Genomic DNA, 288,358 nt, shown 5'->3' on the forward strand with positions numbered 1-288,358 from the left:
AATTTAATATTCATCCTCGTCGCGGTGACTTTTTATGTTAGGTCAGGTGTTTGCACGCCACTGCGGACCGTCCTTCCGAGCTGGTAAACCAACGCTGGTACCCATATTTTAAAATCACTAATGTAATTAGACACTTAATCTTAAAAAACTAGGACTTACTTACTTACTGCAGATTGCAGGCGGTCATTAATTCATTCGAAACTCAAATACACGCGGCTTATCCAATAATATCAACGGTCCCTTGGGGGCGTCCGATAAATCTTAACATCTTAAAATTGAAAATCTCCGCTAATAGATTCCTAGTTAATTTTTGGCGTGCCTAGAATACATTATTCGTGTGGGAATATTGAATTATAATCGAACTGAGCGTGTGGAGGCGCAAAATACGTCTGGTTCGCACCACAGGTGCATGTTTTAAACAGCGAATTCGCGTTCGGAAACACCGTATGAGCGTCTCCTACAAGAGCATCAAGATCAATCCATCTAAAGTTAGTTTATTAAATTAATGTCGATTGCTTTATCGTTTTCATGATGCAACGATTACGATTGTAAGATCTATTATTTCATATTAACATATTTCAAACGATTATTATTTATTGGGTAATTGTTTAGAATCACGGCTCCAACTATTTTATAATATTAAGCTATTGACAATTTCCACTCTCCGACGCATTAAAAAAAAATTGTGAAATGAAAAATAATGATTTTTTCAGATTTATTATATAATAATAAGATTTTCAAATATATCACAAAAATGTAAATATATATATTTTCAAAAAGTCAAAAATAGCATGTTTTCTAAAAAAAATAGATGTCGATAACACAATTTTTTTGAGAATATTCTATTTTTAATGAAATGAAAAAAATTGGCATGCAGTATAAAAAAAATAATTTTTGTAATTGATTAAGACAAGTTCTTCATCACGTCTAAAAATAGAACAGAAAAAAAATATTTTTTGACCTCTTGTGACGTAAAAATTTTTAAATTTTCAAAAATTCATAAAAAATTGAAAAATTACGTTATCGACTTTTTTTTATTTTTAATGAACTTTTTGAAAAAAATATGTATATAGTATAAAAAACGTCTTTCTAAAAATTTCAAGCAAAAACCGCAAATTTAAAATGAAAAATCTTAGAATCAAAACATATTCTTTAATGCTTCGAAGGGTAGAATATTTTGAAGAGAAAAAAAAAATGACAAAATGTCATTTTTTCGTTTTTTTATAGCCAAAAATAGCTGGAGCTAAACAATTACCAATTATTGAAATATTATCTGTTGAAATCTGCCAAGCTTACCTCAGTTATTTTTGGCTTTTGCCCTTCCACGTCCATTAAGCAATTCGTCGCTAGACGAAGATCGAATATAATCCTAGGCTAGGTGTTTGTTCAACATAAATTAAGTAATTAATAGGAGATTGAATTTAATCCTTGACCAAGTACACGAGGTCAATTTTTTGCATATCCGATGCGTAAATTTAACGCGTAGATGAGCACATTTGAAATTTTATGAATCGTGTAATATGCATATTAGACAGATGTTACACGTGTATGGCCCAAGCTAAATTATGTTCGATTCTATCTCGTTTGACGAAAATTAGAAAATTTTAATGAGCTCATTCGGTCCTTCACGTGCCAAAACACCAATGACCTTAAACAATAAATAATCTTATGCGTATTCGCACATATGGGAAATCATTTTAAATTGGCGGTCTTAAATTAGAAACTTCTTTTAGTAGAAACCTTCAAAAATCGTAAATCCCAGACAGTTATGTGATATTATTTAACATAATATGAATCATGGGGCCAATAATAACATAAATACACAAAGATGATTCACCTTCCTTATTATTATGCGTGCAGATTAAATTAATTAGTTCAATATATAAAAACACCAATAATTATGGATTGCAAAGTTTGTGTGAGTCATACGAGTCCGTGGATCTGCTTTTCAACGTGCAGATTATTGAGTATCTGAATTAAAGCAGATGATACGTATAAACGTAATTGACTAATTCGAGTTTGTTTCATTATTTTAATGATTATTGTTCCGTTCGTATTCTATTGACGTCAATTGCAAAAGGGCTTCTTTTCATCTGGCAATGTCACTCGAGTATTTGGCACATCTGAACTTATCAACGGAAAAATAAAAATATCCGGAAACTTAAAATATGAAGTGTATTATCGTATTTAACGCAAACAAATTATTCCAACGAACTGCGAGAATATCGTGAAACTAAGATGTAATCTATTAAATTACGTAATTAACAAAAGTTGGATTTTTCCCGTCGTATGTAAAATTACGCACATTTCATAATGTCTTTTTATATTGTAAATTTGATTAATTAATCTATTTACCATAAACATAATATTAGTTTCTACCACACGCCGTACAATGTAATCTCGCATGAATATTCATGTAAATTAATTAAACCGCAAACGGTTATTTTCAAGAACATGAGTAAAACAGTTTTTTCGGTTCATATATGACGTAAAAATCCAAGTAATAAACATTATGATTAGTTTTTTTTATATTTACAATTGCTCGCACGTACATTACGACATGATCAATCCGGGCAATTGATGTAATAAAATTGCTGATTTTAGATTTAGTTAAAAATAATGCTGTCTTTGAACTCTCGATCGAACAATTAACATATAAATCCTTTTAAACAAAATCAAACGCGTGATTCACGGTTGAATATGAAAATAAAAAAAATCTGTTGCCACCTGAAACGGTCTAATTGTAATCTAAATGAGTCACACCACGTTAGATATGGTGTATTAATCAGGTGACCTGTAAAGTATGTGATTCACCTCTGCAAGAACTTCCGGTCTCCTCTGGGTCGGCAACCGTATTTCTATATGCAGCAGTTTTTAATAACACACAAGAATATACTTTTGTGCTATGATGAATGATGTGTTAGTGGAATTTATTAAAAAATATAACAATAAAATGTAAAATTTTCTGAAAATAATTGAATTCATGTCAATATTTTTTATATAAACATGAAATATAAACATTTATATTTTGTAAAACTGCGAAATATTTTATTATTAACGTTTGAATATGTTATCTTCATTAGCTGCGTACAGCTGTTTACAAATTAATTTAACGAAAATATAAACCAAATAAAATAAAATACATTTCCTGAATTATCTTATGCCTAATTACAGTCTTTGCATTTATTTAATTCTTTATGCATGCAACGCTAATAAAATTTATTATAATTTTCATTTGATCTGTTTGATAATGCTAACTTATTAAGTTTTCATGTAAATATGGAAAAACGGTTAATATTTATGCGACTAGAATTGTATACATTGTAAGTCATAAATCCAAGTGTAAATACCACTGCCTACGGAAGTCAATGTTAATAAAACATAAAAGAAATAAAAAAAAATACGTGTGCAATTCAAATTTATCTATGTATCCAGATTGATCAGTGCTTGGCTTGTTAAGTATTTATTAATGCATAAACAGCATGTTTGTTAAATAATAAACATGGACATCTATTAATACACCCAAGTTTTACTACAAAACTTTATTGAAAATATTACAAAATATTATAAAAATAGTTTTTTATGTAAATATAATATGTAAATCAATCAGAATATTTATAATAAATCTGCGCCTCCAATTGGGCGATATACTTTTTCAAGGCGGCTATTTCTTTTACGTGATAACAATCTGATTTGTGAATGTTTATCAGTTCATTAAACTTATCTTCATCAGCATTGTTCTTACTCATAAGCATGGTGACCAAATTAAGGTACATATGCATGTTACTACACTTTTGATTGAAATTATTTTGGGCGTTTTCCTCCTTCACCTTTTGCAATTGTTCATTTAAACACTCCATCATCTCCTTTTTGAACGAATCAAGTTGTTCAGAAACAACTTCGCTCACAACTTTTTTTATCATAGATCCGACTTCTAAATTCGACGAACTAATTACGGGAGATACGTCGTGAAAATTGTTTTTACCGGCGGATTTGGGTTCCAAATTGACCGGTGTGGAAAATGCTTGACTTTTTCTTTCACCATGTTCAATTCTTTCGTGAATTTTACGGACGCTGGATATTGGCGTTGCATTCCTCTCTGATGCAATATCTTGAGGACAAGTTTCCACGATCTCAGGAATTATGTCCAATTTATCTTGTTCGGCGTGTGCTTCCACCGCTTTGGACTCGTTTAAACTATGATCTAATCCTAACGCTTCAAGAAAAGAATCCCTGCCGTGAGAATCCTGTACAGAGCTCTGACCCAGTTGGTTGACGGCTTCCAAAAAGGAGTCTCTACCATCTTCCCCTTTCTGCGAGTCGTTTACTTCTTGCGAGAGCATCGCTGTGAAATTTCCAAAACTCTCTTCATTGCCGTTCGTATCCTCCATTGAGGCTGACATTTGATCAGATTCTAATTGACTTCCGACTGAATTGGATTCAGGGTTAATCTTTTGGAACAACAAATCGTTGACGCTTTGTTCTTTATGTGCCTGAATTACGATAACAGGTAAGTTCATCTTCCTGGCATCATATACTAAAATTCTTCCGTTCTGAGAACCTAACGCAAAGTGTGATCCATCGGGTGAGAAATCTACGGCAAATATATTATTGTTCATGGATAATGACTTTATACAGTGGTGCCCATCGACATCATATAAGTTAATTTTTCGATCTAAACCCGCCGTCAATACTAAATCTGAATTTATGGGCGAGAAGGTCAAAGCCGACACAGGAGCTTGGTGACTTTCCATCATGAACTTAACTTGCGAAGTGTTGGTGTCCCAACACACTGTGATACCTTCTTCACTACCACCTAGAAGTAAATGACGTTTCTGAATGTTGGGTCGTATTACAGACACTGATGAAGATTTAGGAACGTTGAGAGTCGTAGAGCGGGTGTTAACTTCGTTGTTGAACAGTACGACATCACCGTTGTCACAAGCTGCAACCAGATGACTGTCCTTAGCCGTAAAAGCAACGTGTGTCACTGATGATGGCGTCCGAAATTCTTTCGTGGGCTTTCGAAATTTAACATCATATACTAAAACCGAACTCTTTTGAGTACCAATTCCGAGATACTTTTTTGTTGTATGTTGAAATGCTGCACAGGTAGCATCCTTAACATTATTAACCTTATACAATGGTTTCAATTGATCAGTGATTGCAATGATTTCAGTGGGTCCGGAATTGGAAACGCAGGCCAACCAACACCAGTCTTTTGAAAAGGAGATGCTTCTTAGGGAACTATTAGATTTAGTTTGGTACTGGTGTACCAATTCCCCCGTTGATAATGCATGTACTTTCAAATTATTGGAAGCAGAAACCAAATTCATGATACTGTAAAGAAGAAAAATTGTAATTATATTGCAACATAATTTTAATATTATATATATATAATAATTATTAATATATTATTTATGTATCTAATCTAATTAAATTGAGTTAAAATTCAAGAGAGAGTTTAAAAGAGAATATATCTATTTTTCAAGATGAATTAAGCAGACCGCTAATTGGAGAAATACGAATGGAATGACCAAAAAAATAAGAAAGCTTCGATGTACTTGATATTCGGTAGTTGATCTACTTTAACATAGATTGTGAGTTTTAATCACAGGAAAATTCTCGATGAATTGGTGAAATATTGAACTCTTATTTGCTCCAAAGCATAACTTATATAATTATTATTCTAAATTAACCTGAACCAAAACTTCTTCAGTTTTTAAGCAAATATGGAGCTGTGATATAATGAATCAATCTTTATATCCACGTAAATTCAAAGTTTACTCAAACAATTATAATTTAAATAAAATAATAAATTTAATAAATTAAAATAAGAATAATCTGAAATAATTATAGGCAATACGCATCTTTTGAAGTGAATAATTTGAATTTAAAAATATTCTCTGTATGTTTAGTTTAACCAGTAATATTATTTTAATATTTTGAATTCTAGAAGGTCAGTTTTTTTTAATTTATTTTACTTTTTATATATTTCATTGATATAGAAATAAAGAACATTTCATTTCTTGTAAAATTTTTATTTCCAAAAAAATATATTTTCTGGATTTTGGACATATTTTATTTGGCTCAGTCTTAGTTTATTTGTTGTTTAATACCATAAAATGCCTCAAAGAAGACTTTCTTCTGAAGATATTGCAAGTATAATTGCAATTTTGAAATACAGCAGTCTGGGTCAACGACAAGCAACTTTGTTCAATTTTGTGCAGGAGATATATACATATTTTATTAAAATTTATTTATATTTCTGTTTTTAAAATAATTCAAATTTCCACTTTAAAAGTATTTATTTAATAAAACTATATTTATTTTTTGTGTTAGTTATATCGCGAGTTTGAAAATAACGTCTCTAGCTCTAAAAATTAACACTCTCACTCATTCTTTAATTAACATTGCCGTAACAACTAGTTTTATTAGAAATATTAAATTAAATTAAATAAATTTACTGCTGTAAAATGATGTAAAACACCGGAAAGAAATATTCATTCATGCGCCATCCATCGAATAACGGGTCAACTTCAAAGTGAATACTGGTTATGCTTGGTATGGCCACCTATATTGAAATAGCGGAACTTCCAAATTTTGTGTTCTCAAGTTTGTACGCCGTCAATAACACAGGGACCTGTAATTGAGGTGATACGTCAACCGGCAATTTGTTGATAAACGCCACGTAAATAGTTGTAGAGCAGCAATTCACTTGAAAATAGCGTAAAAACCTATAATTTTTCAAAGTAAGTAAGTTCCTTTAATCCTCTGACACTTCTTATTTGTGAAATTGAAAGGATGGCATGATTGTGGACCGTTGAAAACCGTTTTTTTGTTGTGACGTGATTTAGTGATGTGAAACACTTAGGGTCGAGTCGCAGATTATCTTAAACATAATGTAAACGATATCGGGCTTACCTTAAACTTGCAGATAATTCGCGTGCACAATTTTATAACACAACACGTAAAATTAATGTAACGACTAATAGGAGATCTGTAAGGTTGTGTTTGAATTGTGCGCATGCGCATAATTTCCAAAATTTGTTTATACTGTCTTTTTAATAATAGGATAGCAAAATGAGTTTTTTTTTATAAACTTTTGAAATTAATTTACTTCTGAACTGATGTTGAGCTAATAAAATGGTCACTGCAGGTTAAGTCGAAAATGGAAAGTTAAATTTCATATTTGCACCAAGTTATTTTAGAAATTTAGTTCCAGCAGTTCTGAGGTAAAACAAAATCTACTATTTTTTTTAATGCAATTAGTTTATTATTGTTTTTTAAACATAGTAAAATTATAGTATTATTTAATGCATTATTTTGTTATTTTCAGAATGGTTACAGATGTTCACTTGGCTATTCTTTCCAACGCCTTAGGAGTGGTGCTTTTTATGTTAGTTGTACTGTTCCATTACATAAATGCCAATTATTCTAGACAATAGCAGGGACCCTCTATGTGTATATTAAAATCAATCCTAACTTATAATCACACATTGTGATCATGTATGTGTTACGATAAATAAACTTTTATATGTATTATCCAGCTTTATTTTCTTAAAAACTAGTGTAAAATTAAGTGTTGTTTTTTATTGAACGTTTCTTACAGGTTTCCATCACATTTTCAACAATAAGAGACAACAGTCCCACACAATATCCAAATATTAGTATACTAAAGGCACCTTCAACATGTTCATATTTTAATTTAACCACGTTTCTATGATTATTATGTGTATTGTAAAATATCGCCTGTTGTATTGTTGTATCCATGTGGTCTAAAACTACCTAAAAATTACATAGTGAATAGTATACCTAAAAAATTCACTTGTGTTTGTGTAAATGCGTTGATGTGTACACAATACTAGGAACTATTTATTGAGTGCTATTATTTACAATTTTATGAAATAAGTTTTTGCCATAATGTTGTATGATATAATAGTTTAGATTTAATTTATGAATTGCATTTTTTACAGTTTTATTTGTAAAACATTAACACTACCATACTATTAGGGTCAACTTAAGAACCTTGTAATTAAGACATTTAACAATCATTAAGGTTTAAGTGTCATGAAAACTATTTAATATAAATTATTATGTTTCACAGTAAATACTTTTTAATAGTCGTTAATTGTAATATTGATCAAAAATACTTGTTATGTCATGTATATGTACAGGGTGTCATATTAGTTGCCTTTAGCTGTCCCGAATATTTCCAGACTAGATAAAGAAAAACTTACTTAAGTGTCTACAGCTTAATTTTTTTAAAACAAAACCACATTTTGTTCTGTACGATTTCCGTTACCCACGAAAATTGGTTTAGCAGAATTCGAAAAAATGCAGTAACTCATATTTATTTTGGCAAGTGGTAAGAAAATTCTACAGGTCCTTTTTACTTAATATAAGCTACTTTTATAAATGAATATCTATTTCTTAAAAATTTACAGAAAATATTCGCAACACTTAACGTACAGGATTTGGTAGAAGCGTACACAAATGTTGAGACATTTTGTAATTATTTTATTTCTACCATATTCGTTACCAAAAACTGTTTAAAATATCTACATTTAACCATTTTTGAAGCGACAAAAACTTGATGTTCTAGCAGTTTATTTCTTTTTGTAAAACCAAACTAGTTAATAGACATTACAAGTGCGTGTGTCTGATCTTTATAATAGTGCTAAACTTGCAGATTGTTTGTTTCAAAATTTGTAGTGTCCAGAACTATTCAACTGCCAAAAAACCTCATGAAAACGAAAAACCCTTGTCTACAAACATCTTCATTGGCTAACACAAGATTGGATTAGATTTCTATTTAGTGATGAGAGACATGTTTAAAACGGATGGTAATTTATTTGTTTAATGTCCTAAATGATATTTTGAACAAGCTAATTGAATCAATGCCAAAACAATACCATGTAGTGATAAAAAATCATGGATATCTGACGAAATATTGTTCATTAATAAAATTGTTTCTTAATTTATCAAGAGCAATTATCGACTATTTATATAGTCGTTCCAATTATGATACTGTATATTAAATATCGTTTGAAGACATTGTCTTATTATCTATAGCGAGATAATTAGAAAAATTAGTTAATAGATCCCGAAAACATAAATTTATTATAATTAAAGTGCTGTATACCTAAAACGCACAATTAAGCTTGACTGAACTAATAATATAGATGCTTTAATATATATGTGTGTGAAATTGGTTGCATATGCTAGTAAGTATTACCCTAGTCTCTTGATATTCCGAAAGTCCAGATTGAAAGAATCGTAGAACGAAAAAGTCAAGTGATTCTAAAAGAACAGAGTTTTTTCTGTGCATGTAGATCCAATAATCCCAATATATATCTTCTTTCATAATTCGATAATTCCGTATTACGTCCTTTTTTATATAGTTTTGCAACCCATAGTGACCTAAAATAAAAATATAATTATTATTTATTAGTCATTTTGTAAATATTTTGTACCATATGGTAATCTCTCCATTACGAATCCATATCTGTTTTCTAACGACATATTTCTTATTACGTCGTCATCATCATAAATGAAGTTCTTGATAATTGTTCTGTACTTTGGCTACAGAAAGGTAATTTAAAAGTATAGCAGTGGTAAATGCACAAGTTAATGATGTATGTGATTATGAATGTGTAATAATAAAATTAAATATAAAGACTAAAATCTGCCACACCAATATAATACATCTGATTTAGAAAAATTTATATGATGTGGCTTACTTTTTATTGATTTAGTTTTTTGTTTTTGTATGTATATATATTGTTTTCAAGAGTTCTGTTAATATTTAATAATAATATGTACTGTACTTATAGGTAATAATAATACTGGTGATTACTGAGTGTTACCTCTTCATAGTAAAATATTGTAGTAATCCACGCTTCCGTACCACCAGCCCATACTAGTTCTTCATCTGCCATATCTTGTACTGTATCTATTGATTTCTTAATGCGCGGTACTGCTAAAAAACTGTACAATCCAGAAGAATATGCATTGGTTACGTTTACAACTGTATACAAAATTACAATGAGTACAAATCTAGTTAGTATGTCACTTGGAATTTTTATTGGTTGCAACATATACATTGCCAAGATTTCTGTACAGGAAAAGTAATATATTCTCAATTTTGGAATGTTGTTAGGATCGTATGTAGATTTACTAAAACAATTTAAATAAACGTTAAAATTGTACAAATTTGTTGGCACCTACTTCTTTTTTATGTGGTAGATTCTAAAATAATAATAAATAATAGAACAGAATATCATACTGAAGACCATCGAAGCCCACATTTCTGCGGAAAATGTTAATAATGGCACTTGCCACCCAGTTACCAAACTAAAAAAAGTTTACCTAGCATTTGTAACATATATTTTGATTTATTAAGTATACCCTGGTAAAGGTACTATACAAGTAATTCCAGAACGAATCATAGGTTTAGCAAATTCACTGTATTCATAATAGTCCACCCATCTACCAATTGAACCTTAATTGTTCATTATTTAATGTTATCAAAAAAAAAAAAATAATTATATTACCAAATCCAACTTCTCCATATCCTTCCACTATAAATCGTGTCAAACCATCTGAAGATCCATTTTCATATATTTGGCCAAAATCATTGACATCTGCCATAATAAATTGAGGGGTAAAATTATATTTTTTGCAATAATCCAACATTGGTCCCGTTTCCGTTCCTCCGTATTTACCATCAGCTAAAAATATGAAATCAAAGAAAAGTGTAAGCAATTTTTGTTACATACACAAAACGTTATTAGGTTGATAGGGTATCGTCATTAATCTAAATATCCTTCCATTTGCATTTTTAATTTTATCTGGAAATAAATTTCTATTTTCCACAAAACCAAAATTTGAATTCCAAGTATCCAAGTACAGCGACTCATTAAACTTTTCCCCGCCAAAACTGTGAGTAAATAGTCTGTAAGTTTCTTCTACAATATCCCTAAAACCAGAAGTTTTTTGAACTTGAGATTCCAAATTAATTAGAAGTAAATCCATCACAAATTCTAGCTTAGGCAATGCTAGAATCTTATTCATATCAGTCAACGTTGACACAATTACGTATCTTCTGTTCATGTATCGTTCTTTGGTGATGTTATTTAAAATAGCTGCTTCAAACATATTAAATATAACAGAACTGTTTTCGTGATATATGAATATATTCTGACAACCGTAGTTTTGAAATATTAGCGAATGATTCAAGTAATTGCCATCCGCATTTATATTCACGATGGGTATTTCGTTATTATATTCAAATCTATGCAATTTATCTTGAATAAGAAATATGCATCTTGCATTTTTAAAATAATAATCTATTAATACGTTTAACAAAACATTTACGTACGCCAACGAGGTCATTTTTAACTGGAATGGTAGTCTTGTCGTGATCTCATTTTATAGTGGATTATCAAATGAAAATTACATACAATTTTTTTGTAAATACTGCTCCTCTTGCATGCCACTTTGATGTATGTTTACTGTGGAATCAATAGGTATGTAAACACAATAACTTCTAAACAAGTTTATTGCAGGCTCAGAACAAATAAAATATATTGCGACATAACTACCAGAACTCTCCATAAAATATGCCATTTGTTACGGTTTTGCTGTTCTATCGGTGCATTTATGCAGAATTATTTCTAAAATAAGCACAATAAAACTGATGATATATCCAATAGCTAAAAGACCGAATGCCCCTTCCACTTGTAAAATTGTCAATCTGTAGAAATGTCTTTCAGTATAGTGATGATAATAGAACTTCACAGCCTTTTGCACAACGGAGTCCATCGAAACCATTACCGCCTACAAAAATCATTTTATGTTATTAAAATAACGCAAAAATCTTTTTCTAAACAGTTTTTAAAACACTTATTTATCATTGCGTATTGCTTAATACGATAAGTTATTTTGCGCAAGCGTTTTGTTGTAAAAATAACCTAACGTTAGGGTTGGCGTTAATCCCTGTGTCATTTGAAGTGGATAATTTGAATTATTTTAAAAATCAAAATACTAATGGCATTATACTGCAACAAATATATTACCAAAATGAGTTTTAATAAATAATGTAATCTTCTTAATAATTTAAATAAAATTGCATCAACATCAGAACTTTTATACCACTAACAAAACTAATATAAATACTTGGTATGTTCTCGCCTTGCTCTATGAACAGCTTTTATCCTTCTTGGCATACTCAAAACTACCCGTCTATAGCTGCAAATATTCAAATAATATTACTGATCAAACATATTGAGTGTATTTTTAAATATATTTAATCTAAGTTCAAAATATCTATTTCAAAAGTAGCGCAGTGTATATTACTTCATGTTATGACGTACTGTATAAACTGACATTTTAATAAGTTGCTCAAAAACTCTGTACCAACCTCATCTTGCCAATGTGTTATAAGTCCTGCTTCAAATACCTTTAGTATGAATAAATCCAACATTGGAAGTAGAATTGAACTTTTTCTTGTCATTACTACGCATTGTTCCCAATAAAAATCTTCCTGCATCAAGTGATAATTTTGGATGACATCGTCTTTTATGTATGATCCAACCGCAAAATTTTCTGCAAAATTCTGTAAATATTTTGTTTATAGTTGAGCACATTTTACCTTTGGGCAACCGTTCTACTGAAAATGCAAAGTCCTCTGTTTTGGAATTTTTTTCCAGCTTTTCTTCAGATACAGCTTCGAATCTGCTTACTATGGCTTGATAAATTTTCTACGAAACATTCGGTTATTATTATTATTATTTAGTTGATTTAATTTACTGTATACGTCATCTGTTCGTTGAATTGATGTGATCCACGCATCTTGCGTAGCTCCCCAATGCAATCCGCTCTCAAAAAAATCTTTAACTGTATTAATGGCTCGTTCGTATCTGGGAATCGTCATAATACTTGAATAACTGCTGCTGTAACTACTAGTAACAATCACAGTAAATAGAAACATAATGCTAAAGAAATATCTTCCAGTAATACTTGTTGGTATTTTTCTAGCTGAAACTGTTTGTAGAGCGAACATCTTTAAAACATCGAAGAATGTACTTTCAAACGCCTTCCCAGCAAATCCGTTTTGATTTTTAAATCTAAAAGCTATTTTATATCGAACATGTCAACAAATGAATAGATAACTTACGAATTATTAAAGCACATGACTGTAATAGAACCTACTACCACTGCAACAAGAAATACCGCCAGTACTAATAGCCACATACCATTTGAAAAAGCATACGTTGGTGTTAGCCATCCAGTTGCCAGCCTTTTAATAAAAATATAGTTGTAATCTGGATATATTGAATAAAATTAAAGATGCTTACTTTGGAGATGGTACTAGGCAAGTTATTCCCGTTCTGACAAGAGGCTTTGATAAATCGAGATAATAATAAGAGTACTCCCACGTATACAAAGCAGCTGCAAACAACTAATTCATAATTATAATATTTTTATTCTGTTTATATACCAAATCCAACATCGGCATTATCTTCAGCCAAGTTTCCCAATAAACCATTACCAGTCCAATTGGGAAATATCTCCCCCCAATAGTCCAATTCGTTTACGATTGGAATTGCTGTTAGATTGTATTTTGCAGCAAACGCCAAAACAGTTTTCATTTCAGAACCAAAATTTTCCTGCGAGGTGTTACCTACAGCAATTCAATTATAAAAATAATATTACACATTAAGTTAGTAAATAGTGAATTTAATACCAATAATAGAATATGGTTCATACTGAAACGTTGCCATTTTTAATTCTCTTCCAAGCTGATTTACAAGCTTATTAGGATACAAAATATTATTCATTAAAAACGATCTATTATTCGGAAACCAAATATCCATTAAGATCGGATCGTTGTTTTCACTTTGACCTACATATTTGTTACTTAAAATTTGGTAATACCTCGTAGTACCATTGTCCCCAAATTCACGAACGGTTAAAACATCGCTTATGTAATTCAATTCATGTAAATTGAAGATGCTTGTTAAATTTTCCAACATGTTTTCTACGGGTAAAATTAAATACCTTCTTTCACTAAATCGTTCAGGGCTGAATCTGATTAGTTTCTCAAATTCCTGAAGTAAGGTTGATGGTTTTCTAGACTTAAATATAACATCTTGACAACCGAAGTAATGAAAAACTACGTTTTCTATATTTTCGATTTCGGAGGATGTTCGAAGAGCTGGAGTATTTGATGTGTAATTAAATTCTGTTGTATTATCTGTAATAATAATTAAACATCTGGAATGAAAGTATTGTTGTATTATAATATTGGCAAGAATGTCGACTAACAGATTCATTTTGTCTGAAATTATTTACCAGGTCTTTCTATTTTATATGATTCTTTCTCCTATTTACTTTTTAATTTGATTTATTCGGGTAATTGTACATTTAGAATGCATGATATATTTGTTTATTTTGTTTCTCATTGTGATCACGAGCTTAATTTTATATTTATAAATTTCTTTATGCATATGATATTTGTGTTATTATGTATTATACAATTCGTCAAAATTACATAAAATTGGACATTATTTTGGATAATATAACAATTTATTTATACATGCTCCAATTGATTAGTAAACTTAATTTATTATTTAATAAATATCAATAAAATTACATAAAGCATATTTGTTTTAGGAAATATGACAATTTATTTATATATGTAATCGATTAGTACACTTAGATATTGGATTAAATATTCTTTAATATAATTAAAGAAATATATTTCAAAATAATTTAACCTAAAGAAATCAATCAAAAGAATTTTAATTTGCAGTACATAATAGACATTTCCTTTTGGACATCATTTGGATTTGGTCAAGACCTCTGGGTTTTTTAGTGACTTCCAGTTGGAAGTAATTAATTATGATGTAGGTGGCCAATACGGAACCTTGATACGACCAATTTTTATCGTAATTTGGGAACTAGTTTAAAATTCAATCCGATGACTTAGGAAGCAACGCATAAATTTTCTGAATTGTAATCACCACTAATTACTTTGGTGGGGATAAGGTACAATGTTTCGTCCTGGCTGGTGTTACGCATGTATGATGATTTTTAGTGGAAGGTCGCCGAACACCATATTATATTATCCATCCGATTTTTGCTGAGTACTTCGATACAATTACGGGCGGCGATAACAATGAGTTGTTGTGAAGTGAAAATTGTTAAATATGTGTTCGCGATTGCGGCGCTTTTTTCGAACGGCATTTTATGTGCTGTGGGTAAGTCCGAAACTGCATCATTTCAATTTTCTGTGTCAGTGTGGTCATTTTGACGCGTTACAGTGCGAATTGCTATAATTATAGGTTTTTATGAGAGCGAAAGTCCGATGGTGATTTTAATCACAGCCAATTAAATTATAAATACAAATAAATAAAAAATAAATTTGGAAATGGGTAGCGTTATGTATTTATCTTTTTCAGTTTTCATAAACAACTTTGGAATTCATCATAGATTTATAATTTGGCATGATGAGTCTTATTCATGTGTTAGACTCAAAAGTATTTTCAATATTTCAGTTCTTGAACTTTTATTATAAAAGCTGAATATACATATTTTTTTTAATTTTGTCACCTTTAGCCAAGTTCCAAATATATTTTTATAGAAATATTATGTTTATTTTATTTAAATTATATATTCTTCTTTGAGCTAACACTAACAATTGCAATTGCAAATATACACACTTTCGATTTTAACATCTAAACCTCTAAAACATATATAAAAATTAAAATGATCATTTTATGTAATAAATTGTTTACTAGTTTATTAACTTCATTTTTAGTTGTTGTTTCCACAAAAGGACAATATTTAGTCAGACAAATTGCGGTGTTAATTATGTTTAAAGAGCACTTCACTTAGTCTGAAGGTAAACACTAAAAAATAAAGCAAAATAAATGAATTTACACTGATGTGGAGTATATTTTATTTTTGTTTATTTGTTTTAGGGTATTTATTTCCCTTGGTTCTTACAAAAAATACCAATATTGTCATTACTCATTCAATGAAATTAATTTATACTCAGAATTCATGAAGAAACTTAGAAATATTGGTATTTTTTATATTCTTTAAACCCTTTTATATTATTGCAAACATACGTTTTACATAAAAGAATGTCTTAAAGATGTTAGTTCAGTTTACATCAGATCATAAACATTTATTTTTCACAATTTATCAACGACACTAAATTATTTGATTTGCATCAATCATCATTATATGTTTTGTGGTGGACAAAAAGTCAACAACATGGAAACAGACGTCTATACAAACACTGTAATTTCGCAGTAGAATGGTTCATCGTCTTCAAGTCATCGCAATCTAATCTAATTGCTCAAAACATTTATCCACAGGATGTTTGGGTATAAGTAAGAAAAATGAGTGATTTCAAGGTTTCCAAATAAAATTATACCCTTAAAGTGGCTTATTTGTCGTTCCTAACAGAATTACAATAATTTTAATATACGCAACGGTTGGTCAGTTGCAGCCTTGACGAATGACATCTAAATTTATATTAAAAATTTATTTGGTAGTGTAAAATGTGACTGGAATAATATATGTTACACATATTAATTTTAACTTTACTGAAGGTTAATGAGTACAATACATTGTTTGTTGTGTTCTATGAAGGAAATATAATTAAATTATATACAGTTTTGTTCGTCGGATTTCGACAGCTTTTTTTATGGAAAAAAATCTAAAAGTAAATTCATATATGCACGTAATTATTACTAAGGACTATTCACCGGAAAGGTGACTTAAATAAAATGGAAATACCGGTATAACTAATTATTGCAAATTAAGAATGAACTTCGATTAAATGCAGTAAACACAGTATTGTTACATGACTTCCTGTTAGATAACAATTAATAAAATAATTAAAATATTGGAGTCAATAAATGTAGGCATTATCCAAGTTATTCGTATTATTATTATTTTTTTTAATTTATGAGAGTTAGTTGCTTTTTTTTAAATAATTGTATTCATTTTTCATCACATTTTAAGCTCACTTGAATGAATAGTATTTTTTATATTTATTTTATTTTCTCCCTCACCTAGTTGGTAGAAAACATAAAATAAATATCCCTTTATAAATTTATAACAATTATGTAATGTGAACAAATCTTACTACGATTCAGTGATTTGCAATGCTCATTACTATGCACTCATTATCTTGATTAAGCAGAGGATTTCGTCGTTAAGGTCGGTTAATATTCTAATTGAAATACGATTTATTAATAATGTTATGTTGTTTGTATTTAATAAACCGTTATTATTAAAAACACGTACAAAAGTTAACTCAACTGTACATCACGTGGAACTACTTATGATTCATTCATTAGCGTTTTCTTAATATGTAATAAATATAATTATTTGATCATTCATTTTTTGTTTGTTTGATGACTACAGGAAATGTATTAATTAATATTATATACGTTTTTTGAAGGTGTCTATAACACAAGCTATTTTTCAGATCAATCAAGTTTATTAGGAGTTGCCGGAGCATTAAGGGAACTGAACAAGAACGATGCCAATCACGCGATTAAAAGGTCCACATTTTGTCCCGCCACTTCACAATGTGTCCCTTTATCTCAGTGTCCCATTTTAAACAACGTCATCGACAACCAATGTGTTCTCACCGACAGGTATACAGTTGTTTGTGCAATAATGATAAATTTCAATGTTAACAATAATGACCTACAATTATTGAGATAAAAAATCAGTACAGCTTATGGCAGAATTCGTTCAACATGAATTATATTTGGTCAATTTTATTTTGTGTCCTCAGGATAGGTGATTTGGGATGCGGCTATCAAGGATCAGGTCTGATCTGTTGTCCTCAAATCAGCGATCCCAACACAATTGCTCCTAATAGTGTTGTGGATGGGCAAAGATGTGGTGCATCACAGGTCCAAGGGGACGGGTACGACAGCATCGGTGCTTTTCCATGGGTTGTGAGGATCGGATTTAGAAGTAAGAATTCATTTAGTGAATCACTTTGTGCCAAGTGCATAATTCATATAGGTATTTCAAAGCATGATCTAATTATGGATGATGCATACGTGTCAGAAATATGATTAAGTCGAATGTATAACATATGGTAATATATTTCATCACAATCTGAATATATTAAATGCCACTAGACATTGTTAAATATCCTTTAGATATTAAAATAAAAGTTTCCTGTTTACAGATGTACTAACCGGAGAAGTAAAGTACCCATGCACTGGTTCAATTCTGAATAACAGGGTTATTTTGACCGCCGCTCATTGTGCCCTGGCTAAGGCTGATAATTATAAGCTGTAAGTATTACTTTTTAATGTCCTAGTCGTATAAATAATCGTGTGCCGTCAGATTTTTAGTTAGAGCTGGTGAATGGGACTCACAGTCAGACATTGACTGTGGTCCAGAATTTTGCGGACTGCCAGTTCAAGACATTGCCATAAGCCACGTCGTTGTTCATCCGGGCTACCAAAAGCAGACCTACCGACACAACATAGCCCTTTTAGTTTTAAGATCAAAACTTAATTATACAGGTAAAACTAGATAACTATTTCATTATTGTAACATAAATTTACGTAACGATTTCCGTGTGCACAAGTTTGTTGACACTTGCACACATAATGAAAATCGAATTCGGCATGAAAATGTGTGAACATTTCTATTATGAATTAATTATTTGTTTGCGTTACATTTCAGTAACCGCACAACCGATATGTTTACCGGAACCGTGGTCGGTCACGAGCAACAATGGATTACTTGTAGGATGGGGAAAGACTGCGGGACAGTTAGGTGAGAACATAATTCAGGACCAGTTACGAAATTTCCTAATTGTATTAAACCGTGATAAAATTTTCTTTTCATTTTACCGCTCCGTCCTCGTCCCTGTTTCTTAGAATATTCACGTAATTTGATTATAATTATTTGCTACACACTGCTAGTTCTGATAAAATAATGAACGGGTTGATAAACCGTAACGAAATTTATTAAACTTACGGCAACGTCCTTGTCATCGTTTCAATACTTAACAGACTTAGCTTTTACAGAGGCACCATCGCTACAACAGGCCTTGTCCCTGCCTATTATCAGTTTGCAGCAATGCATAAAGGTGTACGGAAGAACGTTGCCAGTTTCTGAAGAACAAGTATGCGCAGGAGGACAACAAGGAAACGACGCCTGCAGCGGTTTTGGTGGAGCACCACTAATGGTGAAACACGGGGACACATTCTATCAGGTAATTATGGTACAAACTGTGTTTTTCTCACATCTTATATGATTTTCAATTTCAGGTGGGCATTTTATCGTTTGGTTCAGATCAGTGTGGTGCATCTGGGGTGCCAAGTGTGTACACGAATATTAAAAAATATGTTACATGGATTCGAGAGAATACTCCAACAGTTTACAATAACTGAATATACTTAAAAAAGTCACCAAATATAGTTACTCGAAGAAAAATAATAAAATAGGTATTTAAAATTATATTTTTTGTATTTAATATGCATATAAGATGTTGTGATATTTTGTAACTACAAATAAACTACTAAATAAGATTGGTATGTGTCCTTATTGCATACATGTTTACATTCCTTAAGTTGACCCTAAACTAGTCTTATAATCTAATTTAAAGACTTCCAGGGATAAATAAAAGCCATATTATTATTTTAAATTTTATTTATTTAATAACCTAGTAAATTTGTAATTTCTACCTACTATTTTTTAACATGATGAATAAAGGGATGTAGAATATATGTACAGTAATTGGAATGTATCACGATAATGGTAGGTAATAGTTCTGTATACAAAAGTAAATTCAAATTTCTTTATTATATTAACTTTTTATTTTTATTTAGAATAATAGAGATACTCTTAGAAAGAAAAATATTTAAATGTCTCTGCGTTATTTATAGTACTTTTTAATGGTAACAGGTACCGATTTTTATATACAAATAAGATAATTTAATTTACAAAGTCAAAGCAACTAAAGTAAAAACAAATTAAGAAACATTTCAGGTACAATACATACAAAACATAAATCGAACTATGCCAAATATCTTTCCATGATAGAAAAACGTAACATTTATAAAAGATTTGTAAACTGCACGTAAGTGAGTTTTTTAGTATATATAAAATATCTACGTAGGAAGAAACTTTCACTATTTTTGAATTTACATACTTAAAACACACAATTTGCTGTTGATAATTATTAGTAAATAGTAAATTTTAAACAAAACTCTGAATGTGATCGAAAATTGTATTGTGAAATAGTATTAAGGTGCAATTATTTATTGCTAGAAAGTAGGCCATTTTGTTTAAATTTAGTATCTTATCACTATTGTGCATATTAAGTCACAGTGTGCTTCTAAACAGAACAGTATTGAAAAATAGAAGTTATTGGACCCGTATCTGTACAACTACAAAGAAAAAAGTTGATTTTAAAATTTTTTATATATTATATACAATATTTTGCAATGAGAGGGAAGCGTGGATGAATGTTAAATTAAAAATTTGAAACTAACCAAATATTGAGTAAATTTGATCGGTTTCAAATTGATCTATAATAAGTCTAAATATTAGTTTAAAATTCAATTGTCACTCCTACTCTAACACTATATCTTTGGTCATTTTAAAATCTAACCTATTATTCACAATAAGTACAAAGGTCATTGACTAGTTTTTAGAACATTTTACAATTTGAACAATACACGTCGAATCAACTTAGATATGTTAAAAGGTAATAAGAACATTTTGAAACAATAATCAACATACTAATACTGATTGTACTGTGGCTATTAAGCTAAATTTAAGCTACTGATATTCAGCAATGATTTTACCTGAGTACCAACTATTACAGAAACCATTCCAGGTTTTATAAGAACACTAACGAACATTAAAAATCAATTCACTTAGAACAAGTAGATCACTTTAGTAGTACGAACAAAATTCCTGCTTATCTAGTCTAAGGTGCTCTGTAGCTAGCCTATTTTAATAAAATTTAATAAAACGAATTTAATAATTTAATTTTTTAAAGCTTCAAGAGAAGCGTCATTACCCAATTTGGAAATATTCACATGAACAAACATGGAGTCTTCAATTGCCGCCTCCTGCAATATTATCAAATCAGGAAATATTCTCATAACAATGTCGCTTGTGTAGGAGTTATAAAATGCCATTTATCAATCATTAATGAAATTAAATAACGAACATTAAACACATAAACACACAAAACACCAATTATAAACTCTTAAATTTGGCACTTACATCACTGACATCGCGAGGATGTCTCAACAGCTGCTGCTGTGTTAGGATATATCACAAAATCTACAACAAAAACAAATTTATTCGATGCAACTTTTAACCAGGTCAACAAAAGGTCACTCTATTCTGTAATTATTGCAAAAATCAATGAACTGTTATTGTTTAAAATTTGGTTTGGTTATTTGTGAATTGGTGTTTTCAAATTGCAGGATTTTAAGGAAGATAAAGATGATTAAGGCTTGATTAAGGTCTGTACATTTTAGAATTTACGGCAAATAGCTCCTGAACTTTTATCTAGTAATATACACGTATTATTGCTATTTCAGATAAAATTAACCATTTGACAATATTATAGTGATACCAGAAACCGGGCCTACGACGAACGTCGTAGGTACCTCGAACTTATAGTACATCGCACTTAATTCACAGGTGGTTAAAATTTCAAATTGTCTCTTTTGGCAAATATAGTTAATCACAATATTGTTAGCCGATTTTTACAGGAAATCGTCAATGGTATACTACTCGGTTTCGTCAGCGTCATTTCTCAGCCCGGCTTTGAAATCCGGCGGAATTTGCTTCCTGAAACAGTCATCGAAAAATTGAGCCATGCTTTTGTACAAGTGCTTCTTGACACCGCCCAAACCATGATTTTCGTCCGGGTAAATCTAGACAAAAACAAAACAAAATCAAAACACATATCAAAAATGTGAGTGGATGCAAACCTGTTGTCGAAATAGTGTTCCCGCCTCGCTCAGCGATTTTACGAGGGCCATGGTCTGTTGCAGATGTACGTTGTCATCGGCCGATCCGTGCACCAAATAAAACATTTTGTCTTTGAGCTGGTGGGCCTTTTTACTGACGTCCGCCTCGTCATAACCTTTGTAATTATCCGTCACATTCGGCAGACCCATATATCTTTCCGTGTATGCCGAATCTGAAAACGAATGCGGAGAATTTTAATACGGGCTTTGTATGCACCGCGACGTTGACAACCGAAGCCGCGACGAATATTAAAGAAAGCTTGCACCGGGTAATTGGGTTTTAAGATGTAGGAACGATGATTTATTTTTATTGCCCCGCTCGGAATTTCTACGAAAAACTTTTTAACCAGTTCGACGTGATAAAGCAACCGGTGATGGAGCATCAGCACGGGTTTGTTGAGGTTGTAAAATGGCATAAAGTAAAACAAATTAATCCCTTTGTTTGTGTGCTGGAACGTAAAAATCGTACCGTAGAGTTTCCAGTTGGTCACGGGGGCAACGGCAATGGCACATTGAAAAACACTTTTGGGACTGGCAAGAGCTAATGCTGCAACAAATCCTCCGTAGCTCCAACCCCACACCGCCACGCGCCTTTTGTCGATGAAATGCTGAGTGTCCCTCAAATACCTGCAAAAAAGACCCATTCATCAAAAACACTAAGTAACGTTTTTTGTCGCAGCGCGTAGACCCTTCATTATCCTCTTTGTGGTTCAGCCGGGTTCATAAATAATTTAAGCGTCTTTACATAAGAAATTATTCATTACTGCACTATCAATCAATTTGGAAATAATAATAATCATTATATTAATAACCCCTTTGGATGTCCTTTAGAATTTGATCGGGACAACCTGTGTGGTCGTAAATATTGTATGTGGAACTGGGACAATTTTTTATGTTAAATAATTCAATATATTTAATAAAAGACGGCTCCGGATCCGATCTAATGTGAAAGGTCGAGGCACATGTTGCTTTTTATTCGGTTCGAACGGGAACGCTTTTGTTGGAACACGTTTTCATTTCGTGCCGATCTGTTTTATTTTATCGTTGATTTTATTGGACAGATCATTTCGATTTATCGTTGATTTCGTAAGAAATGACTTTTTTGTAAAGTAACACTTTGTTTTAGTTTTTTATTATTGTAGGTGAGGAAAAACCAACAAAGTAATTGGAACAGTTCTCTTAAACGTTTTCAATTTTGTCGAAAAGAAATGTGTGTATGTTGCAGATTCCCTGGCCAAGTGAACGGGGTCGGTCTTGTATAAGTAAATATTTGTTGTTGAATAATATTTACCGTTATACTCGCAGTAATAACAGTGCCATTTCTCCAGTTAAAACCGTCGAAAGTTACACAACGTCTAAAGCAATAGCGCAAATCCCTAAATATAGGGCCATATCTATTCGAGCGTCCGGCAAAACCGCCAGCACCAAAATAAATAGCATATTAACTAGAACAAACAATTTTCGGAAGGGCCTCCCATCCCGGACGCTCTTCCTGACCCCAAAGCAAACTCACTCGGTAACTTCCAGCTGATCCGCCACTTCGACGGATCCTAATTTGTAATAGACCTTGTGCAGTAGCTGGTGGCCTTGACCGCCAGATCCTCTGCCGTCGATCTGGGCGATTATGAAGTCCTTGTTGCCGGTCAGATATGTGTTCCAATCTACCCTCCATCTTTCGGTAACCAACTGACTGCCTGGTCCGCCGTACACCTGAACCACAAGCGGATATCTGAAAATAACGAGTTTCGATTACGTCCTAAACAATCAAAACCGGGAACCAAACACTTGCGCTTTTCGTTCGGGGGGGGGGGGGGGGGGGTGAGGTGTCACGCGTCCCCGTTGAAAACCACGAGGGTCGAAGAAGTCATGATTATTTAAATCTGGAATACCTGTACCGCCGAGAGGTGTACGCCGACACATAAATTCACTTAGAACTTCCGAATTTCGGTTAATGGGTTTGGAGGAGTTGTGATAAACACTTTACGGTAAAGGGGTTGAATGCCGAATGAATTTATCGACGTCATCCGAACCTGACGCACTGAATAATAAATAATCGCGACGGGAAAGTAGTGATTTATTTAAAGAAATTTCAGGTCATTCGAAAAACATTTCGTTCCCGAATTGTGATTTATATTTTATCCGTTAATGTGAATCCGAACAATGCGATTTCACGTCGCGGGATAATTTTGTCCAAAATCATCAGTTACACAAAAGCCACGCGAGGTTGGGCGAATTAAGCAACACGTGCTCATCAGTCGAAGTTTGCCGAAGAATAATCCAACTCCGCGAAAACTCCCTAATTGCATAACGCAAATACTAATTCGTTTAATTATCCGTAATTGAGAGTGGTGGAGTGACTGACTCATTAGAGAAACCACCGCTAAACAGACTGTTAATAAGCATACACACATACACACGTACCTCGTTATTTCATCTTCTCGGAGACCCGGAGGCAAATGGAGACGCACGTGAGCCTGATATCCCCCGGATATTTGAACGGGAAATGTTTTAATTTGTGGCATTGCCATTTTCGCCACCCTTTCCCGCAGTTTCGTGTTGTTTTGCAGGTGCAATAGCAGTTTCGGTTTCGGCATCATTGTTTTGTATAGGTGGCTTGTCGGAATTCCTGGAACAAACGGCCAACATTCAGATCGATAGGTTTAGCTAGCTACAAATTAGTTGTGGTTATAGTTTCTGATGGTTATGGAAAACCATTTGTAATTTCTGCTCGGCCAGCTGGAAATTTACACTAATTGCACCTAATTACGGTTAATTCGTGGATTTGGTGAATGCGCCAGTTCCATGCAATATAAATGAATAGTAATTAGCTTGTACATTTCAAAAGATAAATAAACCCTTCAGTTACTTTTCCTCCTTATATTTTTTTAATTAAATTCAATGTTGAATTGACTATGACAAAAAATAATGAGAAGTTTTAATACACAATGTAATCTCTCCAGTAAATTAAACAAATTAGTATCAACAATAAAACTCTTAAACCATTATTTTAAAACTAGCATCACCAAATATCTTGGAAAATTAATAAAAGAAAATTAATTAAAATTAAAAAAGTCTATACTTAGTTCCCTTACTCTACAAAGAGCTTCGAATAGCATATTTAAGATTAGTGAACGAATAAACTTTCCTAGCTCGCCACCCTTCTTTAAGACCACTGGCAAGCTCCACCAAATTTTAAGGATGTTCAACAGATTTACAAAGTAGTGAACGAGAGTTCCACTGTATCCGAGTAACCCCCACCTGAGTCACTACCTTGTCGTGGTGTGGGGGCTTAAGTACCCATCGTGGGCTCGAAGTGGCTGTTTGTTTCTTCTCCGGACAGCCGCTGAAGTTTCGCGATGGGGAAAACTAAAGGTGGCTCACACGGGCACGTACAGTGCCCAAATTGGTGATAGAATTTAAAAAAGCTTGGAGCTACTAACATTGGAAATGAAGCATAAAAATGTGATTCAGTAACGCCCACCGAGAATGGTGGTACAGGTAGGTAGGGACTGTGGATTAAGTGCCATCAATTTGAGTGGCGATATACTGAGGAATAAGAAACTTGGCTGGTGACCGAAGACTCGTGAATAAAGTAGCGAAGATATGAGGTGTTAGACAATTGCTACTAGATAGTGCTTGAGAAAAACCATCGTGAATTGAGTAGCAGTGGGTAAAAACAATAACTGAGGTGATGAAATAAAATACATGGAAAAATAAAGGAAATAGATGGGACTAGGCAGCCGTTAACGGAGTTAGCAAGCAAACTTATGGTGTCAATTGCTGCAAGGCAGTGCTTCGGAGAACCCCCCTTGAATTCAGTATCGGAGGGTAAAATGAAGTGCAATGAAAAGATTAAAGGTAAATTGGATAGAATCTGTAGCCGTCCCGTCTGGAGACAAAACGAGATTGTGAGACGAATTGGAAATAGATAAGGTAGAGCTGACGAGAAAGGGATTCCCCCCGCTGGTTTTTGGAGAGTTAGAGATGGGATGGCGTTCTTGTTGGTATGGGGTCGCTATGGTAGTGGTGTTGAGAGGGTGTTTGAAGCGTATGGCCAAAGGGCTGGCTCGCAGATGTCGGTTAATTCCGGTAAACATGTATTCGAGTAACCTCGCATCCGAGCCACTACCTTGTTGTTGTGTGGGAGCTTAAGTACCTGTCATGAACTGAGTAACGACGGGGAAAGCTAAAGGTGTCTCAACTCTGGTCTCTGAGAGTCTTAAGGGTCAATGTAAACTGGTACATATAGAAAATAGGAAAGTGGTACAAGGGTGGCTCATCGGATACAATAGGAAAACATTGACCAAGATCGGAAAGGTGCCCTATGGTGGCAGCTCGAGCACAAATAAAAGAATAAAGGGAACAACAAATGGGAAAAAGTGAACATTGAGATAAATAGAGTGGCAAAACTGTAAATTGAGTACAGAGAGAATGAGCTGAGAAGGTCTCGCTAATTTTAGAAGTGAGGTATAAGGAAGGATGGGTTTCCTTGAGGGCGATGCAACCTTTTTGTGATGATAGACAGACTTACAATTACAGCATCTACAGGAAGCCTGAATGTAAAAAATGTGCCATTTCGTCTACCAAATAATTAGAAAACAGCCCTGTCTTCTGGATTATCACCATGTTCAATAATTACAATTATAGCATTTTAAGGTACTAAACAACAAATAAATTAATAATGAACCGAATAAAATGTGTCCAAATCCACAAAATGGCTTTTATGGAAATAAACATTTTACAAGAAATGGAGTGTTGTTTATTTTTATGTCCTTTAAATATATAGAAAGTAAAATAAATTTAAAATACTGACAGTTTAGAGCTGCAAAAATTCAACTATTATTATTAGTTACAATAAAACACATTGAAAATATTTTTAAACTCAGTTAATCTAAGAAATTCAAAGAATTCACTTGAACAAAAGTCCAGTATAAATTGGATATACTTATACATACCTGGACCCAGACATTCCAAAACGTAGTACCCCGAGTTGGGACTAAATATAACATTATGATAAAGACAGGGCGGCTCTGAGGGCGGAGTTTTGACCTTCTTTGATTTTTTCCTGCGTGGCGGAGGTGTAGTCATGACGGCGTCCTCGTCGTCATCCTCCCAAACCTCCCTCGTCTTCACAATATACATGTTGTCGTCCAGGTTAAGGTAGGGTGGAGTTGTTGGTACGGGGTCGGGAACGCAAGTAAGACAAACTGGAGGAGGGAGGATTGCACCTGTTCGAGGCGGCACAGAAGTAACCCGATACAGATGCTGTTGTCCAGGTTTGCCCTCGGGAATTCCCAGAAAGTAACTGAAACAATAAAAAAAATAAACGTGCTATATAGTTATACAAATTTAATTTGTTAAATGGGAGTATTTTTCGAAGATATTCGAAAATATTAACACTAATTAGAAACTGCAACAGTCTGGGGGAGATATTTGTTCAGAAGTAATAAATTGTCTAATTGTTCTCTACATACAAGAAAAACATTGAACAGAAACATTTAATTTACTTTGTACAAAGTACGAGGATTGGCGTACACGCAAAAGTGTTTGCATTAGCTTTGTGGTGTTGCTTGTGCCAACACTGGCCTATTTCATTACCCACTTCTGTATGTTTTTATTAGCAACTACCTGCGATTCAAATTAAATGGGTTATCCAATTAAGAGTTTCAAGTGGTCCAAAATTCAACACGACGACATTCAAAACTAAACAATTAAAGCAAGTTTGCATTCTTCATTGAAACATCGATAATTAACAACAGAAAACAATGAGCTTTAGTTCAACATCAAATTCATCACCCATGTGACCTACCTTGCGGTACGCCAGTAGAGCTGTACCATGCTTGCCAACTAGCAACAAAAAAATAAATTAGTTTATTCCTAAAATTTCGTTCGGTTTAAATAAGTCCGTAAGATGACTACAAAGTTAATTAAGCATGTTGTTATGAATTTTGTGTAATTTTGGACCACCATACCTAAGAGGAAACGGCCGCAGCTAATTATTTATTAAGTTAATTGAATTTTTATTTGATGTTGCATTCGAGGCGTATAAAATAATATGAATTCCTGTTTCAGAAATTCAGTTCGTGCAACCGACTTCATTAACAATACGAAAAACAACAATTATGGAAATATTTCTGTACACAGAAAGTTTTTAATTTGCATGCGAGTTTTAACCAGATTAATTTGCAGGAAGCTGAGAATTAGAAAATTATAAAAAAATAAAAAAAGCGGACTCTCGGGCTATTGAAGTTTAAATTATTATTTGAAATGAGTTTGGGGAAATGTTTAATTTAATTGAAATCACCATTTCAAGCGTTAAGCTAACGGAAACAACAAAAATATAGATACGAATGAATCCATTTTAATGAGTTCCTCGCCTCAAGAGATCTTTAAGTTAAATTAATTATGCAAACACCTAAAACTTTAATCAAATATGTTACAGTGTTGAAATAAAAATTGTAACTTCAATAGCAGAAGAACTAGGCTTTTAAAGTTGACCAACAGAAATATGCCTTTGGCAAAGTTTAGTGGATGATGGTAAAGAACAATTATGCACCTCAATACGCTTTACTATTGGTCACTAGATATTGTGCAAAAACGTATTCCTATTAATCAACTTTAAGGACTTTTTGCTCTTCTATTATTGAAAAAATGTACCAAGGTGGTGTGTATATGGCTCAAACTATTTCTTGATTTAATTATTAATTTAACAAAATTCTGTTTGAATATTATTTAACACATATTTAATAAAACAACTTCAAAAATGTTGTATTTCCAATTAATTGATTGATTTCATCAATTTCAAGTATGTATTGTTAAAACCCAGACTTTCAAGCGAGTGAAATTTGAATTGTTATTCAAAAACTGTTTTTCAAATTTTAATATACAATTAAATTAATGTAAAATAAAAAGATTTAAATAAAAATTCCTTGCTCCATGTTAAATTAATTACGCAAATATCTGAAACATTTACAGAATTTTTAAATCGATCGAGGATTTTATCGAAAACGCCCCTGCGGCATTTGGAGCCTGCCATCTCCCTAATCGGGGCTAAACGAGAACGATGAAAAAAGAGTTTAACGTACATGACATCGTTGGAGTGATCCCACGTGAGTATCCTGGTGACCTCGTATCTGCCGTGAGTCAGCGGAATGATCCGTCTCTTGGGTATGTTGACGGAGACGGCGTGTCGAAAGTTGCCCGCAGGACCGTCCCTCACCGGTTCAATGGTGATGTAGTTGCTGCTGTCCGTTCCAAACACCGGACTATCGCCCATGTCCACCCAACCCTGCCCATCGCTGCTTATTCTTTGGGTCTGCAATCAAAGACGAGCATACGATCAACAGGTTTAGCCCTGACGCACCGACGCGTCCGTTCAATGTGCACCATAAAATTGAACAACGTTTCTTCGTCGAAACGAACCTGATTAACGGTTCAGCCACACGGCTAATTACGGCTAATTAGCTGCAGCCAGATACCTGCACAATAGTACGGCTTATCGATTATGTCGGAAATCATTCGTAAGCTGCGTTTAATCAAACAAAGCGGACAGAAATTGAAATTTCAACCTGTTGCAACCTGCACACATGCACGCGATGCACATTGATTAGACGATCGGTAAAACTGCGGGCATTAGTACGTTGAAAAACTAATTCGAAACGTGTATACAAATACGTGCACTAATTGGTCATGCGACTTTATTGTTTCGCGCCAGGCAAGAACTAATCTTTTATTCATCGGGACCGAGGCGGTCGGAATATACTTTTTAAAAGTAATTTTGCGAATGTGGAGGTCGTTGAGAACAAACTTTTCAACTGGGTCGTGTTTTCACCGGGCCAGAGTTGGAGAAATCGTTGAAGGAAAATAATGTGCATGAATAAATTTCATTTTTATTACTAACAATGTTGCGTTGCCTACCTTTGTATGTTTTATTTTGTTTGAGTACTGTTAGGAAATTGGGCCAGTTTATTTGCGGGTTTTCTGCTGAAGTCGAGTTTTTCCGTATTTTTTTTTTTTTCAAGCCAGATAATGGAATCGTTTTGAGTTAAATGCGTTTGTTTTAATTGAGCCATTTTCTTGGGGGCTTGCTCGATCCTCGTAAACTTCCTTCACTTTACTTATTGATTTAATTAGCCGGTAGTAAAACTTTATGGGTCGGTTCTTTTGAATACAGCGAGACATTTCGCTTGTGCCAATTCAATTCGTTTCTATCAGTTTCGAAGCCTGTTGAATTGGTAAAAGTTCAGCGCAAAACTCTATTTGAAGTTTCAGTGGAGTAAAGGCTACCGGCTTGGATGTATGAACACTTTTCCGATTTATATAAATACGTGGTTTCGTCTTTGATACATTTTCCGGTGAACGTCATCAACTTCTGTCTTATTGTAAAATACTGCACCACAAACGTGAAAAATATCCATTTGTTATTGTCAATAATTTATTGCAAATAAGGTGATTATTAAATATTATTTTATGACAGATTATTTATATCGTTTTATTTGTTATTTTTAATTCACATATAAATAATTTGTCTAGCTGTTGTTTATTAAGAAAATAGATGATAATGTGATGACACAAAATGCAAATTATTAAACTACGTCGAATCTTTCGAGACTAAATATTTAATTTATCTCTTTGAACAACAATCGGTCATAACAACAATTCGGAAAACTCGTTAGCAACTGATTCTATATTTACACCATTAACAAATTACAATTAAATTACTTTTTTGATTGTTTATCCCATTGAACACCTATATAAATGAAAATGTTATCGTCAAATTGTATTTAGTGTGAGCATAACTCTTTTTCTTCGTTAGAAAATGATTCAAATTGTGGTAAGTGAAGCGACTTCTTTAAATTGTAAGAAACCATATTGTATAATATATTGTTTTTGGGGTTTAGTGACCCACAAGATTAATTTCGTTGTTAAATTATATGCAGAAAATTGGGGGAGTGTAATTAAGAATAATACAAGAGAATTAATAGAGGTTTATGACAGATTTAATGATAAAATATTAACCATTTTTGTGGAGAGTAAAGTAATTTTGTTATTTTTTATCGTGAAAGGTGGCTCAACGATAAATTATTGTAATTTATCTTTCTTACTTACATAAAAATATGAAGCATTAATTTATTCAAAATTCATAAATAATAATACGTAGCAATATATTCTTTTTACATTCAAGACTCCACTTAAAGAAAAAACTTAAATATTTATGACTCTTTCGAGGACCATTGACGTATCTCGTCGTCGTAGTAAATAAATAAGATCAGGTTCGCCTCAGAGATACGACGTCGTGTTTTTAGAGTGTTAGAAATTCGTTTATTTTCAGGTAATCACGATCCTTTTGGCACTTTCGGCGGTGGAAGCAAAGAGGAAATTTACGAACGCCCATAGTGGAGTCGATATTGATGAATATCAGACTCCGACCGAATATCTCGACGTTCAGAGATTACCTCACATTGTGAAGGCAGAACCGTTTCGCATCCACGAGGAGTTTATTGATACAGATGAATTTGTGTTACGACGTCCCGTCGCCACTTAAAAGTTTATCTAATTACAATAATAAAATTAATTTTGGTTGAATGCCCTTTGTGTCATCACCTTGGACGACAAAAAAATAATGGAACCCGTTCAAAATGTCGTTAAAATGCAACGAACTTGTTGTAAAAGCTTAATAGAACAGTTCTCCTTTATCCGTAGTAATTTTCACACCTCTATTTACATTTCTATGGCGAGATCTAACGAATTTTAATTAGCGCACACGCACTAGCATGTTTGCAGCTGTTTTGCATTCGCAAATTTTACTGCCCTTAAGCAGGTACTAAATATTCATTATTCCAATTAAACTGGTATGTCTGGAGCTGTTTTAAAGGACATCACAGACGATAAATTAATCTGGAACGGCCTATAAGTAGCTTTTCTGTTTCAGTTGAGTGCAACTGGTGGAAGTGCAATTCCCCAAATAGAAATTTGATGTTCTTTTGTGTAGTTTTGTTGTCGCAGCAACAGGCTTGAACCGCTTTAATGAGTGTCGCTTTAAAATTGTTGTAATATGATACTCATAAGTGCGATACGTTTCAACGCTTTTGCAGCTCGTGAAAAATATGGAGCGACTTTAATTCATACAACAATATAGGGAGAAACATAATAAAAAGTAAAAAGGAAGTTATTTTCTACAGAATAATTTAACGAACTCGTCCTTTATTAGCATAATTTTACTCATTAGATGTTCATAGATGAAATAGAAGAATTTACATGTTATTAAGGAAGGTATTTTATGAAACAAATTGCATTTACGTGCGAGCATTACGGATGAATTTAGGTCAACTATTTAACAGATAACGATCTTAAATCGCTGTAAAAATGAAGCCCATTTTTAACCGAATTACTCGAACTTCCATATGGCAAAATATTCCCTTATAGATTTTTCAACGCGGTTGATGGTAATTTCATCGGGAGCTCACCATTTTCGACAAAACTTTTTATTTAAAACTACATGAATATTTATAACGTTCAAAACTGATTTTGAAATATTTAATTAAATCGTGTAACCGACCGTTTTTAAATTAAAGCTGGAACCACGTCGGGCAAATTGGGGAGCTTTTTGTTTTTATTTATCATCCGTCCGATTTTTCGTTTGGCTCCGGGGCATTATTAAAGAAATCAATGCAAGACCTTTCCCTTAATCTGATTTGATATACGTTTATCATTCGCCCATTCAAGCGAGTCAACAATGCTCAAGATCAAAAAATCTTTCGTTTTATTTGAGCGTATAAATCAAACTGACTAATCCATTTCCAACTCTGACATCGTTGAATTAATGGCGATCCTGAATCACTGTTTTAATAAACATTGGTCCAAAAATATCATCGCTCACTCACGGAGGAAAATGGAAATAAATAGAAAAATTAGTGGAATCGATAATAATAAGAGTGAAAAGTCTTATATACATAAATAAGGTGGCAAGAAGGACCAATTTCGAAATATTTTTCTTCACTCCGGGACTCAATTTGTTACACTTGCAGAACGTCAAACTGAAATAAAATATTATTTGCTCCAATTCACCTCGAATAAGCTGCCTACGGCCTTTAATATTAAATTCCTCGAAGAGAGCGTTTCCGTCTGCTGATAATACTAGAAAGGTAGTAAAATAAATTTTAAATAAAGTCTCTTATGAAAGATCAGAACGGTGTTATGTAAATATTTAAAGGCATATTGGAAAATCTCCCATTGAACTTCCGCCTTCGTCTATTTGCTACCTCCGTATATCACCGAATTAAAATTTATAAATTCGGGCTTCGGGAATGTGTGTTTTTAGAACACAAACACAGACACCTAGCAAAAAAATTTATATGCGATTTAGATGTGCACGTATATTAAATTTACGCAACAATTCCGATGAGCGAAAACGTACATGAAATTTTATTCCAGTCCGTGTGCGGGACAACGTTAAACGAACACTCCGCTAAATCGGCAAAACCAATTCGTTGTTTCCCATTTAGCGAAATTGGATTCATAAATACCGTGCCAATAAATATTTGAAGCGCTTTAATCTATGCGTGCACAACTCTCCGAGGTCGTTTTACAAAACAGACGGAATAAATAACTCACCTCCCTGCAATCCCATTTCGGGCTGGTACATATCGTAACCACGGATAAATTTTGCGGTCGGTTGAGCCACACTACGGATATTTCAGTCAGACTAATCCACGAGACTGCGGTGAAATAATAGTCCCTGCAAAACAGAAAAAACAAAACGAAACTTTTCAACGTATTTATTGACGAGCTTGTTAATCAATTGTCCGGGTGATTGCGGCCGGTTTTGCGGATGGTCATTTGCAACTAAACTTGCGCCGGACAATTGGGCCGGATAGTTTAATGGTTCGGAATTGGGGGACATTTCTCGTTTGTTTGCTTTGATGTGGGGCGCATAAAAAATTAACAGGGACACCGCAGGACACTTTGATAGAAGCCAAGTACACGTGCATTATTAACGGAAAAGAAAAAAACATGCATGCCGCTCGTAACATAATTCTCCAAAGTGAGATAAAACTTCGCTTAAGACATAAAGTTTTCCAAACTAAAATTGGAATATAACTCAACAACTTAACTCGTATAATCAAAAGTTTCTAAAACGCAATTCGTTAAAGATATTAATCCAAATAGTTTCATATTTCATTACGGCGGACGCTCCGGTTCAAATGAATAATGCAGTTTTCAATCTAATTTCATAAACCCGCTTGTAAAATTACTTTATTCTATTTGTGGTAAATGTAAATGAATTTATTGGACGGTGAATATTTGGACAAAGCAAGAAATAATCCGAGACAACAGAACAAAACATCTGTTTGGCTGAATGTGGATATCTATGTTAAATCCGTTTGTGACATTGAAAAGGGTCAACAAAACAGCAATACATAAGAGAAGATCTCAGACTATTCAATTTAAATTGTAAAATTGGCTTAGTGATATGAGTTACAAAAGCAAGTCCACATAATATACGAGGTCTGATCAGAAAACATGCCCCATCAATTTTAATTATACCCATTTGAAGGGGTAAATCAGATTGTCTCGTTATATGGCGCCAAATGTGAACAAGTTGCGGCTTGTAAGCCAACTCCCCATGAATAGCAATAGCGAGGTCGTATCACGGAAGAAGCTTATGAAATGTTAACATCATTGTATGACGACATCGTGTCAGCTTTGAAGCTTGTTTACAAGAAGTACGAATAGTTTAAAAGTGGGAATTAATCGGTTGAAGACGATTAACGGCCGGAACGTCCTTCGCCCCCAAAACTTTCCAACGTTCCAAGGGGAACGACTGGAAACTCCGAATATTAAAAGGGCTTACTGCAACGAAACAATATACGAAGAAAGACGAGAAAATAGGTCAACGGCTTCCCCCTTCATCACGACAACGAGCCATGCCATGCCTCACTTCTGATCTGCGTCGAAAAGAAACCCCTATCTGTCCACATCCGTCATACTCTCAGGATTCAGCATCATGAGACTTTTAGCTATTCATCAACATCATTGGGGGGAATCAATTTTGGAATAATTGATCAATTTAAAACTTCGTAATCAAATTATTCATCGTATTTTACTTTTTCTTACTGGCATAAAAAGGTCTAGTGAGTCAATCTTCAGTTTATGTTTGTATTATCGCACTGATATTTACCAGAAAAGCTATTGAAATGAAAAATATATAAATTACATGTTATTGGTAATATTAGTAAAATATACCTTTCCAGTCCGCGTAAATTAATACAGATATAGGTTTTTTCTCGCCGAGAATATAAGCAATAATTTACTTATTTCGTGTTTGTTCCTTTACGCCTTCGTATTTACGACTTTTGTTGTACTTTTCGCATTCCATAACTTTTCACCGCGTCCGCATTCCGGCTTTATGAATGTTGCAAGGAATTTTGCTGCATACACTATTTTCCAATTTAATTATATCATTACTACGGTCAGCAACGTCGAATGCACAGTTTTTGTTTAGATTTATCGTCTTTCGAAATCCGCAAAGTCATTTGTCTGACGGGGGAGGGGAAGGTTTTATCGGGGAAAAAATCGAATTAAAAATAACTAATTACTGCAGAAAACGCGGTGATTTATGAAACTACGGCGAACTAACCTAAACTCTGTTCAAACAATGTTAATGAGTGCAAGGGGCAACTCGAAGTAGTTGTAGGTACTTGAATAATTGGTTTTTAATTATGGCACGATAAGAATGCTATTCTCGTAAAAAGAAAAATCGTGACCTACAGCACAACTATGTGCATATAAAACAATCGAAGCAAATCGTTGGAAGTTTTTTTTAAAAAAATAGAGAGCAAAAGAAAAAAATTATCACGAGTAGGATCACGGTTTTTAGGACCGTTTCAAACTAGGGATTTACCAAATTAATTTATGTCGTATTTTTATTCATGGGAGTGTCAAATTTGATAAATAGGTACTATATTGGAATTGTGTGGAATGAGCACACTTAAGCATTGGAGAATTCTTATCACGCAACAACAAGTAACAGAAGAACGTGCCTTTTTCAGTGGTCGCGTGAAATATGTGGCAACGCGTCTCAAGCATGTAATGATTCAGTAATTCTTGCAGGGAATATTTCATTTTCGTTCTGTCTGCTTTAAGCTTTTTATTTCAAGTTACGCACGTTTTTCACCGTTTCTCAGCACTTGTACTTGTCGAGCTGTTATATCAACAATTGTCTATTCCAAAAGATATTTTTTTGTACATTTTTGTACTTAATTTGAATAATTTTAAGAAATTGATTATTTTTTTTAATCTCGATTTATTGAAAATTCGCTATGCCACTGTAAGATATCGTAATAGAACTCATGTGGTAGTTAATATTTTTGTCAGGAGTATTTCAATATTATTATTCAATTTATTTTTGACATTATACAAAATAATAGAATACTTTTTAAATTTACAAGAAATGAATTCGTTAAACATGGCAGAAAACATGAACTGATTTTATGCTAGATTTTTCAAAATTTAAGAATTAGTCAAGACCGTAAAATTCGAACGGAGTTTGCCAGAAATCAAGTTTGGACCTCATGCCTATGGAATTTAGTACCATGAAGATATGAGACTAAGTATAAGTTGTTTGGATCAGATGCTAGGCAAAATAGAAAGAAGCTAGTTGGAACGAGATACGTTTTTAAGTACCAAAAACCTGCAGTTAAACATAATGGTGGAAATATCATGGCATGGGGATGTTTTTTGGCATCTGGTACTGGTCCCATAGTACAAGTTGAAGACAAAATGAATGATTTTGTCTATAAAGATATCTCGGCAAATCACATCTGTCCTTTGCAGAAAATAATTTTGCCAAGATAACAACCCAAAACACACATACAAAATTGGTTTTTGGATCAGAGGGTGAACGTTCTCCCATTTCCCCTCACAGACTTAAATCCAATTGAATTATTCTATGACAACATTTGGAATTAAAAATCCGACAAGAAACATCAACATATGGCAAGATATACAAGAAGAATGGGCAAACATATATGTGGAAATGTGTCACAATCTTGACGACTCGATGAACAGACAACGTCGAGAAATTATTAAATAAAATTGTTTATTTAATTTATTTCGTGTGTATGATAAAGCAACAAATACATTTTTAATAAAAACATTTGTAAATAGGATGTTATAAAGTTTTTAAGAATTTTTCAAAAAAATTTACATGGAACGTCGATTTTCCAGCAAGATAATGATACGAAGCACACAGATAAAATTAAAAAAGACTTTTTGCTTCCAATAATGTAAATTTTACGAGTTTGCCAGCTTAAAGTCCCGATCTAAACCCCATAGAAAATCTATGGGACGTTAGTAAGTTATTAATATTATTTGGAATTTTGTTTTTAAGCAAAAGATTGTTTCTTCGATGAAAAGAAGATGTGAGGGGTAATAAAAATTAATGGATATGCTACTAAATATTAATAAAAAATATTAAAAACCTAGGTATTTTATTTTGTTGCTTTACTTTTGACTCCTTGTTTTATTTTATAATACTACAATCCTCATTCTTTTTATTTTAAATCAATTATAGGTAAATGATAAAAGGTATAGATAAAAATAGTTTTTAATTTCACATACTAATTTAAATAAGCAAATGTATTTAGAATTTTTTTCTCAAAAATAAATTTGTTGTTTTACATATGATTGGTACTGTATGTTCATGATTATTTTTGATTTAAATGTATTTTAATAGAAAATTAATTTTTTTGTTGTTATTCACATTCATAACTACAAAAATGTACAAATAAATAAAATAAAATGAGAAATAAATTAAAATTTATTCCATACTTTAACAACAAATAAATGAATTACTTTTTATTTTCATTATTTCAACAAAACGTAGCACGTGGTCCCGGTGTCCCAGTTTCAAAACTCATAAAAAACACCGAAGACTAAAGTTCTTACGTGTTTTGCAGCACAGCTGGAGGGATGACGGGTTTCATCTTGATGTTCGATGTGTCTGCGAGGTCGGCGATCGTGAGCGTAACCTGTGGATTTCTGGTTCCGGGTTTCGGATAACGCAGCGAACGTATATCGGGATAAAGTCGGCCATCGTTCGCCGATCCGTACCAGGGAAATCGCAGTTCCTCCACCAAACTGTCGTTAAACGATGCGAAAATCAACAGCAAGCCGTCCCGCGACATCCACAGGGCCGTATTCGATGCGAGGATTTCCTCTGAAATCAAAAAGTTTGTTTTGAACGTTGTTGTCACCGTCGATTGTGTGCCGGCGTATTTTTAACACGCCTCCGACGATCGACACATAATTCGTTTCTGAAACACGCTTTAAAATAGGACCGAATTTGTGGAAAATGTGTGGGAAAAGGTTATTTGTTCCGGAATTTCAGTCTCGCGCGGAGGAAACTGGCGTGGAACGAATATTAACGGCAGTCCGTCTCCAGACATACATAAAGCTGAGTTAGATTCAGGGATTTCCTCTCTGCAATGTGAACATTTCACCACCAGTAGGATGTGGGAGAAGTCATTTAATCTTTATTGCTACGTTGTGCGGATTCCCAGATGAAATGTATACAATCTAAAATATTTTAAATTATAGGTTTTTCAAGTCTATATCTAAATATGAAACATATTGCCATAAAAACTTATTACCGGAGTATCATTTTACATCGGAAGTCATAATATATATTCTATTTATCGTTTAAACAAATATTTATGCGGTATAATGCTGGACAATAATTTTTACTAGATATTTAAAACAAAATTCCATGAAAATATTGTCCACATAAACAGGATTCAACAGTTTTTTTCTAAATCGTTAAACGGTCATGCAGAAATGCACATATTTGTAACCGATAAAATCCAGAGAATAACTGCGGAATTAAAACTCTTTCAATTTGCACTACCGAATCTGTTCGGTGGCACTAATAAAAATTTTATTTCAGGGAGGGCTCATCAAAAACGATTTATATTTATCGGCATCGTAAGAGGGAGTAGATATTATATCTCAAAGTCTGGGATCGAACGCGACCCATAAATAGCAAGGTTAGTCCCCCACATGGCGCTTTTACGCCATCGTAAAATTATATTGTCGAGAAAATTAACGTTTGTGTACATCAAATACGACTACATGGTTACAATGGTAAAAGACACTGTTGATGGTCCAGTAATATGAAACCCTTTATTGTCTGGCCGCGACGTAGAAAATGTGGAAATATGGATCACTTTCAATAAACACAATACAAACAATATTATAAATATATTGTATGTATAGGATAGGTCACGTGAAATAAACTGTTTATAAATAGAAGTATTGTTGGAATATTGATTTGCTAATATATAATAATTAGGTGAGCGTTGTTTTTAACAATTATTTATCGATTTCAAAAGTTCATTCTTATTATTAATCGATTGAGAATTGTAGAGACTATTGAGACTATAAATATTTGATATTTAATATTTTATTATTAATTACCATTAATTAAAACGGTTAGAGTTTTACAATATTGCTGATTTTAACTTTTTTAAAATCGTAGTTAAAATTAAATTTTACGAATAATAAATTACTTATATGTTCAACTTTCAATGGATTAACTAAGAATGTAACCTTATTAAATCAGGATATAAATTAAGTACTCGTGAAATTTATTTCATATATTACTTAAATACAACTAAAAACTAATTATTATATTTTAAAATATAAATAAAATATAATAAAAATTATTATTAACTTAATAAAGATAGTATTCAACATATAATTATATGTTTTGTATAAAGATCAATAACTAACAGAATATATATAAATATAATAATTTTTTATTTCATTAAAACTATTATTAATTTCACGAGAAACTAATTTTACGAATAATCAGTTGTTTTATGTTCAACTCCCATTAAATTAATTTTGAATTTAACCTTATTAAATCTAAATTTAGGTACCTGTGAGCTTTGTGTCACATATAAATTAAATACGACTAAAAACTAATTATGTATTTCGAAGGCAAACCGGATTATTTTTCTTTATTGTCCTGAATATAATTAGCAAAATGAAAAGTGTCAGTAGGATCAAACCTTAATTGCTAAGTTGTTAATTTCATTTTGTTTAAATAGAACCGAGTTTTTATAAAACATAGTAAAACTTATTTTGGCTTAATAAAAATAACTAATAAATCTTATTATTTTTTATAAAATATAGTAAATTTTTTATGTAATAAACACATTTTTTAATTATTCAGTAGACAGCTCAATTACAAATAAAAAAATTAATTACTCTAAATAAAACTTTTATCTCAGTAAAACTGTGTGAAATATTAACTTCACAAGAAACTAATTTTATGAATAATCAATTATTAATACCTTCAACTCTCAATTGATTAATTTAGGATTTAACTTATTAAATCCGGATCTAAATTAATTTTAACTAGGTAATTCCAAAAATTAATTATTTTGGAGATAAACTGAATTATTATTTTTTGTTTTCCTTATAACTAATAAATTATTAGTAAAAAAGAAAAAGTCAGTGGCATGTGAATATTTATATCAAATTTTAATGGCCAATTAATTTGTTTAATTCATATTTTAAGTTTTTACAAAACATAATAAACATTATTTTTACTGTAATAATAACTAATAGATCAAATTAATTATTGTAATTAAAAAGTTCGATTGATTTCATTAAAAGTGTCCTTTCAATTACTAAGTTCATGAGAAGCTAATTTTATATATAATCAATTATTTAAATGTTGAACTCCCAATAGATTAAATTAGAATTTGACCTTATTATGTCGAGATCTAAATTTAGGTGCTTGCGAGCTTTATCTCACATATTAACTGAAAATAATTTCGTCGGAGGCAAACTGGATTATTATTTTTATTTTCCCTCACAATCAATAAATTATTAGTAAAAAGAAGAGCCAGTGGTATGTGAATATTGATTGCAAAACTTAATTGCCAAGTTATTAATTTTAACTCGAACTTCACGAAGAGATGATCCATTACCGTCGCAGTTACTTTCCTTCCCCAAAACTTAATACTTAATTCATATAAACCCCAATTCCCAACAGAAACACCCTAATTCGCCATTACCTTCGTAGAGCCAGTCGGGGACGCCGTGGCTCACGACGCCCGGCACCGCCGTGTACGTTATCCTGTAGCCCGTGTGGGAATTCGGCGTCTTCCTGTAGTATATGTCGTAGTCCTGGACCATAATCAAGCCGTGGCCCTTGGGCGCCCACTGCGCCAACAGTAGATACGGATGGTCGTCGCTTTCGGGCAACGGACGCAGCGGAAAATCGTTCCTGCAAATTTATAGACATTGATGCAATCCCGTCTGTACCACGGTGCAGCGGTATAATTAAACGGGAGGAGACAAACCATGTAGCAAATTGGGATTCGAGTGAATTGTCGAGATGTTTGGATACAAATTACGATCTTGTAAGTACACTACACACTAAATACTAATGGCTTCGAAATGTTGTGAACGTTTGTTTTATATATTTGACACGTGTCAAATTACTCCATTACATGGTTGACTAGATATTTGCTACGAGGCATGGAAGACTTAACATAAAAGGAAAAAAATATGTGATGAATCGTTACTCACCCGGTTTGTATATCGTATATCGTGTATTGAGCAAGATACGAGTGCCGAAACAGTTTCTGTACGTTCTGGGCCAACAACAAATACCTTTGGTCGGGCGATAATTGGAATCTTGCCGGATTCAGGCGTAGCTGCAATAAATTCATAAAATAAATTACCAGACACTACACAATACATCGACTAGAACTAATATTTAACCCCAAATGGTTTTCCGTGTCCGTGTAGTTTGTGCGGGGAAACAATCAACTTGAAATGTTTATTGGTTTCTATGCTGCTTGTGTCTTGCATGAATAGAAATGTGGCAATTTAGATTTTTGCTGTTGGTTAAATTATGTTGGAGATTAAAGTTTTTGACAGATATGAGAAAGGTTTGAAATTCTAAGTGAACTTTACGATACTAACATTGCTTGAGTGAATCGATGTAGCTTGTCTTCTTTTTGATTAAAATTTAAAAATTATTGAAAATGTTTCCGGATATTTGTCTATTATTTTCAATACACTGCACAACTTTTGAAGTGGATTATTTGAATTATCTAAATTAATTAAATATTTTCAGCATGTTTTATTTTGATCAGTAATATTATTGAGATGGGGAAGACAAATCATCGATGTTTGTCTTTTAACCAATGTGTTTTTAAATATACACAGTCAAAGTGTCTATGGAACACCCACAAAAATCGAATTAAATTAAATTAAAAAATAATTTAATTTATAAATTATAAAATAACATAACAGATTATGGAGACGTTACAATGAGTATAATGACATAAAATAAAGACATCCAGAAATAACAGCTCCCGAGATAAGACAAGAGTTTCTTAGGTGATTGATTGCTCTGTTTGTGATGTGATGAATTTTATAGGAGGTTCTTTGATCTTTAGGAGATGAATTAATATTAAAGGAAGTACCCATCTCTTTTTAATGGAAACCACTTTGAATGCAGTTCGATATCACTATAACATTATGTTAGCCTATTTAACCCATATGAATCCAAATTCCATTCTCGAGAATAACATAAGCGCCTTGCCTTGGCCAACAAACTCTTCAGACTTCAATCCATTAGAAAAAGTATAAGATGCTATAAGTAGGGTAGCCGTAAACAACCTGGGAGTTCCGTCCAGATATTAGTTTTTAATAAAAAAATAAACATGACATAGAGAGTGTTTTTATTATTTTAATTTTTGAAGGGATTATAACATCATTTTACAATACATTTTTTATTTAATTAGTACATTGTTGTTTTTCATTAATTAATTATATTTTCACATTTTTTTGTTCTATTACAATAATTTAAAAATTGTTAGGTGTTCTCTAAACACTTTAACTGTGTTTGAACATCACCACTGTTCTGTGCTTCAGTGAATGTGATGCTAAACAAGACAAAATTGGACTTTCACATTTATTTCTTCCAGTTTTTCAGTTTACGATAAGATTGGATATTGTTTTTTGACATTTGAATTATCCAGTTATTAAGTTTTTCGAACTCGAACAAATGTTTTCTCATTTAATTGTAAACTCTTAGTAATCTCTTTTTGTTTAACTCGGTCTTGGCAACGATGAATTATAATTTTTCTTACACTTCGACTTCGACCAATAATTAAATAATCGATTTAAATTCATAGAGAGTAAGAGTTGCTTTAATTTTGTCAATTGAAAAATAAAAAAGTTCTATTCATTAATTATTTTTTATTATTTATATCATAAATATATTATTGAACAATATAATAAAAAAGTTTGCTCTCATCCGGATTCGAACCTGGATCCATGGACCTTAAGCTAACACAGAAATAATTAATAATCCTGTGATATGTTTTCAATATATATTTGTAATATACGAGCATTTTTATTTTTATTAATGTTAAAATAAAAAACTATATCAATATTTATGAATTATACTTTGCGAAGAGTGAAAAAAAGATTGTTCCCGCCCGGGTTCGAACCGGGGACCTTCTGCGTGTGAAGCAGACGTGATAACCACTACACTACGGAAACATATACCAAACGTACACTTATTCTTGATCACAATCATAATACTTACAAATAATTAAATAAATTTAATTAATAAAATTAATTATTTTAAATTTTGCACAGAATTATTTTAAGCCTGCTGTTGATTTACTCATCCGTCTGTTATCATTTGATAAAACACACACAAAAGGATAAACCTTCTTGTTTTCGACAGAACTTGCGTCAGATCCATCTTATCTGGACGCCTAATTAAATCTCATTATACATCATAATTAAGCACAGCATCCATTTAAATGAAATGTCACCGAACGTCGCGTCTCCCGCGGCATAGATTCGTGCAGTGAAAGTTGAAGAGTGTCAAGAAAATGGAGCACTACGCTCTAATGCTGACAAGTATCACTTCCAAAGTTGAATTGCGGCGCCAGCCATCGTGTCAGATGGTATGTAAACATGTCGGTATAATCAAATGATATAAATTTAACAGGCGGACACAACATTCTCAAGCAATTAAAACAATCACATAGCGTTCAAAAAATTTATTTATTGACAACCACAACTTTTTACAACCATTTTCTTATACTTTTTCAAAACAACATTTCGTTCATCGATTAAATAGAGAACGGAAATGTTTTGTAAGTTTGTGGGGGCGCAGCACGGTTTTGGAAACCTTCCTGGATTATTGATGTGCATTAAAGTTTGAACAATTGCATGATTGGAGGCGTTCATGTGGTTATGAAGAGGAAAACTGCATTCACCCGAACAGAAGTAGGCTGGATACTGTTCAGGTGCAATGATCCAATCCGACCACTGCAGTTCCTTAAAGCTGACAATTAAGGAGTGTCTCTGACATAATTTGCCAGCACTAATTGCTGGAGGTTCCCGATAAATATCAGCAAAAGTCTTCTTCTTGGTGGTGGGAGCATTTCGTTTATAGCGTCTTTGTGGTTGAATGGTGTTGGTATTTTTTAGAAATGTCACGAGAAAAGGGTGGCTGTCTTCTTTGGTTCTGGAAGTGACGAGTCCTATGAGGTGAGGACTTAATTCACGGTTGGGGGTACTTGGCTTGGAGACAGTTAAATGTATACCTTTGTAAAGACTTGGATACACACTCCAGTTATCCAAATAACTGGTTAAATTGACGCTGAGCCATCCGTTGAAATCATTCGTGGTGTTCATCTGTAAAATGGGAAACATTATCGAGTGTGTACTATTGTCTTCCAACATCACAAGTTGGCTTATGGTGATCAAGAATTTATGTTTAAATTTTCCTGTGCCGTTTTGGAAAATTTTCAGCTCCAGTCCTACTACATCGCTCATACTTGGAAATTCGAACCAAATTTGTTTGCCTTTGGAATGTTGCAAACTCGCATCGTGGTAATTGATACTTTCGAACGTCATAATAGTGTCACTTTCTTCTATTCTCGCTTCTTCTTCCATACTAATGTCCAGATCAGCGTTTCTTCGTTTCCTCCTAGCTGAAGTGTCCTTTTCCTCTTCCATAAGACTCTCATAAACGTTAAGTAAATAATTTCGGGCAGCTCCAGATAAAGGTTTAGATCCAAATTTGTGCGGCCTTTTGGGAAGACCGAATAAGTTCAGCAACTCATCCTCCATTTCCTTTCTTTCATCTACATTCAAGAAATGATCTATTGCTGTTTGCCCGTCTCCATTATCTATATAAATTGCAGGTTTCAATAACGAAAAAACAATATTCGGCATGTTCAGAGTGAGGAGAATAAGCAAAGGTTTGACGGTAAACATCTTGCTGCAAGTAGCAAACTGAAAGTTAAATATCGCAAGCTCTAATGTAGTTTTATACTTGAATTTCGTTTGGATTGTAAGATTTCAGTGAAACATTTTGTTTAAAATTGTATGCATTATACCTGTATTATGAGCAATTATGTGATTAAGACTAATAATCATGTATTAATACCGATAATATAAATTTATTGGTCATTTCAACATAAATATTCGATTATGTATTGTAATTGAAATCATAAATGTATTTTCTGTAATTCGTTATTAATTTCTTAAATTTTGGCCTGGATTGTATATGTAAACAGATAACCTAAAAATGTGTCGGTTGTTTTTAATGTGCATTATTTCTCCAATGGATTATTAATAATTAATCTGTTGTTTATTACTGATTACTTGTATCATGGAAAAGTAAGATTACAATGACTTATTTATTTTTGCTCAAAATTACAATGTTTTATTAATGAAAAGTTTTAATAACACCATTAAATAAACAATGAAAGAGTCCTCATTTAATATAATTTGTTAGATTAACGCCTTTGTAATTTTGTATGTTTATTAGCACTATCTTGCTTAGTAAATTTTGTTGAGAAATGTAATTATACTGCTTCTTTGACACGGTGATTAAATTAATGACATTTATTACTGCTTATCATTGTAATTAATTAAAAATTATTATTTTAGGTACTAAAATATGATGAACACCGCCTTGAAAGATTTTATCCCATAAAATAATATTTTATTTGCAACAACTTTTAACTATTATAAGTAGTTGTAATATTATAACATTATTTTAATCAAATATCAATTGAAATAATAAACTATTATGCACTTTACCTAAATACAATACCGAGATTACCTAGATCCAGCTAATTTAATCACATTATTACATATCATTATTTTACCTCCGATTGTCAATATATAAAGTTGGGAAAAACATTGAAAATTTTAGGCATTAAAATGAGGGGAATTCTCAAATTTTTGGTATTTGCCACGTTCATTACTCGCATGATGCAGCTGCCTAGTGCACCGTCAAATATGTTCAGTCTTCGAATGAACAAAAGCTCACGCGATGCCATCACATTCCCGGAAGAAGACGAAATAATCGCTCCGAGAATCGAAGACCTGACAAAATGCTCCAACGGACGTACATATTGCGAAACCTTCGACAAGTATCCAACCAGTCACGTAAAATACGTGATGCGGGAGAATCCGGTTTACAAAGCTCTCTTCGGCGAAGAGGAAGAGAGCGAATTTATAACTAGAAGAGACGAAGAGGAAACGTTCCTTTGTAAGTCGAAGGTCGAAACCATCTTCCCGAAAGTTGGTAAAAATATCAACAACGAATGGAGGTTCATCATAAATCAAAAGGACGACGGATTTGTGCAGGGTATACGAGTGGAGACCTGCAAATCGGAGGATTTGCCCTGCGACATTATCGGCGAAATGTCCGCCGTTTACGTAACAAAATGCAAACAGAAGTACGTGCGTCGACGGATGTTGTCTTTGACGAACCAAGGTGAACCTGTTCCGGACACGTTCCTTATGCCGTCAGCATGTTGTTGCTCGTACAAAAGTGCATATCATTTCATGTTCAAAGGGGCCCTGGGGTGACGGCGATAAAATAGACAATAGTTTGGACTAGAGAGGCCAAGCGGTACTCTGTTTTTTAATGATAAATTGTATATAATTTATATTATCAATAAAAATAAACTATAAATTAGAATTTTTATTGAAAGATCAATTAAAAGTGTTATAGTATTATAAAAAATGTATAAATTTCGTCTTTCAACTCATTTAAAAAATTAGAATACTATTATATTACAACAAACGAATTATCAAAATAAATTTTAATAAAGAATGTATAAATTAATCAAAATCTATTAGCAACAGAACTTTTAAACTAGTAATAAAACTATTATCAAATTTCTAGAAAAATTAGTAAACAAAATTAATTAAAATAAAAAATCTATTTTGCAACACCAATGCACAGTCTTTATAAGCACGTACGTTGTCTACAAAAAATATGGTCCAAATTTTTAAGAAAATAGAAAAATTAAGGCCCGACATCATCGACCATTCATAATTTCTTGGTCTAACCAGAACTCTGTGCTTGTCTCTAAAATTCCACAGCCATTTTACGGTGCTAAACAACAAATACACTAAGCGTGAACCGAATAAAATGTGTTCAAATTCACAAAATGAGGTTTATAAAATTAGTTCAAAATATGGAATGTTGTGTATTAATTAAAAATATAAATAACAAATAAAAAAATACTGACAGAATGTGCAAATTCATATAATATTACTAGTTATTTAAAATTCAAATTATCCACTCAAAAGTATTTACAATATTTTCAATATTGTATAATTAATTTCGTTCCATAAACTTTGTCTATTACCATCGATCGACCAATATATAAATTATTGAAATTTTTAACATTGAAACATTAAACTAATTATACGATGTAAATAAGAAATAGGTTAAATTAAATAAATTTATTTAAATCCATCAATTACACATACTACAGAATAGAGAAACATTTACAAATAATCAAATAAAAAGTAAGACACATTTGCCAAATTATATTACTATATGATTCCAGTGAGGTCCTACGTGGTTCCTGTTCAGTTCTAAAGCATGTACAAGTTACAGTTTTTATCAATTCGAGTCCGTTGTATGATAATTCTTTTTTAATATTTTGTTCAATTTTCGAAGAAATTTCCTTTATATTCATGAATCTCTTTGTATTTGTTCCACATGTCAAAGTTTTCTTTATAACTGGGTTATTAATATCTTTCTTCTTAAGTGACACGGAAGGTTTTCTGTTGATTCCATTGATTTTAAAATCATTTTTTGGTTTAGCTCCCGTGATTTCAACGTGTTTCTTATCTACTCCATGACCGTTTTTCTTTTCCTTAACTAAATCAACTAGTTTTTTAATACTAATTGTTTTTGTGATATCTTTTGTTTTGATCACTTTGGTCTCTTGATCCTTTTTACAATGTATGTTTTTCTTCTCACTGGCAACATTTGTCCTATTGTTCACTGTTGTACGTGCTATTTTTTTGTGACTAACTCTTAGTTGTCCATTTTGTTGAACACAATCAGGCTGCAGTGGCTGTGTCTTTGCAACACGTTTAATCACTTTTGTGTTTTCCTTGTCCTTTGCACAATTTAAATCCTTTAAAGCCCTTGCCTTATTATTTAGTGCTGTTGGCGTTGTTTTGGGTAGAACCTTTTTAATATTCCTCTGAATATTTTCTTTATCAACTACGACCCTCCGTAGTTTTTGCTTCGCTTTATCATTTGCCAGCCATTTCGGATCTCTAGGGAGAGTGAATGTGTTTTGCCGTTTTTGCTGTTCTTGTAACACTTTGGAAGGTTTTTCCACAATAAACGTATTTCGTCTAACCACCGATCTTTTGTTATCAATTATTTCTGCTTTTGTGTTGTTCACTTGGCCCATCAAAGGTTTGGAGTTACTTGGTTTCGCCACCATTGCGAATAAATTCACAGTGGATTTTGTGGTTAATTCCCCTTTAAATGTTGTCCTTAGATACGTGGTTTTAAATAATTACCTGGTCTTTTAAATATGTAAATGCATACGCTATTATGAAAGTATATTTTTAATTTTATTGCACTTATTATAAAGATTAAATTTTAATGAAATTCCAGTAATATTTTATTATTGAACGATAAAATGTGAAGGGTTTTATATAGACATTAAAACTTCGGCTTTAATTAGCTAATTCTAATAATCAGTCATATCATTTTGTGGCGCTGTCGATTTTATCATGGGAATGAGTTTGTTGCATGATTTCGTGAGATCGATAAAAAATAAAAATTGTGAATATTGTGTCGTGGCATGTGCCTAAATCATGGCATTTATTAAAGATTTAATGAAACATTATTAATAAAATTTGTGAACGCTGAAACGATTTGAATGTCGCAACCGATTGAATTCATTAACATTCATAAAAAACAATTGCATGTATTGTTGTCGACGTTCACCGTGTATCCTTCGAATTTTCCGGAAAATTAGTCTATGCAAATTAATTCGGTCGCTAGGTCCATTACACGCTGAATAATGGTCGAAATTACGAGGCTTAACTGAATTTACACATTGGCTGAGTTAAAGTTTGGGGGTGCTGTTGTGTTCGCAAACTAAATCTATTGTTTCGCCTGAAAAATATTCACTCATAACCTTTCAGGTGTGCTGTAAAAATGAAACGTGACATTTTGTATTACATCTATCAAAATACTTAGGAAATACCACATGAATTGCGTGATCCGTTTAAATTCAAAGAATGAATTAATTTCTGTTAAAAAAAAAAACTCACGAAAGGTTTTGTTCGAATAACAATGGCAAAAGATCATCGCCAGAAGGCATGCCAAATAAGTATATGTTCGGTGGCGCTGCGCTGATGTATAGCTGATTGACACGGAATACCATTACCTCTTGTTTACAACAGAAAAATATACTTACGTATGTTTGGTTAGACATTAGAGTCCTGACGGATAAATTTGATGCATGCAAAATGCTGATACCGCCCCATTGATCCTTGAACACGAGCTCCTCGTCTGAAATGGAAAAATATACAAATAAGGACATAACAAAGGCCACTTAAACTTGTATTCATCTTACTGTTATGTGCGGGTATTTATATATTTTTTCTGAAGTTGCGAAATCGTAACAATAGCAGTAATATGCCTGAATTAGTTCTAAAGGGCACATTTATTACAGAAACTGAAAGTTATGACAAGCTTATCTTATTTTTTGTGACGTTTTGATGCTCCCGATTTACGTTCCCTTTATACGATACTTCCTTTACAGTTGATAAAACGGTCGCCGTTCGTTTGCAGCAACAATAAATTAGTCTCAGACCCCATAAATTCCATTTCGAATTACGAACTAACCGATTGAAAAGTATTCGCGATCGATCCGAATCATCTCGGAGTTCAGTTTCCAAAATAAACAAATAAATTCGTCCCATTAAGTAAAAGGTATCGTCAGACCGATGACGAGGGGGGACGGATAAGGATATCTAAATGTTTGCGTTATTCGAACTTGACTGATTGCAATGCCATCAATAAATTCCTCGGCAAATTCACGATCTTCGGTTAGTAGATGGGCCACTTAATTATGCCGGTTTGTATCGATCAACCCGAACAAACCAATCTTTTATCTAAATTCCCCTTGTAGAAATTGATTTCTTCAATTGCTGAATATTTACTGCGTCGCATATTTTTCCTGCCGGCAATTATGTTGTGCCGCAAAACCATACAGGATTACGACGGAATTTAATCTTTGTGAAATAACGTTCGTTGTACCGGAAATGGTACGATTTATTTTAAATAAAATTTAATTGCGCGAGTGAAACTGCGGATTAAATGTAAAATAAAACTCGAGGATAAACATAAAAGTAAGCAATCACATTAAGGTTCTAGAATTGCTGAAATAATTAATTTCAACATCAAACGCAGCTGTTTCCTTTACATTAAAAAGTTTTTAACTGCACTTTAGAAAAACCAGTGCCAGAATAAAATGTTTTCCAGACTACATGTATTTTTTATACGAATAAAACTTTATGAACAAAATAATGGAATATTATGGGTACTTCACAACATATTTTTTTCACTTAAGTTTTAAAATGCACTTTGCATTTGTTCTCCAGACAAAAAATCCTATGAAATATAATTTATTTGTACTTGAAATGGTGATACACTGAAATGAAATTTGTATTTTTTAAGTAAATGTTAAAAAGCCATAATTATAGTAAATTATTAAAATATATTAAAAATATGATCTGTACTGTTTGAATTGGATGCCAGTACCAATAATGCTTATTGTTGTGTCTACTATGCAACTGGTCAATCTAATTTTATTCTTAAAAAATTACGTTTTTTATTTTTCAGTGGACAAAATTATAACAACTTTTTACTTTGTGGTCTTTCATTGCTCTCTGTGAATTTGAATCTATTATTTACTAGTTATTTTTTGCTTATTATAATTATTTAATCATTGATTGAAGTGAAGCTGTAAGAAAAATTATAATTCAACATTTCCAAATCGAGAGAAACAAGAAGAGATGGCTAAGAGTTTACAGCTAAATAAGTCAATCGTTTTCTGTATTATTAAACAATTTAGAAGAACTGGTCAAGTGGTAGCTACGAAAAAATTTGTCTGAGTTAGAAAAATTTGGATAATTCGAAAGTGAAAAAACAATCCAATATTATCGTCAACTGAAATAAAAGCCAACCTGGAGGAAATGGGATTTGCTGAAATTAGTTCAGGGCTCTAAGAAAAATGTTGGTTTCTACTAAAAATGTGAACGTCCAATTTTGAGATGCTGAGGATTACATGCACTGGATCACAGAATAGTGCAGATGAGTAGTTTTTAGGGACGAGTCTAAATTTAATTATATTATACATAAAAATGATGTTTCTACCTCTATTAAACATCCAGAACAGACAAAAAGTGAAATATGATGGCAGTTCAACGCAACACCCACAAGGCATTAAGATATTTTTATAAAATATGGTACCTATTGAAATAAAAAATGATTAAAATTTAAAGTAAATTGTATCGTCGGATTTTTGTTCTTATTTCTTCATGTCCTTAAGGTATCTTAAAGAAGCGTCTAAAGTTTTGTTTTTCAATTTTTTTAATTTATTTTCTATTTAGTAATTTAACTAAATGTTTAGAATAAATAATTTTAACCAATTAAGCGTGTTTTATAGAGGTGGAATAGGTGGAATAGGCCTGGATGAAGCAGGAATTTCATTTAGAGAAGTAGTGCAGCGTTGGAACAGAAATGTGAGTAGTAATACGATATTGGCAATCATGGAGGGAAGAGGACAGAAGAGGTAGAGCAAGAGGTTCCGGAAGATCCAGAACATTCACAGAGCCACAAGACCGTTCTTTTAAATTATTGGCCCTAAAGGACAGGATGAGTTCATCGCTGATAATTGAATTTTTTGCCAATGAAGGTGGATCAATCGGTATTCGAACTGAACAAACCAACCAATGTAGTGATGATATGGAACGTGGAATAATGAATGAAATCACATTGTGTGTAGTGATGAATCATGCTTTTGTTTGGGTATGCACGATAATCATGTGTTAGTAAGACGAGGACGTGGAGAAAGACGTGATCCTTGCTTTGCTGTGGAGAGTCATATTCTTAACACTATATGGGTTTAATGGTATGGGACGTTATTGCTTATGGTAGTAGGTACTGTGTTTAATATGTTAAACAATAATTTGCTTCCATATGTTGAAGAAGCGATGCTTTTAATAAATGTGTTTCAATATGAAAACGATCTCAAACACAAATTCAAAATTGTGACAGATTAGTTAAGACCACAGCATGGATGTTTTGTCTTGCTCGTCCCAATCTCCAGACATCAACCCACAGGCACTATGGAGAATCACTATTATAGCCAAACTCGACATAAAAATATTACTAATCTAAATGAACTCATCACAGCAATTCAAGGAGCTTGAAGGAATAGAGACTTGTCGTATATTTGGAAAATAGTCGAGTCTAAGCCACGGAGATGGAACAAAATTATAAACAAAAGAGATATTACACGAAGTGTTAATGTTAAATTAAATAAAAGAGCTTTAATCATTAAAAATCCACTTTGTAAATAGAATTTAAAATATATGTAACATTTTACAGAAAAAAGTATAGTAGTTTTTATAATACTGTATAAAAGAACAATAGTAAATTATTTTAAAAGTTCACATTAAATAAAAGGGTTATAGCTGAATAATTAACATTTTAAAAAGTTACTATATTAACGACCACTACTCTAAAAATACAAAACTCCTCAAGTAAGTGCTTATATTTATGACTACGTTTACTAATATTACTTAAATGAGTATTCTTTGACTTGATATTTCCAGTTTCACATTAAGATAAGACATAAAATAATGTATTTAAGTTCACCAATAACAGCCTACGAACACATAGAATTACACCCGTAATCACGGTAGCTTTAACATTAGCCCATAATTGGATTAGGGTTTAGAGCAAGTCGCGTGCACGCATAATTTTACACCTCTTACCTGAGACCCATGTCCCATTAAATCTCAGCGGCTGAAAATCATGGCTGAGTATATCCGCGAGCTTGAATCGCGCACCCTTCACCCTTGGTCCTTCGTCCGGCGGCGTCAGGAGCACCACCGATGTTACAATGAGCGCCAGCACGACCACAATCACCAGGAGCGCAATCAGAATGCCCCGCCAGTTCCTTTGATTCGTGTTGCTCGAGACCAGCTCCTGAAACAGAATTAGAAGTTTACGGGGATTGTTTAAGCCGTTGTGGGACTTGAGTTAGTTCCCCGGGATGTTCTTGAGTGGTACTCGACTAACCTTCGGGGGTCAAGAGTTGCTTTGATGAAATTGAATAGAATAATTGTCCAAAAAGCAGATTAAATTAGACGGAGAATTACATGTCTGACAGTGATAATTAATAATGCGTATTGTGTACGGCAACATCCCTTATGGCGGCGGTTAATTTATTTGAGTGGCAGACATGGTGTATCTCCGCGACTCGCATATGCGTATCTGACTTTATGTCAAGTCCTCCAATTTACAAGAAGGGCGGATAAACATTTCTATTATAGTAATTCGCCTTCCGTCAAATTCTGTTTTATGAGCGATCTTTATTGTGTTGCCGAAGTGTACCAGACTAAAAAAAAACCTTTTAGGGAGACATTCACGAGAATAATCGTTCAGAAACTCATTATTTATAAACCAATTTCTGATATGTCATTTTTTCGTTGCAAACGATCCGCAAGCAGGAGCGTACAAGAAAAACAACCATCCATAATTCAGAAAAGTTTACTGCTTATGCAGCCTGTCTGTAAAGTTGAGGAACAAAACGCGATGGGCTATTTGAACGAGATATACGATATTCGAAAACAAGTGTCGCAAAGGAGAATCGACGACAGGAAGCGACAACATCCCCGGGGAGTATCAACTGGAAACTTGAGATAACGAATGAACGCCGTGAAGTTGTTTGGCCGTGGGTAAACATACGTGGCAAATTACGTGGCGTTAAATATTTCGGCATTTATGCTTTAATGTTAAACGATCGCAGCAACTGAGCATGCATACCTGCAATGTTAATGGCTTTGGAAAAATTCAAGCGGGAAATTTCTATGCAAATAGTATTGCACCTAAGGTAACGGAACTGAGTTATAAGTTGTCTAGATAATATTCATAAATTACAACGCATTTGTTGTGAAGTTTTGTCGCGTTGCATACACTTTTTATCTCTTTATGGCCTTTGGAAATGTTCTCTCACTCGTTATAACTTATAACAGTTTTCCTGAATAAGGTGCATACAATGTGAACACCACTAAATAAATTTTTATTGATTTTTTTGTGTATCCTTAATATCCTTAATAGAGATAAATATTTAATATATGTATTATTAAATTATATTTATATATTTATATATCACATTTTTTAAACTAATAATGGCTTGGACCTCTACGATTAGCCAGTCATTCATGATTCTAATTGGCATTGACTAGTTCAATTTCTTCCTAATATACAGTACCAGTCAAAAGTAAAGCAACAAACATATTTTTAATAAAAACATGTGCAAACAGGATGTTATCAAGAAGAAAATTTTTGTCAAATAGAGTACTTTTTTATTTAATTTTAGTTTATGCATATGGTGGTTAGATGATACTAAGTAAAGTTAGTTAAAAACGGAGGATTGTAAGAGCATCCAAAAGTGATCCGAATAAAACTGTTGAAGATCTTAAGACTAAATATTTACATTGGGGGATTTCTATCAGTACCGTCAAACGTAGGCTAAGACAAAATAATTTACTTCACGGTAGTACTTAGGCTAATCTAAAAAAAGTGAAAAACCGTATTGTTTTCTAATGAAAGTAAATTTAATTTATTTTCATGATATGGAATTCATGAATTAAGTGTCAAAATATTTAAACCTAAGTACACCAAGGAAATAATTATGCATGGGGGTTGAGGAATAATGGTGTTGTTTGTTTTCTGGGTTTAGAATGAGAGCATTTGTAAAAATAAATGGAATGGAAGGCGTTTCAATATTTTCATATCTTTACCAATATTAATTAATAAAGCAACAAATTAATTTTTTTCTTAAAATAAATTTGTTGCTTATAACTGGTGCTGTTCCTCATTCCACCTCTACAAAGGTGTTAAATCTGTAACAAGCCCGAAGATATCCTTAATCATGACAATAAATTTACACAGGAATATTGGAAACACTCCAAAGTATCCTTCACATTAAGAGGTTGGACTTTATCTTGGTGGAAAACTGAATTTGAAGGGTCTTTAGATAAGGCAGTAAATTAAGTTCCACAATTTCCTCTCGGTGGGCCGCCAAATTTCCTTTAATGACAATCATTCCACATCCCAAAACATTCTCAACATCGACGACGGTAACTGGGAACGGTAAGAAAAAGACCGCATTCTATGGTAAACACTTCGCTTATTACGCAAATGGTCAAAGGGATTCCGTAGAGCTAAACTTCTTGTTATTCGTTTATCGCTCGACGCCTTCCTGAACCTATTGGACGTTGTTTTCGAACACTTCAGCAATTCCAGACTCAGGTTCCTCAGACAAACGAGTCCTGCCTCTTTTAAGCAAATAATCTAATTCCGATCAAATTAATTTACATGACAAAAATTTGTATGCCTTTGTACTCACATGGGCAAGTGTACATACCAAATTATGTTACTTTTGGGCCTCTGGATTTATGTGTTTTATATTCTATGTCATTGAGTATATTTTACCAAATTTATTATATTCACAATATTATTATAACAAATTTAATTTATTGGCCGTTTAAGTTAAATTTAACTTTTTAATTAAAAAATCATTTTTTTATATTAAATCCACTTATTTATTGAGTGATAAAATCGACAAAATTTATCCACTCTTCTCTTTTTATCCACTCGTTTGGTCATACACATGAACACACAGTTACATTTTTTGCCGAAATAATTCACCATATGGAACGTATGATGTAGTTTAAAAAAAAATTGATATTTTAAACCAATATAACCGATTTATCCGCATCGCGACATGGAAGTAAAACAAAACGTAAATAGGATTCAGTAAATTATCACTAAATGTCAGTCACTAAACATAGGGACAGTCGCGCTGACCTTTATGTTAATTGAAATTTTAAATTTGTCATTTTAAATGAGATTTTCGTGTTGGTGTTGTTTTAATGGATTTTCAATGCTGTTGTGCTTTACAATGTCTGTTTTAATAAATCAATTTCTCTCCGGTTTCATATTTTTTCAACATTCAACAGTTTTGTGAAATAACTTGATGTTTTATAAATAAATATAAATATAAATAAATGTATTTCCCAACTTTTTCCCAGTAAATTTATAATAATGAGTCACCATAGGGTGAACATAAACAGTAAATGAATGAACTCTAAAGCCGAAAAAATCAACTTAAAGCTAAGAAAATAAAAAGGGGAATTGTAGATAACATAAATTCGCCATGTGAAACTAATATCAAGGCGTTCCTTGAGAATGGGTTAAAAAGAGAGGCAACTTATTCTATTTGCATAACATAACCAACCCCAAAATTTCTTCATATAAATCTGTATCATTTTAAACGCAATATAAATGAGTGACCAAAGTTCTACTACATTTATAGTCTTATGAATGAATGAACGTGAATTGTGAAGAGGATTACAAACCTGAAAGCACTTAAATGATTAAATACGAAATACTAACGGAAAAACTGCGGAAGCTTGTGGCTTATGCATATATTCAAGAGTAAATCATCCTCTTTGCTTTGAGTGCCTACTCCTTTTAGTACAATTATGGTTACTCGAAAAACTGATTAGATATTGTTGGAGTCACGTGAAAATAAATGAACAAGGCGCAAAATCCCACAGTTTAATTAAAAATTTTGTTTTAATTCGCATCGTTTCTTGTTATTTGGAATAATAGATGACACACAAAAAATAATGATTGTTTTTACTTATCATTGTAAACATAAAGAAACCCTTCGGAATTACGATCTGCAGTACGTATTTAATTTCCTTTCAAAAATGAAACATTGAGGTTTGTACAATTTACTCAATTCTTAGGCCACCCATCACGTTACTTTTGGTAATTTTAGGCCAAAAATAACTGAAAACACTAAAAAACATTGTATAAATAATTGTCAACTTTATGAAGAAATTGTTAATATTAACTTCAATTACGGTGATACTAGAAAAGTATTTAGTTCTTTTTTCTCAATTTTTTATCTAATCTAAACAATATTATTGTCTTGGCTATATTGTTGTAAATAAACAAGTGACAAAGAGAATACTTAACGTTTGTTTTCCTGTAGGAGGATCTTTGGTGCTTTGATTATTCCTTACCAGATGGAACTGAACGGACACAATTAGTTCCTAGATACCTTTAATAAATGCTCTCTAAAAATGAGCTTTTAATTTTAAAAAAGGTCCTTCTCATCTCAGATTTTCATTTTTCCTTAGTTCCATATGGCAAAATCTACTTCTCATAATTACTTGACCGTGCAGAGAATTTCTATTTACGTTTCTTGTACGAAATTGAACGCTTTACAAAAACGTATCTTACAATTTTTTCTAATTCTTACCGTTTAGAATATATTGGATCTCAAAATGTTAAGAATTTAACACACTCGTATATAAGTAAATATTTTAATAGATCCAACACATATTTTTATAGGAAATTAAACGCTCAACAAAAAAGGTCTCTTAAGGTTACTGTACTGATATAATAGTTTTATAATAAATAATTATCCAGATAATTAATTATCTATTTCAGAAGAAAAGTTTTTTATTTTTAAATAAACCCGTCGAAAAATATTAAATCATAATACTAAATTGTAATAAAAGCAAAATTAGGAAAAGAAAATATTGATTGATATTGAATATTGAAAATTGATTAGAAAGAAATATATTCAGAAACAAAAGATAAGACGTAATTATTATTTTATCAAAATAAACTCAAATTTTTATGAATATTTTCAAAATTCATGATTGAAATGAAGCTGCTCTTAGAGAACAATGGCGAGCAGGGAGAGTAGAAACTGTTCGTAGAACAAAGGGGAATCGACCAAGTACTAAATGGAAAGATTAACTGTTAATATTCTATTATTTTTTAACTTTTAATTAATTTTGTTTTATTAATTTCCAAGGAATTCAGTGATATTAATTTTATTACTAGCTTAGAAGCTGTGTCGTTGATGTAATTTATGCAGGAGATTACATTGTTTTAAAATTATTTACATCAGAAAATGTACCTCTCAGGAAGATTCTGACAAAAGACTGATACCACATGTGGTACCTTAAGGGTCAACGCAATAACCCAATATTCCCGTACACGTTACTTCTTTAATACTCCACATTAAAAAGTCAAAATCAAATCCCAGCAAGCATTCACCGTTCAACATCAAAATATATGCCGGTAATAAATAACCCTGAATACAATAGTAAAACATGCATTAACTGGGCTCAACACAATGGCGTTTCTAGTCGTAAAACGTAGAAATTACCTACAATTTAATATATTCAACGTTGTAACCGCCGTCCATGTTGCGGCAAATACAAAATTTAATTAAATCAAAATTAATACGGTTGTTCGGGCATTCCATAAACACTCATATTTTGTGTACACTGCCAGATTGCGCGGTCTCATTAATTGTCGGCTTGTAATAATTAAATTGGTTTTAGGTTTGATATATTCGATTATCCGTATATAAATATTGCAGAAACGGAACATTCCGCCATGCAGTTACATGCGGCTTTAATTAACTGCGTGCCCTGAATTATAAAACGATCATCGAATTTACCGCCGGGTATGGCCTATCGAGTGTTTTTCTTAAATTAAACCGCCCCGTTTATGTAACGCCGTTTAAATGCGTCTGACATATTGGGTACAACAACACGAAGATAGGGGGTGGAAATAACGATAAAGTTACGAACATTTTGTGTTCAACGGAGTCCAATGTGTACACAACCATGCTTGATGCTTACAACACTTAAGAAACTTAAGGTCCCGGAATGTGACGACGATAATACGACTGTGTAGCGTAGTGTGGTTGACCTAGGGCAAATAAACGGACGCGAAATTTAATTTAAGTTTAATAACCTTTGCAATAAAAACACGCTTGGCGGTATTGCCGAAGATTAATTGAACTTTTACGTGCCCATGCACCGACAGAACCCACGCAATCCATATTATATTATATTTTCATGCCAATTAACGATTAAATTTATGCTTTGAATTTTATTTCGGATATATATGAATGTTTTAGGCAACACTTTAGGCAATTTTATTTATAAAAAAGCAATTTTTTATCTTTATTATTTTAATATTTCTATTTTTTTATTAATTTTCCATTTTTCAGATAGATTTGGTGGAAAATTATTAATAAAATATTCTTTTTTAATTTTGATCCTTTTTTTAATTTTATGTTCGTTATAAATATTAAACTAAATTTTGATGTACGATCTTCTTCATAAAATATTTTCATCCTATATACACACACACAAAACTAAAATTAAGCATTTTGTCTTACAAATTCATACATTTAATTCAAAATTTCAGTTCCAATTAGTAGTAATCTATAGTCTTTTGTTTATTGTTTTGTCAGACTTCTTAAAAACGATGGTAATATTGCTTTAAACGCACTTATTACTCAGATTTGGTTGGACAAAGAAACGGTATATTGAAATCTATGATTTTGTGGCACTACATAACAATGTTCTTAATAATATGAATTTATTCTTAGTAGATCTAAATACTGTTTATGTTGCTAAAAGCTTAAAATGCTTCTGAGAAATAATTTAGAATGTTATTAAAAAATATGAAACTACACATTCATTTAAAAATAAAAAATAAGGAAACCTCTAAACAAAAAGACAACTCCTTTTGTAGACTCACAAATTTGAATAATTAGTAAATGTAATCCTTTATTGTTTACTAGGGATATAAAAAATGGATTAGTTGTGTCATCCGATATCAGTGTGTCAAAAACTACAAAACATAGTGGAATAAACATTATGGTTTGGTGTTTTTTGACTCATTTCATGTAAAATCATCATAAGAGAACTATTTGCCATTGATTTTTATGTTCAAAATTGCACGTTATTGTCTACTTCTACATCAGGAACATAATATATTATTATAATAACACATCAAATGGTCAAATTTTTAATTATTTATAAATATTTTATTACACAACGTTTACAAAAGTGTATAAAAATAAATCAACTTGTTTGACACTTTATTAAAAGCAAAATTTTAAAACATTAATAAGTAGAAGTATAGGCCTTTTTGGGCTCATCAATTTATGTTTATAAACATTTTAATTGTGCTGGATTTCATTTATCTTCCAGGCAGTCAGTGTAACGAGATTTCCATGATTTCATAAAATACACGAAGCGCTGACTAACTTTTAGGCAAATTGAATCAGAAAGTTGATAGATGACATCGCATATCCAGAAAGAGAATAAACTATTAAAAAAGTGTTCAAATAATTTTGAAACGGCTCAATAAAAACGTACGAACGTGACGACGTGATGATGTTGATTTAATTACTGGATATACACATTTGATCTCTTCACAAAAGAAAGCATGCGACTGTTTTTGTAACATATGTGTTAAATCTCTCCGAGTTGATCTTTAGTGTGGATGAAAGCTAATTGTCAGAGCGGCTAAATTGGAGCTGGCATTGTTCCCAAATGGGTGATTAATTATTCCTCTCTTTCTATTTTTTTTATCAGTTTGATTGCCATTTCAGATAATGCAACGGTAAATTAATAATTGATTATACCTTTGACCTAAAAAAAATGGTATAACCACTGAACTAGTAAAAACAATCACAGAAATCCTATGAAGCAATGAAACTGATAAAGGAATTAAAGCACGGCACCGTGAATCCCTGCCAAGTATATAGAAATGTCGGATTAAACGATAAATGCTACGTGACACAGAATAAACAAGGCGACACTTTCAGAAAGGGATTACAGTTCTATTTTCCGTAACTCAATGTAGCAAATTTAGTAAATCGTTAAGATTTTCCTCGTCCGCAATTCTCCAATACAACGACACAATTCTTCGATGGGCATATCGGCGAAGCTTCCATTATATCATAAGCCGGATCACTTGTTACAGATTCATTCGATTTAAATGGATGTTAGGAGGGTTCCACAATGTTTGTTGTCACATATCTTAAGTTGCCGATTAGTTTAATTATCCAAGTTTCTGTTTTCATCCATCCCAAAAATATTTTAGTTGTTGATGGGGAAATTTAAATGGATAATAAAGCCATTTTGTATAAGGAATATGAAGTTTTTAGTTAGAAAATAGTAATTAATGTAGAATATACGAAATGTTTGGATTAATTTAACGCTGAAGAGACGGGAAGCGGTCTATTCCGGATGATTAACGGTGCCAGCCGAAAGGATTTGCATTTGCAAACAACGATGCAAAGAGAATTTAGATCTGTGGACTTTGATAAAAGGCTCATCCGACCAAGTGGATCAGCCATAAAGGAAATATAAATGTTTATTATTGGATTTTATGAATCTATGGAACGTTCAAGTCTGTGCAGCCCTCGCATGAAGCGGCAGGGTTCCTCCTAACAAACCGTGCGCCCCATATAAACTTCATTAAGTGTTACTTAATTCCGGAATCTCCATCCGAAATCCGTGACGGACGAATCTGCGTTAATAACAAGCCAGAGGTCCTGGGGGACGCGAAACGTTCGCCGAGACCATTTACAGACATTACAGTTTTAAAACTACACGCTTCTGATTTTGATGTCGGCTCCCAGGCGACTCAGAGCCACGTCTGACCTAGTTAGATGTTGCATCGAGTTTCGTACTACGTACGTAGGCATCGTCGTCGATTAAGAGGCGAACCGGGGCGAACTTGGGCTTATACGGTGCTAACATTTGAATTTACGGTTATTGGGAACAGTCAAGTTTAAAACGGGACAACCAATATATTTTGCTGGGGCTCCGTTAATTGTCCTTGTAATAGGGAAGTCTGTAACGTCGTTAAGGATGCATGCGCCTTGTTCGTTAAGCCTACCGTCGGCAAACGATGATTAATTTAAATTAGCGACACTGGAATTGATATATGCGACGTGAGAGAGTTTCTGTACTATAGATACTTGGATTAGCAGACAATTATTAATCAACTCTGTCGTGCAATATAGAAGATACGATGGAATATTGTCTAAATTTTATGTATCTCCAATTTCAGCATGTTAACTCCAACGTCATGAAGAGGTGGGCGCATTCGCCATATTTTTAAAACCAGATCTCGCATCCGCCAAAATTCAAAAAGGTGCACAATACGAGGAACATGATATGTCCATAGAAATGTTTAAGTTTTCCTCATAAATCCGCATTGCTCAACTTTGAATTTATATGTAAATTAGGTTTTAATTATTTAAATCGTTTAATATAAAATGTTACAATTGTATACCAACTTATAAAATAAGCGTTATATGTATTTTTCAGGGACATAAAAGTAATAAAAGATCTGTAAAAAGTAGTTTACATACAAACATTTTATTCATGTGCAATAAATTTAATATCAATTTATGGAAATAAAAATTCAGACAATTATTATTATACAACTAGTTTATTATTAAAATAAAAGTAAACTAAACTTTATAACACGTGCTAATGATAATGACCAGTTTTAGTATTTGTGAAATAAATGCATTAACAGCTTTTAAACCAAAACTGAAGCTATTATGGACCACATTCAATTATTATCTCATAAATAGCTTTAAATCAAGCATTAAATTTCAACTCGTTCAACTCGGTTATTTCAATATAATTTAATGCATAAATAATGAGCAAACTTCCACTAGATTATAGCTATTCTGTACCTTTGTACTTCAAAGTTGATAAAAGTTACTAAAATAAAATAATCCTAAACGGGAGAACATTTTCCGTAGTTTTATATGAAAAATTTTAAAACTTTACGTAATATTATATTCATTTTCTTTGAACAATGGACGACAAGAATGCAGTCATAGATTACTTTTACAGTTTATAGTAGGACAAAATTTATAATTAATTTTACTTTTCTTGTGCTTAAAACAATATTATACTCAGTTTTATGGATGTACCAAAAAATAAGTTTCTACTAAATTAAGCAGTAAACAACAGTAAATCACAGAGATAGAGACATTTATTAAAAATAGCTTGCAGCTTACTAGAGTTTAATATATGAATAAAGTTTAGTTAGTTTTATTTATTTTTTTATTTACTTTCCCGAAAACTTTCCGCACACAAAGTCGTTACTTCTGTTTAGAAGGATGGTAAATATACACAACCTCAATGAAATAAAAGGGCTGAATTGAGTTTTTTATTTGGCATCTAAAACATGCGACACGAAACACATATTAATTTCTGCGAATACATCAAAATACTGTTTTCCGATAAATCAATGTTTGAACTGAAACCTTCTAAAAATCATGTCGTAAATCGTCTCGTAAACCATTTTTTTTTATAGAACATAAATTTTATATTACTTAATAGGCTCGAATTTTACGTTTGCAGCGTAAAAGAGAGAAAGAAAAAAACTTGAAGTCATCCATAGTAAGCAAGTAACTTAATGCGGGCGGCTTATATTTCATGACGACCATAAATTATACGTCTTTCAAACATTCATTTCGAGATCTCAACTATCGGGGGTTTATTTTTTTGTCAGCTAATGCTCATCGACCCTTTCAAGTACTAAATAAATCAACTCTGATTAGTTCTGCATGTAACCCGATCGCGTGTCGTGACATTGAATTACGGGCGAATTTCCTCCAAATCCGTTGGATTTCCAAGCGAATATTTACTTACATTGTCTCCTGATCCTTGGTCTTGAGCGACTGACAGCCCATTTCGGTTACGCCGCACATGAAAATAATCAAAAAATCCCACGAAGAAAATACCACATTGTTAACTTGATTTTCGCACACAATCGAGATGGGGGCGGATTTAAAAACCGTATCGACGGTGCGAGATTGTCAACTGGATAGTGTCTGTTGCTGGAAAGAATCCCCGTTCAACTTCCGGCCAAACGAACACCACTCGGCATTAGAAAATCAATGCGCTTTTCCAGTTTTTAGTTTAACTATGGACAGCGTTGAACCGGACTTTTATTCCGGCCGGAGCGAACTAACACGTGGATTACATTGAACGCCCGCCAATTTCGAGATGTGCAAATAAACATGTTGTTGCATCAACAGTTGTGAGCCACAGTTTGATTTCTTTAAGTCAATATTTTTATTTTTACATTTCAACAAAAGAGTGTGTTTCAAAGTGGTTTATTTTAGACTAGTTCAGAGTTTCTAAATTATCTACGAATGCTTGTTGAAAGTTTTTACCGTTTACTAATCTGTCAAATGTTTTTCTGTTTAAATACACAGTGACTGAGAGAAATAAAAAAAAAGTGATTAGATTTTGAAGGTTTTTTCTTGAATAGCTTTTGTGCTAAACATTGTACAATTTTTGCAGTGTTAAATTCGTACATGCTCAGATTTAACTGTAGAAGAACTGTCAGGTATTGTTGTAGAGTATGCCCTGAAAAAGATCATGAACGACGTGCGTGAGGTTCGAGAAGATATCCAATGGCAGATGAACGTCAAGAAGTTTAAAAGATCTCTTACATAAGAAGAAAGGTTTCTTATCATGGATCTTTTATTAATGGTCCCTAATTTACATCGAATAATTGGTGTCATTGCCTTTGATAATCGGTCATCTTTAATTTCATCAAAGGTAATTTCAATTGTGGTACCCCATACCTTCTATTAGAACTGCTCAAAATCCAGTTTCAAAAGGATAATGCGTAATCTCATATTTCGAGAGTTACTTTGGAGTGTCTCCAACATTGCGATGTAAACTTGTCATGGTCAGCAAGATCCACAAACTTTTAAATAAATTGAGCACATCTAGGACGTCAAAGGCAGGTGTTTCGAAATTCAGTTCATCCTCCACAGACGTTGGAAAACTTTCAGTATAAAGTAAAGATAGTATGAAATAAAGTAATTCAAGACGAAATCATCAGATCAATACCAGGGCGAGTCAGTGAGTGTGTGTGTGTGTGTGTGTTTAAAAAAAATGATACTGTTCAATATTTTTGTATATACGCCAAAAACCAATGAAATCTCAGTGGATCTATGTGTTCTGTTCTAAAAATACGAAACAAAATGAGTTCTAGCTCTAAGGCACTTGGTAGTTTTCTCAATCTGAAAATACTCATAATAACATCCAAAATCAACAAATTTGGAACACCCTCTACAAAGATTAAAGTTTACCCTGACAACGACAGATACTTTTATAACAAAAAACGTAACATGAATACGTAAAATATTAAAATTTCATACAATGTTTCATTAACGCGGAACGGCGACGGGAATGACTTCCGGCAATTAGGTGTAGAACACGGTTTCAATATTAATCAAAGAAAATTGCAGTGTTTCAGCCACTTTCTCTCGGTTCATTGTTGCATTAGACAATCGAGACTCATTACCCCGCCAACTAAAACTATTTAACATAGATCTATATGCATCCAATTGAAACAACAAACGTTCACCAATATTCCTTGAGTAAATCAAATTTTCACATTCGACCGAGTTTCCATTAAGGACGAATTGTGTTTTTTCAATAAAAATCATCAATGTATAACGGACAAATAGTGTCAGAAACGTGTTAATTCAAACACCAGCGAACAAATAAATTCTGTTTGCTTTATGAACCGCCGCATAAAAGACCATCGGACAGAACGTAAAAAAAAAATCAATTTTGCGAACAAACAGAAATAAAATTAATGGGTGAGATATTATTTCTCGTTAAAAATGAACGCCGCAGTTTATTCAACAGTAGCCATTTGTGCACGGGATATAAAAAGATCCTTTTATAATTTAATGTCTGGAAAATTACGGATCTAATTTTAATTTAAATTATTTCATTCGTAAAGAAAATATGGTTTTGTGAAAACAGTTTTATTACTATTAAAACGAAAGTTTAAAAAGCAATTTTATGTGTGATTTTATCCCTTTTTTATTGTTTGTCGGCATAAATACGTGCGTGAATATTTCAAACTAAAAATTATTAATGATACTATGAACGACCGATTTAAATCAATTACCGGTTTATTTTTGGGCTTTTTTACATCCACATTACAACGAAAATTTCGTACATTTACCCAGTTTTTAAGGGTGTAATTTATTAAAATAATTGAGGCAATTTTTGTCACGTATAAACGAACTTTTTGCTTGTTTCGTTGTTTAAATATGGAAACAAACAAAATCTAAAACCATAACGGACCACTGTTTGCGACAATCGTGTTTTAACCACTGGAAGAGTGTTTCTCAATTAATTAAATTAATTAATGTACAAATATACGGGGGTGTTTTAAATTACTAAAAAACGTTTATCACATACAAAACCCCTGAAAATATTATCTAAATTTGTAATTCCATTATTAATTTAATAAAATTATTTATTAAACGTTTTATATTATGAAATAGAATGGAAAGAATAACTTGATTAATATCACACTTGAATTTAAATATAATCGGTTCATATGAAGTTTTTATGAATGTTTTAGTAACATCGTGATAAATCATTTAATTTTAGTTTTTCTTATACAAACAGTGGTTAGTTAATATTAATTAAAGTTAAAATCAGAGGAACTATAGCAACACTTCCTAAATCTGGTTGGCTGAGAAAAACCAATAATAATTACGATCGGATTATAAAAGCATCCAAAAGTGATCCGAATAAAACTGCCGAAGATCTTCAGACTGACTATTCATATTTAGAGCTGCCAAACTCCAGTTTGCACAGAAGCACTGGACTGATCTTGAAAACTATTGTTTTCTGATGAAAGTAAATTTAATTTATTTTCATTAAGTGGAATTCGAAGAATTAGACGTTCAGTAAACAAAATGTCTAACCCTAAGTACACCAAGGGAACAATTAAGCATGAGGGTGGAGGAATAATGGTGTGGGTTTGGGATGGGACCATTATTTAAAATAAATGTAATGGTTAAGTTTCAATATTTACACATCCTTACCAATTGTATGCTGCCTTAAACTGAGGAAAATATGCCTTTGTTGTGGATTTTTCAAATCGATAATGATTCGAAGCATACAGCCAAAGTTGTGAAAGACTTTTTGCTTCCAATAATATAAATATTATGAAGTGGCCAGCCCAAAGTCCCGATCTAAACTCCATTGAAAATCTATAGGACCATATAAATCTTAAAATGAGGAAAGTTCACTCAGGCAAATTTCAAAACTCAGATGAATTGTTTAATATTAGATATTAATATTACTCAGAATTCTGTTTATAAGTAATAGATTGACAACCATGTTTTTTCCACGAAAAGAAGATGTCAAGAGGTAATTAACAATAATGGACATGCTACTAAATACTAATTATACATAAGGATAAGGATAAGTAATGTTTTTAATTTATGTACTAATTTAAATATACATGTATTTAGAATTTTTAAATTTGTTGCTTTGCTTATGACTGGTACGTTGCTGAAAAAAATAATTTTATTTTTTGGAAAAACAGTTCAAATATCTTCATTATTTCAGAATTACAATAAAACTTTAGATGAGTATTTAAATCCATTAATATTATAATGATAATAAATAATCTCAAACTGCTATTAAAAGAACTTTTTTGAGAGTAAACAATTTTTTTGACGGCATTTTGGCATTAGAATTTTTTACTCAAAATAAAACTGCCTGTTTAGCCATGAATAGTTTACCCTCGAATAAAAAAACACCGTTTATGTTAAGGGGACACAAAGCATTGCTAAATTAATTTGCAAGTAACGTGATTAATAGTTTAAGAAGAATCATTAAAAGTATGAAGATTAAACGGTGCTTGATCGTGAGTGTTGAAAACATTAAAATATTACCGCACAAAATGCAAAGCATCCGACAAAGTTTCAAGAGAGTAAAAAGGTCAACCGCAGTAGATCGGACAACCGCTTAATTTGCCAAAATGTTTTTTATAAAAACCTTAAATTCCCACTTTATACAAAGTGATGGTTCGGCTGACGAAAAGTGTCGAAAATATTTCCTTTAAAACATACTTTATATCGATTAAGGGGCCACGAGACGTGATTGATATTTCACGTAAAATTCAATGAAACATTATCGGCTATCTCAATTTCCTCTCTCTAAAAATTTGACACCGACCAAATATGTATCATGATTTGCGTTTGGCACGGAGTTGTAACTGTGCGTATTTTTACGAGATATTCGCTAAAAAAAGGCGCCTCCTTAACATCCGTTTCCCTGACTTTCCTTATATTTCCCCAAAATTGAATAAAGTTTTGATAAGCGAACATTGTTGGACGTTAATTGACATATGATGTTTTCTTATGCGAATACAATAATATATTATTTTTCCTAATAGCGATAAAAGAGGAAAATATATCTTGAGTGAAAAATGAATGTGACGGATAATCGATAGCGGGATTATAATACGAGTTGTGCGAGAGTGTTACAGGGCACATTTTTTTATAATACATTGTAAATCCAACAAAAGTACACAAATTGTTAAAAAAATACGTAATTGTTGTCTGACTGTTTATAATTAACCGCTGAAGCAACAACCGTCTGCATAATGTCAATGTGACAATATATAACAATTTAGTCCCACATAACTTGCCATTACTAGACCCGGCAATTTACATCTCCCTAATTTACTCAGACCCGAACCTCTATAACTGGATTATTCACTTGCCCACTAACCGAAACAATGATTTCGCGATTATAGAGTTTCTGTCGTTCCATCATCTCTGTTATTATATTTTACCGATATTATTTACTAAAAAATTGATTCAACACACAAAACAAGTCGTAAAGAAACATCAAACTACTTAATTATTGTACGTATTTTTAGGGTGGAATACGAAATGTATTAGCTATAGGAAATTTCAACTAACTAAGCTAATTACAGGATTTACTGATTGATTAATAGTCGAACGCATCTACTAAATCAACACATTCCCTGAAATTGTGGCTTATCGGATATGATTATAATTTAGTCTCTTGTCGTTTGTCATGAAGAATTACTACTAAGCCTCTGTAAATCCGCAAATTTGTAATTATTTAAGCCTTAAGTAAATATGACATCCATCATAAAAAATTTTAAGTGAATTTAATAAAAGTGTCTGTCGTGTTTAAGGTATTTCTTTACCGAAAGAGGAAAGTTTCACCTTTTAGATTTAATATAAAACATTCCTTTCCTTAAAGTCAAGCCGTATGGGAATACGGTAGAATTTTGCTTATTATTTTATACAAAATGTTTCATTTTGATGTGAAAGATACTGAAGGTAATTTCAAAAGTTCTGGTTACTCGAAACATAATTAGACTTTTAATTAATTATCAGTTTTCCGAATTGAAATAAAAAATTACATAACTTCGTTTTATTTAGAAAAAATTAATTGAATAAATTGAATTATATACTTTAAGTATTAAAAATAGAAATATGTTCCGAAAGAAATCCGATATCTGTATCATTACCTACATATCTTCAAATATCCGGTGAGCAATGACAGTCATAGGCCAACCCTTGGTCTTTTGGTCGCAATATTTCAGCAAAGTACTTTTTCGCCCGGAAAATATGTTGACGTTTATATCATAATACCTACCCCGTCACGTCATACGGTCCAGTTTATCATTTAACAACCGTCACATAACTTTTTACGATGTCGCATAATTGTGCCAAAAAAAAAAATCACAAAACGTCCGCATGAATTACACGAATTGGGGAGAAGTGAGATTTCATATAATAAACCGGTCCGGAAGCTTGGGAATCTGCAAATAATTGGGATGGTGATAAATCGGGATTAAGTCGATGTGGTCGTAAAATGCTGATGACTAATTAAAATTTCGCGGAAAGTCGAGTCGGGAAGTTAATAATGAGATATCGTCGGCATCGTGGCGTAAATTTCTATTGGCTTCGAATTCCACATTAGCGGAATATGTTGACGTAAACGTTTTTCAAATGGACTACGCGTTTTCGAATGTGTGAGACAACCGAAGTGGAGGTTTTATTGACTACAGTGTGTGTGGTGATTAACTGAGAACAGTATTTATTTTTGATTATACAGTAGTAATTAATAAGCATGGATCCGCATCCGTCTTTTTATAGCGATTATTTTATATACTGTCGATGTTTTTAATTTTAATTTTTATCATAGTTAGTTTTGTGAAATAAATATTTACTCTTACATCGTTTTAACCAACACACATTTTATGTAGTGGTCGTTCAAATGAGAATATCATCCAAACTTATACATCATGTCGTCAGTTTCCTTCAACATCTTTGGAAGAATTTACCAAATATTGCATGATACTGTTCATTGAAGAAACATTACTATTAATCTGGAAGACCAAGGACTGTATCTACTCTACATGATACATAGACAAATGTGCATAAAATCCATTGTTTGGAGAACCTTCCACGAGTTCACTTGACCATCGAGCACAATTAGTTTCCTTACCATTATTCACTTCTTCGCAAAGATGCTAAAAACCTTCGGTTTAGTTCCCATATTTTTTAACGGTTAGAGCCGAGTTTACTTGATATGAAGATGTTAATTTTCAAAACACGCATGTTTGACATCCTGTTATTTTATCAAACCAAACCAAATAGGTACTGCTTACTTAAACTTTCTGCAGAGTACGATAGTGCTACAGCTTATTGTATTGCACTAAGAATTGCCAAAACGCCCAATTTAAATTTAAAAACATTAATCTATGGCAAATGGCATCGAGGAACTGCTGCCACAGAATGTCATAAAATCAGAAATATAGAGGGGATTTTAGAAAGGACTAGAAAATCCTTTTGCATAGAGATATCGTGCTCCTTTAAAAAATTCTTTGTTAGAAGCTTTTTCAGTTTGTTTGTACATAATGAATAAATAAAAAGTAGAATCGCTTCCACTTATTTTGGACCACTTTACGTATTTTACATACTTTTTTCACACTCTTATTATTTATTTTATTTATGGAACGATTTTGACGATTTTTTTTTAAATGTGGAGGTAGGAATTGTGTTTTTCGGAGCGAAGCGTCGTCCAGTTTTTTTTAATACAAGGCTTACTAGATCACATTCAAAAGCGAAAAAATACATAATCTATATTAATGATCTTACTGCATAATAAACAAGTTGGCAGTAATTTAGTCATAGAACCGTTAATGTTGAATATTTTTTAATGAAACTTGGTACAAATCAATTTCAAAAGGCGCCCATTCCAGTGGAGTAAACGGATTTTTTCTAAAAAGATCGCTAATACGGATTTTGAATTTTTCAGCGTCTGAATATGATCTTGCAAACCATGATTTTTAAAAAAACTGAATGACGTTCCAAAATACACCTTTCTCACCTTCACATTTAAAAAAAAATGTTAAAATTGCTCCATAAATAAAAAATTTATCAGGGTGACCGGTTTCAAATGGGCCACTCCGTATGTATGTCCTCTCTACCATCACCAAAATTGAAGTCGATGTATCAGCATTGAGTCAATGATGTTCCTTCTTATATGAACTAAAATATAAATTTAATAACTTACTTGATCAAAATATTGAAATATACTTCAATAATTGTGCAGTCTACATAAATAATTAGCCCTTTGTATGTTCTGCTACATATAAAATAATTATATATTCAAATAATATATATTTTACTATTTTAAATTAAAAAAACTTTTTTCTAAATCATAATTATATGGTTGAATATTATTTCTCTTTATACAAAAACTCTTTGCAATGTATTGTATGCGGAAAATAAAGATTTTTGATAAATATGTATAATTTATAAAATTTTATTACTTTTATGAGACATTTTGTGTTTAGCATAACAATATTTAATTTTTATTAAAACTGTTTCAAATCCAGTGGAAAACAATTTGCCATCGGTCCAATTCCAAATTCATTTATAATTAAGTTACGTGTAAATTTGATTTGAGTCAAGACTATATAATAAAATATAAAAATCTCAAACCCCCGAGAACCTTTTCGAATAATAAATAAGCGTATTTTCCTATCAGGTTCAACTAGTAAAGAAACGTGAGTGCGTTGCAATTTATTTAATGCATGCATTACCATAATTTAACACTTTCTTTTAAAGCTGCTTGTAACTTTGCATTTCAATTTGTGGGTAATACGGTGAGCAGCTGTACTCAGCGGTAGGCCCTTTTCTCTCCCGAGTCTCGAGGATATCGATTTGACAAAAGTGAGCAAGTTACGACAACTTACGCCTTGTGATGAAACTTGAAAATTCGGTTAACACCTTTGACAATATTGTATTATGATTAACGCCGTCGTCGACACCGGCTTCCTGAAATCTATTGTCGCATCATCCGATAAACAGAAAACATCAAACGAAATATCCCGCGGAGTTTTCGCATTGAAATTGTGTGCATTTAATCAAATTGGTCGCATTTAGAGGGTCACTGCGGAATTGAAACCTGAATAATTTCGACAAGCGCACACACACATTTCGTCGAGGAGTTATAAATTCTGAAGCCCTGCCTCGTGCGTGTTTTCAATTTTGAACGAGAACTTTTACCCATCGCCCGTGCAAACCTTTAATCTATACATCGGTACTTATCCATCTTTTCATCTCCTTTAATTCGGTCATTTATCAAAGTGTGAGCCTTCACTGCCATGCGATCGGAGAGAATCTAATTCAGAGACATATTGCATGAGTGACTCGGTGTCAATCAGGAGGTGATAAATATAGGGGGATTTTTTTTGTAGTTTTTATTAGGTTTGAGTGTGTCAGACAATTTTTAAATTAGATAAATGTCAACAAGGGTTAAAAAACTTCAATGTAATATCAATATTTTTCAATTTCACAATTTACATATAGATTTACACACTTTAAAAATATATTTAGATGAAATAATACCACAAAAACTATGTATAGAAATACTTATAAATAATTATAAAATGCCCAATATATATTTTTTGTAGAGTGTTTAATTTCATACAAAAATATATATTAATTATTTTATAATATTTACTTATCTACGAGTCATAAAATTTAGAAGTAAAAAAGAAAATGTTATTTGGCCTCCAATATCTTCTAAATGGTAAGAGTTATGAAAAAATTGTAAGAAACTTTTTTTGTACAAGAAATGTAAATAGAAATTTTCTGTACGATGAAGTAATGGCAAGATGTGGATTTTGTCATATGGGACTGAAGAAAAAATGGAAAACTGAGATGAGGGGGACCTTCCCCTGATTGTTACAAACTTTAACATTTTTTATCTCGATTTCTGTTGGATTTTTATTAGAAATCGACTTATTATTTAGAAGCGGTTAAAAAATTTCGGATAAATTACACACACTGTATAAGTAATAAATACAATTACAAATAAATTCAGCAATGATCAAGTGTCCATTTGTCTCTTTAATATATTAAAAAAATGCATTAGAATATATTACCTTTAATGACAACAGAAATTTTTACGTGCATTTTTAAGGCAGACAAATTATTTAAAAGTTGGAAACCTCATTTAAATTTTCATAAGTTTATTAAAACCGTAATGAAAGTCGTTTATATTTTGGATATTAATGAATGAAGTTTTGTAACTGAAATGTTAAATAATATTTGTCACATCCATTAGACTTTCAGTCTAGTGAAGAAAGAATCTTATGGATACAAGTAGACTATGAAATGAAAATCAATTTCAAGTAACCATTTAAACAGCACAAATACAAGTTAAATCAAAGTAAAGGGGTTAATATATTTTACTCGCATTTCCCTTTTAATTAGAGAATATAATATGTAGTGTATTATGAAAATACAATTAATTAAGTAGATTATATTAATTTGAAGAACGACATAAATTCGAAGGCATGTTTCTTAAAGTCTAACAACTTATTCCGCAGTGGGAAACCTTATTTAAATTTCCCCGAGTTTAATAAAACAGTTTATATTCTGGATATTAATGAATGACATATAGAATTAGGGGGGAGACGTAAAATTCGAATAATTAGACCCTTTTATGAGCACTTGAAGCGACAACTAAGCCCCTTAAAAAGAACCATGGCCTTTATCGTGCACTCAAAAACTTTAACGGTCCGCTTTTATAGAAATGTCCAAATATTATTATAAAATTAATCCGGCTCCTTTTCGGCGCACACATAAAGAAGCGCCATAACGCAAATTTTCGGAAAAAAAAAATCGCTTGAATTGTAAATTATGAGACGCGCATTATGTTCCAACAAAGTCGAAGTACTTCTGTCAAATAACATTTGCGTACACAAATCGTATTCCATTCGGGGCGTCTGAAATGAATTTCAATCGGAATTCGTCGACACACTTTTAAAGCAATTCTCGACGATCCATGGATATTTTCTGCTTTAAATCGGTTCCGACGGTTTTTAATGGCCATTGAATGTGAACTTTTATAATAATTCGGTTTGAATTGTTATTGGATCGATGCTATTTATTTATTTCGCTTGTGAATCGGAATAAAGTGAAATTTAATTGAATTTTACGAGTACTTAAGGCATTTACCGGAAAACAAATTTGATTTTGACGTTCTCGTTTAATTTTGTTCGGTTTTTATTTATTTTGTTCTGCAGAAGGATCGAGTCAACAAATATTAACGTAAATTAAATATGCATAACATTATATGGGACCTGTACGGAATAATTTATAAGCCGGTGACTTTGTTTCGTAGCACGGCAAAATAGCAATTATTTCAGTCAGGTCATAATTCTCGTCCAAATATTTAAATTCACGAATTGGTCGGAAGTAGCAAGTCGTGTCGGACCCGGGGCCTTCATGATTTGTAAAAGTTCGTATAGAACTTTTTCTACACCGGGCCACATGAAAAATGCAGAGTCATTTGCTCGAATTCGAAGAAATTCAATTGGACAGTTAAATATTTAAAAGTGGCGGCTGTCGACGTTATTTATTCAGGAAATTAATGCTCGAATTTTATTTTAAATGGCAATTCATCAGGGTTTCCTTCCGTTACGTCCTCCTGCCGATGTACTTGCTATTGTATCTCGGGAACTTGTTCATGTTTGAATATAAATCGAATTTTAATAATCGATTAGTGATTACTTTGCAACTAAGAGGAGCAAATAAAGCATGTACGTACAAGAAGTTTTCGGTCCCGTTACAGAACTTGTTTAATTTACGAATGTCACAATTACAGTCAGTTATTCGTTTATCAATGTCGAGCTCTTACCACAGTTACACTAAAATTAAACAATAACTTCTTGTGATCGTCGAGAAGTTAGTTGTAAGTTTCGTGTGTTGCTGTGCTTGAGGAGTACTTTGGGGTCTAATTATATCGCATCAACATCAAGTATTTGTTTCAGAAACGGCTCCGGTGAGTTCGAGATCCACTTGAATTCCCGGATGCACAATAACTCCTTAATTATTTACAAAGAACTTTGTAATGAAATAAGTTGAAAAGGGGGGTTGGTTGCACTTACCTCATCGTCAAAGCGATCGTGATCCGCCATTTTTCTTACCGGCACCAATTAAGCTTTACCGATATAGAGAATGATTCGCCACAAACATAATTACTTTACAAGTTTATGGATGCACTGGCTTTTGCATTATCGACGGCGTTTCGCCTTTTCAGTGCAGCACACGGCGAACGAAGAGACCCAGCGAAAGATCTTTCATTCGCTTATGTGCATCGTGTTGCTGTGGCTGTTACGGCTGTACCACCGACTCGGTTTTGAATAGTTAACGGTGACTCTCCATTACGAGATTAAAACAACCTGTAACAAAAGGGTGAGCATAAATACTGCACGGTGAAAAGAAGCGAATTCATTTCAACATTTTTCAATACGTATCGCTTCTGAGCCGGTTTCATTTCAAGCGATAAAAATGATTGTAGGTTTTATATTAATAAATCCGAAGGCTTTCATATTTATCAACGTGCAACGGTCAAAAGAAGGCGTCAAAAAAACACATCAAGAAGTGTACTTTTTAAAACTTGTTGACTTTCGCAAATGTAAAAACTTTTCCGGGCCCAATTTCGGCGGCTAGATAAATTATCATAGATTAACTGGGCCGGGAAAATAATTTTCTCGATTTTTCAGCGGCCTGAATTTTAGGTTGTACTTGTTTCACTAAGCACGGCACGACACACTCCATTTTACACTACTTTGTTAAATGACAGTTTACACCTAAATATAAAATGCTTTTATTCGGATTAAACTTTTTTTTTGGTAAATGATTTAATTTAAAGAGTGCGTTTCAAAGCGTTGCCGGATTGTCGATTTCACCGTAAAAAGCGACGTTAATTGGTACTTGAATGTACAAAATTCCTAAATGTACTTTACGAGTTGTTTGAGACATCAAATAAATATTGGATTACATGGGCCAATATATTACGGGATCTCCAGAGATATTTTTATGAAGAAAGTGAACGCCATAATTTAAAAAGGTGAAATATGGTCTTTGAGGGAATTACAGTCTGAAATGTTGACTTATTATTTCTTTTGTAGGGTATAATATAAGGCGACGTTTTTAAATAAATTGGTATGTATATCGTACGGTAGAAAAAATGCTAAATAATATTACGCATATGTGTAGCATAAAAAAATGAAATAAATTTTCTGAAGATCTTCAATAAAACGATTAAGAAGATTAAACAGAGATACAAAAGGGCCGTTGTTTAATTTAAATAACTAAGCCGTCTGTTCTGAAATTACTATGTTGAAACTCTGCAAACGTCCTTTAATCCTGATAATTTAAACTTACTTTCAGCCAAACCTATGAACTAAGAGGGACAGTGTTTAGTTTGTTTTAGTTATTTAACAATTCGTAGGATTAAAATACTAAATAATTAAAGGGTGTAGGGGTTTTAATCCACTTGAATAATTTATAGATATCTGGTCCATTGTTTTTAAATAAAATAAATTTTGCTGATCAAAAATGAGGGATATACATAAATAATGTGTGAATGAATATTTTTAATTTAGAATAAATGGGAAATTTTTAATGGAAATATGGCTTGCGTATATTTATTATTGGTGTTCGAAATGCCCAACAGCTCTCCACAAACTCGAATTAAATAAATTTACTCTTAATTAAAACAAATATTTAATTCAATGAATTTTCTCCATGACGTATTGAGTAATGTATTTCACTAACTAATAATAAAAGGTATTTTCATACAAAAGGTACACCATACTTTAGTACTTGACTCGATTGAAATTGTTTGCGAGTAAATCTCATTAAAACTTTTAATAGCCATTAAATGTTTCTTAAAATGTTTAATATTTTTTACTGGCTACATATTTTTTATTGACAGGTTTTCTTTTGTGGTAGTTAAAAAGTGAAACTAATTAATTATTCCGCAACAGTCCTGACATTTACATATTATTGTATATTGTTGTAAAAAAGTAAAATCTTTGAGTAAATTTTTTATTCAGGCTCTTCTATAATATATATATATATATATATATATATATATATATATATATATATATATATATATATATATATATATATATATATATATATAATATTGTTTTTCAAACGGTTTTCATTTTAATAAAGTAAGTTGGTAATCAATAATTTTATCCCTGTCGCAACTGTGCTCAGTGAAATATATATAAATCCGATTTTTTAATATATGTATAAAATATTTATTTAAAACTTTTTATACATATATAATTTATTAATTTTAATTAAAATTGATAATTAATGGAAGTTTGCTTAAAATACATTCTTAAATTGATTTTTTTACAAAAAAGCTTTCGCCTATATATATATATATATATATATATATATATATATATAATATTTATTTAAAATTTCGAAGTTTTAATTAAAATTGATAATTAATGGAAGTTTGCTTAAAATACATTATTAAATTGATTTTTTTTACAAAAAAGCTTTCGCCTCAAGGAATTTTTACTGTTTACCATATTTCATCTTTTATATTTATCCCAAAGCAATAAATTTTATTAAACTTTTATAATTAATATTTAAAAGTTTTGTGTGTTTTATGGTTGATTTCCTTTGTGCCTGTTCCTGACGAAAAAAATTTAACTCAATTTGAACCTCTTAAAAGTCTAATTGTGTTAATTAAGTAAATTGACAATTTTAACATGAAATTAATTCTGATAATGGGTTGATGACAATTTTTAATTTACAGAAACACACTTTTGTACAATATTATTTTTTAATTTATTGGTTTTTACACAAAAGCTTTTTATACTAATTTTTCATTATAGACCGATTATAATAATAATAATTTAAATAGCCACTTTCAACAAATTTAAGAGTGATTAACTTATAATATTGATTTTATTATAAAGTGGCCAAAATTTGACACCACTGACCTACTTATATAAAGTTTTTCTTGTTTATGACTTCCCTTAAATATTCATTATTATTATATAAAAATATTAATTAATATTTAATGATATTAATAATGTATAAAACAAATTTTAAAAGTACATATTTATTTTATATACTAAATAGATATAAAAAAATATTTTTATTTAATTACACATTGTAAATTAAAAATGAATATGATTTTAAAAAAATAAATAAAAATTTCTAACCCCAAAATATTAACTAACATTAATTAAACAACAAAACAAACAAATAAGCAAGTGAGCAATGTATGAAAGCACGTGTGATATTGTGAAGGGAACATTTCCGGATTTGTAATAACATACATACCGGAAGTCGACGTTGACAACATGCCCCGACAGGTAACAGGTACTTTGCCGTTGGTGTCGGTCGGTCGCTGCGGCTTGACAACCAAGTGGTGGTGGTGGTGGTGGTGTAGAGAATCCGAGGGCACGCGACGCGTCCGCCCCTATCGACGCCACCGTCAGAACTGGCCGGAACCCGGGTAAGAGGGGCGCGTGCGCACTACCGCATTGTTTATTATTTCATTTCTTCCACATGTGAAAATCTAACCCCAGCTACGGGGGTCGGATCTCGGTTGTGGAGAGTGGAAAAAAGTAACCGCCGCGACGCGCGGGCCCACCTCGTGATGCGGGACGACGTTAATGAGGGATTTTTCTTCAAACGTTTCATTATGCCGGTTCCAGTGAATGCTTAGAAATCTCGTTCTTTAACTTTAATCAAACGGGTCTTTCGTCAAAAGACTTTTTAATGTCCGCTCTAAATCTCGTATCTGGGTAAGAACGTTCTGAACGTGAAATTTCTTATTCCAAGAAAAAAATTTAAATGAAATAAATAAAATAATTAAAAGCATTATTAGCCTAATGTAAGAGTTACTAATCAGTTACCTGATTTTATATTTAGGGCAATACTACGACCTCCTTTTCATCAAATTAACTAGATAATTAAAGAGTTTTTCAGTGTAAAATACGAGTTACTAATCAGTCATCTTAAAATATTTGTTAAAAACACATTTTATATTTAGGACAATAATACGAGCTCCGTTACATCAAATAAGCTTGATAATTTATGAGTTCTGCGAGGGCACTGCGTGGACCTATTTCTTAAACAGTAATTCAGTGAGAGGAAGCTTTGCAAGGAATATTAAAGATGATGTTTCCCGATGAAAAGTTTAGAGAACTGAAAATGAATATTAAGAGTCAGAAACTGAGTTTAGGCCAGATTTTATAATATGTTATCATTCTGATACGATAAAAAATAGTGTATGTTGCCAACATTAGTAACAAAGTCCTGAAGTTTTAAATATGACCAATATTGGCAACGTACACCATTTTATCATGTGGAATATTTTAGGAATTACCTGTTTTAAGAGTCGTTTGTTTGTTGTGTGTCAGTATTTAGGTGTTTCAGCTTATCTTATCACATCCACGTCTAGTAAATTAAATAAATTAAAGCAACTGTTCAAAAATTAAAGAAATTGTTAAGACAAATATTTCGGTGTATAACAGTGTATGTCAAAGAATTAGTATTGAAATTTTCAAAACAAACAACGCTTGCTGATAAAATGATAAAAATTAATTAACTAATAAAAGTAATTATTAACGAAATCTTCGATGCTGACGTGGATGTAACGTAAGATTATCAGTTCGTTCGTACCAAAGTAAAACTTTTGTGTGTAAATTCCTAAAATTAATTTAATAACTAACGAACATTTGATACTGTTGTTTGCTGCCAGTTGATTTTCGCCGAGACGACGTAGATGCCATGGGGCATCCTCGCATCACATCCTTACGACAGCAATCCGTCTCCCTGCGACTGAATTCATTAATCAAGAAGATGATATCTTTGAAAAGATAGTCGGCATTTACGGCCTGCCTTTATGCCGCCTCATCTGCACTAAAATTCCAGCCCCGGGAACATCCAAACCGACTTCGAAAGTGTTGTTTGTGAAAGCAAGCAAGTCGACTTTGATCTGCCATGAAAATATTGCGAATGTTTAATATTGCGTTTCTATTTTATAACTTTTATCTGTACTACATTAATTTATACATTTGCATATTGCAACTGTATTTGACAAACATGTTCAAGTAAAATGAAAACAAGGAATTATACAAATAATGACGGAATATAAAAACCTACATATATAATTTATATTCATAATATTATATTGTTTTCGTCAAACACAACTTTTCTCTTTAAATATTTTAACAAAATATAAAATTGTACTAAAGAAGATAAATTCAGTGTTAGAATTTAAACTTGAAACAGTTTTGGATTCTGGGAACGTATTTATAATTTAGATTCCACGAAAAAGGTTTAAATCTGATTAGTTCATCTCAAATAACAGACCCACCTTAAAAAAAAACGATGTCATAAAATATTATCACAAGTTTTATCTACAATTGCAGTTACACAAACTCTATTTATTCTAAAACTAATATTCTTAGGTACATACATATCATAATTATATTTAGCGATATTTTCCACTATAAAACTAAAGTTTATTTCTACAACTATAATTATCAGTTCTATGCAACGTTCTTGTGAACAACGTAAGTAAAATTTATTTTTCACTTGTTTTTAATTATTGTCAGAACTGTAGCACTTTTTAAACAAAAACATCTTCCGTTTTTATAGAATCAACATGAAGCTGTTGGCTGTTTTAATGAGTTTTCCATTACTTACATATCAACAGGGAACTAAAGAACAAGTACTACTTGTAGAAGCAAAATGGAAAGATCCGTTGTTATTTTTAGTGGACAACTATTTCAATAAAACTACATATTTGGCAGATCACAATTTGGTGATGAATTCACCTAAAGAAGTGTTGCTGAAACAACTAGATAAAATGAAGATTGGTGATTTCTACACTTCACTGAAAACTATTATTCCGAATTTGAAAACCGATTTGCACAAAATATCAATCGATACAATCAAACAACAGTTGAACGACGAAAAATTAATGGTGATGATAAAAAAGTTGCAATCACCAAAATTTCTAACAGAATTTTCCGATATTATGAATTTAATGAAAGAGTTCAACATAAATGAAATTTTGATAGGTTGGGCTGTTATATTGGGAAGAGACATACAAAAATATATGTTGACTGGTACATTCAACGAGGATAATTTCCAAAATGCAGGGCAAATACTTCAAAATTCTATACTGGTTAAGGACGTGAACGAGCTGTTAAAAGCGCCAAATTTTAAACACAATGATGTCATCAGTTTTTTACTGAACAGTGATGATATCCAGAATGTAAAGTTGACACCGGAAATCACTGCAATCTGGTTAAAGAAGATTTTAATTAAACATACAGATTTTATAAATAAGGATGTGTTATTAAACATTTCAAAGAACGTGAGTACTTATGCGACAACAATTTCAGATGATTTATATTACACATCAAACATTGACGTGTCTACCAATCTTCAAAAATACTTTTACTTCACTATAAACGATAAAGAAGTTCAATTATTTTCCGATTCTAAATTGCACGGAACATTTCTATCTATAAACAGAAAAACAGTGCCCCAGTTGGTTAATATTGCTTATAAAAAACCCACATTGGAAGATTGTAGAGCAATTTCACATGTAGAACCAGACATTTGGACGTCAGTAATTGTTACGGATGACAGTATAGTATCACCGACGAATTCTACTATCTTGACAGGGTCGCCAGTGATTTGTAAAGATATAATTGTGGGATCTGTAAATTCAAAAGGAGAATTTAAAAGATCTTATTTTATTTGTAAATATTGGATTTTCTGTAGCTAAGCACTATTATATTATCATTATTATTATCATCATAATATAATCGATTATTATTATTATTATTATTATTATTATTATTAGGGAATATTGTGATTAAAAATTATTAATATATTATAAAACATACTATTAATAAATCATAATCTTGAATATTAATTGTTTTATTGTGGTATCCTAATTTCTAAAATACAAACTTAATTTCTTAACAAATTAGGAAAACTTCGATTTGTCCAACTTGGGCAGATTTTTATTGATCTTTGATAATAATAAATACAAGAAAATTTTCCTGCATCTGTCCAATAGCGACATCTATGTGTTAAATTACGGAATAAGTAAAGCTTCCATTCTTATACATATACTTGAAGAAGTTTTCTCTTAAGTCTATTAAATAGAAAAAGGATTCTATCTATGTATAGATAGATATCCCGTATATTTTTAATATATTAAAAATACATGGGATGAATATTTTTACATTTTTATGTTACTTATTGATTAAATAATTTTATTTAATTATTAATGCATTATTTGTGTTTTTTAATACTCCATCATAACACAGTTTTGAACTACACTTTTTGTTTTAAGTTTCATTTTTTAATTATAAAAATTATGAATATTTTTCTATTTTCTACCAGAGGTGAAAATTCGAAATAATCAATAAATTGAACACCATGGTAAAATATTTTCAACATTTAATTAACGGTTGAGTAAATAAAAAAATTCTAAAATTTTTATAAATCACTTAATAAAAGAATTTTAATAATTGTAGATACAAATATTTTAATGAAGACCCTAAAATTAACATTTGAAAATATTATTTTCCTTAATATATCTAAACAACTTTTTTTCTAAAGCGGTAATGTTAATTTCCCAATTCTGTTTGTTAATGTATTATTTCTTAATTAAATGCATATACACACTTATAAAAATTGTTTCATCTAAAGTCATTATTATTAATAAAAGAAATAAATAACATTAGAATTCTTTACCATGATAATAAAATATTTTTTATCCAATATTGTTATCTTATCAGTAAAAGTAATAAAGAGAAGATCACTCGCGCCATGAGATTCATTATACTACGGTCACTTGCTTAGTTAATTACAGAGTAAGTAAGTTTTTCCTATTTATGATCATATTAGAATACCTAGAATAAGTAATTTGCCATTTGTATCATAATGTGACTAAATTGATATTTGAAATATTAAATGATAAGTAATTTGGTAATAATTAAATTAAAAATAAAGTATATTTGTTGTTTATTGCATTTTAAATTTAATTATTACAAGTTCATTATTCTTTACATTAAACATTTCTCAATTAGTATGTGGTGAAATATTTGTTTTCAGATTAAAGTCACGAGAATCATTGTGGAAAAATATTTTCTACTAAATTTTTACCGCTATATTAGTCTTGGACTCATTATTTATACCTATTTAATATAAATATTTTCAGAACATGGGACCTGAAGTTGTTTTGTTTCTTATTTCCTTACTCTGGTGCAATACGATTTCATCCCCTGTTCCGAAAGAGGACGCGGATTCATCTATATTTCTTATCGACATAAAACTTAACGAAAATTCAACTGATTTTGTCATCGACGTCCTGGACAAAAAAATTGACCAATCTGTAGTCACTTCGGAAGACATAATTTCATTGTTCAAACTTAACCAACTGACATACTCGGAGATTCAGAATACACCAATTACCATGTATGATATATTAAAGTCCTTTGATAGAATGTTAATATCTTTAAATATAAGATTTAATAATTTTATCGAAGACGCTGGTAAAACTATATCTTTAACTCCCGGGGATGTAGTTGAAGCTCTCGAAGTTTTTAACGTATCAAGCAAATTGACCAAGCACATATTAAACAATAATCATGAAGAAGGATTCCGAACTTTGAATGAAGGGGTGTATAACGACAAGAATTTTCAAACATTTTGTGACAACATCAAGTCAACAAAGGACAGTGTCTTTGAAAACCTTCGCAATGTGTATTTGAACTTGTTTAAAAATATTATCGATATGCAGCCAATAATCAGTACCTGGAAAATGTCATTTAAGCAACTATCAACACTCCACCCCGTCACCATCGCTGATGTCAACAACGTACCCAATACCAAAAAGATTTTGGACAATCTGGAAGATCAGATTAAACCATTCAAAAGCTCCAACGCCATAGCAATTACCACAGACACCATGACCATCAACAAAAACTCGTACGAGAGTTGGAAAAACATAACGTCATACATTGACATCAATTTATCAAATGCCGAAGATAGTATAACAAACTTTTCATTCGAAACGGTCGACAAGAATTATGTGGCCGTTATTGTTTCTAAAAATATTTCGAAACCACGTCCTTTAGGACAATCATTTAACGAGACCAATAACTGCACCTACACATATATTACACCTGATCCATTTAAAGTTACTAGCGTAGAAGTAGAAGATGCTTCCTTATCCGGCAGTCGTATCACTTCTGATGTCCCCGATGACACACCCTTGGTAATCGGAGGTGCACTGATTTGCGAGGGAAAACTTTTTGGAATAGCCAGGGAAAAAGTGAACACAACTTTAATATTTGATGCTGTATACGATGGTGCCGTTATTGATAACGGCGACCAGGATGATACGGGAAGTGCAAGTATTAATTGTGTTAGTTTATTCGTCGTATTAATTAGCATGCTTTTAACTTATATGTTTAATTAAATTATCTATATTGATTCTTGTAAAATATGTATGTATATTTTAAAAAGACATTATTTTAATTTTGTAATTAGAAAATCTGTTACATTTTTTATTAAATTTAAGCAAACAAGAATTTCATTATCATATGTACATATTGGTTTAGTGATATTGTTCATTGCGTAAAATCTGGAAAATGCCAATTAAAAATGTTAATTATATAACTACTACAAGGTATATTTATTGTTATCGTCAAAAAGTTTGTTTTCAAATTGTGAGTTTATTCTATTTGTTAATGATTATAGAAATTCACTAGAATAAAGTTTATTTAATGTGCTTGATAATTTTTATTTATTAATATGTTAACACTGATTAAATATTATAAAAAAATGTATGGTCTAGATTTGAAAATTTCTCAACAACAAATAGATAATTTTTTTCAGATTTCATATTTTAATTCCAAATTTACGAAATCACATCAAATTAAAGTTAAAATAATAAAATATAAAATACAATAATTTAAAAATAGACCTGCATGACTCAATGTAGTAGACACGTATATTAGTAATAATAATAAAATAGTAATATTGTAAAAAAAAATAAATTTACTTTTGGAATGATGGAAAATATTTATCTCAATAATTTTAGAATTTATTATAAGAAACTCAATTTTATAACATATTTAGTTTTTGATTTCTATTTGTTAAAATAATGTTTAGTATGAAATTGTTAATTTTAATTGAACATATTTTTACTATTGGTTTAGTTTTGAATAGTAGACAACAACAATCAAAACTAGAGAAACTATTTTGCGATTTTCAGTATTACTGTCATACTTCCGAAACTAAAAGGTGAATATTTAATTCAAAAACTAGTCTTCGCAACAGTTTCATATTTCTTATGGTGTCTGTATCTCTTATACCATAACCTGTCCCAAGTTGTAGACTTAACTCAAATTTTCAGTATATCTTCCCACATGCATTTACTCTTAAAGACAGATATAAGTCCAAGAAAAACCCCTGTTATTCAAGCCAATTGTTTTTTGACATTTCGAAAACTTGTATAAATAATTAAAACAAAGTCTTCTGCAATATAAATTAAATCGAACACACCTTGTTCACCAAAACAGACGCAAGCGCAAGCTGCCGACGTCCAACTGGGGTTTCAGTGAGCGTCGCTGAAAAGCTCAGTAGATCTGCGAGCGTCACGTGTGTAGCGTCGTCGGCAATTATCTTACGACTTTCATGTAAGTTTACTCAGTCAGTATGCATGTCAAACTTTCCATGTAGTTCGAAGTTGCCACTCCTGCCCTGATAAGCACATATCAGGGTCAGTTTCATTCAGGAAAACCGTCCCGGAGAACGAGAACAGGTGTTCGGAGGGACGGACGCATTCGTACAATACGTTGTTGTTTGGCGGAATAATAATTCGTCGTATTGTACATATTCGATTGGACACAATCGATAGATGTTATTTACGAGCGGACACATGAATCGCATATTCGAAATTTATTTGCGGTCCTGAAAAGGAACGCAACATGTGATCTATAACTTTTCGTGCCATTTATATTATGATCCGAGATGCTGCTGCGGCTTTTGTTAATGATCACGCGACCGGATAATTCGTATTTAATGTGAATCCAGTCAAGATGCGTTCATCTGGGTATATCGATTTATTTCTTACAAATACATGCTGAAACGGCATATTAAATTGAAGCGGAGCATTAATTATTATCTTGATTGATATTTACTTACCGTAAATGTATCTAATGTTGTAGCGTAGCGCTTTAATACAGTATTGCATTTTGAAATATGTTGGGAGTGAGCAATTTAATTAATTATACAAATCTGCGGATTAACTTTCACATGCTCTTTGTAATTATTAATTAAAACAGTTGTTTAGAAATACTCCAAGAGCAATTTTCCCTAACAAGTCTTATTAATTATTAAGTCACACAAAGTGTTTGCATGCAGAAGAAGTCTCTACATGAATTCAGACGAAGGCCAAATTAATATTCTTCTGACATAAATTCACAATTACTTTAATTAAATTAATAAGTCCTAAAATTCTAGATGGTAAAGTGGTAAAAACGTACGAAAATCTTTTTGGGACGTTTTTTATATCAAATTTATTTTTATAATGTTAGGTAATAAAATCCTTATAATTTAAAATGTCGGATCAAATCTCTTATTTGTAATGTTATACAGTCAATTTGCCTTAAAACGTCAAAACCTATCAAAAAGTTTTAGTTTCTCATATTAAAGTTTAGAGTCCACTTTATTGGATATTTCGGTGTGCTTTTTGAACAGATTCTTTTAAACTTTTTTTTAAGTTTAAATTACTATAATTTGTCAGTATAATTCTTATAATATATTCAAATATCAAAATATATTAAGTCTCCCGATATAAATTTCATTTTTTGTAAATACGTTATTTGATACTAGTGTACTTGATACTTATTTGTTTGTTAACACAATTCTTGTAACTAAAAATGTTGATTTAAATCCCTCATTTGTAAATCAGTTTTTGACATCTTACAATCAATTCACCTTAAATATAAAAATATATTAAAAAGGTTTAAAAAGTTTCCTCTAGTAAAGTTTATTTTAGGAGTTCATGTTATTCGATACTTTTGTATGCTTTTCTATCAGATTTTTTCAATTTTCTTTTTTAATTTTAAATTCTTAAATTTGTTAATACAATTCTTATAATTAAAAATGTCGATGAAAAGTTTCTTTTAATTTAATTTTAACTTTGTCAGTTTGTGTTAACATATCAAAATATATTAAAAAGTTTCCTGTATTAAAGTTAATTTTTATGAATTCACCTAATTTGATACTTTTGTGTGCCTTTTTATCAGATTTGTTCAATATTTTCTTTTAATTTTTAATTCTTATAATTTGTTAACACAATTTTTGTAATTAAAAATATCAATTTAAATCAAATGTAAATAAATTTCAACGTTTTACTGTCAGTTTATCTTAAAATATCAGAATATATGAAAAAGGTTTAAAAAGTTTCCGTATTAAAGTTTCTTTTTAGGAGTCTATGTTATTCGATACTTTTGTATTCTAATCCATTAGGTTTTCTCAATTTTTTCTTTTGATTTTAAATTCTTATAATTTGTTATTACAATTCTTGTAACTATAAATGTCAATTCAAATCTCTCATTTGTAAATCTGTTTTAAAATTTTGTCCTGAAATATCACAATATATTATTATTCCTGTATTAAAGTTCAATTTTTGTGAGACCACCGGATACTTTTGGGTACTTATTCATAAATTTAAAATGTTAAAATTTAATAATATAAATCTTAAAATTTTAAATATTGATTCAATACTCTTGTTTTAAAATGTCCTAATTTGTCTTAAAATATCAAAATATATTAAAAAGTTTCTGTATAATATGTTATTTTTTCACGAGTTTGCGTTATTCGACACTTTTGTGTGTGCTTTTCTAGGAAATGTTTTCTATTTTCTATTTTTAAATTCTCATAATTTGTTAGCACAATTCTTGTAACTAAAAATTTCCATTCAAATCTTTCATTTATAAATTATTATTAGCATTTTACTATCAATTTGTTTTAGGTTTAAAAAACTTCTTGTACTGAAGTTCATTTTTTAGGAAGCAACTTGAACAAATACTTTTGTGTACTTACGTATCACATTTTTTGATAATTTTAAAATATTATTTGTTAATTTTTTAAAATTTTAAATGTCGATTCAAAGCTCTTATTTGTAAATTAATTTTAACGTTTTACTGTCACTTTAGCTTAAAATATCAAAATATATTAAAAAGTTTTAAAAAGTCTCTTGTATTAAACTTCATTTTTTATGAGTCCACTTTACCGGATACTTTTGTGTGCTTTATGAGAAGTTTAAAACTTCAAAACTTTGATTATATTATAGCAAGGGAAGTCACATTCACTTAAAAATTCTAGGAGGTAAATTTCCAAATTAAAACTATTTGAATTCCTAAGTTAAATGACTTTAGAGCCTTTCCATTATAAAAGCATTTATATAATTAAAATATTCATAATATTGAATTTCCCCGGATTAATTGAATAAAAATATTATGAGGTCTCTATGAATACGTATTCATTAAAACCTTGTTAATTATAATTCCCAACACACATTCACCTATAGTTTTAAAAGTTAATTCAAACTGTTCTATGCGTTGTATCATAATGTACGTACGTATTTCATAATTATCCCATTATAACCGTTCTCTAAACTGTTTTGATCATCTACCTGTATGTATACGTTGTTTGTAATCCCAGAACTTTTTTATAGACTAATGTTTACAATCATAAATAAGTGCAAATGTGTCAAGAACTTGTAGGTAGCGTATCTGTGTAAATATTTAATATAGTTATTTATATTCTTGTTAATTTTATGGGGAATAAATCAGATGATTCCAGTATAAATCACTCGATTTCTTAAATAAATGTTATTTCCATAGAGACAATAACTCATTAAAATTTGTATAAATCGTTTCTTTTTATAACAGGATGTAAGTTATTTCAGGAAAATTATTATTTCGATAATGATCATGATAAATAGTTTCATTTTGAAACACAAAACACGTTTGTTCAATACTAATTTTAAAACAGATTTACGTTAAAGGTTCTGAAACAAAAACAATAATAACGTATATTTTTTGTTTTTACAATAAGTATCTCCCGCTTACACTCAATTTCCGATTAATCAACAGAAACCGAGGACTGATCAAAGTTGTTTTTCATATTTGAAATTTCCACTCTGGAGTTTGCATTTATGATAAAACTGATAGATTGTTTATTTACTATATAAACAGTTGGATCTTGTGCAATTAATAAACGTCCTATTATCCGAAGCAATTTGTTTCTTTAAAGTATTGTAAGTATTTTTAGAAAGTGGGAGTTGTGCACACATTGAAACAGTATACGATATATACACAACCATATTTTATTGCAGAAATGTTCACGATTGTTTTCTTGATTTCTGCAACTTTTATAAAGGGCAAGTACGTCTTCCATTCAGCATTGTTACAATAATTTATTGATATTTATGAATGAACGCCATTTAAACTCTCAGAAACCAAAGAAAAAACGCCCGTTTGAATATCGGGAACGGGGCCAGCAAATCCCATTTATTCCGTCCACGAACATTTTATAAGTGGCACATTGAACAAAAGCGCCCGGAGAAGTAGATAAATGATTGGCCCATCAACATGTAGATCCTTTATTGCTACAAGCTTTCGCGCGCCGTTTTAATCTATGTCGTCGCGTTCCGACATTGAGCAATTAAATTCGAGTATTGATGTTTTTATGCTGTCAATTTATTTCTACGCGGATGACAAACATAAACAAGGAGTTTATGCACCAATCATTTATAAACGCCGTTTCCATTTCGTCTCGCTGTCGACGTTATCAGGAAAACATAGTTTATTTTTTATTTTATTGTGCAACCCAAACAGACAAGAATATTTGCTTCTGTATTTATATTTTGCGTTCGCCACATAAACTTTTTAATTATTTGTTTTATTGTGTCGATAAAAATAAAAGGATTTGGACTATAAACACGGATATTCTTAGAGCGATCGAATTTAATTGTAACTGATATGTTCGACCTTAAAATTCAAATTTTCCTTATTAAAATGACATCAGCTTATTACTCATTATACGGGGAATATCATATCTGTAAGTAGTAAAAATTTTATACCTGGATGAAACATGGTGCAATATTTGTGTTGATATCTTTAATTACACTAATTTGTTTCTGTATTTTACAGGAACAATAAAATTTAATCTCAACCAAAAACAAATTCGGTACGTTTATTATTTCGTTTAATGCCGTTACCCAATTTTCTGATGAATATATGGATTCCATCACATCTGTTCAAAAACGTAATATTTTATTTACGCGATTTCTCATGCGGATAAAAAGAGTCCTAAATCAAGTGAAACCCAAGCTGGTGCGTTGTTGATAAAGGGGAATGAATGTGGTGTCACTTTTTAGAATGAAATTAGGTCGGGTAAAAAGTCCACCCCCTTGTACATGAAGCAGGAAATATATTTAACGATGCATGATGAAATAAACAGTCTCGAACAGTTTGGCCGTCCTCCAAAACGGCATTTAATAGTTTCCGCGATAGCTTTTTCGCACAAGACAATCTGACAGGTTTGGTCGACGATATTTTGCGACTGGACATCACAATGGACAATTATTCTTACGTGTGCCATAAAAATTTGAACGTAATTCCACGTGTACGAACGGTGGAAGGATGGAGCGCAGACAATTGGTGAAAATTCACTGCATAAAAGGTCCATTTATATTTCCGCGGTCCGACGGTCCGATGTTATAATAGAATCATACCGAGTCGGGGCTTTTCAGGTGGTGATAGAAAATTAATGCGTCCCTCGGTTTTGAGGACACGTCCTCCATACTTTTTCCGGTTTGGCCGTCACACAAAATATTACTATTTAGCGGAACAGCGAGGCGACAAAAAAATCCATGCGTTTATGAGCTTGTTCCATCCATTTTTATGCTGTACAATTCGTGGAAATTTGCGAATATTTAAGTGGCTTTACACAAGTAATTTAGGGATTAAAGGGGAATAATCCCGGATCTGGAAATTGTATTAAAATTAACGCAATGATGTGCTCATATGAGCTACGATTCCCGAGTTTGCACATAAAACATGCTTAATTAATTATTTTGACAATTAAAAACTAGATATACATGTATAAACGTTTTGCCTTAATAAGGAATATAATTTAATTATAATTGTTCAACGACAGGGTAGAAAATGATTAATAACCCCGTTCTTCTCCATTTGTTTTAATTGTACCACATATTTACCGAAATTAATTGATATAATGTAGACCCGAAAATTTTGTGTAAATTAAGGGTTAGTTTATAAACTACACAAGTATTTCCTCTAATTCACTTGAAATATTTAAGAAATCTAATATAGCTAGATAGTTTATGAACTATGCGAAACTTTTTGGCTATAGTAAAAAACATTTTTAATATCCTAAACTAACTAATAATTTGTAAAATTATTAATTTCTATTAACAATTGAATCATAAAAAAGGAATTCTAGACGTGTACATGGCTAATGAAAATGTCGAACAAAATTAATAAATCAATAATTTATTGCAGCCTGATTGGTGTCTTTGTTTTCATTATGAAGATAATGATAACCTGTTAAACTTTACTTTTTAATTCATTTTATCAATTTAATTATTAATAGTCTGGAAAAAATGAACAAGATCTCAAAATATAACTTTATTACTAAATTATCCAGGGATTATAATTAAAACTAGTCAATCAGTTTATAAACTTAGTAAAGAGCTATTTTGTGATAACAGAAATTAAGCTTTTCCCTATTGTGGAGAGTAATATGCATAACTAATATTTTAAATATCTAAGTTATTTCAGTTACTGCTGAATTACTTGAATAATGATTGAGTTCGTCATCTTTCACTAACTAAAAACCTAAAGAATTTTACCTCAATTATTTTGAGAGTAATTGATTTTTAAAAATAAATTATAATTTTATTTGTTCTTTAAAAATCTTATGAGCAGATTAAATTAATAAAATATAAATCACATCAGAAATTTGAATGAATGAAAATACAATAAGAAACGATAATGATTGTGGTATAATTCGAATTTGTCATCTTTGACTCATTTTCAAAAAATTTCAGAATTTTCTCAGTTATGTTGGGAATAATCTATTATTGAATATAAATTACATTTTTATTTGTTCTTTAAAATTATTCTGTTACTTTTTCGTAAAATCGTTCTCAGAATCGTATTGAAGTGCTTTTAAATGACTTATATAAACCATAGTTACTAAGCTCTAAATTAAATGACCACATAGATTAACGAGAAATATTAATTTATATCTAAGTAAGAACCACGGACAATATTCTTAGAATACTCGAAAATTTCACAACAGAAAACAATAATAATAATTCCAACTTCTTCTTCTTTGACTGACTCAAGTGTTCAAAAATTTTAAGAATTTTTTGTCAATGATTTTGGGAATAATCTATTTTTGAATATAAATAACAGTTGTATTTGTTCTTTAAAATTATACCGTAATATTTTCGTTAAATCATTCTCAGGATAATAATTCGAGTTTGCCTTCTTTGACTGACGTTTTTTTTTTTTGAAATTTAAGAATTTTATCACAGTTATTTTGGGAATAATCTATTTTTAAATATAAATTACAGTTTTATTTGTTCTCAAAATTATACTGTAATTTTTTCGTAAAATCGTTCTCAGAATTGTTTTTTTATGAAGAGCTTTTAAATATTGGTATAAACGAAACTAATCTGTAAATTAATTGACCACTTGGAATTTTGACTGATCCAAATAAAATGATAATATATAAATCAGAAATTTGAACGACAAATGTTATATATATTCACAACAAAAAACAATAATTATAATAACTTGAATTTGTCTTCTTTGACTGACTCACGTCTTTAAAAAATTTAAGGATTTAATGATCACTTGGAATAAATTTGTATATTATCTTAAGTATTTTGAGAATAATCTATTTTTGAACATGAACTATAATTTTATTTGTTCTTTAGAATGTACTATTTATTCAGATCTTTTACAACATTCTACTAATGGAAAATATACCACATATAATCAAATACATCGTAAAAGTATTATATTAGATCTAAATAAATAGTTTACGAACAAGCATTATTTAGTTTTTAATTTCATAATAAATTCAGAGAAACCGCATAGTTAATTTTAAACGTGTCTCGAAGGATAGTTTCAAGTTGTTTCCAACTAACACCATTTCAATTTTAATATTTAACCAATTATCGATTAGAAATAAACTTTCGCTGTCGTTCGGTCCTTTGCACTGACTGAGTATCGCTTTTACATGTGATGTAAATAAATAATGAATTAACGAAGTGAATTTCCTTCGAATTTTACACAGTATCGATGTCAGGTAAATTCCGTAACTAATCTATAATGCATTTGGCATTTTAAAAATTACTTAAAACTTTCGATACAATGTAGGTTAACGGGGCAATTTTTAACGAAGGAGATTATGATATTTTGTATTTTAAAAAGCGGGAATCGAATATGTAACGCGGAATATATGTTTTCCTCGCTCACGAGTAACATCTGAATTTCACCCGGCGCATACGTAAATATTAATATGATCGCCATAAACTGGCGTAATTCGAGAAATAGGTTTCAAGTAGCATCACGACCTCATAACGTATCTGCCAGACATGTCCCCGTATTCCAATAAACATTCTCGTAATATGAATTCTTTATTGTCCACTTCCAAATAAAATAAAATAAAACAAAAAAAAAAAATGCGTTTTATATTGATTTAAGAGCCCGCCGTTATGGATATTGACTTTCATAAAATTTATTCACGTTTCCGTAACCTTATTTGTTTCACGCGAACGAGACACAATTGGAGAAAAAGTGAGAGTCCACAATTTCACAACCGCCCCCGTTTTCCGGGTTCGCGTTCCGACACAATTAAAAGGTGGATTTAAATTCGTATCCGTAAAATGAAAATTCAATGTTCCGGAGGTTAAATTGTGGCAACGACCGGTGTTGATTTTTAATTAAAACTCGCGTTTCCCGCAGATATTCCGCAGAAATGGATATAAACCGGAGCACAACGAAAACCGATGCCGCAACAAGCCGAACGGTCGTCGACAATCAAAATAACCCGAAATGTGGCCGGTGCAAATGATTTTTTATTGTTTATTTAATTATGGATGGACGGCGGTAATTATAGTGGGCACCACATTTTAGAAACGATTCGTTTTTTATTTAATTAGCTAAGTGCGTCAGTTTTCCTTGCCAAATTTTCCCTAAATATGTATTATGATTATAATATTTTCGTTAGACAAACAAAAATAAACCTTCATCATTTTACTGCAAATCTCAATTACTGAGATTAGCCGAATTGCACACGATTAAGATTAGACGCAAATTTTACATAAATAACATATTTACTTATATAAATTTAGTTTTATTCACAACCATAAATTTTTAAGAAAATAGTGTAATTGAATAAACGTGCAAAAAAAGCAACACCTAGAAATAATTGATTTATTCCAATTTTTTTCAGAAGAATATTAACCTATTACAGAATAATAATTGATTAAATTATTAAACAAAAATCTTAAAGCATAAATTGTCACAAGCTAACAATGTGTCGGACTCCCTCTTTGATTAAGACACCCCTTGACGTGTCCTGGCATCGATCTATTGAGATTATCGACATTTTCTTGTGGTATCTCATCTTACACGAACTGAATCTTACGTTTTAGTTCATTAAGAGTCCGTTGGGGAAAGGTCTGAAGATTTGGGTGACCAATGCAGTGGAAGGCTTCTAGAAAGTTTAATGTATTCCTTGCAATATGTGGACGAGCATTATCTTGCTGAAAAATTAGTCAGAGATTTCTTCTCTGGATTAAAATAAGGTACCAACACTTATCGCAGGAACATCATTGCCACTAATAAAAGATGAAGGTGACCTGCTACTACGTCGTCTTCTTTCTAACACATGATTTTGGTGCATGCCCAACCAAAAGCATAATTCATCACTAAACACAATGTGATTCCATTCCTCATCTCACTGTTGACGTTTCATACCCAAACAAGGGCGCTAACTACGTAAACAGATCGAGTACCAATTGGCCTACCTTCATTACCAAAAAATTCATCAACAATCACCCGCGTTGAACTCTTAATGTTATTTAGGACCAGTAATTTAAAACTTAAACTAAGTGAACTATATTAAAATTTCATATATTATTTATAAATGATGTAATAATTTTAATAAAATGTTGTATTTTTAAATGCATTTATTAATTATGTTACGATATTTTTAATTTTTATAAAAAATGTTGGGCGCCAATTTTTATGACAAATTTTTTTATCCCTTATATTAAAATTAATATTAGTGGTCAGAATATTATCATTACAATAACAATAATCATAATAAAAGAATGTTACTAATAAAATGTTGTATTTTTAAATGCATTTATTAATTATATTACAATATTTTTAATTTGTATGAAAAATGTTGGGCGCCAATTCTTATGACAACTTTTTTTGTATCTCTTATATTAAAATTAATAATAGTGGTCACAATAATATCATCACAGTAATAATAATCGTAATAAAATAATGTTACTTACAACACAATTTAGTCATAGCTTTCTAGTTTTTTAATTTATATTCACAAAATATACGATAAGTCTATATTCCTTCAAGCGACTTGAGTTGCTGTGATGAGTTCATTTAAATTTGTAAAATTCTTGCTCTCCTTCTTCTGCCCTCTTAACTCCATGATAGCCAATATCATATATTACATATTAACAGAAAACTAAGTACAAGTTTGTTTGAGATGCTTTAAAACAAAAAGTCGACAATATGTTTTCCGATTTACTTCAAATTTTCATTTCTTATTTCAATAGGCGTCTACTTGGATACCAAATTTTATAAAAATATATGAATGCGTTCTGGGTGTTGGATTTTTTTACAGTTAGTATATTATTATTAATTTATTCGAGACATCGTAATTTCACGAAAAGTCAATGTTAAAAAATTAAAATATTAATAATAAAATGTTCAAGGAACAAAATAACAGATAATTGAGTATTATTACTACATTAAAAAATCATGGTGGTTACTTATAAATAATATATTAGATTTAAATTTTAAATATGCCAATTACCCACAACTGATAGTAATTAGACAACACAGTTAACTGCCGTCTATTATAATTGCCTAATAGTAGTAAGAGTGTAAAAAACTTTCAGTACCGCTAATTTAATCATTAATTAAATTTTAATAATAATTTGAATAGGACCCATTACATATTCAACAAACAAGACAGTAATGCGAATCAATATCAATTTATTTAAATGAAACAATACACGGGGGAACAGAACGAAAACATCCGCGTCCTGAAAATGTTAATTTTTTTCAAGTGTGTCGCGTAATAACCCAAAATTTACTGCCTCTCTCCCGTAAACATAAAGGACATTAGGCGCCCGGATTTTTTTCTTTTTGCCCTTATAAATATCCCATCTTGTATACAAATTTCCTGTGTGGGCATGTTTTTGTTCCTGTGCTCGTTCTGGAGTGAAATCAGGAAAACATCGAATTTATAACTGTCAATTGCGTTCGTACGTCGGAAACTTGGAACAAAAGTGCCAGAAAGTTCCGTAGTAAAAATTGCAGGAACATAAAAAATTATTTACATGTGGAATTTTTTAAAGCATATTTAGCCTTGTTCTATTGTTGTAAATAAAAAAATAAAGTAATTACAGAATATTTCGATTGTTTATTTCGCTAAGATGAATTATTAATGTTGATGTGTTATTTTTTCAGATCCGTGCTTCCTGCGGCCAAGTCTATTTTGAAGTGGTAAGAATGAAATTAATTCAGTTAATCCCCAACGTCAATTAGTGTGTTAGCACTTAAATATTAATACCCTAATATCTGTAGTACGGATCAACATTGAATTATTTAACTGTTTATTACTTATGAGAGTCAATGTCACGGTATTGATTATAATTGTGTTATACATTGTTCTTTTATCAAGGACGCTCACTTACATAAGAATGCACAAGAAAATAAATCAGAACTATTATATTCGTAGATTAAATACGATTTGAATGTGCACGAATATCTCTAACAATGAGGGATTTTTTTAAATGTTTTTACGTTTTAACGTTTGTATTAAACATATTTGAAACGTTAATATGTTAACACACAATATTTGCACATTCACCATGTGGTCACGTAAACTTTAATTCCCTTAATGGTCATTTAGTCCATGTGATGTAATTAACTGTAACTATTTTGTTCAGGTTAAGGTTTCCTGAAATTTAATATATATTTTACATCCTAAAAATTAGTTTACCGAAGTCTCCACCGTATGGGGCTTCGTTAATGCTCACATGAAGTTAGTTACTTCCTTTAAGATGGCCGTATGAATTTTTATGAGGGAATTTTTAGATGATTCTCCGAGGTACTTTGGGACGAACCTCCACATACATATTTCATGTACCAAAACCAAAACGGCGTTACAAAGTTATTAGTAAGTTGTCGGAGATGAGTGGCTGTATAAAATTAAATTGGCCCGTTAGTTATTAATGCCCGACGCTCGACGACACTTAAAGATTTTAATTAAAAACCCGGGACGATTCAATTAGCACTCGATATTTCCGATACCGGGAAGCCGTGCTGCGTTTTTATTAAAATTTAAATTTGCCGAAGCGCCCATTCATTTTCATAAGGGACGGGATCATTGCCGTAAAGAATCCGGCCATTGAAAGGACCAATATTCATGGACGAAACATTGTGAAAACGCCGTCCGTGATCTGAATTTTCATTTGGCTCTTTTTTTTTGCAAGGCCACGGCTTAGTGTAATCGGGGGCAATCAGGAGAAATGATATGTATTTTGCCGACTGAAAAATGATTTCGTTCCAATTTTCGCATGCAAGTCACACTGCCAATAAGTTTTCGAAAGTCGCATCCCTTATAAAACGGTTTCACTTCAGGATGAAACCCGTGCTGCCGGATTTATCGCGGATGATCCCGGGAGGAGGTCGGGAATTCGCTCGGGTTATACGGTATGTAAACAGATCCGAATGTTCTTGGGGACGATTTGTTTAGGGCAACTTTCTTGAATTAAACACTTTTTAGTGTGTCACGGGACGTGAGTCCGTGAGACGGAATGTAAATTCGTTGCACTGGGGATTTTTAATTGTCTCAGTAACGTTATCTAGGTCGCCGACGACTCGGCAATAATCGGGAACGAATCCTGTTTAATAGTGTGTGTTTTAAACGTTTTGCCCTATATTTAGTTATAAATGGGTTTCGAGTTTCTTTAATACATTTTAGCCATTGACTCGGCAGGTGCGTGAGAAACGCCTACGCCGCTTATAAACGTGCCTGTCACGCAGATATTCCCATTTGTTTTTATTATTTGGTAATATTTTTCGTTAGAAACTAAGAAATCATTAACAAACGAATGATCAGTGGACAAATACGAAGAGAAATCACTCGACGATGGAACGTAATGGAAAGGGTCAAAAATTGGATCACGTCTGGCAGCATCATATGCACCTACTGCGTAAGTCTGTACGTGACAGGTTTCTTTTATATACTTTTCAGGGAGAAAGAAACAAGTTTGACGGAATGGTTTTCCGATATCTGAAATAAATCGATTCCCTGTTTTCAGTTCGTACTAGATGGTCATTAGTCCTATCTAAGCACCACATTTCACCCTAAAATGTCAACAGAATACACACGTTGTCAATATAAACATTTCTATAAATAAGTTTTTATTTACATTGTTTGCACGAAGTTACATAATATTTATATTTTTCAATATTTCCATCAATGCTACAAACTGTGTTTTGTCATTAGGAGTTTATTTTTAAATTTTAAAATATTTTTAATACTTTTAATGCTATCAATTATTCTATGAGTCTATTTGATTATCACGTAGCCAGAAAAATAGCACACATTACTGTTTAATGTTAATTAGGAAACGAATACCACTAATTAAATCCAAACAAAATATTTTATATTTTATTGACAATAATTACTCTGTAGAATAGAATATAAATATAGAACCAATCAATCAACTACTGGTCACAGAAATATTTATTTAATGAATAATTTATACCTAACTATTTACCTATATTAATAATAAGATTATTAATATATTATTGAATATTCTTTGTTTGTTGTTACCGCCTGCAAACGCTGAGACATGGATTTAACAAGATATCGACAATATTCATTGAAATTAAATTCCATGAGTCTTCAATTAATTACCACAATTCATCTAAATTTGATGGTTTTTGGTGTTTTAATCAAGACTTCATGTCGTTCCATAAGTTCTCATTTGTATTTAGATCGGTACTTCAGATTGGCCAATCGACCAACATCATTATTTTTTAACCAATTTTAAACAACTTTAGACACATGTTTTCGTTATCGTCATTATCATGCAAAAAAATCAATTTATCTGTAAATGATCGTTGGCAAATGGTTCTATTATATTACTTATGATCTGATCCCATTTTATTGAACTTAAATTCATCACTTCAAAGTACTTTTCGTTAAAATTCTGAGTAACTAATATATTTTTGTGCAAACATTTGTCTAGTTTCGATATTCTTTTTTGATAGAAATGGTTTCTTTGATACATTCTGATTTTATATGATTTAATTAATTCATTTTTCATTTGGTTAGAAAACAAGAAAAGCTTTCGTTTACTGGTAACTCCTATTTGTGTCTATGAAAGGCATTGGTGTTTTGTTAGGACGTTTTCTTATTGTATTTTCAAATAAGTGTGTTGTTTCATATTTGTTAATAACATTATAAACCATTTTTCGGGAGCGTCTTAAGCTTTTAGCGACGTCAGCAATATTTAGACACTGATTTTTCATGTTAATTATTCCCTTTTAGTGCACCTACTGGAACTGAGTTATTCAATAAAATAATATGAATGCTATTAAGAATAAATGCTTACTATTAAATGTATTGTTAAATAGTGCCACAAAATGCAAATATATTTGAATTTGGTACAAAAAATTAAAAACACGTATAGAATATGAAATATGTTTTATATTATATATATATATAATTATTTTATGAAAAGTCGTACAAAATTTTAAATTTTGTGCTAAACTTTAGACATAAATGTTGTGGTCTCAATAGCAAAAGAGCTAGATGGATAATGTTCAGTGAACAATAAAGTAGGCATCGAATATGAAATTTTTGTGGTGAATACGAGGCCAGTGAAGTTCAAAACATGAAATTTGTGAATTTATTTCATGATAAGCAAACATTTTTTTTTAAATATGCAAGAATCTCGCAAGAGTTATGTGCTCGTCTCCAAGAAATTTGGAACAATTTTACTCTGCATGATTGCCAACCATTGTCATAGTTGACACTATGTTGAGACGTATCCAGGTGGTAATAAGTTGAAAAAGAGATGTAACGCAGAGGTAATTTTTAATTTAATTTTCTTTCATTTTCTGTTTATAAACCATATTAGGTATTTCTTAACATTTTTTTTGCTTTGTTACATAAAAATATAATTTAATAGGCCAAAAGCAAATAAACGTTTCCAATCTAATCGAAATTTGTACTGATTTTAATAAATTTTCCTATTTGATTTCCTAAATTTCGTATATACGAGTATACGACGTACGAAAAAAAAAAACGCAACACCTAGATGTAATTGATTTATTCCAAATATATTTCACATATTACAGAACAATAATTGATTAAAAAATTAAGCAAAAATCTCCTGGCAATATGTGGACTGGCATTATCTTACTGCAAAATTAATCCGAGTTATCTTCTTATGCAGATAAGAAAATAAGGCTCTAAAAACGTCATTCACATGTCGTTGGTATGTCATATTACCACAAATGAAAACTAAACGTGATCTGCTACCATAATATTGTGATCATGACTCTTCACAGTAAAACGAGGTTTACATCTTTTTCTACGCCGCCGTCTTACTAACGCATAACCATCGTATATGACCAAGCAAAAGCGTGATTCATGACTAAACACAATGTGATTCCACTCCTCATCTCACGGTTGGCGTTCCATATACCAGTCACCTGCTGTTAGAGATAAGTCGAAAAAAGGGCGATAACTCCGTAAGCCAAAAGAATTTATATGGAGGTAAACAGATCGAATACCAATTGACCTACCCTCGGCAAAAAATTCATCAGCAATCATCCGCGTTGAACTCATCACCCTTAGGGCCAGTAATCAAAGACGTCGATGTTGTGCCTCTGTTGCAGCTCTGGGTCTTCCGGAACCTCTTTCTCTACCTCTTCTGCCCTCTTCACTCCATGATTACCAATATTGTATTACAATACTCACATTTCTGTTCAAACGTCGCGCTTCATGCAGGCCCACTATTCTACCTCTATCAAACTCTCTTAATTGGCTAAAATTATTTTTTCTTCCTACCCTAGACATATTAAACGTTTAGTATTAATTACTGAATATAAATTGTGACAAAAACTAAATACAATCTTGTTTGAGCTACTTTAAAGATATGAATAAAAGAAAAAACAAAAAACCGATACGTTTTTCTATTGACTTCAAATTTTAATATTTTAATCGTTTCTTATTTCAATAGGTACCTACTCGTATACCAAATTTTATAAAAATATCTTTACACGTTCTGGATGCGTTTTTTTACAGTTAGTATAACTGTCAGCATGTCACATTTGCAGATAAAGCACTCCCATTGGCTAAGTTAAATTTTTCAACACTTTGTATATCTACAATTTGCTATATAAACAACACAACATATTATTTATTTTGACTAATATTTATTTTCTGTTTTATATCAATATTTAACGTAAGTAATAAAACCTGAAATCCACCAAATTAAATTTGACTGTACTTTAATAACGTGTAACACATTTTCATATCTCAATTAATAAAGTCTACCTACATTATAATTATTATCCATTGAGCTACAAATATTAATAGACTAACATCAGTTGTTTGAGCATGATCACGAATGAATATTTAGTGGAAAGATTAGTTTGTAGAGCACGATTTCCAGCATCGCTATCTACAATGTACACTTGCATTAGAGCCCTAATAGGCACACAACAAACAACTTATCAAAATGTAAATTTCCAATTCGAATACGCGACAGAAATTTACTGCAATTACTGATATTGTGATATATCTAAGCAGGAGCTCTCCACAGCTATTCACCATCGAATGTCCTACGTTAATGAGTTAATATTCAAACCAAACTTCATAAATTACTTGTTAAATTTGCACAACTCTTTGATAACCTTAACCGAACTCGCAAATTTGATTAGTCCGGTCATGCATATGTTGGCAGGATCAAAAGTTCTTCGCCGACAATAAATTGATGTAGATACGATCCCGTTAAAGTTTAACAAAGGGAAATTGTGAAGTGTGTGCCGTGTTATGACATGAATTCGTCGGCTTGTTGCGACTAACGTCCGGGATTAAGTTCATCGGCGCGCCACGAAGTTTGCCATACCCCTAAATCGGTTAATTGAAAGTCTCGAAGCTAAAAGCAAAGTTCCCGAATCAGCACGATTGACATTGTGTTCAAGTTGTATATTTGGCGGTTTGTTAACCCGACTATCCGATTTCGTAATCGGTAATTGTGGGGACATTCATTACTTTTAAAATATGTGATTTCTGCAAATCTTCCAGTGTTATGCTATTATTTAAAGGAAGTAATTATTTTCGATTACGTTACCAACAATGGTTATAATTATAAGAACGCGCTGAAATTAACTATAGTTTTGTAAACAAACCGGTCATTTTCGATTGATGTTGAAAAACTGTGAATCACCATTTGTTAATGGCAATTCCTGTGTTTAAAATAACACGATTACTCAGGTATAACGCATACATGTTGTTATAAAAATAATTGATTGTCTAACTGTAATTCAATCGAGATCTCAAAACTTCGAACAAAACCGAGAGAGAAATATATTACGACAAGTCAATTTCATTTACTAAGTTTAAGGTGTATCGCAGTCCGACTTTGGAGACTACGCGAATTCGATCACAGAGATATAATGTCTATAACGTTGAATTTACTTCTGATTTACTGTTATTGAATATCGATTGACGGCAAGAAATGCAATTAAGGGGTTAAAGCGTTATAAAGTGCTTGTGATGGAGGTCAATAAACTGGAACAACAGCCCATATTTGACGTACAATGTTTAAATTATTTTTAAACTACAATAAAAATAAAATTTAACCGGAAAAAATAAAGAAACTCTTAAAATAGAAAATGTACATAGTTAAGCACCTATTAACTATGTTGCTGATTATGTTGAAATTACTCATCATGTTTTTAAATTATAATTAGTATTTGAATATTGAAATCGTCCAATATTATGTAAGCATCATCAACATTGACCTTGCTTCCTGATTTAATAGCTTTCTAAGTATATGCATATTTTAATTTGGAAAATCTATAAAAATCAATTATATTACAAACTGTAATTAACACTATTACAATTATTGTAACTGGTTATTAGTATTTATTTACTTATTTAACAACATTGTTTTTTACGTAAAATCCACATGTGTTGAAACTCAAGTTGCTTTTTTAACATTTTTAAATCCGAATCGATTTCAGGACAATCAACCTGCATAAAAATTGTTTTCCTTGGACTAATTTTTATTGGCATTAAAGTGCATTTAACTGAATTAATTAAAATAAGTGTATTTATGTAAGAACAAATAGACACGTATGTGTGTGTGAGTGTATATTTATCAAGGCTTTTATGGCATCATATTTATTATGCTAATTCGGTTTTGAGTGTGCTATAAAAACTTCGCTAAGCAAACCGAAAACTTATTTGTTAATCCTTTATGCGGATGGCTCTTTTAGACACACACACGCAACTTAAGGCAATGCCTAACCTTGAACGATCCTTTAATCCTCCATACATTAGCAATGACAAAGGCTACAATACATCCAACTTCAGCATTAGCCTATAATTCCGTACACAAAAACAGGTCTGTGTTTGTATTGTACGACATTTTATTTACAATTCACAAAACATTTTTAATCTCTCCGGAGAGCGGACAAAAGGAAGGAAAGTCAACATTTATCCTCGGAGGACGTCTAAACATGGAACTTTTTCCCCCCCTGGAAAAAAAACAGTCCGGGCATACAATCCGCATTATTACGTACTAAATTAATTTTCGGCCACCGGACAACGTAATTTATTAATGGTGCTGTGGCAAAGAAACAATGGGTCTTCAAAACTACTATTAATTATATTTAATGTTGATAAATTTAATTATCTGCGGTAAATACACCTTTGCCTCCGTTACGTAATACGTTTAAAGGTGAGATTTTAGCATAAATAACCTTTAAACATCATGTTGCGGCCATTTAAAATGGGTTTCACATCCTAATTACTAGAGTAAGCGAAACAATCTCCAGGAACATATTATATATTCAAAATATTTGTTGATTACATTAATTTGTTAAAAAAAATAAAATGGATTTCCAAGAAAACGGTCACACTAATGTAACGAGTTTTATAATACGCATTTTAATTCTACGGAAAATTCTGCGCTGAATAAACAATAATATGTCAGGATGAAAAGGCATAAAAATTATCATCAACGTTGTAATGTATGGCAAAGAAATGAAAATAGTGTAATAGGTATTTCGTACGTATCCATGTGATATGTGATGCTTCAAAGAATCACAATGTAATCTAAACCCTTGTTCTAATAATATAAGGTGTAATAAAAAAAATTGGCAAGTTTACTATATACCATCCAATGAGTGATTAATGGATTATGTGAATTCGCACATTAACATGCTTAGAAACAAGATTCTTGCTCAAAAAAGGCAAGGATTAATTGATTATAAAAATTATAAATATGCCTCATTAATATTTTAACTAATCTTAATGAATTTTAATGAGTGGGTGTTTACATAATCAAACTGAACAATTTCTTAAATTATATGCATGTTCTATTTAATTTAATATATTTATTAGCGACCTTTACCCATTGATTAATAAAACAATTGTAAGACATACATGTGTATTTATTTACAAGATTTAAATTTGCTCATTAATGTGTCACTTGTCCAGCTAATTTAGAGTAAAAGCTATGATATATATGCCACAGTTCATAGATCAATCTTGGTAATTGATATCAATATTTTTTTCAATGTAATTAAATGAAAACAATATTTTTTAACATGCAACACCTTTGGGAAATTTATAATAATAGAAAAAAACACAATTTGCTATAAAATTTGTTTTGTTTTAAAGTAATAATATACCCACACAATTAAATTGATACTTATTGTGTGTACCTACATTGTTTTTTACTTGGCCTAACAATAAACACTTTCTAATAACACTGAATAATTACAATCGATTGAATCAAGGAATGGTAATTGTTACGATTTAAGAAATATGAATGTTAGTTGATTTTCCTTTGTGTCGGAATAAACATGAAAATTCTAATGCTGTGCATTGCCATGGGCGCCTTTTTCTTCGGGGTGAGTCGATAATTGTCAATCACACAAAATTCTAATTAATACATTAGTAATCAGCTTGTTAATTAATAATGTGAAATAAAAAATTCACGGAACGTCCGTGCGGTTTTTAATAATTTATAGATAATCTTAATGATGGCGTAGTCAATTAATAGGCTGTATCTTTTCAAGACCATAAAAAATTCCATCAAAAATTTACGCGTTGTAAACAATAACAAAATGTTTATTAATGTAGTAATTGATTTTTTGTGATGTCACATCAATTAAAATCTAAATTTGTATTAGAATTACAATTGCTAAATAAAAACTTTGGACTACAACTATTTTTAAGGGACACATACACCTACATAATTAATGCTACATGTGTATTACATAAATAATTCTATAAAAAAATTATAAAACATTAATTCTAAAACAACCGGTTCTAGTAATATTTTTTGTACATTCTTGAGATATTATATAATAAATTTTCTTAATGTATGATTTTTTTATATTAATATAGACTGGTTCTTTCTTTGATCCATTAAAACAAAGTGAAATCAATAATTTGATAATTTAAGGGTATATGTAGTCCCTTGGGTTTGGCCTACATGTTGTTTATCTGCTTATTGGTCGAAATTTCAGCCCACAAATTCGATAACCCCCGAAGAATTGGAAACCCTAATAAAATACAGCAGGGATTGCAGAGGAGAAACCGGCGCCACAATTGAACAAGTGACAATGGCGGTGGCTGGAATTTTCGTCGATGATCCGAAACTAAAGACCCAATTTTTCTGTATATCGAAAAAACTGGGCTTCCAAAACGAAGAGGGCGAAATAAAATTAGAACCGTTGAAGAAACGGGTGAACGGCATTCTCAACGACGCCAAAAAGACCGATGAAATATTGGAAAAATGTGCGGTGAAGAAGTCCACCCCGGACGACACAGCCTATGACGCTTTGAAGTGTTTCTTGGAACACGGAAAAATAAATCTGCTAACGGCTTGAAGAGAGTACACAATTAAATGTATAAATAAGGAAGCTATGTTTTTTTAAATTATAATTAAATTAACATAATTTTGGTTGTTGTATTATGATAATTAAAATAATTTACATTAATAAATCTGATAATAAACATATACTTCATGTGAATTACACCATTCAAAGTCTGTCACGGGTATTAATTTGGTTCTTCCTTGAAATAGTTTTTTAACGACACAGCAAATTTACCTGTCGTCTTATCTTGCTCACCTTTTGATAATGAATACATTAAGTAGTTCGCCTTTGACCCGTATAGATGTTGGGTTTTCATATAAAACATACGGTGTCATACCCATGACTTTAGTTGTTCTTCACTACAGTCATAAAACACTTCAATATGAAACTTGCTCTGATTTGTGTTGCATTGGCCGCCATCGTGGCAGTTGAAGTAAGTAAATATTTTATCATAACATTGTAAATTCTCAATTTAAATAAGAAAAAATATTTTATTAGTGTTTCGACATTTCTTTATTGTGCAACTCCTCAAAAAGTGATTTAATATTTCTTTCGTTAATTCCTCCATCGAATATTTCAATTATTCCACATCACATAACACTTAATTAAAACATTTTAGTGCGGTGTTACCCCCGAACAACTGGCTAAGCTTATCGAATACAGCAAGGCATGCAGAGAACAAACCGGTGCCACGGTCGAACAAGTCACTAAAGCTATCGCCGGCGAATTCGAAGATGATCCTAAATTAAAGGCTCAACTGTTCTGCATCTCCAAGAAAATCGGCTTCCAAAATGAGGACGGTTCTGCTAACGACGAAATCCTCCACAAAAAATTGCTGACGGTTGTCAAAGACGAAAAGGAGACCGACGACCTCATTAAGAAATGCGCCGTCCCCCAAAAGACACCCGAAGAATCTGCATTCCAAACATTCAAATGTTACTTCGACACCAAGGGCGTGAATCTCCTCAGTTAATTTAATTTTTTTAGTTTTATTGTGATATGATTATTAAGACTTATTAAATAGCATCAGAAAAATTTTTGATTTTTTTAAACAATATTCCCTATAACTTTTTTTATTTTTAAATTTAATAACGCGTTGCGGTATAAAATAGTAAAATGGTATGCCACTGCGTTATTTTCAAAATATTAACCCTATACATTTTTTAAAATTTTTTGTGTTGCCACTTTTACAATATGTGACAATTTAATTATTTATATGTGTATAATGTGAACAATTTAGAGTTTTATTATATGCTAATATATTTTATTACGCTCCTACACACACTACCCTTAAAAAATAACATCAAATCTATAAATACTAATTTTGTGGTTAGTATAAACATATTAATAAATTTTTTATTAATATATATTAATTTATTACATACTCCACACACATGTTTATATTATGATACAAATTATTTGGATTTATAAATTTATAAGAACCAGGTGTTAGTTTCCTTGATCTCTTCATTAACTAAAAATACTATATTTTATTAGTTTATCTAATACGTTATTTCACCTAAGAATAAAGTAATATTATAATAACAAAATAAAAACTCAAAATAACTGCCAAAAAGTAACTTATTACGTTCTTATCTGAGATGGAATTGTTTGTTACTTACCACAAATAAATTATCATTTAAAATACCCTTTTGTCAATAAATTACTATATGTTGCTGAATTAAATTATGATATGTATAATTTGATATGAGTCATTGTATTAAAAGTTCCTACTATTTACGGTACCATTTAAAGTTAGAGTTAAACTATGATTACTGGTTCCAAAATTTTGGAACATTTCTCTATACTTTAATTTGTTTAAAATTATACATACAGAGAAATATAATTGTACATTTTATGCTTCAGAAGTTTGCATAAAATTTCCAGGTATTCAGTGGCAGGTGCGTAGAATTAAGTCACATGTCTTTATAGCGTTTAATTATATTGAAATCACAACGATAAAATCATTAAAAAATTAAATGTTATTAAGGTTGCTCGTATAAAAATAGACTACAGAAATAATTAATTTCTTAGAACTTGACTTGGAAAAGTAATTAATGCAAATTTTATGATGAAGACACAAAAATTATATGCAAATTTTAAAATAGGTTTCTGGTTATTACATGCACTGCTAGACCGAGTTAAAAACAAGGTAAATGCTTCAAAGCTGTTTAAAAACCCCGCAGTTTTGCATTTTCTATTAATATGTAATTGCTTTTCTTTTTCAAATATATAGTAATACCTTGTTTTAACAATAAAAAACGAATTTAAAGCAACATATTTTATTATTTTCTTGTTTAAATAACAAGCAAATTAAGCATTAACATTTTCGTTTTGCATAAAAGATGCATATCTTGATTTAGATTAATAGGGATGTTTTCGGCATTTGATTTATTTATAAATATTCATAAATATGAGTAACTCTTAAGATTTAAGTTTAGAGTTTTGTACTCTTAGCATATCAATAAATCAATCAGTATCAATGAATTAAAGAAAAATAATCGAAGTAGCATTATTGATATATTTTTACGTAAAAAGAAAAATTTTCAAAAAAGGTCAATTCTGTAATTAACTTTTATTTTAAAAAAAACGCTTTTAGAAGGAAGTTTAAAGTTAATATTTTTCATATTAAATATTAAATAAAAAAATGTTCCGGTTTAATAAATGTAATTTGTAAAAGAAAATATTGGACATTTTTTATATTTATTCCCTTGTCTAACTGTATGTCAAACAGTGAATTTTAAATAAATTAAAAACTATTAATTCTTAAAATATATACTTTTTCAGAATGATTTTCATGAATACGCAGTGTATCCATATAGATGATTTATCAACATAAAGTTGCACACGACCTACTATTTTAATTAAAATAAACAGACTAATTATTTTGAAAAAAATGCAGGAATCTTTGAGCTGATCAATTAATATATGTTCTATATAAATGTAATAAAACACATTAAATAAAATCAGTTTTAAATGACATTACACGGTGAAATCAATATTCCAACATGAATCCAGTACTATTACTTTGTTTTGTGTTCGCCATTACATACGTGGACGTAAGTTGATTACAATAGTCATAGGGAATATAATAGAGTAAAATATCGACCATACACTAATTTTAACCATCATTTGGACATACACATACCAAAGATTATTGGTTTATTTATAAATGATAAAGAATAAAGAAAAATACTAATGGAAATTAATGTGTGACCCTAAAAATACTTTATCACACATAAATAATAAGTTTATTATTAAATAAAACAAGTTAAAACCACTGGACCATTTTATGTCTTAGTGCACGTTGACCGTTGAGCAACTGGAAAGGCTCACAGAATACAGCAGAGCTTGCAGAGCCGAAACAGGTGCCACAATATCGCAAGTGACACGGGCCATAGCCGGTTATTTCGACGACGATCCAAAATTGAAAGCCCAACTGTACTGCATATCCCGAAAAGTGGGTTTCCAAAATGATGTCGGTGATATGGTGCTTGACGTGATCAGGGAAAAAATAGCTTCCATTATTACCGATCCTCATATGGTTGATGAACTGATAGAATTGTGTGCTATCAAACAGGCTACGCCTGAAGAAACAGCCTACATCACGCTGAAGTGCTATCTGGATAAAAGAGGCATTAATTTTATCCATTAATAATTGACCTGAATTATATATTATATTATTGTTTATCCCATTTTGTTATTATTTAGTATATTGTTATTAAAGTATCCATTATGCATTGAAGTTTTTGTTTCGTATTATTTTTTATGAAAACTAGGTCTTGAGAAAAATGCATTTAATTAGTACAAATATGAATAAAAATTTCAAGTATAAATTATTCATTATTTTAAAACTTTTAACATTGTACTTGTAGTTCAATGTTTTATTCATTGTCGTTTATGCTACACCTACTTATTAATTTAAAAATACATATTATGTAATTATATCTTGTTTAATAAAATTACAGGATATTCTATTAGAAATTTTTTTTAATATACAATTTTAATTAGGCGGTTTACTGGAAGTAGTACCCTTTTTATATATTATTAAGTTAAACGTAATTAGTTAGTGTTTAAAAACGTAAAATTAAATTTTAATTAAAAAACGTAATAAAGGAACGTGTTAAATAACATTCAAGTTTATTTCTCATACATACAGAGTGGCCCATTTAGGGTGGATGCATCCATATATCTTTAATAAAAAATTATATACATACATGCCTGAAAAACTCTAATCGATTAGGTTAGATTTTTAGGAAAAAAAAGTTCTCCATTGAACTTCAATATGAATTAATACCAAACCTGGTGGAAAATATTAATACGACTAACTTTTTTGAATATAAACAATGTTAAATATAATAAGAACAATTACATGGGATTCTAGAATTTTCGTTGTCCAACTATCAAATTTATATAAATTAATGTTACGAGGATATCTTCATTTTAAAAGAAAAGGTGAAAATCATTCAGATACCAATTACCAAATGAGTCTACTGGTATATAATTATTACTTGAATCTGATACACAAAATATAAAATATAGATTTTAAAACTTCTTTACATTCTAATGAATTGTGCATAATTGTGCTAGGTTTAAAAAAAAAAGTAAAACAACTACTTCAATCTTGGATCAATTTAAATATTATAATTGTTATCAATTACTATAACATAAATATTAAATATTTTTGAAATTTTGAAAATTTTTTGAAAATCATTTAAAATACAGTAATTTATACAATCTAACTGCATTTTGCTTCATCATTGGCTTGAAACTGCTCATTGTAAATGTGTAATTGTGCTTATTCATACCAATTATTGAATTCCCATCGATCAATTAATTATTGGCTGTAAAATACTATTTTTTACATATGTAATAAGGAAAAATGTACCTCCAGCAGAATCTGTATCTGAACCAATTTTATTTAAAAAGTAATTTATATTTCCTGGACTATTTTAGATTGCTAATTAAAACATTTTAACATTAATGCCCTTGTATAGTCATCATCTCACAAGAAATTAATTTTTTAGTTTGAGTCCATAGTTACTAATGTATTCTGTTGGACGATAATCCGGTATTATATATTAATAAATTCTTTTTGTTTCAGATCCTTTCAAATCATCCTCAAACAGGTAAGTCAGTTTTAATGAAATAATTTTCATGATTGTTTAACACCTTGATTAGCGCCAACAATTGGTGCAATCCAACGACCAATTATACAACCGCACCCGCGGAAATTATGAGCGCACAGTTCAAGGAAACTGTTTTTATATTAACTTCTACTTTTGTTATTTAAATTTGACCGCTAATTGTGCATCTAGCTTTGGTAGCTACATATATATAAGCACAGCTTATTTGAGACGCATCATTGTCCCATCGACAGCAGTGCAGTGATTACAAACAAACAAAATGAAGAGCTTCGTTGTATTCGTTGCCGTTTTCGGTTTAACTTTGGCTGCGGTAAATATTAATTTTAGTTAAATTTTGTTCATTTCCCATTTGATACATTTTCATAAGCTATTCAATTTCATAGCTCAATATTAACATTGGTTGATTAAAATTTATGCCTCAATTAGTTCAAAATGTAGCACATTTGATTTATATCATTTTTAATTCTATCGGATTCATTTTCACGCAAATTAATTTTGGTTTCGACCAATTAATTGATTTATTGACACTGAACAGTTATCCGACGAACAACGCGCCAAACTGAAAACGTACCACGAGGAATGCTCCAAAGAATCTCAAGTCGACCAAAGCTTGGTGGAGAAAGCCAAAGCCGGTGAATTCACAGACGACGATGGCTTGAAGAACCACATTTTCTGCGTGTCCAAAAAACTAGGTTTCCAAAACGACGCTGGTGAAATTCAAGTTGGCGTTGTCAAAGAGAAACTTGCCACTGTCATCGACGATCCCTCCAAAATTGACGAAATCGTAAAGAAGTGTGCTGTACAAAAAGACACCCCTCAGAACACCGCCTTCAGCACCATCGAATGTTACTACCACGCTAAACACGGAAATTAAGGGGAAAAATGGGCTTGTTTTAACTAATGATCTAGAAATAAATTTGACATAAGTATTTATTTGTATTATTTTATTGGAAAACGTTAATAGCAAATCAATAACTAAACACATAATGATATAAATATTAGTTCGACGAACATAAATTTTTATTTAAAAACTAAATGATAACCAGGGTGGTTTACAATAAATCATCATCAATCACGGCAAATAATTTAAATCTACTATTCAATTCATAATATTTGGAAATGATTACAAAATTTTAATTTATGTGACACACATTCGTATTTAATGAGAGTCATTTAACGCACAATTGGCACGTGATATTTCGAATTTAAACTATTAATTATTCTTCACAATGCATACAAAAACGAATTTCATTTATTGTTATTTTAAATTGTATATTGTTTGAAAAAAACTACACTACTGTGCCTTTTTTGAAGTGAATAAATTTTATTTCCTAGATCAAAAATTTCTTTTTTACTTCTAAGTTTCATAACGTGTAAAAACTTGGTTCCTAGACACCTTTAAAAATACTCTCTTAATAGGAAGGTCCTCTTCATCTCAGTTTTCCATTTTTTCTTCAGATCCATGTGGCCAAATCCACAGAAAAAAGTTACAGCCATCTAAAAATAGCTTTAGCAAAAAGTCGATTAGCTTTGGATGGCCGTATATGACAGAATCGAGATAATTAAGAAAAAAAGATATCAACAGAATACACCTCCACAAAAAATAGTTAATAGTTATTTAACCCCATACTTTGGAAGCCGTAGATTTGAGAAAATTTTGAAAACAGGTAAAATTTTAAATGAGGAATTGAGTTTAACGCTGATATCTATTTTTGTCTTGATAGTAGAGAATTCACAGAGAAGAATTCCGTTTGAACGGAATCTCTAAGTTATATAGAAGCTGAGATACAAATTTTTGAAAATGACTTAAAAATTGACTTTGATTTCAAATTTCAAAAAATTCTCCAACGGTCAGATTTGACCGAATCGGGCTCATATTTTTCAGGATCATATTTATTTCTGATGTACTTTCAAGGATAAAATCGGTGTCCATTATATTCATAATCTATCTCTTGTTCCACACCTCAATACCTCAAAGAAGACTTGCAGCTAGCATTGCAATTTTGGAATGTGACAATTTGAGGCAAAAATCTCAAAAGTATAATGTGCTTTACGAATCATTATCGACAATCTGGTAATGCCAATATACGATATGAGACTGTTCGTTTTTGATTATTCCTGCTACATGCAGGCTTGGTGCAGATGGTAAAGCTGTAAGCCTGTAAGGCCCCCGTATTCACCAAACTGCGACACAATTGAACGTGTATGGGATCATTTTTAAAGAGAAATTTATACTCAAAACCACCAGACTTAAAATTTGGAGAAACTTGCTATTAGAGTAAAATGACGAGCTATGGATCAAAATTTATTCGTCCACTCATTTTGAATATAATGATGGAAGCTGCAAAATAGTGATTAGAAAAGAGTCATGTTTTTATTTAATTAACTTCGTTTTGTTAATTTCCCCAAGGAATTCGGTGATATTAGTTTTAAAAGTTCCATTCTTGATGCAATTTTATTTGCTCTATCATGACTTCAAATTCCGAAACACTACAATGCATACTTAATACAAAATGACGAAGCACAATTGCACTGCAGAAATTAAATAAATTAAATTTAATTGCTATTACTTATATATATATATATCGATATTAATGTAATCTATTTGTTCCGTGTGATTGCATTTATAACTTATTTGCCTACACAATTGATGTGCTCAAGGGTATACGCATAAATTTTGTTTAATTAATAGATAACATGGTTAATACATCAATTGTTTCGGCAGTCCATTTATTTTTATATAACGAGAGTAATTACAGTCATTATAATTTTTACATTTCTCACAAAGAATAATAATGAACGCTCTCCATTCGTTACCAGTTTATTTAAAGAAATATTTTTATCAGTAAACATTGTATAAAGGAATGTACATTACATAGCAATTATATGATGAGCATCACCAAACACTTAACCCAAGGCACGATGATGGTGCTGTTCAGTTAGATATTATCGACGCCAAACAGGTATTGCGAGCGAAGTAACATCAAAGCAGGCACAGTCCTGATGGAACCGCCATTGAAATGATGAGGTGTTTAGCGGAGAAAAAGAAAAAGCTACAACAGTGATATATTTATGAAAACTTCTATAATGCATACTGTCATAAAATCTTGATTTAAATTTTTTATTTAATTATATATTTAATCGTTGGTGGAGGTTCGTTTTAAACCGGTTACAACATAAAATTTATAATTAAGATAATGTGAGAGATCTCAATTTTGGTAGGATTAAGTGTATTTTCCTAACTGACGCGAGAAAAAGTGGATTCATAAATATTTAAAACCAGTATAATTTAATTAAAACAGGAAATTTTTGCTCCAAAAATAAACGTTGAAAACATATTTTTTAAATAATGATTTAAATATCATAATGATCAGATTCAGTCATTGTAGTATTTATGCCTAATTGGAAGAACATAAATCGTCATACATAAGACAAATTAGCATCATTAATTATAATTAATTGGACTTATTTGTTCCTAGCAACGAATATTAAAGTAATGACCTACAATTATCAATAAATTTTGGAAGTATATATCCAAAATGGAACAAAGTTCAGTTCTAATAACACAACATGGCGAAATTGATTTTAGTTTTGTGTGCCTTATTTGCGGCCGTTCTTGGGGGTGTAAGTCAATTTAGTAATGAATTAGTTTATGCATTATCTTAGTTTTGTAGAATTTGACGGAGGATGATCGTCACAAAATCTTAATAATGCACAACGAGTGTGTTAAGGAGACTGGCGTGGATAGATCTCTAGTGGCAAAAGCCCTTACTGGTAACTTTTCGGATGATCCAAAATTTAAAGCACAGTTATTTTGCATTCTAAATAAAATCGGCTTTCTGAACGAAGCTGGTAATGTCCTTGCCGATAATATGAAAGAAAAACTATCTTTGGTGATTGGAGATGAAAGCAAAATAGAGCAAGTAGCTGCAACATGTGGTGAGAAAAAAGAGAATCCAGAACAAACTGCTGTGGCGATGATGAAGTGTTTTTATGAAGAAAAAAAGAAATTAAAGCAGTGATATATTAAAAATAGTTGGCTAATGATATGTTCTTTGTTTTAATGATTGTATTAAATTTGCATATTACTATATTTATAAGTTGTTTTTTCCTAATCCAAAAAATCTATTATATAAATTAATATATTTTTTACCTCAACAGCTCGACCATTTCTGAGTTAGTTATCGTACATTCAATTATTATACACTATACTATTTACATTTCATAGGAGAACTGAAAATCCGTTACAGGCCATAACATTTTTGCTCTATTATACAGCTCAATGCGACGGCTTTTTGCGAGGCGTTTACCCATCATATCCTTTGAAGTTTTCAAAGTGTATTTGAAATATTGCAAATCCACTTTGTGTTCCAAATTGTTATGTATCCCATAAGAGAATACTCAAAGAAGCTTGGAAAATAACCACAAAAACTATCACTGGAAATGTTTAGTTTGGGAAAAGATATCTCTGAATAATTATATTTATAACGTGTTTTTGATATCCGTACTAAAACAACACAAAATATAAAAGATCTAAATTTCACTACTACACAAATGACTGGATAATTTTTTTAACAATAATAATTGATATTAAAAAATAATATTCTTTTATCATAATTTTTCATTTGACTGAACCCATATAATTATTTTATTATCTATATGTTCCATTTTTTTTGTTTAGTGTAGCATAACATTTTGTACATAATTTCCCATCTAAGGTAATTATCAAAATGATATAAAAACATCCGAACAACTGAAAAATGTCATCAGAATAGTGAACAAGTACGAAAATGAAGTTTGTTGCGTTCGTGGTTGCATCAGTTTTAGCCATTTGCCATGTAAGTATTCACTGAAAAAATTATGTATTGGTTTTACATAATGTGAACTATAGGGAGGCGTATTAAACGATGAACAAATGGCTAAGGCCATGAAACTCCACGAGGAGTGTCTGAAAGAGACTGGAGCGGATCCGGCAATTTGCCTGAAAGCAAAGAACGGCGAGTTCGTTGACGATCCGAAATTGAAGGAGCAAATTCTGTGCTTCAACAAAAAAGCTAATTTCCAAAACAGCGATGGAAAATTCAACATAGACATCATCAGGTCCCACATAAATCAGGTGCTCAAAGACGAAAAATTAACTAACTCTCTAGTGGATAAGTGCGTGAAAGATTTGGACACACCACAAGAAAGTGCATTCCAAGCGGCGAAATGTTTATATCCTTCTGAACATAAGCTTTGAGTAATTCGATGTGTGAGGCTGTAGAAAAATGAAAATATTACTAGAATAAATGTATTTGATTATACTGGTGTTTGATTGATACGTATAAAAAAAACTAGAGTGTGGTTTCACCTTACCGTTTCTTTAATTTCTCACACACTAACTAGACTCGTGATTAATAGATTAATTAAACGAATAGAAATAGTATCGGATATCGTGATTCATTGTACCGTTAAGCTTTTTTCTTCTAGAAAATAAACACTGACAAAATCTCAAGTTTCACCTTGAACCCAGATGTGCGGACTGGATTTTAACAGCTGATTAAAATATATTTTATAATTTTTATACAAGTATTAATATAGTAATATATTTATTTATCATAAACAAACCAATAGTTTTGGAAATATTGAACGCTATTCTATTAAAATTATTTTTTTTTAAAAACTGTGTGGACCTTTTACCTTTTATTTCACGACACAATAATTTAAAATATTGACTTAATAAAGTAATAGGCTTTCCAAAAGTCAGTTCTAACACAAACAGACATTGAAAGCTTATTTACAAAATCTAATTAGAAATCTAAATTTTATTTGAATAAGATATTTGAAACTCGTTGAATGTGTAAACATATCTTCTTACCATATTTAAATTCCCACTAATTAATATATTTAAATAAATATGGTCTCACAATTAGTTTTTTACGTTGTTTTTTTTTTTGTTGACCCCACCTCAGACAAATCTTCAGAGAACGTTTAAGTTCAATGGACTTCTCGCAAGTCACTGACAAAATCTAAAAGTAATTTTTTTTGCATAGTTCCATTGTCAAGGCTAAGAAGAATTATGGTAGGCATTATAAAAAATTGCTTCTAGTTGTCACAAGAAATAGACAAACAAGATTTTTTTTAATTTTTTTTAACGATAAAAGGGTTTTATGTTTTTCCACAATAAACCGCAATTAATATATTATTATTTGTATTTATTCAAATATTCATTGAAAAAAATAACCTATTATATATCTCATTATTCATTTATTTAATTTAATTTTTAATATCAATATATAAAACAAAATATTTTATATGGATTAGACACATTATATGATATTAATATGTTCAGGTGTATTATCGTGGAAACACTTTAGGGCGGCGAAGGCTTTTTGAGCTGGATCTCCTTTAACGACACCAATGCATTTACCTACCAATTCCGACACAGCCTCGTCACTTCCCAAAATCAGTTTTAGCTTTGCCAAAAGATTTTCCTTGTCAATTTCACCGGTATCACTTTGCAATTTCAATTTTTTGGACATGCACAACAAATGATTCTTAAAATCTGCGTTGTCTGGATATTCGCCCTTTCTTGCATTCATAATTACATCTTCTGTTACACCAGACACCTTCTTGCATTCAGCACTGAAATCAAGCAGAGCCTTTTTCTGTTCATCGGAAAGAGTAAATGCCTAAAAATATTACGAATTATTTGCAAGAAGGGCAATATTATGCCTACAAAATATCAGTTTTTAAATAATTATGAATAGTTACCTGGGATGCAGCAATAACTGCCAGCAGAAAAACCAATACTTTCATCTTGATGTTTACAAAACTGCTGAATGTGTGCATTTTTGCCTTTTTATACTAATATAATGAACCGCAGTTAATTGAAAAATTGCTACTTGTAATGAAAAAATTTGCATTTATACAAACAATAGTTCACGGTATATTAGGCTAATGATATTTTCTATTAAATTTTATCTGTATTTATCTATAGCAACCGGAATTTCAATTTAATTTATGTTGCAGTATCATTAACAGAATAATTATTATGCTTAAAACATATTTAGTATAAGCTATTCTTTTTAATATTCTGTTTGTGAAGTGTTTTGTTTACTGGTGCATTGTTCTTGTTTAATAAATATGTTGAATATAAATTATCAACTCTCATTGATTCATAGAATGTGTTATTAAGAAAAAAAATTAATTTCATCAAATATATTTTAACGTTCGCCATAATCTAGGTAAATATTTTTTATATTTTTATGTCTAAAAGTACTTTAAAAACATTTTATATCAATCGATATACAACTCATCAATTTAAATAACAACGTTCAAAAAATAATACAAAACTGTTATTTATACAAAATGTATTTATTAAATAATTTAAACTAAGCTAATGTGATCAGGAGTATTTTCGTGGTAACATTTCAAGACAGAGTAAGCAGTGTCTTCAGGAGTAGCTTGTGGGATGGCGCACTTTTCAACCAAAGATTGGGCCAATTCGCCGTTGCCAAGGAGTTTAGTGAGCTTTTCGATGATCACATCCTTCTGAATCTCTCCGGCTTCATTTTGGAGACCAACTTTCTTAGAGACACAAAGCAAATGACTTTTGGCTTTTGGATCGTCTCTGTATTTACCAGCCTTAGCATCTTCGATGGTTAAATTTTCGACTCCAGATTGAGCCTGGCATTCCTTATGGAAGCCAATGAGTTTTTGTTTTTGTTCTTCGGTTAATGAAGCAGCCTTAAAGATGGAAATATATTTTATAATTTTATACAACAAATAAAAATATATAACTTACCTTTGTGCCAATTACGGCCAAAGCAACGAAAGCAATGAAGAATTTCATATTGAGTTGTGTCGGTTCACTGTGTCTTGAATACACTATACGATGTAGTTCTTCAGGAGCTTATATATAGTCAAATCTAGATGATACCAAGAACAAACTGTTATAAAAATATGAATGGGAGGGGATCAAAGTTCATATTTAGAAACAGAACTTAATGTTTATATTTTTTTCGAGGAATAACCTTAATTCTTTATAGTATCGGATTAATAAATTCGTCTAATACATTTAATATAAAATGAATATTTGTATTCATTATTCCCGATTTATGTTATATTTATATATTTATTTTATTAATTTTAAATTGTTAGAATAATTGTAAAAGAATAATTGCGAAATATTAGAATAATTGTATTAAGTATATTTATTAAATTAAGTGCCCTGTAAACCTTTTCTACCTTTAAGATAAAATTTAATTTAAAAAGTTATATAAAAAATAGCATTATTATGATTTATTATTATTATTATTATTATTATTATTATTATTATTATTATTATTATTAGTTCACCAAATTTTAATGAAAATCAAATCTATAAAATATTTATATTATTCTAGACTACTGTGCTTTGATTATTTATATATGATATATTATAATTAATTAATTTTTTAAGTTTTGAAATTAATAAATTCAACATCCTCAAATATTAATAATTTTATTTTAATCTTAAGTCACATATATATACGTACAGGAATATTATCGTGCATGATATTTATTTTAAAATATTCTAAAACCTTACTTTAAATCGTCTTAAGCATTTTAGATTTGAGAGTTCGTACCAATGTCAATTTTTATGCATATGCACAATAAAATTAGTCCGAAGTATTAAAATTTTTTATTCGTTTTTACAGAAATATTTTTTTCTGTCCTTCGGGAGCTTTTGCAGAGCAAATCGAAGTGGCCTTAAATACAAATTATTATCAAAATTTAAATAAGAAGAGATTAAAGTTAATATTTAAAAGATGAACGAACTACTATTATTATTATTAAAATTATTAAAATAAATAACTTTGATTCTTTATAATATTAAATTAGCTTTTTTATATTTATATCGAAATATTTAAGAGCATAGTATTCAATACGATATTTTATAGACTGTCCTAAATCACTGCCAGAAAATCTAACAATTTTTTATTGAATTTTACTATAAAATTTTCAGTTCTATTTTTTCCATTTGTAAATTTAATTAACCAGACCCTGAAAACTTTTATTAATATATAGTAAAATCTCCATACAATATTTAATGAATATTACTGAACAATATATGGTTTAAACTGTCCTAAATCATCGCCAAAAAAAAAACAATAAAATTCAATATTATGCATGTGTCTAATAAAAATAATGTAATGACACTTGTTTATTGAATTTGATTATAAAAGTTTCGATTCTGTTTTAGTGGTTTCAAAAATATTTGTTTCGATAGTTTTAAATTTTTCGAAAATATAATTAATCAAACTCAGAAAATAATACAAAACTGTTAATTATTTAAAAATATATATTTAATAAATAATTTAAACTAAGCTAATATGATCAGGAGTATTTTCGTGGTAACATCTCAAGACAGAGTAAGCAGTGTCTTCAGGAGTAGCCTGTGGGATGGCGCACTTTTCTACCAAGGATTGGGCCAATTCACCGTTGCCAAGAAGTTTAGTGAGTTTTTCGATGATCACATCCTTCTGAATCTCTCCGGCTTCATTTTGGAGACCAACTTTCTTAGAGACACAAAGCAAATGACTCTTGGCTTTTGGATCGTCTCTGTATTTACCAGCTTTAGCATCTTCGATGGTTAAATTCTCGACTCCAGATTGAGCCTGGCATTCCTTGTGGTAGCCAATTAGTTTTTGTTTTTGTTCTTCGGTTAATGAAGCAGCCTTAAAAACGGAAATATATTTTATAATTTTATACACCTAATAAAAATATATAACTTACATTTGCGCCAATTACGGCCAAAGCAACGAAAGCAATGAAGAATTTCATATTGAGATGTGTTGGTTGACTGTGTCTTGAATACACTATACGATACAATTCTTCAGGAGCTTATATATAGTCAAATCGAAATGATCCCAAGAACAAACGGTAATAAAAACTCGAATGGGAGAGGATCAAAGTTCATACTTAGAAATACAACTTATATGTTTATATTTTTTTCCAAAGATTAACCTTGATTTTTTACAGTACTACATTAATAGTATAGTACCATATTAATACATTTTATAGAAAATATGTATTCATTATTTATAACATACATTATATGTATTTGTATAAATATATTTTATATTAAATTGTAATCATAACATATATAAAAATAATTTTTGTTATGTTAATACTAATTCATACAAACAAAATGCTACTACATTCTTCGTTTAATGAAAATCAAACATTTAAAATTATATTAATTTATTTTATAAATTTATTTATTTTTATGCTTCAATAAAAAACAACACAGTAAAATGGCTTACTATTATTAGTTCACCAGTTTTATTATCATTTATAACTCATTATTATATTTTATTAAATTTTAATGAATGTCAAATGTATAAAATTTGTTTAGAATTTGAATCTGCGTTCAGTATGATTATTCAAATGTAACAGGTTTGAAAATTAATATTTTGAATTTTTTAAGTTAATAATTTTTGATACTTCTTAATCTGTGGTGGTACATGCATTTTTGTAGGTGTATTATCGTTAGAGTTTTCTTAAAGTTTGCTTAAAACCGACTTAAACATTATGAAATTTCGGAGATCCTACAAATGATCATACTTATACATATGCATAATAAATTGCATCGGAGTGTTATAAAAAGGTTTCACTGACTTTTACAGAAAAAAATAATTGCCTTTCCAAGAGTTCTTAAAGAATATTATTTTGTCAGTTGGAGAGTATATGTTATTGATCTTAGGTTTTTTACCATCAATCCCAAAAACAAATGATTAAAAAATTTAAATACGAAGATATTAAAGTATCTAACAAAACTTATGTTTCTTCCTAAGAAAAACTATAATTATTTACAATATAATAGTACTAACAGTATTAGTTTAGTACGTATCAATATTTTTTAAACTTTTTAATTTATGATGAATTATACATACATAAGGGGATATTACCAAATATAACACTTTTTTAAATGTTCTTCATCATTGCCAAGAACTCCATTAAAATCCAATGCTGTGCATATGTTATGCTTACGTTATATGTTTCAATTTTTTATTTATATTTATTTTTAAAAATGAGTTCTATTTTAGTACAAGAGTTTAAAAAATATATCTATTTTTTTAAATTTAAATAATCACGCCTAGAAAATAATACAAAACTGTTATTTATATAAAATGTATTTATTAAATAATTTAAACTAAGCTAATATGATCAGGGGTATTTTCATGGTAACATTTTAAGACAGAGTAAGCAGTGTCTTCAGGAGTAGCCTGTGGGATGGCGCACTTTTCTACCAAGGATTGGGCCAATTCTCCGTTACCAAGAAGTTTAGTGAGTTTTTCGATGATCACATCCTTCTGAATCTCTCCGGCTTCATTTTGGAGACCAACTTTCTTAGAGACACAAAGCAAGTGACTCTTGGCTTTTGGATCGTCTCTGTATTTACCAGCTTTAGCATCTTCGATGGTTAAATTCTCGACTCCAGATTGAGCCTGGCATTCCTTGTGGTAGCCAATGAGTTTTTGTTTTTGTTCTTCGGTTAATGAAGCAGCCTTAAAAATAGAAATATATTTCATAATTTTATACAGCTAATAAAAATATATAACTCACCTTTGCGCCAATTACGGCCAAAGCAACGAAAGCAATGAAGAATTTCATATTGAGATGTGTCGGTTCACTGTGTCTTGAATACACTATACGATATAGTTCTTCAGGAGCTTATATATAGTCAAATCTAGATGATATCAAGAACAAACTGTTATAAAAACTTGAATGGGAGGGGATCAACGTTCATATTTAGAAATACAACTTAATGTTTATATTTTTTTCGAAGAATAACTCTATTTTTTTATGATACCACATTAATAAATTAGTCTAATACATTTTATATAAAATGAGTATTTGTATTCATTATTCACTATTTATATTTAGTTATATATTTTATTAATTTTAAATTATGATTATAATAGTAATAGTATTTTTGTTAATTTAACAATAAGTGCTCTGCAAACCTACCTGCCTTCCTTTAAGGTAAAATTTAAGAAAAAAATTTATACTAAAATTAACATTATTATGACTAATTACTATTATTATTATTATTATTATTAATTCATCATTCCACAGATCCATTATAATTCATTAATATATTTTATTTATTTTAATGAAAATCAAATCTATAAAATATTTATATTATTTTAAACTACTGTGGTATGATTGTTTAATTATGATATATTATATTAACTATTTTTTTAAGATTTGAAATTAATAACCTTAACCTCTTCAAATATTAATAATTTTGTTTTATATCTTTAGTCATACATACATATTTATAGGAATTTTAACATACATGATATTTTTTTAGAATATTCCAAAACCTTTCTTGAAATCGCCTTAGCATTTTAGATTTTGAAGTTCGTACAAATGTCCACTTTTATGCATAGTCACAAATAATAAAATTACTCTAACTTTTATTGATTTTTACAGAAAAAAAATATTTCATTTTTTAAAGTCCTTAAATAATGTTTTTTTTTATCAATATACTACTCACTAATTTAAATTGTCATTATCATTTAGTAAATAATACAATACTGATATAAACAAAAATTATAAATTTATTTTGTAATTTAAACTAAGATAATATAATCAAAATTTTGTTTTGTTGTTTATTCGTGCTTATTGTCTTTTTAAACAGACTATACATTATTGTTCTTCGGGAGCTTTTGTAGAGCAAATCGAGGTGATCATTAAATTCGAAATAATCCTTATTTTATTTTTCTTTTACATATGATAATATTGTTTAACTTTATATATATATATATATATATATATATATATATATATATTGAAATATTTAAAGAAATATTATTGAACACGATATTTTAGACTGTTCTAAATTGCCTAACGATTTTTTATTCAATTTTATTATAAAATTTTTTGTTCTATTTTTTTCTTTCGCAAATTTAATTATTCAGGCCCAAAAAATAATACAAAACTGTTAATTATATAAAAATATATATTTAATAAATAATTTAAACTAAACTAATATGATCAGGAGTATTTTCGTGGTAACATTTCAAGACAGAGTAAGCTGTGTCTTGAGGTGTTGCCTGTGCAGTGGCGCACTTTGCAACCAAGGATTGGGCCAATTCAGCGTTGCCAAGCAATTTAGTGAGTTTTTCGGTAATCACATCATTTTGAAGCTCTCCGGCTTCGTTTTGCAAACCAACTTTCTTAGAAACACAGAGCAAATGTTCCTTGGCTTTTGGATCGTCTCTGTATTTTCCAGCTTTAGCATCTTCGATGGTTAAATTTTCGACTCCAGATTGAGCCTGGCATTCCTTGTGGTAAGAAATTAGTTTTTGTTTTTGTTCTTCGGATAATGAAGCGGCCTTAAACATGGAAATATATTTTACAATTTTAACCTCTAATAAAAATATATAACTTACCTTTGCGCCAATTACGGCCAAAGCAACAAAGGTAATGAAGAATTTCATTGTGAGATGTGTTGGTTTACTGTGCCTTGAATACACTATACGTTACTGTTCTTTAGGAGCTTATATATAGTCAAATCGAAATGATCCCAAGAGCAAACGGTTATAAAAACTGGAGTGGGAGGGGATTAAAATTCATAATTAGAAATACAACTTATATGTTTATATTTTTTTTAAAGGTTAACATTAATTATTTACAGTACTACACTAATAGTATGGTACTATACTAATACATTTTGTAGAAAATAAGTACTGTATTCATTATTTATGACATCTTCTATATGTATTTGCATAAATATATTTTATATTAAATTGTAACTATAACATCTGTAAACTTAATTATTGAACTCATTATTATATTTTATTCAGTTTCGTCAAATGTACAAAATATGTTTAGAATTTGAATCTGCGCTCAGTATGATTATTCAAATATAACATGTTTGAAAATTAGTATTTTAAATTTTTGAAGTTATTAATTTTTTGTTACTTTTCAATATGTTGTGGTACATGCATATTGAGTTTGCATAAAACCTACTTGAAAATTATGATATTTCAAACATCCTACAAATGGTCATACTTATACGTATGCATAATAAATTGTATCGGAGTGTCATAACAAAGTTTCATGGACTATTGCAGAAAAAAACAATTGTTTTTCTAAAAGTTGGAGAGTATATGGTGTTTTTTATTGAATCCAATTAATCCCAAAAACAAGTGATTATAAAAATTTAAATACAAAGATATCCAAGTTTATATCTAAAAAGAACACTTTCCTGCTTATTTTTCTTCCAAAGAAAATCTTTAATTATTTATAATATATTAATACCAACAGTATTAGTCTCGTAGGTATCAATATTTTTGAAACTTTTTAATTTATAATGAATTATACATATATAAGGGAATATTACCGAACATCATATTTTTTAAAATATCCTTTATCACCGCCAAAAACTTTCCAATGCAATGCATATATTAAGTTTCATATTAATTTTTTATTAATATTTATTTTTAAAAAATCAATTCTGTTTTAGAACAATACAAAAATATATTTATTTTTTTCAATGGTTTTATAGGCTTTTCTAATCACGTCCAGAAAATAATACAAAACTATTATTTATATAAAATATATTTATTAAATAATTTAAACTAAGCTAATATGATCAGGAGTATTTTCGTGGTAACATCTCAAGACAGAGTAAGCAGTGTCTTCAGGAGTAGCCTGTGGGATGGCGCACTTTTCTACCAAGGATTGGGCCAATTCACCGTTACCCAAGAGTTTAGTGAGTTTTTCGATAATCACATCCTTCTGAATCTCTCCGGCTTCATTTTGGAGACCAACTTTCTTAGAGACACAAAGCAAGTGACTCTTGGCTTTTGGATCGTCTCTGTATTTACCAGCTTTAGCATCTTCGATGGTTAAATTCTCGACTCCAGATTGAGCCTGGCATTCCTTGTGATAGCCAATGAGTTTTTGTTTTTGTTCTTCGGTTAATGAAGCAGCCTTAAAAACGGAAATATATTTTATAATTTTATACACCTAATTAAAATATACAACATACCTTTGCGCCAATTACGGCCAAAGCAACAAAAGCAATGAAGAATTTCATATTGAGATGTGTCGATTTACTGTGTCTTGAACACAATATACGGTACTGTTCTTCAGGAGCTTATATATAGTCCATCCGAGATCCCAAGAACAAACGGTTCTAAAAACTTGAATGGGAGGGGATCAAAGTTCGTATTTAGAAATACAACTTACGGTTTATATTTTTTCTAAACAATAACCTTAATTCTTTACAATACCACACTAATAAATTTCATATGATATAATAGTATTTATTGTTCATTATTTATATTTAGTTATTTATTTATTTTTGTTACTATAATATGTGCAAAAATATTTTTTATTAATTTGATACAGTTTATTGGTTCACCATTTCTTTCATACATTACATGTTATTATTATTTATTGTATTAAAATTCAAATGTATAAGTTTAGTCTACAATAATATAAATATTTATATATGATATAATTAAAAATTAGTTTTTCAAATTTATGAAATTTGTAACCTTAACCTCTTCAAATATTACATTATTATATATTTTTCAATCTTTAGTTATATATACATATTTATAGGAATGTTATAGTATATGATATTTCTTAGAATATTCTAAAACTTTCCATAATATTGAATTCAGCACTTCAGATATCGTAGCTGTCCACTTTTATGAATATACATAATAAAATTGCACCAGAGTGCTTAACATTTTTTTATTAATTTATATAGAAAGAAAAATTATTTATTTTTAAGTCCTTAATGAATATTTATTTGCATTTTACATATAAATATAACGTTATTTTAAATAATTTCGCCCAGCAAATAATTTAAAATTAATGTTTATATAAAAAATGTGGATTTTTTTCCATATACTAAACTAAAGACTAATCTAAAATTTTATTCATACTGAGATGTGTTGGTTTACTCTCTCTTGAAAAGACTTCATTAATGTTCTAGGGGAGAGTTCCAAAAACAAATGGATATCAAAATTTAAATAGAAAGAAATCAACGTTCATATTTATAAAATCTACTTATGTTTGCTCCAAATAATAACACTCATCCTTTATAATATACGATTAACATTATTACTACTAATAGTACTATCATTTCATGCATATTATTGGAACATTTTAATATGTAATATTTAATGAATATTACTGAACAATATCCAATGTTATGCAAATCTCTAATAAGAATAGTGTGATTCATTCTGATATTTTTATTGAATTTGATTATAAATGTTTTAGTTCTGTTTTAAGAAATATTTTCTTCAATAGTTTTAAGTCTTTCGTACACTTAATTAAATGGACCCAGAGAATAATACAAAACTGTTAGTTGTTTAAATAAATATATTTAATAAATAATTTAAACTAAGCTAATGTGATCAGGAGTATTTTCGTGGTAACATTTCAATACAGAGTAAGCAGTGTCTTGAGGTGTAGCCTGTGCGACGGCGCATTTTGCGACCAAGGATTGGGCCAATTCAGCGTTGCCAAGCAATTTAGTGAGTTTTTCGGTGATCACATCCTTTTGGAGCTCTCCGGCTTCGTTTTGCAGACCAACCTTCTTAGAAACACAGAGCAAATGTTCCTTAGCTTTTGGATCGTCTCTGTATTTTCCAGCTTTAGCATCTTCGATGGTCAAATTCTCGACTCCGGATTGAGCTTGGCATTCCTTGTGGTAGCCAATGAGTTTCTGTTTTTGTTCTTCAGATAATGAAGCAGCCTTAAACATGGAAATACATTTTATAATTTTATATACCTAATAGAAATATATAATATATCTTACCTTTGCGCCAATTATGGCCAAAGCAACGAAAGCAATGACGAATTTCATATTGAGATGTGTCGGTTTGCAGTGTTTTGATTATACTGTGCGTTACTATTCTTCGGCAGTATATTTATAGTCAAATCAAGAAGATATAAAAAAACGCCTATAAAAAAAAACTTAAATGGGAGAAGATCAAAGTCCATATTTAGTTCCAAAGAATAACCTTGATACCTTACAATTCCATACTAATAGTATTAGTCTAATACTATTCATACGCAACTAATAAATATACTTTTATACATCTTATGTCCTAATTAAAAGAGCGACACCTCAATAAATATTGCATTCCTCCCCCAAGAAGTAGAGTTTCAAACTAAATTAAGTTATATTAATCATTAATGGGTTCCTAACGATATCGCCACATCATATAATTTTTTCAATATTTTTACGAGCTCTAAACTAATAAAGCTAATATGTTAAGTCGCCCTTTAAAATGTTTGTTATTTTTGAAATTTTTATTTAAATATGGTCTACTTAATGAGTAAAAATAAATTATATCCTATATGTTATTATAAATATTGCTATATACTTGTTATTATTATATATATTTATGAAATTTTGTATATGTGTATAATATGTATTTTAGGTAAGGCCTAATCTCACTGATTGCTCTCAATTTTTTTATAAAATTATTACTAATACATTTTTGCATTCTTAAATAATTTTATTTAAAATGCCTTGGAATGTATAAAAAATATAATTATAAACAATATTTTTTTAAGGATTCCTAGTCTTTGCTCCAAATCGATTAAATCATTTTGGAACTTTGAAATTCGTATAAATATCTACTTGTTTTTTATGCCCAGTTAAAAATATTTTTTATCAATAACTTTCATTAATATAAATGGCGATATTGAATAATTAAAACAAAACGGTGATTTAAATAAAATGTGTTTATTAAATAATTTAAACTAAGCTAATATGATAAGAAGTATTTTTGTGGTAACATTTCAAGAAAATTTTATTTAAGAATAGTGTGATAAGATATTTTTATTGAGTTTGATTATTAATGTTTTAGTTCTGTTATAAGAAATATTTTTTCAATAGTTTTAAATCTTTCGTACACTTAATTAAATGGACCCAGAAAATAATACTAAGCTGTTAGTTGTATAAATAAATATATTTAATAAATAATTTAAACTAAGCTAATGTGATCAGGAGTGTTTTCGTGGTAACATTTCAATACAGAGTAAGCAGTGTCTTGAGGTGTAGCCTGTGCGACAGCGCATTTTGCGACCAAGGATTGGGCCAATTCAGCGTTGCCAAGCAATTTAGAGAGTTTTTCTGTGATCACATCCTTTTGGAGCTCTCCGGCTTCGTTTTGCAGACCAACCTTCTTAGAAACACAGAGCAAATGTTCCTTAGCTTTTGGATCGTCTCTGTATTTTCCAGCTTTAGCATCTTCGATGGTTAAATTCTCGACTCCGGATTGAGCTTGGCATTCCTTGTGGTAGCCAATGAGTTTCTGTTTTTGTTCTTCAGATAATGAAGCAGCCTTAAATATGGAAATACATTTTATAATTTTATATACCTAATAGAAATATATATCTTACCTTTGCGCCAATTACAGCCAAAGCAACGAAAGCAATGAAGAATTTCATATTGAGATGCGTCGATTTGCAGTGTTTTGATTATACTGTGAGTTACTATTCTTCGGCAGCTTATTTATAGTCAAATCAAGAATATATCAAAAACAAACGCTAATGAAAAAACTTAAATGGGAGAAGATCAAAGTCCATATTTAGTTCCAAAGAATAACTAACCTTGATACTTTACAAAACCATACTAATAGTATTAGTCTAATACTATTTATATGCAATTAATAAATATACTTTTATACATAGTATGTCCCATTTAAAGCTGTGACACCTAAAATAAATAAATGTTGCATTTCTCACCCGAGATGTAAAGTGTCAAACTCTAAGTATAAAAATTAAAGAAATTATATTAATCATTGGTGGTTTCCTAATATCACTATATCATATAACTTTTTCAATATTTTCACGAGCTCTAAACTAATAAAACTAATATGTTAAGTCACTCTTTAAAATGTTTGTTATTTTTGAAATTTTTATTTAACACATGACCTACTTGGCGAGGAAAAATAAATTATATCCTATATGTAATTTTAAATTTTGCTATAAATTTATTATTATATTTATTTAAGAAATTTTGTATATACGTATGTATTTTAGGTAAGGCTTAATCTCACTGAATGCATTCTATTTTTTTATAAAATTATTACTAATACATTTTTTCATTCTCAAATAATTTTACTTAGAATGCCTTGGGATATTTTCTTCCTAATTTTTTTACGATTACTTAGATTGCCTTGGGATTTATGGAAAATGTAATATTTTTTTCCTAAATTTCTTACTTAATAATAATACTAATAGGAGAATTCGATGAGAAGTAAGAACTATTTAAAATATCAGAAGGTACGTTTTTTTTTTAATTATGAATGATTAAAAAAATATGTTTCTAAATTTCTCAAAATAAACAATATGTTTTTAAGGATTCATAGTCTTTGCTTCAAATCGATTAAATCATTTTGGAACTTTGAAATTCGTATAAATTTTGTTATCAAAGACTTTCATTAATATAAATGGCGACATTGAATAATTAAAACAAAACTGTTATTTAAATAAAATGGGTTTATTAAATAATTTAAACTAAACTAATATGATCAGGAGTATTTTCGTGGTAACATTTCAATACAGAGTAAGCAGTGTCTTGAGGTGTAGCCTGTGCGACGGCGCACTTTGCGACCAAGGATTGGGCCAATTCAGCGTTGCCAAGCAATTTAGAGAGTTTTTCGGTGATCACATCCTTTTGGAGCTCTCCGGCTTCGTTTTGCAAACCAACTTTCTTAGAAACACAGAGCAAATGTTCCTTGGCTTTTGGATCGTCTCTGTATTTTCCAGCTTTAGCATCTTCGATAGTCAAATTCTCGACTCCGGATTGAGCCTGGCATTCCTTATGGTAGCCAATGAGTTTCTGTTTTTGTTCTTCAGATAATGAAGCAGCCTTAAACATGGAAACACATTTTATAATTTTAAACACCTAATAGAAGTATATAACTTACCTTTGCGCCAATTACAGCCAAAGCAACGAAAGCAATGAAGAATTTCATATTGAGATGTGTCGGTTTGCAGTGTTTTGATTGCACTATGCATTACTATTATTCGGCAGCTTATTTATAGCCAAATCAAGAAGATCTCAAAAACAAACGCTTATAAAAAAAAACTTGAATGGGAGAAGTTCAGAGTCCATATTTAATTCCAAAGAATAACCTTGATTCTTTACAATATCATACTAATAGTATTAGTCTAATACTATTCATATGCAACTAATAAATATAATTTTTTACATGGTATGTTACTTAAAAGAGAGATATCTTAATAAATGTTGTATTTCTCTCTCGAGAAGTACAGTTTCACACTGTGAAAATTAAAGAAATTAGATTAATTATTGATGGTTTCCTGACGATACCAGTCTATCACATAACATTTTCAATATTTTCACGAGCTCTAAACAAATAAAACTAATATGTTAAGACACCATTAGAAAAATTTTATTATTTTTGAAATTTTTATTTAACATAAGGTCTACTTGGTGAGCAAAAATAAATTATGTACAACATGTTATATTAAATTTTACTATAATTTTATTATTATTATATCTGTTTATGAAATTTTGTTTATATGTATATGTTTTTAGTAAGCCTAATCTCACTGAATGTACTCATTTTTTTTAAATTGTTACTAATACATTTTTTCATTCTCAAATAATTTTACTTTGACTGCCTTGGAAGTTATAGAAAATGTAATATTTTATTCTTAAACTTCTTACGATTCTTAAATTTCTACAATCAAAATAGTAAAAGTAATAATAATAGGAAAATTCGATTCGAAGTAAGAATTATTTTAAAATATCATAAGGAACATTTCTTTTAATTATGAAATATTAAAAAAATATTTTTTTTAATTTCTGAAAATATTATCTTAAATATCTTTGTATATATGTATATATGTGGTGAAATATTTACAGAAATAATATTATTAACAATATTTTTTTTATAGAATCATAATCTTTGCTTCAAATCGATTAAAGAATTTTGGAACTTCTAAGTTCACATAAATATCCACTCGTTTTGTTTTTTATGTCTAGTTTAATAATACTTTTTTATCAATATCTTCCATTAATCTAAATAGTCACGTCGAATAATTAAAACAAAACTCTAATTTATATAAAATGTGTTTATTGAATAATTTAAACTAAGCTAATGTGATCAGGAGTATTTTCATGGTAACATTTCAAGACAGAGTAAGCAGTGTCTTCAGGAGTAGCCTGTGGGATGGCGCACTTTTCAACCAAGGATTGGGCCAATTCACCGTTGCCAAGAAGTTTAGTGAGTTTTTCGGTGATCACGTCCTTTTGGATCTCTCCAGCTTCGTTTTGCAAACCAACTTTCTTGGAGACACAAAGCAAATGGCTCTTGGCTTTTGGATCGTCTCTGTAGTTACCAGCTTTAGCATCTTCAATGGTTAAATTCTCGACTCCAGATTGAGCCTGGCATTCCTTATGGTAGCTAATGAGCTTTTGTTTTTGTTCTTCGGTTAATGAAGCAGCCTTAAAGGAGGAAATAGAATTTTATAATTTTATAAACTTAATAAAAATATATAACTTACCTTTGCGCCAATTACGGCCAAAGCAACAAAGGCAATGAAAAATTTCATATTGAGATGTGTTGGTTTACTGTGCCTTGAATAGACTACCTCGGTGCTGTCCTCAGGAGTTTATATATAGTCAACTCGAGATGAAGACCGAAGAAGGAACGGTTATAAAAACTTGCGAGGAGATCAAAGTTCATATTTAGAAGAACAACTGTTTACGTTTTGTTCCAAAAGAATAACCTTGATTCTTTACAATACCATAGCAGTAATAGTAGTTCAAATAGAGTTAATATAATTTTATATTTAAATTATGGCTGCAATATATTAAACGAATTATAAGTACATGTAAACAAATACTTTTTTAAAAAAATATTAGAAATATAAATATTTATGTAAAAAGAATAAAATTTAGCTAATTCATATGCATAGTTTATTTGTTTTTTGACACATTACCATCATTATTTGTGAAAAAATTAATTCGATTAATATTTTCATTAGTTTATTTATTCTGTATTCTGAGATTTATGGCAAAATTAATAAAAATATTTTCATCATTTTCTCAAGTACTTGCTTATTATACTTTACTTTCATCTTGTCTACATTTATAGTATATCTAAATGTTTGTATTTATTGAATTTTTAAAATCTTACTATTTTTATCTTACAGTAAAATATTATTGAAGATGATATTTTTGTAGAATATCTTAAAATATTGTCAACTTCTGTTATACATATTTATATAAAAATTTCAACGGTGTGTCATAATAACTGGAGGTTATTATTTAAATTTTATTAGTATTCTCTGAAAAATATAATAACTTTGGCTTCACCCTTTCTATTTTTATAAGAGTTTGTTCTTAGGCATATCTTGATTTCGCTATTTATTGACCTTAAACCAGTAGTTCCGAAACAATGTGACCTAAACTAAAAACACTAACTGACTTCGGTATGAAATTCTTCATTATATTATTATTGACAGTATTTGACGCATAGGTAAATCGTTGATACTTCATTCATCAAAATTAAAAATATGTAATAATGCTAGCAACTGTTTATAAAGAAACAATCATTTCATTTAGTAAAAAATAGGTACATTATATGTCTTATATATTTATCCAGACATGTAACAGTCAAAACAACGTCATCTACTTATTATTTTCTAAACAATATAACATATAATAATATACTTTATTATATTAAAATACATTAATATATATATTAAAACAATGTTTAAGTTAATACAATGTAACCAATAAGACAAAACAACAAATTTCATATTAATTTATAATATTTTAAATTATTATTTCTGAATAATTGAAATTTAATTTTCATATAAGGTTTGATTAGGGTGTGTATTGAGGATTGATTTGACAAATATATATATATATAAAAAATGTTTTTTTCTGAAAAGGTTAGTCACTTTACTAGTGACCGTAACCTTATCTACTCCTCCAACTTTATTTTTGCAGATAAATTTCACACAAGCACAGAGTAAGGGGTGTTCAGATTTTGGATTATTTCTGTACTCCCCAGCCTTGGCATGTTCAGTGGAAATATTATCGATTCCAGATTAAACTTGACGCTCTCCAGATAAAGAAGCCCCCTAAAACATTTGAATTAACTTATCATATAAAATGAATATCATGCTTACTGCCAAAACAACGAATACAACTAGGAATTGCATGTTGAAGTCTGTTAGCTTACGGAGCTTTGGATATGTTGTTTTGGTCATGTTAGTCTAAACTTTATATAAATATGGTGAAATGTGGACATTCCCCAAGATTACATTATTTAAAAATATAAAATAGGTAAAACCCAAAGTTCATATTCCATTGAGACTACTACTGATGTTAAATTTAAATAATAACCTCCGGTTGGCATTGAGGCTTAATATACATATTTATTTATAATTAATATATAATTTAACACAAATAATTAATTTTTATTTTAATACTTGAACCATATTTGGTAATTATTATTAAAATAATGAATTAGTTTTCAAGAATAAGCTTTGGTAACTGAGATTTATTATTTACCCTTGTTTGATATCAATCTGAAGTTAAATGATTTATTATTATTATTCACTGATTTTTATCGACAAAGTAATCTGGTTGAATATAAACGAGATCCCATGGGTTGTCCATGAAACTATTTAGGTCATACTAATTTAAAAATTAAAATTTAAAAATGTTAATTAGTTTGAAAATAGAGAAAATTCTGAGTTTAATATAAAAAGGTGTAGAAGTGCTGACATTTTTTTCTAAAATAAAACAAAATGTATACATTTTTAAATTCACGTTGTCAAGTTGTCCATTACGCAAAGCTTTTAGTTCATTTAAAGAAAATTGTGCCAATATAATCTGATACTATTTTCCTTCATGTTTTTAGTGTGAAAATCTTGTTTATTGTTTAGTTCCATGTTCTCTACCATTTATAATTTACTCAGTATTATTAACTATCTATTTTTTTAATTTAAATAAAGCTCTCTTCCAAATTTTTTATGATTTCTTTTAGTTGATACAAGTATTTAATAAAACACAATATATAAATTACACCTAAATTTATTATTTTTTTTTTATAATTTAAACTACCTTAATGTGATCAGGAGTATTTTCGTGGTAACATTTCGCGACAAAGTAAGCAGTGTCTTCAGGAGTACCCTGTGGGATGGCACACTTTTCTACCAAGGATTGGGCCAATTCACCGTTACCAAGGAGTTTAGTGAGTTTCTCGATGATCACATCCTTCTGAATCTCTCCGGCTTCATTTTGGAGACCAACTTTTTTAGAGACACAAAGCAAATGGCTCTTGGCTTTTGGATCGTCTCTATATTTACCAGCTTTGGCATCTTCGATGGTTAAATTCTCGACTCCAGATTGAGCCTGGCATTCCTTGTGGTAGCCAATTAGTTTCTGTTTTTGTTCTTCTGTTAATGAAGCGGCCTTAAACATGGAAATATATTTTACAATTTTATTCACCTAATAAAAAATTATAACTTACCTTTGCGCCAATTACGGCCAACGCGACGAAGGCAATGAAAAATTTCATGTTAGTATTGTTGGGTTTATCTGGTACTGATGCAATGTAGAGAATATCTTAATCCTGCGCATTTATATATTCTGAAGTAAGAGCTTCTCAAGACCAAATAGTCACAAAAAAAAAAGAATGGGATGGGCTCAAAGTTCAATATCTGTAATGAGTTTATATCTACTGCTGCGCTTGTAAGAATAGCCTTGATTTAATATGTAGGTATAACAATGTGATGTGCAATGTTTTAAAATTTATAATTAATTAATTATATTAATTAAAATCACGTAAGTGTGTATTTAGATTAATTAACTATGATCAGAAACTTTTTATATAAATTATTTGTATTTAATGATGATACTTCAAAGGACTTTTCTATTAAATAAATGTCTTTTCAAGCAAGCGAATGTTATCAGATTTCGTTCAAAATTGAATAGATATACTTTGAGAATTGACAAACAGTTTGAACAAATTCCGTTTTAGTTACAGACTTCCGCGGATCAAGTCCAAAAAGAAGTGTATTGAAGAGTATTGACCTTGACCGTTGTGTGGTCTTAGAACGTAAGTAGATCCATGCAGCACCTTCATTGAATCCTCTTGAACTCAATGGAAAACTACTGAGACAACAAAAAAATTCTCCATCTCTGTGTGGCTCGCCCACTGTTTTTACCGTGCAAAGATTAAATCGATTTATTGATTGTACGGCTAAGAACAAAGTCAACATAAGATCAAAATTGAGAATTTCTCTACATCCAACTTTCGCATTTTACTTGTTTTAGAAGAGGTGCCCCCTGATCTATTTTTATGCATAAATTTTAACAGGTATAAATGTTATTTTTAAATATATATTGATATAATCAATCCATCATTGACAGAAATATTTATAATATGATTTTTAATTAAATTAAATTTAGAATAGTTGGATAAATAGTTATATCAAATATACACTAATGTGATGGTTCTTTAAGAACAACGAACATGCATTGTTATTAATAAATGATTTAGATTTATCACATAAAAAACATTCATGATCATCAATTACAAAAAAACATAAACTCATTAATAACTACAACTTATAAATAGGCGGTTTATAATTATTAGCACATAACAATGCCTTTGCCTAAAGCTATTTTTAAAAAGCTCATTACAAATTCAGATCTTCAGAATCCAGTAGAAAAGATCATTATAAATTAATCGCTATCAAAACAATTATAATCGTATAAGAAACTAATCTTTGAACCTTGCTAATTTATAATGTGGACTTTGTATTCACAGCAACATTATTTTTTATACAAATCAAATAAATGTTAAAATAAAATAAAGAAAGTTAAACGTGTGTGTTTTGATACCACATCTACCAAACAAGTGCGTTTCTAATTTATTTGTTAAATTTCCATTAATTTAAGAATCAAAACAAACTAGTAATAAATAATTTAAATAAATCACACAGAATTATCTAATAATTTATTTATAAACTAATAAAATAGTTATAATAAAAAATACTAAAAAATATTTAGGAACAAATCGAATTTCTATCCCTATTAACTTTTGATTTTCTGAGCCTTCACTAGGATTGTTTCATTAGATCTGACCAAAAAGAATGTACCGTCAAAAGTCAGGGGAACCTTAGTATCCGGACTGAGGCTCAGTCTATAATCCTTTAAAATTCTCACCAGTCCAAGTCTAGATTGCATAACACCGAATCTTAAGCCTGCAAAAAATAATAAAAATTAATCTGCACTTCAAGTACACAGTAACACAGTAAATATTCCGTGGTAGACATAAATTTTACGAGGCCACAAAAACTGTCAAGTAAGGGAGAAGTACCTACGCTGCAGCAACTTTAGAGAAATTCAGTAAATATTTGGAACTGTATAAGCCACAAACTTTATTTACTACAGTAATATATAGTAGTAATATGTCATACGAATATTTTCAGACTCTGACGTGATTTGTGGCAGTCATGTAGAACTGTGCCATGCAGTTATTACAGTTCTAGTTTAATACGAAATATGTATTTCCCGTCACTTATGTTACGTATATCAAATAATTAAATTTACCTATGCAATTTCTGGGTCCTTCCCCGAAAGGTAAATGAACGTATGGATGTCTAAGCGCTTTGTTTTCCGGTGAAAATCGGTCCGGGTCGAATTTCTCTGGTTCAGGATAATATTCTGGATCCATATGGAAGCCACATAATGGAATATAGACTGGCGTACCTCTTTGAATGATAATATTTGTATCTCTTAGTGTATAATCCTTCGTGCAAGTTCTGGTTAAAGTTTGAACCGGAGGATACATCCTCAAAGCCTCTATAATTAATAGATATGTTAATAATTTGTCAATAGAAATAAACTATACCGTCTTACCGTCGATCACTTGTCCCAAATATTTCATCTCATTCAAACTTTCGTACGTGATTTCGTTGTTGTTTTTCTCGAGCACCTCAAGGATTTCCTCTCTAACTCTTTCCTGGATATCAGGATTTTTGCACAGTTCGAAGATGGTAAAAGTCATGGTTGCCGCAGAAGTATCGTAACCAGCAACAAAGAATAAGAACACTTGAGCCACCAAATCGTTCATGGTGAAGTTAGGGTCTTCCTTCTGGATGTTGATCAACAACTGTAGGAAATCAGGCCTAGTAACGTTGTTCTGGTTTCTGTATTTAATGGTGTTTTGTACAGTGCCAAAGAAAAAATTGGACACGTCTTCCCTAACAACTGTCAGTTTCAATTTCATCGCCAGTTCCGGAATAGTCCCTGCAAGCAGCGTCTTTATTTTACTCCACAAAGTACGTTTGATGAAGATCTCTCTGCCCATTGCCCTGAATTCACCCTCTGTGCCTTTAAAACTGTTGCAGTTTATGCCGAAAGCACATGCTCCAATTACATCCGTGGTAAATGAGGCTACCACCTAAAAAATATAAGTTTTATTTTTTCTTAACTAAAATTCTGTGTAAAGGAGTTTATTGGCACAACAGGATCATGTTAAGAAAATTTTGCACATCTCATTCAAGGCAAATTTTAAGCTTAGAATATGGTCGATGAAAAAATTGAGTCATATTAAATTTATAAGACAATATGAAAGAAAATAATTAAAATTATAATTGGATATACATTTAATTGATAGGAACATTTATACTTTATTACAATGATAATTATATCAAGGTCATCGAAACAATTTATATTCATTATAAAATCGGTTGTAATATTATAATGTATCTTATCAATGCCCTCGTTTAACTTACGTCCAATATATCAATGTTTTCGTTAACGGCCGCTTTTTGACTCAGATATTCATCCATATATTTGCTGCATTCTACAACAGTATGGAACATCATCTTCATTTTTCCTGTCGTAAATGTGGGCGTCAATCTCGATCTTATTCCTTTCCATGTTTTTTCTCCCACATTAAACAAATGATTTGACAATGGATCTTCGTCGATGTGGTAACCTCCTCTGGCAATAAAATTGTGAAAATCTTTGGTCATAATGTCTCTGACATAATCTGGATCCGTTAAAACCAAAACAGGTCGGCACAAGGTGAAAATTCCGCCAAATTTATGACCTTTGCTCTTCAATTCTTTGTAGAAACTGGCACTGTCCGAACCAACGACATAGGATTTTACAATGAAAGTCTTCAAATTTCCCAACGGAAATTTTGGTTGGATATACGGCACTCCCTTCCTTGCCCAGTAGGTATAGGCATATTGGAAATAAATTATTATTAAGGCCGTCACAGTTATTATAAGAGCCACCAAATCTCCCAATAAAGTTGGAAATAAAATGCCCATCTTGTTTCAATACTGAAGTACAGTATCTGAAATAAAAACAATGTTTATGAGTTTGTGTATGTACATAAAATCATTATTTTTTTTTTTTGTATAATTTACGTTGATTTTATTTATAAAATCGAATACTAGATCAAGGATTAAATACTTATATTCTACCTTAAAGTGTTTTATAAATACATAATAATATACACAATAATAGACACGATAGCACAAACAAACAATTACAATAAAAAATGTTTAGTTACTCTAATTTATTATTAGAAACCATTAAAGTACTTTTGTTTTTAAGTAGTTAAATTGATGTTTATTAAACATTAATTCTCAAGGACATACTTAAAATGATATAATGTACATGTATATATTGTATAATATATAATATGTATAATATTATTCTTCATGTTTATAATAGAATTTATGTTCATAATTTTTTTAAAACAAAAATATTTATTAACGTCACGCCAACTTACTTAAAAAAATTATAGATAAAATCATTGTGTTTATTACCTGACTTTAGATTGAAACAGAATGCACAGTTCACAAGCAACAACTGTACATGTCACTTTTTCAACTCACAAATAAGATTGATATGAGCCAGTACGCATATATTGAACAATCTATATATATGACTCGGGTTTATTATCTAATAGCATGTAAATAATAATACATATATTAAGACTGCGATCCATGAATGACGCCACAAAAGTACTTCTGGTGCTCGGGGGGTAAATCTTCGAGGAAATAAGTTACCCTAATTAAACTTTTTTTAGTTTGTCGATATTACAGGTTGCCAATTTTGCTGCGAAAGAAAAGTTTACGCTTGGGATTGCTCTGCAATATTACTTACGACTTTTTAGTTTTATAGGGTGGTGCAGAAGAGAGAGGGTAAGAGACAAGGCCCAGTTGCAGGGGCAAATTGAACGATTTGTTGTTCGAGACTTAAAATCCGTCATGTGGATTTTGGAACGTCTAGAATAAAATGGATATCCTAATACGTCGACTAAATGAAAGATATACGGATCTTGGGACAAATGGCATCATTAATATAAAAACCGCCGGTCCGTTTTACTTCAATTATTCTTTGTTTATTTCGCAGTATAAATTTCTATTATACGTTTACCTTGATAAACAATTATTTGTTGTAGATAACACACGCACTGTGTGTTATATATATATACAGTGTGGTTTATAAATATAAATATATACAGTGGCTGTCAAAAATATGAAATAAATTTTAATTTATTTTCATTACATTAGATTTATTTCTGATCGAGTAGAAACAGTAATAGCAAAAAGAAATAATTTTCTATCAAAAAACATATAAATAAAAAAGTGGTCGTCGACATATGTATGCATAATATGATATACACGAAATAAACTTGGAAATGTTTATTATTTATTTAATATTTGGTAGCATAATCAATTTATTTAATAAACGACACACTTCCACAGGAATGTTTACCCATATTTCTAGTCCGAACTCTGTGAGGATTATGGGAGAAAATTCACCATCTGATCACAAAATCAATTTTTTACAAGCCTGGATGTGTAACGTTATCTTGTTGAAATTTCCAAACTACAGGAAAATTATTTTTCACAAAGGCCTGCATAAGATATCCTTATCGATATTTTGTCTACAATATGCCAAAAAACATCCCCATACCATAATATTTGTACCACCGTGTTTAGCTGTCGGTTTTTGATACTTAAAATGGTGTCTCGTTCCAACTGGCCTCCTTACATATTGCTTAGCATCTGATCCAAAGAACTTATACTTGGTTCCATCACTCCACCGTCCTAAATTCTTCATGCGTGGGGTCCAGTTCATGATTTCTGACAAACTCTGTGTAGGATATAAAATGTTTTTTAACAACAATGATTAGAAACACCTGCACCGAAATCTTGGGATATTACCAGTCAATCAATTTCTTAAAACACCTCCTTTATTTTTAAAATGATTTTTATTGAACAATATTTTCTACTAAATCGTGACAAAAAAATTAAATGCCACTGGTAAAATCTTATATTTAAAAATTTCAATAAAACAACACAGCAAAAATATATAAATTTTTTTACATATTTAATGTGGGTGTAGTAAGCAAATTATTATTTTTTTTTTTTTTTCATTTCATCAAATTATCATTTTATTTAAAACGGCGTTCAGAATTAACGGCATGTCATATTGGACTCAATAATATTTCATCAGAAAGATGAGAAAATTATACCTCCAACGGTATCTAATCCATTTCAATAAGAAAAAAATAGATAAGGTACAGCTGTAGAAATATCTTATAACTTTTGTCTAAATTCAGTTACTTTCATCATTTGAGTAATTTTTTCAATAACATATAATTCAAATATTCAAATAAGTTTTCATTTTTAATCGTTAGTTTATTCAATTCCAAGGACTTGAAACAATGGTAAATCAAGTAAATTTAAATATTCGTTTTTTCCCATTATAACATTTATTTTTCTTATCGATTGTAATATAGGAATACTATGATTTTAGCTTGTAATTAATCAAAAATGTAATCGAATATTGAAATTATTTGATATTGAAAAAAAATTAAATGGCAAAAGTGGCTAAAAATAGACAAAAATCACATAAAATTTAAATTTTAAGTTATTTTTATTCCGATCGAGACGAATCGAGAGGTACCGTTGAATGAATAATTTACTCACCATTCAAATATAATATTCATATATCAAAATGATAAACCAAAAAGTACCACCAATACAACAAAATTAAAATAATAATAAATTTTATTGTTTATATTTTAAGATTTTTTCCTTAATATTTATTATTTTAATGAAGAGAAAATATAAATTAATATAAAATATATAATATAAGAAATAAATTAATATAATAAATAAATTAATATTTCTTAAGCCTTTTCAAAATGTAACTCAGTGTTTACTTCAACAAAAGCTTACAGTTAAGTCAAGCAATTTAACCAGATTTAAAACGTCTGGAAGAAAATTAAAGTACAAGGTTGAAATACTATTTATTTAAACAATAAAATGCTTGTTTTTCACAGATATAGATAATAATCTAAATAATATAATTAATTGTGCAACCGTGTTTGTATAATATTTGGATTTATTGCGTCCGGACTTTGTGAGGGCTTTGGGAGAACATATTCGCCATCTGATCCAAAAACCATTTTTTTTGCAATCCTAGATGTGTTTTTTGAATCGTCGTTGCCTTGTGAAAACTTCCAAACTACAGCACAGTAATAACCGATAATATCAATCAATCAATTTCTTAAACCATTTCTTTTATTTTTAAAATGATTTTTATTGAAGAATATCTTATATTTACAAATTTCAATAAAACAACACAACAAAAATATATAAACTTTTTTACATATATGATATGGGTTAACTGAACAAATTATTTTTTTTTTTTTCATTCACTCACGCAGATAATGGCAAATTATCATTTTATTTAAAACAGCATTCAGAATTAACGGCAAGTCACATTGGAATCAATAACATTTCATCAGAGAGATGAGAAAATTATGCACAAAAAAATAAATAAGGTACAGCTCTAGAAATTTTTTATTATTACTATTTTTAGTTACTTTCATCATTTGAGTCATTTTTGAACAATAGATAATTTAAGTATCCCTAATTTTTCATTTTCGTTAGTTAAAATTCAAATTATCGTCAATTTTCACATTTAATCATTAGTTTATACAATTACAACGATTTGAAACAATGGTAAACAAAGTAAATTTAAATATTCGATTTTTATATTATTTTAACTTGTATTGTAATTATTTGTAAGTAATCGAAAATGTAATTGAATATTTAAATTATTTTATATTGAAAAACAATTAAATGGCATAGTGACTAAAAATAGACCCAAATAACGTAAAATTTGAATTTTATATCGCTTTAACTAAGTTATTTTTATTCCGATGGAGACGAATTAGGTACCGTTGAATGAATAATTTACTCACCATTCAAATATATTATTCATGTATCAAAATGATAAACTCAAAAGCACAAATTTGACTCAGGTGAATGAAAAAATAATAATAATAAATATAATTTTCGTGTTCAGAGCACATGAATTAGTGTGAATGTGTAAATTTGTGAACAAGTGTATTTGTTAATATTTATTGTTTCAATGTTAAGAGATATTAATTTATTTCTTAAGCCTTTTCATAACGTAACTCAGTGTTTACTTCTATATAAGCTTACAGTTAAGTCAAGCAATTTAACCAAATTTAAAACGTCTGGAAGAAAATTAATGTACAAGGTTCAAATACTATTAAATATTTAAACAATAAAATGCTTATTTAACACAGATATAAGTAATAATTTAAATAATCATATAATTATTTGTGCAACCGTGTTTGGATAATATTTTGATTAGTAAATAATATAATGTTTATTTTGTACTCAATTTCCACGTTTAAATAACTTAAAAAACAATTAGTATTAAACTACTAATAAAAGTATAATTCAAACAAAATACACAACTCATAATTGCCCTTCATTAACTAATTAATTACCGTTTTTATGAAATTCCTAACATTAACAGTCGCATGCACGCATATTTTGTTCTGTATATCATTTTTTTTATCGGGCTTACATCACACAAATTTATCGTTGTTTATTTCGACGATTTCATATTTATCTTTAGGAAATTGAATTTCCCGCAGGGCGGCTTACGCTTTTATAGGATATATAACTGCAAGAATATAAACGTGCAACTCAGGCTACACATAAAAACGCAATGAAACTTCAGTTCTCTATACCGTACTTTTGTTATTATTGTGCTTTCCATGTATATTATTACCGTGTTTCATTCTCGGATGTCTAATGTTTGTGAAGGGACGATTTACGTTCCGGGAAAGGTTTCCACTATAAATATTTTCGTACGTTTCGAAACGTCTTATCACGTTCCCCTTTCCCGAGGATAAAGCGTTATCCTGTATAACTTCAGCCAAACACCAGATGTAAATTGTAAAAATATAAATGGAAAGTTGAGTGGCGTCCCTTGAATGAATGAATGAAGAATATATGATAACGTAATAACATATTAATGAACCCATCCATCCATCATAATTTAGCTTCAGCAGCGTTTTATTTGTTTAATTATTACCAAAAAACATCGATCCATCTTTATATAATTCACGTTACGTTTAAAATAATAAATAGGCGGCAAAAAAACTTTGCTTCGCGGAGATTGCGGCACGAACGTGAACCCGAATTTGATAAATGTAACATTGACAAATGCCGCAGGATCTGCGGAATCACCATCATCGGGAATATATTCAGGACACCACCTGGCCTTGCCGCGTCGCAAAATCCTCTCAGGGACCATTAGGCGGACGCCTCGCCAGGCATTTTCATTGCCCGATACGTCGTCGTAGTTGGACCCGCGATGGATTCATACGCGACGTAAATTTTATTTCGGTCTGTGCGACTTTTGAACGTCAATTCGATTAAACGGCGGCAAAAGCCTCTAAAATGTTTAAATGGTCGGAGTGTTTTATGGAGCACGGTTCAATTTTAAGCGCGTTAATGCGGTCGTGTTTCAGTTTTATTGAGACGCCCCCAATAAAATGTAGTTCGTCACCTTTTTTCTCGTCAAAATTTATGTGTGCCCAATTTTTATATGGAGTGTCATCACAAAAACATGTCAACGAAAGTTTTTTGTTTTATTGTTTTTGCACATTAGTTGTCGGTGCTATTGGAAGTTCAGAAACACTCGTTGTGTTGGAGATAAACAAAAGGATCTTTTGTAAAAGATGTCCGCGACAAAGCGGTCAGGGGTCAATTGAAATCGGGCGAAAGCGGACAAGGAGGAGAAGGGGCACAATCTATTTTAGTCGCCCACTTTTTGATAATTAAATATAGAGATAAATACTAAGAGGTTCAATTGAATCGGCGGATGTTATGTTGGACGGATGGATTTTTACCACTATCTGCCACAAATGTATCAAAGTTTACATTATTACTAATTTAATTTTTTGTTAAACTTCTACCATTACAAAAAGAATTTTTAACTTCTTAAATTATTATTTTTTAAAGTTTAATATTTCACATATTATAAATTTTAATTAAATAATTTAATATAATTAGCATTAATTTTTTGAATTTAATATTATAATTATTATACATTCAAATTAAATAATTTATTTTTTTTTTAATTTAAATGTTTACTTTTAATTATTTAAGCTTAATCAATATTATAAATGTAAATTAAATTATTTTTAATTTTTCAAGGTTTATATTAATTATATTAATAATAATTATATATTACAAATGTAAATTAAATATAAAATTAAATTATTTTTAATTTTTCAAGGTTAATATTAATTATATTAATAATAATTAAATATTACAAATGTAAATTAAATATTAAATTAAATTATTTTTAATTTTTCAAGATTAATATTAAATAAATTAATAATAATTAAATAATTATTTAATTATTTTTTTTAGTATAAATTAACCTCAATAAATTTCAAATATTATGATTTTAATTTTTTAAATTTATATTGTTATTTTTAATTTTTAACGTTTTAATTAAATATTATAAATTTAAATTACAAATTGAATTTTTAAATTTAAATTATTAAGACAGTTACTTTACTGTCAACTGTTTCGTCTCTCATCAAAGTTATTAAAATTCGGGATAGTTATTTTTAGTCACTAACTAAATTAAAATATATGGATAGAAAAATAAATAAAATCCAAATATGTAAAGTAAAAAAGCAAATATAAACAAGTCGATTAATATTTCTGGATGCGTTGCCTAATTTTGTTCTTTAAAGAGGAGGAGACGTGTGAATTCTGGACTAGGTTGAACTGATATCCTTTATGTGCAGCCCCTAATTAACAAAAAAATATATATGTTTTTAACTAACTGTTCTCAATTTAAATTCCTAAATTTAGAGTAATTGTAAAACATTTACAATCCAGTTTACTCCCCTGATTGAAGCCGGAATAAAATTGATGTAATAAAGCTTGAACAAAAGGAATATAAAAAGTAATTTAGATTTATCTATCTGTTCTTAATTAAATGTATTCTTCGTTCCATAACAACCTTTTTATGTTGTATTATGTAAATCTGCCTTCAATTTAAAACTTCCCTTTTCTTGAAGGGCGTCTGCTAATTAAACAGTTCCGTAATTTTTATTATTTAACTTTCTCATCATTCCTTTACTGAAGGCATCTAAACGTACTCACTTCTAAAAACCACAAAAAAGTTGAATAATCAAAAAACTTCTTCAAAACTTATTCCATTCACGCATCAACCAGACACATATCCTACAAGAAAACATATTCATTCCGTAGGCGACACTGACGAAATATCCCATCACGTTCCATTGGAAAACGGGAACGCGGATGGCACCCCGGGTTCCGTGACATCGCGCTCTTGTGACGTCGCCTCAATTTCGGCACACACGTGTCGTCAAACACGAAGCCGCAAAGTCCCGCGTTAATTCAACGCAAAGTTAATTTCGTTTGTGTAATTGTATTTCGTCAAGTGTTTCGCATGTTATTAAATTACGGCGTTTAGTTAACGTACGACGGACGCGTCCCATTCTGAAAAGGGAACAGCGGTAATTTCGTTGCGGATTGCGGCCGAACAAAGGTGCGGGATTGTGTGACAAAGGCGATCCGCAAACGACGAAATTAGTTTGTCTTCTTTCGGGGGGTTAAGATAACTATTATTAATGATGCGTGAGCACTCAAGGGGGATAAAATTGTTCAGCAGATAAACAATGGAGTGATTTTTTTGATGCTGGAAAGCAAAGAAATAATTTAGGACACGTTTAATGCTATCAGCTGTATTTTTTGAGATTCAGGTTAATTGCATTTCAAACTGATAAAAGGGATAAGAAAAGGAATAAAGATATCTTTTGAGGTCAAAACAGAAATTTACAATCCCTGATGCGACCGACCTTCATATACCAGTTTAATCTCCCACTAGGCCCACATTACCATATGTCTACCTCTGCTTTACCCAACTCAAATTGTTATTGACTTTTCTTGAGTAAAGTTGTGCTATTATTTTGTGTGGATTTTCGCCGTTGTTTAGTATTAAAACTCTAAACTAAAACGGATATAGTCGTGTAAATCACCCAAACTTTTTTTACGTATATGTCAAATACACTTTGAAAGAATGTAGAAAACCTACATCTGTGAAAATGTTTAGCATACTTTGATGTTTCTTTGAGAGACCAAGATAAGTCTTGGGCTCCACATTTCGTATGTAAAACATTGTGTTGAACATTTGCGACAGTGGAGGAAAAGAATCAGTATCTAAAGTTTGGTATACAAATGATTTACAGAGACCGCTAAACCACCACAAAAACTGTTATTTTTCTCTCGTAAATATCAAAGGAATAAGAAACACAAATAAACATCTCCTAATTCAGACTCAGCAGTGAGACCTGTACCTACGGCATCTGAAGAAATATTGATTCCATTCTTCAGCAGTCTTCCTGTGTCGATACTTACACAATAATACACACACATAAACAGTGATTTTTATTTTGTATTTTCTAAATTAGAAGTCAGAGCCAATATAAAAATTATACTAATTGTAAAAAAATTTATATATAAGTGGATACTATTGAAAAAGAAAAGATTAAAATTTGAATTCAATCGGAAAAAGTATTGTCGGTTTTTTGTTATTTTTTTTTTTTCATATATTTAAGGTACCTCAATCAAGCGTGTACTTAGTATTGACCTAGAGATTTATCGCCCATTTTTGGACATATTTTTACCAGCAAACCATAGGCGCCAACATAATGACTGTTGGATGGAACATCAACAGTGAGATGAGGAATGATATCAAAATGTGTTTAGTGATGAATCATGCTTTTGCTTGGTAATGATCATGCGTTAATAAGACAACTACGTGGAGAAAAACGTGATTCTCGTTTTGCCATGGAGAGTCATGTTCACACCACTATGGGTCTAATGCTATGGGGTGATATTGCTTATGGTAGCAGGTCATCTTTAGATTTCATTAGTAGCAATATGTCGTTCGAACGATACGTGGATGACGTTTTGAAGCCTTCTTTTCTTCCCTACATAAGGAGATACCTCGGACTAATTTTTCAGCAGGAATACATTAAACTTCCTCCCATCTGAATTTACTGCCTTGGCTACCCGCTTAAGAAATTTACAGCGCCCTCTTGCTCTTAATGAAGAAACGTCAGATTCAGTTCGTGGGGGATGAGATACCACAAGAAAATGTCGATAATCTCATTAGATCGATGCCACGACGTGTCAATGAGTGTCTTAATCAAAGAAGGTGTCCTATCCATTATTAGCTTCTGGCAATTGATGCTTTTAAGATTTTTGTTTAATTTTTTATATTAGTATTAGGTTTATATTTAAAATAAATGGATAAATCAATTATATATAGGTGTTGCAATTTTTTTTGCACGCAGTATAATAAATAATGTGAAAAGTATGTGATAAAGAATAAGACTGACGAAAGATAATGGCTATTTCGGACTACGTACCCAACAACTATCCACCTAGTTACAAAATCGTCGGCACCAAAAGGATATGAGACACATGTCGATTGTTTGAAAATGAGTAAACACACAAATGATAAAAATACAAGATTATTTGGTGCCAAATCTAAATGCATCGTGTTAATTTTTTTTTTTTCTAAATAAGTAATTTAAACTTATCATTACGAGTTGATCTGACATTTAACCTATATCTGCACGTTTTCTAATATCGCCTGTGTAACCTCGTTACTGCGCTTAAAAGGATGCCTCACACTAAGCTCCTTACAGGATAATCCTCGCTAAGTTTCCTTCACAAACAACAAACGATAAGTTTTTGTAACATTCAATAAAAGAATGAGCCGACAGCCTACACATTACTAAACCGTAATACATTTTCAAAGTATAATCCGAAAGTATGTATTCATATATTTCGTGGTGAAAAAAAAAGAACGTCGAGGATCAACACACTTTAACCTAACGAACAATACATTATCGATTCTCTTTTTGCCCGTCTGATATGAATCAGACCTGCAAAAACAAATAGTAAATAGGTCAGCGTTGTGTATCAGACTGGCAAAAAATTGACAAAATTATACCGTTAGAATGTTTGAGAAACAGATGACGGACCACAATTTGTTAAAAAAAAGAGAAACAGTCTACATTATGGTATTTTAATATTGCTCGGATGAATAATTATTGCTGTCAGGTCTGGGAGATTCTTAAATTTATCAGTAGACCTATCTTATCAGTAATTCAATTCCGGGGCTGAATTATGGAAATATTAATGTAGCTAGGAAATCTGAGCCGAAAAACGCGACTGAGGATTTTCCAATAAGCTTTGCCGTCTGGCAACTTAAATTCATATTTTATCTCCTCTCGTGCAAATTACTCGACCGAACGCCCAGGCTACATCTTTCATATCCGTCGTTCCACAGAATTATAGTGAATGAATCACGGAATTCTATTTATTTTTGTATTTCTGGATAATAAAACGTACCTGGTGTAATGGATTTCAGTTTGCGTTGCGTCTTTAAAAAACCATTAGTTTGAATTATTAAACCGAAACAGCATCATTTGTATATGAAATTGAAATGACTAGGTATTTATTATTGATAAATATACAACAGGGGAAGTGCCTAGTCATAAAAAGATACCGCAATACTAATAGATACAATTATTAAACAAATCATCACAATTAGATTTTCATTTACCCATACATCACAATGGCAAATCAAGTATAATATGTGCTTGTCCAATTATTAAGTAAAAAAAAAACACGGACAATGATCAAGTTATTTAAACGAAGCATTTTAAAACGCAGATTATTACACACGTATTGTTCATGTAAATTCTTAACATTTACTTCTTTAGGAGTAAGAATTTATTTCCGAATAGGAAGACATAAATACTTCGTATCAGCCATGAGATCTAAATAAGTTTGTTTAGGGTATGGTTTATGACCAGAACGTGAGAAGTATATAACGAGTTTACCAAATCACTTTCCTAATTGAGTCGTTTATCAAATTTCATGTTAAATATTTAGATAATAATATACTTTTCTATGAAACTCCATATTATTAGAATTTTTATTTTATAATTTATGTAAATTAATAGATTAATTCTTTTTATAAAATATACAGTTTCTATAACTTCAACAGGAGATTCTTATTGTTGGAATGGTATGTTTAAAATTGGATGGTAATCTAAATACAGGATATTTATTGTATTACACATTTTTCAATAGTAGGTTAAACAAACCTTACTACCATATGATTATTATATAAATAAACTTTTTTTTAATAAACATTTTAAAAAGTAGTTACAATACAAAATATCCAGTATTTTTCTGAACAATGTTTTTGCTTTTTTCTCTGTATATACGTAGCAAAGTATTTGACGAAGCAACTACCAATCCCAAACATTGAAAAAAGTTTAATTCTATTCTGTAACATTCAGTTAATTTTAATCAATTTGGTGAAAGAAATATCAAATTAAATTTTTATTTTTTTTTTTCTGAATTGAGTTGGATTTTAGCAACTTTAATTTTGATATGGATTCTTAATGATTAATTTTGTGATATTTAATTTAACATTAACTCTTTCTTGAATTGATGTCCTGAGTTCATTTAAATTTTGTAAAATTTTATGTCAAATTATAAGCATGTTTTCTATAGGGTTGATGTCTGGAGATTGGGACGGTGATATCAAAATATCGATGCTTTGGATTTTGAACCAATTTGTGACAATGATTAAATAATTATAATAAGCATAATAATTATAATAAGCAACGAAGTAGCAAAAGTAAATAATCGATTTAAATTCTCTCAGTGAATTTAATGAAAGACCATAAAGTAAAAGGTTGCTATAATTTTGTTGAAAAATAAAAAATACGTGATTTTTTAAAAATAAAATAATACAATAAACATAGGTACTGGCATCCAATTCACGTAGCCACTACTGTACATGGTACTACCATTCGGCAATATTCAATATGTCATTATTCATACAAAATTTCAAAGTAAAAATAATAAGTCATATTTTTCTCAAAAAACTACTTTTAACTAAATTAATACACAGACAGTTATGACCATAATTAATAAATAAACATATCTAATGGCGGTTGGTCATCACATAGAAACCGCCCATACATATGCAAATTCAGTATTAAAATTAACAACAAAATCTATGAATTTCTAATATGGTTAATTAGCAAAACACCATATTTACAGTGTGTTATTATTTAAATAATAAGCAAACATTTTTAATGTATATCTATCTAGTACTTGTATGAAACCCAAGTACAAGTAACAAGTGCATTTAATAATTAATTATTTATTTTAACAACAATATCATTAAAACTACTTACGAATAACTCAAAATTTATAAATCAGAACTACTCACTTAACTTTCACATACGTATCACTGTGATCTTTAATATGTACTTAAATAAAAATTTTATGTTAGCTATTATGCGAGTATATCAAAACCATGTGACTAGTCATTAAACCTGAGATTACAGTTTATTTGATTGTCGTTTTTCATACATTTAAGTGTATCTAATTATGGCGACATAAATGTTTGTTACACACAACGTTTGATGTAAATCTTCTTTCTATCGAACGATCACCTAGTACAATCGTAAACCGGTTTTATTTATCCGTTAGTTACTACATTTATAACGCTCCAGTTTAAGAACCATCCAAGTTTACTTTTTAGTGGCTGTAATTCCGTTATTATCATTTAGGAAAATTAATTTTAGTTCCGAGTGGTTGTTAAACAAGCTGCCTATGCACATCCCTTATTTAGTCTCGGTATACAAACTAACTAATTTCGAAATTAACGTACCGGGTCACAGTAATTTAATGCAGCTCAACACAATAAAATCGCCAGCACACGTATTTATTCAGCTAAATATGAATATGAAACCAAAACTTTCAAATTTACATGCAACTTTTGTAACCTCACTAAAAACTAATGAGCCTCCGGTAAAGTTTAAAAGTGGAGTTCAGTTAACAAAGCATTTCGCCCCTTATATTTCCCCATTCCGGGAAGAACTTTTATTAAGAGACCTGTATTTACCGAAGATTGTAAAGTGTGTTTACTGTCAGCTTTATCCTTCCGAAGAATCTAATTATGTAACGAGGAATGATTTTAATATTTTTAATTTTCTCATTCAGTGGTACACAGCGGATTGTTTACGACGAAAAATTACGGTTTGAAATATATAAAGCAGTAAATCATTAACATTACGGCTAAAATTTGCATGTTGTTTACCGAAAACGTGCTGCAATGAATATGTATTTATGGTAAGGGACTTAAGGATGGGGCATATCATTTCAAATCACTGCCCGACTAACCAAATAATTAATAAAATTAGCATTTTTATGCAAGCAATCCAAAAAATATTACCGAAATCGTATTGACAAAAGTTCTACGAGTTAAACATTCTATAAAATGAAGTTAAAAGTACTTGGCTAAGCTTTGCAATTTCCACCAGCAAACTTCGTAAACTCGAGTAATCAGTGAACTATTGTTCCTGCAACTTACAACTTGAATATGTCCAACTTCCAAAGACACTCCGATACAACGGGACTTCCCCGGCATACCTTCCAGTAGTAACAAAGTGATATTTGTCGGAAATTACAGATAATTTAATCGTTGCAGCAAAGCGGTGATAAAAACTTTGCTTAAACCATCCATAAAGTTGATAAAAACAGATGGAGAAATGTACAAGCGTTAATCTTGAGAACGTCGCAGAAAAGAGCGCCCACACTGATGTCCGTTGTGCTCGAGATAACTGTAAAGTTTTAAGGCTCGGGGCCTTTCTCAAAAAGAAAGCCGGCTTCAGCGCTGGCTAAAAGGAGACATTTAGACGAGGAAATATGCTTATTAAGAATTTACGCCATACGATATTCTATTCGAAAAAAATGCTCCGTCAGATAAACGAGGATTTATTCATGATATGCCGCCAAAAAAGCTCCTTTGACTGTCTCTAAGGATAGTAACTTTCGAGACGGAAAAATCCGGCATCATATTTATTAACTTGAATAATATTTATTTTATGCAAGTACAGATGGAGTTTCGAAATGATTTAAGCCACTTGCTGTTTCCATACTAATTGGCTAGTTTCATGAGGATTAACTTGACATTGAAACATTTTTGACCCATAAAAAGTCCAATAATGAAAATTCTTTGAGATATATGGTTAGTTTACACCACCATTATAGTAAAATCAACACTTACAACTAAGTAAATTTAACATATTATGTTTTTGCTGTTATAGACCATTTGGTAACGATTTATTGGTAGTAAAATGGTCACAACATTTTACGCAAAATATATCTGGCTAACATTACCGGTGAGGCAGGAAATTATATTACATCCATTTAATGTTTAAATTGTTCGCTAACTTCGTGAGGTAATTACACTATCCTTACAATGATAACGGTGTCTCTTGCCCCTAGACTAAGCGTCTCTAGGACACGCCCGGGGTCAACAGTGTAGCATTGTCCCTCCGACCCCACAAGGGATCAATCGCAGCGTTATCAATGGCAGCCTGGTCCAGGTCGCAATTCTCATGTACAGTCCGTAATTAAACGTAACAGCCGGCGAAAATGTCGGAACGATAACCCTCCCAACAAATCCAAGTACATTCCATTATCCTTCCGGGGGATGACCAATGGCGTGACCCGTTACATGTGCACACTACGTACGTGGTGGTTGTTTAGCGAACAAATAAAATGTTTAAAGTGGTTTCATTCGGTTTTCTTTTCTCGTTTTCGCGTGTGTGGAATGGGAGTCGTGATCCTCAGGATGTTGGTAATTTAGTGCAGACAAAGGGCCCGATAATGGCTGATTGAGAAACGTCGATTTCTATACGGACAGTTATTACACTCGGGTTCAACAGACGAAATACAAAATAAATTGCACGTCCCCTTTATTGTTACTTTTATTATTATTAGAAAATACAGGATTTGCAGAAATTACTTTATAAAATAGAATGTAGTCGAACAAAAAATGTACTGTAAAAAGCAGCACGTAGATATTTTTTTGAATAACAAGTTCTTAGAAATTTCATTTAGTTCCAATCTAAAATTTCTCTCGGTAATTATGCAAGAGCACAGAGTACTTTTTTCTGATTTGCATGTATGTTAAAATAAAGTTTAGTTGAGAAAAGGAAAATGCAATCCGAAGTAGAAAGTTGAACATCAACCGCACATAAAAATTAGTGTCTCGCTCTCTGTTCAAAAGTGCAGTGGGCGTATGACAGGTGGTCCAGAATAAAAATCAATAACACTTTTGCCTCCAGAGATTTCCCTCTCAGATTTTTAATACGCCCATTTACATTTTGTGTAATTACCCATTCAAACAATATTAGTAACACTGTTCGTTGTAGTGAATATTCGTTTAATCTTCTGCACTAATCATCCATCTTAGGATCAAAATTAGATTTCTAACATATTGGAAACTCATTTGCGACAGTGCAGAAACATATGGAATTAACGAAAACTTTTGTACGGAATATATTAGAGTAGATTGGCCCGCAGCCAACAGATTGTGCCATGTACTGAAAATATTAATCAAACCGTAGTCCTGAGAGCTTCGGAATTTAGTTAAATAATCACTTTAAAAGTAAATGAGGCATCCGAGTGTAGTGGCATTAAGCGTGAATGGTGAGGGTGAAGCTCAAAAATAATTAGACAATTATTTAAAATTACAAAAGCCTTAACAATCGAGTCTTTATGGGCTCGTTTAACGTTTCCGCTTTTTCGGTTTACTATTTTCAACTATCATTGAATTCATCACTTAATTTCGCGATGATGGGAACGAATTAAGTTCGATCGAATTCACGTTTCGATTAGTCGACCGAAGACCGGTTGTAGGCAATCGCAAACACAACTACCGGAAAACAAATGGGACATAGGAAATTGGCGTTCACGTTGAACAATCAAGGCTGAAGGTAATTAATGAAACACACATATTACGTGACACCGCCATGAATACGGATTATGCTTGTGTAAACATACAGAAATTTAAATATATCGTATTGTTACGAGCCGGATGCACTTGGATATTATATATGAAACTAATTTAATTTTCTAGTGTTTATCCTTAACCCCAATATAAAATAATTTCAGTTGTTCATCACCGCTTAAACTTTATTGTACGTTTGATAACGAGGCTTTTGCCAGTCAATTAATTAAATTTTAAATCGCTCACTTGCACCAAACTAACTTTTGTCGAGTTTCAAATTTGGTTTTTGGCGCAGGTCCAAAGCGACGATATTAGGGTTCATAAATTGCGCCCTTGTCGTTGTGAAGTTTGTTAATTATTTTTGCATCCCTATAATTTAAGTGACATTAACCGCAGTTGTGTCCTGGCGAGAATTTATTTTCCCCATCCAGATGGTCCAAACCACCTGTTTTTAAACAGATTGTTTTTTCTTCCATTTTGTCACACTGTTTAGGTGCATTAAACGAAATTTAATTGGGGACATACTCGTATTTTATACGTGTAATCGCTTAGTTTTTACTCGGTACTTTAATAATGTGTAATAAATTAAAAGGAAAACCAAGTCTAATAATCATCACGGTTTGACAAACTTGGTGCTAAAAAGCTCAGAACAGTAATTACGATAATTAGTCAACTTGATTTTCGTAAACTTGGGTATTATTAATGCCAAACCAACAACTATAAGTGTATGTGTTCACAAAAGAAAGTTAATCCTGCTAAAAAATTATCAGCATAAACTACCGAATGTGTTGACCTCAATAAATCATCGGTACCGTTCCTAAAATACGAGAACGTGGAACATTTTGAATAATTCTCTTTCAAACTGTCGTACGTCTCTGATAAATCAATTTGATGGATTAGTTCCGTGGTACGAATTAGTGAATTTTCAGTCACGAATCGATAACGGTTTTTGACAATTTACAGGTTTTGGACAAAGAACCACTAATATTTATAGCCGGCTCATTAATATTATTATAATAATTGTATTATAAAAAAGATTACTTATAGTAAATAAAAAGTAACAACTGATATTTTGAGTTTATTAACGCCAATCACGTTTTTACCATTTATCTGTCCTTATTAAAATTTATTTAAATTAAAAAGCACAGTAAAGTCTAGAAAAAATTATTCACTCAGTTAAAAGGATGTAGAACGTAACATGTATAATTTATTGTTTGACGCAATATTCAGCGGAAAAAGTGAGATATTTGTTAAAAAAGCCATATCCAAGTAAAATATGTCATATTAAAGTTACCCGGTCGCAATACGCGAATTTTAAAATGTAAATTTTTCTCATATTCTACAGTCGCATTAACGTTCTCAGGAAGGAGAATGCCCTATTTCCATGATTTTATTATAACTTTAGAAACTCACTTAGCATTAATGCATATACATAATATCAAGGGACTTTAGGAAATATCTATTTTAATAGTAAGATTTTAACTAAGTACGACCTGGTAGTACGAGTGAAATTTGTAATATGAGTTGCCTAATTTTGCATCACTAAATACGTACTGCATGCCAAAAAAACTCAACCCCTAGAAATGATTTATTTATTTCAATTTTTTTTTTTAATACAGAATAATAATTGATTAACAAATTAAACAAAAATCTTAATCTGACGTCTTAGTCATTAAGAGCCCGTGGAGTAAATTCCTTAAGCGTCGCCTCATCATATCCAACACATGTTCGATTGGGGAAAGGTCTGGAGACCTGGGTGACCAAGGCAGTAAATTTACCTAGGAAGCTCCTAAGGAGTTTAATGTATTCCTAGGAATATGTATACAGGTATTATATTGCTGAAAAATTAGTCCAAAATATCTTCTTATGTAGGAAAGAAAATATGGACCCAAAATGTCATCCACCTATCCCTGGGACGTCACATTGCTACTAATGAAAACTGAAGGTGCCCTGCTATCATAAGCAATAGCTCCCCACATCATAAAACCCACAATGTTGAGAACATGACTCTCCACGGCAAAGCGAGGATCACGTTTTCTCCACGTCATCCTCTTACTAACGCCTGATCATCGTGCATGTCCAAGCAATGGCGTGATTCATCACTAAACATGATCCCTTTCCTCATCTCACTGTTAACCTTCCATCCACCAGTCACTACGTTGGCTTGTTGTTAGAGGTAAGTCCAAAATAGGGCGATAAATCCGTTGCCCACAGGACTTTATACGGAGCTAAACAGCAATCATCATTGAACTCATCCTGTCCCATAGGGCCAATTATCTAAGACGTCAATCTTGTGGCTCTGTGGTAGCTTTGAGTCTTCCGGAAACTCTTAGTCTACCTCTTTTACTCTCTTCACTCCATGTCTGCCAACTTTTTCAAACTCGTTTAACTGGCTAAATTTATTTTTTCTTCGTACTCTAGGTATGTTAAACGTTCAGTATAAATTACTAAAAAAAAAATTGTGACAAAAACTAAACATAAAACCCACAATATGTTTTCCGATTGACTTAAAATTTTAATCATTTCTTATTTCACACGTGAACCAAATGTTATATATATTTGAATTTATAAATTACTCTTCTTTATATTGTGGAGTACAGAAATAAAAGTGCAGCAGCTAAAATAACTTTTTACTAGTATCTTATTAAAGGCGAAATTTAGTAATCAAAACAATAAAATTTTGACGTAAAGTTCAATTATTTCGAATAAAAGTTCAGCAGCTAAAACAACCTTTTATTTGTAACTTTTTGCCAATTAAAAAAAATACATTTTCATCGCAACAATTCAATTGTTTCGAATAAAACAAACAACAGGTTTTAATTAAATTTCGAACACAAACTTCTGCACAATTGGCTGGAAAAGATTTAACTATAAAAGTATTTAAATTCACATTTTAGTATAATTTCCCTAATTAGATTGAATTTTCCATTCCCCATGCAAAACTTGATTTGCTAAGTGGACTAATTTGTTTAACTTCTTCTGTATGACAGAGACAAGCATGTTATAAATGTGGATGGGTATTAAATTTACTAAGAATTTGCATATTATTGCCCCGACGAAGTTCGTTAATAGACTTGCAGCAAGTCAAAATTGTTTAGCTAATCTGCTTAATAATAATGTCGTCCATATTTCACTAAACAAGCGTCATGTTCCACCCTTTAAAACGCGATCTGCGCAGCAATAGAATCCCCCAATAATAAAATGTCATCCAACACGAGTGTTTTTTAAGATAAAATTAATGCGATAACGAGCGGCGCTATCCTTTCGACATTTACTATTGCAAGGGACGGCCCGCAAAGCCCTTAAATATTCATTTAATTATACACTTGTGGTGTGGCCTTACGGATATAAAAGCGGATTTATGTGCCGGGTCTCAATAACAATTCGCGGGATTACATCTCGGTCTCTATGGGCGGACCAAAAAATTAATTAAAACACACTTCGTGTCGTTTAAACGGAGCTAACTCGCCGACTTACAACTTCCAATTTCAAAATTTAATTATTCTACTGCAAAGTTTCCCGAGGAATTACTTCAGACGCTAGTTCCAATCTAAATGAACAACATTTATTAGTAGTGCTACAGCTGTATAGGCAACTAAGAAAACATTGTGTAATTGTGATTCTAAGCTACGTACATAACGCCACAAAAACTATGGTAAGCTGTGTGATTTTTTTATTGTAACACGTATAAATATTTAATAAATAACATTAAAAATTACATGGATCTAAGCACTGGGAGCGGGTTCGGCTGCCTTCTTGTGCGTGTTCTCAAAATAGCACTTGTGGATGAGGAAGGCGGTCTCGCAAGCATCCTGACCCTTTAGTTCCTTGCACTTCTCGATGATGGCCAGAGCTTCCTCCTTGTTGGCCTCAGCGGGGATCTTTTCCTTGACAACATCAATCAAGACTTCGCCCTGGTCGTTCAGGAAGCCGGCCTTTTGGTAGAAACATTTGGCGAAACACTTCAACTTGGGGTCGTCGGAGAAGTCGCCCTGGTCAGCTTTGTCGATGAGGACGGGATCCACGCCGGTTTCCTTGACGCATTCCTCACGGTTTTGCTTGATCTTTTGCTGCTGTTCCTCGGTGAGCTAAAATGAAAAATGTGTTTCCATTATTAATCGGTCTGCGAGAGCGAAAAACGTTGTTTCGCTGGCTAAAATCTAACGAACACGTTCCCGTGGTAGGTCAAATGAATTAGATATTTGCGGCCGTTGTGTATGTGAACCGAAATGACTGGTGAAACAGGCAAAATTTAATTTGTCAGTGTTTAAACTATCGATCCACTGCATATTTTATTAGAACCGTATTCCGGGAAAATCTCCGTTGCAATTTTGTTTTGAAATTTAATGAAAAATATGTGGAAAATTTACTGCGACTGCAATCCTTCAATCCAGATCTGACGTCCGCACCTCAAGTCTTATTGTTACTTCGACTGTCTGTAACGGTCTTATCAATAGAAACAGGATCTGTGCTCGCTCAAACACGCGATCCTTTAAAGCCTTTTCATAAAGATTGAATGAGGAAAATGGAGAAATGATCTGCACCGAGGTCGACTGGTTTAAGGTGATACAAGGTACTATGCAAATTGTACATTATCCCGAGAACAATAAAGTATAGCATGAATAATACTGCTTCATTATCCACGTTGTGTTTGTGCACGTTCTAGTGCGAGGCATAACAAACAATTTTCCAACGGTATCATGTAATACTAATGTATGCTGGTTTATGAAAGAAAAAAAAATCAAGGCACGCATCTAGGACATGAGAACTGGTGACACATGATTTGATTTTAGAGATTATTTAGTAAACAATAATTCAACTCAACGCCTCGGTGCAAGCCAATAAATGAATAAATGACTCACTCACTCGTTTAAAATTCATTTTGTAACTTTAAAGGGATTTATTAATAAAATATTTTCCGCTTTGCATATTACGGTAACATTAATTTCCAATTAAATCGAAATAAACTTGAATAAATGTTTCATAAAAGTTTAATAAAAATCCGCGAATTCAGTTGTATTTAGTAATCGGAAATCGATACTAAATGATATTAAACGTAGCAATTGGAGCAGATTCATTTATTCGATCTAGATAGAATTCTAATGGTTACTTTTAAATAAAGAGACTGCCGTACAGTCGATTTAAAATTCCAAAGAGCAAACACTATTAAATTTAAAATTAATCCATTCCTTTCAGCAAGAACAATACTGTTTCTTTATGTAGACATTACTTGTCGCATATTTGAGTGAAATAATTCAAATAAAACAGTATTCGTGAGGAATGTGAAGACCTGCAGGTTGTCTATTATGAAAACTACATCTCTGGAGATTTCGCAAATTATTCGAGCAAAAGATCGTGTTAAACCGTTTAAACTTTCCCCGAGGTACAAGCAAGTGTTAAACCCTATTTGTACAGTTAAAGTAGAGAGAATTCTAATTAACTTGATGTAGTTATTTGCTTAATGCGGATGAATCTCTTTCAAACCGGCATATTTTTCGAAACGGTTTAATTATTCAGCTCCACCTGAAAATATCTGTTAATTATAAAAATACACGCCGTCCTAATTTCTATTCAATTTGAATAAACTGCATCATCGATACATTTTATCATTCTCTCCTGACATCGACATTTTTTCGTCTAATTGCGCTCTCTTATTTGGCGAAACCGCTTACTTTCTATGCAATCAAGAAACTGTACCGGCATTAAATCAGATTTTAAATGCATTGCGAATAAACGCTGACTGACACATCAATCAATCGTATTAACGCTATCAATCAGATCTGTAAGATAGTAATTACCGAAATCGGATTTGGTGTTGCAACCACCCCCGTGGTTAACGTCAATTGTTGCTGTAATGGCGATATGTAAACCTCACTCAAAATTTATCGTCAATTGGTTATTATTTCAACCGTTTCACGGTTATTCGATCAAATCGATCGACATAATCGACAAAGACTTCCTACTGTTACGGGTGAGTTCAAATTGAACGGCATTGTTAATGCGTTTCAAACCTATTTTCAGGTTGTGATCGTTAAATAAACAGCACTTAATTTTCTCGCTCCAAATACATTTCGCAATCGCTTTATTTATTTGTACAGTTACGATTGTTAAACCCCTGTGACAATTCGTAACACAGTATTTTACAATGCGGTTGAATGTTATGATTGTACGTGGCCTGATTAGCGACATAAATCTATTGGAGAAATATATGTACGGTTCATTAAAATGTACATTCATCGAGATTGGTTGAAACGGTTTGGTTTATAGGAGAATGCCATCCAAATAATGCCTTTTATGTCACGAACAATAGAAATATGGGCGGAATAAAATTGATCGATTGTCGATTGCATTTTGTAGTTTTGGTATTTATTTCATTATATTGTTTTATACCGCATTTCCGTATTATTTTTAATTGTGATAATAACGTTAACTTGTGTGTCACAGACTGAGAATATTGACACTAATTTTTCTAAAGTTCGACCTCGTTTGATTTATACTGAACTACTAATTAATGGGTGAAAATAAAGTAAATACATTTATTAAAAAAGAAAGCTCTTTAGCGACTTGTATTAGTTTTTTTTAATTAATTGAAGCAAACAGGTTTTAAATAATTACAATAATTTATGAATAAATTATAAAATATAATTATTAACAATAATAAATGATCTGGTAAGTATTATAGAAAATCGTATTAAATTATATATAATTAATTTATTTGTATTGTAAATTTGCATTTTCAAGTACCAGATAATTTATAAATTAAAACAAAATGTTAATATAATTTGTAATATATTTTATTAATAAAGCAATTTTTAAATATTTCAATGATAAAGTATTATAAAATATAATAACCATAAATACAAAAATTTTAATTGTTTCCCATTCTCCAATTACACTTTGTAAGCTGCAAAAATTCAGAGCCAACACATAAAAGTTCATAGATTTATAATTATTAAGGAGGACAGCAATTTTATTAACCATCACGAACTAGTTTTGTAAATTCACCGTTTTCTGTAAATAAAAAACTAAGTTGGGAATTCCCGTTTTTTGCTAATTATTAGTTTAACACATTAAAACGTTATTTCTATTGGTACAAAATAAAAAGCTATATTTCGGCAAAAATTAATATTCATTAGTTTTGTTATTATTATAATTATCATAAAAACCACAGCAATTTGGATCCGCCCCAAACAAAAAGACGCCAAGATGGAAAAGATCACTTTTTAAATACACCGGTACGTCAAGAACATGTCACAATTCAGACGGGAACATTTTCGCAGGCTTTTACTTTTTTTTCCACGACTTGAAATGCCACCGGTTTCTCTGGTTGACATTTCAATTTCCGCCAAAATGAAAAAAGCACTTTAAAAAAAATATAGTATACATTATTGAATATTTACCTGGGTGGAAAGTGAGACAATAGTGAGAACCAGCACGATCACTGCGAGACTCTTCATTGCGAACGGTAATTTTCAGTTCTTGTGTCGGAAAGAAATGTTCGGCATTATTCTTTTAATTCCGTTTATATAGCGAAATAGTTCGAGGTCAAGGCTTGGGTATGATCTGGCAAATTGCAATGGCGTTTGTAGTAGGTGAGCAAACACGGTAGGGCGGTATTGAAGCGCTTTCGATGCCGGACCGTTCGATGCATCGCGTCGGACGGATTCTCAGAAAATATTCATTCTCGAAATGAATTAATGCACATGGAAAATTAAACAAGTTGTCAATAATAATATATTATTTAATTATTTCCTTGCATATTTTATTTATTCCTTACACATTTATTTATTTATTTTTTAATATAAATCTTTGGACAAAATTTTACGTAATACATAAGTATTAATTTATAATATTTTTCTATAATTTTATCAATAAATGTCTTGTCTAATTTTTTGAAAATAGCATTGCTCAAATATTTTTAATATAGCTCGTGTTCTTAAGAAAAAGTTACAATTTATCGGCAGTACTATGTTCCCAAACAAAATCTTTTCCATATATAATAAAGTGTGTATATGTAGAAGTTGAAAACAATACTTTTTTTTGCAAACTTGCCACATACTAAACAAACCCTTTATTATATCCTTTTATATGAGATTCTTATAGTACATAAGTAAAGAGTTATAATTTTTTACAATTTTATCAAGAAATGTCCTTTTTTATAATAATTGAAAATTTCATTCATTATGTAAGGAATGTAACATGCCTTGTTATTAAGAGACAATTACATTCAATTTATCTGAAATATTATGTTACTAATTTTCTAGTCAATTACAACCTTTTGTATACGTTTCTTCTTATATCAAATTTATTTAGTATTTAATTTTATAAATTGTACATTGTATGTAGTAGCTGAAAATATATCTTCTGTACAAACTGAAAAGCCATAAATAAAGTAATCTGCACATAATATAAATTTAAACTGATGGACTGATGAAATTATTTTTAATTCCCCTAAAATAAATATAAATTGTTGTGATGAAATTAATTTTTAAACACATGTAATATACCTATTTCTTAAGAACAGTTACAGTACATAAGAAATATTATATTACTAATTAAAAAGTAGACCTCAACCTTTTGAATATGTTTTTTGATAAAAACAATATTTTATTTAATAAATTTTACATACGCAGAATCTGAATGAGAATATTTTTATACAAGCTGGCAGCCATAAATAAAATAATCTGCACATAAATATAAATTTAAATTAATGGACAGATGAAATTCATTTTAATTTACCTAAAATAAATGTAAAATCTTTATTATACCCATTTACATTAATTTTCCTAAATGACAATAATAAACACAGTTATTTGATAGACCTCTGACCTAATCGGTGCTACCCAAAAAGAACATTCAATAATAGTAATTTATATTTAAATTATTTGTATATGTTTTTTTAGTATAAGATTAGTGGGACAAAATTTTAAGTATTGAGTTATAAAAATTTTTTACAATTCTATCAATAAATGTGTTTTGAAAATGTCACTCCTTAAACATATGATACATTTCTCGTTCTTGAGATACATTAATTAATTTAATAATATTAATATAATATTTAATAATTAATCCAATTTATCAAAAATATTATATTACCAATTACAATATGTATCACTTTGTATACTTTTTTATAAAACTTTTTAGTATTTAATTTATTAAATTTTACGTTTGCAGAGACTCATAAAAAATATTTTTTGTACAAACTGACCAGCCATAAATAATGTAATCCGAACATAAATATAAATTTTAACCGATGGACTCGTGAAATTAATTTCATTTTACCCAAAATAAACATAAAAAGTTTTGTTATGCTCGTTTATATTAATTTTCCCAAAATGACGATAATAAACACATTTATTTGTTACATTTCTCATCTAATTTGTATCACGAATTCAATTATAAAATTTTTATTTAAATTATTTATATGTATAAGATTCTTGGGGCAAGTCTATCAAAAAATGTCTTTTTTCTAATTTATTTCTTCAATTACGTAAAGTAACGTAATATCAATACGTTTTTTATAAACTTTTTAATATTTAATTTAATAAATTGTACATATGTACAATACGGTTGGTCAAAAAAATCGTCTATCTACTAAAAAATTTTTTTTTACTTCTAAATTTTATAACTTATAGATAAGTAAATATTATAAAATGTAAAATATATTTTTTCAATGTAATATTTTCGTATTAACATTGTATCAAAATATAAAATTTCGTATAGTGAAATAGATCTTTTTTCTTCTCTATTGATATATTTAATAATATTTACTAAACAAAACTTTATTTTTTCTGAAATTGATAATAAATTATCTCAAAATTCATAACTTAAATGGATAAAATTAAAATATTTTGGATTCGAATGCGACTATCTTCTAAATAATTAGAGTAATCGGTTAACCAGAAGAGATCTTTTTCTAAAAAAATAAATGTTTATTATATTCTTCAAAGATTGACCTCCGATATCTTCTAAACGGTAAGAGTTACAAAAAATTGTAATATACTCTTTTTTGTATAAATTGAACGCTCAATATCCTACAAAAAGTATAAATATAATTTTTCTATACAATTAAGTAACGGCCTATTAAGAGCTCATCTAATTTTTCAATGTCGGAAGTAAAAAAAATAGTATAGATTTTTTTACCCCCCTAATGTAGAAGATGAAAAAGAATATTTTGTACAAACTGAACAGTCATAAATAAAATAATCTGAACATAAATATAAATTTAAACCGATGGAATCATTAAATTAATTTTATTTTATCCAAAATAAATATAAAATAATTTATTATGCTCGTTTACATTAATTTTCATAAATGACGATAATAAACACGATTAATTGATTGATCTAATTTGTGGTACCTTATACAACATCAATCAATTATAGTTTTTTTTTAATTATTTTAAGTATACATTTTTTAAGTAAAATATAAGTATTGAATTTCAATAACCTACATTTCTATCAAGAATGTATCGAAAATGTCATTCCTTAAATACATGTAATGAGCCTCGTTCTTAAGTGACAGATATAATTTATCAAAAAATACTATATTACTAATTAAAAAGTTAATAACAAACACGCCATAAATAAAATAATCTGTACACAAATATAAACTGATGGATTGATAAAATTAATTTCAGTGTACCTAAAATAAGCATAAAAAACTTCATTATATACGTTTACATTAATTTTCCTAAATGACGATAATAAACACAGCCATTTGATAGACCTCTGACCTAATTTGTACTACCCCAAAAAACATTATGTATGAACTTATTTTACCGCACCGCACAACATAAGACTTAAGATGAAAATGCTTCGTAAAAATTCTTTTCCTCGTGTTCGGTTACATGGAATAACTGTAGTAAAAATTTTATGGCACATAAACGTAACAAGGGACCGGCCGATAAAACTCGAACTAAATAATTAACCGGGATTCTCATATTATTTAATTTCTATTTAGTAAAAGTTTCTTAATGTGGTTATTTGGCTTTAAGGTTTTCTGTAGGTGATACCGAAGTGAAATGTGAAAAGTAAAATCTTAATCACTTTCATCCGATATAGAAAATATAAACATTAACACTTGTATCACTGGTTTTTGTTAATAAATAATGTTCGTTTTCAATTCTCTGAAGTATTGTTAAGATTGAATTGTTAATTTTACTTTCTACTTTAAGTATATCATGATAACAATACAACAAATTTACGGAGAGATTTTTCGGGACAGCCCGTCAAAATCACCTTTGTCCCATCGCATCACATTAAGATCCACTTGTTGCAAAATTGAGAAAATCGACCTAATTTCCCGCCAATTTCCGTAAACAGTTCACCGCAACGAGTTCTGTTATCGATGAAATTTGAATTGGGGTCAAACAGTTCTCATCAACGTTCAATTTCTTTTACAGGAAATTTGTACCTTGATATAATAGTAAACGATTTATTTTTCTTATTTTCAGATCATTTTGTACCATTCCTATCACCAAGAGGTAAGTAATTATTATATAGGTATTATATATAAATATCGTAACCCAAAATATGTGTACTAATGCCGGGTAATTAGAAGATCGTTAGTGAACCAATTAGCTTACTGTAAACCGCGTTCGTTAATATTGCATAAATCTTAATATGAACGTTATTAAATGGTCTAGTTGCCTTTGTGGCACATCTGGTTTCGTTACAATGTATATTGTAATGTTAAACTCACAATTTCCTCGATAGGCGTCTCTTACAAAATTAATATAATATAGAAAGTAAGTCAATTATTTTCAAGACACGATGATTATACACATTTTCGTCTCTAATCATCCTTACACAATATTATTATTTTTAACGTTGAATGGACTGTGTTGTAGAAATATTTAGATCTTATCGTATGACGAGATTAACCTATATAACCAATAATGTACGGTGAATGTAATATCCGTAAAATAAATTTGAAAAGCCGACTAAATTATCGAAGATATGGGATGGTTTATTGCTTATAATTCTAAAACCTTAATGAGAAGATGCACTTTACTTTCACTAGCCAGATCGAAACGGTGATTGTATCACTTCTGCAAGCCAAAATGACACAACTGCAATTTAATTTTGATTGATTTATACTCTACTACATAATCTTGTTAATGTCATGAAGTCGGAAGAGGACCCGACACCACAACACATAACTACATGCAAAATTTTGGCAATTATTATTATGAAAGTTTTTGCAAAGAGAAGGGTTTCAGTCGAATTGGGCAATACATTAATAGCATGTCGTGATGTTATTTACTAATTTACAGTCGTGTAATTACTTAAGACAAGTTAATTACTTAACTAAACGTTGGATTTAATGTTATTGCATGAGCTTCTGTATCGTACGGTTTCGTCATTATTTAAAAGAATTAATCAAACTTTTGATGTCTCATAAAAACTGGTAGTACAACTTAAACAATTGAACAATAATATAATTAGTTTCTTGTCACAGTTAATTATTGACTTATTAACAACAATAACAGTCCGGTATTTTTTAGCACTATTCATGAAACTTACCTACAAATTTCCCGGAAATATTATTCACTAATCGTGAAACTTCATGGTTAATATGTTTATTGTTTTACATTGTAATTGTGCAACGCAAAATCACACAATAACTAACCTAATTGTTATAATTAATTTTTGGGAAAATACTAAATTGGTTTTATGTGTAATACACTCATACAATCATGCGATAATAAAATTAATTGTTTTTGTGCTGGCATTATTTCAATTTTTGTGTGCCCCTTTTTGTTCTGTTTCTAGGTAATTATAGCTAGTTTTTTTGGTGAGGTCAAAAGCTCATCTATATCTTTTTAGAGTTTTTAGATAGACTCATCCCTCTTTATCTGTTGCTGGACCAAAAATAAATGTAATATGAATTGTTCTTAAATTTTATTGTTCTTAAATTTTATTGTTTAGCATGAAGTATCTTTTAATTTAATATTGAAGATTGAACGAAGAAAAAAAAAACAATAATTTCTCTATAATCTAATAAATTTATTTACATAATTACAAAATAAATAACAAAAACACGTCACTCCATCATTGGGTACTTAAGCAGATGGAGCAGCAGCAGCTGGTGGGGCGCCGGATGTGCCTTGAGCGGCGGCGGCAGCTTGGGCGGCAGCGATGGCTTGCTGTCTGATGTAGGCGAAGAAGCATTTGTGAATCACGTAGGCGGTATCACAGCTATCGGCTCCCTTGAGGGCTTCACATTTGCGAATGACAGCCAAGGATTCTTCCTTGTTGGCGCTGGCCGGAATGCGGGCTTCGACTACGTCGGTCTTCAAGGAGCCGTCGTCGTTGATGTAGCCTTGTTTCTGGTAGAAGCACTTGGCGAAGCACTTCAGTTTCTGGTCGTTGTCGTCGAACTCGCCGTTGTCAGCCTTGATGACCACATCTTTGTTGGCGCCGGTTTCGGTCAGACATTGGTCTCGGTATTCGAGAAGTTTTTGCTGAAGTGCCGCTTGGTCTTCTTGCTGAGATAGCAAATAAAATAGTGGTTAGTTTTAACCGTGCGAGGAAGTGAACTAAGAGAAATATTCCTTAATTGTTGTAGGTTTGTGGTACAACAATAATGCATTTGCGGTTAAGCATACATTTTAATTGCGATTTACATAATAAAATGGAAAACAGCAAAGCTGGATAGTATTAGCAACCATAGCATAACAATCATAATTTAACCACAAGAAGTAATTTATTAAACGGATTAAATCGCCAGTGGAAATCGTGAGATCTGATGTGCTATGATTAACCCATTTCATATAATTGTTTTAACATAAAAATCGAAGTTGATTACTTATGTAAGCCTTAATTAATTTTCAATATGGAGGTGATTAAAATTAATGACTCTTAAGATTCGTGTTTTTACATTTTTTTTACTTAATTAAATGAAATTATGCTATAATCATATAATGATAAATATCGATTGGTTTGTTTTATTAGAACCGAAAATGTCTGTGACGTGCTCCAAGAAACAGTTTACGCCTCAAACATATTGCTGTTTTCGGCGTAGCTGAAGTAGTTCTTCAGTAGGCAACTAATGTTACGCACTATTTAATTTTGATGAAAATGTGATGATGATGAAACGAAAATTGATGCCTATTTGTATATTTCCTATAAAATTTCACTGATTACGTAACAAGTGAAATTTCTGACGTAATCAAACTAATTAGAAACTTAAATAAGAGAAAATCACTGTCACCAGTCTCCCACAAATATCGATATTTAAACTACCTATGGCAAGAATAATATCACAAATTTCTCACAGTGTCTCTCTTTCACATTCCCATATAAAACCACATCACTGGCTTCCTCTAGTAATACCAACGTGACCACTTTCAAGATCATCTCTTCCTTGAGAGCAATATGTTATTCACATGCTTTAACAATTTTTTAAACAATAATTGTTAGAAGTAATTAATGAAGTAGTACCACTTTTAAATAATTTTATCCTGTAATTGTAGTAATACGACCTACCTGCTTGGAAAGACCGGCCAAAGCGATCACAAGCACAGCAACAACGATGGCTTTCATTTTTGACTTCTTAGCGGTACCCCAGTAAATGACACGGATTAACGAAAATCCGCTTATATATATATGATCAAAAAAAGCAGGAAACCAAGGCCAATACACGATTTCGATTCTTCTAGAAATCTAATGCATTCATTAATATTTTTACCGCCGAAAGGTTATATAGATCCTACGGTTTTTATATTTGTATATATAAGAAATAATTCCACTATATCGATTCCAAACGAGATGTTGTCAACCGAACCTATTAAGATAACAATGATATTTGGATGGAGCCACTACATGACTCACATCATTTGAATTTATAATGATTTTTAAATTAATGTAATATGCAAATTTATTCGTGGCTAACGTAAAAAAAAAAATAATCGATATTTCACCCCAATGTATTATACTTGACTTAATGTCAAAGTGTAAAAAATACAAACAAAACGAATGGAAAAAATTTTTGTTAATCGATTTCTTAGCACTTCCTGATCACGTTCCATAAACGTATCGTTCTAACTTTATTGTTTGCTATTTTGTTTAAAACTAACCCCTCATTCAATTAATTTATTTTTTAAGAAAACGTTTCTGTCTAAATGATGGGCAATAAAAAGATTCAACCCCGGGTATAATGTAAAAGTAAAATTCCAGTTAGAATATATACTTTATTATGATACTTTAACTTTTTGCGGCAGCAGCGGCGGCGGCGGCTTGGGCTTCATGATATTTTCTGTTGTGTTCAAAATAACATTTGTGAACGAGGTAAGCAGTCTCACATGTGTTAGCACCGACGTGTTTCTTGCAAGTTTCAATAACTTCCAAAGCCTTATCCTTGTCGACTCCTTCAGGAATTTTGGACTTAATAACGTCAATTAAAATTTCGCCTTTGTCGTCGATAAATCCGGCTTTTTGGTAGAAACATTTGGTGAAGCATTTCAGTTTGTCGTCCTCGACGAAATTGCCGTTATCAGCTTTTTCAATTAATTCCGGATTCACACCGATTTCCTTGATGCAATCAGCTCGGTACTGGGCTATTCTTTTCTGCTGCTCTTCGGTTAAACCATCCTAAAATATTTCGTATTGAATTAATTATATTAACAATAATATAAAAAATATTTTTAAATTGTTAATATTGTGTTATTCACCTGAACAGAAAGATGAACCACTGCTAGAACTAAAACTGTAAGTGCTGCGAAACTATTCATTGCTGTTTTTATTTACGTCCTTACTCTTTACTGTTCAAAAACTGATTGTAACTACATAATTATTTTTAAAGTATTTATACTCTTATGAAACTGGAGGTCAAGGGCATTTCAGAAAACTTAAGACATAGCACTTAATGAATATGGAATATACATATTAGCTACTTTTTACAGTATACTAATAGATGTGGGTTTGAATGATGAATTTGGGATTACCTTGCTAATTAAATTTTTTAGTGTTTCTTTAAAAGTTGTTTTTCTTATGTTTATCAATCATCTGAGTTATATAGGAAAAGTACTTACTGTGTTTGCATAAATAACTAAAAGAAATTTACTTTAAATTTGTTTTGGTTTGTTATATTAATTTTATTTTGCTATTATAATTATAACAGCATTTCATAAAAACTGTCTAATTTTATGTTGATTGTTTAGTCTGACCAAATAGCAAAACAGAGTTGTTTATTTAAATTTGTGGTACAAATTTAATTATTGAACCACAATTGTTGTTAAAATCAAAAAGGTCAAATAAAAATTGCTATAAAATATTTTTCATTATTTTATTTAATAAGGAGCACATAAATTGTTATAAATAAATTAACTAAAAATTTAAACATTCATAACTGAACAAAATTATTGTTGTCCAGCAGCAGCGGCGGCTTTCCTGGTCTCCAAGAAGTAGCACTTGTGTACCAAATAGGCATTTTCACAGGGGTTGGATCCTACATGTTTCTTGCACAACTCAATTACGGCCAGAGCCTTTTGTTTGTCGGCGCCCTCTGGAATTTTGGCTTCAATCACGTCGAGCAAGATGTCACCTTTCTCGTTGATGAAGCCGGCCTTTTGGTAGAAACACTTGGTGAAGCATTGGAGTTTTTCGTCGTTGTCGGTGAACTCTCCATTGTCGGCTTTGACGATGAGCTCAGGATTTACTCCGGTCTCTTGGATGCAAGTGTCCCTGTATTTGAGGATGAGTTCTTGTTGGGCCTGTTGTTCAGGTGTTGGTTGTTGCTGCTGAAAGGCAAAATTTTTTTTAAATCACGTCCATGTTATAAGAATAAAGGTTTTAAAACGTTCATACGAATAAGTCAATAACTTACTTGAGCATAGACGCAGGCAAGAGCCAAAGCAAAGACGGCAAGGAAGGTGTTCATTTTTGGTTAGTTTATGATTTCGTCTGTGGAATCAATGACCAAACGTTTTGTTCTTTTTGTATATATAGTGAGAATTTTGGAGGTCAAGGACAGTTATGTATTTAAGAATCCACATCAAGAAGTATTGGTTCCAGCTGATGGTAATTAATTCTATGGCGTGATTAATTTCTTGCAAACGGGGATTTTTTTCTGGAAAAAACCTGATATGAAATTTAGAAATCCTTAGTCGTTAAATAAATCAACTGTATATATTTAAACGGTAAATTAATTCAGCTTGATCCTTCGCATTTTCCGTGAGTGATAAATTATATTGGAATAAAATAATTTAATAACCAGTTTAATATTTTTTCTTATTAATTTTGTCCATCTTAATTTATGTAATATTTATTAATTTAAACAAACAATTGCCATTTTAATGGGGGACTAAACAATAACTTGAAAAACAAATAAGTAAATCCTAAATTATATAATTTTGAATATATTATTATAGAAAATTAGCTGTGAATTTAAGTATTTTTCTTGAATTTTTATTTACATATAAGTTTATAGTGAAATTAAACCGCACTGTATACGTGATTAAAATGTATGTGTCATTAAAATACAAAAATAAAAACATAAAGAACCACTAAAATTATAAATTTAAATCATCGCCTTAAGTCATCATGTGATCCCACTAATTTCTTAGATATTAATCCACTTCTGTTATTCGGTGGGTTGTATCAGCACGAAACATTTTAATTAACCGTAATGGTAATCCCCAGCTACAGGCACATATTTAAATTAGATTCTTAAAATTTGTATTTACATATCGCAATATCCAATGTTACTTGGAGGTTACATAATCCAATGTGATGGTCATAATTTCCGATATAAAAAAATAACATTATGGAAACCTGTCTCAGGTCGTCCGTTAACCCATGGTCTTATCTACATGTTTCATAATGTGTTAAGATTAAAGTATATTTTATTCATTTGATTATAATCTGCGAGGACCTAATTAAAAAATCCATTCCAGTTTTTATTTGGGTAACCACTGTACCACTTTTTTATGCAAAAAATTGGAACAAAATTCTTTAGTGTTCAATAATTTTTAAGCTAATATTTGGTAATTTCATATAAATGTAGATTGAACCGGTTCTTGTATAATATTTTATTTTTAGCATGGAAGAGTGTGGATTTGCTATTCTTGATACCCAATTTATTATCTATGCATACACATGTATGTTAACGGTAACCAACCTCATTTTTAATAAGATATATCAACAAGGTGAGATCAGCCCGGCGGTTTTTGTCTGGCAAATAATACGCCAATATAAAATTAAATTAGACATAAAATACCATTAATATTGAAGAAATATGTATTTTTATATGCCAAACAATAATAAAAGTTTACCTTGGGTTTTTATTGAAGTAAAACTCGTTGTTATAATTAAATGAACGGATTAAAAAAAATATCTATTAATATTAACATATCTATTAATTTAATCTAAAAATAATAATTTCCTCAATCAAAAGCGTAATCTTCCAAAGGCAAATTTTAATTACTCTTGCCATACAATATCATCGCATTTTCGCATAATTGAATTATAATAGAATATGCTTTATCCGTTTCAGAAAGATGAGCGCTTCGGCCGAACAGATCAAGAGATTGAATTTGGAGAAGGCGACGAATTTTATGCGACAGTACAGAGATCCCGACTCCAGAGAGTTGAAAAAGCTTTCGGCTAATCAATTTATGGAAGTCTGGAGTCACTACGATAAAGACGGCAAGTAGACAATTATTCTCGCGAAAAAAAAAACGGTAAAAAACGTTCATGATGCGTCTATTAACGGAGATAATTGCCACATAAATTTATCTGAAGTGAGGAGGATTAAAAACCTGAGAGAATATCCCGAAAACTCAATTTCAGATTTTTTCTTTTACAAGCACATTGAAACATAAAAATTTTATTTCAGGTAATGGCTACATTGAAGGTACGGAGCTGGATGGGTTTTTAAGAGAGTTCGTGTCAAGTGCTAATATAACAGACGTGGGACCTGAAGTAAGTAACAATTACCCTTCAGATGATGTGCACATAAAATTAGCAAGTTAATATGTCTTCGGATAATTTTTGTTTTGTTGATTATCGTTAAACATTTCAATGTCGTTACAATTTTTCAGGAAAGGGACGATTTTTCTTTTAAAACATTATCAGTTTTTTATTCTAATTACATGTTTTTTAGGCTGTCTCAGATGACATGTTAGTGGAACTAAAGGCATGTTTCATGGAGGCCTACGACGATAATCAAGATGGTAAAATAGACATTCGAGAGGTTCGACTAATGCATTAAAATTGTCTAATTAATTCGTTCATTTATAACGCTTTTTTAGCTCGCCCAATTGCTGCCAATGGAAGAAAACTTCTTGTTGCTCTTCAGATTCGATAATCCGTTGGAGTCGAGTGTCGAGTTTATGAAGGTACGTAATTTAATATTTTATTTTACGTAATAAAGAAAAACGTGGTGAAATGAACGATAGAAAATGTGTATTTACGCCTTTTTTATTTTCTTGCTCCACCCCAGAATTGGTGAGACAAGCGTACACGTGTACCGATAAAACGTTAAGAGTTGAGGAATTTGCTCGTTGTTTCTCTTTATGTTGCACAGTTTTCTTGAACACGCTCCTAATATTAAATTCTCGTAAAAACCTGGCCGATTCTCCGTATACTTTTGATTTGTATCGGGCCTAAAAGTTCCACATGGCTCTCTAAAAAGTTTCTTTGTTTTTTTTTACGCGTTCCTTTGGCAGATTTGGAGGGAATACGATACGGACGGCAGCGGCTATATCGAGGCTGACGAGCTGAAGGTAAAACGAAATTTTCTTGTCGAGTTGCCACTAAAACTTTACGAGTGCGTCTTTCAGAATTTTCTGCGAGATTTGCTGAAGGAGGCCAAAAAAATAAATGACGTCTCTGAGGACAAACTCATCGAATACACTGACACCATGGTAAATATACCTAGTTTTCCACTTAAAATTAGAATATTTCCTAATCGTTTAAAAAAAGTAAAATCTTATTTACATAAATAAATTCACTTCCTCGTTTTGTAAATTTTTTTAGATACTTTCACAAAGGAAATTTGTAATTATAATATTTTTACAGCTCCAAGTTTTCGATTCTAATAAAGACGGACGTCTGCAACTTTCTGAAATGGCCAAGTAAGTAACTTCATTTTTTCTTATTGTCATTGCAAAAGTTTCGGAACTAATCAAGACCCGTTTGCATTAACTAGGTAAAATATCGACGAACATTTCATCAGCGGTTTGTTAACGAACTTACGAAACTTCTTTGATTTCTCCATTTTCTCGGGTTTGATATTTATTTCTTTGGACACAATAGAAGTTTAGATATTTTGTTTGTTTTAGTGTAGTGTAGGACGACATAAGATAATGTTAGCATTAGTAAATTATCGGAATAATGCATATAATTACTTCACTGTTGTTTCAAAGGGACTTATTGCATTTTTAAACAATTTTAGGCTGCTCCCTGTCAAAGAAAATTTCCTGTGCAGGCAGGTCTTCAAGGTGAGTAAGGTACCGGTCAATTTTTTTACAAATAGTGTCAAACACACATTTTGTATGTGTACGACACATGAAGCAATTTCGCAATTTTTAACACTTCTTCGATTTATTCGAACAAAGTATCAACAAAGTCACTGTTTGTCTTTAAACCAAAATTTTTGTTGTTGATTATTTGTTCACTTTTAAAACATTTATTAATACACTAAACAGTTCTGCAAAATCTTTTAGGCTACTACTATTTCCAATTATGGCTATTTTTTCTATTTGCACTTACCTAAAGTAATATGCACTCTTAGTAGATTTAATTAAAAAAACTAAATTTTATATCAAAAATTAAATCAAAATTTTAGAGAGGTGATTAAAACGTAATGGGTAAACTGAGATGACGTAAATTACATAATTAAATAAATGTTGCACGGCTTTTCTTGTCTGTCTTTGTGACTAATCAACATAGGAAGGAATAGAAGTAAGTAAAACTGATTACTACAAAATACCTGTACCACGGAAAGCTTGGTAGTGTGTCATAGGACGGAGAATGTATAGTCTTTATTCATCGTATACTGTGCAAATTTTAGTCTTCATTAAAAAATGCATTAGTGCAAAGTGCTAAAGTAATTAGGTGTATTAGCAGAAAGTTGGAACTTAAATAAAATTTTTATTTTCTCCGAACCTCAAATATACACGACACTGGATTATTTATGTTGAATTGTGACTGACTATCCACGGTTACTTAAGCAAAACATAGTTAAAAGTCTCATGAAGCGAATAATCCATTTATGCTAACATTAACTCGCTCATTCAAGATGCATGCAAACAATTCTACAATCGAATAATCATAAACTGTAGGAAAGCCTCACTTCAGTACGATTATCAGCAAATGGAAATTGCTACTTGCACGTTCGTTAATGGTCCCTGGTTCTACGACATTAATTTAACGTTTATTTTGTCGGCTCAGGTTTCAGACTATACATTTGAAGTCATTGTAACTGTAGTTTGTAACTAAGCAAGATTAGCACTGGTTTTGGAGGACTATCTCGCACAGCTTCGTCCCTACTTGCATAAAGCATGTGTGCACCCACTATTTTCTTACATACAAAACCAACAAACATACATCACCATATTTGTAAATAAATGTAGTTAACGATGTCATGAAAATACTTTCGTGATTTTTTTAATCTGGTGACATTGTTAACTGTTGTTAATGTACAGTGTTTTCGGTTCGACTGGCTATTTATTTATTTGTTTTTGTTAAGGGCGCCACTAAATTGACCAAAGATGACATCGAACGTGTTTTTGCATTATATGACAGAGTAAGCAATACAATTAATTAACTGATTAACTGTGATCTATCGTAACCAATTTACAGGACAATAATGGTACAATCGAGAACGAGGAGCTCAGGGGCTTCTTGAAGGATCTGCTGGAGCTGGTCAAAAAAGTATGCAATGAAAATTAAACTAATGTTAAACGAGTTGGCAACAATAAAAATATAATCGTAGGATTACGACGCCCAGGACTTGCTCGACTTCGAGGAGACCATTCTACGAGGCGTCGACTACAACCAGGACGGCAAAATCAACAAGAAGGAGTTGACGATGATACTTCTGGCGATCGCGAAGCACAACCAGGAGGAGGAAGCCACCGCATAAAATCATCGAACGCCAACAGTTTAAAATAAGTGTAGCACAAATGTTAGAAAACGGAAATATAATTTACTCTAAATGTAACACCAAAATTCCAACGAAACTTTTTATTCCTTATGTCGCAAAATGTTTCGTTGGGGTAGATATTAATGTAAGGGCGTTTAAAAAAAATTTCATACTATGGGTTGAAGATGCTCATGTAGGACAAACTTAGGGAGAATTAGAATTAAACTTTAACAAGTTACCCGTCCTTTAACCACAATATGGGGATCGCGTCTTCAGTCCATTGAATTTTCATGGCTATGATTCAAAACATACTATACACTATATTATATACGTATGCTTATAGATTTCATGTATAGTTCTTATTAGATTATATTTCTTTGTCCTCTTATCCTGTCAGGAGAAGTACTGTGGTGGATTTGGAGCGAGATTGAAAATATTGCATCGAATTCGCCCATGTACGTCTTGATTCTTCTTCAAATCAACGAATAATTATGCCTAAGGCTTTATATGCCAATAACGGCTATTAAATGTGTTGTGGTTGTAATTTTTTATATATTAACTGTAGTTGATGTTAAATTATAGGGTCGACAAGAATTAGATAATGCATTTATCTACTAATATTCACGCAGTCTCATCGTCTTTGCCTACGGTTGTTCTGGTTGCATAATCAACGGCGCAGACGATATTGAATCATGGCAATGTGAATATATATTTCATTGCAAAGAGTTCAGATAATCTAAGAGACACCAATATCCAAAAGACTAGAATATACATATTGTAGAACTTGACTTTTAAAAAAAATTCTTGAAATCTTCAGCTTTTGTCGCACAAGCGTATTCGTTCAAGCACAAGTTAATAAAAATAAAACTATTTCATATCTTTAACCAAAAAAAATATAACAGAAGTGATGTATTTAGGTAGATACGTTATTTAACTGTTGCATGAATTATTAGGTAAATTTATATGAGACTTGTTATTTCGTGGTACCGATTTTTAACAGTTACTAAGTGTTAATTATAGGGTTAATCAACAGGAAAACGCAATAGATCTGGCTAAACAGTAGCAATTGAGATTTAGACTTGTCTAACGTTTAAAATCTTTTACTTGTAGTTCTTATCAATATAATTATACCTTAATTTAAAACTTTGAAACTTCTTTGTCATTCAATCATTTATGATTTGATGTCTCAGTAGGTTTTAAAATCAGCTAGACACACTTAAGTCTCAATTGTTAACGATAATATTATTATTAATAATAATTATTATATGTACTATTATATGGATATTTTGATTCAATTAAACTGGAGCTCCGAATATTAAATTAAAGCTTTCGACGGTAAATAATATTAGATGTAACGACAATCTAATTTAAAATATAATCATTAGAAGATTTACAAAAAAAAATAATTAAATGATTTTTTATTAAGAGCAAGCATATCTTGTAGTTGAAACAAATGTCAAAATTGGGAGAATGTTTCTTAAACATACAAAACTACATGAATTCATTGGATTTCCAAATGTTAGCAAATATTAAAATGAATTGAAATCACTGCATTAAAAATATGTGTCAAAATAACATGTAATTGTTTAACAAAGATTCTCTTCAATTATGTACAAGATTAATCCGCTAAACAAGTTTTGTACTTATGAATTACATATGTATGTAAAAATATAATCTGTGTTAACATTAATTAAAATCAGTATTATAAAAATAGGTTTAAAGTCAGGAGCAGATGGAGGATATTAAATTGATATTTGCCTAACTAATAACATATCCATATACAAAAAGTAGGAAATATATCAGGGACTCATTTTTTATAATACATGATAATGGTTAATTTATGTAACACTAAACGAAGTTATATAAATTACATTTAAAATTTCTTGGTGCTCTTTAAAATTAATAAATACAGGATGAGAAGTCTGCTCCTGAAAAGGCTGAAATATTCACGAATAACGTAAATGATAATCGTAGTAAAGTAAAGCTGAATCAATTATTCGTGATAATCAATAGGTAAATTTTTGTACTCACTTTTTTCCACAGTTTTGTATTGGCGCTTTCCACTGTTAGATAAATTACATTAGCATTATATTTGTTTATAGCTCTTTACCAATTTTTCAAATGGTGTTTATCCTATCATGTAAATTATAATAATTCGTCCACTTTGCATATCTGTGTCCTTTAATGTGCATTATTGTATATAAAATGTTTTAATATATAAAATATTTTACTATTTCAAATGTATTTAATGATTTAGCTAGTAATTGTCTCATTTGTATATTTTTATATGATTAACGTTATCGTTTTCAATGAAATCTCTACTTCATGTCTTTTTACGTATTTAATTTATCTTATAACTTATTAAAATCTATATATATAAAGTGTTGCCAAAGTTATTGTTGTAAAATAATTAACTAATTATGCACTGTAAATAAATGATTAAATGTTCGTTAAAGGCAATTTATTTTTTCACCCTTGTCCCAATCCCGAAGAATCGAAATAATTAAAAAAACTATAAATTACTCGTCTATTGCTTTATCAAAAATTAATTTACCTCAGTAACTATTTATTCAGTATTCGTGTAATCATTTTCAAAACATTATTTACCTAGTCTCGAATTACCGCTTGGAGTGATGATGAGAGTTTAATTCGTTTTTAATGTTATTTAAACATAATAAATTATTAATATTATTTTTATTACGATCCATACGAAGTTATAATAAGCAGTAATAACTTATAACTTAATCACTTTGGTAAAAATGCCCTCAAAGCGTTGTTTAATCTGCAATCTCAGGGCTTTGTACGAATATGCCGGGTATTCGGCATATTTTGCGGACATGTACTGTCCCCACAGAGAATATGTAAGATATCCAATTTTCATTGTTAGCTGTTTCAAAATTGTGTTGACTATTTTTTTCGCATCATTTTTCATCGTGTCCGGCATCGCAGAGATTTACAACAGACCGATAGCTGAAGAAAGCGTGTTCGTATGGATTCACACCTCCGAGGAAGCGGGGGCTATACTTTCAACGATTTCACTAATAATAAATCTGCGGAAATGTCAGTCAAAAATCAATGAGTTAAATATGATGTTATATATTTACGATCGAGTCAAAGCCAGTCAATTGTGCTGGAAAATAGGAAATAGAAGATTTAATATATGGAATTGTATTCATTGGATAGCATATTCCTACGTTTTTTTAAGCGTTTGTGTGGAAATAATGTCTTGGTTTCTTATTATAAGATTGGATGACTACTTTTCAATTTTGGGAGCTTTAAACAGGTACGGACTTGCGTTCCTACAAATGCCTTATTACGGCATCCTAATTTTGGAGACAAATCTCTATTATTTGTTTATTCGAAAATGTTGTGACCATACAAAAAAATTACTTCAGAAAAAACTACAAAAAGTTAACGGCAGATTTCTGGATGAAGAGTTTTTGAAAAGAATACGATCATTGCACAAGTGGTATTGGTGTATAAATGAAAGTTTTCAAAGAAACGCTGGGATGAATAAACTAACAAGCGTACAATTGCCTTTATTATATTTTTTTTGGACATTCTCTTTTGTATTTGTAAGTTTTGTAGCAATTATAGGCAACGTGCAACCTGGTGTAAATGACTGCATAAGCATATGCAGGCGTATTATCATCCTTGTCATCAATGGCTCTTATCTAATATGCTGTGATTATTTAAGGGATGTGGTATGTTCTTCATTTATTCCACGTTAATCAAATAATAACAAATTAATTGTAGGGACAAGATTTAAAATCATTTATATTTAAATCACCAATTAACCAGTTACATCCTGAAGAGGCTAGCCAAGTAACTTACGTTGCTTTTATTTTTAATAAATGACTAAAAACCAAATGTGTTTTAGATTGAAATGTTTTTAATAACTTTATCAGAGAAATATCCAGTAACAGATTCAGCGAATATTATTACTCATAATCTGAAATTATTATCATCTGTAAGGACCTTTTTTAGTGTTAATTCACCATAATTTTTATAATGTTTCAGCTTTTTATGAATGTTCTTACTTATTGTTTGGTTGGAATTCAGTTTTTGATGTTCCGGCGAGAGACCATAAGTTAAAAAAATACAATACTGATCTTGCAACATTTATTTTTTGACATGCAATAATATACACATTTTTTCAATTTTATTGCATCTCACAGCAGTATATTACAAAAAAAAATCGGTTCACATGAAGGAAATTAGACTATATATTATAGAACACCATCCTAAATTCTAACAGTATTACAGATTCATTAATTGATGGATAATTATTTGATTATATTTATGTACACACATATTTCCTATATATTTAAGACAATCTAAACAGTAAATACTACAATTAAGGATACACGTAAACTTACTATTTAACAGCTTACTCTGATTTATCTAAAATTTCGTGTCCACATTTCGTGCACATTTTTTTGGAGTCCAAACAACCCTTAATAGATAATGGAATCTGATTGTCCATAGACTTCGATCTAGTCTGCCTCGGAAATGGTATTTGTAGAAAATCATCAGTCAAATAATCAGGTTCTTCATTCACATCTACAACATATTGTTACTTCGATAGATACGGCAAAATTATTCAGCAACCTGAAGGACTGCTACTTTTCTCCTCGGTGTCTTCCAAAACAGGTAAGTTGGCTGTTGCTTCACCCGGTTCCTGTTCTATGGGACTTTCAATGCCGTGGAACAAGTCCAACCTTGAGTCTAAGGAAAATTGTTTTCCCGACATCAGTATTCCTCTTATCCGTCTACGCATTGCTAAAAATATGTCTCTTAGTACGTTTCTACCTATATTTTCAGTCACATCTACAACATAAGCGTTAATCTTCATAAACGAAGATTCTATTACTGTACCTGGACTGTCTTGTGCATTTTGTCTCAGTTTAATTGTACGAGAAAAGTCGGCTAATACGTCCCCTTGATCGTAAATGGCGGCAAAAGAGCCGTTTACTATTTTCGGCGACATAGGAGAATTAGAGAGAAGTAAACTTGTGCCAAAATTCTCATTCTTTTCCCTAGTATCTTAAATAGAACAATTGTATAATATAATTTATATGCCTCTGAATATGCATAACGACAAATGATGATATTAAATTTCTTACCACCAAGAGGAACTTTTTGCCTTTTCTCATTAACAAGATCTTTCAGTACGAGCGTTGCTACTGTAGCTATTTCCTTCCAGTCGGTAATGATGTCGTCCATGGTGGTTCTTGGCGACGTTACGGTGAACCTAATCACGTATTTTCCCTTCAGAGAAGCGGGCACACAATGGATTCTTCCTCTTGAGTTCAAACGTTTCCACAGTGTTTCAGTTATAACATTATCACCCACCAGTCGAAAAACAACCAGCCCTAAGTGCCGCTTGGCGGGTATTTCGAAGCGATTATCTACTCGTACCAAAGATTCAAACCTTTCGGCCAAATAAACAGACTAAAAATATATCCGATGTTGTCATAAAATTTAACTGAAACCATGAGACGTACCTGGCGAATATGTCTTTGCAAACCTTTAATGCCGTAGTTCCTGATAACAAACCACAGTTTTAAAGCTCTGAACCTCTTGCTCAGTGGTATTTGCCAATGCTGGAATGTAAACTTAAGCTTCAACATTTAAAATAAGTTAAAATACTTACCATGTAATCGATGGCCAAGCCCGAGTACTCGTGAGTTAAGTACAACGGATTTACGTTGAAAGCTCCATGCAAGGCACCGCTATTTTTTACCCTAAAATTACATATTTAACCTAACCCCTCCTATAATCGCATTTATTTCTAGCTTACCACATAGCAGTGCAGTCGAAGTGTACCATTAGCCACTTAGAAGGATTGAAAGCAATGGAACTAGCCTTTTCTATGCCTCTCAACCAGTCACGGTACTCCGGACAGATGAAAGCGCTTCCAGCATAAGCGGCATCTACGTGACACCAAACTAATTCATTGTAGCAGATTTCAGTTACTTCATGTAGCTTATCGAAAGCACAAGACCCAGTGGTTCCCAAAGTAGCACAAACCTAAAATTATATTACGAAGATTTTGGGCACCTAATTGTTTTTAAAGATTGAAATTGTTTAAAGAAAGTTAGATTAATAATTAAACACATACTAATATATGTAAACAAAATTGTTTCTAAACAATCTTACGATTTAAGATCTTCGATCACTATATATAAAAATCCAAAGTAAAAATTCATTCCTCGTGTTTGTACTTTATTAAAAAAATTGAGCAGTATTTATAATGAGATTTTTATTTTATTTCTTTTTTGTATCAATTATGAAAATGAATAAAATGACGCAAGATGGTTTTTGCATTCATACTCCATTAGTTGATTTGAATTGTAATTGCAAAGAATGTTAGTTAAGGAAGAAATCAGACAATATTAATTGCATCCAGTGGGATTTGGTCGATCTCAACGGTATTTATTTTAAGAAGATTCTCCCAATTAGTTATTTGTGGGGAAACGTTGATATACTTTATAAATCCTTTCTAAGACACTGGATTCATTCAGTGCTAAATTACGATATAGCTTGCACAAGGCCGTTTTTTTTTTTAAATTATTAAATTTCATATAAAATTACTTACCCAAAAGGGTATCAGTCCATTTTCTCTGTCTTCCTTAATGGCCTGCAGTAATTTAGATCCAGTCATTGACAAATTTTCGTCCGATTCAATGTATCTTAAAGTCACTAAACCTATTAATGCAGCTTTTTCGACGCTTGAATGAGCCTGATCGGAACAGTAGGCCACCAGTTTTCCGTTAATTTCATGTTTAGTTATATCCGGATACAGTTCTTGATACATTTTCATCGCCATGTATCTTCCAGCCAACAGAGATATTAATGTTGATTCACTGGCAGTAGTCTAAAATCAATAATCATATTTACGTGTAATAATTATCATTATTTACTATGTGTTATATCATATTAAAATAATTTCAGTTAAATTACTTGTATAACACCGCCTCCACTTCCACCTTTCCTATGCAAAAACTCATCTGGTAAACCAATCATTTTTCCCAGCCAATTCATTACCATCATTTCAAGTTCAGTACATGCTGGGCTTGAAGCCTATAAAGTATATTCCGTAAAAATAGAATCCATTAATTCATTCCTTAAGTTATATTTGTACCCAAGTAAATCCAATACAATTGATCGCATTTGTAATCATCTCGCCTAACATTGATGGATAGCTGTTCAAAGCTGGGAAATACGCGTGCATGTGTGGACTTTGCCAATGGGTTACACCTGGCATGATTATGGATTCCACATCACTAAAAATTTCCGACCAAGATTCGCCTTCCACAGGTGCCGAATCAGGTATCTGGTCCCTAATGAATCCCGGTTTCTTATCCGGAAACACTCGACGATCTCTAATATTCTCTAAGTAGTCCACAATATAATCAACCACTTCTTTACCTATGTTTAGATGAACAAGTAGAAAACAAATTTAGTCCAGCATTGTTTGCAAAACGGTTTGAAAAAAAGCCGTACACATTTGGTTTATTGAAGTGATGCGAACGATGTGATGAATTTAAATTTGTATTGGTTCCAAACAGAGGAAAATCGTTTGATAGAATATAACTGTCAAAGTAAGTTGTATGTATTTCTTAATAAGATCGGAGCGCAGCATTTATTGAACTATAAAACAAATTGGATTTGGTACATTTCCACATTTCAATATTGGTTAAATTGTCTACTTTATGTTCTTCCTAGCTACTAAATATCGATCTTGTTACTATTTTTTTATTCATACTTCATTTATAAATTATATCATCTCTGGTCGTCGAAACGGAAGTTAATTTCAGAATAAAAAGTAAATTGTGTGCGTCTGTTCAACGACATCCTTCGTAAAACTTTCGTAAAAACGTACTTACCAATTACTCTAAACTCCTTAGCGTCCATTATTACTCTAAAACAAATTCAAAATGTCAACTTTGTTTCCGTACACAAAATAACTTTCAAATGGCAACTAAAGTTTGGATTAGTCGTAATTTTATAAACAACATTATCCAAAACTAAAACTGGTTGACACCGCTAAGGTTTCAGCAAAACTTCCAAAGCTGCTAAGCTTTTTATTCTAATCCAATACACCACCATGATTAATTATCTATTTAGTAAATTTACATTGCGTATATGCGCCGGGAATACATTTTAATTGCACTTTAACAGTGTTTACATATAATCGAATTTGCCTAATTTTAGTCAGTTAAATATTGAGTTAATTATAATAATATTTAGCTTACACGTAAAACACTTTTATATTCCTGTAGAGTTTAGCTTTTTTAAAATAAAAAATAATATTACATTTTTATAATATTTTTGAATAAATTACTGAGAAAAATTAGTTTACAATAATTTTTCAAGTTAAAAGTTCAAATATACTACTGCGTATATTTATAAATGTCTACAACAAATATGTATGAAACGTTAATAGGTATTTTATAATAACTACTGGAGTTAACCAATTTCACACCCCTGCAAACATTTTTCATAATTAGTACAAGACCATTTAATACATAAAGAACAAATTCTTAAACAACATCCTACTACTAACTGAAAAAAAGCAGATACATAGTTTGACCACAAAAAAAAATCATCAAACTACTATACTGATTTTAAACTACTAAAATACTTATTCAAAAAGGCAATAATAGATTGTAACACTCACCTAATTAAATTAAAATATGATTAGGATTATGTTATGCTGAAAGATTTCAAGACTACTTTTACACAACACAGCAAATACACTGAAGCCAAATGATAGCAACAAGTTAGTGACAACGTGCTTTATATAGGGTTTCCCTCCACCGTCGTTCCGGGCTCTATTTTATCGAGTTTTTTCGCGTATACTCCGAACACAATTAAAGTTTTGTGCTATGACAATATTTAAGAACAGCATCTATTAAGTATGAATATGAGTTAATTTTATATTAAATAGGTTTTAATAGTTGGAATAGTGTCAGCAGATTTATGTGGGTCCAACAGATCTTTAATTACACTTTGCGCATTCGCCAAAATTTTAAAATGTATGTTTGTGCTTAATGTAGTCAATAGCAACTGTCACTTTGAGTATCACCTTAAAAATGGCTTTTGCACAGCTAGTATATAAATCCTTAAAAATACAATCATTAAGAAACTCTCTGCAAGTAGAAAAGGAGGAATGTGTTAAAGTAGTGAAGAAACAAATCAGTAAGGTTCACAGAAGGCGTGTAATTCATTACTGGTTGGACTTTAAAGAATATGTTAAAAATTGGCGACCGTGGTCTAAACAGAAAAAGAAACCATGTCCAGGGGTTAAAGATGATCCGTGCTACCAGATTATCTATGAAATAACACACGAGGGAAGTTATTTAAATTATGCAGTAAAAAGTATCATAGGATTTTTAGCAGGATTTTTCCTGACTTATCTGTTTTTCATAATATTGACCCTGCAGATTAGCATGCCTATCACTAAAGCTACAGCTCTATGTTCTATTATTGGATGCATTTTAACCATAGGACTGGCTTTCAGCACTAAAGTACGGTAAGAAAACGATAGAAGCAAATAATTTAATATTTACAATGTAAGAAAATACAGAAAATAGGAGAACCACTTAATTTATTTTATATTATACAGACAAAACGTCCTTGAGAAAGCAAATGAATGAATTTCTGCAATCTAATTAAATTCATTTAACGCTCTACAACCTACTATTATGTAAAATTCATTTAATTGTCTGCAACTTTAATTAATTCATTAACTGAATTTTGATCTTATAGAATATAAAATTGGTACGTAAATTGATGTGGCCCCATTTTTAGGTGTATACTGTTTCTTTTAATGCCCGTAATTTTTTCGAAAAAAGGCCGGAAAGTACTTCTCGGATACATTTTAGTTCTAGCAGTCAACGGACCAGCTAAAAATACGTTAAACAATATGGGAATCTTAAGCGAATCTTTAACCTGCACCGAAGTAATTGCTATTTTTTATTTTCCACACGCACAATAATTTTTAAAATTTTTCAGGAACAGCTAAGATCTATAGTAAACCAAATACGAGAAGCTATAGCTAAACCGTTTCAATCACTCAAAGAAACTCTAAAAAAACTTTTGGAGTCGGTGAAGACGGTAATTCACAAACTTAAAGGAATCCTTACAAAAATAAAACGGATAATTATGTCAATACGTAAGTTTTCCAATAAAAAATGGTAAAATCAAATAACTCGTGTGAATTTTTAGTGAGAGTAATCAAAAAAACCATTCAATTTCTTATCAATTTACTTAACTTCTGTAACAAAAAGTTGGGTACACCGTACGAACGTTGTGCCAAGGTCTTTGAAAATGCTGTAGATGATTGTACTGCAAAATTAGGTCCTTATTTTAGATGGCTTTGCAACATACCGTACATTGTGAAGGGCGTGTGTTTCGTTGCGAAACTAGCAGACGCAATCTGCTTTATCAAAGACTGGCTTAATGAATCGATCATTGGTCCTGTGACGAGGGGTATGTATTATTTTATAATATTAAACTGATAAAGGACGTCCAATTTTTAGGTACCAAAGGATTCATGCGACATGTAAAGTCGCTGCTTTATGTAAAGTTAAAATTTCATCATCACTATGAATACAACTTAGAGCAGACCAAAAGTATGAAGGAAATTTATATGGGAATAATCAAAGAAATTAAAGCTAGGACTGTAACAGTTAGATCTCTTTTTAGCATAATGGCGTCCTTAGCCACATTGTTTTTTTTGTTTATTATATTTACGTAAATATTTTTTTCTATTATAAAATCACGAGCATTTAATTGATAAATTGTTTTTAGAGTGATTGAATACCGCTTCAAGTTCTTAACCAGCGCCGGATTCGATAATCGGTTTATAACAACTGATTTTATAGATATTGACATGCAAAGAGCAAAACAAAAACGGGAAACTGTTCTACCGCTAAACAGTACAGAAGATAAACAGTATATTAAGGTAAAAATTATCTAGTATCGAAATATACATTGAAGCATTAATTGCATGATTTTTAGATAACATCATTTGCTTTGGTAAAGTCGGAGAAACAAGAATTATTAAAGAATGTGTCAGAATTAACGACCAGCGCAATTAAATTTTCTACGCATATGGCAACGGATTATGCATTATATTGGATTCTCGATCAGATTTGCTACTACGGAAAATTTCAAACAAAAGTTAAGGGTTGGTAAAACCAAACTAAAATACTCCTAAATGGTTCATATCTGGCATTTTTAGCACCCAACATGCCTACAGTTATTGTCAGAGGCAAAGGCTTACTGGCCGATCTTTTAACTTCAGTAGTGAAAGCCTTTCAACCAATTAACTTGGAGTTAGAAATTGATACAGTTCCATGTTTGCCTATTCCAATTCCTCCGGATTTTGGTACCTACATACACATACGTACAACATTAAAATGTTTGTTCAAAACTTTTTTCTATAATTGTCGTTTTAGTCATATTATTGTTTGCATGTTTGGTACTAACTATATTAGAACCATACGGTCTGCGATTTAGGCACTACATTATGTGCTACTATCATCCGTTAAGAGGAAAAGAACGCGCGATTTGGTTATACAATCATATTTTAAGACAAAGGACCAATTTCCTTACATTTGCGCGAAGGCAACTTAGAAGAAAATTTTTAGGAGATAAAACAATAGAAAAAGTCACATTGCTCGAATGGTTCCTCGCAAAATTTAAGTAAGAATCACGCTGAAATATATGCAATATAAACTAGTAATTAATATATTTTTATAGATACGGCGATCGGATGGAGACCAAACAAAAAGCTTGCATCCTTTGTGGTTTAATAATACGGGAGAATGACCAGATCATATTTCACAAATGCATTACTCCGGGATGTGGCGGATTATATTGTGATCCATGTTTCAAAGATTTAAAGCAACAGTGCACTGTCTGTTTATCACCTTTAGAGTATGGCGATCTTTCTGATATTAGCGAAGAACAGTAAATAAATTTCATTGTTTTTATACCAATATTAACTTATTTAATATTTTTAGGGACTCATCCGAAGATGAGGCTCGAAAGAAACAAATTGAAGCACGTGAAGAGGGTGATGATGAAGGTGAACTAGTCGACTACGACACCGAGAGTTCTTTTTATTCTATAAGTTATCAATACAGCAAAGATCTTAACGAAGTTAATAACAACGTTATTAGTTTAACATCTTTTAAAGACGTGGAAGAGCAAAAAAATGTCGATTATGCGTCTATGGAAATTTTTAGAGATATTGAAGAAGAGACTGTGAAATCTCAAACTAATCTCCAAAGAACTTCTACAATTTCAGGACTTGAAGATTTGTTCACGTCAGAAAGAGATATATCTGAGCAGCCAGGTAAAAATGTATTTTTAACATTAGTACAAGTTTTAATTTGATTTGCAGGTGATTATGAGGATGATTTGGGGAATGAAACTAATAAAGGAGATTCTGAGATGCCGACCATGACAGAAACAGAAAATCAATCGATTCATTCGTCTACTACCGTATCTCCTGAAACGCATACGACACGTTCGCAATCTAGTAAGGTCAGCTCTGTCGATTCCATAATAAAGAGATTTCAGAAAACCCAAAAGCGTGGCGCATTCTTAGCTGACAACATCCAACAAACATTTAAGTATAGAGTCAAATATAGCGAAGAAAGTGAAACAAATAAGAAGCATCATAGTTCTTCTTCCGAATCTTCAAGAATAACTATTTTTAAACCACCAAAAACTAGAAAAACGAATAAAAGTACAGTCCCTCCCAAAACACACTACGTTAACGAAAGAGAAGCAAGAAAACGTTTAGAAAACAAGGCAAGACAATATTACAAAAAAGCTTCAGCAATGACGTCGCCGCGGACTTCGCACAAATTAAAAGAAAAGAAGCGTGAAACAAAAGGGATTTTTAAAAGACTATCAAAGGTAAAAATCTAAGTATATATGTATGCCATGCATGTCAATATGACATTGTCAAAGTATATAAATGAAATGTATTCATCATTTTTCAAATTTTAGAGGAAGAGTAGTGATGAAGAAAAAATCGGCGCCCACGAGAGTGTGGAATTGTTGAACTTAAATTATTCTGATGTTCAAGATTCTACGACAGAATTGAATCAATATTTAAGTCAGCCGTCTAGCAGCAACGATTAAGAATTATATCTTAAATTATTATTCTCAGCTATATTTGTTAATCGTTTCTTATTAAATTTATATTACGAATTTACGAATATTCTAAGTAATTCACTGAAAATCGGACGTTGTAATAAACTTGAAATTACATCATGAGCAACAAAAATCGACGGTATGCAATGGATGTAGAGGAAAGTGATGATAGTCAGTTATGCGAAGATGCTGACCAAGAATACCTTAATATTGACAAAAACGCTCGACAAATGGGGACTAAAAAAAAAGTATATAATTGTGTTGGGGATAAAAACGTCAGACGGAAGAAACAAAATACAGAAGAATGTTATATGAGAGAAGGTATGGAATCACTGGAATCTCTATCTCTCAAAAATAAAACACAAGAAACAAGCAATTGTCAAGATGCTAGTAATAATTTCAGTTCTGAAAGAGAATTTGTTAATTTAGATTCCTTAGAGAGGTGCTGTAATTGTTGGTGTAACGACATACATTTGTGTAATGAAATTTATGAGGATAATGAAGAAAGTGAATATGAACCGAGAAATAAAAATATTATGACGGACACGTCGCCTAGCTGCGAAACCTTCTCTGGAAATACGTATGTTTTAAATACGATTTTGTCTCGACCTGTTTTGAAAGATCAGGAAACTGAATGCGAATCAAGAGGACGAAATATTTCAACAGATAAAAGTACCTTTACGGTAAATACATGTGGAGGTATGTCACACAGGTCATACAAACTACACTCTCAAAAATATGAAAGACCTCAATCGACTGAGACCAATTTCTCCGAAGAATGTGAAACAGAATATGATACTTCAAGGAAGAATGTTTCGACAGATATGAACAAGCCCAATAATTGTACTGGGAGAACTTATATCATACATCACAGAGCTGATTGGTCAATTGAAACAAAATCATCGAAAAATGAAGAGAGTGATTGTGAGCCCAAAAAAAAGAACAACTCAACAGATATGAAAACAGCTCCTTTGCCCTTTTATGCAGATTTTCAGGAAAATGCTCACAGAAAGCTCTATAAAGAGTCTAATGTGACAAAATCAATAGAAACAAAAACTTGCAAAGTTAAAATACATAAGATATGTAATTGTTCCTGCTGCAAAAAGAGCAATTCAAAACATTTGCCTTTATGTATACCTGCACGCCCACAACCGCCGCCGCGACCGTTTCATATACCTCCTCCTCCTCCCCGCCAATTGCCACTTCCTTCTCCTCCAAATCACTTGCCGCCTACATCCACTAATCGCCCGTCATGTTCCCCTCGACATCTGCCTCTTCCTTCACCACAGCATTTACCACCAATTTCGCGACACTTGCCTCCACCTTCTCGTCATTTGCCTCCTCCTTCTCGTCACATACCACAAAGACGCCCCACAGTTTCCCCTCATCCTCTTCCGTATCTTCCACCTTCGGAAGATCCATACGCCAAGTCTAATATTGGAGAAAAAATATGCAAGTGTCCCAAATGTTGTCAGCAAATTGTGCCTATCAATGAACCACAAGCTGTTTCCCCAACTAGAAGGCACCACCAACCGTCAAATGGTAGCTATTGCAAGTATAAGCCGCGCGAAAGAAAAAAATATGAAACAGAAGCAAATAATTCGCCACTAACTATAAGGATGCATCCTGACAACTATCATGAAGGACAGATAAGGAAGACACCAGCAAGAAAAAAGTGTCCTTGTCGTTGCCAGTTAATTGAATCATATAGACCTCAATCACAGAACCAACAAACTCAAACAAAAGACATAAGTAATGATGAAATGACGGATTATATATGTAACTGCGAAAATTGTTGTAAAAAGCGTTTCGAAAATGATGAACCCAGTTATGATTGCACGAGTTACTATAGTGAACCAGAGTCCGACTCGAATGATTTGTCGCTACCCTATCAAAACACTGATGAATATATGGAGCTGCTTGAAGAACTGGAAAAGAGACTCTTATGTAGAAATCGCAACAGGGTTCTCAAAACACTGGTCGAATTTGAAAATTGCGGACAACAGAACAAAAGTCCGAGAAAGTCGCATACGCGCCATACGGAAGACAATCGGAAAAAGAACAACAACGAGACACATAGTCCAACACATTGTCAAAAGAAGTGTCCGCTAGAACCTAAATGCAAAAGAACCGAATATAGATGCACATCGGAAAAGGGGGATTGGGATCAAGAGTATCACAATTCTGTCAGGCGTAACTGCAATCTGCCGAGTTCCAGAGTCAACAACTCGAAATGGCGGATGATACGTACAGGTGACTGGCAAAAAGTGGAAGAAGAGGAAGATGAAGACGACTGCCATTGCAGAAGCTTCAGTGATCCTAATTCCGGATTTATGAGCGACATATCCAGTCCATATACTTAATATTTAATTATTTGTTGTATATTTCTAATTACAAATTACAGTATAGAATTAAAATAGTATACACAATAGTTCACATGTTTTATTTCAAATCAGCTAGTTAATAGATGATAATTATAGCAGTAATTAACAATGCTAAATTCAAACAAAAAACCTGTGATTTGCTTGATGAAGACAATATGCTAAAATCATGTTAAGGATGTCTTACGTCGTCCAGCCCAGACTCAGATCATCCTTGGATATTGTTCAATCATTCGAATCTTGGCGGATTAATAATTAGTTAATATATTTTTTAATTAAACATGTTATTTGTTAATAACTGTGATAAACCTTGTTATATTTACTCGTTAGTGATAATTAGGAAGAAAGCGTAACAATAATTGGCTTTTAAACTCACTTACATTAGTGTTTTTTACATGTAAATAATAATTAAATTAACTCATTCACAAGAGATCACGAGCCTTGCGAACTTTATTCTTTATAAATTGCATTTTAAGTAAAAAAAATAAATGCCACTAGATATCGACGAAGGCAGAAATTGGGCTAACCAAGACAATAAATATTAAGTATTTTATCTAATAGAAATCAAAATAACATCACGTAATAAAATGGATCCACCTTTTCATACAGTTAGAATAATTTGCAATTTAGGTGGGTTATATTCTAGTAGGTTAGATATGGCAATTTTACTATTTTGGTGCGTAGCATTCCGATGCGTGCCATCAAATTGTTTTATTTGTTTTTTGAATTAAGGTGTTACCTGGAAAAAGTGAGTATATGCACTTCTTTGTGTATGTGTTGGTTAAAAGTTTTATTATTTAATACCAAAAGAGTCTGTCTCCCCCGTGACTTAATTCAATCATGCCACTAAGATATCACCAACCGAAATAAACACTTTATTTGGCTTATGATAAGTTCTGTTTTCTTTATGTATGGATTATATCCAAATTATGCCAGCCCTTGTTTTGCTAATGTATAATATATTTAAAAATTATTGAACTAACCAGGGTGTGTTTTCTTCTTATTATTAATGTAATGGTACGAACAAAATTTCGTATAAATTTTATAAATTGCAGCCAGAAGTAAAATTAAAATGTTTGGACAGACAATTTGCACCTCATTTCTTGATACAAGTACAAATGCATAATAAATTAACTACTATTTTTAAATATACATATACATATATATATATATATATATATATATATATATATATAATTTAATATTTGAAAATATTTCAGTATTAAGCACATTACATTTGGAAGTACTACTGAATTATTTACCTAACTCGGCCGTTTGTTTTACTAAAAATAAACATTAATATTTATTATTCCGCATCCTTAATCGCCAACAAGACAATTGCCTGTGTGTAATATTTACAGTAAATAATACATAATTCTGCAATCAGGTGTTCACTTTACCGGGAATCTTAAATTACAGTCATTACGACTGTAATTGGAAAGCTCCCTTACGGTTGTGCTAATGAGTCTCGAAGAGCAGACAAACATAGCTATCGACAAATTTCATTGACAAACAGCACTTAGGCTTGTAAAGTTAAAATGGTACATCTTCCACCCAATAGTGCTTATTGTTGTTAGTCTGTTGTTAGGTAGTTGACGCAGATTTCTTCGTTGCGTTCGAATACGTGCGGCAAGTCTTGCGAACGATTTTGTTCTGTTTTCTAATAATAATAAAAAAATAAAAAGTACCGGCGATTTCGCAGTGATTTCTGGTGATGTATTTCAACACAAATCTTCAACCTACCAGTGACCCACGATAACAAAGTAGAATGTTATCAAAGTGCTTTAGTTCGATTTAGCCTATTGACGGTTGATGGTCGTGTTCCGTTCTTAAGTGCATTAATATCAAGAGTTTGTAACATGTCGGTGTGCCAATATAAAACCGAATTTGATACAAACAATAACGATGACTTTTGCGAAGTAAAATTGTATAAACAAGTCGGTGGTCAGCTACCTGTAATCACCAATTTAAGGAGTCTCATCGATGAACTGGATAGGATCTTTGAGTGCGACAAAGTCAACATTGATTTGGTGCATTATGTTATGAAATCTTACAAATCAAACCCCCTTGACTGGAAGAAATATGCCAAATTCGATAGATACAGGTGCGTAATTACTTTTAACAACCATTACCACTATTACAAAGACTTTTATCTTGTTTTAATCAAATTTTTGTCCATCATTGAAACATTTTTCAGAAAAATTATACCCTACAAATATGTTTTACATTTCTCTCCAACACGTCACACATGCGTTTTAGCCAGAAAACATTCAATTTCCTTTCAACACAAAATTATTTTATGTTATCTATTTAGTTCCTTCCTTTTAATTTATATTATGAAGAAAAAATATTATTCTTGCTTGTGATATATTTATAAAGAAAAGCCGTAATTTTGTGACAGATGTAAAGGATTCGCAAATTATTTTTCAACGTATGTTTTTTCCCGATGTTTCACTAAAGATTAATCTTGAACCCTGAGGTCACCCTAGAAAAGCAAACTTTTGCAACGCCTCTATTTATCAGTTGCCAAGAGAAATAAATGTAAACTAAAATACCACTTTTAATTTTGGGAACAACATTAATTAATTTAGGTTATAAATAATCTTAAAAATTACATGGTAATTCAGAAATAAACGATCTCATATATTGATTTAATTTTATAAATTTATTTTTTAAGTAAAATCTAATTAACAACATGTAGTATATAAGAATAATAATATGCAAATAAATTATTGATCGAAAAGAAGACAATAATAAAAATTACTTCAGATAAAAAACCATAAATAGCTTTTGAAATATAAACAAATTTATTCAAAACAAGTAAAATGTTATAATAAAGATACAATAAAACTTAAGAGATAATTGTTTCAAAATATTCGCTAAATATGATGTAAAACTTATTTATTTAATAAGCACGTAGGTTAATAAAATCATCCCTCGGTTTAATGTTTTCTGTGAATTCTTAATCTTCACAACCATTGGATGATTATATCTAGTTATTACTGGTCACAAGAATTTACTTAACGATTAATATTTTACTACGATTTAAATTATGCCTAGATTAATTATATATTTTTATTTAATTGAAGTATTTAGCTATGATAAATAACCATTCATACAACAAAGATATAAGATTAATGTTTACACATGTTAATAGCCCATATTTACTAAACAAAACAAGATTACTAACTCCATGTCTTTGTAAATAGACTTCGCAGCATTCAAATGAATTTTTCCACAACTGCATAAAGGCAGGTTTGTTTCCTTATACATCTTTAAATCGTTTTGTCCTCAAAACAACAAAATTACTCAGCGAATGATCCACCGAACCGGGAAATGGCAATGATTGTACCGCCACTGATTACGATATATTTTACACACTTGTACATTTTTTAGATACACCAGGAATTTGGTGGATAAGGGCAACGGAAAATATAATCTGTTGGCCCTTTGTTGGGGCGAAGGACACGGTTCTTCAATCCACGACCACGCAAACTCCCACTGTTTCATGAAAATGTTGCAAGGCTCCTTGGAAGAAATCAGATTCGCGTGGCCCGAAGAAAAAGGACAACCGCTCAAGGAAATCGGCAGAACGAGGATGAACCTCAACGATGTTTGTTACATTAACGGTAAGTTTTTTATATTGTGTGTGAGTATATCTGTGAGGAAGAATATCAATTATTTTTTTACAGATTCCCTTGGTCTTCATCGCGTTGAAAATCCTTCCAACGTAGATACAGCGATTAGTCTACACTTGTACTGTCCACCTTATTCTCGATGTCACGTTTTCAACCAAAATACTGGTCAGACCTCGACTTCCACTGTTACTTTCTATTCGACTTTCGGAAAGACTATTAAGGTAATTAATTTTAATATTATAAGTACACAGAGGAAAAAAGTTTAAATCAAAATAAAAAAAAATGTAATTTATGCAATATAATTATTTATTACATATGAGAATTATAAATCTATTATTACAATTATCATAACATCATTTAAGTATTTTGGATAGCAGATCCTTCTCATCATTCCTTTTATGAATCACACTATAAATTTATAAATCCTTTATGTGTATTGTGGGTTGTATATCTTTAATACAAGTAAACCTGCAGTTAAAACAGAATTTTAAAATAGTTTCTGTTTTACTTATTAATTAATTTTATTTTTGCAGGAAAACAAGGAAATTGTGGAGCCAGAGGATAACTAAGATGTATACCGAGATACTATTTAGAAACATATAATAATAATGATAGTAATCTATAATAAATGTGTATTTTAAATATTTTTACAAGCTCATGAAGATTTTATATGTAATATACTTGATATAAATATAAACTATAGTTACTATTTAGACTTGTTTATTTGTAGGACCATGATGAAACGTTCTCTAATAACACCATATATTAGTTGAGCAATTTATTTATATATACATTTTATTGTGAATAATTTGTAAATTAGATATGTATACTTAATTTCTTAAGTACTTCTCGCTAAACAAATCACGGGTAACGAAAACAAGCCAAAATATACGAAACAATTTTAATACAATATAATGCTTATTAATAAAAACATATCAGATATCTTAATCCTAGATATTTATATGATTACTTACAACAGTGTGATTACTAATAGTAAATGATATAAATATTGTTGGTACAGATTTATTGCACAACTGTGAATGATGACAAATTAACAATTTATTTACAATTTGCATGATCCTTAATTACAAGTTTTAAAACTTGTATAAAAGTTTTATAATAAATCTATGTCAAATCTAGATTTAGTTTAATATTCGGTCACATTGTTGTATTATAAAGACCTCTTTAAATTCAGTAATCAAAATAAATCTAACAGACTAAAACCATATAAAATTGAAACCAGTGGTAAATATCATCAGGTGTACTTTACAGTGGTTGGTTCCTCAAGCAGAGATTTACAATCTGCCGGCAAATGATAGGCAGTCAGTTCTATATTTTGAAACTGCTGAGCTACTGGAGGTCAGAATTTGAGGTCCTTTATTGCTTGCGGGAGGTCCGGTAATTTGATGTCTTTAATTTGTTGTGGAATGTTCATATTTTTTACTGCGGAAACTGCCCGAGCTGGTGCAGCAGTGATGCCAGCCTGAAATTGATTAATTTAATATGATTGTTGTAGCAATAATACAAGTAGCATTAACAACACATGGCCTATAATTTTATAAACATCACAGAAAGCTCCAAGCAATAGGGTATGCTCTTAAAAGATTTTGAACAACTTACTAAAAGTGATCGGAATATATACAGAATAACCGGTTCTCTACACTAGAATTGCTAACCCAACACTATATGTACATGAAAATAAATAAAAAGCAATATAAGAATAGGTGTTGCAAATAATAATAAACTTCAGGAAAAGAAGAATAAACAGTTTACAATGAACATATTACCTCTTGTTTCTCTAACTTATTTTGGTCTTCTATCCTTGTGAGAATTTCAGTCATATTAGTCTCTAGTACCATTCCACCCATAACAAGTTCATTGAGGATGTAATGCACTTTATCCACATGAAAAATTAAATCTAATTCACATACATTCTCAAAACACTTATCAAGAGTCTCAACAAAAACTTGTATTAAATCTAATATTCCTAGTTCACTCTCTGATGAATCCACACAAAATACAAAGTACAAGGTGGCGTAGTGCCGGTAGATAAGTTTATAGTCGCTGCCTCCAATGAGACTGTAATGAAAATGTTGTTAATATGTTAACCAGGTTTTCTGTAATCGGATACCTTCCACCCTCCAGAAAATTACAGACGTTGTCGTCGCGCTTTGAAACCAGCTGAAACGTTTCCTTGATTATTTGTTGTTGCATGTCTTCCGGCTAAAACATGAAAAACCTCAATTGTAAAACAAAGCAGACCAAGATAACCTCAAACATACAAAGTACTGGTAGAACTTCGATAACCTGGGTTTACCATGGTTATTGAAAACTAAAATTGCTTTAATCATGGTTAATTATTTTAAGTAATTTATTTGTTCTGTTGTCTTCAATAATACATTTTACTAATAACTGACAGTTGTTGATGACATGACACGAAAATGAGGTAGCTGGAGCACCGCGAAGTTGCCTTTGAATATACAATATATAGTTGGTAGGTGTTGGTATTGATAATCAGGGGTACGGACTATAATTTGCTCTGAAGTATGTGGGACATTCCATATTAAATCTGGTAACGTTACAAATTTTTGATTTCCGTACTTTGATATCTTTCTGTACTTTGAGTAAATAGAAAACAATATCAATTAAAAAAAATGTTCATAACTTCATGAATATTGTAGCAAATTAAATTGAATATTTATTTAATATGTTCTGCACAGGTAGCCGTCATGAGTATACTCAAATCAGATAAAGAAAAACTGGTTTAGGTGTTAAAACTCTTTTTTTTTAAATGTTGCCGAAAACTGACTAGATTTTTCAAAAGTGTAATATTTCTTGTATTTAATTTTGACAATCGTTACAAACTTTCTACAGGCATTTTTTACTTACTTTAAAAATACATCTTCAAAAAATTCAAATCAAAATAATATACATTCATTATACAGGATTCTAATATCATTCCAAAATGTATTCCGCGCTGTATTATATTACAAATTATATCTTTTTGCTTTAATTTCGATATTTTAAAGTCAAATTCTCTCAAAATGCTCATAACAGCCAAAGACAACAAAGTTATTTTGCATTATTTTAATTATTTCTTTGCCTTAAACCGAAGTTCATTGATCAATCTTTAATTTAATCCGAATTATTATATTAAGTTTCAGTCACAAATATATGAAATAGAATTTATTAAAAAATGAATTTGAAATGAAATATATTTAATTTTTGAGGAATTCCTTTTTTTACAAGATTGGGATTATCAAAAATTTTTGAAATAAAAAAATTGTTCGGATCAATTGATTTGGTTTGGAATGACCCAGATGTAAATATTTACAGTGTTTTACAATGTATAGTGTGCTCTACCATGGACGAGATATTACAGGAAACTACCTCTAAAATGATTTTATTTGAATGTCAGAAGCAATTATTTAATATTCCAAACATTTTTAGCGTTCTTATAGTTCAATTTGATTTTACATTTTAAAATTGAAATGGAATCAAATATAAATTCATACAATTAAAATCAAATATTTGCATTATTGGAAATAATTTATCCACTGGTATAAGATTAAAATATACATTTTCATTATAAATTATATATTTTACTAACAAAAATTCAACAATTAAAATATTAATAATACTAATATATAATATTTAATTTAATTCCATCTTACACAAGTAAATTTATTTTGTCCAATAAATAAAATTTGATTTACCAAAAGACCACAACATATGGTTATCTATTAGGTGTTGCAAGTTGCAACTTGTAACTTTCGAAATTAAAAAAAAAAAATATATATACGTTCGTACTATATTGTAGTGTGGAAGAGTGATGCAGAGGTCGCTGATGTTGGTCGCGTTTATTTCAATTTGTGTTGATGTCTTGCGTTTCAATATGGCGTCGTCTGCCCACGGGTGAGTGCCGTTCGAGTGCGAGAATCGTGTGCGATTGATGGTGTTACGTTTATTGCATTTAAAATGGGTGTTAAATAAAATTAATTCCGTTTATCCGTCTGACTGTGGTGCTCGGTAAAAAATGACTCGGACAAATGATATGTGTTTGATTGTTTTATTTTTGTTTTTTGCGGCCACTGCTACTCATTTGACACAAGGTACCAAGATGGTTTTTAAATTATTTATTTCTAATTAGGTGGGCGATTGTGGGTGATTTTATGTATGAAATGTTTTGTTGTTTGGTTTAAAGTTTGCGTTTCGACAGTCCGTTCAACAGTTTGTTGTGTAGTTTGGTCAGAATTCGCATTAGTTACGTTTGTTTATGTCGGATTTTCGATGCATTTTTCGTTTTCACGAAGACTGTTATTGTTTTCTTGTGGCTGGCTAAATTTTATCTGCGAGGAATTTCAATGTTTAATTGATCATTATTTGTGTTTGTAAATATTTATTGTTAGATAAACGCGATATCAATAATGTTTGTGATGTTTATTAAAGTCAAATGTAAATTATTTATGATGACAAACGTTTATGTGTATTATTGAAAACGTAATTTCCATCATTTGGATGCCGATGTTCTTTTTGGTAAAACATGTGGGTGTAACACCGGCATGTAACTGTTATTGCGGTTAAAATTTATTTATTTTTATTAAAATATTAACATTATTATATTTAATGTTTTCTTCGATTTTATTGTCTTATGCAGCACCATGTGTTGAAAATTTGAGGGGACCCTGGGTTTTCTCAGTCCATTAGGTTTCCGGTTTATGTGCATAATATTCGCGCTGTGTTTAGGGGATTCGTTTTGCCGTAATCCCTTTTCAATCGATGCAACTGGAATAAAAGCTGTCAAATGTTTGTCGAGGGTGGTATTAATGTAAGGCAAATCTAATAATTAAATTTTTTAATATATATATACCAAAAAAATTAAATTTGTTCTAATATATTTTAAGACAAATGAGGGTATTCAAATTCGTCAATTTAAGTTGATTAGTTTAAAATTTAAAAATTGTCCTATTTGATATTTTCAAAAGTATACAGTGTGGCCCGTTTGAAAGTAAGACATAAAATTTTTGTTTTTTGTCCAATTTTAATTAACCTTATTTTCAGTTGTAAATATGTATTTATTTCATGTAAATATGTACTTATAGGTAAAATTTACGTTGTTTAGCTCAAAACCAAAACCTACAGGGTAATTTTTAGGCATAAAAATTGAAGAAATCAATAATAATTTTTTATAGAAAATTTAATTATATCACTGTATTAAGCACCATCTTAAATGGATACATACCAAATTTAATAAAAAATATGCATATTCATAATCCTGTGGAAAAATTAATTAAGTAGTTTGTCTAACTGTTAAATATAATACAAATTATCTTATTTTTTATGAATATTGGAATATTATAGTATTATACTTAAGAATATTAGTATAGTATAATTAGTATAGTATTTATACGACAATATTCCAATATTCTTGACAAATGAGATAATTTATGCTTTATTCGACAGATTACTTGATTAAAAAATAAATTCATAAAAATGTATAATAATATTTCCACAGTGTGATTTTTTCAATTTTCATGCCTAAAAAATTACCCTGTAGGTTTTGGTTTCGGGCCAAAAAGTGATATTTTGTCTATAAGTATATATTGTTATGCTTTACAATTGAAAAAAAAATTGTTAAAATCGGACAAAAAATACACATTTTATGGGGGTGTCCTGCTTTTAAATGGGCCACACTGTAGGTGATGTTACTTGCTATTAATTAATATCATTTGGATGAAATAATAATATATTGATATTTATAAATAAGATATTATATAGACTAATACTTTTATATGAAATATCCTAAATATTTTGACATTTTTCGATTCTTTGAAAAATTTAGTAAATTACGTACATTGTAAATGGATTACACTGTATAACATATGCTAGTTCCATCTTGGACTGTTCTTGAAATATTTTAAAGCATCCTTAAATTCTAATTAAGCTTTCAAATATGCTCAAAATTGTTATTAAGAACAACATATTAAAGCTATTATATTTAAAAAATGTTAATGGTAAGTAAAAGAATTTTCAATAATCTTTATAATTTTTAAAATAATTAATTCTTTCTACTAATTCCAAAACAAACAGTGTTCAAGAAATTTTCTACATTTTGTTATTGTTATTGGTCTTCCAGACCTCCGTCAATCTTTAACTCTCAATTTCCTGAAATTTCTGCAGCGTTCTTATTATTGTGATTTTACAAATTGACTCTTTATTACATTTACTAGAACCAGTAAAACAACAATACATTATTTTTCATTTGTTCCAAGCCAATTTATTTGAATTAGAATTGATTAGGTTGAGAAGAGTGATTTTGTTCCACAATATATCAAAAACAGGATAGATAATTTACAATTTTTTTAAGAAATTCATGAATGCAAGAATATAGAGGTATTCATTAAAAAGCATTTTATTTCATGACACGTTGTTGACTAACTCTGTATTATATTGTACTTTTTACGTGATTTAAATTAAACCCTAGAACATTTGTATAAACACTATTAGTGACTCCGCATTTAAAAATTCAAAAATTTCCGAAACGTGATGTAAACAAAACGCAAATCATGCGTGAATGTTTATTTTTTGTGAATGTAAATAATTCGTGACGAAAGCGGTGGCGAATCGACGTTGGATTTTCGTTGTTTGCCCGGCGGAATTGGACCGTAGGACCGAAGTCGGTGCGATTCCCCGTGTATTTTTGTTTCATAGAAATAGAACGTATGTACAAAGTCGTAGTTGTGCCGAATTATGTAAATATTTTCATAATTTGCTCAATAAATAAGCCTCGCATCACGCCGGATTGCTCCGCAATCGAATTCGAGCGAAGCCATTTAAATGTGATGTACTAGAGAATTTGGCGGTACAAACGTTGTTAATTACTTCCGGATTGGTTATTGCATACGGTAAACTTTTCCGTTTACGTTCGACGTCCACATCGAACCGCAACTTACCCATGGAAATCGATCATAAATAGGGGAGTGTCGGAAAAGAGGTTTTCTGACGGTGTTAACACATTCATTGTTATTATTATTTACGTTCAGACCTATTTCGGTACGATCCGCACATCGGCGCAACGTTTAATATATTTTATTCAGTTTGCGGTGATTTAAATTTAATGGGCCATAATCGCCTCTTGCGTGCGGCGCAATCGCTCCCGAATAAATAGAGTCGTTTTACGGCCATTTCACGGAAATAAAACGAAGAGGAGAAAAAAAAATTGGACTTACAAAATGGAGCTGGTCCAAATGTTCTATTACGAGGTAATAACCAGCGGTAGAGCCAACATAGAAAGGCATTAAGGAGGTGCACACACACACACACACATCAAAAACTGTCGTAAAGTATGTGTCTGGTTTTAGAGTTGGCACTGGATTTATGTGTTTTATTTAATCTTTTGAAATCTTTATTTGTTGCCGCAATCGTCGTAGAACAGGCTCGAAACATGCGGGGAATACACTATGTAAAACGCATTTTGTCATTCCAAATTCTGATTTTCTTCTAGATTGTCGCATCGGAAAAAAGACCAAACTCTGTGTCTTTAGGTGTTTTACTATCGTACTTTGCCGTCACTGTTTCTGCCATTTGAAATATGTTTTGCCGATGCCGATGCATTGTAGTTTATACAATGAAAATTTTTTTTTGTAAATGTATATTGAATACTTTTTTTAATAATTATTTATCTACGATTTATAAAATATAGAACTAAAAAAGAAATTCTTGTTAAACTTCGACATCCAATATCTACTAAGTGGTAAATGTTATGAAAAAATTTATACTTTTTTGCAGAGCATTCAATTTCCTACAATAAATGTAAATAGAAATTTTCTGTATGATTGATTTTGCCATACGGAACTAAAGAAAAAAAGGAAAACTGAGATAAGGAGGACATTGCTGTTAAAATCTCATCTTTGGGGAGCATTTTTTTAAGGTGTCCAGGAACCAATTTTTCAGTGTTGGAAATTTAAAAAAAGACAGTCGATTTTTTTGTCCACCCTAATGCTTAATCTAATTTTATCCTTTAAAATATTGCGTATTTTTTTATTTTTCAGTGGACAGAATTATAGTTACTTTTTACTTTATAGTTTTTTATTGCTGTGGGGTAGTTTTTAGTACCCAGCTTAAATTTAATTTATAAAAAATGATGGTTCTACGTATGTTAAACACCCTACAGGGATCAAAACTGCACAAAAAATTTGTTATACTCACAGTGAAGCATGGGGACGGTTCGGTTATGCTATAGGGATGCTTTAATTCTTCAGGAAAGGTTAAATGACCAATGCATCGATGTTTCGCCTTCCCTGTTCCAATATCCAGACATCAAACCTATAGAAAACATGGAGGATCACGTTTATAACCAAATTCGGCATAAAAGAAGAAACAGGAAGGAATATAGACTTGTAGCATATTCAGAAATTGGTTGACCCTATGAATATTATACAAAATTACACAAATTTAATAATTAAAAATCGCTTTCAAAATGAACGTTGCTATATTTATGTCCACTTCAAGTCAGAAAAATAGATGTAACATTTTATAGAATAAAAATATAGTAGTTTTAATCAATAATATTAATTAAATGAAGAACAAATTATATATATTCTTATCTAGAGTGCCGATACTTGATTTTTTATCTATTACGCATTAATTTGACAGAAGAAAGTTAAAAACATGCTAATACAATAGATAGTAGTTTAATTAAATAAATCGAATAAAGCATACTGATACATCGGCGTATATTTTGACACTAGTGTAATTTTTAGACTATCAACGCCGATGCCATTGTATCGCTGAAGCCCCAAAACTTTAATGACCAAATAAAAGGCAAGAAATCAGCGAGAGTAATTAATTGTAACGTGCTAACTTTTCATTATTATAGAAGCGATTATCAGTATGCAAATGATCCTGTAACACAATTACTGCCAGCAATGATCCTAATTTAACACGAAACATTTAGTGCGGACTTCATATTAAAACTTCCATCATAAGCCATTCGTCAGCGGTTTATGTAAACAACTTGAAACTTGTCCGCGACGTTTTGGTCTCTTTTCGTTCGTAAAACGTAAAACGGCCGTGTCAAAACATTCTCAAACTTTCGTTAAAGTGAAACGGAGTCCCGCTGTTACAGACTAGAGACGACGACACATGACACAGTCAAGTAATTTTAGTTTACTTAGCCCGACACGTCTAGCACTTTTTTTCCCCGTTTTTTTTTTTTAAATTAGAAATAGCGCCGTGGCGAGCTTAAAGACGCTCATCCATATAACATGAGTGCATTATCATATCTTTGCCAGCGGAAAATCATGCACCGTACAGGTATATTACGGATAATAGCAAATAACAAAAAAAAAGACGTAAAAGTTACGGCGTGGAATGAATAATGATGGCCAAAAATAAAACTCGCTGAAAATTGCACGATAAACATGAAAAATGGCCGAGTTGAACTTGAGGCCGTTTGAGATTTTGTTTCATATTTTCATTCTTCGAGCGCAGAAAATCTGACTTTATAATTAATGATGTGGTCTCGTTTGTCCCCAGCCGGACAAGTTGTAGTAAATTAATTGTCTTCGTTGTCCATTTTTCCTGTTGTCGCCCCGTCTTTTTGTTTTGATAGATGTTTCGTAGACGGATTCATTTTTCTCTCCGCCAACTTAATCGTCTCAATTGCTTCGACAATAAAAACACTTTAATGGCTTCAAGGAAATTTCCATTTCGTTCGTTTCCCGTTCGGCATTAATTAGTTCCGAATTTTGAAAAAAACCCTCCCTCCAACCCCTGCGCAGCCGAAATCTAAAAACAGGACGTGTTCAATTCGCCCCGACCTTGTAAACATTAATCACTGTAAATCAGAACAATACCAGACGTTCCAATGGGGGCACTAATTAATTTTAATTAAGACACGCACATGGAACCAACAATCTCTTCGCAGATGCCTTTATTGCCGAAGTTTTCTCGCTGCGAGGCGAAAAACGGTTATTTCGGGGGCAAAAATTCGCGTGGAAAATCCATTTTGCCGCGATGCAAGGAAACGCTAAGTGCACTTTGCAAAATGGAAGGAGATGGACTTGATTAATGCATTAAAAATTTACGCAGCTCGTCGCCATGCTACTCCCAAGATCTACTATGTCTGTATCTGGGAAATTAATAAAGATAATGTTGTTACGGCGCAGCTGATAATTATTATTGCCAGTCCATTTTTCCGACGGTTCAGTTTTATTGAGTTTCGTTTTCGGTGCGGTGTTACTCGCAGTATTTATACTTATTACGGGGCCGCGTTTTAAGGCAATACACTTTAGCCGAAAAATTTATTGCCCTCCACAAACCTGGTGCTTTCTGGAATAGATAATTTATTTGAAAAACGGTTCGCCTCTCAAATCTAGAAATGCTGATAAAAAATAACGTATATTTATTTAGATAGGAGCGTGCATAAACGCATGACATGCAATTATACATTTTGTCTGGATTTGCATAATTTTAATGATTACTTCAAATTTACATTCATTATAATGCGATAAATTAATTAGTAACTAAATCAAGTTTGAGTTGGTTTATACTAAATAAAACTCTTTAAATTGTTTCTAAATTGAAAACATCTTTTGCGTTACAATAAATAATTAAAATACATTAAATATTTGTTAAAGGAAACGTAGAAGACATAAAAAGGAAAATGTTTGTTATAGAACATAGATTATCCAATGATATACAGGAAATTAAAGAGTTATAAAAATGATGTAATGTGGATAAACGATAACTTGAACTATACAATCAAAACATCCTTATATTTATTGCACACAATAAAATCGAGTAAAAAGAACTAAATCCATTTATCTGCTATTTATTAATAAAATATAAAAACTAGGAATTGTATATATACGTTCAGTGATAACATTATCGATGAGATCAACAAAATTATTATAACATTTATGCCTACAAAAGTATTTCATTGTTTAGATACCATATTTGCAGTTTAATCTCATTATCTGATAATTATCCTGAAACAACTGCATCGATCAATGGTAAAGTAAAATTATTTTGTACTGATAAACATTTTTGCCACATGCAGTTATATTATTTATTCACGAAACATGTCACATTAACTATGACCCATCATAAAGATTAAAAAAAAATGTAAATCTAACGTAATTGGCCTAATATTTAATATTTCGTTTAACAGTTGTAACATATTTAAGATGAAGTCTACTGTTTTTAGGACGATGAACAGATTGTCCACCATCACTTCCAAAAAAATAAACTTTGATTTGCTCCAAAATAGTACTCTCAATTGTAATCTGTGACTGTCCAGTTCCGATGCCTATGAGCGAAAAGAAGTCATGCTTCTGGATTCTTTTTTCAAAAGGTTTTTTTGATGGACGTGATGATTTATCTCCTAAATCTCTTAAAATATGAGTTGCAGACATCCTTGGATTATTTTAATAAGCATTCCTAAGCGACGGTCTAATGCTCTGAAGATTTTTTTGTTTCGCCCACCTCGTTTTCGATTCTCCACACTTCCATGAACACGAAACCTTTTAATTGTTATTGATACCAAGAAACTACTCGTTTATCACTTTTTGTGGTCTTCCTGAATTATAGGCCACAATAATTTTATTTTTTAAATCCGCCAACAAATGTTGACCATGAGGTATTGCTCTTAATGTAAAAACAATATTCATATATGTGAGGTACGGCTAAAAAATACTCGAGTTGCTTTAATTTTGTCGAGTACATCTTATTTTGGTTTTTAGAAATAATTGAATAAATAGAAATTCTCTCCTACTGAACGTGAAAAATGTATGAGTCATAAATGAACTAAGAGAAATAAATTTTTAAATATTTTATTTAATATTCAAGATAGTCGCTCTAATTTTGGCCGATACTATAAATATTTCATTCGAAAACTTCCCCATATCGCTAGTCCCCTTCCGAAAATGCAACACCGACAAAGATTTATGTAGTTGCATGTCGTTCGTAAATTCCGCCAAAGGAAATGCTCCCGGTCAGATTTCGCAGTAAGGATCGGACTGGACATTGCGGAAAATACACCTTTTCCGGCACGTCAGATATGCAGCTGAAAAATGTCCCGTCGAACTTTCGAAGATTAATCTTTTTGTCAGGTCCCGAAACAAAATATAAAACGCGATATTTTTCGGTCCGACCGACCGTGACTTCCACACACAATTCCAGTCTGTGGAGTTCTGCTCTTTTGTCTGTTCGCGGTATTGAATGGATCACGGAGACTAAGTTCGGTATTTTGTTTTATCGTCCGACGATGCTAATGATTTTTATTGAGAAAATCGTTCAAATTTTTGTTTCGCCATTATATGAAACAAATTACGTCGTAAATTTCCCGTAGGAAAAATTATTTTCAGCAAACCGAAAGATTTACGGCCATATACTTTCTGGTGTTTTAAGCTCTATTGTTGTATTGTGGATGTAATTGTAGGAAATGCATCAAAGCGAACCGGAAATATGATTTATGACAATCTATTTACTTTGCCAGACATTAATGTATCGTAGTTTCAGTTTTCCTTTTCACTTTTCCGCGATAATAAATTGTCTCTATTTTCATCCTGAATTGCACTATTAAATATTTTGTGAGCATAAACAGTTTCAGAGTAATTTAATACGTCGTGTAAATGGGTACTGTCCAACAAGAAAATTAAAATGATGTCTCACGTTATGGATTATCATTAGTTAAAATTAATATCTTCATATCTGATTATTGTGTGGTGTTTTCACCTGAGATTATTAAACTGTAAATTGTTACGAAAACGTTCCTGTAACAACTAATCCTGCAACTTTTGTGTTATTGTCAACCGTCAGTAATTACCATTAATTTAAATTAGTGTGCATTCATTACGGTCGCCGGTGAGTGGCGTGGTGAATTGTTGGCCCGTCATTAATCTGTATTGTATCGCATATTATTCGACTGCATAGTGTCGAAAGAATTCCTTTTGTATCTCCTTTATGATTGTTGGTACGGCTGTCCGACGATATTAAATGTTCTTTATGCCGAAAGACAAAAGCTTACGAAATACGATTCATAAACTGCCGTTTGAATCAATAACGTCCGATGTCTTAAATGTTCGTAACGAGATAATTTGTTTCTGTAATGGAACCATATGCCGGAGCGGTTACGACAGTTCATCAGTGGAGTATCCGGTGGGAAACGGCAAACAAATCACTTATTCAATATGTGTTGACTGCAAGATTTTGGTGCACTAAATGATGTATTCAACTATTCATAACCCTTGGGGGGGACGCCAAACATGATTTTCCGTGTGTTACTGCACTTTTATTTTTCGGCTTGGCAAGGGAGAGAACTTTTAATTTGCCCGCGTCACACAGAAAGTCGGCTCGACAAAAGCCCCGGCACATATTTCCAATTAAAAATGCGAGTCACCCCCCTCGCGTTTAAGCTCATTAGAATATCGTTGCCGGGGGCTATGGATCCTTTTTTCCTTCTCTCCTACGAACCCGACAGACTTCCCGAGTCGCACAATCCGCCTCGGGCACTTCAATGAAGACGTTCCAATCCTCCCATTGAGTTTTCAAACGGAAGTGACGGCATAAGCATCGGCAAGTGTTCCTTTGTCCTTTTCGGTTTTTTTTTTTTCGCAACTCTCCTTTTTTTGGGAACTGGTGAAAATCACTCCGCACTGGATTCGGATGCAGCGGGGGAACGTAAATAATATCTGTAGCGCGAACGGTTACAATTTTCCGCTGCTCGAGCCTCAATTGCTACTTTGTACGTTCTCGATTTAATTCCCGGTCGTGCATCATGTTAAATCGGTTCGTACGACTCTCAAATTCACGCGGCTCGTCCGACCGTTTGCCCCTTAATTTAATCGTGTCCGGAATTTGTTGCTTAATTTGCCCGAACACGTGTTAATTTTTCGTTTGGAAATGGAATTTTGCGGGTGTTGCTTTGAAATCCTACGTCCTTTATCGATTTCCTGTCACGTTTCGTGACATACATTGGAAGCGGGGTGGTCGCGTCTGAAGTGGCGGTATGATTATTTCATCAAAGATTGCCCAAAAGTGATTATTGGAAAAAAATTAAGGAAAAAGGGGACAACTTCGATTACGCCTTTATGAACCTGGGAAAAGCAAACCATCATTGCCTTTACTTTTGAGCCTTAAAAGATTTTTTAGTTTTGATGCATGTGATGGGTTCCACTCACTATTTTGGTGATTATTCTCTGGATTATATTGACAGCATGACGTTTAGTTACCAGTCACAATCTTCTAGGTTTTCTCCTCTTTGGCCCTCTTAATATAATAATAATCTTCAATGTTGAATGTTGAAGAATATGTTGTGCTCATCTAATGGACCAAATTTCAACTCGTCTCATACGCGTCACCAGAAAATACCCTATGTCAAAAGACCTCTTCGCTTTGGAACGCACCTCGCAAAAGAAAATAATCGCACAGGAACGACGTACAGCAGTCAGTTATCCGTCCTGTCAAGTGGCTTAAAACATTCCGCTCTTGAACATTCCGCAAACTTCATTCGATTTTGAAGGGCTGCCCATCGAGGAGATTAACCGTTTTGATGTCGGACCCGGGATCTTTTCTTCGGCCGTCGCAAAACGTCCGACGGTTCAGCTCGTCCGTCTCGAAGATGATTTATTTATCCCCAGTCGGGGATGGGCGAAAGGGGGAGTTCGCGCGGATCTCAGACAAATCGGGCTTTATTATGTGGTCGGGGCGCTATTGTCGGTCGGCTCGTGAGTTTCGAGAGATCCTTTTGCAGTTCGCGAGGCGGATGAAAATAAAAACGCGAAGTGGCAAGCGTCGGCGCACACGTTTAAAGACTGCAAATTTATAAGGACCATCGCAATCTATCTTCTTTATTAGTTTTTTATTTGAATTTCGTAAAAATGTTTAGGAACATTTCATTTCTTATTTAACCAGTTAATAAATAAGGAAACTGTCCTAAACATTCCTTGTCTCGTCAATGCATGAAAATATGATATTTGCCATGCATTTAATTAGAGAGAATTTTATACTCTTTTAATTATTTAATTTTCACATCAAATTTCAAATGTTTAAAAAAATATAATTGTTCTGTTTATTAACTTTATATACATATATACTTGTTTATTTTTATTGTTTTCTTATTTCTTTTATTTATGTAGATGATAAATATATTGTTTTTCTTTAAACTATCTAAAATTGAGAATACTACGCATTTTTTTTTTTAAATTTCGACGTTGGCATCAAATGATAATCATTATCAATTCATAAATATAACGTTATTTTTAAACAATCTAAAATTTTGCATATGTAATGATTTAAAATGAAATTCTTTATTGATAAGATTATAATAAATGTACAGGGCGTTATTAAAAATGTTGTTTCTTTTCTAGAAGAGCTAAATTGTTGAACTTCAATCTATAAGAATGCTTTTTAGACCACTTCCTTTGTACCACGGTGAAGTGGTGTGAGATATTTTTTGATGTATATCACACATCACTGACAGTCATTATATTATTAGAACATTGTGCAAATTAAAGTTTAACCCCAAAGTGAAATCTAACATTTAAAGTAAAAACCTACTTCACCATTGCCCCACTGGACATTTAATTTTTTATTAACACTCACTCCATTTGTTTAGGCGGTGTTTTGATCGAAGTAAATAAAATCTTGAGTATTACGACTATTAGTAAAAGTATAGTATTATTAGCATAATATTCCAGTATGGTTGAAAAATAAGATAATTTGACAGTTGAATTGAACTACTCGATAAAAAAAAATTCATATGAAGAATATGATTTTTAATTTTAGCACATAATTATGAATATGTATAATTTTGTATCGAATTTGATATACAGTATCGGACAAAATTAGACCGATTCTTAATTAAAATTAAAAAAATAAAAAAATCCAACGTAAATGGCATAATACTTAATATTCCGTCCAGTATCCCTTATTGGCTATAATATCCTCATATCTTTGTGGCACAGACGAAATTAGAGGGGAAATTATTTCTTCGTGTATATTGTTCCAAACATGTTTTATTACTTGAAACAATTTTGCTTTATTTGCGATGGAATTTGCTCTAATCTTCTTATTCACAATTTCCAAGTTTTCTGTTGGATTGGGGTGGGACATAAATGAACTAAGAGAAATAAAGTAGCGGGAATAAATACGTGTTTTATAATTTAGTTTTTAAACATTTTATTTAGATTTATGATAGTCGATCTAATTTTGTCCGATACTGTATATTTTAATAATAATTCAAATCGAAAAACACATTTAATAATTTTTATAATTAATTTGATGTACGAAAATTTTCACCGTCACCGAATCTGTTTCTTCACAGAGTATTATCTGTGTGAGGATACAGATTCGGTTCATTCGTCAGTGTGCGCAGCGGTGCCCGAGGGTGACTGTTGATACGCGACATCAGCAGCTCTCCGTTGTACCCTTCATATTTCCAGACATTGATCCGGCGGCTGATTCTTATTGCGACACTCACAATCAGCGACGCCGAAAAGATGTTTGTACTCCACTAGTGAGTCCTCGATCCACCTTATTATATTATATTTCCCATACTTTGACCTGGCAGATTCCGAACAAGATTAGATAATAATTGTCAATGAATTATATTATCAGGACAAAATTACATTCCGGCATTTAATTAAACGACCGTCAGTCTCGAACACCTTAATCGAAATAAAAGTATCAGAAACTCGTCCCGGACGCATTCCTATCCGACGGAGTCGACGCGAAGAAACGTTTATTAAGATATACGGCGCGTTTGTGTATGGTAATGGAAGAAGTTTCCTTTTATACTCCGTGACTGAATAAAACTGCTTAAGTTGACAGACGACGAATTTTTCTAAATGATTTACGACGCCCGGGGAAGCTTTGTGAAGAATCACACACCTAAAATTGAATCAGTGTCGGACCAAATTGGCTTTTGTTCTCCCGTTTATTTGAGAACACGACAAACGACGTGTGTGCACGGAGAGAAAACAAGAAGTCGCACGACGACGTTACTCATTGATGCCGGTCTATTTGTCTATAAATTATTTTTGTCGCCTTTAAAACGGGTCCACATCATCCGTTGCCTTTTTCTTGTTTGCCTGAACAATTTCCGAGACGCAGCAAGTTTTGTACGGGTATTTATGGCGAATAACTTTGCATACCGTATAAATTCGACCATTACCCGTAAGTTTCACGTGAAACTTTCGGTTGTGCCGCAAGTTATCTTGGTAAAAGTTTCGGACATGCGGAAACCACGGCGCAAGTTGGGCGATCCACGATGGGATGGCAAACGGGCCGAATAAACGGTCTCCGCGGCACGATAAACTGAATGTTTTATTAAAATTGTTCGTAGTGGTCTCGTGGGTGACTTGTTATGTCCGGAAAAAACATATAAAAGCGCACGACGGAAAAACGCAACGCTCGAGAGGTCTTTGTATGTCCGTGTGAGTGTGTGTGTGAGCGGCGAGGGAATTTACAGCGGAATTCTTCTGGAGATATTACGGGCATATGCACGTGAAGTGCGGGAAATATGTGGCAGGTGGTTACGGGAACGGGCAGGGAATTATCATTCTTTGAGATTTGAACGGGCAAAAACTACACCCTTGGCTGTACTGGCATTTTTTTTTTAACTGGAACACCGTTTTTTATAAAATATAAATCCTGCGTTGTAATAAAAATAAGTATAAGGCCGACAAATCTTGTGCCGCGGTGCGGGGGTTTAAATTTTCTATTTGACGCGACCGTTTTGCCGGTGCTATTGTCGTAGTTTTTATTCACGGCGAGTTCGTTCTGGTATCGCTGCCATGAAGATCATACGTAAGTGAGCGAGGTATGCGAGTTGAATTTTAAAAGATTTAAATTCATTTTTAATAGGATTAGTTGCGGCGAACACCCGTGAAAATATACGAGAAGTCTAATCTTTGTTTAAAGGGACCGTTTGCGTTAAATCAGTCTTTTTATATTCCTGTCTGTTAGATGCGCACTAAAATCTTAATAACTGTCCATCATCGGATGAAACATTGAAATTCCACGTCCACCTGCATTTGTACGGGATGGACTGGATATTTTGTGACGTGATTATCAGTCGAACATTCGACGTTACAGTGTTTGGTTATTCTAATCCACTTCCGTGTGCCACTGAAAGCCGTCGAGAAGTTGTCCCTGTAAACTAATACCAATAATGAACGGCCGATATTCCAAACATCCCGTTGTCCCGTTTACATCGTATTCTATTTTCAAATGTCAGCATCCGACTATAACTGAATCTATTGTACCGTGATAATGCCAAGATCGATACACGGAACCGCACAGATTTTATGCTTCCTTGTAGATAAGGAAAATTAATGTCACATCAATAAAGACGAGGGTTTCCTCGCGATGTTTAGATTGGACTGTTGCAGGCGTTCACGTCTGAAAATATCGATGTAAAATGGCATCGGGCAAATTAAAAATGCACGTAAAACTTTTATAACAGCCAAGCAGACGCCCGATAAAAGTTTGATATTTTCCTGTATCTTCTAATAAACGTAAAAAAATCCAATTTTAATATTCCTGCTGGCTGAAATTACTTTCCTTGAAAGCTCGAAAGTGCACTTGAGGGTCACTTCGATACATTGGAGTTTGCTTCTGGTAGAAAATTTCTAAAGCATTGGGTCGAAACCACTGTTGAATTAAATTTCACTTGACTGTGGAATGGACGGGCTAAAAAATGTCCAAATTTTCAAAACATATAATACAGTTAACAAGTAAAATGTTCATGTTTATGAATGTATTTTATATTGCTTCATCAATTATTGACACTCTTAGAACTATTGTTTATGTTTATTATTTATGAATATCGATAGGTGATTTCAATCATTATTCACTTTTATAACAATATGCAATGATAATATAGTTAAAATAAATAGGTTAGGCAGAGATATAAAAATCCGTTATAATTGTAATAAATATCGAATACTCATAACAATTATCAAACATTAATTATCTAGAATTTTTAATTTTTATGTATTGTAATCATTACATTGATTTAAGTAATTCTCACGTGGTTAGATAATGTATAAAATAAAATAAAAAAATAATTAATTCTTCGTGTTTGTTTTATTTAAATTTTTGTGAAACAATTACATCCAGTCATTTTTCAGTCGAAGTTTGCAAGGAATACAAAAATTCTTAATCTTAATTATCTATTTTTTGTATTCAAAATTTTTTATTTATAATTATTATTTTTAGAGGTTTTTTAAACAATATTTGGAGAAACAAAAAATTCTAGATCTTGATGTAATTAGTATTTAATAATTATCAAAGCATGTATGCACTTAGTAGATCTTGCGTAGTTATATATATATAAATATAATCATTATATATATATATATGTTAGCTTACGTCATCACCTTCACCGATGGACCGATGCGACGTGCTCACATCTATTTAGACTAGTTTTGTTTTATAAGCAAATCTGAAGTATTTGTTTACATTTAATAATCGGGGCAGTTCTTAAGAAAGAACCAGGCAGTCAAGCTTTAGATGTCGAGGGTTAAAGTACGTTTGTTGTAATAAAGCGTATTATTGTGAATTTAGTGTTTTAATCAAACTAAAAAGACAGATTAACAGTCGCTAATCTATCATCAGAAGTGGGATAAAGGATATCTTCTCGTGAATTATTTCCGGAAGAAAGGACCTAAAAAAATTATTTTTTTTTTTTTTTGTGTTTCTTTGTGAACGAACAGACAATAGTGAAAAACACAAACGCGCAGTGATTCCGAACGTTGTGAACATTACCAAAAGTGCATCGGAGAGAGATTAGTAGCAAGAAAGTAACAACAGATTCCAAAAACAAAACATGGAAATTTTATCGACAATGACCAACGCCCAAACTACTCAAGCAACATTGAAGATGACTGCGCAGAACGTTTAAGTGTGGCTGCAGCGCAGTTTCGACTTGTAAGATTTAGAAATTGCATTTGAGGAATATGATTTGAATTTGTCAGGAATGGACGAGTGGGTTACGAAAGAAATAAAAGAACAACCGAATGCTGTTTGATCTCATAAACTCTCCATCAAATTATCAGAGCGCCATCGTTAAAGCCCTTGGACCACTTAAAGACGATATTACGTTTGTTTATGTTGATGATGTGTTGTGCCCTGCTCGACCCATTCAAGAATGTCTTAAGAACTTAAGAAAGGACATTGACGCCCTTAAATATACAAAAATGTAACTTTTTCCAAACATCTGTGAAATATTTAGGTGTGATCGAAAAAGAACTGGCTGGATATTTCAGACATCTTGTGAAAAACTTTACAACTTTAACAGCACCGATATCTGCATTGTTACGTGAGGGAAAATCTTTTGAATGGACATGTAAATGTGAAAATGTACGATTGACTTCTTATCCGATTTTCAACATTTTTGATCTGGAATTGTCAACCGAACTACATACAGAAGCAAGTTCGTTAGGATTAGATGTCGCTATTAGCTGTCGAATAGAGGAAAGTTGAAACCAAAGTATCACGGACCCTTTGAGGTAACGCATTGTTTACCTAATGAGAGGTACGCACTCCGAAGGATTGGCAGCCGAGGTAGAACTACAATAGCAGCGCATGAACAGTTACGAACCTGGCCAGATACAGAAATTCTATAAGGTATGATGGATATAGATTTATTTAATAAGATTGATGTGTGAATGTGTGTAAAGGTCCCTGCTTAGTAGGCTGTTTAAGGTCCCTGTGTATCAGGCTATGTGTAAAGGTCCCTGCTTAGTAGGCTATGATTAAGGTCCCTGCTCGGCAGGCTATTTTTAAGGTCCCTGCGTCGCAGGCTATGTTTGAGGTCCCTACTTTGCAGGCTATGTTTAAGGTCCCTACTTTGCAGGCTATGTTTAAAGGTCCCTGCTCGGCAGGCTATTTTTAAGGTCCCTGCTCTGCAGGCTTAGATTGTTGTGTTCTGGGTCTGTGAGACAAGCGGGTAATAGACCTGGTAGTGGTTGAACCGCCTCTGAGCTCCTGGCTAGAATATGGTATCTTTTGATAGCACTTGAGAGTCATGGGTGTAACAGACCTGTTGATGGTTGAGCCGCCTCTGAGCTTCTAGTGGTTGTTAACTGTGCCACATAACAGTCTATTTTGTTAAATGAAATAAGGTTTAGACTTAGTTCTTCGAATATATTTTGAGCTTGTACTGCTGTTATAATGTTTACAGATTACCGGTGTCAGGTGAATCTTTGCAAAACTGTGGAAGGGTCGAGGACGCCCCACATGTCAGGAAGGCCGTGTTAGCTTACGTCATCACCTTCACCGATGGACCGATGCGACGTGCTCACATCTATTTAGACTAGTTTTGTTTTATAAGCAAATCTGAAGTATTTGTTTACATTTAATAATCGGGGCAGTTCTTAAGAAAGAACCAGGCAGTCAAGCTTTAGATGTCGAGGGTTAAAGTACGTTTGTTGTAATAAAGCGTATTATTGTGAATTTAGTGTTTTAATCAAACTAAAAAGACAGATTAACAGTCGCTAATCTATCATATATATATATATATATATATATATATATATATATATATATATATATATAGTATAATTATTACTATTTTGGAGTTTTTTGAAAGTTTGAAATAATAAATGGTTCTTGGTTAATCTTGATAATTATCAAGAGATAGATAATAATTATTATTGCGCCTATTTTAAGTATATATTACATAGTTAAAAAAAAATATTTGATTATTTTGAAGACGAATTTTGGTGAAATACAAAAATATTTGTTCAATCTTGAAATAATTATCATTTGATAATTGTCAAGACATTTTTTCTTAAATAAAAAACGTTTCATTTGATTTTTTTATCAACTACAATTTAGATTTTTTTTCAGTTTGAAATAATAAAAATTCTTGATTAATCTTGATAATTATCAAGAGGTAAAAAAAGTTTTTTAGTCGAATATTTTGAAGACAAATTTTGGTGAAATACAAAAATAATTGTTCAATTTTGTCATAATTAAGATAAATATCACAATATATTAAATTATAAATGCTAATTATCAACGATTTTATTTATGTATTCTTTTTTATTCTTCTAAATTGAATTTTATAAATGTGTGTAATCCACATTGTAAATAAACCGGTATGCAATTAAACAATTAATATAAATTAGTTTTGTTAAGTTTTAAAAGTAATTTTACAATACTGTACATAATTACATACTTCATGTAAACTATTTCATTGAGAACAATCATATTGTCAAACATTAAAAAACGATAAATTTATTTATGGTTATCATTTAAGAACGCCATAATCTTTTAAAAATAATTCGTGTAGGTCGATAAATCGCAATAAATGAAGTGCATGTTCATTGAACATTACAGCGCTCACTACTCCATATAATCGCGACTTTATCTAAATATATTTCAAAGCTCGGAGAAAATTTATGGCGTAAAACAAAACAGGGAATTATTCCACTTTCTGGAACGTATTGTCTGGCAAAATTAAAGTTATGATCTATGGTTTATTCAATTTTTCATTTCACATCTTTTAATACCACAAATCATTTTGATTAAGGGTTATGTTTTATTGATAATTTATTGTGGAACGTTTGGCAATTTATCAAATTATTGTGTTAAATAAATTAATTTGTTTGTTTAAATTGTCTCGTTTAATGCCTGCGGAAAATTAACAAAAATATGTTTTATTAAATGAGTTCCGTACGTATGTTAATGTTTAAAATATGTAAAAAAAAAAGTCTGTTGTATATTTTAGGTGAGTGTACCTAATCGCAAGACTCTTTCTGATACATACATACCGCCTCCAATAAAATTATCGTCGTCTGGGGAAAACCGGGGCCGTAAAATTTCCCGGTTCGTATTAAATTCACTGTACATAAGCCTTTTATATACGTTTTCTTACGAAGTACCATGCCTCAAACGGTTGTAAAAGCATAATCAACATTACGACCACCTTTTATTTTGTTTTCCCACAGGATTAATCCGACATGATCTATTAATATCACCCGTTTAATGCTCCGTTATTAGCAACAAAGTCGTGTGTAAAATATTAACGCGAAAGTGGCAATTTTAAAGCTGGGCCCGAAACGTACGTACTGTTGGACAACAGACATGCATCAATGAATTATTTAAAAAGTCATTAGAGCCTGATTGAAATTACAGCGAGATAAATCACTGCAAATTGTTTTCGTAATCGATCCGATTGATTAATGAAATGATAGATTGAACTGGCCAAACGAAATTTTATTTCGGGATTCGAAACTAAATTGCTAATTTGACGAGTAAATTTGTTCAACAAATCGTTATTAGGCGTCACAACAAAGTAAACAGCATTGGCCTCATCCCAACCGATAAATTCGTTCCTTTCAATCGGAGTTTATATATATATATATATATATATATATATATATATATATATATATATATATATATATACGGAATTTAATTTAAGTCCGGTTGAAGCTAGTCCCGTTTAAGGACGGATCACACGGCGCAGAAACACATCAAACGGGGCATAAGTGAATTTGCCGGGGGGATAAATCACTTTTTGAATTTATAACGGGGAAAACGGTGCGTTCCGAAGTGACTGTCATCAGGAAACGATGTTCTGCATTTTACGGCTGTATTTACCTTTACTATCCATTCGAGAGTGTCCCGAAATAGAGACTCGGATTATCTCGGTGCCAAGTTTGCGAACTGAAGCGGCTCCAGGTCATTGAACAATGTATCCGAGGGCTCGCGTACACTTTTCCCTCCCGTCGAAAAATTATATTGCCCACTTCGAGTTTTTATTAGCGGGAGCGCTTTTTAAATTCAATTTTATCGGAACCGCCCGGGAGTGTTCTATATCAAACTAGGTGAAGATTTACCCCCGCCGAAGAGAACTCGAGGATGGTTGTGAACTGCATAAATCTTGCGCTTACTGTTTTTTTTTTCGTACGTGTCGTAACCGGTGAAAAATCAATTCCGCCGAGTAAAAGGTTTTCAAGGCTCTAATCTGGTTCGGCTTTTATGAAAATGAATTTTTCCACGAGTAACAATTTATTGGCCATTTTTATTCATTTTCGAAACGAGTAAACTTTTTTAATATCCGAACTATGCACAAAAGCGATTGGGTTTTCGGAGGGAAGACAATGAAAACAAATGTAACGTGAAGCGGCTTATTTTATTTCAAGGCGAGGAGGAAGAAAAAGGAGAACTTTTTCATTTACATGCTTTAGACGGCTAATGATATAGAATTACAACCGATATTACTGACTGTGTTCATCATTATTTCACTATCGTGCAAATAGACGGAAGATTGTTTTATTGGGCATCATGTATTAAGTATTCTGTTATTAAACGACAGCTTTGTCTTTTACTGCAGTTATAATTTTCGTTTACCGTTTTTAGTGCCTCAATTGTGGGGAATATTAAGCGGCATTTGAGTTGAAAGTATACATTAAATCACAAAGTTAAATATCTATTGATGTTTAGGGTTTTTAGCAAGATATTTTTGTAGTTATAACTGAAAATTATCACTGATAATTAACAATTAGTAACTATATCAAAGTCGATGAGGAATTTTTTCTTAAGAAAACCTCCAGAAAGTGCATTTTTATAAACTAAACATTCAAATGAAATAAATATTACTAATATACAAAAAATTAAAAATTAATGTACATTTCTAAACATTTATCGAATTATAAACTGGAAAATATTTGAAGAAAGTCCTCTGATCCTAAGTAATATTTCCAAAACTAAATTTATTCAATATATTTTGACTGATTGTCTATAGTTATTATCATATAAAAACGGTCAGAGATATAACATAATAAAAGTAACAATGTTTAAAAAAAATAAGCTCTGAACTTTTAAGTCGGTTTTTCTCTATCTCATAACAGCAATTTGGGAATTTTATATAGCACGTTTAAGAAAAGGAAAAGAATCTCTTTAATTTGTTACAAAATTCAAGAGGATATGGATAAATTAATCTTTTTTTTTTAAATTGATATCTTATTCTGTTTTCTCAAACTACATAAAAAAACACTATTTCACACTATCCTATTTAATGTATTTAGGAGATTTGAGCAAATTGTAGTTCTATTGAACACCTACCAACTGTATATTTAAAGAAATCTTCTCTGTGCTTCAGCTACAGTCATGATTTAGTAATTTAATTTTCAGTAACCATGGTAAACTCAGAGTAATGAAGTTCTACCAGTACTTAGGATGTCTAGTTTTTGTTCACTAACTAATTTAGCGTTAATAATAATATTTATAATAAAAAACTTTCATTTCTTATTAGTAATTTGTTTCTAAGATATCTTTTATATTGTTAACTATTAAGAAAGTTATCATTGTTTGTCTATAGTATATTATTTATGTTAATTATGATATTTTTTTTTTATTAATAAGATATTTTGTAATAAATTAAGTTAAAGAATTATTTAACTTACTTTTTCTTTACCGGTACAAAAACGGAAATTATTGGATATTGATTATAAATAGTCTGATTTTAAAGCAACTTAAATGGTACAATAAACTGTTTTTGCGAAACATTTAACGTGTAGAGTAAAAGTAAAATGTGACAAAGTAAATATTAAATAGCTTGAGGTGCAACATAAATCGTGGCTGGATGTTTGTAATAGCTTTAGCATTACACAAGTGGAGAATCTGATTTAAAGTTTTCCCATTAGAAATGAGCGGGTATTTATTGTGTTCGCTGCCGATGACATTCACATTCCTGTTAAGAGCAATAGTTTATTGTGTTTTATGTAAATGTGCCCGATAATTATTGAAACACCAAAGATTATTATTTAATTCGTGACCGTTTCATGGGACAACTATTTGATGTATTGTGGCCGTATATCACACCGATTGTCATAACGGGCAATTATTCCTGTTGCAATGTAAATTTCAAGTGTTAAAACAAATATCTAGAAATGATATAATATATCGGAAGATTTATGGTGCCGCAACAATAACGAGAAGATTGCCGTTTTATCACCCCAACTGTACACGACTCTTGTTTATTTTTCTCAAGTTCTCTGACACATTTTCAATTACTTCAGGATTAGCTGCCACATCATTCATTTTGGTAATAAACTCCGGGAAAGTTTGTATAATGCATCGATATAATCCACAAGCTTGTGACAGTCTGCAAAGCACCGCCAGCGGTGCAAGTTAATAACGGCCAAAATGGTTAATTTTCATTTGGAGAATTTCCCCGGTCTTAATAAAAACAACTGTAAACGTCAGCATAACGTGGCACGGACCAATAAACTTTCCCGATGATCGCGTAATTTTATTGGTCAATCATTCCCGTTTAACTGACGGCGATATAATTTGCGGCCGCAGTCCTGTTAATAAAAGGAGTTACATAAATTCAACAGGGCGATTACGTTTACCTTAATTTAATTCGCCTGGCCAATAAAGTTGGCAAGCGTAAAAAGCGTCGTCTTCCAATCGATGGTTATTTTCGAGGAGCTTGTTTGTCTGATGTCAAGCAATGGCCAAAATTGGAAACTTTACTGCCAATTTAATTTTATCTTTTGAAGCCGCACAATCTAGCGCAATCTGCGCAAGTAACTTCTAGGTTTTTTATATTGGCACACATTAACGTCAGTAGGGTAATCAAGATGTTTATCTGACGGTTGAGTGCTGGATCTGCACGGATGTGGAAGGACTGCAAGACATTTTTATAATCGGTACGAATGTTTAAATTCTTCGAGATTATTGTTATTATCGTCTCTTTTGGATGGGATTTATCGTCGGAATTCAACAGGCATATTTTTTCAATCCTTTCAAGGAAGCGAGGTGAAATCACCACAAAGAAAATAATGAAGTTCTTTTAAAACGTCCAGTAACAAAAGAAAGACTTCTTTAATTGAATTCAATTCACTCAATTAATCAAATGGAGTCAATTTAATTAGCAGTTAAATGAAAAATTGCATTTAGATTCAATTAAGATGATTGAGTACGTAATACGTGCCGGGACTGAAATAGAAATTCCACTCATAAAAATCAATTTGATGTACTATTCTCGCTGGCTTTCGACGGAATGCCCTTTGGAATTAATTTATTCAAAATCCAACACATAAACACTTCTGTGCTGTGCATATTTTTTTTAAAAAAAAAACAAGACAACAAAAGGAACAAAAGTATATCCCGAAAATCCTCCAGATATTCGGAGCCATTCATTCATTCAATTATTCGAGTACGATTCCGGGGAGCCCTAATTTAGAGGATTCTTTTTATGTGACTTTTATGGTAATACGCGAAAGCGACTGAAGTGAGTTTACACACGATATACCCGCGATAGATTCCCGGTAAATGTGAACTTTAAATCAAGTTCTTGCACTTATTATACGTAGTAAACGAGGTTTAATTCAGCTGAATCTTCAAATATACTCCGAGATTTAACGCAATCGAAGTTTGACAAATGTGTTTACGATACGGTTCCCGTTTTAATTCATTTTTTGAGTGTCGCAATTAAAATGCAAAGCTGAGTCTACTGAAAATTAATGTGACCGTCACAAAGTAGCTTCGCGGCGAAGGTACTGTGGATTAAGATTAATGGCAATAAAGTTAATAGACTATAAAGTTTGCATTCATTTCCCCATCATACTTACACAATTTCCAGTTTCATAAGTTTTTATGGGGAGATAAAAAGTCATAATGAAACCCGAAGATTCGGGATAAAGAAAGTGATACTCCCCAAAATATTTTAATAACCCTGTTATTATATTTTTTCTGTAAAGCCCCGATTTGATTTATCTCGTGCACGTTCGATATTATTCAATTATCGAAAATTTAAGATGTTGATTCAACTATTAATTAACTCGAATGCGTTCAGGATATTTCAAGCTTAATGAAGCAAGCCAAACTTATTTACGTTAGCACTTATTGTGGAACTAATTCAAACTGATTTAAGTTACGGAGCCTGGGCGCTTTAAATTTCGCCGGTTTGATAGTTTAATTAAGACCATTGTGAAGTGCGATTCCACTGATGAATTCTGGGTTTAATGTCGCAACTTTACGTACAAATGGACGCAATTAACTAATATTGTCGAATCAGTCTGGCTAATGTGAAAGTTCAGGCATTTCCCGAAATAAAATTTGGACGCGAAGTTTGCTTCGTGAATATTGGCTGCAATGAGGCACGTTGAGAAATGCGATAAGCACAATTCAATTAATATTCTAATTCATCTCGCGTTATGTTAATTAAAAACCTGTTTAGATATTGAATTACCTAAAATGTTTATTTGCGGTGGAATGGCAAAGTATGTACATTTAGGTATCATTTAATTTTATTAACGTAACCTAAACTGGACATAAATTTATTGTGAAATTAATTTTATGATCGTCATTTAGTTGATTATATGCTCTTGTGTTTTAATGTGTATAATTTCACATTTATTTTGAATGCACAATAAATGTTTATATTCATGTATGATAACACTAACTGGTAAGACTGTAGGCTGTAATTTTATAAAATGGCGGCATACTGAATTTTCACGTTTGTTTTACAGTATAGTGTTGATTTTATGGCAACTCATTAGCCACTTTTATGTTTCAAAACTAGTGCCAATTTCGCCTCCTCACTACCACCACCTGAAAATGGGAAATTTGCCGGTTTCTATTTATGCCATAAAACACGATTTGTCAGATAGAATTGCCAATACTTGGGTAAATATTTACCCGTCGGCCCCCCGTAAAAATATAGAATTCCTCAAGTCCAGATGTGCCGGATATTTTATAGTGCCATTTGTTTATGCATGGTGGTGGTTCAAGTGGCCCGACGAATAGAAATATTTTGAACTGACGCTTTACAATTTTATAAATAGGTTTTTTGTTGGTGAACATTTTGGGGTTTGTGTGCGTCGTTTAAGAAGCACCCGAGCCGATAACATCAGGGACCCGCTCGAAAAATTCTTACCTGCACGATTCACTGTATATAAATCGTGTTATCCCCATGTAATAGAATTCCCCTGCTTGACCTATAAATTTCAATTTGCTCTTCCATAAACGTATTGAGGAAGATTGGCTTATTTGAAGTCCCCGAAAGGGATTTCGTTACCTTATCTGGGTCTGGTTTATTGCTAAACAGATCAAAAATCCTATCATGTGGAGGAGTTATGTTCACTAGGTAGAATTTATTTGTGTGCTCTTGAACCGCACCGACAAATCATGTATCTAAGGAGATTAATGGATGGGGTACTTGTTCCACTTAGTAAGACACGCCAGACATGATAGTTTCCAACTACCTTAATCCATTCAGTTTAATTTTACATACTTAACACATTAATATACATCACATATTCAATAGCGGGAGCAGCTACCACCGCAGCACGTTACAAGATCATGAACAGTTTCTCACGACTTTTTTCCTTTTATACCGAATTAAATTAGAGCCAGCTGTTGAGTGTAGGGAAAAGGGAAAATGATCGGGTTGAAGTGTTCCGTTGGTGATGTTATTTATTTTCTAATCATTATTTATGAAGCCCAAAGGATACATCTATTGGAGTGACTTAATCATTCAAAGCGGAAATTCGTAGATACTAATGTATTACTAGAATATGAATCAGAGGTCGTTAATGTAATCGACATCCTGCATTAGCATGAATGTAACAAAATTAATACAAACATTCAGCAAATGCACTTTGAAACGTTTTATCAAAGGCAAATAATCGAGACCCAGTATCGATATCTGCTTATATCAATCGAGAGTTTTCGAGAACCAGCCCAGTAAAAGCACCATAAAAACCGTAGCTCATCGAAATACTTGAAAATCCTTGAATTCCACTAAAAAATTTATCGGTTCAATTATTACCCCGTTTATTTACCCCGTCAATTTAGTTTGTTCCGACGGCTTCTCGCAATAATGAAAATGTAGTGGTGTAAACATTAATTTCAGGAATCCTTCAGCCGGTCGAGAGAGCTTTCCATTTCCCACATCAAACGGTTCGCTGAAATTGATTGCACTACTTTCCGCATTCACTTAACATTTAGGGCATTCAATCATTCCGAACATGAATTCGCGATATTGAAAATATTTTGCATAGCATCGACAGCACACGTCGGCCTATTTAACACATGTATGCTTTTCATTCGTCGCGGCTCTGCGAATGACAGCGCCTGAATTTTAATGTGCACATTTAATTTGATGGGACAAAAAGCTATTTTAAAGGGCCCGGTAGAAATACGTAATTTAATTATTTACCAAAGAATAAATGACAATGACTCGGCTTAACAGAACAAGACACAACTATAAAGATATAAAAGATAAACGTGAATCCTTGGGATGGAGCATTCCTTAATAAAGGAAATAAAGCTCCATCAACGGAAATGGCTTGTCAGTTTTTCGTTCTGGCAAAAAAGCCGGCAAAACGTTGGCTTCAACAAGAACAGTTATTAAAAGGAAATTTGTCAAGGAATAACGCAGTACGCTACAGATGACGGTCTTTTATGTCGCAGGGGACGAGGGAAAAAGTCGAGATCGGTATTTATTAAACTTTTAACAGTTTTAACAGGCTGTTTTTTTATTGTTTTATGAATTGCGCTTTATGTTGTTTAATTGTTTTTCATTTTACAACTATAATTACTATGCCGTTTAATAAATGTCGTTATTGTTGTGGCTAGAATGATATTACAGTATGCTCATTTTTTAATTGCCTTTTAACATTGTAGAACTAAAAACAATTTGATTTGTCAACATATATTTTGCAAAAAAGTGAGCAGTCAATTTTATTTTTTCATGAAGTTGAAGCAGTATTGGTAAAAACGTTTTGTTTTGTAACGTTTAACTAGATTATTTAATTTCAAATAAACCTAATTATAAATAAAAAAAAATGTAAAAAATTGTTGAAAAATTACTCTAAGTATTTTTTTGGTATTTTTTCTACATTACAGTAAAAGGAAGAATCAATCCACACATTTTAAATGAATCGATATCAGGAAAAAGTCAATTTATTCTCTAAAAATAAAAATGCCTCTACATAGATATACAGTATCGGACAAAATTAGAGCGACTTTCTTTTTGTTTAAATGCAAAACAATATATGCTTACAAGACTTACAAGATTTTTGTTTCATTAAATTTCCAATAATTTTTTTGCTGTCCAGTTCTTATACCCTTGAGCGAAAAGAAGTCTTGCTTTTTGATTCTTTTTTGAAAGACATCTTTGTTGTTATAACTTTCTGAGATCTTCCTGAATTATAGGCCACAATAATTTTATTTTTTAAATCCGCCACAAATGTTGACCACAGGCATTGTGACTGAAAAATACTCGTCACTTCAATTTTGTCGCGTACGTTTTTTTTTTGGTTTTTAGAAATAATTGTATAAAAATAGTTTCTCTCTTACTGAATGTGAAAAAAGTGTGAAACGCTTTCAATACAAAATGTGATTCATGACAAGAACTAACCAACCAACTTGATTTTACGATGTTAAACAGAAGACCAACTGTTTGGAAGATGCTGATCATGCAGACGATCAGCAACAAATGTTTAATAACAAGTCGCTGCCACATCGGTCAAATCTTGTTTTATTTTTCGTAATTTTTGAACTGCCACCATATATTTTTCTTCCAAATTCGTTTAAATCCGGCACTTTTGAATACGGTCTTGCCAGGTCAGTCGTTCATTTCTCCGTTATCAATGCACACAAAATCAATTCTCTTAATCAGCTTTTGCTCTCCAAAGCGTGCTTTATTAAAGCCAACTGTATCCATTGTAGCAGTTATCCCGGCGCTTGTTCCATTGTGCCCATAGGTCCGACACAAAAGTTCACATCTCTCGCACAATGGACGAAAATTTAATCTAACCCATTGCGACAACAATAAATATCTCGTGCCTCCTGCCTCGCCCATCTTCCGCGTAGACAAAAGTGCAACAATGGGCACCCTGCAACCGTGCTGTCCCACCTCGCCATTGTTGCGGACGCGCGCCCACCACCATCATATCTGCAACTGTTCCATCGTCCACAAGGTCCGCAACGGTGCACCTGGGAAAAGTGACCTGGCACAAGTCAGATTCAACTCACAAAAATGATGGATTTAGTCGCCTCACTTCTATTCGCAGCCACTCTTAATTAGTAACTGGAAAAAAGCGACGACGGGCGACGATTGTGTGTGTCGGGGTGCCCGTTGACGAATGGGGTTCAGTTCTTCTAATAATTTATTGTTCGCACACGTTGTGCTTGAGGAATGTCTCCATTTTTTTTTTCGCGTCGTTCGGCCCAGGCATGTTGCGTGTTCGTGTCGGAATTGGATTAAATGCGATTTTTTTTTAATTAGTGGAATTTATTGTACGGGTTGGATATGGGACTTGCATAATTCGAGTGTTTAGATTTTTAATCACGTAGCTCGTTGCTTTTTCTGCGTTAATATTACTGCAGCACATTTTTATTTTGGTTAGATTCAAGATTGGAATTAATTAATTGCACGGTTCAACGTAACATGAAATATTTTAGTGGAGTTTTCGTCGCATTTAATAAACTAAAATAAATTATGGGGGTTTATATATACGAGGAGTTCAACATTTTTATCCAAAATTCTTTTTTTAGATGTTTTGTGTAGAAAATCTTAATACCAAAATCTAAATAAACTTGCCACATTACTGACATCGACCAAACACATAAACTCTTGAAAAAACTATTTAATTTACTAATTAATTAATATTAAACCACACAATTACTACCATTAAATTAAGAGTCTACTAATTTTGTCAGTATATAATTTTGATAGTGTTATTTAAATAAATTTATATATTTTTTTATTTGTTTTAGGTATGTCTACTGTCTAGGTCTATTTTACACCCCTGCGACTCGGTTGTTAAACCTAAAAATCACGTATGTAAATAGTCACAGTATTGCCACAATGTTTTTTGGCCTATTACTTCTTATACATTATTATTTAACAATTCAAATATCTTCCTTGTTTAATTACAATAAAATTTCAGATAAATATTAATAGAAATAATGTTATTAACATTAAAGATTTTTTAAGTCATTTTCCCAAATTATTTTTAATAGCCTTTTTGGGGGTTAAACATTTTTTTCACTGTATTTTGTTATTAAAATTTTACACTCAAATTAACACTGGCTATATCGTTAAGAAGAGTTTATCCACTATTTGAGAAACATCCTGTAGTTTAAGTTTTATTTTAATGCCTCCTGACTTTATGTAGCAGAATTTTTGATAAAAATTGTAACAAAGAAAAAACATACTGTATTTGAAAATGTCCTAAACGAATTTGTGTTCGTTAAAGTTGGACGAAAACTGCAGATTTTACTCTAAAATTTATCACCCAATTAAAAAATTAATTGCTCGAAAACGCGAGCTAAACTCGCAAAATCCTTTTGGGGATCGTTTGTTGAATGCCTTAACTACCAACACTTTTCCGTCAAATTTTGTTGAACTGTTTCATGTACTTTTGGCAACGTTTTATAGACGTAGTTTTAAAAGTTGTCGTGCATAGTGTGTTTTTTATTTTGTGGTGGTATCCAATTACAGATGTTGTACATAATTATATTTTACATAGAAGGCAGCTGAATAATAATTCACATTTAATTATTCAAAAATAACAATAAACAATTATAAAATCTCGCAGAAACAGGTTTTAATTTCCGTAATCAGTGCATATCACTGGCTATGTGCGAAATTTATTGTTTTTAACTGCTGACACATTAAATGATTCAATAAATTCGCCCACCAATTTGTAATTTGAAAGAGTTATGCTATCGATTAAACGATTTTTGCAGGACAATTACAGCACATAAAACAGAGATTGCAGCAGTAATTTATGGGGCAAGAGTCGTTTGGTTTTTTATACTTATCTTACTTATCAAGGTTACTTGTCACATTAATTATCAATTTATATTGTGTCCCACGCATTATGCAGATGCAGGAAAGAAGAATGTGGATTGTGAATTGAAATAAAACCTATCCGTAACGCAAAAAAGTGCTTTAATAAAGTTACGCCAATAATATTACAAAATCCAATATCTTCCGTTTAATAAAGTTCACAATTTATAACAACTTTCTTACAGGACGACACAGATTTCCAAGGACTAATTCAATTCAATCATGTAAATTTCTTTGCCCAGGAAATCGATTTTCGAATGGTTTTCCAAATTGGTTTTCTGAAATCTAATAAACTTGATATTTCCATATTACAGATACAGATAAAATGCGAATTCAATTAATATTGGTTTAAATATGCAATATGTGAGTTTATCTAATTACTTGTGTTAATGTTCAACCATAATATACGATAAGATTTGAGGATAAATTAATTAAATTTGCACAATTAATCTAGTTACCTACGTTTATATATTTTACTCACACAAATCATGTAATTTAATAATATAACGTAATGAAATTAATTTAATTTACCGATGTCTAAATATAGAATTCCTACATATTTGGAACCAAATATTCGGTCGTAAGCATACGGTTGATGTATTCAGGCACGCCCTGCAATATGAAATTCCTTTTTATAAAATTAATTTCGCTAAATCATTCACATTTGTCATATTTCCTTTGTGAGCACTCATCCCATATGACCTCCGGCAACAGTTTCATCTGTCATCTGAAATCCGTTACACCATAGATATTAATTTACTAGATTGTTTCATCATTAATTTACCGAATTGTTTAAGCTTTAGTTGTGATTTTTCCGCCTTGATTGCTACATTATCGAATTTATGAGGGGAGAAAACAATTAGGAATGGCCGAACTCCATCACGTCAATGTCGATTCGTTTATTCACCGCGTCGAATTCCTTCGGGGCGAATAAACAAAGTTGATTATTGGCAATGCGGTTTATGAACTCGTACACTCGAGAGACTGATTATCGGTTATTTGGCCACATTGAATTAATGCATTGAGAGACATTAACCTCCTATCATTTTATTTATCCAATGGAATCAATGTCAACGTCTTTAATCAAGCAAGCGACGTTTATTTGAATTTACATCATTAGACAATTTGTCACGGTTTCACGTTGATGTTTGTCACTTTTTCAAAATTCCCGTACGATGTCAGTTTTATTCTGAGCCATGCCGGCGTATTTAAAGTTTCCCGATCTGCCCTTGGCGTGGCACAAGTTCGCCGGACACTGTAGACGCTTCTACGGCGGACACATTGATCATCCGACCGTTGATCGAACTCCACGCAATGACAGACAACCCCGGCAGTCGGTAAGTATCGGGGTTGAAAGTACCTCCCGGTACAGAAACTAACCATCCTCCCGATTCTCAGCAGGTCAGACGTTCAATTCACGACGAGTACCCGGATTGGAGTGGATTGACGAACTTCATTCCGCCCGAAAACATCAAAATGTCATTGACACGGGGCGAAAAGGTAAAAGAATCTTTCAGTAAGGCGGACAACTCCGTGCATGATTTTCAATTTGGGAACAAAGATACAAGACATAAAGTTGGATCGAAATTCTTATTGAGTAAATTCAATTTACTAGTAGAAAAAGTGTCATCAAACTTCAAAAAAAATGGTGGAGTCTTTTCCAATTCTAACGAATTCTCTCAAACTAACCTTGAAGATGACGTTAGAGGGAAACGTTCCATGAGAAAAATGGTATCTCTGAAAAAATCGCGGAAAAGTCAGGACATGTTTTCGAAACATGACATACACATCGGAAGCAGTCAAACCGGATTGAAGCTCGCACCCAATTACTTTGTCAGCAAATTTAATACGCTAAAAGACAAAGTGTCTTCTAGCAAGAAAACCGACAGGTTGGGAAATAATCTTTACAAGCCAGTTGAGAAAGATTCCAACTTTAAATTTGCCAAAGGAAAGAGACATACTATTAAGTATTCCGTGCACCGTGATTTACAGAGAAAATCGTCTAAAAAACAAAAAAATCGTAGGGCAACTAGCTCAAGGCACGATTTGCTGTTTGAGAATGGGCAGCTCAGATACAAGCTTGGAAATTCGACATTATTTATTACCAAACAGATTCCTGTAAATGCAATGATTGCCAAACCCAAAAAGAGCAAGAAGGTCGAAGTCCTATTTAAAAGACATCAGGTGGGCTCAACGATGTTCTCCCCACTAAAAAATTCTCAACACAAAATGCAGTGCTCTAAACGTTCAAATTGATCTACAGAGAAATGTTCAATTCAAGAAGATCTAACGTTATATTTTTTCGGTTATTTGTTGTGATAACGTCTATGTGTTTACTAAATTAAATGTATTTTCTTTAATGCCTTGTTTTTTATTGTATACCAATGCGATTCATGTATTTAATAGTCCCGAAACCACAAATTACAAAAAATTAACTTCCGATATGAGTTAGGAAAGGGAAATCGATTGATTGAATAACTTGGGAACACACAAAAAGGTAAATTCATAAGCCCTAACAAACCGGCCGCATAAATGAATTACGTCTTTCGGAGCCAATAACGGATGCCGACCACGTTTTCTTTTCTATCTGGTCCTGCAGATATATTCCCCTTTTATATATGAACACGCTGAATGGGATGATGTGGCCGTTGGATAAATGGGCCCGGCCGCAGTGTCGCTTTCATTCGTGGGCCCTCAGATATTACCGCATTTCTCGGTTTTAAAGGCTGATGGATTGTTACGGGACATCTTTCATAACACACGAGACTGGAGACCTTATCTCTCTGTTTTGCCTTTTGTTCGGCCATTAATTGTCCGTAATATTAGTTTGGTCACGAATGAGGAAGGCTGTTCCTGGAACAGACTGTTTTGGGGACACGTTGTTTTACTGACATTTAGTCGGGTCAGTTTCAAACAATTTGTCAAGAAGAAGTGGGAGGGGGGTCACTAATTTAGGGTTATCACTGACTACTCATGTGGCTTACAGTTTTCTGCAGTTGAATTCCTGAATGTTTTTTTAGGTTAAGAGACAGATTTAACAATATATTATTGAAGTTAATGTCATACATTTCAGAATTAATATCTGGTTTTTATGTTCCACGCCAAGATTATATTAATCCAGATAGAATAAACAGTTTGAAATTATCGATTGATTAAAATCAATTAAACGTTTCTCATTTCATTACAGTATAATTAATTGTTGATTATTGCGAACTAATTTAAATAAATACTATGATATCCTATGCAAATTACGCTAATTAACATACTTTTCTTGAACTTATAAGGAAATAATAAAAATCCAAGCGATCTTTTTACGATTCGTATAAGGAAATTACAATATTTTATGTTCAACTGAAAACCGGTTAAGGAAATAAAAATTCAAACCTAATTTACTAAACTAAATACTTAAAAGTCTTTTTCACCGTTAACAGAAGGAAATTCTTATAAATTTTTAAATTTATTCCATGGTTGTGCCTCTATAAAACTTTCGCCACCCCCTCCCCCTTCGAGTTTTCGTGAAAGTCGTTGTCCATTATCGTATCAAAATTCGAAACTCTTTCAACAAAAATCACGTACAGAATTACGCAACCGAAAATCGTTTCCGTAAGCCCCTCATAAAACAGGAATAATAAACTTACAGATTTAGTAACAGTCTTAAAGTTTCGTCGCGTCCACGACGAACCCGTTGATAGGTTTAAACAACCTTACTCGACAGTTAAACTCGCGCATTTATTTAATTTCGTAGCTTGTCGCTATTTCGAGGAGGATTCGTGTCAAAGGCGTTGCTGAAATGACGACTTTATTATCACCGGAGGGACGTGGAAACAAATTTCAGTGTTTTCACGACCTGCGGCTTTATAGGCCTCGCGCGTTTAATTTTTATGGATGCGTTGAACGGCTCCGGGAACCGGGCACGATTATTTGATTGAATCCATAAGTAAAATAACGAATATTTCGCGCGACACACTCCGTCGACTAACAATGAATTGGATGCCGTGCTGCTCGACGTCGCGGGATTTGCGTCCAAATTGGACGGGTTGTTGCAGCCAGGATCCGGTCGCTGCTGATACAATGCAAATCTGCGCCCGGGTTCGAGTTTATTTCAGCGGAATTCGTATTCGGTGTAATATTTCTGGAGGAATGCATCCGAGGCCGTAACGTAATACGGGAGACTCGCTCCAAAATTTAATATAGACGCAACGTCAGGTATTCGCCCCGGAGGAAATTATAACGTTGGAGGAGGCTGCGGAACTGTGAAAACAGATTCGGATGTCGGGACGACGTATTGTTCGCACATTGCGTTCATCGAGTTACCAGTTTATGTTTAATTTGTCTGGTTGTTTAATGGTCTGATCGTGCGACGTTTGTTCCTGAGGTTTTTTTTTTAAATTAATTCCCATTCCCAAGTTACGATATTAAGTTTTACATTCACGTTTACAATTAAATACCTTATTGTTTATTTCCAGATTTACATTTTCTCTTTGTTTTAAATTAAAATATGTTCTTACAATTGGTTTCAGATGGTTAATATTGTTTAATAGTAAAAGATTTCTTTTTTGTTTGAAAACGTATATTATTTAAAAATATTTCCATACGTTTTATATTTATGTTTAGAAAATATATCTTATTGTTAATGTCGAGATTTCTATTTTCTCCTTGCCTTGTTGATGTTATAAATAATGGGGAATATACAGTTGGTCTAAGTTGCAACTCAACTCGATTTGAGTGAATAAGAACTCAAAATAGAGTTAAGAAAAAATGCTGTTCTGTTGTTTTCTCTATCATCCCTTTGAGGTGTACCAAAAGAAAAAATGTTAATAGAGTATTTTTTGAAAAAATAAATTCTTCATTGAATTGCTTCTTCAAATGTTTGGGCAAATTTCATATACATGGAGTTGGTCTAATTAAGTTCTATTTGTTCTAATGTAATATTTTAAATAACTCTCAAAGTATATTACAAATTATAATTATTTTTCTGAAAACTCGTATTAGTGTAATTTAATTTTTTTAACGAAAATGTTACATTTATAACTATATCCTTTTTTATGTTTATATATTTCTTATAATAAATGTGTTATTAGATTTGAGTTTTGTTCACGTTTTTCGATTTATTAATAGAATTCTTGTAAGTTTATGTATTATTTATGTTTAGAAAATATATATTATTGTTGGTTTCGAGGTTTCCATTCTCACTTTGTTTTAATAGTTAAAAATAATTGTGAATACACAGTGTTGCCATTCTCACAACAGTTTATTTAAAAATCAACTTTAATTAAGAATAATTTAAAATATTGATAAGAAAGAGAGAGAGAGAAAGTGAGTTCTATGGATATTATAAAAATTGTTTATATTCTACCAGTGCGTGATTTAAGAATTCTCTTAATTATAAATTCATATTAAAGTGTTAAAAAAGGCTCACTAAAAAATAATAATTAATAATAATTCCCTTATACAAATTTTAATCAATATTATTAATAAAAAACAAATTATTATTGAAAAAAAATCAACGAAAACAAGATTATGAACTAAAATAATTAATATAATAATATAGAAAGCAAATAATAATATAGAAAAAGTTTTTTTGTGACGAATAACAGGACCTCTCCAAGTTTTCTCAATGGTTTACAAACAAGAACAAACTTAGAAACGGATTACTAATAAAAAATAAGAAAAAATTCTAAGGAAAATGTATCAGTGTAATTTAGAATATTATTTTTCCCATTTTATAAAAATATTATAGATGTTTTTAATAAATATATATTTGCAACTATATTTTTAGTTTTGTTAATTTATGTATTTTTTAATAATAAACTGTCTGAGTTCAGTCTAACAACTCCGCCCATGATCTTGATCAACAAATAACATAATTATCAAGATATAATTAGGATAATTATATTAAATATCAATATGATTATCAACAGATCCAATGTAATATGTATATTTGCTGACATTAATATAATAAATCCAGTTAAAATACTAAATAAAAAAATGTGGCTAAAATCTTCGAACATTTACAATCACGAAAAAATAGTAACGTCCCTCGTTCAGTATTTACTGTTCAATATTACTTCCGCTTCGGTCGGATTATCCCTGTGGAAAACTGTGGCTTTTCGGACTAAACTATTTTTCTCCGAAGTGAGATTTCGGTTCGGAAAGTTTTGCGAAGGAACTTGGGGGCAACTTAAACTTGTTTAAAATACGACCGCTTGTTTTGAGTTCGACGATTTGAAGCGGGGCTACTTGAGAACTGCCAAATTAAAATCTCACCCCCCATCGCCTGTCCCCCCGTACTATTGGAATATTTTAGTGCGATACTTTGCCGAGTTTGTGGAAGTTAAATGGAGATGTTGGTGCGGGAATTGTTCGTTTGACATTCAGAAAATTGTAAATTACAAGACTATTAATAATTTATGATCCGCTTGGAATAATAACCGGCGAGAACAGGTGTTTATGGCTTGCATGAACTTAAAAAAATGAACATATTAAACAGTTTGTTTGTGCAAATTCGATAAATACCAACTGAACTGTTGGTAATTACGTTACAGGTTTCTATTGGAAATTGAACCGACAGTAAACACCCGACAACGAAGTTTTGATTGATGGACGTTTGTCGATAGGTTGAAATGTCGGGCCATTGACAATGAATGATAATTTCGTAGCTACACGTATGATACATTCGAAATCCGTCTAATTGTGATGTTAATGACCTTTTCTATGGCTGCATGCAGCTAAATATTTTTTTATGGTAATAAAATTGCGTTTGGACCGGTAATTCCAGCCGCATACGTGTATAATTATCAATTCACCCGATCGATCAATCTAATCACGTTTCGCGGATTTTTTCGTCGCTATAATTGGATTTATAAGCAGCGCACAAGAAACTCTGTTTCAATAAAGCCCATATTTGATTTGACTGCCGCAGGCCGCGAATTCGAGACATTGTAAGTATTGCAAATAGAATCGATTTATTATAATTGGGGTATTCATTTAAATATTATTACCGCAAATATTGCGGTCATGTTGTATTTGTGCAATTCAATTAATTAATTATCGAATCGACGATCGAAGATCATTATGCGCAGTCTTTTAAACTTGCACATATCATTACGAATTATTTATATTAATTAAAATATCGATTTGAAAAACTCGCATGAAGCCAAGTTTGACCTGTAATTGCCGTGGGAATTGTTATTAATAGAGCGTGCGATGCCGGTTCATGTAACCAATTACATTTGAACTGTGCATTTTAAATTCCGTAACAAATCAGCCGCCGTTTTAAGGTCCAGTATCGGTGTCTCGTGTTGATGCGACGAAAGTTCCAGTTTATTCGTGGCGTCCGCGGTTTAGTTACGAGTACGTCAAAGCACACAAATTCATAAATAATTCAGCATGGCGACCCGAACATGTTTAGATGTTATTATCCATAAGGGCTCCGGGCATTGTCCGATTTATGTTGGCCTGTGCATCAATGCAACAGAACATTTCAATTGTGGTTCTTGGCCACTGTGTGCTCGCCTGTTTTACGATACGGACGGACATTGTTTAATGCCGTTTATCGGCGGTGGGAAATGTTGCCATTGTAAGTTGTGGGATTGTGTTCGAACGGGAAAGTTTTCAACCCCGATTAATTAGGGGGCCGACAAAAGAATTTATCTCCATTGTTTTTACATAACAATATTCGTGTGTGGCAATTCCACACAACGTTGTCAATATTCTAATTACATTTAATTCGTAGTCACGTACCAGACGGTAATGGACTCTCTAATGGCTTGCTACATGTAAGTGAACCCCTGGTAAAAGGTGTAATTACTGCACGGGACTAATTTCAGTTCAAAGGGTCCCCCCAACCGAGAAATTGCCGAGAAAACCCTCCAATCGATCACCGATAAAATTATCTCGATACCATTTAATTTAGTTACAATTCAGTTCCTCTCACAAACGCACAACTAATAAATATGCAAGAAAGAATAATTTTAATGAATAATCTGTTCCATGGTACAGGTGAACATTAGCATTCTCAAGGCTTCCCATGAACGGAAATTATGATATTGCGGCGACAGGTGCAAGCCAGTCTTTTGAAGCAGCGCTTGGTCTCATTTGAATGAATATGCATATTGCATTGCGAACGAACCTATTGATTCGCTCGCGAGCTTATTTGTCCTGAAAAACTGACTTCAACGTCAACAACTTCCTTATTTATATTTCACGTCTATCACTAAAGCCAGGCTTTTATACCTTACGTGTCTGCAGGTTTTTGCGGTTAACACTTACACTGACTTCCCCCCTTTTCTGGCAAGTAAAGTTAAGCTCATCTACTGCGCTAACCTCGAACAAACACACTTCATCATAATTTTAAAATTCTCCTGTCGGCAATTCGTTACATCGCTGGCAGTACTGCTGGGGGTTCGAGTCCAATGTAAATCGTCTTGGGGAACGCCTAGACAGGTGATAAAACCTTACAAGTCCCACCTCACGAAGCCCCATGATTAATACGTACTTATTCTAAGAAAATGAACTTTTTAAATCGAACGAAACCATTATTTTGTCAACGAACTCCGATTATGTTGTCTTCGGTTTCTCGTGTTTATATGCACGCCATATGGTTAAATTAAAAAAGTAAGAGAGAGACTCCATTAACGGACGTATTTCTTAATTAATAACAATAAATCAGGTCCCAATTAATGAATTAAGTTTTTAATTCGTGCGGAATGTTAATTCGATCGCAGTCGTTACGAATTAAATAACTTAATATTCAATTTTGGCAAAGTAACACCGTATAATTGCTGCGACTGCCAATTAGTGCTCTCAAGTTATTGCGCCGATTTGATAAATTCTACTGTCTCCTTAATTACGGTTTTCAAGTTTCCACAAATATTTTGCTTAATTTCAATTTGGGGTTGTTCACTTTCGCTTGTTAAGTGTTAATTTATTTATTTAAAAAATACCGACAGTAAGTATTATTTTGTTTGTAATTATTATTGACATCAAAAAATTCAAAGTATGGTTTTTGTGAGTAAAATTGTATTTTTAAAAAACCTCCTGGTTATTAATATTGTTTGAAAGGCTAAAAATATTTTTTGTTTAAAAATATTATAATATTTAAAAATATATCTTATTGTTAATCTCTGTCCTTCAGTTGAAAACTTATTTATTATTTAAGTCAATTTTAATTAATGATTTTTTAAAATAATGAATACTAAAATATCCAGACAGCCTCAAGTAATGATTTGGAGTAAAATCTCAAAAATATCTCAGTTTATCAAACACTTATTTAATGCATTAATCTAAAATCAGGTTAATTCTTAGTGCCAACATTCTCCATAGATTATACTAAGTTTGGAACAGCGAATTGGAATAAATTCATCATCCATAGTCACACTCTTTTATGAATTAATTTTATCAAGTGATGGTCAAATGGAATAAATTAGTCATCCATAGTCACACTCTTTTATGAATTAATTTTATCAAGTAATGGTTTGGAATAAAATCTCAAAAATATCTGAAAATATTAAAGAGTGATTTAACGCATTAGTTTAGAATCAGTTTAATTCTTAGTGTCAACATTCTCCATAGATAATACAAAGTGTGGAACAATCAAATGGACTACATTCATTATCCTTAGTCACACTCTCTTATGAATTAATTTTATCAAGTAATGGTTTCTACTAAAATCACAAAAATATCAGACAGTGATTTAAAGCATTAGTCTAGAATCAGTTTAATTCTTAGTGTCAACATTCTCCATGGATAATACAAAGTGTGGAACAGCCAAATGGAATAAATTCATCATCCTTAGTCACACTCTCTTATGAATTAATTTTATCAAGTAATTGTTTGGATTAAAATATCAAAAATATCAAAAAATATTAGACAGTGATTTAAAGCATTAGTTTAGAATCAGTTTAATTTTTAGTGCCAACATTCTCCTTAGAAAATATAAAGTGTGGAACAGCCAAATAGAATAAATTCATCATACATAGTTACACTCTTTTATGAATTAATCTTATCAAGTAATGGTTTGGAATAAAATCTCAAAAATATCTGAGAATATTAAAGAGTGATTTAACGCATTAGTTTAGAATCAGTTTAATTCTTAGTGTCAACATTCTCCATAGATAATACAAAGTGTGGAACAGCCAAATGGAATAAATTCATCATCCTTAGTCACACTCTCTTATGAATTAATTTTATCAAGTAATTGTTTGGATTAAAATATCAAAAATATCAAAAAATATTAGACAGTGATTTAAAGCATTAGTTTAGAATCAGTTTAATTTTTAGTGCCAACATTCTCCTTAGAAAATATAAAGTGTGGAACAGCCAAATAGAATAAATTCATCATACATAGTTACACTCTTTTATGAATTAATCTTATCAAGTAATGGTTTGGAATAAAATCTCAAAAATATCTGAGAATATTAAAGAGTGATTTAACGCATTAGTTTAGAATCAGTTTAATTCTTAGTGTCAACATTCTCCATAGATAATACAAAGTGTGGAACAGCTAAATGGACTACATTCATTATCCTTAGTCACACTCTCTTATGAATTAATTTTATCAAGTAATGGTTTCTACTAAAATCACAAAAATATCAGGCAGTGATTTAAAGCATTAGTCTAGAGTCAGTTTAATTCTTAGTGTCAACATTCTCCATAGATAATACAAACTGTGGAACAGCAAAATGGAATAAATTCATCATCCTTAGTCACACTCTCTCATGAATTAATTTTATCAAGTATGGTTTCGACTAAAATCTTAAAAATATCAAAAATATCAAACAGGGATTTAAAGCATTAGTCTAGAATCAGTTTAATTTTTAATGCCAACATTCTCCTTAGAAAATATAAAATGTGGAACAGCCAAATGATATAAATTCATCATCTATAATCGCACTCTCCTATGAATTAATTTTATAAAGTAATGGTTTAGACTAAAATCTCAAAAATATATGAGAATACCATAGAGTGATTAACGTATTAGTCTAGTCCATACTAAATAGGTCACAATTTATATATTTAGGAATACAATAAACAATAATGTAAATGAAAAATAGTCAATTGGTGTCTTTGAAAAATTTGTCGTAGTCATTGATTTATAAACGACGCCGGTTGTAAAATAAACGACATACAACAAGGAAGTACATATATGTATATTTTTTAATTAACCATAGAAAGCGTTTCTATAAACATTTTATGGCCGTGCCTAATTTCGCGCAAAATTTACTTTCGCCTCGGACCGAAAGGCCGTCATTATTGCAAAAGTTGGAGCGATCGGTAACAAAAGTAAAATATTTGTTGTGCTCGGACGTCGATTAATTAAACGTTAATTTGATGGAGGCGCACGAAGCGAACGCCTTAATGGCGTCGGGAACGACACGTAGCAATTGCGGCTTTATCACGATCCGGCGAAGTAAAACAAACCCGGGGTCCCGCAAAAAGGATTGTAAACAAAAAGTACGCGCAGCCATCCTCTTTTAATCAGGACCCCGAGATCACGAGCCAATTGTCTGATGATGGTCGGGCGTGTTTTAATTGAGATTCCGCGTAAAACCAACCTCCGTCGACACGAAATCGCACGGGTGTACCGGCCCTCTTCGCAAAAGGTCACATCCCGACTGGAAACGAGACGATTTCCTTTTATTTCGGCCAACAAGTCTAATGGAATTTGCGAACGCTGTGAAAATTAACTCGTGGATCGGCACATTGTTCCGTTCCTGGCCGGTGTGCACACCGTGATTCGATTGCTTCGCAGCCGAGACCACTAATTATTCATTCGTCCTGCACTTGCCTATGTCAGGATTCATTTGTGTGCCGGCGATGTCTTTGCATAGCTGATCATTTGTCATCATCAGATTCGACGACTAACTGAAACAAAATACAATGCATGCGGACAATGGATTCAACGAATACGTGTAAATAAAGGAACATAGAAAATAGAAAAGGAAGGTACAGTTGTACACTCGTCCATATGAGGACAAAAAGTAATTAAATTTTGAAGGATTTTGTTCTATACATATTTGTAAAGTTTTTGTATGTGTTAAACTGATGTAAAGCAGGCACAGTTCAGCATTCCTTTTTCTTTTGTTGTGCTTAAGGGATTCTTGCATTCATGCGGAGGCGTGCAAGTTTTAGTCGTATAAGTGAGTTTGATAGAGGGCGACTTACTAACTTAAAAGACGCAGGACTCGTTCATGTAAATTGCCAGTTGGATGAACCGGAGTCTGGAATTGTTGGATCTGAACGATGTAAGAGAGGTTTAGGAATATCTTCTTCTTAGACTTCTTTGTGTTTACTTGTAAAACTATCAGTGGTTTATTGAAGACTGCTTCTTACACTGTGATGTCTTCATAGAATCCTGTTTTTAGGGACTTCTTTCTTATCGTTCTCAAATTGGAATAGTGTAGAGAACAACAGTTTGGATTATGGAGTGGAATGAATTTATCTTTAGACTTTGTTTTGTCATGAATGATGGGCGAGTACTTGTCAGAAGGCACTTCAGAAATAAGTTAGCAAACCAGCCATACAGCCAGGAAAGGGTCCTAATTTAACTTTATACCCTTTTCAATTAAATTTTCCAACTATATATATATATATATATATATATATATATATATATATATGATAGATTAGCGACTGTTAATCTGTCTTTTTAGTTTGATTAAAACACTAAATTCACAATAATACGCTTTATTACAACAAACGTACTTTAACCTTCGACATCTAAAGCTTGACTGCTCGGTTCTTTCTTAAGAACTGCCCCGATTATTAAATGTAAACAAATACTTCAGATTTGCTTATGAAACAAAACTAGTCTAAATAGATGTGAGCACGTCGCATCGGTCCATCGGTGAAGGTGATGACGTAAGCTAACACGGCCTTCCTGACATGTGGGGCGTCCTCGCACCTTCCGCAGTTTTGCAAAGATTCACCTGACACCGGTAATCTGTAAACATTATAACAGCAGTACAAGCTCAAAATATATTCGAAGAACTAAGTCTAAACCTTATTTCATTTAACAAAATAGACTGTTATGTGGCACAGTTAACAACCACTAGAAGCACAGAGGCGGCTCAACCATCAACAGGTCTGTTACACCCATGACTCTCAAGTGCTATCAAAAGATACCATATTCTAGCCAGGAGCTCAGAGGCGGTTCAACCACTACCAGGTCTATTACCCGCTTGTCTCACAGACACAGAACACAACAATCTAAGCCTGCAGAGCAGGGACCTTAAACATAGCCTGCCGAGCAGGGACCTTTAAACATAGCCTGCAAAGTAGGGACCTTAAACATAGCCTGCAAAGTAGGGACCTCAAACATAGCCTGCGACGCAGGGACCTTAAAAATAGCCTGCCGAGCAGGGACCTTAATCATAGCCTACTAAGCAGGGACCTTCACATATAGCCTGATACACAGGGACCTTAAACAGCCTACTAAGCAGGGACCTTTACACACATTCACACATCAATCTTATTAAATAAATCTATATCCATCATACCTTATAGAATTTCTGTATCTGGCCAGGTTCGTAACTGTTCATGCGCTGCTGTTGTAGTTCTACCTCGGCTGCCAATCCTTCGGAGTGCGTACCTCTCATTAGGTAAACAATGCGTTACCTCAAAGGGTCCGTGATACTTTGGTTTCAACTTTCCTCTATTCGACAGCTAATAGCGACATCTAATCCTAACGAACTTGCTTCTGTATGTAGTTCGGTTGACAATTCCAGATCAAAAATGTTGAAAATAGGATAAGAAGTCAATCGTACATTTTCACATTTATATGTCCATTCAAAAGATTTTCCCTCACGTAACAGTGCAGATATCGGTGCTGTTAAAGTTGCAAAGTTTTTCACAAGATGTCTAAAATATCCAGCCAGTCCTTTTTCGATCACACCTAAATATTTCACAGATGTTTGTAAAAAGTTACATTTTTGTATATTTAAGGGCGTCAATGTTCTTTCTTAAATTCTTATGACATTCTTGAATGGGTCGAGCAGGGCACAACACATCATCAACATCATCAAGAGTTTATGAGATCAAACGGCATTCGGTTGTTCTTTTATTTCTTTCGTAACCCACTCGTCCATTCCTGACAAATTCAAGTCATATTCCTCAAATGCAATTTCTAAATCTTACAAGTCGAAACTGCGCTGCAGCCACACTTAAACCTTCTGCGCAGTCATCTTCAATGTTGCTTGAGTAGTTTGGGCGTTGGCCATTGTCGATAAAATTTCCATGTTTTGTTTTTGGAATCTGTTGTTACTTTCTTGCTGCTAGTCTCTCTCCGATGCACTTTCGGTAATGTTCACAACGTTCGGACTCACTGCGCGTTTGTGTTTTTCACTATTGTCTGCCATTGTTCGTTCACAAAGAAACACAAAAAAAAATTTATTTTTTTAGGTCCTTTCTTCCGGAAATAATTCACGAGAAGATATCCTTTATCCCACTTCTGATGATAGATTAGCGACTGTTAATCTGTCTTTTTAGTTTGATTAAAACACTAAATTCACAATAATACGCTTTATTACAACAAACGTACTTTAACCTTCGACATCTAAAGCTTGACTGCTCGGTTCTTTCTTAAGAACTGCCCCGATTATTAAATGTAAACAAATACTTCAGATTTGCTTATGAAACAAAACTAGTCTAAATAGATGTGAGCACGTCGCATCGGTCCATCGGTGAAGGTGATGACGTAAGCTAACATATATATATATATATATAATAATTCGATGTAAATTTGTTGCCACAGCTATAATATCTCCGGATTTATCATCATTGGAACACATGTATAACATCATAGACAAAGAAAATGATCTTTCTTCCTCCACAGACTGTAGAATCAAGTAAGGACGGCATCATCATGGAGCTACAACTCATTATCAGTTTAGAAAATCAATCTTGATCAATATAACTATTAGATCTTTTGTCTGATTTTGACTTATTTACTCTATTAACCCAAAATTGCACATAAAAAATGAATATAATATGACCATCGGACCTAAGTATTTGGAATATTTCTAATATTTCGATGTAAATTTGTTGCCATAGCTATAATATCTCCGGATTTATCATCATTGGAACATGTGTATAACATCATAGACAAAGAAATTGCTCTTTCTTCCTCCACAGACTGTAGAATCAAGTAAGAACGGCATCATCATGGAGCTACAACTCATAATCAGTTTAGAAAAACAATCTTGATCAATATAACTATTAGATTTTTTGTCTGAATTTTGATTTATTTACTTACTACTCTATATTAACCCAAAATTGCACATAAAAAATGAATAAAATATGATCACCGGACCTAAGTATTTGGAATATCTCCAATATTTCGATGAAAATTTATTGCCATAGCCATAATATCTCCGGATTTATCATCATTGGAACACGTGTAGAACATCATAGACAAAGAAATTGCTCTTTCTTCCTCCACAGACTGTAGAATCAAGAAAGAACGGCATCATCATGGAGTTACAACTCATAATCAGTTTAGAAAAACAATCTTGATCAATATAACTATTAGATTTTTTGTCTGAATTTTGATTTATTTACTACTCTATATTAACCCAAAATTGCACATAAAAATGAATAAAATATGTCCACCGGAGTATATGGAATAATTCCAATATTTCGATGAAAATTTGTTGCCATAGCTATGATATCTCCGGTTATCATTTGAACACGTGTATAACATCATATACAAAGAAATTATCAGTTTAGAAAGACAATCTTGATCAATACATTAAATCTTTTGTCTGAATTTTGACTTATTTACTGCTCCCTATTACCCTAAACATGTACAACAAATATGAATGAAATATGACCACCGGACTTAAGTGTTCTATTTTCTTTGTTGCTAAGTATAAATTAACACTTGCACCATATAACTGACGTAAAGTGCGAGATGATAAAAATGAACAACTCAGAGGGGCGGCGCAATAAATAATAGCCGTGGTTTATTGTTGCGCCGGCATTAATATTTATTGCGTATCTTATATCCTTTAGATTCAATTATAAAACACTACACGGATGCGTGATTAGCATATTGAATTTATTATGCACGTATTTGCTTTTATTTATGTTATGGACTTTTTCATTTGTGTTTGTGTGAAGTCGCCGCCGTCGGACTGTACGTTCTTTCACTTTTGGTATTTGTTTACCGGATTGCTTAATTACGAAGATTGCGTTCGAATAAAATTTTGATTGATAGCAGTCGGGGGAAAAATGCTCTCCGGTTGGGCAACACACGCAAACATCGCATTCTCCACCAAAATCGACTCAAGTGATGCAACTGAAATGTTTATCACTCGTTTGGACGTACTATAAAGGATGATCACCATTAAATTGTATTACAGATATTAAATAGTAAAAACGGACATTGTTATCGCTTAATTACCATATAATTTTAAAAAGGGTATACACAAGTGCCCACGTATTCATAACAGTAATTTATGCATAGGCATTCGTCCGATGGTAATTTATTAATATAACATGTTTAATTTTAATAAAAACATAATTACGACCGTTGTATTTTACATACAATAAATATGCATCCTACTCGGCAATCTTCTTTAATGTATTATAATTTAGTTTGCGCTCATGTTATACTGGGGTGCGTCATTTTATTACAATTCTATATAATTTTAATAGTTTATGACGCCGCTGCGTGGCAAGCAATAAAGAGTTGGCAAACAAAAATTATTGAAGTGAACGAACTTGGTCGCAAAAAAAATGACTCCTCTACGCAAACATGTCGCTAAAGAGTTTGCCAATTATGCCTCTATGTTTGCTCCTAGTTTTATTTCAGACGAATATATACGAACACACTCTCGTACTGGCTGCTGCCACGTCCTTTTTGCATTTTCCAGTGACACTACATAAATATGTTATGCGCAAGTACATAAATTTTTCGGATTTTTACGCAATTCCCCGGTTGTAAGGTCGTAACTACAACCGGAGTCACATTAAAACGTCATGTTCAACATTTTAATTAACACGTCAACGCAAAGGAAAATAAACATCTCGAACCTGAGCCGAACGCATTTTTCCTGCTCCTGACATAATGGATGAGGTAGTTCCCAATGACACTGACCTTTGTTGTTTGGAAAATAAAATAGAAACCGCTTTGGGGCGCTGCGTAAATACAACAACCGCATCGGGTGTATTATGGGCATCTAAAAATAGTTGTCAGTTTTCAATGAGGAGTTCACCACCCAATAAGTAACACAATGATATTAATTCTGTCTTTTATTTTTCAGGTACGATTACAATCGATTTCGATTTTAAATCCGACTGTATGTAAGTACGTCCCGTTCGTGATAAGTTCCGGTAAAAATATGGAATACATTTCCCTACGGACTAATAAATTATTGAAGTGAATAAAAATGCACAAATGAATTTTCTATGGACTCGACAGTATTAAAGTTAAATGAACATGATGAATATAAAATGTATCCGCCTTTATTATCTTACTCCAATATTGCAACATAATTTAAATGTTGGATAATCTGAATTAAAAAAGCAAAGAAACTGATCATTAAATATTAATTATCTAATCCCCTCGTTGAATTTTTAATTTGAGTATAAAAAATAATTTTAAAATATGGAATTTATTAATTATTTCACATTTATTCATCAACTTGATTTCCAATGTGAATAAATATGCACAAATTAATTTTCTGCGATTTTTAAATTAATTAAGAACGCAAAAGGGTTTTTCTTATCCACATATTGTAACGTTTTATGATTTAAAAATCTCAAGTAATTTGAAATAAGAATATATTCATATTGCTAATACTCCAGAAAAGGTTCATTCCCCCGAATTTTTCATTAACAACTTTTAAATTCAATATCGAAATTAAATTTAAAATAAGATATATTTTATAAGAAACAAAGTTTCATTATTTCGATTCAACAATTTCTTCTTTATTTTCAAGGCGATTTTTTGGAACTCGAATATTAGATTAAAAATGATATAAAACGTTGTCTCCTTTTAAAATCGTATTAAAAAATTGCGTTATTTAATAATTTACATCTTGAATTATCTGAATTAAAAAAACAGGAAATGAACCATTAATAGTCTCGTAAAAGTTCACAGTCCTCAAATTTTCAATTTATAATTTGAATATAAATTATATTAATTTTAAAAGATTTTTCTTAATTAACAGATTTTCAAGTATTGTTATTTTTGATCAATTATTATTAAATTTCAAAGACGCAACATTTTTTTTATGAATATAATGAATTATAATATAAAATTTCAAATATTCTGGATTTAAAATATAAAGGAAATATTAATAATCTAGTAAAGGTTCTTTCCCCCAAATTTTCAATTATGTAATTTTAATTCTAATATCTTAAGGCTCATATAAGAAATAAAAAGTTTTATAAGCAACTTTTTGAAACTCTACAGTATTAAAATTAAATTAAAAATGATGTAAAATGTTGTTTCCCTTTAACTTCTTATTAAAGTTATTTTATAATTTATATTTTTAATTATCTGAATTTGAAATAAAACAGAAAATGAACCATTAATAATCTAATAAAAGTTTACACACCTCAAATATTTAATTTCATTTCATAATATTCTTTCATTCGAATATAAAAAGTATTAATTTTAAAAAGATTTTCTATTTATCTTATATATATTTTCAAGTATTTTATTAAATTTTTTTACTAAATTTCAAAAACGAATACAATTCCAGATTATATTTCTATGAACAGTAACATAAAGAATATAACGAATTATAATATAATTTTTAAATAATCTGAATTAAAAATATTAAAAATTGTTAATAATTTACTAAATGTTTATTCCCCTAAATGTTATGAATCTTTAATTTCAATTTTGAAATAAGATTTTCCTTAATTATGTTATAAAAATCATCAAAATAAAAAATATAACGTATTATAATTTACATTTTAAATAATCTGAATTAAGAAAACAAAGAAATAAACAATTAGTAATCAAATATTTCATTTGAATAAAAAAATATTAATTTGATTTATCAGATTATTCTGAAACATCTAATAAGAAATCTCAAATATTAAAAAATAATAATAATAAAAATGTGCAAATTAGCTTTCTGTGAATTCTACGGATATTAAATCAACTAAAAAAATATTTTACCCTTTTAATTTCTAATTCAAATATTGCAAGATTTTATTTATAATTTAAATCTTGAATAATCTGAATTAAAAAGGCGAACACTAACAATTAATAATCTAATATATATTCATCTTCAAAATTTTTAACTTGAATTAAAAAAACAATAAGAGTTTTCTTAATTATATTATTTAAATTTTCATAAGAAATCAAAAATTATATTTATTGATCAAATTAAATTCAAGTTTTTTGTTTCATTTCATGAATTTTCATTTTGATTTTGTTTTAACTATTGTGCTATGTTCACAGAATTACATTGTTTTAAATATTTTAAAATATTCAAAGTGGGATAAAACTTTTAAGCTTCTTGAATATTCTATTCATTATCATTTCACTTTTTGTTTATTTTCACAATCGTCTTTTCACACGTTTAATCGAAACGTTATTTCTTGCTCGACGACAAGAATACCTGTCGAAAACGTCTCCATTTCTGCACATAACCGCCATTAAAATTTGAATATCGAAATTGAGCGGATCGCCACGGAATCGTTACACGGGGAGAAACCGTCGGTTTTGCGCTGCAAAATTTGCCGGCAACTTTCCTATCAAGATCGCCCTTCGGTTTGCGGTGCGTTCGTTTTATTCTTTATTTTTTTTCCACCCGAGCTTTCGACCCTCAGTCCCCAGGTTTACTTTGACACTTTTTACTTTTGATTGCTGCGGATTTTCGGCTTCGACGCGACATAAAAAAAACACGACCCCAAAAAAAAAAAATGAAAAAATAAAAAAACATAAAGCGTCGTGCTGAGTCGGACGCATTTGCCGACTGAAAAAATTCGGCGGCGGCGTTATTTATTGGCGTCGGGGCCCGTGTTGTGATTTACAATTTGTAATCGTCGTTTTTTCTTTTTGTTTTTTGTTCTGTTGTTGTAGTTGGGAAAGTATTCGGCGACTTTTGTTCCGGGGACGGCGGTTTTAATTGTCGGTTTAAATGAATTTTCGACGGTGCGAAAGGGGCATTATGCAGATATTTAAATTTGTTTGTTTCGCGAAGGAACTTCTACTTCATAAAACGTCAATGTCGTGTAAGTGCCCAATAAATTGGTTCGTAAAGTTTAAAGTTCTAGGCTGCGACTGTCTCTTTTTAGACAATAAACTTTTATTGTTGAGCAAGTTTATTGTCTGGAAAAAAGTACTACTTGTTTAAGAAAATTTAGTTTTGCATATTAGTCGAAAGGTCAATATTTTTATTGTGTCGTTTGGTTTTATTGTTCAGTGCAAAACGTAAATGCCGCAAAAGTATAATTGCACGTTACGTTTACGGTTATGTTATTAACCAATTTGCTCATTAATCAGTCTATAGTATTGGTGGACATGAAACTCATAATTAGTTGTGAATTCCATAACATGTCACGTTTACCCGATTGTGGGATTTACGCGATTCATTCAAAATGCATTTGCACTCGTGTTCGGAAATGGACGTGCATAATATTATAGTAATAGATAATTTAAAGGTCACCGGTTTCCTCACACTATTTACTGTTTGTTAACAAAACGATGCAGGCTAAGATAAACGTAATTTGAGCTAAAAAGACCCAGTATTAAGTTCCATCGTACTGTATAATTTGTAGATGATTCCAACGAATTTTTGCTTAAAATACTGGAATTTCACGTTTGCGTGGCTAAGCAAAACAACATAAACTGGCATCAGAAAACAGATGTGTATCCGAATATACGGTTATTTGCAAAGATTTACACACAATAACCCGTTGAAGTACTCCATATATTCCGCCTTTACGGCAACTACAAAGCCAATACGGCCAGAATAAAAAACCCTTAAGGACACCAAAAAATAAAGTGACGTACGTTTTTGAATCTATAACCGGATCCTGCGTCGTAAAATTTAGGTCACACACATAAACTAACGCAACTCATAAATTTTTTAAACGCGTATCCAACGGAAAAATACAATCGCGTTGTTTTACGAGCCCCGTATAAATTCCTTCTGACGGGATCATTTTTAAAACTCAAAAATTCGCACAATTTTAACTTGTCAGTCATCTTTTTTACGGCCGCCACGTATTACCGCCGACGAATCCATTCAATATTGTTTACGGTCCGTTTTATCTTCCCCGCAAATCCGATTTGAGTTGAGTAAGAACCGAAGTAATCTCAAAATCGAAGAATTGTCGGATTTTTCTCTTTAGGTTTAGTTTCTTCTGAAGTGATCCTGATGTTTAATGTACAGGGCTATTGGTTATATTTTACCACCACCTTATTTATTTTGTCATGACAGACACAAATAAAAAATTCCAAATAAAATTTGTAACAGTATTTCTCAATTATTTTGAAATATATTACCAGATAGAGTGAACCTATACAGTATAGGACAAAATTAGAGCGACTTTCTTTTTGTTTAAATGCTAAACAGAATATACTTACGTTATTTATTGGCGAAACATGTCACGTTAACGATGAGATAAAAATAATAAAACCAGAAAATTTTTATCGCGATTAGAGCAAGTAAATCCAACGTAAATGGCCTAATATTTAATATTTCGTCCAGTATCCCTTATTAGCTATAACATCTTTTTGGCATAGACGAGATTTGATTGGAAATTATTTCCTATATAGTTCTAAATATTTTCGATTTGTTCAAACAAATTTGCTTTATTCGTGATGCAATTTGCTATAATCTTCTAATCCACAATCTTCCATAAGTTTACTATTGGATTAAGATCGGGAGTTTGAGCTGGCCACATTAAAACATTGATTTTTTGATGAACAAACCGTTAACCCATTAACAAGCTTGGTAATGTGTTTAGGGTCACTGTCATACTGAAATATAAATTTTAACTGCATATCCATTCACAATAGGGTATCATGATATCTTCTGATATGTTACACAAAACGATCCATTTTGCCTTCTATTTTGTGAATCGTGCCCATATCGTAAACGGAAAAACAACCCCAAACGTAACATTGTCATTTCCATTTTTAATTTAAGTTGTTGTAACATAATTTGAATCAAATTTACTGTTTTAAGGTCATGAACAAACTGTCCACCATCACTTCTGAAAATATTAAACTTTGATTTGTCCGAAAATAGTACTTTTTTCCAATTTCTTGCGGTCCAATTCCGTTGCTTGTGAAGCAAAAAGACGTCTTCTCGATTCTTTTTTTAAAGACAGGGTTTTTTTGCAGGCAGCCCTGTCTACAATAACCGATACTGAATTGTCCTCGAACTAATTAATTTATTTCCTAAATATCTTAAAATTTGGGTTGCTGACATCCCGTTTTTGATTGTTCACACACCAACATTTTAATTATTTTTATTTTTTAAATCTGCCAACAAATGTTGACCACGAGGCAACACAATATTCATGTATGAAAGATATAAATACGACTGAATAATACTCGAGTCACCATTTTCACACCATTCGTCTCATAATTATATTCTCCATTGATATTTCCATTCATATATAATAGCGTATCCTATATCTAATATAAATATTTACAGATATATTACTAAAAATGTGGAAATGGAATGTCATAAGTATGTTTTAAATGGTTTCAAATTTCATATTCGACAAATAATATGAATATGTGTGTGTAATAAATTTAGTTTTCTAAATATTTTTACATAAAATATTTAGAACGTCACTAAAAATAACAATAAACGTTTTAAAAATAATATATTTAATTAAATTTAAATAATTCAATAAGTATTGATTTATCCATATTGTATGTTACAGTATATTAATAGATAAAATACCAAACTTGTTTAAGTTCTCCATAAATCTCATGAATCACTATATATTTTTAATGGAGCCCTGTGTATATATATTCTTATAATAAAATATAAATGGTGGGGTCAAAATATGACGAATAATCTGTACATGATCTCAATACTTTACAGTAACAATAATGAATACATTTGGTACATTGTTTAAGGTGGGTATGTACATACGTAATTACCTACGTTGTGTAACCAATCGGCTCATTAAGTCCGCTAATTAAATTCGATTATTAAAAGCGCGAAGAAGTAAATGTCATTCGTTGTTGCCTTTGTTTTAGTGTCTTTAGTAGAACATAAATATCATTGTAGGCGGTTAATTGTACCGCGCTGGTATTTAAAGAAATAAATAAGTGATTGTGAGGTGTCAGTTAACCTTTCTAGGACAGTGCGAACGTAACTAATACACACACACACCCGCTGTAAATACACTTTTATGTTTATTATGAACGATTGAAAACAAGGAAGTCATCGTCATTTTTGACACAAAATATACCCATGAAGCATACCCTCCTTTTCCTTGTCTCGATCTAATAGCATTCAATTACGGGACCTCGCACAACTGTCATGTACATATTGAATTAAAATTCCAATTAGAAGTGAACACTTTTTATACACAGCGTCCCGCAAACAATGGCTTATGACTGTCGAATGAAAAAATTTCGAAACATCTACTCAACGCACAACACTTGAACGCTAATGCCATAAAGGAAATTCGATATAATGTCGTTCACTAACAGCTTGGTGTTTTGAAAGCTGCATTGCCAGCTTTACGTGTTTTTCGATAGATATATCATTTAACAAGTAAAAATGTCTACTCAATTCCAGAATTTGCCAATAATTGTGTTGATATTTATGTTTTAATAATTAACTGATAATTAATTGAAGATTTTTTTATAAAAAAATTGTAATAATCCATCAAATGGATTTTAATAAAATTATTACCAAAAATTGATAATTAATATTAAATTAAATTAATTAAAATTATTAAACTTATTACTCCGATTTTGATAAAAAATTGATATAAATTCAGATAATTACTAAAAATTGATAGTGAATATCAAATTAATAATTAACCTTTCATAAATGCCCCTATAAATAATGATCATTATTAATAAAATCAAAATTATCAAATTGGTTTTAATAAAAATTGATAATAATCTTGATAATGATAAAAAATTAATAATTATTATCAAATTAATTTATGCATAAATATCCCAATAAAGTGATAATTACAACTAGATTAAGGTTTTTGATTAAAAATTGAAAAAATTGTTCATCCTCATTTATAAATTAAATTATTATCAATAAAATCAAATGAATTTTAATAAAAAATTGATAATTAATAATTATCTGTGAAAAAACATCCTATAAATAGTGATAGAACTAGATCAAGATTTTTAATTAAAAATTGATAATAATTCATATAATTATCAAAAATTATTCATCATTATCAATAAAATTTTCAATTTAGTTTTAATAAAAAATTAAAATTGATCCATCAACATGAGTGAAATCAAATTTATCACACTGATTTTGATAAAAAATTGATAATAATCCACATAATTACCAAAAATAGATCATTAATATCAAATTAATAATTAATTTCATAAATAATTTTGATGGTCAAAAATTAATAACTATTATCAAATTAAAGTATGCATAAATATCCCAATAAATAGTGATAATTAGAACTAGTTTAACGTGTTTAATTAAAAATTAATAACTTTTTTCAATTTAATAATTATCTCTGCATAAAATTCTCTATAAATAGTGATAGTTGGAAAAATTGTTTACAATCCATATAATTAACAAAAATTATTCATCATTATCAATAAAATTAGAATTATTAAATATTAATCAACACAATAAAATACTTATCAATTTTGATTAAAAATGAGAATACTCAAGATAATGACAAAAAATTGATAATTATTCATCATCATTTCATCTGTCATCTGATAAAACTCCAGAAATAATGGTTGTACCTTAAACCCATGAAATATGTTTTAAAAATTAAATTTATTCAACCAGTTGTTACTATTCAACAAATAAAAGAATTCTCATTAGGTCTTCTATATTTCTTATTAGTAATCCATTTATAAGTTTATTCGATGAAGTTCGATGATTCATTTACAAAAAAAAAATAATTATCATTATTTGTTATTACTTGTGTATTACTTTATTTTAATATTATTTAAGCTGATAATATTGTTTTAATTGATTCTCCTTTAACTGTGCAAAATCTCATACAAGAAACAAAATAATAATGTTGAATATATTAAAATTTACAATTATTTGATTTTTTTATGTATATTCATTTTTTAGAACCAAAAAAAACCCTAAGTTAATCGGATAAAAAACTAAAAAACCTATACTTGAAGTTAAAATTTAAAAAATATTACATGTTTAACTATACAATATTTTTTTAAATTAAGTAAAATAATGTTTTTTTTATAAATTATACTTGAATAATTATTCAGAAAATTATTGATCTTTATTGATATTGTATTTTTAGAATACTGCAGATTTCACTTGCAGTTTGTTACTGACGTAGTTTACTATTGTGATGAGATCCACCGTAAAAACCTGTTATAATTTCGTTAGCCTTGTGCAAGAACGCTGACAATGAAATTTATGGTACGTAACAAATAATGGATTTTTTCCATATTTAGAATAATAGGAAACTAGTGATCTACTGAACTTTTAAATGCAGATATATTGACTCGGCAACCCTGGTTGAAAGGTTCCTTTGTCAATATAATAATGAAGCAACATCTGCTGTACGACACACTAAAAGCAAGCACATCAAAAGTGGTTTCGGAGAGTCGATTTGGGGCAATATTAAAACTGTCAAATTTCCGTTTTAGTGGGGTCATTTGCCAAACTGAAAACACTTACGGCACGCTCGAAACACGTTCGAAACTTTAATTTTAACATGTGTGAGGGTTGAAACATTAATCTACCAACACAAATTAAATAATTAATGTTGTTTCCATTATGTTTCTATTAGTGTGTTATTAATTACACCCCCATGAAACCGTCGCAATTAAAAAGTATGACCGTACGCGTTTCGAAGAATACGAGCCCCATTAAAACCCAATTTGCCTAGTTAAATTGCAAAGTTGCGTTGACAGAAGTCGTTTCGCAGTTAAAACAAATATCCTTATTATATTCTCCATATGCAAACCCGTCGCCCACAAAACGAAGCGAGACGACGGCGGTGGTAGCCGTCGCACGCCCCCACCACCCCGTTCTTCGGCCGCCTTGTCCCACGAGCCGGTTTCCATCGTTTTATGGGGAAGCGGCTGGCAATAAATTCCGTCCCGTTCGGCGCTCACTCATAACAATTGCACGGGTCCAGACGTGAAATACGAAACCGGGCGTCCGATGCAAAATGTACAGGAGATGGATAGATACCGGCGCTCTTTTGTGGGGTACGGTGTGGAAAGCGCCTGCTAAAAGGACAATGGAAGCGCGGAATGTAAACCACCGATAATAGACGTGGTTGCTTTGTAAGAGTTAATTATTGTCGGAGACGTATGTGGCAATAGAACATTTACTCGAACAAACATTTTGCGACGGGATTATGTTTCACACCAGGAAATCCAGCACCGGAACGCTCAAAATGAGATATTTACTAATTTAACTTGTTTGGGAAATTTATTTTTGGGAAATATTATTAATGATGTTCTTACCGTTAGCACATGTTTGAACATATTATTAATTTTTAAAATCATATATAAATATATTTGTCCTGGAAATTCAGTTAAATTGAAACTTCTTTAAACTAATTATTTATTGAAATAATTATTTTATAAAAATAAATATGCTAAATATTTATTGCTAGAGTTAGTGTTGTTCCTATAAATTTTAATTTCATTATCCTGGATATAAGTTGAAATAAAATACTAATAAGAATTTATTTACTTAGTTTTTTGGTATTAAACCATATAATTTTCATGAATTTTATTATACACGAGTTTTAGATAGTCTCAATATTCTCATTTAAAATCAAATTTTATTTATTTGTTTACTCTTTATAGAACACATGTAAAATTATGAGTTTCACTTAATTCATCAAAGAAAAGTGCTTTAAAATTATTGGAAGATTTCAAAACTAAAACCCTGTTTTTTAATATTAACTTCTTTAAACTAACAATTTGTATAATAATTATTTCATAAAAATAAATATTCTAACTATTTATTGCTAGAGTTACTGTTGTTCCTATAAATTTTAATTTCATTATTCTGGATACAAGTTGAAACAAAATACTAATAAGAATTTATTTACTTAGTTTTTTGGTATTAAACCATATAATTTTCATGAATTTTACTATACACGAGTTTTAGATATTCCCAATATTTTCATTTAAAATCAAATTTTATTTATTTGTTTACTCTTTTATAGAACACATCTAAAATTATGAGTTTCACTTAACTCATCAAAGAAAAATGCTTCAAAATTATTGAAAAATTTCAAAACTAAAACCCTGTTTTTTAATATCAACTTCTTTAAACTAACTATTTGTGTAATAATTGTTTAATAAAAATAAATATTTTAAATATTTATTGCTAAAGTTAGCGTTGTTGCAATAAATTTTAATTTCATTATCTTGGATAGAAGTTTTAAAAAAATACTAGTAAGAATGTATTTATTTAGATTTTTGGTATTAAACTATGTAATTTTCATGAATTTTATTATACACAAATTTTAGATAGTTCCAATATACTCTGATGTAGAATCAAACTTTATTTATTGGTTTACTCTTTTATGGATTGACGTTGTACAAAAATAGAAAGAAGTTATTCTATTGAAACACATATTATTAATCATAATGTAATTGTATGAAATTCTAATTATTATTATAAAATTTAAAACTTTTGATTGCTAAGACTCACCATATTTCTTACATTTAAAACAACATTTCATCAATATGCTTAAAAGTTCTTAAAAGATTTAAAACCTAAGACCCTGATTTTTTAATATCAACTCTTAACTTGAAGTAAATAAAATTGAATTAAATCGAGTTTATCCCAAGTACCTAATTAACGTAAATACAATGTAAATTTTAGATTCAACACATTAATTTTCATATTTCAGAAAAATTATTGATTCTATCGGACATAATGATAAAAGAGCTAATGTTGGTTCATTTATTCATTCATTAAATTGTATATTTGAATACTTGTTTATATCTTGAATTACTTTTAAATTATCTATTGTAAATGGCTATAAAAACATTCTGAAGTCTTAAATTATTAATTTAAAAACATTTCCTCTACTAAAAAAGTACAAAATAATTACAACGGATTTTCAAGTCAACAAATATCAATCTTTTTAAATCAGGCTTTTTTTGTCAGATATTGTTGTTACACTCTCGTGATCATTAAGAAGTTCCAATTTTAGTTCATAAATAAATATTTTTTGAAGTGGCGAGTGTTGAGACGCCACATTCTCTCTTTTTACTTGCCTTATTGAAGATGACGTTTGGGATGTATTTTTAATGACCAATTACTCACATTTTAATTATACATTTAAATTTCTCATTTTACGTCAAACATCAGCCAACAATGAGAGATCGACGTTACAATAAACCGACTGCACATTCGTCCCTCTATAAGGAACGGGATGACGCAGCAAACATTTTTTACGCATCCTTCTGGATTATTGTTTACCGGGTCAGCGATGTATAATTTGTGTCTTGCGCAACTGCCAATTAAAAAAAAAAGTCGAACACACAAAAATAATTAATGTATCGTTAATTACCGGTCCATATACGTGTGCGATCTCCCTCCGAGGCAACCATTCATTATTAACGGAGCCGGTTGACTTAAACCAATAAGCGATAATTCCGCCATCAGCCATCCCTCGGTATTAATTAAAACGGACATTGCTAATTGTCGATAGAGGTTATTTGAATGGCTGAATTCGACAAACACTCCCAACTGCCGGACCATAGTTTCAGTAAATTTTAACTTCCCGGAAACCTGTCGAAGGTTTCACGGAGTCAAAGAACGTAAGAAGTGCATCACAAGAAAAAAAAACATTTAAATCGCCTTTGATACAGACGACTTGGCTGAATAGAAGAAAGCCCCGGAAGTGCGAAATAAGTCGAGCTTTATTTAATAAAGTTCTGTTGCGGCACTCAAAGGATGAGCTCGAAGCGTATGTCATGAAAGTAAATGTCCATTTCATGGCTTCGCACGTAAGTATCTTTATCTACCTCCATTCGATTCGAGTGCAGCAATTATTATTTCTTGAAGGTTCTCGGAAATATGTGATAAAAAGTTTTATTATACTGGATGTTTTTTAAATGGTTCAGAACTCAATGAGAAAATTTTTCATTTCCACAATATTATTAAAAGTAATAGTTTAAAATAGGTTTTCATAGTTATAGTTATTATTTTTGCTAGTATACATCTCTACTCGGTGTAATTGTACCCTATAAATCATGTGTATCATTTTCAAAATAATCGTGCACGATTACGTTGCATAAATAACTTTTGTGTCACCAATAAATCCAAATTAATTAGGGCTTAATGAATGAAATGTTGCTAGCCCCGTTAATTGAGCACCGTTAAAATAATTGTATTTACTACAATGTGGAATGGGGAACCAAAAATGGCCCACACGCTATTAATAACACAAATGTTTACAAACTAATACATGCATATATTTTTTGAACTTTCTAATATTTTAATTAAATTTATAACTGATGTGAGAATCTTTTGCTCATGTGGGTTTGTTTATTTAATTATTAATTTAAATTTATGTTGTCCATTATCTCTGTTCGTGATTTCTGATTTATACAATCAATTTTCCAAGTTTGTCGAACAACTTTATGATCCAAGGCAAGGATTGCTTCACCTAATTTTCTCGCATTTACATATTTTCTTGTTTGTTGAATTAAAAAAGTTCATTACATCTTAGTGGTATGTAATTTGATACAAACGACCCAGTTTTCTGAGGCGATTTATTTGAAACGGTCTTTAATATTTGCCGCTTTTGTAAATTTATTGTTTATTTCACCTTGCCGGGCCCGATAAGAAAATTTGCGGGGAAGTGGGTATATTTATCTATTTCAAAATTTTTTATGTCGGTGTTGCAATGCTGACTTAGTCTAAAAACAATTATTGGCTTATTTAATATTGCGAATATTTATCCGTAATCTCTCACCCATTAAAATTATCTATCTGTTTGTCATGTAGAAAGAAAGCATCATACATCTTTGTTAAGAACTTACTTGAACAACCGTTTTTTGTTTGTGACTAAATGAATTATAATTTTAATTTCTTATTTTCATTAACTGTAGCCTTCTCGCCTGGAAAATGTTGGTGAAACACACTTTTCCAAGGATCGTTGCAGACGGAAGCCGGTCGTAAAACAGTTACTCCTACCAGTAACAAATTCATGGCTACTAATACTAAATTAACTTCACCCAATTAGCTGCAGGTATTTCATAATTAACTTGGGACTTTTCTCTCGCCGATACTCCTGGGGGAGTGCTTAAAACTTTTAAGACCGTTTTTTGGTGGGCAGTAAAAATGCCAGGGGTTTAATTGATGTCGAGCTCCCTGTAAATAATTTACAGTCGTGGACTCTACGCTGACATTAGACGAGGTAAATTTATTTATCAATCATTCGGTGTGATCAATGACGGAAGACTCACTTGCGTACTTTTGACATTACTTTTGATAACCGGATGGAATTAATGTGGGAAGAAATTCCGTTACAACGATATGTGTACGATTATAGAACGTTTCATAATCTGGTTGAGCGGCCATAAGCTAGATTACAGCGTTATGAGGCAGTAGCAATGTAATCCTTGTTAAGAAGTGACTGCCGATAGATAAAAGGATTATTTTAATAAATCGGTTGGTCAACAAAAGTCGAACATATCGAACGTGTAATAAAGTTTTCATGTGACCTCCCGATTATTTGAGGTATGCGCTGAAAAGCGGATAATACTCATTCTCGGCACGCATTAAATATAGAAAAAGCTTAATGTTTGAGAAATTCCCTTTTCGCAGACAATTTATTTGTGTACGCAATGTTGTAAATGAAAGACACACGGCTTTTTTGTCCAAGATAAATAATTATAACTGGTCTAAATTTAGTAGCAGTTTCCGCTGCGACTCATAATAATCATCTTTATGAATTATTGATAGCAATTACATGTTTATAATTAACATAAACATTTCCTATAAACAGAACGACTTAGTTAAGTGGATCGCTCCGCGTCGGAACAATCTGAAATAATAATAACAACAGAAAATGACACGCCAACTGAAATGCAGACGATCTAGTGTGAGGTCAGGCAAGATACATCATGTTTAGATTGTTGGATTGCGATTAAAACATGAAATTTTTCTCTGGCGATATTTACATTCCGCAGATACTTTAGTGGGGTGCAGTCCTCATAATCATTATTCCATCGTCGTGCTTCGACCACAATTCTAATGATTGAAATATATATCAATGTCAGAATCGCTGTACAATTATCCCGCCATCCTCTCGCCAACGTTAATTAGATTTGCGAATTTAGTTCGGACCTTTTTTCCACGCATCGATCATTCGATTAATGCACAGCTGAAATATTTATGTCAATCACACAATGCCGGGCCCGGAATTAAAAACTTCTCGCACTTTGTTCGCTGCGAGCCACTCCCGTTCGGTAATTATGCAGTATGCTTTTGTGAGGACTAACCGAACCTTTATTAGTTGCCTTCGGCTAGTGTGTTTGATGGAATATTATTAATATGTTGCAGGCGTAATATACGCAATGCCAGACCAATATATGTGAAGTAGTGAAACAAAATTTTTCGCTTGACTTAAGACGTAAAAATTCCTTTGATTTATCGTAGTTTTTGCGTGTCTTAGATAAAGTTTAGCCCTGAAACTATCCACGTACAAGAATTATGGTTCTTTTCAAGACGAAAGTTATGAATATCTAATGATAAATACTCAGGGTTCTTGGTGATTGTCGTGATATTTGTTGTCAACTAATAATTATCTGTTAATATTGTAATTGTATCAAGATTGAACAAGATTTGCTGAAACACAAAAATATTTAGTTCACTGACAATTCTCTTGATATTTACTTATTCTGATATTTATTCCTTGATCAACTGATAACTGTTAATTGATGATTATATGAACAAATATGAAGAGAGTTTGAACCCCAAAAATATCAAAGTTATTAATATATTTGTGTTAATTATCAATTGATAATTACATCAAGATCTATCAAAAAATGTTTAGTTCTAGAAATACCAGAATTCATTGATAATTATCTTGATATTTGTGATATTTATATAATCATAGTCGTCAAGTGATACTCATCAATTGATAATTATATCAAGAAAAACGAAGAGTTTTTGAACCCCAAAAATATCAAAGTTCCCTGATAATACTTTGATATTTATTAATATATTTGTGCCTTGATAGTCAATTATCAATTGATAATTATATCAAGTTCAACAAAAAATGTTTGAATTCTTGAAATACCAGAGTTCATTGATATTTATCTTTATATTTGTGATATTTGTAAGTCGTCAACTGTTACTTATGAATTGATGATTATATCATGAAGGAGTTTCTGAACCTCGAAAATATTAAAATTGCCTGATAATTCTGTTGTTCTGATAGAATTCATTAATAATTATATAAAAATGATGGATGTTGAATTTTGTATTCACTCTTTTTTTAACTCCTCCACAAATAAGTAATTAGTTTGTATTAAAACACCCAATTCAAGTATAATATATTTGTTATTAAAAAACACATGAATTAAACATTAAAAAAGGATTCTTTTGGTTGACTTTTAACTCTCATTAAAGCCCTTCATTTCTTATTAATAAAATATATCTAATCTTGTTTTCTAATTAAGTAAATGTTACTCTAATTTTTTAAATATATAAGTTAATGCCACAATATTGTTTTAGTTATTTTTTACAATAAAATTATATATTTTAAAATTGGTAATAAAAAATTATTTAAATTTTTTATTTTTTCTTATAATTTTTGTAACTAACCATGCAATATTTCTTTAAAATAAGCAACATAATTATTATTTGTTGTCAGGAGGGCAGTTGGCAAAATATTTATATTGTTTTTGTTAAGGTTTAATTATATTTTGTAATTATAAAAATGAGGAATTACTATTTTATTTTTTATCTTACATCTCTAATAACTAAGCAAAATAATAATTTTGAATATGTCACAAATTATCCTATGGTAATTATCAATATTTTATTGATATACAGAATTATTTTACTTGGTAAAAAAACAGTTATTTAATAAAAATACTTCTTAAGTTTATTTGTTGATCACTGAGACATTTCGATAGGAACGCAAAATAATAATCTTGAAAAATTCTTTGATTAATTATAGTTATAAATATCGAATTTTTAAAGGCCTTTAAAGAATATAAATCTTCTGCATTTTCGGATGGTGGTTGCGTGGCATTGTTTTCACGTGCAGCTGCTCGAAACTGACAGAACTACACAATCATATGGCCATGTCATTTTAAAACGTAGACAATACAACTTATCCGAAAACGGCGCACAATACGAGAACGAATGATTTGTGTCTTCAATTAAGGAAGCGTGTGGATGGGGATGATGTATGTTGATTATATGCCTATAAATTGTGGGCGTTGTTTTGACGGTCTTGTGTGTTTGATTTGTTCCAGGACATGTTCTGGAGTTCACGGTGGAGCCGACCGACACTGTGGTCGAAGCCGGTCAATCGGCGATGCTTGACTGCGTGGTCCAGGCCGCCCAGCACCAGTCCAGCGTACTGATCCAGTGGATCGACAAGGACGGCGTCAGAATTAACAACGAACAATACAGGTGAGAATAAGAAATAAAATAGTTGTAAAATGAAATCATAATGCCGAGGTTTAAGTGCGCGAGACATAAACAATTCTTGCGGATGTTATGTTAACGTGCCCAACTCCATTAAACAAAGCTCTCAATTATTTCAAATAGTTCTCCCCCGATGCTTAATGTGGGCCGGGGTTGAAATTTATCGCCGAAATGTTGTTATAAGGTATAAGACACATGTTGGGGTCCGTTTTATTAGTGTTAAAGCAATTATGTGGGATGGTGTGACCACGTTCGCGGACCGCTTTGCCCGACTTATGACCGAAGATTTCGTCCGGGTTGTGGAAGTGACTCCCGACCAATAATGACCGCCGTTTAATTCGACTAAAATCCCAAAATATTAATCCAATGAAACCGCCTACGTAAATTTACAAATTACACGTATTACAAAATTGATGAACACGAATTAAGGTTTGTTTTTAAAATAAATTCACATATTACCGTTTAAATTAGTTCGCTTCTGTTAAATGTTTCTGCAGCGTGGCTTTGTAGTGGGCAGATTATTATTGAGCCGTGTTTGTTCCTGATTTCGTGTTTGACGTTATTTAGTCTACGACTGGACCACTAATGGCAGATCATAAATCTGCATTGGAACGGCGCAGAAAATCAAACTCGAATTTAATGATTTAGAAACAAATAATCCCTGAATCTGGGCGACAGTGGCCGTTTGTTTGTTTAGGGGATTGTTAAATTGTGAAATGTTTATTTTATTATTGGTCGAACTGGCAATACAACAGGAAAATGGAATATAAATTTTACGCTGCATTATAAAACAGTTGGAGTATTAGTTTATACGGTGATAAAAGAAAAACATTGCTAAGTTAATACCATAAAACAGCACGACAGACATAACTGTTTTGGATATTTTTTAAATGACTTTTCTCTCTCGAACAGTATTTTTAAATAAACTCCAAAATTTAATGTCAAAATATAGTACGTGTTAATGGTTAATTTTCCCTTTATAATTCGTAAAACTCGTTAAATTTTATTATTATTTTACCACAGGAACATTGCCGCGTTTACAAACTTCGGTAATTAGGATTAGGATTTTCCTGCAGAATTGTGTAGAATTATCATTTTTTATAAGATAAAAATACATTTATGCAAAATAAACTAATTCTCTTAATAAATGTATGCTTCGATAATTCACAATTGATAATTATTTATATATATTATATATATATATATATATATATATATATATATATATATATATATATATATATATGCGCAGTCAAATTTTTACTCCTCCAAAATTTATTTAAAACCTTATTATTAAAAAATGCATTGATTAAACATATACATTAATAGCCAATAGGGTGGACCAAAAAAATCGAATATTTTCACACTGAAAATTTGGTTTCTAGACACCTTTAAAAAATGCTCATCTCAGTTATCCATTTTTACTTTAGTCCCATATAGCAAAATCCATATCTCGCCGTTATTTGATCATACAGAAAATTTGTAGTTATATTTTTTGTAGGAAATTGAACGCTCTACAAAAAGGCATCTTACAACTTTTTCATGACTCTTACCGTTTAGGAGATATCGGTCAGAGATAAGTCAAAGTTTGAAGAATTTAACAAAAATTTCTTTTTTACTTCTAAATTTGATAACTTCAATTTTTGTAGCAAATTAAACGATCTACAAAAGAGGTCTCTAACCTTTTAGAAGGCATTCGAATCCTAATACATATTGATTTTAATAGTTTTTTTAATAAATATTTTAAATTTATCCATTTAGATGAATGAAAAATAAAGTTTTTTATTTAGGAAATATTATTAAACACATCAATTATAAAAGTAGATATATTAAAACTCAGCTGTTAATTTTGTGGTTATAGTCATATACAAGAAGATGACACAACTTAGAAGCTCCAAGAACTATGTATGAAATGGAGAAATATAGTAAGAGACATAAAAATGAAAAACCCTGATGGCGCTAGTATGAAAAGTTATGAACAACAAAACTTCCAACATTTGATACTAAATTCTCAAATTCCCTAGACAAAAAATATTCAGTAATAAATTTTGTGGAAAAAATATTATTCGAGTTACATTTTAAATAAACCTGTAGAAAAATATTAAATCACGATACTAAATTGTGATAAAAGCAAAATTCTGAAAAGAAAATATTGTTAAAAAATTGATTAGAAAGAAATATATTCCGAAATAAAAGATACAACTTCTAAATCTAAATAAACTCAAATTTTTATGAATATTGTCAAAATTCAAATTCGTTCCTATAATAATACCACTACTGTAAATAAAGATTAATTTTATTAACCTCCAAAATTTAATGTAAAAACATACAGTACATCGTATTGATTAATTTGCTTTTTATAATTCGTAAAATTTTATTATTACATTACAACAGGAACATTGTCGTGTTTATAAACTTCGGTAATTGGGATTAAGACTTCCCTGCAGAATTACGTAGGATTAACATATTTTATGATATATTAGGTACAGGAGAAAGTAATTTATGTTTCTGGTTCATGTTAACTTTTAATATTATATATAACATTTTTTTAACCATATCATTTGAAAGCTTTCTTATTCTCTTTCTAACTGTGCTACTTGTTTTTTCCTACATTAAATTTAAAAATATTCTTTGGGTTAAAAAATCAGCTTAAAGCAACAGAAGCTGCATGGCTGGAATTTCACATAATGGCCAAACGACAACGCACATGTCGCACATTAGAATCTCAAAGGAAGCTCCAAAGTTCTCCTTATCTACCACATAGTCCACATACATACGTAATAAACGACATAATTGGAGGAGTGAAGAGTAGGTCAAAACTGAGGTTGATCTTTTCTTCAGTTCCAAGAACTCGTTGCATGAATTTGCTTTAGATCAATGGTAAAAAATTGCTGATTATTATGGTGATTGCTTTGTTGAATAGAAGTTTATTTATTTTATTTATTTTTATGAAGTTAAACGTTAAAAACATGAATTACTTTTTATGCCACTACACACTAACTATATCGTGCCAGCAATATTGATATATTATTTCAAGAAAAGACACTTTTTGGAATTCCTGCGTGAGAAAGTGATCGCGAAGTTCGTCACGTTTCCTTTGTTACATTTTGCAAGGAAACACTGTTTATTGACAACATAATATATTAGTTTAAACGTTTGAACTATGCATGTGATACAAATATTTCATACAAATCTCGTACTGAATTAATTCGATGTTTAATTTAAAAAAAAGGGGGAGGGTAGGAAAATGCGGCATCGAAACTGATTTTTAAATATTCAAATCCAATTCCGGTGATCCAATTATTTCCCAAATTTGTCACGATTCGGCGGAACAGCCGCACAAAAAAATGCATTTTTTGTTACATGTGCCGAAATTGATTGTGTGGTAGGTCCGATTGTGTGTATTTTGGAAGTCACATTAAAAACATACGCTCAAAACATGGGATAAATTATGAATTCATACATGTGAGGAAGCCACTAAATCACACGAACCGTTTTGTTCGGCAAATCGGTAAAAAGGTCGGCCCATTGAAACATGGAGGAATATAAATTCCATTTAACAAATGTTCGGAGATTCGACGCGTTTTCGGTGGCGCCCGAAATACTAATTAATGCCCACTTTTATCTGGACTTTTGAAAAACGTTTGACAAACGATGGATACAAACTCGCTCTCGACTAATTGCTCTATCAAACGGAGGCTACCTATTAAGTCTTCTTTGAAACGATACACAATGTTACAAATTACCGTGTTTATTATTCATACACCAATTTGGAAGATACCGTTTAACCGATGATTAATGTTGTCATTAGTTTTCTTGTATCTTTGAGGCCTCATGATTTATTCAACTAATATGTAATTTATATTTAGAATTGTATGTATTTATGCGCGTCACTGCCGCCGTCGCATTTATTCTGGGTACGTGTACTTCACTAATTAATTGCTATTTTGAATTATTCCCAGTTCCGTCGTCGCTCATTTACTGACTTGGAAAACATAAATGGATTTATTTTTTTGTTATTATTATTTCGAAAAAAAAACTTGCGAAATTGTTAACAATCGAGTTAAACTAACGAACTGGAAAGTACGTGAACACGAATAAACTACTGTGGAGTTTTTTTACAACGTAAGATGACTGACTTGAACTTATTTAGACGGGGGATGAGAGCGTTAAATTTAACGGTACATAAACTATGTTCTAGCGTACATACATAATAATTTGTATTGTAAATATAAAATAATAATTGAAAACTCATGATATGTACTTAAGTTATCAGTTGTTATTTTTTTATAACCTTCACCTAAATTAACAATTGACGATAAAAGATAAAATTATGTTATATAATCGTTATCAAGATTTTAAATTATTGAAAGACAAATTGTTCTGCCCGATCCAAATTTACTAACCAAAATCTGCTTTCCCATTTAGGCGTTATCAATATCTATTATAATACATACAAATATCTGTATTTAACCGTTTAAAATCCTGGAAAATGTTGCAATGTTTGAGTAGTACATTTTGACGTTACAAACATGTTTTGTCCTATAGTTATATTTACAACGGGGTTATTTATCTATAATCAATATTTGTCACAATTAATACTGAGAAATTTCTCAGATAATAACATAATTTTCAATATTTTCTAAACTATTATTCGTGTATAGGTAAGCTATAAGATAATAATAATAAATATTAATTTTTATATTTTTAAAAAACAAATTATAATAATTTTTATTTTTAAAAACAACTGTACAACTCTAAGCAATTATCAAAAAAAAAAAAATATAAGTATACTATTTAATTATTAATAATTTGATTTCATTATTTCCTGTAATAGAGGATTGATTTTGTTTATAATTTTATTTTTTAATGTTAATTTAGACAATAAATTTGAAATCAATAATATTTTTGAATAGAGAATGAAAAATTTTTTGAAATGTATATTACAAGTCTCTATTTTTCAATTAAAAATTTGGGAATTAACAGTTTCACCCGCAGAGGGATGACATTTATTTGTTTCATCGTTTAAAATTGATGTATTTAAATATGTTTAATAAAAAGAATAATTAATTTATTCCATTCAACTTTTGCTCCTCTGTATGATAATTTTGAACCCAGTTAAAATATATTGAATAAATTTAACTTTTAAAATATGTATCAGTGTAATGTAGTATATAAGGATATTCTTCAAATGTTTCACTGGATATAATTTGAAAGATTTTTTTAACGAATTATTAACAGTTGAAATTATTGTTATTTCAATAGTTTTTGAGGAAATTCAAAATTCTTGATGAACATTGACATCAGTTGATAATTATCTAATTTTATAGAAAATCTTGTACATCTTCACGAATTATATCCTATTTAGGATAATTTTATATTTATGAAAAAACTCGTAAATTACTTTTTAAGTTAATTCCATACATCAAATTACGTTAAAAAAACTTAAAAAATGATAACTGTCACAACGAGTAAACCAGATGTATCAAAAAAATTCAAGCTTAAAACGATGACGGAAAATGGAACAGGATATTGATAAAACTCATTTCTTTCGGTCAGTAATTTTTCGAACTCACAGTCTATACGTTTGTCGCATGTGCACACAAAAAAATTTAAAAGTCGTTAAACTACAACAAATAAAGAGCAGTTTTCCGGAACTTGGCGAAGTTTTAACAACCTCGCCGGTAACGACTTTATGATTGTCATTGAATAAACTCCCGCAGAAACTATAATTATAACAAGGAGCGTCGTTACACACGGACCGCATCCAGCATTAAATTGCTTTCACATTAGCTCAACCTCCGCGACGTAATTATGACCGCGGCGCCCGCCAAAACTTTAAAACCTATTTACAAAACACCTAATTCAGATTAAACCAAAACTGCATCAGTACGAAAATTAAATAACACACCTTCCGCTGGGAAATTAAACGGGGTACGTGATAAAGAAGCACTTCGGGCCGGACTCGGATTAACCGCCTGTATATTCATGGAATTAATGTCTAATTTATGCGGCACGCAAAGGCGTCTCCGACGCGGAATCCCCCAAAGTTGTGCCGCACACGTTCCACGGGCAGGGGCGGTGGAGGGCGAGGGCGACACACACACATGCATAGACGTTTATCCCCAAAGGATCGAATCGAAATAGGGGGCGAGATTCCGGCGGATTTTATACAAACGAAACTAACTATTAATTGTGCCGGCGAATTCGGTTAGGTTGGCGAGTGTGGAACGACGCCGGCTGGCGTTACTCTTGAGGTCGCACAAAAAACGTACCATTTACATAAATTTCTTCATAAATGATATTTCAATCGCGTTCCTGTTTTACATTTCAAATTGCATAAGGCGACGATTTGAATAATGGGAATTAAATAGTCGCGGTTTCTGTCAAGTTTCACAGGCTATGTAAAAAATGTTAAAAGAATTAACGTCGCTGAAAGAACTTAAATAGAGTATAACTAGCCCGGACACTTCACTAATTGTGGCACCTTTATTTTTCTGGCTTTTTTAGGATTTTGCGTCTGTAATTGTTCTTAATAACTGAAGAGAATAATCTCACCTGAGAAGGCTCAAAAAAGGAACTGTTTTAGGTTGATTATATACAGTAGTGGCCATAGAAACTTTCTAAAATATATTAAAAATATGAGCTGTGCTACTTGAATTGGATGCCAATACCTATAATGTTTATTGTTTTTTCTATTATTGTTGTGTCTACTAAAAAACTGATCAATCTAATTTTATTCTTTAAAAAATTGTGTATTTTTTTCAATTTTCTTGCTCTCTGTGAAATTGAATCGATTATATACTAGCGGTCTTTTGCTTTTTAACACCTAGAAATAATTGATTAAAAAATTAAACAAAAATTTTAAAGCATAAAGTGTTAGAAGCTAATAATGGGTCGGACCCCCTCTTTGATTAAGACACTCATGATGTGTCGTGGAATCGATCTAATGAGATTATCGACATTTTCTTGTGGTATCTCATTCCAGATGAATTGAATCTAACATCTTACTTCATTAAGAGTCCGTGGAGGGCACTGTAAATTCCTTAAGCGTCGCCTCATCATATCCCACACATGTTTGATTGGGGAAAAATCTGAATATGTGGGTGGTCAAGGCAGTAAATTCACAAGGGAGGCTTCTCAAAAGTTTATTGTATTCCTGGCAATATGTAGACGGGCATTATCTTGCTGAACAATTTGTCCGAGATGTCTTCTTATGTAGGGATGAAAATAAGGTTCCAAAACGTGATCCACGTAACATCATATTGCCACTAATGAAAACTAAAGGCGACCTGCTACGATAAGCAATAGTACTCGATACCATTAATCCCATAGTGTTATGAACATGACTCCACAGCAAAACGAGAATCACGTCTTTCTCCACGTCGCCATTCTACTAACGCATCGTGCATGCCCAAGAAAAAGCGTGATTCACCACTAAACACAATGTAGTTCCATTCCTCATCCCAATGTTGATGTTCCATACACCACTCGTTGGTGCCTATGGTTTGCTGTTAGAGATAAGTACAAAAAAAAGACGATAAATCCGTAGGTCATACGGAGGTAAACAGATCGAATACCATTGTGGTAGCTTTGGGTCTTTCGGAACCTCTTGCTCTACCTCTAATTTTATAAAAACATCTTAATGCATTTAGAGTTGCATTTTTTTCTTCCATATATAAAAAAATGATGCTCTTAATAAATTTTAACATTAATATCACCCAAAAACAAATTCAACATTGTGACGAATTAGTTAAAAGACCAAAGCATCGATGTTTTATCTTGCCCATTCCCCAATCTCCTGACAACAAACTCCAGAAAATATGGGATCACATTTAAATTAGACATAAAAGTTTACAATTTTATGTCTAGATATTTTCGTAATAAAAACAGTTCTAAGTTAACTCTAACCGAGACCGAGACCGAAGACACACCGGAACAATATCTGCCCGGAGTATGAAAGTTACATTGTATAATATAACACAATTGTATTTAATCTTCCAACAGTAGTTAAACAATGAAAGTCATTTTAATTTAATATCAGTTTTATTGGCTTCTATATCATAATACAGATACGAAAATGTCATTGTGTTCAGTGAATTTACAACGGCACACAAATGAATTTATTTCGCCCCAATTTTGTATATTCATTTGTGCGTTTCCCCTCAGTGAATTGGCAATGTACAAAAACGGCGAATAAGCAAAAATTACAAATATCGATTGGTACATTCTAATTAAACTTAAAATGTCAGTCGGGAACGTCATGGTAACATTCCCAAACATATTTTTGTATCGATTTTGTGGTTAGCATAATTGAATATCAATTTGATTTGGGAGACGCATTGTTTATTTATTACAAAAACTTTTTCAATGTATCTTCAAGACATAGAATCCCATGAATTATTGAATGTGTGCGTTAGGTGTGTATTCCCGAATCGATAGTGAGAACCTGGATTTACCTTAATATATGTTATTTATGTTTCATAGTATAAAACGTTCAGAATTCTAACTAGAAACGCAATTCACGGTTGCAAATCATTTTTGAACCGTCCGCGCATTCACCATAATTCATCTATTTTGGCTAATTATCCAGCCGATAAATTTTAGATACCGTTCAACGACTCGCCAGACATAAATTTAGTACGTGAGCGCTAATTATAGACAATGCATGTGCCCATATGAACTTTCATTCTCTAATTTTAATAATCCAATGTTTTATAAACCCGGGATCAGTCTGATGGATATTTTAGTCGCGTGAATGACAAACATAATTAGTTAAATACGATTATTAATTTACGTCGTTTTGGTATTTTTTCACGTCGTTATTTTAGTCGTGTTTGATCCCTTCAGACGTTGCACTTTTAATAAATTAACGCGGACTGTTTTAATTGACAATTTCTGAGAATAGTTATGATAGCCATTAATTACGCCACACATCTAGTTGGGTGCGATTATAATAAAAATGTTTAATACGTCCCGTGTGTGATTTGTGGTTGCCGCAGAAGTGTTTGGCCCACAAACATATCGACATCTGTCCTATCGGATGGGTGGAGTCGGAAGATTGACTGAACAATGGTCGTTTTTCTTGTTGCAGGAATCAACTGACGAACGGATCCCTCTACATCAGCAACATAACGGAACTGCAACCGCTGACGGGGACCTATCAGTGCATCGCCAGTTTGCCCAGTATTGGTTCAATCATCAGTCGAACGGCAACACTTAGCATAGCAAGTAAGTCAAAGCGCACATCTGGACGGTTAATGAGGGATGGTCTCAACGACCTTCACTATAATTAACGTCGTCGACACACGGGGATGATACCGCAGTATTCCCATTTTCAGATTTATGCGCTCCAATAGGATTTTCGAATGATTGATCTGTTTAATTAGATTTGGGTTCATGTTAATTTATATCGTATAACTGGGATATTTTAAAATGAAGGATTTGTTCACGTCATCCGGATAATTATCAATTTTTAACTTTATTTGGTTGAAAATTGCATAATATTATAGATTAACAAATTATTAATTTTAGGTTTATGGGAAATTCGGTTAAACTTTTTATAGATTAAAAATTATATGTTTTACTATTTTTATTTGGAACATTGTTATCATTAAACATTTTTCGTTTTATATTTCTTAGTGGTAATAAGGATGTGATATTAAAAATAATTTAAGTAATTCTAATTTTTTTTTTCATTACAAATTATTATAATCAGTCTCATTAATAACAAGCACTGTTTTTTTAAACCCATAAACCGCTATTATACACTTAAATAATAACAACAATTTATGGAGATTTTTCAAATGAATTTTATAAGGAAACAAACATTTTTTGTGAGAAGAACGCATCGAAGTCGAAAGTCTTACTATTATTTTTAATTAGCCCTCTATTTTGAAATATCGTCAAAAAATTATTATATTTGAAATTTTTAAAAGCATCTAAAAATGTATTTATAACATTTAAACTTAACTTAATTTTATGAGTAATCGAATATGAAAAAAAGGGAATCTTTCATCTTCCTAGTTTTTCATATTTCCTAATTTTAGGACCACAGAAAACAACAAAATTATTGCTTTCTTTACTGCATTGTATAGAGTGTTGTTTTACGAAAATTTTGAGGCCATAGACATGAATCTAGTACTTCATATGGGATAAATAAGGCCATTTTACTGAAGCTGTGTCCACTACTTTACGTCCATTTTCCTTATTTTATGCTGTAACTGAAACTAAATCAAAAGAACTTGATTTTTTATGTCAATTGATTTTCATAAAAAATGACATTGAGATCAAAATATTATATATGTTCTTTTTGGCCATTAAGAAAAAATCTCGAAGTAAGTTGAATGAATGTTGTTAGTCAAGCTTTCATCGAAGCAAGTAGAATTGTGTTAAATTTTTTTGAGGCATTACGTTTACATTACAATATTTTTCACCATTTTTCTGAAAACGTCTTTTAAAAAAGAAGATTTATTGGGGGACTGAACTTGTAAAGAAATTAAGTAAAAATGAGTCACGGTTTTAAATAATAAAAAAAATAATAATTTTGTAAAAATTACTACGTTTAAAACTATTATACTGTAGATGCAGATATCTTCAAAACACATTGTGTGAACTCTCATCTTGAGTGTCTTCCTTCTAAATTAGAAGCCGAAAATGATGAACAAAGGTAAACGTTTTCACTAACTTTTAATTACTGTGGAAATAAGTTTATGAGTATGAGTATTGGAAAAAGGGGATTGTAGTAGGTGATTGTTGTTGGACAGTTATATGAGCAATTGATTATAAGACAAGTAGTACAAACACTGAATATATCAACTTATTTTGTAGTGCTGTATTTTAAATTGAAATTAAAAATCATTAGAATGTCGAAGAATAATGAAAAATGTCATTTCATTTAAATTATATAAAATATTGAGACTTATAAATTTATCTAATATTATTAATTATAATAATAAATTTCTAATTTCCAAATTTCCCTTTGGAAATTCGTAAATTAATTACAATTATCTAGAAAAATGACTGGATTAGAACAAACTCATAATTTATTATCAAGCCTACAATTTATGAACATGTTAAATAAATTATTTTGAATGTTTTCCATTATACATTTCTAATTCATCGTAAAACATCGTCAGTGCAAACCCTTAATTTATAATCAATTATAAATCTACCCGCCAACTTTATTAAGCAACTCGGCGGATTTAATTAAGGAAACATTTATTATTTCATCCCTTTCGTTGTGGATTTATCGGAACCCGTATTATTTCAAAAGCCGGCGGTGCAAAATCGCCGAAATTAATTTTCTTTCATTCAAAAATACGGACTTTTTTAGCGAACACTTTATGTTCAGATCGATCCGCCTCGAGTCAAGGAGCCCGAGAGGAATACATGTAAATCGCCTAGCTAATTTAAGGGTGTGCGTTTGCATATTCCCCCCGCGATTTGACTTTCATGTCCCGAAATAATCTGCAAGTTATCAGCAGTAATATTTCTGTAGAGCCGCGGCTGCAACAGCCTATTTGTTGATGTTAGATAACTACGAACTGAAATGACAATTGCCAATAAATTACGCGATAAAACGCGCTTATTGCTTGGAAATGATAGTTGCGACGCAACTATTATTTTCCGACCGCGCTTTATCGGCCCTAATAACCAACGAGTTCCGCGAAAACGGACAATTATTCATAATTTTGATACTGGAACGACAACAGAATATTATTCGCAACGTATTAATTAATATGTTAAAGTAATTCCGACATTAACAACATATGAAATAATAATGTAACTACGGTCATAATTATACCTATGTAATGTACGAAACGTAAACAAAATTCATTTTAATTAAATGAAGTTGTAAAACTCATATAGTATGTTTAACGAAGCTAATTACATACAACCAGCTTTTCTTTGTAAAATTAAAATTAATTTGTGTCTACAAATAATTTCAAAACGCGCATCCACCATTTTTAAAAAACAGAATTAAAATTTTGTTAAAAATTACACCCCCATTTTAATGAATGGATTATTGCGTCCTCGTTCGCTAACCTATTTATTTATCGTTTCTTTGCAACGACGAACTTTTTGTCGCCTCGAATGAAACTGAAATTCGATTTACGGTGATTCGGGCGTAATTTGAACAGCATTTTGTTACAATGACTGAAAGTTGCAGAAGAAACTTTTTCCTGTATTCGAATTTTTGTCACGCCGTGCCTTTCACTGAAACCTTATCGAAAATCTGGCGTAATTTCAGAACGACGGCATCAATAGTCGGCTGCCAGGAAAATAAGATAAGGGTCGACAAAACAGCTGGTCAAAGTGGAAACACGTTTTTTTATACACGTATATACTTACGTAATTGCTTTGTGCTTATTTACTTTGCTTCTCGATGAATAATTACCACAGGAATTCGTGAGATTATCTACATTCATATATTTGCACTGATTCATTCGTAGAAATATTTGAAATGTATCATCATTATAATGCTATGATTGGGGAGAGGGCATGTAACAATGAAAATTATATACATTTTTATACGAAATTATAATAAATTTATAATTGCCAAACATATACAGGGTGTTTCACAGCTTATCAAAAAATATTAACCACATACGTTTCTTTAAATAACAAGTCGATTTTTTTTGGAAAGACTGTCTGAACGTCTTCCTGGCAGCCCGGTCTCCACTAACGGACGCTGAATTGTCAGCGAACTAATTGATTTATCCCCTAAATCTATTAAAATTTGAGTTGCGGACATCCTTGGATTATTTCTAATAAGCATTTTTATTCGACGATCTAATGCCAGAGATTTTCGCCCAACTTGTTTTAATTTTTGAAAAATACTCGAGTCGCTTTTACTTTGTCATGTACATTTTTTTCGTTTATAGAAATTATTGAATAAAAACTTTCTCTCGTACTGAACTTGAAAAATATGTTGGACGTAAATGAACTAAGAGAAATAAATTAACGGGCATAAATAAATGTTTTGTTACTTAGTTTTTAAATATTTAATATTTAAGATAGTCGGTCTAATTTTGTTTGATACTGTATGTAACATTTTATAGAATAAAAATATAATAATACTGTATAAAATAACGATAATTAAAATTATTTTAACAATTCACATCAAATAAAAGAGTTACGGCTAAACTATTAAACATTTTAAAAAGTTAAGCTATAATAATAACCACCACTGTATATTAAACATTAGTCTAAAAGTGTTTTTTTGTATCACATCTCTGGAAAACCTCGAGTGGAGATGTTTTTATTCATTCGTGGGCATCTTATTCTAACATAAACTAATGGAAGAATCAGGCCAAAAGATTAAAACTGCACGCGCGTTCAGTAAAGGGATATTCCTTTTATTGCACAACAATTTATTATCGAGGAGAAAAATATCGGTTTCATACAATTCGTTTCGATTTTTGCGCCGGGAATTGACCGTCCATACGTTACGCCGGACATTTAAATTGAAATTTAGTAGTTGAATCCCCGGTAGTTTTTAACGTTGATATGTTGGCAGTAAACACGAAAACAACTGCCAAATAAAATGGGACTTTACTATTCATGTATACGGCGGCTAAAGTGGATTAAGAAGTGCCGTAAATTGCCCGTACTCCCCACTTGTTCCTTATTTCCTGCAGAACAAAAGTTTATGGCACGTTCCGACTACCACCGGTACTTAATTAAATGTTGATATAGCATAAGAAACGTACAATTTAGCCAGTCAAAACAAGATGGACACTACAATAACAATTTAACGTTTCATTGGATCCGTTGCGAATAAATTTCACGTGCGACACGACGAAATTAACTGTCAGAAACAGTCGAAGACTCATTAATAATTTTTAGTTATTCGGCGTCACAAGGGGGAATACAATTTCCAATCGCAAATTTGAAATTATTGAGCGGCAAGACATACGAACCCGTAACGTTTTAATTCGATTTTATGTCGGGGGAACTTCTATAAATTAGTTCGTGGAATTATTTGCGGCAACAATGCAGTTTACCGCACAATTAGAAATCAATCGGTTAGTTTAAAAGTTAATTAATTTTCAATGCATTGTGCTCGAGACCAGTTGCATAATCCGCAAACGTTGCAATTTAAATCTATTCACAACCGCCCGTAAAAGAAGTTTATTTATACACGTCCACAAATAAACCTAAACAAATTATCCACCCGGATAACGATGACCCGATTCCGGTGTGTGCATTAGTTTTCTGGCACCTAATTAGTCCCTCCATTCATCAGCATTGAAATGTGCCTTGCCTAATTTAAATTTCTTATCGCTAATTTTAGGAGGCGAAAAACCCACGTTCATTAATAGTCATGTGACAAGCTCCCAGCTAAATTACCCAGAAACTGTTGAATATTAAAAAAGAAAAATGTAGACAGACCCTTTGAGCGGCACGTGATCTCTTACTGGCGTTAATTGGGGAATTTCAGCTTTGAGCTTTGGTCGTTCGGCATTTCCGCGTGTCGATGCCGTTAGTTTGAGCGCTTTATTATGTGAAACCGATGAGGTAATCGCTGTTCATGTCTAATTATTGCCGGGTATGTGTATTAAATCAAAATCGGACTCTAAAAATTTTCAGTCACGGTTTCAGCCGTGCCGCAGTGAAAGGGACGTAACATATTCAAGGAAGTAAACCACATTGTTGTGCAGATGTATTTTTTAAACCCTTTTTCAAACGGACAGTCTGCCATGCTGATTTACCCAACTATGAAATTGGTATTTTCCAAATCAATAATAAATTAATCTGAAATGATTAAAAGTTGAAACGAAGATATTGAATAATTGGTCAGTATCATTTTTAATCTACTAAATTAGACATCCGAGGATTCAGGCATTCATTAATGAGGTGGTTAATTTCGTTCTCAAGTACCATCTCTACTTGACGCTGAAGGTATGTCAAAGCCTTTGGAGTGGAGACTGAATTTCGAGTCTCCGACCTATGATGTCCCCTAAGTGCTCAATCAGTGATCCTACTAGCCACAAATTGACATTGGAATGTTGGAAACACTCCACAGTAACCCTCGCAATATGAAGTTGAGCATTATCTTGTTGGAAACTGTATTTTCAGTAGCCCAAAGGTGAGGCAGCATAAATCCAGGTGTTTGATGTACACACCTCTCCACAAAAAATTGTTGATTTCACCTTTCTCCGTACTCTGATACATACCCGACCACCACATATGGTCAAACAAAATCAGGACTGATCACTGACGACAACCTCCTTCGATTCCACATCCACCAAAGATTCATCATAAACATTTCTTATTGCAAAAGCTTTCCCACTTTTTTACAACACTGCTTTCTATTTGTACCAGTAGTCACAAAGCGATCTAATACACCTAAAGTTGTCGACGTTCGTTTGTCGTTCGACATGTTCCTGAATTGTTCACGACTTCAGTCCACGCTCTCCCAGCAATTCCAGACAGTGCTTCGACTCCGATTCAGTTGATTGGCAATTTGCAAAGACAAAAGTCTTGTCTCTTTTAAACCAATAATTTGTCTTGACAATTGCACAGGTTTGCACTAAAAACTTGATCACATTTTGTCCTCATGTGGACAAATAAGCACATTAAATTTTGTTAAAATTGAACCACTGGATCTGTGTACTATTTTCTGTGTACACTTCGTTCATTAATGTTATAGCTTTCCAATTTGCTCCGCTTTTTATATTATTTCTGTGTGGCTAAAACAGATCTGAGGCACAGTGCTCTAAATATTTGTCCAGTACTTACCATGAATAATTTCAATGACCAATTAAAATGTAAAGTGAAATCATTACTCCAAGTTGTTTTGAAAAACAGTTAATCCCCCCAGTAAATTAACGAGATTGTGTGTTTCCGAACATGAAAGGAAAAATGAAATTAACTGGAATTACAAATATAAATCATTCAATTAATTTTAATGAATGTATCAGAATATCTTTTTTTAGAAAACTCGTTTCGGTATTTAATTACATCGTAATTCCATAAATCAATAGGTAATTTATATCCGTTGCCGATCTGGAAAATCGCCACTTAAAAGAAAACACCGAATGGACCTTGTATACCACACACAATTGAACAAAATTGGACAATTGAACAAAATAATTAGGCAGTTCCATTTAAAAGACTATTATGTAAGATTGATGTTATTCCACTGGAAATAAATGAGGTTTTTAATCCCGCTTTTTCGATTTCGGTCTTTCGAAATATCACATTTGCCACAAAATTAATGGTGTGACGTTTATTTTTATTTTCGGCAAAGGCCCGGCCTTAACGCGCCCGCCAGTCGTTCATTGACTGACACTGGCATTTGCCGTATTACAAATCGTAGCTTAATTGAAACCGAAAATAGTTTACTTCAAACCGTTCTTTTAGTAGAATTTAATCTCTTTCGAAAGTGTACAAAGAGACAGATTAAACACTCTTTCAACTATCGTACTTTTAAAGTTCAGTCCTTAATTACAAGGATGTTTGATTTAATCAAAGTAAAAGTGAGAATTAGCAGCGTTTCAGAACTTTACAACTTGGCAAATAAAATTTAAATTTTTTTAAATTGAATCAATTCATTTTTTATCCTACCTGAAAATATATTTACATAAAATGATCATTTTCAGAATTAAACGGTTTCTTAGAGGAACCGCGGAATCAAACGGTTTACTCAGGACAAAAGGCCCATTTTGCGTGTTCGGTAGACGCATCGCCACCATCGAAAGTCAGATGGAGGATACGATGGCTGAAGGACGAACGACCACTTCAAATCGACGAACTGCGAATGACTGTGCTACCTTCCGGTGCACTAGAAATCGACGAGGTGCAAGAATCAGACCAGGGATGGTACCGGTACGGGTTATTTTTTATTTAATCGTTGCACCTTTTATAATTGATTGTAATTCGTTAGATGCAACGCGACCGGCTACAATTCGCACAAGTTAAGCAGAGGGGCTAGCTTAACGATTAACGGGGACCAAGAAACGGCACCACCCAGTTTTATTGCTGAACCAAGATCTATGCATGTGATCGAAGGACAAAACGTATCGTTGGATTGTGCGGCAAATGGCAATCCAACACCCACAATTAGTTGGCTTAAGGACGGTTACACGATCGACATGAAGTAAGAAAAACATTTTATTTTTTTGTATAGAATTGGTTTAATCAGTTTCACTTGCAGTGACTTGGATAGCAGATTTAGTTTAGTGGGATCCACTTACTCTTTAAGGATAACTAGGATTAAAGAAGAGGATGCGGGAACGTACCAATGTCGGGCGGAGAATAGAGAAGATAGTATAGACAGATCGGCGATGATTCAAGTTCAAGTAAATAATAGAATATTAAATAGTCGATTTCGTCATTTATAAACTATCGATTTTATTACAGGTGCCTCCTAAATTTTTAATAAAACCTCAGGATAAAATAGAACATGTGTCAAATAACGTAGAACTTCAATGTAACGTTACCGGTAAACCAGAACCAAAGATCCAGTGGTTCAAAAATGGCGAAGCCATTATCCACAATGATTATTATAGCAATGTAAATGGGTTAGTGCAGTAAAACAGTCAATAAAAACTTTTTTTAATTATTTATTTTTTACAGCAACAACTTAAAAATAAGTGGACTTTTAGTTGATGATTCTGGATTGTTTCAATGTTTTGCTTCCAATGCGGCTGGTAACATTCAGGCTGCAGCAAGTTTAAAAGTTATCGAACAAGGTTTGTTATAACTTTATTAAGTACATTCATTGAGTTTTACATTATGCGACTATTTATTTACGGTCTAAATTTATGATTTAATTTATTTTATATTGTAGAAATTTATTTATTTTGTTTTTTTTTCTTTTTTTTCCCTTACCCCGATTTCCCCTGCATTATCTTGGTTATGGCATGTGCTTGGCATGAACGTAGGTGTAGTAGCGGACAAAAGAAAAGCACAGAAACACAAACAGAAAAAGTTCCTTCCCCAAAACGACGAACAATTGCATAAGCAACGGTCCAAGCTCATTTTCGATAATCTGAAACCAGACATGGGCGAAACCGCCTATGCCCATAAGCCGCGCGATACCGACTTAACCCGTAATTCGAAATTCGATGCGCACAGTGCTTTTTCTTCGCTAATAAGTAGCGAATCTAACGACGATACTAACCTGGGCGATGTCCAACCCGCTTTCTCTCCCGCTTCCCTCGATTCCGCAACAGGAAATGCCGAGAAGAAGATATCGGATGGACTGCCGGGACCGCCGTTGGACCTTAAAGCTCTGATAACCAAGGCCAGGTTCATCATTCTAAGTTGGAGCCCACCCATTGAAAATCGGGAAGCCATCGAGGCCTATGGTGTATACTACAAACAAGAAGGAAGTCAGAGGTACGAAACATTCTTATTTGCCTTAGTTGAACGGTTGGAAAATCGTTAAATTTTTAGGGAAAGGCTTCAGAATTCAACCCGACCGAAACTCGAAGAGTTGAGTCTGCAAAATTTGTCTCCTGGAAAAGTATATCATTTCCGGGTGGTGGCGTTTAATAGAAGAGGGGCGGGTATTTCATCTAAGCCTTTGACTGTTACAACCCAGTCGGAAGAACACGTTGCCAGTGCCCCTCAACAATTGGAAGCGTTCGCCACCGGTGCCAGATCCATCCACATCAGTTGGGAACCACCATTAAATCCAAACGGTGATATAATCAAGTACAACTTATTTTACATGGAGGTAAGAAATAAATAAATTTCACTGTACATCCATTATAAAACTGTTTATTTATCAGACAAGTGGTTCTTTGGAATACAATTTTGAGACCAGAGAACATCAATATGAATTAACCTCCCTAAATCCTTATACGGAATACAGTATCTGGCTTGTCGCTGTTAATATAAACGGGCCAGGCGCAGCTTCTGAAGAAAAGGTTGTACGGACTTTCAGCGACGTTCCGTCAGAACCACCTACCAACATAACACTAGAACCTGGTAGTACTGTAAGTGTATTATTTAAACGCGTGATTAGTCCTTAAAAATGTTTTGTTTTTTACAGAGTCTTTTAGTTAGGTGGGAGCCTCCTCCACCAGAATCCCAAAATGGAATTATCTTGGGATATAAAATAAAATATCGCAAAGAATCGCGAAAGCCTGTTACCATACAAACGCAAGCCAAAATGCACCACGTTACTCTTAACAATCTTGAAAAAGGCACTTTGTACATGGTAAGAATATGGGCTTTAAATATAAACGGTACAAGTCCACCTAGTGAGTGGATTGAAGCTACCACCTACAAGAACGATATGGAAGAGACTAAAGTACCTGATAAGCCAGCGTATATCAAAGGTAACTGTCAAATTTATTATGATTCTTACTAATATTGGTGATTTCAGTCCGGTCTATGTCGGATGTTTTATATGTCATGTGGGCGCCACCAATAAGACAAAACACCAGAATCCGCAATTACATTTTGGGTTGGGGTAAAGGCGTGCCAGACATGTACACGACCGAATTGCATGAAAACAACCGGACATACATTATCAAGAACTTAGGTAACAAACTTGTTGATGGGAAAACATTAGACGACAACTAATTACTTGGTTTATAGATGCAAATTCAGAATATGTCTTGAGTATAAGAGCAAGCAATCAAATGGGCACCGGCCCACCAACGTATACCACGGTAAGAACCCAAGATGAACCAATTCCAGAGCCTCCGGTACTGCTTATGCCGCCCATAGGCCTGAAGGCACACGTAATAACGCCTCAATCTGTAGTACTGTATTGGACAGACCCAAGCTTGAAAAGCCAAGTTGTCAAAGACAATCGTGTATACGTCATAAAGTATACTGCCGAAAAATCCTCCAAGAACAAATTCGAGAACACTTCAGATTTAAATTTCATGATTGACGATCTGAAGCCGAACACAGTTTACGAATTTTCAGTTAAATTAATTAAGGGTATGTCAATGTTTGCGCAAAGTGTGGGTCGATTTTGAATATATCTTTTTATTTAGGCACAAGAGAAAGTCCTTGGAGCATGGTGGTCACAAATAAAACTTTCGAGTTACCACCAAACGTCGCTCCTAGGGATTTAGATGTACATTTCAAGGACGAGGAGAATCAAATTGTGGAATTAACGTGGCAACCACCGAAAACTACCAGCGGTAAAATAACAGGATACGTTATCCTGTATACGGAGAACAAAACTCGCAGTGATCGTGAATGGCATGCAATTGCCATCAAAGGGGACAATCATTCTAGTGTCATCTACGATTTGAAACCTGTTACTCTCTACTATTTTAAGGTCCAGGCAAGAAACAGTCGAGGTTATGGGCCCTTTTCTGGTATAGTGTCCTTCAGAACTGGACAAAGTAAGTTGGCACTCATAGATGTTCAAGTTTTGTTGATTTTTGTTTTCTTTTTTTTTTATTTTATTTTAGATGTTGCCACTTATAGCAAGGTGCACAACAATATTGGTAATTATAATTTGTTTTATTTAATTTTATGGTTTTAACATTTTCTTATTAAATTTATTGTAACTACTGTTATAACGAGCTAGTAGTCATTAAATATGAGTTATTGTTCCCACTGATGAGTTTAAAAATATTATTACATGTAACTTTACAGATTCTCAGGGCATTTTCTCCAAGAGTTTTCTGCTGTATCTCCTTGGAGTGGGTTGCTTTATTGCAGTAGCCACTGTGGCCGGCGTGGTCATATTCCTCTGCTGTAGGAAAAAGGACCCAGCTACAACGTCGCCGGATCGTAGCAAAAAAGGTTATCAGAAAGGTAATCAGAACATTAAACCACCTGACTTGTGGATCCACCACGATCAAATGGAACTTAAGGCAGAAAAACGTCATTCAAATAACGATGGTGCGAGCAGCAGTGGTGCCATGACGTTACCTCGCAGCGTGGGAGGAAACGACTATGACAATCATGATAGTGTACACACCAATTCACTGGACAAAAGGAACTACGCACCTGGAAATTATGGAGGTAATTTTAACTTTTATTGTTAATTAATACTGAGATATGTGTTCAAAATATTTTAATTAACTTCTAATCTTTATTTAACTGGTTTTTCAATTAATCAAAAACTTTTATTTGCTATCACCAATAAAATAGTTAGATGTTACACAACATTTAAAATGTTTTGGACATAACTTATAAAATTCTCCATTTTATTATATGTAAATAGGAAATGTATACCCAGTGAACCAGTTTTAAATGCATATTTCATTAATCACACGTAATATTTAATTAACAATTATTTAAAAATTATAACAAATAAAATACTAGCATTAAAATAGTTTTTATAAAACTAAATTCAATTAATTAACTATAATTTATGTATATAAACTGTATAACTTTATGTATCTGCAAAGAAAAATTTCTGTATTGTGTGGTGTAACTCCAATTTACTATAAATATTCACTATAACCGGGCTTCTTGTAATATAAACTAATAGTGACAATTGGTTCTCCTATGTCCTATGTTTGTGGTTGTATAAAACGCATTATTGTACTTTGAATTTGTTCTGTGATTTCAGTGAGTACAGGTAGGTATATGCATTTTTCATGTCAGTGTATCATTAAAATTTCCAATTTTTCCTTCAGAATTTTTCCCCGCAGTCCTTTTATTTTCTCTACAATAGACTGGCAGCGTATATTGATATTATCTTTATTTCAGAGAACACAACTTACTATCATTATGGGGCTTAAACAGAAGTTGAAAGTACAGAATGAAGAAGAAGACTTATTATTCACTTAGTTTTTTTATTCGTTATTTATTTAATATTTATTTATTATTATTTTAATTAAATCTTGAATGAAATATGCATTTTATTATTCCTATTTTTAGAGCTAACTTTTAATATATTCTATAAATCATTTCTTTAATGTGACAATGTTTAAAATATGGCGTAGAAAGTTTTACCAACAAGTGTATTTGTTACACATGTGTGTCCACTGGGTATATTATTCTCAATAAAAACTGGGACGCTATTGTTTCTCTGTTTTAACCTCATACATATATTTTAAATCGATTTTATTTTTATTTCTACAAACATACTTAAATACATTCTTATTTTCTGCTGCTTAATTTAAATAATTTAATGATCAATTAATAGGTGTGTGTCAGTTTTCTTATAGTTAATTATTTGTACATATTAAAATTATGCTATATTTTTGCTGACCATTCCTATTTTCTCTATATTTCTATGTTAATTTCTGTTAATTATGCACTGTTCGCTTTTGCTGCACATAGGTAGTTCGACTGACGAAAAAAATAAACGACCCGTCAAATCCAAACCGATTATTTCGTTGCCCGTAGATTCAAAACCTCCTCGAGAACGTGAGTATTGAACGCTTACACGCTTTTGTATATTTGTACATAAAAACACTAATTTTGCTCCTTTGTGTTTTATTAATAATTAATTGATATTTTTGAGTGTCAGTTCAGCATGATTAAGATGGAGACTGACGCTGGTTTTAACATTTTTGTTGTGTAAAATTCTTATGTACAAAAATCTGTATTAAAATTGTCATGTTTTCAGCAATTGCGACTCCAATTAACACTGCGACTTTGAGCCAATCGAGTTCCGATTCCACTCCATCTAGTAGACCATCTTACCAAAGGACTCAGTATTCTTTACCACGTTCACATGTTCAGAGCGACACTCATGCAATA

General features: G+C 31.5%; 36 protein-coding genes, 2 long non-coding RNA genes and 1 other non-coding gene across 54 annotated transcripts in view; 18 read left to right on the forward strand and 21 right to left on the reverse strand.

Annotated features, from left to right (window-relative positions):
- Nucleotides 1-3,527: 3,527 nt before the first annotated feature.
- LOC109595966 (protein NEDD1) lies at nt 3,528-7,325 on the reverse strand. Of its 2 annotated transcripts, none has more exons than XM_020011419.2 (2): nt 6,925-7,325; nt 3,528-5,340 (listed from the first exon to the last, which is right to left on the reverse strand). In XM_020011419.2, the coding sequence occupies exon 2, from the start codon at nt 5,334-5,336 to the stop codon at nt 3,603-3,605; it is 1,734 nt and encodes a 577-aa protein (XP_019866978.1). In that variant the 5' UTR covers nt 5,337-5,340; nt 6,925-7,325; the 3' UTR covers nt 3,528-3,602. The 2 variants fall into 2 exon arrangements, with proteins under 2 accessions (XP_019866978.1, XP_019866969.1); XM_020011410.2 differs by lacking the exon at nt 6,925-7,325 and adding an exon at nt 6,468-6,565.
- A 15-nt stretch (nt 7,326-7,340) lies between these two features.
- Nucleotides 7,341-7,542, forward strand: LOC109595990 (dolichyl-diphosphooligosaccharide--protein glycosyltransferase subunit 4). Its single transcript, XM_020011442.2, has one exon. It carries the CDS (start codon nt 7,341-7,343, stop codon nt 7,446-7,448), a length of 108 nt encoding a protein of 35 aa, XP_019867001.1. The 3' UTR covers nt 7,449-7,542.
- Nucleotides 7,543-7,571: 29 nt separating this feature from the next.
- On the reverse strand, nt 7,572-14,339 carry LOC109595109 (uncharacterized). The gene is made up of 16 exons (XM_049969504.1): nt 13,751-14,339; nt 13,505-13,687; nt 13,362-13,455; nt 13,181-13,303; nt 12,821-13,130; nt 12,656-12,764; nt 12,425-12,609; nt 11,639-11,841; nt 10,782-11,416; nt 10,557-10,733; nt 10,411-10,504; nt 10,231-10,356; nt 9,870-10,179; nt 9,477-9,585; nt 9,239-9,423; nt 7,572-7,788 (listed from the first exon to the last, which is right to left on the reverse strand). The coding sequence occupies exons 1-16, from the start codon at nt 14,337-14,339 to the stop codon at nt 7,579-7,581; spliced, it is 3,642 nt and encodes a 1,213-aa protein (XP_049825461.1). The 3' UTR covers nt 7,572-7,578.
- A 780-nt stretch (nt 14,340-15,119) lies between these two features.
- Nucleotides 15,120-19,589, forward strand: LOC109595979 (CLIP domain-containing serine protease 14D). The gene is made up of 8 exons (XM_020011431.2): nt 15,120-15,266; nt 17,513-17,684; nt 17,828-18,012; nt 18,233-18,341; nt 18,394-18,575; nt 18,739-18,831; nt 19,086-19,273; nt 19,329-19,589. Exons 1-8 carry the CDS (start codon nt 15,185-15,187, stop codon nt 19,449-19,451), a joined length of 1,134 nt encoding a protein of 377 aa, XP_019866990.1. The 5' UTR covers nt 15,120-15,184; the 3' UTR covers nt 19,452-19,589.
- A 121-nt stretch (nt 19,590-19,710) lies between these two features.
- LOC109596000 (venom dipeptidyl peptidase 4) lies at nt 19,711-79,255 on the reverse strand. The gene is made up of 15 exons (XM_020011454.2): nt 79,124-79,255; nt 75,907-76,200; nt 53,457-53,670; nt 49,868-49,962; nt 41,658-41,785; nt 41,141-41,352; nt 38,004-38,274; nt 33,669-33,792; nt 29,141-29,370; nt 27,011-27,360; nt 24,477-24,681; nt 23,569-23,784; nt 22,525-22,682; nt 22,017-22,228; nt 19,711-21,959 (listed from the first exon to the last, which is right to left on the reverse strand). Exons 2-15 carry the CDS (start codon nt 75,934-75,936, stop codon nt 21,813-21,815), a joined length of 2,592 nt encoding a protein of 863 aa, XP_019867013.2. The 5' UTR covers nt 75,937-76,200; nt 79,124-79,255; the 3' UTR covers nt 19,711-21,812.
- On the forward strand, nt 30,719-31,640 carry LOC126265018 (uncharacterized). Its single transcript, XR_007547573.1, has 2 exons — nt 30,719-30,888; nt 31,387-31,640. It is a non-coding gene; the product is annotated as an uncharacterized LOC126265018 (long non-coding RNA).
- Trnav-cac (transfer RNA valine (anticodon CAC)) lies at nt 43,574-43,646 on the reverse strand. Its single transcript has one exon. It is a non-coding gene; the product is annotated as a tRNA-Val (tRNA).
- LOC126265015 (protein spaetzle-like) lies at nt 43,948-47,089 on the forward strand. Of its 2 annotated transcripts, none has more exons than XM_049965151.1 (2): nt 43,948-44,062; nt 46,062-47,089. In XM_049965151.1, exon 2 carries the CDS (start codon nt 46,338-46,340, stop codon nt 46,989-46,991), a length of 654 nt encoding a protein of 217 aa, XP_049821108.1. In that variant the 5' UTR covers nt 43,948-44,062; nt 46,062-46,337; the 3' UTR covers nt 46,992-47,089. The 2 variants fall into 2 exon arrangements, with proteins under 2 accessions (XP_049821108.1, XP_049821104.1); XM_049965147.1 differs by lacking the exon at nt 43,948-44,062 and adding an exon at nt 45,708-45,788.
- Nucleotides 44,093-45,432, reverse strand: LOC126265014 (protein 60A-like). The gene has a single exon (XM_049965139.1). The coding sequence runs from the start codon at nt 45,381-45,383 to the stop codon at nt 44,163-44,165; it is 1,221 nt and encodes a 406-aa protein (XP_049821096.1). The 5' UTR covers nt 45,384-45,432; the 3' UTR covers nt 44,093-44,162.
- Nucleotides 79,256-81,249: 1,994 nt separating the features above from the next.
- On the forward strand, nt 81,250-82,736 carry LOC126265281 (uncharacterized). Its single transcript, XM_049966214.1, has 2 exons — nt 81,250-81,366; nt 81,452-82,736. The coding sequence occupies exon 2, from the start codon at nt 81,459-81,461 to the stop codon at nt 82,590-82,592; it is 1,134 nt and encodes a 377-aa protein (XP_049822171.1). The 5' UTR covers nt 81,250-81,366; nt 81,452-81,458; the 3' UTR covers nt 82,593-82,736.
- Nucleotides 82,737-83,672: 936 nt separating this feature from the next.
- Nucleotides 83,673-85,613, forward strand: LOC126264663 (uncharacterized). The gene is made up of 2 exons (XM_049963446.1): nt 83,673-83,691; nt 84,039-85,613. The coding sequence occupies exon 2, from the start codon at nt 84,042-84,044 to the stop codon at nt 85,299-85,301; it is 1,260 nt and encodes a 419-aa protein (XP_049819403.1). The 5' UTR covers nt 83,673-83,691; nt 84,039-84,041; the 3' UTR covers nt 85,302-85,613.
- An 881-nt stretch (nt 85,614-86,494) lies between these two features.
- LOC109595351 (calbindin-32) lies at nt 86,495-181,350 on the forward strand. Of its 4 annotated transcripts, XM_020010700.2 has the most exons (17): nt 86,499-86,523; nt 97,666-97,701; nt 112,445-112,469; nt 137,534-137,611; nt 168,266-168,295; nt 175,309-175,460; nt 175,651-175,736; nt 175,918-176,007; nt 176,066-176,152; nt 176,483-176,539; nt 176,597-176,680; nt 176,835-176,890; nt 177,211-177,256; nt 177,708-177,719; nt 178,507-178,563; nt 178,620-178,691; nt 178,753-181,350. In XM_020010700.2, exons 6-17 carry the CDS (start codon nt 175,313-175,315, stop codon nt 178,900-178,902), a joined length of 945 nt encoding a protein of 314 aa, XP_019866259.1. In that variant the 5' UTR covers nt 86,499-86,523; nt 97,666-97,701; nt 112,445-112,469; nt 137,534-137,611; nt 168,266-168,295; nt 175,309-175,312; the 3' UTR covers nt 178,903-181,350. The 4 variants fall into 4 exon arrangements, with proteins under 4 accessions (XP_019866252.1, XP_019866259.1, XP_019866275.1 ...); XM_020010693.2 differs by lacking the exon at nt 137,534-137,611 and having other exon boundaries at nt 86,495-86,523; XM_020010716.2 differs by lacking the exons at nt 137,534-137,611; nt 177,708-177,719 and having other exon boundaries at nt 86,504-86,523.
- Nucleotides 106,208-107,513, forward strand: LOC109595406 (B1 protein). The gene is made up of 2 exons (XM_020010757.2): nt 106,208-106,368; nt 106,990-107,513. Exons 1-2 carry the CDS (start codon nt 106,321-106,323, stop codon nt 107,350-107,352), a joined length of 411 nt encoding a protein of 136 aa, XP_019866316.1. The 5' UTR covers nt 106,208-106,320; the 3' UTR covers nt 107,353-107,513.
- On the forward strand, nt 107,624-108,375 carry LOC109595498 (B2 protein-like). The gene is made up of 2 exons (XM_020010865.2): nt 107,624-107,773; nt 107,960-108,375. Exons 1-2 carry the CDS (start codon nt 107,723-107,725, stop codon nt 108,311-108,313), a joined length of 405 nt encoding a protein of 134 aa, XP_019866424.1. The 5' UTR covers nt 107,624-107,722; the 3' UTR covers nt 108,314-108,375.
- LOC109595099 (B2 protein) lies at nt 110,303-111,085 on the forward strand. The gene is made up of 2 exons (XM_049970378.1): nt 110,303-110,399; nt 110,642-111,085. Exons 1-2 carry the CDS (start codon nt 110,349-110,351, stop codon nt 110,993-110,995), a joined length of 405 nt encoding a protein of 134 aa, XP_049826335.1. The 5' UTR covers nt 110,303-110,348; the 3' UTR covers nt 110,996-111,085.
- On the forward strand, nt 112,640-113,420 carry LOC109595507 (B2 protein). Its single transcript, XM_020010877.2, has 2 exons — nt 112,640-112,797; nt 113,023-113,420. Exons 1-2 carry the CDS (start codon nt 112,747-112,749, stop codon nt 113,359-113,361), a joined length of 390 nt encoding a protein of 129 aa, XP_019866436.1. The 5' UTR covers nt 112,640-112,746; the 3' UTR covers nt 113,362-113,420.
- On the forward strand, nt 117,278-117,788 carry LOC109595514 (B2 protein). Its single transcript, XM_020010890.2, has 2 exons — nt 117,278-117,325; nt 117,379-117,788. The coding sequence occupies exons 1-2, from the start codon at nt 117,278-117,280 to the stop codon at nt 117,724-117,726; spliced, it is 396 nt and encodes a 131-aa protein (XP_019866449.1). The 3' UTR covers nt 117,727-117,788.
- On the reverse strand, nt 118,720-119,309 carry LOC109595495 (B1 protein). The gene is made up of 2 exons (XM_020010851.2): nt 119,241-119,309; nt 118,720-119,158 (listed from the first exon to the last, which is right to left on the reverse strand). The coding sequence occupies exons 1-2, from the start codon at nt 119,283-119,285 to the stop codon at nt 118,796-118,798; spliced, it is 408 nt and encodes a 135-aa protein (XP_019866410.1). The 5' UTR covers nt 119,286-119,309; the 3' UTR covers nt 118,720-118,795.
- On the reverse strand, nt 119,825-120,335 carry LOC109595474 (B2 protein-like). Its single transcript, XM_020010829.2, has 2 exons — nt 120,274-120,335; nt 119,825-120,215 (listed from the first exon to the last, which is right to left on the reverse strand). Exons 1-2 carry the CDS (start codon nt 120,319-120,321, stop codon nt 119,856-119,858), a joined length of 408 nt encoding a protein of 135 aa, XP_019866388.1. The 5' UTR covers nt 120,322-120,335; the 3' UTR covers nt 119,825-119,855.
- On the reverse strand, nt 121,797-122,308 carry LOC126266440 (B2 protein-like). Its single transcript, XM_049970377.1, has 2 exons — nt 122,247-122,308; nt 121,797-122,188 (listed from the first exon to the last, which is right to left on the reverse strand). Exons 1-2 carry the CDS (start codon nt 122,292-122,294, stop codon nt 121,829-121,831), a joined length of 408 nt encoding a protein of 135 aa, XP_049826334.1. The 5' UTR covers nt 122,295-122,308; the 3' UTR covers nt 121,797-121,828.
- On the reverse strand, nt 123,637-124,142 carry LOC109595463 (B2 protein-like). The gene is made up of 2 exons (XM_020010820.1): nt 124,080-124,142; nt 123,637-124,021 (listed from the first exon to the last, which is right to left on the reverse strand). The coding sequence occupies exons 1-2, from the start codon at nt 124,125-124,127 to the stop codon at nt 123,662-123,664; spliced, it is 408 nt and encodes a 135-aa protein (XP_019866379.1). The 5' UTR covers nt 124,128-124,142; the 3' UTR covers nt 123,637-123,661.
- On the reverse strand, nt 125,477-125,993 carry LOC109595486 (B2 protein-like). Its single transcript, XM_020010839.2, has 2 exons — nt 125,915-125,993; nt 125,477-125,857 (listed from the first exon to the last, which is right to left on the reverse strand). The coding sequence occupies exons 1-2, from the start codon at nt 125,960-125,962 to the stop codon at nt 125,498-125,500; spliced, it is 408 nt and encodes a 135-aa protein (XP_019866398.1). The 5' UTR covers nt 125,963-125,993; the 3' UTR covers nt 125,477-125,497.
- LOC109595454 (B2 protein-like) lies at nt 127,070-137,132 on the reverse strand. 3 transcript variants are annotated; one of them, XM_049970376.1, is made up of 2 exons: nt 137,024-137,086; nt 127,070-127,460 (listed from the first exon to the last, which is right to left on the reverse strand). In XM_049970376.1, the coding sequence occupies exons 1-2, from the start codon at nt 137,069-137,071 to the stop codon at nt 127,101-127,103; spliced, it is 408 nt and encodes a 135-aa protein (XP_049826333.1). In that variant the 5' UTR covers nt 137,072-137,086; the 3' UTR covers nt 127,070-127,100. The 3 variants fall into 3 exon arrangements, with proteins under 3 accessions (XP_049826333.1, XP_019866368.1, XP_019866461.2); XM_020010809.2 differs by lacking the exon at nt 137,024-137,086 and adding an exon at nt 127,519-127,587; XM_020010902.2 differs by lacking the exon at nt 127,070-127,460 and adding an exon at nt 136,569-136,965 and having other exon boundaries at nt 137,024-137,132.
- LOC109595437 (B2 protein-like) lies at nt 128,850-130,997 on the reverse strand. 3 transcript variants are annotated; one of them, XM_049970373.1, is made up of 3 exons: nt 130,902-130,997; nt 130,682-130,843; nt 128,850-129,081 (listed from the first exon to the last, which is right to left on the reverse strand). In XM_049970373.1, the coding sequence occupies exons 1-3, from the start codon at nt 130,947-130,949 to the stop codon at nt 128,884-128,886; spliced, it is 408 nt and encodes a 135-aa protein (XP_049826330.1). In that variant the 5' UTR covers nt 130,950-130,997; the 3' UTR covers nt 128,850-128,883. The 3 variants fall into 3 exon arrangements, with proteins under 3 accessions (XP_049826330.1, XP_049826329.1, XP_019866344.1); XM_049970372.1 differs by lacking the exon at nt 130,682-130,843 and having other exon boundaries at nt 128,850-129,243; nt 130,902-130,988; XM_020010785.2 differs by lacking the exons at nt 130,682-130,843; nt 130,902-130,997 and adding an exon at nt 129,307-129,369 and having other exon boundaries at nt 128,850-129,243.
- On the reverse strand, nt 131,983-132,511 carry LOC109595415 (B2 protein-like). Its single transcript, XM_049970371.1, has 2 exons — nt 132,434-132,511; nt 131,983-132,375 (listed from the first exon to the last, which is right to left on the reverse strand). The coding sequence occupies exons 1-2, from the start codon at nt 132,479-132,481 to the stop codon at nt 132,016-132,018; spliced, it is 408 nt and encodes a 135-aa protein (XP_049826328.1). The 5' UTR covers nt 132,482-132,511; the 3' UTR covers nt 131,983-132,015.
- On the reverse strand, nt 133,598-134,098 carry LOC109595425 (B2 protein-like). The gene is made up of 2 exons (XM_020010776.2): nt 134,040-134,098; nt 133,598-133,980 (listed from the first exon to the last, which is right to left on the reverse strand). The coding sequence occupies exons 1-2, from the start codon at nt 134,085-134,087 to the stop codon at nt 133,621-133,623; spliced, it is 408 nt and encodes a 135-aa protein (XP_019866335.1). The 5' UTR covers nt 134,088-134,098; the 3' UTR covers nt 133,598-133,620.
- Nucleotides 138,502-153,292, reverse strand: LOC109595092 (probable cytochrome P450 6a13). 3 transcript variants are annotated; one of them, XM_049970369.1, is made up of 5 exons: nt 153,203-153,292; nt 140,298-140,869; nt 139,420-139,963; nt 139,111-139,362; nt 138,502-138,761 (listed from the first exon to the last, which is right to left on the reverse strand). In XM_049970369.1, exons 2-5 carry the CDS (start codon nt 140,841-140,843, stop codon nt 138,592-138,594), a joined length of 1,512 nt encoding a protein of 503 aa, XP_049826326.1. In that variant the 5' UTR covers nt 140,844-140,869; nt 153,203-153,292; the 3' UTR covers nt 138,502-138,591. The 3 variants fall into 3 exon arrangements, with proteins under 3 accessions (XP_049826326.1, XP_049826325.1, XP_049826324.1); XM_049970368.1 differs by lacking the exon at nt 153,203-153,292 and adding an exon at nt 141,348-141,434; XM_049970367.1 differs by lacking the exon at nt 153,203-153,292 and adding an exon at nt 141,000-141,067.
- LOC109595395 (general odorant-binding protein 56d) lies at nt 160,467-164,364 on the reverse strand. The gene is made up of 2 exons (XM_020010746.2): nt 164,211-164,364; nt 160,467-160,898 (listed from the first exon to the last, which is right to left on the reverse strand). Exons 1-2 carry the CDS (start codon nt 164,265-164,267, stop codon nt 160,536-160,538), a joined length of 420 nt encoding a protein of 139 aa, XP_019866305.1. The 5' UTR covers nt 164,268-164,364; the 3' UTR covers nt 160,467-160,535.
- On the reverse strand, nt 169,800-171,455 carry LOC126266438 (general odorant-binding protein 56d-like). The gene is made up of 2 exons (XM_049970370.1): nt 171,303-171,455; nt 169,800-170,302 (listed from the first exon to the last, which is right to left on the reverse strand). The coding sequence occupies exons 1-2, from the start codon at nt 171,357-171,359 to the stop codon at nt 169,877-169,879; spliced, it is 483 nt and encodes a 160-aa protein (XP_049826327.1). The 5' UTR covers nt 171,360-171,455; the 3' UTR covers nt 169,800-169,876.
- LOC109595083 (general odorant-binding protein 56d) lies at nt 171,993-172,640 on the reverse strand. Its single transcript, XM_020010368.2, has 2 exons — nt 172,487-172,640; nt 171,993-172,406 (listed from the first exon to the last, which is right to left on the reverse strand). The coding sequence occupies exons 1-2, from the start codon at nt 172,544-172,546 to the stop codon at nt 172,020-172,022; spliced, it is 447 nt and encodes a 148-aa protein (XP_019865927.2). The 5' UTR covers nt 172,547-172,640; the 3' UTR covers nt 171,993-172,019.
- On the reverse strand, nt 173,087-173,792 carry LOC109595376 (general odorant-binding protein 56d-like). Its single transcript, XM_020010727.2, has 2 exons — nt 173,641-173,792; nt 173,087-173,554 (listed from the first exon to the last, which is right to left on the reverse strand). Exons 1-2 carry the CDS (start codon nt 173,692-173,694, stop codon nt 173,174-173,176), a joined length of 435 nt encoding a protein of 144 aa, XP_019866286.1. The 5' UTR covers nt 173,695-173,792; the 3' UTR covers nt 173,087-173,173.
- A 1,750-nt stretch (nt 181,351-183,100) lies between the features above and the next one.
- LOC109595135 (histidine decarboxylase) lies at nt 183,101-187,653 on the reverse strand. Of its 2 annotated transcripts, none has more exons than XM_049970365.1 (12): nt 187,589-187,653; nt 186,795-186,829; nt 186,050-186,336; nt 185,869-185,988; nt 185,504-185,782; nt 184,706-184,935; nt 184,559-184,649; nt 184,410-184,508; nt 184,029-184,356; nt 183,781-183,948; nt 183,514-183,732; nt 183,101-183,465 (listed from the first exon to the last, which is right to left on the reverse strand). In XM_049970365.1, the coding sequence occupies exons 2-12, from the start codon at nt 186,820-186,822 to the stop codon at nt 183,293-183,295; spliced, it is 2,022 nt and encodes a 673-aa protein (XP_049826322.1). In that variant the 5' UTR covers nt 186,823-186,829; nt 187,589-187,653; the 3' UTR covers nt 183,101-183,292. The 2 variants fall into 2 exon arrangements, with proteins under 2 accessions (XP_049826322.1, XP_019865995.2); XM_020010436.2 differs by having other exon boundaries at nt 183,514-183,684; nt 187,589-187,652.
- Nucleotides 187,654-189,983: 2,330 nt separating this feature from the next.
- LOC126266188 (uncharacterized) lies at nt 189,984-192,072 on the forward strand. The gene is made up of 7 exons (XM_049969549.1): nt 189,984-190,102; nt 190,157-190,321; nt 190,374-190,620; nt 190,678-190,887; nt 190,941-191,275; nt 191,324-191,844; nt 191,938-192,072. Exons 1-7 carry the CDS (start codon nt 190,027-190,029, stop codon nt 192,070-192,072), a joined length of 1,689 nt encoding a protein of 562 aa, XP_049825506.1. The 5' UTR covers nt 189,984-190,026.
- On the forward strand, nt 191,387-194,515 carry LOC126266437 (uncharacterized). Its single transcript, XM_049970364.1, has 2 exons — nt 191,387-191,844; nt 191,938-194,515. Exon 2 carries the CDS (start codon nt 192,204-192,206, stop codon nt 194,445-194,447), a length of 2,244 nt encoding a protein of 747 aa, XP_049826321.1. The 5' UTR covers nt 191,387-191,844; nt 191,938-192,203; the 3' UTR covers nt 194,448-194,515.
- Nucleotides 194,516-196,075: 1,560 nt separating this feature from the next.
- Nucleotides 196,076-198,812, forward strand: LOC109595209 (cysteine dioxygenase type 1). The gene is made up of 4 exons (XM_020010518.2): nt 196,076-196,569; nt 197,862-198,094; nt 198,158-198,324; nt 198,637-198,812. The coding sequence occupies exons 1-4, from the start codon at nt 196,325-196,327 to the stop codon at nt 198,670-198,672; spliced, it is 681 nt and encodes a 226-aa protein (XP_019866077.1). The 5' UTR covers nt 196,076-196,324; the 3' UTR covers nt 198,673-198,812.
- A 178-nt stretch (nt 198,813-198,990) lies between these two features.
- Nucleotides 198,991-200,559, reverse strand: LOC109595218 (AP-3 complex subunit sigma-2). The gene is made up of 4 exons (XM_020010527.2): nt 200,386-200,559; nt 200,235-200,326; nt 199,891-200,182; nt 198,991-199,586 (listed from the first exon to the last, which is right to left on the reverse strand). The coding sequence occupies exons 1-4, from the start codon at nt 200,452-200,454 to the stop codon at nt 199,464-199,466; spliced, it is 576 nt and encodes a 191-aa protein (XP_019866086.1). The 5' UTR covers nt 200,455-200,559; the 3' UTR covers nt 198,991-199,463.
- Nucleotides 200,560-202,030: 1,471 nt separating this feature from the next.
- The window catches only part of LOC109595822 (neogenin), an 89,225-nt gene continuing 2,897 nt past the window's right edge, over nt 202,031-288,358 (forward strand). The window contains exons 1-19 of one of the 3 annotated variants that reach the window (XM_020011251.2): nt 202,031-202,215; nt 265,540-265,699; nt 274,809-274,945; nt 282,325-282,550; nt 282,609-282,821; nt 282,879-283,023; nt 283,085-283,245; nt 283,301-283,416; nt 283,609-284,065; nt 284,123-284,405; nt 284,461-284,667; nt 284,724-285,012; nt 285,060-285,218; nt 285,275-285,625; nt 285,682-286,038; nt 286,108-286,143; nt 286,295-286,666; nt 287,936-288,022; nt 288,225-288,358. The exon at nt 288,225-288,358 is cut by the window's right edge and continues 89 nt beyond it. In XM_020011251.2, the coding sequence (XP_019866810.1) occupies nt 202,140-202,215; nt 265,540-265,699; nt 274,809-274,945; nt 282,325-282,550; nt 282,609-282,821; nt 282,879-283,023; nt 283,085-283,245; nt 283,301-283,416; nt 283,609-284,065; nt 284,123-284,405; nt 284,461-284,667; nt 284,724-285,012; nt 285,060-285,218; nt 285,275-285,625; nt 285,682-286,038; nt 286,108-286,143; nt 286,295-286,666; nt 287,936-288,022; nt 288,225-288,358 (3,966 nt within the window). In that variant the 5' untranslated portion in view covers nt 202,031-202,139. Of the gene's footprint in view, nt 202,216-265,539; nt 265,700-274,808; nt 274,946-282,324; nt 282,551-282,608; nt 282,822-282,878; nt 283,024-283,084; nt 283,246-283,300; nt 283,417-283,608; nt 284,066-284,122; nt 284,406-284,460; nt 284,668-284,723; nt 285,013-285,059; nt 285,219-285,274; nt 285,626-285,681; nt 286,039-286,107; nt 286,144-286,294; nt 286,667-287,359; nt 287,674-287,935; nt 288,023-288,224 lie in introns of those variants that run through there. The other 2 variants (XM_049968907.1, XM_049968911.1) reach the window with 2 other exon arrangements.
- Nucleotides 217,461-219,565, forward strand: LOC126265958 (uncharacterized). Its single transcript, XR_007548442.1, has 2 exons — nt 217,461-218,737; nt 219,294-219,565. It is a non-coding gene; the product is annotated as an uncharacterized LOC126265958 (long non-coding RNA).
- Nucleotides 233,041-234,295, forward strand: LOC109595831 (uncharacterized). 2 transcript variants are annotated; one of them, XM_020011261.2, is made up of 2 exons: nt 233,041-233,272; nt 233,334-234,295. In XM_020011261.2, exons 1-2 carry the CDS (start codon nt 233,132-233,134, stop codon nt 234,189-234,191), a joined length of 999 nt encoding a protein of 332 aa, XP_019866820.2. In that variant the 5' UTR covers nt 233,041-233,131; the 3' UTR covers nt 234,192-234,295. The 2 variants fall into 2 exon arrangements, with proteins under 2 accessions (XP_019866820.2, XP_019866827.2); XM_020011268.2 differs by having other exon boundaries at nt 233,337-234,295.

Source organism: Aethina tumida, chromosome 1 (assembly GCF_024364675.1).
Source record: "Aethina tumida isolate Nest 87 chromosome 1, icAetTumi1.1, whole genome shotgun sequence".
In the NCBI taxonomy this organism is placed as follows: domain Eukaryota; kingdom Metazoa; phylum Arthropoda; class Insecta; order Coleoptera; family Nitidulidae; genus Aethina; species Aethina tumida.

Excerpts from the sequence above, each read along its gene's own strand:
- LOC109595966 (XM_020011410.2), bottom strand. The coding sequence starts at position 6,511 with ATGAATGAATATTTCTTTCCGGTGTTTTACATCATTTTACAGCA. Across the intron at positions 5,341-6,467 it reads TTTTACATCATTTTACAGCA|TATCATGAATTTGGTTTCTG; the intron begins GTAAATTTATTT and ends TCTTCTTTACAG.
- LOC109595990 (XM_020011442.2), top strand. The coding sequence starts at position 7,341 with ATGGTTACAGATGTTCACTTGGCTATTCTTTCCAACGCCTTAGGAGTG.
- LOC109595109 (XM_049969504.1), bottom strand. The coding sequence starts at position 14,339 with ATGAATCTGTTAGTCGACATTCTTGCCAATATTATAATACAACAATAC. Across the intron at positions 11,842-12,424 it reads TAACACATTGGCAAGATGAG|GCGGTAATGGTTTCGATGGA; the intron begins GTTGGTACAGAG and ends TGATTTTTGTAG. Across the intron at positions 11,417-11,638 it reads ACCGATAGAACAGCAAAACC|ACTACCATTCCAGTTAAAAA; the intron begins GTAACAAATGGC and ends GATCACGACAAG.
- LOC109595979 (XM_020011431.2), top strand. The coding sequence starts at position 15,185 with ATGAGTTGTTGTGAAGTGAAAATTGTTAAATATGTGTTCGCGATTGCG. Across the intron at positions 18,342-18,393 it reads AAGGCTGATAATTATAAGCT|ATTTTTAGTTAGAGCTGGTG; the intron begins GTAAGTATTACT and ends GTGTGCCGTCAG. Across the intron at positions 18,576-18,738 it reads ATCAAAACTTAATTATACAG|TAACCGCACAACCGATATGT; the intron begins GTAAAACTAGAT and ends GTTACATTTCAG.
- LOC126265014 (XM_049965139.1), bottom strand. The coding sequence starts at position 45,383 with ATGTTTACCGTCAAACCTTTGCTTATTCTCCTCACTCTGAACATGCCG.
- LOC126265015 (XM_049965151.1), top strand. The coding sequence starts at position 46,338 with ATGAGGGGAATTCTCAAATTTTTGGTATTTGCCACGTTCATTACTCGC.
- LOC109596000 (XM_020011454.2), bottom strand. The coding sequence starts at position 75,936 with ATGGCGGATCACGATCGCTTTGACGATGAG. Across the intron at positions 41,353-41,657 it reads ATATACGATATACAAACCGG|GAACGATTTTCCGCTGCGTC; the intron begins GTGAGTAACGAT and ends ATAAATTTGCAG. Across the intron at positions 29,371-33,668 it reads CGAAATGGGATTGCAGGGAG|ACCCAAAGAATAAGCAGCGA; the intron begins GTGAGTTATTTA and ends CTTTGATTGCAG.
- LOC126265281 (XM_049966214.1), top strand. The coding sequence starts at position 81,459 with ATGAAGCTGTTGGCTGTTTTAATGAGTTTTCCATTACTTACATATCAA.
- LOC126264663 (XM_049963446.1), top strand. The coding sequence starts at position 84,042 with ATGGGACCTGAAGTTGTTTTGTTTCTTATTTCCTTACTCTGGTGCAAT.
- LOC109595406 (XM_020010757.2), top strand. The coding sequence starts at position 106,321 with ATGAAAATTCTAATGCTGTGCATTGCCATGGGCGCCTTTTTCTTCGGG. Across the intron at positions 106,369-106,989 it reads TGGGCGCCTTTTTCTTCGGG|CCCACAAATTCGATAACCCC; the intron begins GTGAGTCGATAA and ends TCGAAATTTCAG.
- LOC109595498 (XM_020010865.2), top strand. The coding sequence starts at position 107,723 with ATGAAACTTGCTCTGATTTGTGTTGCATTGGCCGCCATCGTGGCAGTT. Across the intron at positions 107,774-107,959 it reads CCGCCATCGTGGCAGTTGAA|TGCGGTGTTACCCCCGAACA; the intron begins GTAAGTAAATAT and ends AAAACATTTTAG.
- LOC109595099 (XM_049970378.1), top strand. The coding sequence starts at position 110,349 with ATGAATCCAGTACTATTACTTTGTTTTGTGTTCGCCATTACATACGTG. Across the intron at positions 110,400-110,641 it reads TCGCCATTACATACGTGGAC|TGCACGTTGACCGTTGAGCA; the intron begins GTAAGTTGATTA and ends TTTATGTCTTAG.
- LOC109595507 (XM_020010877.2), top strand. The coding sequence starts at position 112,747 with ATGAAGAGCTTCGTTGTATTCGTTGCCGTTTTCGGTTTAACTTTGGCT. Across the intron at positions 112,798-113,022 it reads TCGGTTTAACTTTGGCTGCG|TTATCCGACGAACAACGCGC; the intron begins GTAAATATTAAT and ends GACACTGAACAG.
- LOC109595514 (XM_020010890.2), top strand. The coding sequence starts at position 117,278 with ATGAAGTTTGTTGCGTTCGTGGTTGCATCAGTTTTAGCCATTTGCCAT. Across the intron at positions 117,326-117,378 it reads CAGTTTTAGCCATTTGCCAT|GGAGGCGTATTAAACGATGA; the intron begins GTAAGTATTCAC and ends TGTGAACTATAG.
- LOC109595495 (XM_020010851.2), bottom strand. The coding sequence starts at position 119,285 with ATGAAAGTATTGGTTTTTCTGCTGGCAGTTATTGCTGCATCCCAG. Across the intron at positions 119,159-119,240 it reads CAGTTATTGCTGCATCCCAG|GCATTTACTCTTTCCGATGA; the intron begins GTAACTATTCAT and ends TAATATTTTTAG.
- LOC109595474 (XM_020010829.2), bottom strand. The coding sequence starts at position 120,321 with ATGAAATTCTTCATTGCTTTCGTTGCTTTGGCCGTAATTGGCACAAAG. Across the intron at positions 120,216-120,273 it reads TGGCCGTAATTGGCACAAAG|GCTGCTTCATTAACCGAAGA; the intron begins GTAAGTTATATA and ends TCCATCTTTAAG.
- LOC126266440 (XM_049970377.1), bottom strand. The coding sequence starts at position 122,294 with ATGAAATTCTTCATTGCTTTCGTTGCTTTGGCCGTAATTGGCGCAAAT. Across the intron at positions 122,189-122,246 it reads TGGCCGTAATTGGCGCAAAT|GCTGCTTCATTAACCGAAGA; the intron begins GTAAGTTATATA and ends TCCGTTTTTAAG.
- LOC109595463 (XM_020010820.1), bottom strand. The coding sequence starts at position 124,127 with ATGAAATTCTTCATTGCTTTCGTTGCTTTGGCCGTAATTGGCGCAAAG. Across the intron at positions 124,022-124,079 it reads TGGCCGTAATTGGCGCAAAG|GCTGCTTCATTAACCGAAGA; the intron begins GTGAGTTATATA and ends TCTATTTTTAAG.
- LOC109595486 (XM_020010839.2), bottom strand. The coding sequence starts at position 125,962 with ATGAAATTCTTCATTACCTTTGTTGCTTTGGCCGTAATTGGCGCAAAG. Across the intron at positions 125,858-125,914 it reads TGGCCGTAATTGGCGCAAAG|GCCGCTTCATTATCCGAAGA; the intron begins GTAAGTTATATA and ends TCCATGTTTAAG.
- LOC109595437 (XM_049970373.1), bottom strand. The coding sequence starts at position 130,949 with ATGAAATTCTTCATTGCTTTCGTTGCTTTGGCTGTAATTGGCGCAAAG. Across the intron at positions 130,844-130,901 it reads TGGCTGTAATTGGCGCAAAG|GCTGCTTCATTATCTGAAGA; the intron begins GTAAGATATATA and ends TCCATATTTAAG. Across the intron at positions 129,082-130,681 it reads TGCTCTGTGTTTCTAAGAAG|GTTGGTCTGCAAAACGAAGC; the intron begins GTTGGTCTGCAA and ends GTTTCTAAGAAG.
- LOC109595415 (XM_049970371.1), bottom strand. The coding sequence starts at position 132,481 with ATGAAATTCTTCATTGCTTTCGTTGCTTTGGCTGTAATTGGCGCAAAG. Across the intron at positions 132,376-132,433 it reads TGGCTGTAATTGGCGCAAAG|GCTGCTTCATTATCTGAAGA; the intron begins GTAAGTTATATA and ends TCCATGTTTAAG.
- LOC109595425 (XM_020010776.2), bottom strand. The coding sequence starts at position 134,087 with ATGAAATTTTTCATTGCCTTTGTTGCTTTGGCCGTAATTGGCGCAAAG. Across the intron at positions 133,981-134,039 it reads TGGCCGTAATTGGCGCAAAG|GCTGCTTCATTAACCGAAGA; the intron begins GTAAGTTATATA and ends TCCTCCTTTAAG.
- LOC109595454 (XM_049970376.1), bottom strand. The coding sequence starts at position 137,071 with ATGAAATTTTTCATTGCCTTCGTCGCGTTGGCCGTAATTGGCGCAAAG. Across the intron at positions 127,461-137,023 it reads TGGCCGTAATTGGCGCAAAG|GCTGCTTCATTAACCGAAGA; the intron begins GTAAGTTATAAT and ends TCCGTTTTTAAG.
- LOC109595092 (XM_049970369.1), bottom strand. The coding sequence starts at position 140,843 with ATGGGCATTTTATTTCCAACTTTATTGGGAGATTTGGTGGCTCTTATA. Across the intron at positions 139,964-140,297 it reads AAAACATTGATATATTGGAC|GTGGTAGCCTCATTTACCAC; the intron begins GTAAGTTAAACG and ends TATATTTTTTAG. Across the intron at positions 139,363-139,419 it reads TTTGGGACAAGTGATCGACG|AGGCTTTGAGGATGTATCCT; the intron begins GTAAGACGGTAT and ends TATTAATTATAG.
- LOC109595395 (XM_020010746.2), bottom strand. The coding sequence starts at position 164,267 with ATGAAGAGTCTCGCAGTGATCGTGCTGGTTCTCACTATTGTCTCACTT. Across the intron at positions 160,899-164,210 it reads TTGTCTCACTTTCCACCCAG|CTCACCGAGGAACAGCAGCA; the intron begins GTAAATATTCAA and ends TTTTCATTTTAG.
- LOC126266438 (XM_049970370.1), bottom strand. The coding sequence starts at position 171,359 with ATGAAAGCCATCGTTGTTGCTGTGCTTGTGATCGCTTTGGCCGGTCTT. Across the intron at positions 170,303-171,302 it reads TGGCCGGTCTTTCCAAGCAG|CAAGAAGACCAAGCGGCACT; the intron begins GTAGGTCGTATT and ends TTGCTATCTCAG.
- LOC109595083 (XM_020010368.2), bottom strand. The coding sequence starts at position 172,546 with ATGAATAGTTTCGCAGCACTTACAGTTTTAGTTCTAGCAGTGGTTCAT. Across the intron at positions 172,407-172,486 it reads TGGTTCATCTTTCTGTTCAG|GATGGTTTAACCGAAGAGCA; the intron begins GTGAATAACACA and ends GAAATATTTTAG.
- LOC109595376 (XM_020010727.2), bottom strand. The coding sequence starts at position 173,694 with ATGAACACCTTCCTTGCCGTCTTTGCTTTGGCTCTTGCCTGCGTCTAT. Across the intron at positions 173,555-173,640 it reads TTGCCTGCGTCTATGCTCAA|CAGCAACAACCAACACCTGA; the intron begins GTAAGTTATTGA and ends TTTGCCTTTCAG.
- LOC109595351 (XM_020010693.2), top strand. The coding sequence starts at position 175,313 with ATGAGCGCTTCGGCCGAACAGATCAAGAGATTGAATTTGGAGAAGGCG. Across the intron at positions 176,891-177,210 it reads CAACTTTCTGAAATGGCCAA|GCTGCTCCCTGTCAAAGAAA; the intron begins GTAAGTAACTTC and ends AAACAATTTTAG. Across the intron at positions 178,692-178,752 it reads TGCTGGAGCTGGTCAAAAAA|GATTACGACGCCCAGGACTT; the intron begins GTATGCAATGAA and ends ATATAATCGTAG.
- LOC109595135 (XM_049970365.1), bottom strand. The coding sequence starts at position 186,822 with ATGGACGCTAAGGAGTTTAGAGTAATTG. Across the intron at positions 184,650-184,705 it reads TTCGACTGCACTGCTATGTG|GGTAAAAAATAGCGGTGCCT; the intron begins GTAAGCTAGAAA and ends ATGTAATTTTAG. Across the intron at positions 184,509-184,558 it reads GCTTGGCCATCGATTACATG|CATTGGCAAATACCACTGAG; the intron begins GTAAGTATTTTA and ends TTTACATTCCAG.
- LOC126266188 (XM_049969549.1), top strand. The coding sequence starts at position 190,027 with ATGGCAACGGATTATGCATTATATTGGATTCTCGATCAGATTTGCTAC. Across the intron at positions 190,621-190,677 it reads TGGTTCCTCGCAAAATTTAA|ATACGGCGATCGGATGGAGA; the intron begins GTAAGAATCACG and ends ATATTTTTATAG. Across the intron at positions 191,276-191,323 it reads AGATATATCTGAGCAGCCAG|GTGATTATGAGGATGATTTG; the intron begins GTAAAAATGTAT and ends TTTGATTTGCAG.
- LOC126266437 (XM_049970364.1), top strand. The coding sequence starts at position 192,204 with ATGAGCAACAAAAATCGACGGTATGCAATGGATGTAGAGGAAAGTGAT.
- LOC109595209 (XM_020010518.2), top strand. The coding sequence starts at position 196,325 with ATGTCGGTGTGCCAATATAAAACCGAATTTGATACAAACAATAACGAT. Across the intron at positions 198,095-198,157 it reads CGATGTTTGTTACATTAACG|ATTCCCTTGGTCTTCATCGC; the intron begins GTAAGTTTTTTA and ends ATTTTTTTACAG. Across the intron at positions 198,325-198,636 it reads CTTTCGGAAAGACTATTAAG|GAAAACAAGGAAATTGTGGA; the intron begins GTAATTAATTTT and ends TTATTTTTGCAG.
- LOC109595218 (XM_020010527.2), bottom strand. The coding sequence starts at position 200,454 with ATGATTAAAGCAATTTTAGTTTTCAATAACCATGGTAAACCCAGGTTA. Across the intron at positions 200,183-200,234 it reads AATTTTCTGGAGGGTGGAAG|TCTCATTGGAGGCAGCGACT; the intron begins GTATCCGATTAC and ends TTTTCATTACAG. Across the intron at positions 199,587-199,890 it reads ATAAGTTAGAGAAACAAGAG|GCTGGCATCACTGCTGCACC; the intron begins GTAATATGTTCA and ends AATCAATTTCAG.
- LOC109595831 (XM_020011261.2), top strand. The coding sequence starts at position 233,132 with ATGCCGGCGTATTTAAAGTTTCCCGATCTGCCCTTGGCGTGGCACAAG. Across the intron at positions 233,273-233,333 it reads ACAGACAACCCCGGCAGTCG|CAGGTCAGACGTTCAATTCA; the intron begins GTAAGTATCGGG and ends CCCGATTCTCAG.